Here is a 258,964-nt window from a genome sequence, read left to right as displayed (position 1 = left end):
TTTGGCAAATATACACACCCCAGTAACCATCACTCAGATCAAGGTATAGAGTCTTCTTATGGCCCCAGAAAGTTCTGCTGTGGCTCCTCTAGGTATTCCTCCATCCCTGCCCCCAGCAAACTCTTCTCTAATTTTTATCACCAGACATTAGTTTTGTTCATCCTTGAACTTCATATAAATGGGGTCATAGTTTATACACTGTGTCTGGCTGCTTTCACTCAACGTAATGTTTTTTCAGATTCATCCTAAACATCATGTCAATAGTTTTGCAAGCTTTGGAAACTACTTTGAAACTAATAAGACTTCCATGTTTTTCCATACACTGAAAGGATTTATGTTACAGGGAAATTGTTTGTTCCGTGGAAGGTTGAAGTAATGCACCCACGCAATCAGCTGAAGTTGGAAAGCATTTTTGAAGGCAATTCTTTGACAACTTTATAATTTTTCCTTTGTTATTGGTCTATTGAGGTAGTCTAATTTTCCTGATAGTCTAACATTTTGGTATAGTTTCCCAGAACATAATCCATTTCACTGAGGTTTTGAGAGTATTAGCGTATAATTATGCATAGAGTCCTCAAAGAGTTGTTTTTTTTTATTATTTTATTTTATTTTTTAACTTTACATTAGTGTATTGGTTTTGCCATATATCAACATGAATGCGCCATAGGTATACACGTGTTCCCCATCCTGAACCTTCCTCCCTCCTCCTCCCCCGTACCATTCCCTCTGGGTCGTCCCATTGCACCAGCCCCAAGCATCCAGTATCATGCATCAAACCTGGACTGGTGACTCGTTCCATATATGATATTATACATGTTTCAATGCCGTTCTCCCACATCATCCCACCCTCTCCTTCTCCCACAGAGTCCAAAAGTCTTTTGGACTCTAACAGTTTTAAATCATTAGTCTCCCTTTTTACATTTATAATATTTAGTTTTGCTGCCTCTTAATGGAAACAAAGCTATTTCATGAACCAATCCTAATATTTATCTACTAATTCTACTGCTTTTCTGACTATTAAGATTATTAATCAATGAAGCTTGCTTTAACTGTATTTTCCAGGTTACTTGTAGTTATTTTAAATTTTATAAAAAACCAAATCACTTAAATGAATGTTTATTTTATCTACTTTTATGCTTTTATGATTAACCATAAAGACATTTAAGGTTATGAATTTGCCTGTGAATCAGCTTTGTCTCATTCCATAAGATTTTCTGTGATATTCTCTTTCTTGTTTTTAAATATTCTGTTTGCAGTTTTGATTTTTCCTCTTTAACACAAACATTATCCAGGAAAACACTTAAAGATAACCTAAGTGATCGAGTTTTTTGGTTTGTATGCTAGGGAAGAAATATTTATTATTTTGAATTCCTTATTGCTATCTAGGGAGGGGATGGTTTGGCTCTTTTGGTTTGTGTGCTAGGGAAGAAATATTTATTATTATTTTGAATATTTTACTGCCTTCAAGGGAGGAGGATGGTTCCTGGCTTTTCAGGGTTCTTTGCCTAGTACAGAGATAAAGAAAAGTGATCTTATCAAAAGATAAGAAAACTAGAGAACAGACTAAGAGGGCCAGTGTCCAGATAACAGGAGTTCAAGAATGAGAAAACACAGAAAATGAAAGGGAAGGCATCATAAAAGAAATAATTCAAGAAAAACTGCTAGAATTGAAGGATGTGGAATTGTAAATTGATAGGATCCCTCTGCCGCTCAATAAAACAGACCTACATCTTTGAAAAGTTAGCTTTTTCAAGGACGGTGCAGCTGAAGTTTCTGGTTGATATGGAAGATAAGTCATTTCATGTCATTGGTTTCATGTTGAGAAATAGATATTATGGAAGAATTTTGTAGATCAGAATGAAGCCCAGAGAGGTTAAATGAACTGTCCAAGTTCATAGAGTTTGCAGGTAGCAGATTTGGGGTTTAAAGAGTTTCCCAGTTCTCTTGGTCTGTCTCTTGCAGTCACCTCGAGGTCACAAGTGATTGAAGAAGGTCACAAGATGGCTGAAGAAAGAGAAAGCGTAACAAACCAAGGACAGAAAGGTCTTGTGCTAGTCGAGCCTGCCCTGCCTTTAGTGACATTTCATTGAAGTTTAACCAGCAATGTCTTCTTACCTATCATTTGCTAGATGACATTATGTGGTCATCCCTCTTGGCAAAGGAAACTAAAAAATATAACATTTTAATTTGTTACATAGCTCCTCTGGAACCAAAGTTCTGGTAGGAAGAGAGAAGGAGATTTGAGTAGGCAACCAGGAGTCCCTGGAAGCCAGGAGCAGAAGCGGCCATGTGTCCCTTCCTTGGGGTACCTGGAAGTTACTTACATGGATGAATGAGGGTTTCTTCCTTCTTGACTTTGGATGATGTGCAATATTTTCATGGACTGGAATCAAATTTTCAATATAGTTCATGTATTTAATATTTAAATACCACAGGTTGGCTGGCCTTTTCCTGTGCTCATGACAAGATTATTATGATGGTCCTAAATCCTGTTAAGATTTAATCTCAGTTGTTCTGCTCATAACACAAAGTGATAGCATTTAATGTTCTAAATACCCTGAAAGTGGTTCCTTGTAATTTTCTAGCTTTTCTTTCTGTTCTGGACTATTTCCTCTTTCCCCTTCCCTACTTCCCATTCTCCTCCTCCACCAATTCAACTGCTATCACCTCTTCCTGAAACTTCAGCTCGTAGAATGTCAGGTTGGAATACCCAACCCCTTTTCCCTAGCACTCACAGACAAAGAATGATCTGGCCATAAAAAATGACCACAAAGCTTCGCATCTAAAGTGCTGTTGTTGCAGTGACAGGAAACTAACTTTGTAGTAAATGTTAAAGTTGGGTGTAGCATGTTCATCTGAAAAAAATGACATCTATCATTTACAGTTTGTAAAAAATTCTAAAACAGTAGTGGCCAAAAGGTGAAAGATACGTATTTTTCTGATCTGCACGGCTAATGCTCAATTCATCTTCTTCCAAAATATCTTATAACAACTACAATTTATGTAATGCAAGCATCCATGTAACATAGCATTTGGTTCCCCCAATACCTTTGTGATGTGGGGAGTAACTCACATTTATCCAGGACCTGACATTTTCTAACATACTTAGATTACCTCATTTGATGCTTATATTCCCAGGGCTCACTCCCTTGCAATTCAAACTCAAATAAAATTCAAGCTACTTTCAGTTTGAACACAATGTCCTGTTCTCCCTAAGCCTTGTAGTTCACCTTATGCATGCCTATTTCTCCTTCAAAAGCCAGTTCAGACCCAAGAAAGGTCTTGGTTCCATTGCAGGAAGAGAGAGATGAGCGTAGACACTAAGGTCTCTGAAAGGATCCCAGCTAAAGGACAAAGCACAACCTCACATATGTCACAGACACAGTATTATCTGCTGGCCTGGGCTTTTCCAAGCTCCCTTGCTTCAGGGAAGAAAAGAAAGTCTTCGCAAACTGTATTTCCTTTGCATATTTTCAGGGCATAGGTTGGGAGTGGATACACATTAAATTGCTCATTGCCCATCTTTATCAGTCAAACCTCCATTTGTGGGCAGTTGTCAAATCATTTATTTTGTGGTGCAAGAGGCTCAGGGGGGTGATGATGGTGGCTGAGGGCTGTCCCAATGGGGAATGTCCCGAGGCTCCAGGGTCTGGATAGTCTGAGGCTCTTTTGCTGGACTAGGGTTTTGGGAAAGATTCAGTGTGCTTGGCTGGACCTGAAACTTTCTGCAGTTAAGTCTGGTTGAGTGGAAAGGGAAGTTGGGTGACCTTCAAGCTTTGGAGACCCCAAACACAAGATGTATACATAGGAGCTGTTTCTGGAACCTCTTTTGCACATGCCCTGGGTTGTCCCCTCTGTCAGGCCAGGAAATTGTTGGCATATATGGGTCACGGGTACTCCCTCTCATGCCTACACAGCCTAGTCTGATGCCTGCAACACGGAGAGCCACATCAGATGTCGGTGAAATTGAAACCGCAGTCGACTCCCCCCTCTTTTCCTTGCCTCCTGCCCCAGTTACCAAGCCATTGCTCCATAGCCTGTCACGTGACTGCCTACAAAAACAGATAAAGAATCCCAGGTGACTTTGTGGGTTGAAGAGGTTTCAAAGATCCGGCTTTAGAAGCTCAAGCAAAACTTTTACCCTGTGTTGGTGGGATAAAGCATTCTGTCAGCAAGCCTGGGCTTGCTTAGGACCGGGGGCAGGCGAGGAGGGAAGGTAACGTTGTCACTTTAATTGCATTGGCATAAATATTTGATATTCAATAAATTAGATCTGGAGCAAGGAAAACATTCTTGCAAATGGATTTTTTACCTGGAGCCCAGCCCCATTAGCCGAGAAGTGGAGGGCAGCCTGCCCCAGGGTCGGTAATTAACTCAAGTGGAGCAGAACTAAGCATTTTTGACAGCCTTCCTGGTCTGGAATTAACTGTCATCTCGGAGGGAGAAAGAAACTGCACTGTCACATTAGAGTCTACAAGAGGCTCAGAGTGCTGCCAACCAGCTGAGTGTGGTGTGTCTCTCCCTCATGGCCTGAAATGCCTTTTCATCATTAAAGACAAGCTTAAAAGCAACTAATGATGTATTTTATATCCACGTACCTGAATCACAGATTTCACCGAAAGAGAAGACATTAGTATGGTAATTCAATTTTTTTTTTTTACCTTTTGTCAGTTGTAATGAAACAAGATACACCAGATGCTGTTCTAAGTCACAACACTGTGATATTTGAAGATAGTACAAACTGGATTTTTCTCTCCTCTCTGTATCAGGACTTGCCTATAATGAGCAATAGCTTAGCCACTGTCTCTCTATGCTATCTCCCCCAGCCCCCACCCAGCATGGATGAAAATAGCAATTGCTTCTTAGAAAAGGCAAAACCATTGGAGCCTGAAGCTCCTCCTAGAAGTCACTGCTTGTCTTCCTGTTCAGTGGAAACTGATATCGTGGAAATTGGTATTGTGCTGGGCCTTGACTTGCCAGTGTTGTGTGCAAGCACTTTTTTTAAGTAAGGTTGGGGAACTTTTAGCCAGACTGAGTGTGCAGGTGTGTGTAAGCAGTGCACTGTGATGGGCAGCTGGCTTCAGAGAGGAGAGGCCGAGAGAAGTGTGTGTGTGTGTGTGTGTGTGTGTACATTTGTGTATGTCAGAAGTGGTGAGTTGTGTTGAGTATGCACAGATCGTACATATTGGCTCAGGTTTTCTGCCTCCTTCAAAGCAGTGTAACTACAAGTCACCGTCCTTATCACTGAACCCAACACTGTTGCCCTTCTGTCCTACATTCAGTGGGAGCCTGGACCTCTTCATCATCCCTCTTTCTGCCATTGTATTTACTCTCTACTTCCATCTGGCCTCATTCCCTGCAGAGTTAGATTTGATGATGGGATCATGTCCCTCCCCTGCTTGAAAATCTCTCCAACTTTCTTCTTAATGCCCCAGTAGGGGTCCTCAACCTTGACTTCTCATTAAAAGCTGAGGGACCCAGATGGGCTGGACCAGAGTCCACAAAGTTGGAGAGCAGGCAATTAGGATGCTCTGTTGGGTTGGCAGCCGCTGGCTTACAGCATCAAGCCCTACAATCTTAACATAACATCTTAGCCTCCTTATTAGTTTCTAGCAGATTTTTTGGTTGTTGTTGAGTCTTCAGTGTGTTCCACATATATGATTATGCCATCTGCAAGAAGATACCATTTTACTTTTTATTTTCCAATTTGGATACCTTTCCCCTCATTTATTTACTTATGTTTTCATTTTTTAAAACTGAATTATAGTTAATTTGCAATGTGTTAATTTCTGCTGTACAGCAAAGTCACTCAATTATGCATGTATATACATTCTTTTTATATTATTTTCCATTATGGTTTATCCCAGGATATTGAATATAGTTCCCTGTGCTATACAGTAGGATATTGTTCTCTATCCATTCTCTATGTAATCGTTTGCATCTACTAACCCCAAACTCCCAGTCCATCTCTCTCCCATTGCCTTCCCTTTGGCAACCATATGTCTGTTCTCTATGCTGGTGAGTCTGCTTCATAGATAGGTTTCTTTGTGCCGTATTTTAGATTCCATATAAATGACGTCATATGGTATTTGTCTTTCTCACTTCACTTAGCATGAGAATCTCTAGTTGCATCCATGTTGCTGCAAATGGCATTCTTTCTTCCTTTTTTATGGCTTAGTAATCAGTTTGGATATCTTTTATTTCTTTTCTTTCCTAGTTGCTCTGGCTAGGACTTCTAGCACAGGCATGCCTCAGAGATGTCACAAGTTTGATTCCAGAACCACTGTAATAACGTGGATATTGCAATAAAAGTCACACAAACTTTTCGGTTCTCAGTGCACATAAAAGTTATATTTACACTATACTGTAATCTATTAAGTGTACATTATGTCTAAAAAGACACTGTATGCCTTAATTAAAAAATACTTTATTGCTAAAAAATTCTAACCATCAGATGAGCCTTCAGTGACTTGTAATCTTTCTGCAATGGTAAGAACAAAGATCACTGATCACATATCACCATAAAAAATATAATACTAATGAAAAAGTTGTGAGAATTGCCAAAATGTGACACAGAGACATGAAGTGCCAGTCCATTCTAAAGATCAGCCTTGGGTGTTCTTTGGAAGGAATGATGCTAAAGCTGAAACTCCGGTACTTTGGCCATTTCACGTGAAGAGTTGACTCACTGGAAAAGACTCTGATGCTGGGAGGGATTGGGGGCAGGAGGAGAAGGGGACGACAGAGGATGAGATGGCTGGATGGCATCACTGACTCAATGGACGTGAGTTTGAGTGAACTCTGGGAGTTGGTGACAGACAGGGAGGCCTGGTGTGCTGCGATTCATGGGGGTCACAAAGAGTCGGACATGACTGAGCGACTGAACTGAACTGAACTGAATGAAAAGGTTGTGAGAATTGCCAAAATGTGACACAGAGACATGAAGTAAGCAAATGCCATTGGAAAAATGGTGTGATACCCTTGCTTGTTGCAGGGTTGCCACAAACCTTTAATTTGTAAAAATTGTAAGATATGCAAAGCACAATAAACTGAAGCACAAAAAAACAAGTTATGCTTGTATTATGTTAAACAGAAGTGGGTATTCTTGTCTTTTTCCTGATTCTAAGAGGGAAAGTTTTCAGCTTCTCATCATTGACTGATTTTAGCTTTCTGCCCCTTTTTCCTCTGCACCTTCTGGGATTCCCATAATGCACATGTATTTTTTTCTTGATGGTGTTCTATAAGTCATGCAGGTGTTCATTCTTTCTGATTCTTTTTCCTTTTTGTTTCACTGATTAGCTAATTTCAAGTGATGTGTCTTTAAGTTCACTGATTCTTTCTTCTGCTTGGCTGAGTCTGCTGTTGAAGCTCTCTGTCAAATTCCTGGTTCAGTTATTGCATTTATCAATTCTAGAATTTGTTTGTTTTAATGGTTTGTAGTTGTCAAATGTCTCATTTTCCTGATTTTGTTTAGTTGTGTATCTGTGGTCTCTTGTATCTCACTGAACTTCTTTCAGTTCAGTTCAGTCCCTCAGTCGTGTCTGACTCTTTGCGACCGCATGAATCGCAGCACGCCAGGCCTCCCTGTCCATCACCAACTCCCGGAGTTCATTCAAACTCACGTCCATCGAGTCCATGATGTCATCCAGCCATCTCATCCTCTGTCATCCCCTTTTCCTCCTGCCCCCAATCCCTCCCAGCATCAGAGTCTTTTCCAATGAGTCAGCTCTTCACATGAAGTGGCCAAAGTACCAGAGTTTCAGCTTTAGCATCATTCCTTCCAAAGAACACCCAGGGCTGATCTCCTTGTGGACTGGTTGGATCTCCTTGCAGTCCAAGGGACTCTCAAGAGTCTTCTCCAACACCACAGTTCAAAAGCACCAATTCTTCGGCGCTCAGCTTTCTTCACAGTCCAACTCTCACATCCATACATGACCACTGGAGAAACCACAGCCTTGACTAGACGGACCTTTGTTGGCAAAGTAATGTCTCTGCTTTCCTTTAAGATCATAATTTATAAACTTCTTGTCAGGAAATTCATAGACCTCTATTTTTTAGCATCAGCCACTGGAGCTTTATGTTGTTCCTTTGGTGATGTTTTGTTTTCTTGATTCTTCCTTTATCTTAAAGTCTTGTATTGCCATCTTCACATTTGAAGAAGCAGTTCCCTCCTCCAGTCTTTACTGACTGTTTCAGGAGAGAAAGACCTTCACCAGTCAGCCCAGCTAGAGATTTTGGGGCCTCTTAAGCTTTTTCTAGGATACATCTGTCCTACTTTTTTTGTTCTCTTTTTAAGGGAGAAGTCTCAAAATATTTTTGCCTTTTCTCAATCCTGCAAAGTCAGGATGGGTGCTAAGAGCTTATTTTTCCCAGGGCAATGCCCTGAAATGTTCAAGGTTGTATTCTTCCTATCAATCCTGCAGAGTTGAGCTGCAGCCAGTATCTGTGTGCTGTCCATGGGGATGTGTGTATGCAGATGGCATGGCTTGTGTGTGCCATTTGGGGGAGTGTGTGCACACTGTCTTTGGAGACTTGCATATCTTGTTACAGGCACATATTGGAGTGCTGCAGGTATGCACTGGTCAGTTGGGGGTAGCTGGAGGTGAGGTGTCCTGTGGGGCTCATGGGTAGGCCTCGTATTAGAGTCTGCAAGCCAGGCAGTGGCATCTGTTTCTGGGTTTTGAGATCCATGCAGTAGTTGCTTGGAGCCCCTGTCCATTTGCTCTTCTTCTATTTTCTGCCAGACTATTCAGCCATGCTGATCCTGTCCGTGATATGAGTGGGGTGAAGGAGAAGTGGACAACCTCCCGCAGGCTGAGAAACCGTACACTCATTCTGCTCTTACGTTCTCCCGTGGGGGAAACTGTTGGCTGAGGGAGTCCTTCTGGGCACTAAGTTGTGCCACTTTGAGGGAAGGGTGACACAGGTAAAGTGAGACTGTACTTCTCACCCTTTTCAAGGCATCTTTTCTTGGATGTTTTTGCTTTTGTTTAACAGGCTGCTAGAATCTCTTCAGTGGACTCCCAATTTCCACAGATTACTCACATCTGTGGATGACTGTCAAAATCAATGTTTTTGTGGAGTATGAAGACTGAAATCACTTATTTCACCACCTTGCTGGCATTTCTTCAAGCTTCTCCTTTAATTCTGAAATGTGGCTTCCTTTGGATCTTTAAATATATTTAAAAGAGTTGATTTTAAGGCTTTGTCTACTAAGCCTAACATCTGTGTTTCCTCAGGGGGTACTTTCTATTGACTTTTTTTTTTTTTTGGCTTAAAAACAATGGCATTGGCTTTTGCTTACGTCATGTCTCTGTGTCACATTTTGGCTGTTACTGGTAAGGAAGCTCCTTACTAAGCTCCTCTGGGTCTTAGTTGCAGCATGCAGGAATCTAGTTCCCCGACCAGGGAGCAAACCTGAGCCCCCTGCTTTGGCAGCCCCCCTGCATTGGTTAAGATTGGTCCATGTTAACCACTGGACCACTAGGGAAGTCCCTATTGACTCTTCTTTTCCTGTGTATTGACCATACTATTTTGTTTCTCTGCACGTCTTATTTACTGTTGTAGATTGGGCGTTCTAAATAACATAATGTGACAATTCTGGACATTGGAGTCTCCTTTCTTCCTAGGGTTTGTTGTTTTTTGCTGTTGGTTATTATTGTTGTGTTTATTTGCTAGGGCCTTCCTGCACTAGTTACATAAAATCTGTACTTTTTGGTGTTTCTGGCCACTGACATCTCTTCTCAGCTTAGTAGTAAGTATTGATTGGACAGAGATTTCCTCAAATGCCTGGAACCAATGACTCCCAGGCTTTGCCAAGCGGCTCTGTATGTATGTTGGAGTACACTTTCAATACTCAGTCTGGCCAATTACAACTCTGGCTTAGTCTTCACTTCCTGCTTGCAGGGACCTTCAAGGTTAGCAGGGTGATAGCTTCAGGTCAGATCAGTCGCTCAGTCATGTCCAACTCTTTGCGACCCCATGAATCGCTGCACGCCAGGCCTCCCTGTCTATCACCAACTCCCGGAGTTCACTCAGACTCATGTCCATCGAGTCAGTGATGCCATCCAGCCATCTCATCCTCTGTCGTCCCCTTCTCCTCTTGCCCCCAATCCCTCCCAGCATCAGAGTCTTTTCCAATGAATCAACTCTTCGCATGAAGTGGCCAAAGTACTAGAGTTTCAGCTTTAGCATCATTCCTTCCAAAGAAATCCCAGGGCTGATCTCCTTCAGAATGGACTGGTTGGATCTCCTTGCAGGCCAAGGGACTCGCAAGAGTCTTCTCCAACACCACAGTTCAAAAGCATCAGTTCTTCGGCGCTCAGCCTTCTTCACAGTCCAACTCTCACATCCATACATGACCACAGGAAAAACCATAGCCTTGACTAGACGAACCTTTGTTGGCAAAGTAATGTCTCTGCTTTTCAATATGCTATCTAGGTTGGTCATAACTTTCCTTCCAAGGAATAAGCATCTTTTAATTTCATGGCTGCAGTCACCATCTGTAGTGATTTTGGAGCCCAGAAAAATAAAGTCTGACACTATTTCCACTGTTTCCCCATCTATTTCCCATGAAGTGATGGGACCGGATGCCATGATCTTCGTTTTCTGATAGCTTAGGGCTTTCTAATGTCTTTCCTGGTCATACACACAGCTCTATGCTGGTGTGTGGCTTTCTTTTCCACTCTCTAAGGAATCTTTCTCCAGCTAACCTTGTTTGTCTCAACTGTTATCTCTTCCTCAGGCAGCTACAATGTTAAATCATTGCTGCTTATTGCTTTTAACAAAAGCCACCCCCACCTCCAGGGTTGAAAAGACTTTGCATTGGGTGAGCTCTGAACCAGGTCAGATAAAGAGGAGCCTTAGAAGTAGGGTTTTCCAGAGAACGGCCCGACAGGTCAAATGATGATTTTTCTGAGAATGGAACTTTGAAAACCTCCAACCCTGTTCTGATGATACCAGTGGCTGCTGGGCTGTTAGTCTTCCCTGTGATTATGGGCTGTTACTTTTCAAGGCTATTGTGGGCTGAAGAGCCAGAAATGGGACTGGGGCAAGTTAAAATGGCACAAAGCTCACTGTTCTTATCAAGATTGTTTTTCTTGGGGGAAAAAAAAAAAAAAAAAACACCTCCCAGGGTGCAGCAAGCTTTTGGTTAATTTCTAGAGTTCTGAAGTAGTTGATTCTGACAATTTTTGCCAGTGTTCTATTGCTTTTAAAGAGGAGAGGGTTTTTGGAGATTCTTACTGTGCCACTTTTTTGATGATGTCGCACCCATGAAGATACACTTAGTATTTTCTTGTGCTATCTCTTATAAAATTCTAATGTAACTATTAATAGTCTTCTTCTCAATACCACCATGGATAGGCTGTAGTTGAATAAAGTTGAGTTTATTGACTCAGCGCAACAAGAGAGGCCATATATCCTGGGGAATGAATGGTGAGGCACCTCCTAAGAGGTGTTACAAAGCACTGATAGAATTTGGGGTCATGTCAGGTGATTTTGAGATGATTTCAAGGCAACAAAGCTTCTCTCTGAATTGCATGCTTATGGGAAGTGGAGGTAATTCTATGACTGGATATTTTAATAAATACATTTAGAAAGTGGGAGGAATGAAGGGAGATTAAAGCTGTTACTGGCAAGGAAGCTGCAGTCACTCTCATCAGCTCTGATGGGGAATGTAGCAGGCTAACTAAGGGCTGCGAAAGACAGCAGATCCTCATCCCTGGAATCTGGAATTCCTTACATGGAAAAATTCTTGATATGAAAAAACTGATTCAGTTAAGGACCTTGAGTTGGTTGCGTGTGTGTGCTTAGTCGTGTCCAACTCTTTGTGGCCTCACAAACTGTAGCCCACCAGGCTCCTCTGCCCACCAGGCTCCTCCTCTGTCCATGGAATTTTCCAGGCAAGAATACTGGAGTAGGTTGCCATTTCCTACTCCAGGGGATCTTTCCCACCTAGAGATCAAGTCCTTGTCTCTTGCATCTCCTGCATTGGCAGGCAGATTCTTTACCACTAGTGCCACCTGGAGTCTTGCTACCATGGCTCAGACTGTAAAGAATCTGCCTGCAATGTGGGAGACCCGGTTTGATCCCTGGGTCAGGAAGATTCCCTGGAGAAGGGAATGACTATCCATTCCAGTATTCTTGCCTGGAGAATCCCATGGACAGAGAAGCCTGGCAGGCTACAGTCCATGGGGTGGCAAAGACTTGGACATGACTGAGCAACTAACACCAGTGCCTCCAGGGAAGCCCGTTGAGAAGGGGCCTAAATATAATCACAAACATCTGTGTAATAGACAGGCAAAGGTTCACTCACACCCTCCATCAGTTTGTCTGTCTTTCTGTCTCTGCATCTGTTCCAGCCCCTACCCACCCCTCACCACCCCCATGAAAAGGTGATGTGGAGATAGAGCTGAGAGAGATCTGAAGATGCTGGCATTGAAGATCAAAGTGATGTGGCCACAAGCCAAGGAATGCTGGCAGCCATCAGAAGTGGGATTCTCTCCTAGCACCTCCAGAGGGAGCACAGCACTGCCTACACCTTGATGTTGGTCCAATGAGACTGATTTCCGCCTTCTGGCCTCAAGAACTTCAAAAGTATAAATTCTTGTTGTTTTAAGCCAACGTTTGTGGTGATCTATTATAGTAGCTTTAGAAAGTGAACACAGAGGATGCTTGGATGCTGTCCTTTTGCCAAAAATGCGTAAGTTGCAGGTTGAATTGTGTCCCCTACAGATTCATATGTTAAAGATCTGATTCGAGTATTTCAAAATATAACCATATTTAGAGACTGCATGATTCCAGGTGTAATTAGTTAAGATGGGGTCAGAAGAGTGGGCCTCTAATCTGACAGGTGTCCTCATAGAAAGGGAAAATTTGGACAGAGAGAGCAAATACAGGGAGAGCACCTTATAAAGACTAGAATTATACTGACACAAGTTAAGGAAGTATGCTGCCACAGGTCTCCAGGAACTAGGAGATGGGCCTGGAACGGATCCTTGGCTTGCACCTCCAGAGTCAGCACAGCCCTGCAGGTGCCGTGATCACAGTCTTCCAGCCTCCAGAGCTGTGAGACAATAACTTTCTGTTATTTAATCTGCCCAGTTTGTGGCCCTTCTTGTGGCATCCCCAGGAAATGAATATAGTTCAGATATGATTACAGAGTGGTCTTGCTTTCTCATCTTGCTCGATCATGGTCACAGTGACCTTGTCTGATATAGGTGTTTTGTGAAATTCTTTATGTTCAACAGGAAAAGACCAGAACTTGCTTCAAACAGCGGGCCACCCCTCCCAGATGCCTTCTTTTCTTTTTTTAACCATAAAGTCTAAACTTATCTGATAAGTGTTCACTTGATTTTGTCTTTAAGGGTTTTAACTAATTTTTTTTTTTAATTGGGATATGGTTGCTTTACAAAGTTTTGTTGATTTCTGCTGTACAGTGAAGTGAATCAGCCATATATGTATGCATATATCCCCACCCTCTTGCACCTCTCTCCCACTGTACCCCATTCCCACCCATCTAGGTCACCACAGAGCATCCTTTTAAAAAAAAACATATAAGAGGTGCGATGGGGTGGGAGGGGGGTTAAAGAGGGAGGGGACACGTGTACCTATAGTTGACTCATTTTGATGTATGGCAGAGGTCAATGCAATATTGTGAATCAATTTTCCTTCAATTAAAAATAAATAAGTTTGGGGAAAAATTTTACCTCTTCAATTTATTTTGGAGTAGGGGATGGGGCCAGAGGTGTGTGGTCTCAAGTAGAGGCCACGAGGGTAGAAGTGATTTGAGATGTAGTTTGAAGGCTGAACTTGCTGGGATCTGCGTAGACCTAGTCATCTACAAAGCTGGTTTCCATCGATCTCTTCAAGCTGGTCTGTATATAGAAATAACCTCAAAACAGTCCTTCAGAGCGTTTAGGGGGTCATTTGTTTCTCTTCTTCCTTGTTATTTTTGATGGAAGGAAAGGATACAACATGTCTTTTGCTCGAATATGCCATGGCTGTGAGCACCTTCTCAAGACAGTCATTAATTCAGAGGGTAAATTCATCAGCAGAAAACCCTCCCAGAGCCCCCACGTGCCCCGGGCATCTTCTCCATCTATTTGGATAAGTGCAGCTCAGGATCAATTATGGATGAGGCTCTATGGGAAATGAGTAAGTGGGCTGTTGCTGACTTTGAAAAATTAATGGGAGCTGATTAATACAAGAGTACACTCCCTCTTCCTCGACTCAGGGAGGCTCAGGTCTCTGCAGAAGCCCCAGGTTGGGGCAGCAGCCCCCGTGTCTTTGTGAGGTCAGGTTTGGGTCACAGAATTGTGCTTCAAAATTATCTACCCCCTTGACAGACGAGGACACTGAGCTCCATCAAAGATAAGCAATTTACCCAAATAGCAAAGAAGAAAAGACAATAGTCAATTATTTTAAAAATAAGATTTTTTTTTTTTTGGCTATGCTCTACAGCTTGTAGGATCTTAGTTCCTCGACCAGGGATTGAACCCGGGCCATGGCAATGAAAGCCTAGAATCCTAACCATTAGGCAACCATAGACTGTCCTTCCTTTTTAAGGCTGAATAATATTCCATTGAGTGTATTGCATATTGTTTATTCATTCATCCACTGACAGACATTCGGTCTGTTATCCCTATTTGGCGATTATGAGTAATGCTGCTGTGACCATGGACGCACAGAGGTCTCTTTGAGACCTTGCTTTCAGTTCTGTTGTGTATAGACCCGGAAGTAGAATTGCTGACCAAACAGTAATTTCATGTTTACTTAAGGAGCCACCACAGTGTTTTCCACGGCTGTACTATCGCACATTCCCACGTGCAATTGCATAAGGGTACCCATTTCTCCACATCCATGGCAACACTTGTTGTTTGTACTTGGAGGTTTTTGGTTTTTTTTTAATGATAGCTGTCCTAAGCCCTGGGATTTCTTTGGAAGGAATGATGCTAAAGCTGAAACTCCAGTACTTTGGCCACCTCATGTGAAGAGTTGACTCATTGGAAAAGACTCTGATGCTGGGAGGGATTGGGGGCAGGAGGAGAAGGGGATGACAGAGGATGAGATGGCTGGATGGCATCACTGACTCGATGGACGTGAGTCTGAGTGAACTCCAGGAGTTGGTGATGGACAGGGAGGCCTGGCGTGCTGCCATTCATGGGGTCGCAAAGAGTCAGACACGACTGAGTGACTGAACTGAACTGAACTGAATGGTGATTAATAATTTCAAAATATAAACTATATTTTCCCAACAAAAATTGGTAAGAAGAAAGTCACTGTTTTATATTTTGCAAATGTTTTCGATGTCTGACTTAATAGGCAGCTGAATTCTCAGATCTGCTTCTGTATTTCATCTGTGGCCCCATCACATGCCACTCAGCTTCTGGAAAACTCCACGGTCCACTCATGAGAGAAGAGGAAAAAGCCAAGTGACATGGTCGTGTTATTAGCAAAATAGTTTTGACTTTGCAGGCCTCAGCTTTAATTATCAACTCAAGGTCAATCTTGCTTTTATCTCTTCTTCCTCCTGTGTGCCCCCCAACATCATTTTGAAGCAAATCAATAACCATCAATTGTTACCGGTATTGTATTAGTTGCTTTCCGCATTGCCTTCTCAGTCTTCACTTCAAATCTGCTTTGTTAGCATTTGTGAGGATGGTTGTTTATTTGAGGGAACCAGGCCTCTGGGATGTTAGGAAAATTTTCCAGGTTCATGTCTCTGGAAGGTGATGACACCCAGGATGTCGTCATCCTGGACAGGCACCAGGATGGTGCCCAGGTCAGATCTCCATTACACGGTCTCCTAAATTGGACTTCAGAGCATGAGAGCTATTGGGGCTGTGGCCTGACTGCTGCTTTTTCCCACTGGGACTTTGTGGGGAGGCACTGGATTTCCTCCCTGCCTCCGTCTCTCACTGTGGACGCTCTTTCTCTAGATCTTTAAGAAGTACTCTTGTACCTTGTACCTCGTTGGACAGAGGGCTGAGTTGGCTGTTGCCGTGTGAAGCAATTCTGAATGATTTCTTCGTGAGTGAGCTGAGAAAGCACTTGCACTCCCCATTCTGAGGCCCAGCCCTGGAAGAGGAGGAAAACAGTAGAAGAACCTAGGCTGGTGGGGTTTGGCATGGTCTGCTCCCGGGGATCTTCTCTGGGTTGGGAAGACACCCCTGGGTAGGAAATGGCAACCCAACTCCAGAGTTCTTGCCAGGAAAATCCCATGGACAGAGGAGCCTGGTGCCTCCCCCCTGGTGGCTATAGTCCATAAGGTCACAAAGAATCAGACACAACTGAGCACATGCATGGCCTCACTGTGGCAGCTCCAGTTGGAGCCAGGAACACCTCCACTCACTACAGAATCCTGACATCCAGAGATGATGAGGCTCCAAGGTCATATAATCCTGACCGCCCCCCCCAGAAATCATCTCTGACATACCCTATTCAAAGGCTGCCTGGCCTCTGCTTGTACACCTGTCATGACAGGGAACTCACTACCTACCTCAGTAGACAGCCAGCCCATGGATGAAACTCTTATTGTCAGTTAGAAAGCTCTGCTCACATTGAGTGACCTGCCAGGAACAGCCCGATTTATGCTGTGATGGGAAGAAGCAGATGGGGAGTTGAGATTCCTGGGCATGAGATTAGGGTGAAAGTGAAGTCGCTCAGTCACATCCGACTCCTTGCGACCCCATGGACTGTAGCCTAACAGGCTCCTCTGTCCATGGGATTTTTCAGGCAAGAGTATTGGAGTGGGCTGCCATTTCTTTCTCCAGGAGATCTTCCCAACCCATGAATTGAACCCAGGTCTCCCGCATTGTAGGCAGACACTTTACCATTTGAACCACCAGGGAAGATTAGGGTAACTGTCTGTAAACCATCCTCTCCAGTATTTTGATTTCTTTGTTGTGAAGATTTCTGCTCTTTAGTTCCTTTCCCCACTAAATTCTTTTTTTTTAAAAGATTTATTAATTTTTTTGCCTGTGATGGGTCATTGCTGCACACAGGCTTTCTCTAGTTGTGGAGAGCAAGGGTGATTTTTCGATGTGGTTCACAGGCTTCTCACTGCAGTGACTTCTCGATGCAGAGCACAGGCTCTAGGCATGCGGGCTTCAGTAGTCGTGGCATCTGGGCTCAGTAGTTGAAGCTCACGTGCTCTAGGGCACTGGCTCAATAGCTGTGGCACATGGGCACTGTGACATGTGGGATCGTCATGGACCAGGGAACAAACCAGCATCCCCCGTATTGTAAGGTGGATTCTTAACCACTGGGCTACCAGGGAAGCCCAAACATTCTTATTTCTTATTTGGTTTCCTTTTCTCCAAGAGCCACCTTTGAGGACTTTGAGAACTGAGGTCCTCTGAGTGTGGGCATTGCCATTTGTCTTGGTGCACGATCTTGGCTGCTTATCCAACCATCACCTCTTGAGACATCCCCATCTGCCCTATCCCTCTATGAGGAAATGCACCCCAACACAGACCTCCAGGAGTTCCTGAAGCAGTCCTGAATTCCACAGATCCTGCTGCAGCCCAAACACCCATAGCTGCTTCACCCACTTCCTGTGACAATCCCCAGCCCCTACACCAACATAAGCTGTTCTTTGACTTTACAAAGGTTTTGTAATTGCACAGCCATGAGACTTTCCCTGCCTTTGCCAATATCCTATTGATTTTCAAATAGGTGGACCTTCCGGCAGGAAGAAGAGGGAAAAAATAAAGTGGAAGAAATCCCCAAACAGGTAATTGGGGCTCAAGTTGCCTCTGTGGTTTGGAAAGGGTGTGGATGTAGGTAATCCTGCCCTGGTCTGAGTGTCATTCCAGGCTGGCAGACTGGACAGCCCATCTCCATGGCAACTGTTGTTATTGGTAACTGAATGAGCATCTCCAACAACAGCCGCTGGAGCTGCTGATGGTTTTTCCCTTCTAGATGAAACTAAAAGGAGCCTGGGTCTTTGCTGATTGATCGTAAGTGCTGGCTCTTTGCCCCCATTTTGGGATCATCAATTGATATTGGGCAAGGTGAAGCCACTCTTTAATTATCGCTCTAGCCTCTGTGGCCTAAGAGGTGCGACAAGCTGACTTAACATGTATTTTCCGGCTTCTTTATGAGAAGCTTAGAAACCTGCTCAAGAGCATCTAGCTAGCAAGGTCCAGAACTTGAAACCTGACCTGTCTGATTCTGAAAGCCATGACTGTGACTGCATGGCTGTCGCACCTCTGTCCTTTAACTCTGAGGTCACGTGTCAACTTTGTCAGACTCCCCTTGTAACACCATTGGTTTAACTCTTTGTGAGAACAGGCAACATCTCATGGTGATTCATGGGCCATCATGAGGGTCCTTCTAGACGCTGTCTCACTTGGTTATCCCGCAATGGAATCAGTGGGACCTCAAGATGCTATCTTCCTAGAATTGTAGGGAAGCAGAGGGTCACTGAATTCGCAAGCCCATGTGGGGGAAGCACAGTGAGGCCCATCAATACTAAACATTAGAATTTGGAATAGAGAAAGGTTTATTACAGATTCATACAAGGAGATGGGTGACTTATGCCCTAAGAACCCCAAAGTTACTGAAAGCTTTCAGCAAGTCTCTTCAAAGGCAAAAGGTGAGGGATGGGCACGGTTGGTTGTTGCAGACTTCTTGGTGTCAGATCCTTTGTTTTTGAGGTCTGGTCACGGTCAGGTAACGATGTTCCCATAAATCTCTACCAGATGCATGTTATTCTCTGTCCTGACAAGAAAGGGCAAAATCCCAAGGCACAACTTTCACCCTCCAAAGTCCGAGTCCTGGCTAAGAGGATTGTAGATCTCAGTTGGCAGCTCCTTCAGGGCCAGGTTCCCACACCCTACCCAGCTGTCTTCCCTGAGAGAGCCAGGCATCCAACCCCACTGGCCCTCAGTCTCCTCAGGCCGCCCAAATAGAAAGACCAGGTCTCACAGATTGCAACTCATACAGATGGCCACTGCTAATAGGTTGCAGAGACAGGGATGGGGGAGAGGTTCACCGCTTCTCAAGGCCTGGGCCAAGGCTAGTAGAGGGCCTTAGTGAAGGCTCTGGAGCCCTGCAGGACGTAGTCCCCAGCCTGCTCCTTGGGCCTTCCAGCTCACCTGCTGGCTTAAGGCCGGGGGAAGCTGGAGGGCCTCTAGGAGAAGGCCTGAATCTGCCTCTTACCTCACTCTCTACCTGACGACCACCACAACACCCACCCTTGCCTCAGTCACTTCCCCAGTGGTCCCTCACCAGTGGGCAGGGCCCACTGCGGTGCTGACCAATAACTGAGCAGAACAACTAACAGTCACTCATTGATAGCCAGTTGCTTGTGGGTGGGGCCTACTGAGGCACCGAGCAATGGCTGAGCGAGACCTGTTGCCTAGTAACAGCGTTGCGCGGGGAGTACTAAGGCACAGCAATGGCTGTCTGCTAAGTGCTGTGCTCATCCTGCTCTGTTACAAGGGCACTTGCTCACCCAAGCTGCCTGCTCTCCCCATCATACTCCCTCTTCTTCCCCGAAGATGATGTACAATGAGGCAGAAGTGAGATTCGGAGCACGGTTATAGAGGACCTTTGGGCACCTCATTCAGTTTTTATCATCTTTCTCTCTCTCAGTTCTATTGTTTTACAAAACACCGCAGGCCCACTTCCATGGTTGCTCTTCCTAGATGAACTTTAAAATCACTTTTGCCAGGACTTGGAACTAATCCCATTGAGATTTTGAGTAGATGTACAATGCTCATAATTGGTGAAGGCCCTGTAATACAGAAGTGAGGAAGAACTCAGAGTTTGGCATCTGGCCATCCGTGTCCAAATTCTAGTACCCCTTCTTAAGAAGGACCCTCATCTTTCTTGATCTCTCAGGGGCCTCTGACAGAACTGACCACTCTCTTGATCTTGAAAATTGCCCTGCCGTGACTTCTCTAACCCCAACTTTCTCTGTTTCTCCTCTTGTTTCTGGCTGTTCCTTCATTGTTCCTTTTACTCTTCCTCCTATACTTGACCTCTACAAGTTGGAGGGGTTCAAGGCTTGGTCCAAGGTGACCTCATCCACTATGGCCATGGCTTCAATTCTTACCTTTCGTTCTTTATTTTATGGCTGAGTCGTATTCCATTGTGTATATGTGCACCGCATCTTTATCCGTTCATCTGTTGATGCACATTTAGGTGGTTTCCATGTCTTGGCTGTTGTAAATAGTGCTGCTGTGAAGATTGGGGTGAGTGTACCTTTTCAAATTAGTTTTCTGCAGACGTATATCCAGAAGTGGGACTGCTGGATCACATGGTGACTCTAGTTTTAGATCTTTAAAGAATCTCCATACTGTTTTCCATAGTGGCTGCACCAATTTTAAGATGATTTGATCATCATGAGGCCACCATGCTGTGCGGGAGGCCACCATGCTGTGCGGAAGCCCAAGCCATGCAGAGTCCACATATCAGGGCTTTGGTTGACAGTCACAGAAGAGCCCAGCCTTTGGTCATTCCAGCCTAGGAGCCAATGAGTGATGAAGTTTCTAGATGGTTCTAGATCCCTGCAACTTCAGCCACTGAATCACCCTTATCCATTCATGTCTTCCCAGCTGAGGTCCCAGACACTGAAGAACAGAGACAAGCCATCCTTGTTGTTCTGTATTTGAATTTCTGGTGCACAGAAAGCATAAGAATAATAAAATGGCAGTTGTCTAGGCAGGTTTATTATATAGCAGTAGAAAGCTGGACCAGCATTCAGATCTTACAGACTTCAAGGTCTGCAGGTCTTTACCTCCAACTGACACTCCATACATCTTCTCATCTCAGGGTCTGGAATGTTCTTTTAGCTTTCTCCCACATACTCAGCTGGCTACAACTGACTCATCTTTCAATCTCAGCTCCAGCATCACTTTTGCTGGACACCTTTTCCAACCACACAGAGCAGGTCAGGCCCACCATGGGCTACTATCACATGACAAATATCTTAGTGACCTTTGGATCTTTTTTATTCATTCTTTTGAACTGGACTGTGAGCTCCATAAAGGCAGGGCCCATTCCTGGATCTCCAGCTCCTGGTAGACTTCCTGGCACACAGTAGGCATGCAGTGAATAATGGATGAATGGAAGGATGGATAAAGCTAGTATTATCATTGATACTGTTTGGTGGAATTATTTGAGAAGTACAAGAGCTTCTGCTGTTAGTTCCAAATTACAAGGGCTTTCTTGATGACATTTTTTTACTGCGACCAGGGAGCAGATAGGAAGGAAAGGTCTTGGGCTGTGTGGGTTTCAGGTATGGCGGCATCAGGTAGGAGGAGAGTCTTAGGGCAGGGCAGGGTGGGGTGGTCAGGTATGGTGCACACCGCATGTATGGCCTCTGTACAGGAGCCTTTGGACCTAATTGTCTAAATTCAGCCATGCTGAGTGGAGGAAAAACCCATGCTCGATTTGATGGAGAACTTCAATAGGGTTCACTCACCCTCTCTGTGTCCCATTTGTATACAGGTGTTACACAAGAACCCAACAAAAGCCAGTTCTGGCTTCATGGATCTGTAGTAAAGACAGTCTAGAGACCAAGCAAAGTGGCTTATAAATGACTCTATGATCCAGGCAAAGTCAGTAGGGAGGGTTGCAGTTTGTAATTAAAAAAGAATTAACCAATTATATCCTCAATGCATTCAGTTCCTAATCCCCTTTGAAAAGGATCTTTAGGCATCTAATTGACATATTTTAAGAGACATATTGGCTAGTTAGACATCAATTGACATCCTTATTAAATATCAATTAACACATTCCCTGACTTGATGTTTAATTAGCTTGCTGCAGCTATTCTTTTAAAAGTCAATTAAATGCTTGGAATATTCTTACAAGTTGACTCCACTGATAGTGAGTATGTATGAATTCCTGTCATAAGTGGTTTTTAGTTAAATGCAGGGCAAGCTGATTCTGAATATAGATTATACAGGCCGTTCGATAAGAATTTTAAAATCAATCATTAGGTATCTAATGAACCCTCTTCTTATTGCTGTTTGTGAATAAAAGGCACATCTGGCTCTGGGACTGTGGGCTCTTGTGCTTTAATTTGATTGTGGAAACACTGGGTCAAACAGTCCACACCCCTGCCTCTGGGTAAAGCCATTTTTTATTTTTTTATTTTTTTTAAATTGTGATAAAATACACACAGCATGAAATTTACCACCTTAACCATTTTAAGTGTACAGTTCAAAAGTGTTAAGTACATTCACACTATTGTGCAACCAGTCTTCAGAACTCTTTCATCCTGCAAAACTGAAACTACTTATTAAACAATTCCCCACCCCACCCCCACCCCCTCTCTGTAGCAGCCACCATCCTATTCTGTCTCTGTGAATTTGACTACTTCAGGTACCTCATGCAAAGGTTTTGTCTTTACATGACAAAGACATAGAGCATTTGTCTTTTATGGTGGGTTTATTTCACTTAGCATAATGTTCTCGAAGTTTGTCCATTTGTAGCAAGAGTCAGAATTCCATTGCTTTTTAAAGGTGAGTAATATTCATATATTACTATCAAGGCTATGGTTTTTCCAGTGGTCATGTATGGTGGATGTGAGAGTTGGACTGTGAAGAAGGCTGAGCACTGAAGAACTGATGCTTTTGAACTGTGGTGTTGGAGAAGACTCTTGAGAGTCCCTTGGACTGCAAGGAGATCCAACCAGTCCATCCTAAAGGAGATCAGTCCTGAGTGTTCATTGGAAGGACTGATGCTGAGGCTGAAACGCCAATACTTTGGCCACCTCATGCGGAGAGTTGACTCATTGGAAAAGACCCTGATGCTGGGAGGGATTGGGGGCATGAGGAGAAGGGGACAACAGAGGATAAGATGGTTGGATGGCATCACCGACTCAATGGACATGAGTTTGGGTGAACTCTGGGAGTTGGTGATGGACAGGGAGGCCTGGCGTGCTGCGATTCATGGGGTCGCAAAGAGTTGGACATGACTGAGCGACTGAACTGAACTGAATATTCATATATGGGCTTCCCATGCTGGTGGCTTGGTCTGCGGAGACCAAGGTCAGAAGGTGAGAGTCAAGGACAAACCCAGGTGTATTTGGTGGAGGAAAGGGACACCTGTGAATGCCGGCTTCTGGGTCTTTGGAGACTCTCTCTAGGCTGGGGGCAAGGAGTATGGAAAAGTTTTCTCCCATGTGATAAGAACACTGGGGCCTCCAAGAGTGAAGTGATTTGCCCAAGTTCTCTTAAGTAGCACGCATGCTCAGATGTTCAGTTGTGTCTGACTCTTGTGACCTCACAGACTGTAGCCAGCCAAGCTCCCACCAGTTGGGGACAAACTCTGATGGCATTAGTGGTAAAGAACCCGCTTGCTGATTCAAGGGGTGTGAGAGACATGGATTCAGTTCCTGTGTCAGAAAGATCCCCTGCAGGAGGAAATGACAACCCACTCCATTATTCTTGCCTGGAGAATCCCACAGACAGGAACCTGGTGGGCTACAGTCCTTAGGGTTGCAGAGTCAGACATGACTGAAGTGACTAGCACACACACACGTAGTAACTGAACAGCAACGACAAAGCAGCTAGAAGATCATCTGACCACTTGAGAAGGCTGTTGGACTAAGGAATTTTTCAGGTTCCCAAGCAGTTCATGCCCACAGTCTTTGCACTGACTGTTTTTTTCTGTCTGAAAGACTTCTCATATGTGTCTCCTCATCCTTCGGGTATTAGTGTTACTGTCGCCTCTTCAGAGAAGTCTTCCTTGATTCCTCATTCGAGGTAGGCTTCTTCTTCTTCTTTTCTGCCATTCTCTGTCTCAGGGACCTATTAGATTCCTTCAGAGCATTTTTCACAATTTGTAATTATTTAGTTTGTTTACTGAATTAATGTCCATATCCCCAGGTGGATACAAAGTTGTATTGCTTACCGTCTGTATCCCCAGTGCCTGGGACATAGGAGGTCCTCAGTAAGCATTCCTTGGATGGATGGATGGGTGAATGAATAGATAGACGGGTGGGTAGGTGTGTAGATAGGTGGGTAGACAGATTACTTCCCAGGGTTTCAGAGTCAAGCTTCTCTGTGTGTTCAGGAAATCTATGTATGTGTATTCTCTTCAGAGAGCTTATCTGTGTGTTTCATCTTCAGTTTCCGTGGACAAGAATTATGGCTTCTTTTTGGGGAGTCACTGTGGTGAACTCATAAGCAGATAATTAGAAGACAAATATTTTATGTTTTACACCCCAGAATTAACCACATGAACTTTGATGAGAAGGAAAATCAAGAACTGGGTGAATCCACTTGAATATCATTCCACGCACCCTTTCAGCATATCAGTTCAGTTCAGTCACTCAGTCGTGACCGACTCTTTGTGACCCCATGAATCGCAGCACGCCAGGCCTCCCTGTCCATCATCAATTCCCGGAGTTCACTCAGACTCACGTCCATCGAATCAGTGATGTTATCCAGCCATCTCATCCTCTGTCATCCCCTTCTCCTCCTGCCCCCAATCCCTCCCAGCATCAGAGTCTTTTCCAATGAGTCAACTCTTCACATGAGGTGGCCAAAGTACTGGAGTTTCAGCTTTAGCATCATTCCCTCCAAAGAAATCCCAGGGCTGATCTCCTTCAGAATGGACTGGTTGGATCTCCTTGCAGTCCAGGGGACTCTCAAGAGTCTTCTCCAACACCACAGTTAAAAAGCATCAATTCATTGGCGCTCAGCCTTCTTCACAGTCCAACTCTCACATCCATACATGACCACAGGAAAAACCATAGCCTTGACTAGACGGACCTTTGTTGGCAAAGTAATGTCTCTGCTTTTGAATATGCTATCTAGGTTGGTCATAACTTTTCTTCCAAGGAGTAAGCATCTTTTAATTTCATGGCTGCAGTCACCATCTGCAGTGATTTTGGAGCCCCCCAAAATAAAGTCTGACACTGTTTCCACTGTTTCCCCATCTATTTCCCATGAAGTGATGGGACCAGATTCCATGATCTTCATTTTCTGAATGTTGAGCTTTAAGCCAACTTTTTCACTCTCCACTTTCACTTTCATCAAGAGGCTTTTTAGTTCCTCTTCACTTTCTGCCATAAGGGTGGTGTCATCTGCATATCTGAGGTTATTGATATTTCTCCCAGCAATCTTGATTCCAGCTTGTGCTTCTTCCAGTCCAGCGTTTCTCATGATGTACTCTGCATATAAGTTAAATAAGCAGGGTGACAATATACAGCCTTGACATACTCCTTTTCCTATTTGGAACCAGTCTGTTGTTCCATGTCCAGTTCTAACTGTTGCTTCCTGACCTGCATACAGATTTCTTAAGGAATATTAATTTTTGATAAACATTATTTGTAGAAAATTGAGACTAACAATCAAATATAAGCTTAAGGTCGGGAGCACTGTGATTATTTTGACCCTAAGTTCCATTCTCTCTCGTCTTTATCAAGAAGAGGCTATAGATCTAGCAGAAGAAAGAGCAGGTCCTAGTTCGTGCTCTATCACAGATCTGCTGTGTGACTTCAGGTGGGTCACTGTCCTTCTCTGAGCCTCAGCTTCATCATCGGTTAGTCTGCACTAGGCGGTCTCCCAGGTACCCTAGCACGGGCACTCTCTAGAACAGATGAACAATACTGGAGCCAGGATCGTCTCAGAGTATTCCAAAAGCACCCCATCCTGAAGGAGAGTCTGGGGGAGAATGAATACATGCATATGTATGACTGAATCCCTTTGCTGTCCACCTGAAACTATCCCAACATTGTTAATCAGCTCTACTCCAATATAAAATAAAAGGCTTAAAAAAGAAATACTCCATCCAGGGCCCACTGCCAAGGTTCAAAGGGTCCAGGATGGGGCCCAGAGTCTACATTCTAATAAAGCTCAGACTAAACCTCTCTCTGGGTTCTTTGGGCCATACTCTGAAAAAAGCTGGCTGTAACTCTTGGGATATCCAGGGAGGACCCTTCAGAAAGGATAGGGACTTGAATGATATACATTTTTATTACCTGCCTATGGCAGAAAATGAAGAGGAACTAAAAAGCCTCTTGATGAAAGTGAAAGTGGAGAGTGAAAAAGTTGGCTTAAAGCTCAACATTCAGAAAATGAAGATCATGGAATCTGGTCCCATCACTTCATGGGAAATAGATGGGGAAACAGTGGAAACAGTGTCAGACTTTATTTTGGGGGGCTCCAAAATCACTGCAGATGGTGACTGCAGCCATGAAATTAAAAGATGCTTACTCCTTGGAAGAAAAGTTATGACCAACCTAGATAGCATATTCAAAAGCAGAGACATTACTTTGCCAACAAAGGTCCGTCTAGTCAAGGCTATGGTTTTTCCTGTGGTCATGTATGGATGTGAGAGTTGGACTGTGAAGAAGGCTGAGTGCCGAAGAATTGATGCTTTTTAACTGTGGTGTTGGAGAAGACTCTTGAGAGTCCCCTGGACTGCAAGGAGATCCAACCAGTCCATTCTGAAGGAGATCAGCCCTGGGATTTCTTTGGAGGGAATGATGCTAAAGCTGAAACTCCAGTACTTTGGCCACCTCATACAAAGAGTTGACTCATTGGAAAAGACTCTGATTCTGGGAGGGATTGGGGGCAGGAGGAGAAGGGGACGACATAGGATGAGACGGCTGGATGGCATCACCAACTCGATGGACGTGAGTCTGAGTGAACTCCAGGAGTTTGTGATGGACAGGGAGGCCTGGCATGCTGCGATTCATGGGGTCGCAAAGAATTGGACACGACTGAGCGACTTCACTTTCACTTTTCACTTCCATGCATTGGAGAAGGAAATGGCAACCCACTCCAGTGTTCTTGCCTGGAGAATCCCAGGGATGGGGGAGCCTGGTGAGCTGCCATCTATGGGGTCGCACAGAATCGGACACAACTGAAGCGACTTAGCAGCAGCAGCAGCAACCCTCCTACACTGCTGGTGGGAGTGTAATCAGTGCAACCATTGTCGGAACAGTCTGAAGGTTTCTTCCCATATGATCCAGCATATATCCAGAAAAGATGCAAATGCTAATTGAAACAAGATCTGTGCACATCCGTGTTCACAGGAGCACTATTTACAATGGCCAAGACATGGAAACAGCCTAAATGTCCATCAACAGATGAATGGATGAAGAAGATGTGGTATGTATATATATAGTAGTAGTACTCAGCCATAAGAAGACGTACTGCCATTTGAAGCAGCATGCATGGACCCAGGGATTATCATACTGAGTGGAGTAAGTCAGGGAGAGAAAGACAAATACTATACGACATCACTTATATGTGAAATCTAAAAAAAGAATACAAATCAACTTTTTATGAAACAGACTCATAGACATAGAAAACAAACTTATGGTTATCAAAGGGGAAGGAGAGAGAAGTATGGGATTAGTTATTATATGTAAAATAGAGCACAGGACCTATATTCAGTGTCTTATAATAACCTAGAATAGCTGCTGCTGCTGCTAAGTCGCTTCAGTCATGTCCGACTCTGCGACCCCATAGATGGCAGCTCACCAGGCTCCCCCATACCTGGGATTCTCCAGGCAAGAACACTGGAGTGGGTTGCCATTTCCTTCTCCAATGCATGAAAAGTGAAAGTGAAGTCGCTCAGTCATGCCCAACTCTTAGTGACCCCATGGACTGCAGCCTACCAGGATCCTCCACCCATGAGATTTCCCAGGCAAGTGGGGTGACATTGGCTTCTCCCAACCTAGAGTAGAAAGAGTCTAAACCTGTACACCTGAAACTAACACAATATTGTAAATCAACTATAGTTAAATAAAGTAAATTTTAAAATTAAAATATTGTTAATTATTTGAAAAAAACCCAAAGCTCCCTTTACATGCATTAGGGCCTTCACGAGGTACTACACACAGTCACTCCTAGCTGTTTGTTCTTTCATTCATTCACATATTTCTTGAGCACCTGTTATGTGCTAGGCACTGTCTCAGATGCTGGGGAAACAACAGAGAACATGACAAAGCCTTGTGGGTGGCACCGACAATAAACCAGCAAGCAAATTAATGACTTACTACTGTGACCCATACAATGAAGGTGACCAGCATTGCTGTGGTTTGGGTGTCAAGGAGGCAGCCTTCTTCTGATGGGGCGGCCAGGGCAGGCCTCCCTGAGGCATGGAGGTTGCAGGCTGAGAACTGAAGGAGGGGGAGGAAAGAGCCACCTGTTTGAAGATGGAGAGGAAGAGTGGTCCAGGTGTGTGCTAAGGTTCAGGGGTGAGAAAAAGCTTGTAGTTTGTGGAGCCCAGAAGAGGCTTAGCTTCCTGCTGGGTGGGGTGGGAGAGTGAGGCTGTGGAGGGGGTGGCAACTAGATCTGGGCCAGGTCAGCAGGACCAGAACCTGAGGGCATTTCAGCCCTGGGTAAGGAAAAGGCGGGGGGGTGTTTGCTGTCGGAGGGGCCAGAGCAGAAGAGAAACACAAAGTGACTTATGCTGTACAAGAGCCCTCTGGCCCCAGTGTAGACTGGAGGGGAGGGCAGGGTGGCTGCCGGGAGCCCAGGTGAGAGATGCTGGCAACTTGGTCTGGGGAGACCAAGGTCAGAAGGTGAGAGTCAAGGACAGATCCAGGTGTATTTGGTGGAGGAAAGGGACACCTGTGAAGGCCGGCTTCTGGGTCTTTGGAAAATCTCTCTAGGCTGGGGGCGAGGAGTATGGAGAAGTTTTCTCCCATGTGATAAGAACACTGGCTTGGGGCTGGTGCACTGGGACGACCCAGAGGGATGGTACAGGGAGGGAGTAGGGAGGAGGGTTCAGGATGGGGAACACGTGTATACCTGTGGTGGATTCATGTTGATATATGGCAAAACCAACACAATATTGTAAAGTTAAAAAATAAAATATAAAAAAAAAAGAAAAAACACTGGGGCCTCCAAGAGTGAAGTGATTTGCCCAAGTTCTCTTCAGTAGCACGCATGCTCAGATGTTCAGTTGTGTCCGACTCTTGCAACCTCATAGACTGTAGCTGGCCAGGCTCCCTTCAGTTGGGGATGAATTCTGATGGCAGGCAGGTGGAGGCCTTCCTGGAGAAGGTGAGGGAACCACAGGACCAAAGACAAGCCAGTAGGGATGTAAGAGATGCAAGTGAAGGTGGAGAGTGGTTGCAGGTGGGTAGCGGGTGAAAGAGATCCTCCAGGCGAGAGGCTGGAGGGGTACTAGGATAGATTAGAATTGAGCTGGGGAGGTAGGCAGGAGACCTGGCATGCACCCCCACTTCTAGCCCAGGTGACCGTCACATCCCCTCTGTAGGGTCCTTCCCCATGATGGAGCTTTGACGGAGTAGCTATCAGCATTCCCCATTCATGGCCAAAATAATCTCTCCAACCCTCTCTTTCATTTATTTTTAAATGTTTGCTTGCTAAGTTGCTTCATTCAAGTCTGATTCTTTGCAACTCTGTGGACTGTAGCCCACCAGGGTCCTCTGTCCACAGGATTCTCCAAGCAAGAATACTGGAGTGGATAGCCACTCTCTTCTCTAGGGGATCTTCCTGACCCAGGGATTGAATTCAGGTCTCCTGCATTGCAGGCAGATTCTTTACCATCTGAGCCACCATGGAAGCCGATGTTAAAAAATAGTTAATTATTTAAATCAGCATACTATTAAGGATTGTATTACAAAGTTCACATTTAATACAGTTGTTACATAGAGAGACATTTCTTATCTTCATCCTTTAAAAAGACATACACAAAATTAATTTCTTTTGGATTAATTATGTAACAAACTACACAGTTTGCTCACAAATACATCTTTAAATGATGTACTATGTTTGATTTGGGGGAACAAATGCATATTAAAATGTAGACTGACATTTAATCATGTGTTCATCATTGACACAGAGAGAAATGGCTTCCATAGCCGGATGTTTGGGAGCTTTGCATTTTGTGGCTAAAATGAAAGCCACCAGCTTACTAGTTCATTTTGAGGTTTTTGTTTCAAATTGACTAAATAGGAGAGACGGCTTTGGGCTGGTGTTGGTGAGACCTACTGAAGGAACACATTGTGGGTTCCTTTTTTGCCTCCAATAAGTGAAAAATCAAGTCAGTTGTACTCATCCCTGAATTTTCTCTCTTTGTGGTTGATTTTTGAGGAGCCTGAAGCCTATGGATGTGCTTTGTAAGGAGTGTGATCAGATGGAACCAATGGGAGTTACCACGAGGCACATAAGTGACTTATCATCAATGCAACAATGCTCATTCACTTGTGTCTCAAATTCAGAGTCCCCAGGCTTCCTGTCCTTAACCAATATTCTGTTGTGGGTATAAATGAAACAGAGTGTGAGTAAGAATGTGAGCAACTTGAACTGTCATACAGCCAAGGTCCTACAAACAAACCTTAAATGACAACCGCGGTAATGCTCACAAGATGCCTGAGTAGTGCATGGAGTATGCTGGCGTTGGCCAAAATGTTCATTCCAATTTTTCTGTACCATCTTACAGAAAAACCCGAACGAACTTTTTGGCTAACCCAATAGTAAATACCCAATAAAGGTTAGCTCTGGGGGTGATGATTAATGCTCTGAAGGAGAGGAAAGTGGTGCTGAACGTGTATAATAGAGGATTCGGTCCAGAGAGGGAGGACCCTTGAGCTGAGCTCCTGTGTGGCCATGAGCAAACTGACGAACCTTTCTGTGCTTCAGTTTCCACCTGGAGCATGAAGGTGGTTAAGGCGCCTGCCTCATCGGTTTGTTGGGAGGTTCACATGAATAAGACTCGCAATGTCCTTAGAATGTTCTGAATACACGGTAAGAGCTAAAAGGCTACTTTAAAAAAAAAATCATCATCCTCATTTATCATCATATTGTTATATAGTCAAAGCAGGCTTCCCAGAGGAAATGACTTTGAGCTGAGCTATGAAAGATGAGTCAGTGGTAGCTAGGCAACAACGGGGACAAGCATCCCAGGCCGAAGGAACAAAAAGTCCGATGTTCCAAAAAGCCCTATGTCGGGAAGGAGCGGGGTGTGTTGGGGAGCTGAACAAAGCTGGAGCAGCTGGAGTAGAGTGATTGAGGGGGAGCGCGGTGAGAGAAAAGGCTTGAGAGACTGGCTGGGCCAGAGCAAGTAGAACCTGGGAGCCTTTCCTAGGGCTTCTGGTCTTTATCCTGAGGGGGTGCCCACAAAAGGCTTTAAACTGGGGAGTATCCAGATCTGATCTGTAGGTATGATTTGAATAGCCCCCTCTAGTGGCCTTGGGGAGAATGATGGGACCAGCTGCCCGGGCCTTTGATAGGGTGAAGCTGACAGCGATGGAGGGAGGGTATCCATTGTGTGTACACTCATCTCAGCCTTGCACGCCTTATGCTCCAGCCACCCAGTGTGGAGGGACATAACAGAAGGGGCAGACCTGATCCTGCCCTCCCACCAGTGAGCCCAGCTTCTAACCGATGCTCCCCCAGCAATGATCTTGGGCCAGTAGGTTAGGTGAGAGGCTGTGCTGGGCACTTCCAGCCTGGTCTGTGTGCCGGCATCACCTCTCCAAGGAAGCTGGGGATGGGGGTTATGCTGGGGCGGTGGTGCAGTCAGCAGGGGACCTTGACACCTTCCACGGCAGAGCAGTGTGGGGTAAAGCCAACACCCTGCCTCTCCTGGTTCTGCCTTTAGCTGCTGAGGCCAGAGTTCCCTGCCATTGGGTAGGTGATCCAGATCCCAGGCTCTCTCGTCAGTGAAGGCATTTCTGCCAGCAGACCTCTGTGTCTTCAAGGTTGAATAAGATGTAAAGAGTCAACCAGGAAAATGGGTCAGAGGCCCATTAACTTGGACTCAACTGTTGCTGAAAGCCTGTGTCACCAATGTCTGCTATAACTGTCACATGGTTCCAGGATGAGGCCTGGTTGGAGTCACCTGAACTTGCCCTTCCCTCCACCCCACAGCCAGGGAGTCACTCTCTCATTCATTCAACAAACATTTATTGAGCACCTACTATGTGCCAGGAGCTGTTCTAGGCTCAAAGGAGAAACCAGCAAACCAAATGGACAAAACTTTCTACATTCCATCTCAGGGAGACAAACTAAACCAGAAACATAAAAAAGAAGCAAAAGAAATGTGTTAGAAGATGGAAAGTACTGTGGAAAAAATAGAGGTGGATAAGAGGAAGTGGGAATCTTGGAAGATTAAGCCAGCAAGACTTCCTAATGAATTGGATGTGGAATGTGAGAGGAAAAGAGGAGTCTGGGGTGACCCCCAGGTTTTGGCATGAGCATCTGAAGTGCAGAATTGCCAACACTTGAGTAAGGGTAAGGGTGGAGCAGGGTTGAGGGGACGACCAGGAGACCAGTTTGGACATCTGAGGGTTGAAAGGTTGGACATCTGGGGGTTGAAAGGCCTCCTAGACATTCAGGTGGAGATGCTGAGAGTGAGCTGGTTTTGTGGAGCTTGAGTTGGGGAATGAGGCCGAGGCTGGAGTTGCTGGCATGAAGGGATATAAAGCCATGGCCTGGATGGTCACCAGGGGCTAAGCCTCGGGGTGTGGGGAGAAGGGAAGGATCACAGAAGAGGCAGACAGGAGTGGCCACTGAGGTAGGAGGGCAAGTAGGAGAAATATGATGCAATGGGTCTAGTAAGTCAGGCTTAGGAACTAAGGGGGTCGTCCGTGGCCTTGCGGGAGGAGCCTGGCTGCAGTAATTCTCCATGTCTGGGTGACTTATCTTTTACCTTCATGGGAGGCTGAATGATAGCCTCCAGATATGTCAGGTCCTAATCCCTGGAACCTTTTGTTACCTAACAGTGGGAAATGGTCTTTGCATGTGTGATTAAGGATTTTGAGACTGGAAGATTACACTGGATTATCTGGCTGTCTTTGTAATAGAGGCAGAGGGAGACCTGACCCAGAGATGACACTGTGACCATGGAGGGGAGCTCGGAAGGCTGCAGCACAAGTCAAAGAATGGGGGCAGCCCCCCGAAGCCGGAAGAGACAAGGATCAGATTCCGTTCTAGAACCTCCAGAAGTGTCGCCTTGCTGACATCCTGGTTTCAGATGTCTGGCCTCCAGACCTGTGAGAGAACGAACGTCTGCTTCTTTACGCCGCCGAGTTTGTGGCATTTTGTTACAGCAGCGACAGGAAGCAAATACAAGCCGCCTGGTCTCAGATAGTTCCGCCCCTAACTTAGTCGTTGTCATCATCCAACAATTGTAACAGCCCCGGCACCAGACTGCCTGCCCCAAAGCCTTGCCCTCCACACATAGACTGATGGGTAATTCCTTCCTGAATTCCCTCAGCACAGAGCCAACATTTACTAGCCTGAAGCACAGGGCTTTTCCTGACATGGTCCCTGAGTACTTCTCCTCCTTTATTTCTCACCACGTGGCCCCATCACTTTTGCTCCAGCTGTATCAACCTCCCTGCAGTTTTCAGCTGTTACATGTTCTCTCAAACTGCTGAGCCTTTGCACATGCTGCCCCCTTTGCCTGGAACACTCTTCCTCACCCCAGATATCGACACGGCTTGTTTTCTCATTGACTTCAGGTCTTTGCCCCAAAGAACTTCCTTGATGATAGATTTCAAAGCTCAACCCCCTCTTCACCTTCACGTTTCTGATTCCTTTGCCCTACCCTATCTTCCCCCCATGGTACTTATCACTGCCATGTACTTAACTTATTTGTTCATTGTCTGTTGCCCCTGATTAGAATTAAATTTCACAGGAACAGGGAATTTAAACTGGGTGGCTTAAACAATAAACATTTACTACAGTTCTGGAGGCGCCGGCACACAGAGTCAATGCCTGCAGAGAACTTTGAGCTCTTCATCCCCTTATAAGGGCACCAATCCCATCCTAGGGGCTCCACCCCATGACCTCATCCAAAGCTAATCACCTCCCAAAGGTCCCACTTCTAAACACCATCACACTGGAGATTAGGTTTCAACATATGCATCTGGGGAGATACAAGCATTCAGTCCACAGCAGGAGGATTTGGGGGTGATCTGGAAGGTCTCCTGGGATTTTCAGCCCCTTGTAATCCTTGAGATCAAAGATTCCTCTCCTTTCTGAGCCATGGATCTCTTCACTGAGCAAATCTTTTGAATGCATAAGATACGTTATATTACAAAAGATTCTAATTATTTTGAACTGCAGTTATCAAAATATTAAAAGAAGACATTTTGATATAGTAATAAGTGTGTTTCTTTATTAATGAACTGAATACCAAGAGCTAGGGACAGGTCTAATTAGTACCATAATTTTGAAGCAGTGATGAGCATAAGCGATCTTTCAAGATAGCAGCAGCAACAGAAATGTGATATGAAAATATCTGTGATTTCTCTTGGTGACAAACACTGACAGGCACTGCAAGCACTGTGGTTTGCCATTGGTCTTCACAAGGGAAGGAAACGGTGAATTTCAGTAAGAGGTGAGTAAAGAGAAAGATGATTTTTTTTTTAACGTCCAAACCAGCCCTCTCCATTAAGATCCCCTGTCATTAATGGAGTTAGAGGTGAGCTTGGACCCCATGATTTTTCAGTGTGGAGAGACGCTTCTGACAAGTGTACCCCCCTCGCTAAAATAGGGACTCCTGGGGGGCAGCCTCTTCAACAGGCAAACCTGAGCAACGTGTTGGGCCCCCTCCTCCTTTCAACCCCTGGCAGTCACAGACCGTCCGTTCTCAGGAAGACCAAATATAAACATTTCGAGATTATCTCGAGAACAAGATGTTTGTTTACTTTAGAAATTGCAGACATGGCGAAGCACTCAAGCCCACAACTGCAATTAATAATAATTTAGGTCAATCTTTCCTGGGGCGAAGCTACATCTTGATTTTAGAGACAAGACAGTGTTTTTCTTGTTTTGTGTTCAGGTAACATTATGTTGTTTATCTGTTCTTAGTCATAGATATTTGTATTGCTTTTTTCCCCTTCACTTATACGAGCATTACATGCTCACTGTAAACATTTCTGAACACTGCAGAAAGTGAAATTTCCCCCGTTGTAACCTGTTCCCCAGAGAGAACCACTGATGACGGGGCAGAATGCATCATATGCGCCTTTTGTCATCACGGGTGTGCTTCCTCACGTTACCACTCATTTAATTCTTTTTTTTTCCCAAATAGCATTCTATGGAAATTGTTCTATAACTTGTGCTTTTCACCTAAGATACCACAAGTGTTATTTGCCTATATGTCTGTCTCCTCAACTGGAATTCGGGGTTTAGAGGGGGAAGGTATCTACGTTTTAGTAAAAGTGAAAGTCATTCAGTCTTGTCTGACTCTTTGTGACCCCATGGACCATATAGTCCATGGAATTCTCCAGACCAGAATACTGGGGTGGGTAACCTTTCCCTTCTCCAGGGGATCTTCCCAACCCAGGGATCGAGCCCAGGTCTCCTGCATTGCAGGTGGATTCTTTACCAACTGAACCACAAGGGAAGCCTGAGAATACGGGAGTGGGTAGCCTTTCTATGCTTTATCAATCTTTATAAATCTAAAACCTCGCCAAATAAATTGTACATAATAGGATTCAACAAATATTTGCTGAGCTAATAACCAAATGAATGACTAAGCGAACTTTTTTCAAAACTATGTCATAAACACCTTTCGGTGTTTGTCCACTGACAGATCTTTCATTGTTACAGGGTAGCTGAAAATTACATTGTATGGATGTGATTAACTTTCAATAACCACTAGCGGGTACTTGAACTTGGGCTGCTTCCAACTTTTCAAGCTTATATTTATTCTGCACTGAAAATCCTTGTAACATATATATGTTTGCTTACTTCTTTATGCATTTTTTTAGACTCAGAGAAAGGTTTATTTTGATAGGTATTGCCAAATTTCCCTTTCTCTAGTTGTACCAGCTTATAATCCTATCACCAGAGAATCTGTGTTTCTGTTCCCTCACTGAATATTTTTAAAAATAATATACTTTGAATTTTCAAGCTAATAGGAAAGTTTCTGGAGAACTCCAAAGAACTCCCATAGAGCCCCTCACCCAGATTCTCTTTTTTTTTGGGAGGGGGGTGGCGGCAAGAATACTGGAGTGGGTTGCCATTCCCTTCTCCAGCCAGATTCTCAAACTAACATTTTTATCACATCTGTGGTCTCTTTCTCCATGATTCTTTTTCTGAATCCTTGGAGGGCAAGCAGCAGACATAACATCCCTCATCTCTAAACACTTGCAATGCATATTTCCCCAAACCAAGTTCATTCTGCTACACAACCCCCATGCAACCCTCCAAATCAACAGCATTGCTACAGGCACCACCACCCAATCGACAGAATCAATTGTGCAGACTTTGTGCCTTTTCTCTTCTTGTCCAGGATGTTCTCTAAGAATATGTATTGCATTTAGTTCTTAGGCACCTTCAGTTTCCTCCAATCTAGAGCAGTGCCTGCATTTCCCCCTGTCTTTTGAGTTCTCAACAGTGCTAAAGGGTATGAGTCTTACATTCTGTAGGATGACCCTCAATCCAAATCTGCCTCATTCCCTTCATTCCATATTCAGGTCATGCTTCCTGGGCAGAAGGACCACAGAAATTATGCTGTGCTCAATCAAGGCACCACGGGACTCCCCTGGTGGCCCAGTGGTTACAGTTCATGCTTCCAAAGCAGGGGACGTGGGTTGATCCCTAATCAGACACGACTGAGCGACTGAACTGAACTGAAGATCCCACAAGCTGAGTGGTGTGGCCAAAAAAAAAAAAAAAAATCAGTGCCCCATATCAAGAGGCATGTGGCAGTGCTTCATGCCACCCTGGAGATGTTAAACTTGGTCTCCTGGTCACATTGGCGCTTGCCAGCTTTCTCTACCTAAACTCACCGTCCCCTTTTGTAATGGACCTATATGTCGTGGGTAGGCTCTCTGAGATTATGTCAATATCCTGTTCCTTGTCAAATCTCCATGGATTACTCCTGATGAATCAACCACCTCTGTGCCTGTTGCCAAATGGAGATTTTCTATTCCCATCATTCCTTCTACATGGATTCGTTGGCTTTCTATCATAAGGAAAAACTTTTCCCTTTCTCCAGTTTATTTGTATCACCAAGAGTTCATGGATTCTTATTTTATAATCAATTTCTATCATTGTTTATTTTCATGCTCAACGTGTCCAACAGGAGCCCCTTCAAGGACAAAGTGTCTCCTGTGGCCTTTTTGACATGCCTCCATGTTTCACTGATCATTTCCTTACTTCTGGGCACAACGAGAATTTCTAGGTTCATCTTCTCCCCTTGCATTTTCCTGGCCTCAGCCTTGGAATCAGCCATTTATTTGATTAGTTTTGATTCATTTCAGTGGAGGATGGTAAAAACCAAGGTATGGGTGCTCAGTGTGCTTGTTGCTACTAGGATGTCTTGCTTCTGTCTAGACATCGCTTGGTTATCTTGGAGTTGGTGATGAACAGGGAAGCCTGGCACGCTGCACTCCATGGGGTCGCAAGGAGTCGGACAGGACTGAGCGACTGAACTGAACTGACCTAACCTATCTCTACCTATCTGTGTATGTATGTATCATCTATCTTTGTATCCATTTACCTTTGTGTAACTATATACCCATATCAGTTCAGTTCAGTTAAGTTCAGTCGCTCAGTTGTGTCCAACTCTTTGCGATCCCATGAATCGCAGCACACCAGGCCTCCCTGTCCATCACCATCTCCCGGAGTTCACTCAAACTCACATCCATTGAGTCGGTGATGCCATCCAGCCATCTCATCCTCTGTCGTCCCCTTCTCCTCCTGCCCCCAATCCCTCCCAGCATCAGAGACTTTTCCAATGGGTCAACTCTTCGCAGGAGGTGGCCAAAGTACTGGAGTTTCAGCTTTAGCATCATTCCTTCCAAAGAACACCCAGGGCTGATCTCCTTTAGAATGGACTGGTTGGATATCCTTGCAGTCCAACTTATAAATTAGTTCTAATGTACTTCTATGTATATTACAGAACCATGAGTTTATATCCATACCTCTAATTCCAATCAAACATCTCAAGGTTCTTTACAGGCTTCCCCTTTTGTGTTTGTAAATATCTTCTTAGGCAATGAAAATCTTGGCTCTTGTTATCCTCAACATTTTTCTTTATTTCTTTAATTGATTTGCTTATTTTCTTAATGTCACCAACCTCCCAATCTTGCCTTCTGTCTTCTTTGCCCACCAGCTCAGCATCCCCGTCGTCATCCTGCAGCTTTGGCTGCTGTGACTGTCAGCTCATGTCTCCAGGCTGCCCCGCAAGCTTCCCTTACCACTCAGCTTCCTCGGTCATCAGGCCCACAGGCCTCAGGACCTTAGCATGACCACCCTCCCCGCCATGCTCTTGGCCACTGCCTAGTGCCTCCGTGCTCTTACTGCACCCCCCTCAGAATTTTCAATTACTAAATTTTGCCGATTGTAGAGTTTCAAAGAGCTGTCAATGTTGTAATTTGCATTCTTTAATCATCAGTGAGGCTGAGTATCTTTTTATGTTATTTCTTACTTGAAAGGCTTACTCATTTATTTTGCTCATTTTCTACGAAGTTCAGCTATTTTCTTATTGATGTGAAAGACTTCTTTGTACAGTAGAGACCTTGGTTCTTCTGTATATATACTACAGTTTGTCTTCTGATTTTGTTTATGGTGCTCATTACCATTTTAAAATGTTATATAATAAAATTAACCTTTTTTATGGTGTCCTATTCCTCAATTTTGGTGTGTTTTCCCAGTATTTTAATTATTTAAAAATATGTAAACCATTGAACTCTGGAATTTATTTTGGTATTAAGAGGGTGGTTGGGTTTTTAACCCCCAAAGGGCCAACCAATTATCCCACCATCTGTTTATTGTATAAAACATAATCTTCTCACTCGCTTAAAATGCTGCCATTATTATAAATTAAACTTCAATATATTTTTGGCTCCAAATTGGATTCCCCATTCTGTGTCACTGATTTGTCTATCGCTTTAGGCAACCTATCTCATTACTGATCACTATAGTTTTATAGTACATTTTACTACCTGGTAAGGAAAATTCTATTCATAGAAGAGTTAATCCAAACAAGAGTGTAGACAGGAGACAAGAAGTATTTATATTTAGCACCTGTTAAAACAACTTTGGACTTCCTTGGTGGCTCAGATGGTAAAATGTCTGCCTATAATATGGGAAACCCCGGTTCGATTCCTGGGTCAGGAGGATCCCCTGGAGAAGAAAATGGCAACTCATTCCAGTACTCTTGCCTGGAAAATCCCATAGACAGAGGATCCTGGTAGGCTACAGTCCATGGGGTTGCAAAGAGTCAGACACGACTGAGCCATATAACTAAGGAAAATTCCCCTTTATTGTTTTTTTTCTTTTAAAGGATTTTCACAGCTCTGTACATTTATTTTTCTTTGCAAAATTTAGAATTATCATGTTAAGATCACAAAGAGTATTTTTGAGTTTTTAATTTGGATTGTGTTAAATTTTATATGATTTGGGGAAGAATTTATATTTTTTGATGTTAGGTTCTACTTAGAAAAAGGTATCTGTTATTATTAATGCAAATCTTTTTTTATATTTTATGTACCTATGTGTGTTTTATTTTCTTCTTCATTAAAGATTCTACCCATTTCCAGTTATGTTCATTCCTAAGTATTTTCTTGTTTTTGTTACTATTGAGAAGTGTGTCTTTTATTCCATAGTATTTTCTGACTAGTTTTTACTTGTATATGTGAGCATATTGACAGGAAATAGCAGTCCCTGATATGAATCAAGGCAAACTGGAAGTGGTCAAACAAGAGATGGCAAGAGTGAATGTCGACATTCTAGGAATCAGCGAACTGAAATGGACTGGAATGGGTGAATTTAACTCAGATGACCATTATATCTACTACTGCGGGCAGGAATCCCTCAGAAGAAATGGACTAGCCATCATGGTCAACAAAAGAGTCCGAAATGCAGTACTTGGATGCAACATCAAAAACGACAGAATGATCTCTGTTTGTTTCCAAGGCAAACGATTCAATATCAGAGTAATCCAAGTCTATGCCCCAACCAGTAATGCTGAAGAAGCTGAAGTTGAATGGTCCTATGAAGACCAACAAGACTTTTTAGAACTAACACCCAAAAAAGATGTCCTTTTCATTATAGGGGACTGAAATGCAAAAGTAGGAAGTCAAGAAACACCTGGAGTAACAGGCAAATTTGGCCTTGGAATATGGAATGAAGCAGGGCAAAGACTAATAGAGTTTTGCCAAGAAAATGCACTGGTCATAACAAACACCCTCTTCCAACAACACAAGAGAAGTCTCTACACATGGACATCACCAGATGGTCAACACCAAAATCAGATTGATTCTATTCTTTGCAGCCAAAGATGGAGAAGCTCTATACAGTCAGCAAAAACAAGACCGGGAACTGACTGTTGCTCAGACCATGAACTCCTTATTACCAAATTCAGACTTTAATTGAAGAAAGTAGGGAAAACCACTAGACCATTCAGGTATGACCTAAATCAAATCCCTTATGATTATTCAGTGGAAGTGAGAAATAGATTTAAGGGCCTAGATCTGATAGATAGAGTGCCTGATGAACTATGGACTGAGGTTCATGACATTGTACGGGAGACAGGGATCAAAACCATCCCCATGGAAAAGAAATGCAAAAAAGCAAAATGGCTGTCTGGGGAGGCCTTACAAATAGCTGTGAAAAGAAGAGAAGCAAAAAGCAAAGGAGCAAAAGAAAGATATAAGCATCTGAATGCAGAGTTCCAAAGAATAGCAAGAAGAGATAAGAAAGCCTTCCTCAGTGATCAATGCAAAGATATAGAGGAAAACAACAGAATGGGAAAGACTAGGGATCTCTTCAAGAAAATCAGGGATACCAAGGGAATATTTCATGCAAAGATGAGCTCGATAAAGGACAGAAATGGTATGGACTTAACAGAAGCAGAAGATATCAAGAAGAGGTGGCAAGAATACACAGAAAAACTGTGCAAAAAAGATCTTCATGACCAAGATAATCACGATGGTGTGATCACTGACCTAGACCCAGACATCCTGGAATGTGAAGTCAAGTGGGCGTTAGAAAGTATCACTACAAACAAAGCTAGTGGAGGTGATGGAATTCCAGTTGAGCTATTTCAAATCCTGAAAGATGATGCTGTGAAAGTGCTGCACTCAATATGCCAGCAAATTTGGGAAACTCAGCAGTGGCCACAGGACTGGAAAAGGTCAGTTTTCATTCCAATCCCAAAGAAAGGCAATGCCAAAGAATGCTCAAACTACCACACAATTGCACTCATCTCACACACTAGTAAAGTAATGCTCAAAATTCTCCAAGCCAGGCTTCAGCAGTATGTGAACCGTGAACTTCCTGATGTTCAAGCTGGTTTTAGAAAAGGCAGAAGAACCAGAAATCAAATTGCCAACATCTGCCGGATCATGGAAAAAGCAAGAGAGTTCCAGAAAAACATCTATTTCTGCTTTATTGACTATGCCAAAGCCTTTGACTGTGTGGATCACAATAAACTGCGGAAAATTCTGAAAGAGATGGGAATACCAGACTACCTGACCTGCCTCTTGAGAAATCTGTATGCAGGTCAGGAAGCAACAGTTAGAACTGGACATGGAACAACAGACTGGTTCCAAATAGGAAAAGGAGTACGTCAGGGCTGTATATTGTCACCCTGCTTATTTAACTTCTATGCAGAGCCATCATGAGAAACGCTGGACTGGAAGAAACACAAGCTGGAATCAAGATTGCTGGGAGAAATATCAGAAACCTCAGATATGCAGATGACACCACCCTTATGGCAGAAAATGAAGAGGAACTAAAAAGCCTCTTGATGAAAGTGAAAGTGGAAAGTGACAAAGTTGGCTTAAAGCTCAACATTCAGAAAACGAAGATCATGGCATCTGGTCCCATCATTTCATGGGAAATAGATGGGGAAACAGTGGAAACAGTGTCAGACTTTATTTTTCTGGGCTCCAAAATCACTGCAGATGGTGATTGCAGCCATGAAATTAAAAGACGCTTACTCCTTGGAAGGAAAGTTATGACTAACCTAGATAGTATACTGAAAAGCGGAGACATTACTTTGCCAACAAAGGTCCATCTAGTCAAGGCTATGGTTTTTCCAGTGGTCATGTATGGATGTGAGAGTTGGACTGTGAAGAACGCTGAGCACCGAAGAATTGATGCTTTTGAACTGTGGTGTTGGAGAAGACTCTTGAGAATCCCTTGGCCTGCAAAGAGATCCAACCAGTCCATTCTGAAGGAGATCAGCCCTGGGATTTCTTTGGAAGGACTGATGCTAAGGCTGAAACTCCAGTACTTTGGCCACCTCATGCAAAGAGTTGACTCATTGGAAAAGACTCTGATGCTGGGAGGGATTGGGAGCAGGAGGAGAAGGGGACGACAGAGGATGAGATGGCTGGATGGCATCACTGACTCGATGGACGTGAGTCTGAGTGAACTCCGGGAGTTGGTGATGGACAGGGAGGCCTGGCGTGCTGCGATTCATGGGGTCGCAAAGAGTCAGACTGAGCGACTGAACTGAATTGAACTGAACTGATGTGTATAAACACATGGGCTTTGGAATGTGACTACCTGCATTTCCATCCTAGCTCTGTTATTCACAAGCTGTGTGACTGTGAGCAGGTAACTTTGCCTCTCTGAGCCTCAGTTTCCTCGTTTTTAACATAAGAATAAAAATGGTACCTATTTGATGGCAATGTCCCAGTAAATCCTTGATAAATATTTGCTATTGCTATTATTATTGTTATATAGCTACTGTTATTATTTAAAGTTTTGTAATGAGTTGTTTTCCTGAGCTATTATAATGTATATTAATTTATTTTCCTAAATTAGCATATTATTATTATTCTTGTATTATATTGCATTATTGTATTATTTCTGATAGTTTACTAGGGATTTTCAAGTTTTCTAGAAATGCAATAATACAATACATGAATATTTTGCTTACTCCTTATCAAAAGCTATACCTTATTTTCTTAGTTACTTATGGATATCCTGATCTTATTTCTGATATATAATCAGAAATGCTGCTATTGCCGGACCTTTGAGTTAAATGGTTATTGTAGACATGTATTTCTTCATCCAACAGATATCTGTAGATATCTAAATATAGAGGTATATATTGGTACTGTTATGAAACTATTTTTATTAGAAATAAAGATTTCATTTCATCAAATGCCTTTATTTGGCATCTAAGGAGATGATCTTGTCATTTTTCTGTTTTGACCTATTAGTGTGGTAAATCATATTTATGAATTTCCTCATATTATACCATCCTTGTAGTCTTAGAGCAAACCACTGCTTGGGCATATTATGGCAGTTATTTAATGTATAACTGTAATTGATTTGTTAATATTTTATTTAATGTTTTGAAATCGGTTTTCTTTTTTCCTTTTGTTTTCAGCTTTCATTTGCCTTTTTTGGTTTTGTTTTCAGCTTTTAGTGTAATTTATATGCCTGCCTTCTTAAAATATTCAGAAAATTTCTTCTTTATAAATCCTAGTGGTCACTACCCTTTCTCCTTAATCATATTTTTATAATTATCCTAAATTGACTTTTTTAATTTAAAATTAATTAATTGATTTTAATTAGAAGTTAATTACTTTACAGTATTGTAGTGGGTTTTGCCATACACTGACATGAATCAGCCATGGATGTACATGTGTCCCCCATCCTGAACCCCGCCCCCACCACCCTCCCCATCCCATCCCTCAGGGTCATCCCAGTGCACCAGCTTTGAGTGCCCTGTTTCATGCATTGAACTTGGACTGGTCATCTGTTTCACATATGGTAATATACATGTTTCAATGCTATTCTCTCAAATCATCTCACCCTCGCCTTCTCCCACAGAATCCAAAAGTCTGTTCTTTACATCTGTGTCTCTTTTGCTGTCTCACATATAGGATCATCGTTACCATCTTTCTAAATTCTATATATATGCGTTAGTATACTGTATTGGTGTTTTTCTGACTTACTTCACTGTATAATAGGCTCTTTTTTGACTTTTTTGAGGGGATGTACAATTCTATAGATTTTAATACATGTATAGATATGTGCAGTCACCACTATAATGGAGGTACTGAATTATCCTATGACTACATACAACTGTCTGTGGTTGCTAACCAAAGAGGTGGGGGCAAAGAGGGAGAGAGCAGTGATGACCAAGAGGAACTCCTGGGGCACAAGTTGTGGGGTTCCCAGGAATGCTTTCATGGGGAATGTGGCAGAATGATGGACTCTAGTTAGTGGGATGGAAGGCTGAGAGTCATAATAATTGGGGTCTTAAAATTACTTTGTGGCCATTGCGTATTGAAATCTGAGGGCATATCAGTTAACATTTGTTTGAAATGTAACCGTTTAAGCCTATGAATTTTCTTCTCTTTATGGCTTGAGCTGTTTGTATTGATTTCTTCTTTGAGGCAAGAGTGGTTGAGGATAGAAAATGTCTCAATTTCTGTTTTCTTTTCCCTTTACTATTACTGTACATTTTTATTGCATCAAGGTCAGTGTTGGTGACCCATGGTATATCTACTTTTAGAATTTTTAGGTTTTTTTTGTGGCTTAGCGTATGGCAAACTTATACAAATCACATTGGCACCCAAAGAAGAGTAATATTCTCTGCACCCCATGTACAGAGTGTAAAGATACCATATATACTCATATTTGATCAATTTTTAAAGAGATTTTTAAAAGTTTTAAATTTAATCTGCTAATTTTATTTTTGGCTGCACTGGCTTTTCGTCGCTTTGTATGGGCTTTCTGCAGTTGCTGTGAGCTAGGGGCTACTCTGTTGCAGTGCACGGGCTTCTCTTGTTGTGGAGCACAGGCTATACGCACACGGGCTGCAATATTTGCGGCACGTGGGCTCGGTAGATGCGGCTGGTTGGCTTAGTTGTTTCGTGGTGTGTGGAATCTTCCCAGACCAGGGATTGAACCCGAGCATTGGCAGGTAGATTCTTAACCACTGTGCCACCAAGGAAGTCCATAATCAATTTTATTAATCATATTAATAAGATCATTTATATCCTTACTTGTTCAACTTAACTATCAAAAATCAAAAAAGGGGGAGTTCCCTACTCTTGTATTTCTATTGATTCCACATTGTATTTATATCTATAATTTTTTTTAATTTGATTTTGTTTTTAAACTTTACATAATTGTATTAGTTTTGCCAAATATCAAAATGAATCCACCACAGGTATACATGTGTTGCTTCATATATTTTGATGCTACTTTATCTGGAACAGAAAATGTCATGACGGTTATTCTAATGTTTTCTATCCTTTAGAGTTATGGGCAATGCTTTTCTTTTCATTCAATAATTTTTGTTTTCAATTCAACCTTTTCTGATATTCATAACGTAGTAAACTAACATGTAGTTTCTTTTTTTCAAGTTTAAGGTATATAATGTAATCATTTGATATATGTGCATATTGCAGTATTACTACTACAATAAGGTTAGTTGACACAGCCATCACTTCACATGGTTATAATTTTTTGTATGTGGTGAGAACTTTAAAAGTCGACTTGATTGTGGTTTCTTTTAGTCTGCGTTTGCCTGGCACATCCTGGAAAATCATTTTACTTTCAACTTCTGTTCAGTCCTTCTCCTGGCCTCCCACTTTCTCTGAAGGATTGATATTTCCTCCCCAACCCAATTTAGTTATGATCCGAGAGGGCTCAGTGGTAAAGAATCTAGCTGCCAATGCAGAAGACACAGGAGCCACGGGTTTGATCTCTGGGTTGGGAAAATCCCCCAGAGGAGGATATGGCAACCCACTCCAGTATTCTTACCTGGAAAATCCAATGGACAGAGGAGCCTGGTGGGCTTCAGTCCATAATGTCACAAAGAGTTGGACACGACTGAATATGGACGCATGGCATGGCTGTCTGGGTTTTATGACCAAAACTGTTTAAAGAGAAATGTTGATGGATCTTACGTCCTTGAGTAAGTACGGATAAAGTATTCGTCGGGTATAGCATTCTTAAGTCACACTTGTGTTCCCTCAAAACTGTGCAGATGTTACTTTGGTCTTTGGACATCAAACGTTAGTGTGGAGAAATTGAAGGGATTCTGATATTCTTCCTCTTGCTAATAATTTGGTATTCCTGGGTGGGGTGTTTATATAATTGCCTCTTCGATTCTTTAAGTTGAACATCTTGAACATCTAGATTTTCATATACACTTTGAATGTTCATATTCACTTTTCCCTTTTTATATGATGGGTTATTTTTGTGATGTATTTGTTTTGTCTTCTTTAAGGCTACTCATCTTTATGTTAACCTCCTTTGTCTGTCATCCATAACAATTATCTTCTCTAAATTGCTCCTAACTCTTTGTTTCTTTTGCATTTTGTATGGTTTTCTTTCTTTTTTTTTTCCCTGTAGACTATCTTTAACATTCCCAAGTTATTTTTCTGCTGTGTCAGTTCTGCCCTCATGGTTTCTTATCTGTTTAGTAGCAGCCTCGTGGTATTACTCTGATCCATAATTTCTTAACTTGGCCCTGCAATTCTTCTAATCTTACTTTGTTATCATCTTATTTTCAGTTTCTTTGGGATTGTGATACATTTGTGGTCTTTTTTTTTTTTTTCTGTTTCCTAGCCCATGTCTTTTTTCAAACCTGTCTTTGTTTTTAACATGATCTACCCCTTCCTTTCCTTTCCTGCTGTGTTTTGAAAATTTCTGTAGTTTTAATATTATTTTGTTGTTATTTCTGTTGTTATTTCAACTTATTTATCTTTGAACTGGAGGAGTTATTATCACGTCTCTTATTTGCCTAGATCCAGAACAGCTGGAGTCTCCCATACTTCCTTGTCTGTTTACCTGGGTCTTCTCTGTACCCATCACATCTTGAATATCAAGGCTGCTTTTCTGGTGCCTAGAAGGTAACAAAGGAGGAGCTGGGGACCTGGATGGGAGTTACAAGTGAAACTTTTGTGACTTTCTCCATATAGCACCTGGAGAGCTTAAAGCCATGCAGGAGAGTCACTCAGTGCAGTTAGGGACACATCCAGCTGGGGACAGTGGGGAGGGGGGACACTCTTAGTTTCAGATAGTGCCAGCAGTTTCGGAGACAGTCCACCTTTGGAGACCACGTCTCGGCTATCAGAACAATCAGTTTCAGACCATGGGTCCAGCCAAGCTCTTCCCTGTTCTTGTGAGATGGAATTTTAAAGATCTCAGCTCCTCCAGCTACTGACAGGGAGGGAGAGAGGCCAAGTGGGTTATTCTTTGCATTCCACATCTTTCCTGGGCTGCCTTGCCCACAGGAAGTGTTGTTTTCTCTCCCCATTCTGCAAAGCCTCTATTTGTTGTCAGACTGTTTGTCCTGATGTTCATCCCCTTGAAAGAGCTTTGCTTCCCTCTCAGCTACAGGCAGGGATCCTAGGCTTGTCTGCATTTGGCCAACTCACTCTTTTCTGGGGTAAGGAGGGTGGTCTTCCAGACCTGTGATTCTCACCTAGAAGTGATACTGGCCCCTTCCTCCCAGGAAACACTCAGCAAAGTCTAGGGATACTTTTGGTTGGCACAGTTTGGGGGGGACAGACCAAAGTGTTAGTCGCTCAGTCATGCCTGACTCTTTGTGATCCCATGGACTGCAGCCCACCAGGCTCCTCTGTCCATGGGATTTTCCAGGCAAGGGTACTGGAGTGGGTTGCCATTTCCTTTCCAGGGGATCTTCCCGACTCAGGGGTCAAACCCAGGTCTTCTGCACTGTAGGCAGATTCTTTACCAAATGAGCTACCAGGGATCAAACCTGGGACAGACCAAGGATGCTATTAAGCATTCCACACCACCCAGAAAAGCAAAGAATTCTCTTGTCCCATGTTTCCATCCTGTGAGGTTGGAAAGCCTGCTCTAGACTGACATACCCTGGCCTCTCTCTTGGACAGTGCATTCTCCTGGTTCCCACCCCACCAAACGGGGTGATGTCATGAGGTTCCTCTGAATGTCATCCATTCAACCTTTTCACCATTGCAGGGGTAATCAACATATCCGTTCTTAAGTCCTATTTTTCCTGTTTCCAAATTGGTCCTATTTTTTTCTTTTTCAGGAAGACAGTTTTCAAAATTCAACCCAGGGGGTTGCAGTCCATTCCTAGCTTCAGAATTGCTGGCTAATTCTTGGTTATTTAAAATGTCTTATTTCCTACTGTATATACAGGGGACTGTGCTCAATGTTATGTGGCAACCTGGATGGGAGGGGAGCTTGGGAGAGAATGAATACGTGTGTATGTATGGCTGAGTCCCTTTGCTGTCCACCTGAAAATATCACGACATTGTTGTTTGGCTATACTCCAATATGAAATAAAAAGGTTGAAAAATAAAATGTATTCTTGCTCATTCTATTCAGTTGGAAGCAAGGGATGTTTAGTAAGCTCATATTGACTCTTCTATCTTCCTTGAATGTTTCAGATAATTTTAAAGAAAACCTTACAAATAATTCAGTTATTTGATTTCCTATGACTATTGGGGGGTACATTTTCAAATCTCTCTTTCCTGTGCATCATCTCATTTAATCCTCCAGCAGCCTATTGAAGTAGATATGATTGTGCCCATGTTTTAGTGGGTTTTATTTGTCTGTGGCTAGAGAGCCCATGTGGCTTAGATCTGCTTGACTCGAAATTTTCTGTCCTTTCCACTACACTGCAATCTTTCTCAACAAATGAAATAATAACCTCCTTGTCTGCTGGCAAGTGTGTTGATCAAGGAAATTGGATTCTGACAAGACATTTTCCACCGTATCTGTTCTACCTACGGGTATGTTTAATTGAACTTAACTGGAACAACTACCCAGGGTTTTCGCGTTTTTGTTATTTCTTTGTCTATCTCATTGTTGGACAACTGTAAAAATTCACCATTGTTATGTTATTAGAAATGCGACGATATGTGAATGTGGTTTTCTCCCCTGCCTATTGGAAGTGGAAGAAATCTCACCAAAATATTGGCTCACCTTCGGTTGGAATTTTCCACCTGGACCCCTTATATTGAGGAGTCATCCTAGACTATGAGAAGAAAGTCTAACCACAATAAGGCTCATTTTTGGAAGGATCGCCAACTCCCTAGGGTACCCTTCTCTCCACAAGTCTATAATAAGAAGTTCAGTTGTCTCAGGACTCCTTTATTGGAGGACAGAAATATTTCAAGCTAATCCCATCCCTCCGTTTCCTGCCAGCAGCTGCTTTTCCTGTGAAGGCTCCTTACCTCTGTGCCCGACCCCAGCACGGAAACCAGTGACTTGTCCAGGATTCTTCAGTCTTCCTCAGTTTCACCATCCAATTAATTATTCTGTCCTGCCTCTGTCCCCTACACAGCTCAATCATACATCCCCCAGTCTGGCTGGACCCCTTTCCTCGTAGAGAAAGAAAGAGGAGAGAGGAAAGGTAAGAGGAAGGAAACAGTCTCTTCTCTTTGTTGCCAGCGTATTCTAAGGAATTTGATATCACGTGGATTGTGTCAAATCCAACTTGGCTTTGTGTCCTTGGCAAAGCAACACATCCCATTTCTGAGCTTGTTTTCTCAACTCGCAAATGGGGGTAACGACACAGGTTTTGAACATGAAATGGCACAGTGGATCCGGCACACAGGGGTATATTTGTGCCAGCCTGCCTGTCCTCCCTTCCTTCCTCTTTCTTTCCTTTCCTCATGGAGAGTCTGCCTACTGAGTTCTATTTATCCATCCAGGCAAATGTTTTCCCCACCCCTGCCCTCCTAGTGTGTGCACTGTTTGGGAGGGTGGGCCATGAGATGAAGCTGTGAGTTGCAAACACATCAGCTCCTCCAGTTGCCGTTGCTGGCCTACAAATGTCAGATTCATCCAAACAGCGATTTCAGGGCAGACGTCTTTTTTGATGTGTTGGTGCTTCTTAAAAATTAAATGGAGAGAACATTGAGATGTCAGAGGACATGATGAACTCATGGCAGGAGAGAGCTTCCCCGGCCCCTAAAGCTCTCGGATTAGACCCCGTGAGGAGGGCTTGGTCCACTCCTCCCCCAAAGCAAAGGGTGTTCCACTTGCCCCGAGGTCCTGAAGTTTAGGGGGCAGACCCTCAAGGCTGCCCTGAGTTTATGGCATCTCATCCCTTTGTGCACTTCCATGTCGAACTGGGTCCCACAGGAGACCCATACACCTGCCAGTCAGCATATCCCTGACTTGTCCTTCCTTTTGAAGATCGACTTACTGAGGTATAATTTACATATGGGAACATGCACCCATTGTAGGTGTCCAGCTCAAGGAGCCTTAGCTGGGGCCCACATTCATGTAACTACCATCACAATCAAGACAGAACCTCAATCAGTTTTTTTAAATTTAGAAATATTGCAACCATCAAAAAAAAAAAAAAAAAAACAAGAGTTTAGTATTTCAAAATAGCACGAATTTGCCACCAGGGTTTTTGTTTTGCTGTATTTGCTGTGGTTTGTTCTATTTCTCACTCTCTCTTCCTCTCCCTTCATCTACTCTCCGTTTTTAAAGAAATGGAATAAAATTCTTTTGAAGAAATTAAGCGTTGCAGATACGCTTGGAGACTTCCTCACTCCAGTCCCCGAAGGTAACCGCTGTCACTTCTTGTTGCTTAGTCTCTTCAGTCCTATCTTTGTGACCCCAGATAGACTGTAGCCCGCCAAGCTCCTCAGGCCACGAGATTCTCCAGGCAAGAATACTGGAGTGGGTTGCGGTTTCCTTCTCCAAGCGAGCTTCCTGATCCAGGGATCCAGTCTGCGTCTCCTGTGTCTCTGGCATTGGCAGGCAGATTCTTTACCACTGAGCCACCAGAGAAGCTCAGCCACTGTCACTACCTGTGTTTAAAGGTAACAAGCTCTCCCCAAGTTTTAAAACTCATTGCATTGTATGTGATCACAGATAATTATACTACACTGTTCTGGAGACTTCTGATATTTACATAAAATAGTGTCACAATGTATGTGCATAATGCACACAACTTATTTTTACTCAGCGTGTGCTTTTAAGATCCATTTACCTTTCTGTTAGTAGATGTAGTTCATTTGCCGTAACATAGTGTTAGAGCGTAAGAATGGTTTTAAATTTCCTTAGCCAATACCCTACTGACAGGCCATGAGTTTCTTTCCTTCTTTTCTTCCTATTTATATTCATGCTGGAGTGACTATTCTTGAGCCCATGTGTAAGAGGGACTCTCAGGTGTTTTCCTAAAAGTGGGAGGATTGGATCATAGGGTCATAGGATCACAGGACAGACACATCTCCGACTTCACTGGGTTTTGCCAAATCTCCAAGGTGAGAGTACCAACACCCTCACCCAGAATGTATGAGAGGTACTGTTTATCCCACCTCCTCCACAACATTTGGTCTTGTCAGATAACTCTCCTCAAACTGGTTTTATGAAATGGTCTATCAGTTGTTTTAATTTGTATTTCCTGGATCATCCAGCTGCCCGGCCAGCGCTGGTGGTGAACAACCCGCCTGCTAATGCAGGAGACATAAGAGACACGTGGTTCGATCCCTGGGGGAGAAGAGCCCCTGGAGAAGGAAATGGCAACCCACTCCAGTATTCTTGTCTAGGAAATCCCATGGACAGAGGAGCCTGGCGGGCTATAGTCCATGGGTTTGAAAAGAGTCCGACACAACTGAAGCGACTGAGCACACAAGCATGATCATCAGTAATGCTGAGTGTGTTTTCATATATGTATTAGTCTTTCAAGTTTTTTCTGAGAATGCCTGTTGATACCTGACTGTTTCTATTTCCTCTACAAACTAAAAGACAAGGTCCACAGTTGAGGTGGTGGGGATTGGAGATTTGAGAGGAGAGGAGCTGAAGAGTGTGAGTTATCTTCCTTTGGGCTGCTCAAAAGCAGTATCTGAGACAAGAATCCCAGAGCATGTGGTTTATTTGGAAGGTGATCCTAAGATACACAGGCAGGGGATGGAGGCAGAGAAGGAGAGGAAGCCAGTAAGAGGAGCATGGTCAAGCCCATTGCCACAATGGGCAACTGAAGGCCCATCCCAGTGGAGAATTCTGGGATCCACCCATGAGGAGAGGGAGCTGAGTTATCTATATGCCAGCTTGGGTGGTATTTGCTTGAAGGCTGCTCCTGGCTGGACATTCCTTTAGGTCCCCAGCACTTAGACGGATGCAGGGGTGGGGAGACAGCTCTGGCCACCAGGGAAAGCCCTTAGGCAATATGCAAATGATGGCAACTAGAAGTTGGGTCAGCACTGGTACGGTTAGGGTCCAGGGGTCAGAATGAATTTACCAGCAACAGACTCTGAGCAGTACCATAAAGGGTCTCTTGGGGTGAAGGGTGGTGGTTTAAAGGAAGCCCCAGAGCATGACAAGGGCTCAGAGGACCTGGGCTATCACCAGCCCTCTGGCTTACAGATGAGAAACTGAAGTACCCAGAGGAAAAGAGGAAAAGAAACTTTTCCAAAATCATAAAGTACTTTTAGCATGCCAAGGTGGCAAGTTGAATTCCCTTGGGACCTTGTACAAAAGAAAAAAGCCATTTAAAAACATTTTTATTTTATGAAAGTAAGACACAATTGTTAGAGAAAATTCAGAAAAGATAGCTGGAAGGAAAATTAAGAATCATATATATAACCCAGAGACAACTATTGTCAACAACTTGGTCTGTATCTTTCTAGTCTTTTATTCTAGACATATTCATATCATATCTGTATGCTGGTTTGTTGGTGTTTTTTTTTTTTTTTTGCCAAATTTCAAGCACATTATACATGCAGAAACTACTGTCCTGTAATATGATATTTTTCATGTTACAGTGTATCATGTATCTCTTTCATTATCATTGAACACTCTTCTACATCAGTGTTAAAGTGCTTCCCAATATTCCACTGTTTAACATTTAAGTTGTTTGCATTTTTTCATTATTATAAACACCACTGCAGTAAATTTCCCAGAAACTAACTCTGAGCATGACCATGCTTCTTTCCTAAGAATAGATTCCTAGGAATAGAAAAACAAGAGTAACATTTTTTAAGGCTGTCACTGCTGCTGCTGCTGCTAAGTCGCTTCAGTCGTGTCCGACTCTGTGCGACCCCATAGACGCAGCCCACCAGGCTCCCCCGTCCCTGGGATTCTCCAGGCAAGAACACTGGAGTGGGTTGCCATTTCCTTCTCCAATGCATGAAAGTGAAAAGTGAAAGTGAAGTCGCTGAGTCGTGTCCGTGTCTGACTCTTCTCGACCCCGTGGACTGCAGCCTACCAGGCTTCTCCATCCATTGGATTTTCCAGGCGAGAATACTGGAGTGGGGTGCCAGCTGTCACTACATATTGTCAATTTGAGAAACTTTGCTAACTTTAGAAACTGTACCCAACTGCTCAGGTCAAAATTCTTGAGTCATTCTACATATAGTAATTTTGTATTTTGAGGTAGAATTTCTGTAGAGTCCCTGGAATTGGGTTTGCTGAATAAAAGGGTATAGTTATTTTCCACTTAGATAGACACTGTCAATTACCTTTTAAAAGTGTTTACCCCAACCAATTTGTTCTTATCCCCCCAAATATTATTTTTCTTTTTCTTATTTTTTTTTAAACTATTAGATACTTTAATAAAGTTAAGTAGTAGTTTTTTTTTTCCCCATATAGATCAGGAATAGTTTTTAAAGTTAATTTTTAGGTATCTTTTACGTTTATTGTTTATATGAATGCAATTTTTAAAATCTGCCATATTTTCTAATTGATCATTGTTGGAAATCTAGAAAAACTATTGATTTTAGTGTATTTATTTTTAAACCACCTGCTTTCACTGAGATGATGATTATTTCTAACAGGTTTTTAATTGATTTTCTTGTTTTTTTCCCCCTACATAGAAAATTATATAATGTGCAAATATTGATCGTTTTGCTTTTATTCTAATATCTACACCTCTTATTTCATTCTTTTGCCGAGTGACGCTGATAGCACCTCAGAAGAGAGTGCAAAAAGGGTAGTGATAGCAGTCTCTTGTTTTTCTCATGATTTAAGGGGAATGTTCCTGAATGTCTTCCCATTGATTATAAGGCTAACAGTCATTTGTTGTCAGTGTGAAATTTCAGGGGGCAGGGAGGAGTTCATGCTATGAAAATATCCCTCTATTATTATTTTATGAAACATTACTATCAAAGGTAGATACTGTTTTTTAAAAATGATTCTTAGGCATTCATTGAGATTATTCTTTTTCTTTCTATATGGATAGTCTATCAAATTTAGAACAATCATGGCTTAATCTCACACTTTTTTTCTGTTAACGTTTTTAATCTCATCTCACATTGCCTCTTATTTGCTTTATTTTATTTAATATTTTTTCAGGTACATTTAGAATTGGGTTTATAGTGGTCCATTTCATGCTTTGTCTACTTTTTTACACTGAGTCTGCATAATTTGTAAAAATAATTGAATTTTAACTTCATTATGCATTGGAATTATTTAAATGGCAAGAGACTGCTATAGTATTTGAATGTTTAAGAGAATTCTACTTTGATGTTAGCATTGCAGCTCTGCCTTTTTCTTGTTTGTTAGCAATTCCTAGAACATCTTTGCTTTTCCTCTCACTCATAATCTTTTTGAATCATTTTGTTTTACTTGAATGTTTTGTTGACATCCTGGAACTGTATTTTATGTTTTAATTCAAGTAAGTTTTTTTTTTTTTAAATATGTGTATATCCCATTTTCATTTATTGCCATAATAATTTCTGTTGTTTAAAAGTGTTGTTAGGCTATTGTGTCTTTTGTGCTGTGATTCACAGCAGTGTTATTTGCTTTGAGTCTTTTGCTGTATTGCTTATAATTTTAAAAGTAATTAATGACCACATAGATTCCATGCTTTGGATCTATTAATAATTGAAGACAGTTAACCCTATATTCTCTAATTCATCAGTTTTAGAAGACCTGGTCTTTCATCTCTCTCTATAAGAGTAAGAAAATATACATTTTTACTTCCTTTTATTTTTTTCCTCAGTCAACCTCAACTCCAAATCTAAACTACCAGATTTACTTATCTATGTATCCTGAATTTTTGTTCCACTGTATTATGTGCATGCTAAGTTGCTTTAGTCACGTCTGACTTTTTGTGACTCTATGGACTGTAACTCACCAGGCTTCTCTGTCCATGGGATTTCCCAATCAAGAATTTGGAGTGGCTTGCCATTTCCTCCTCCAGGGGGTCTTCACAATCCAGAGATGGAATGAATGCACATCTCTTACATCACTTGCATTGGCAAGAGGGTTCTTTACCACTAGTAATTCCAGTGTATTACAATGAAATTATTATTAATTCTTGTATCATATGCCTTTCTCTGCAAGGAACTGAATATCTTCATTCTGTTTTATATTTCTCATAGTTTTTAAGTCAATTCCATATTTGGGATTTGAGGTTCACCACAACCCTTCCATGACACAACTTTCCTGTTCAAAAACATTTATTTATTCGAGTAGTTCTTGAGGAAGAGTTTTAAAGTAATCTCCTCCTCAAATTCTCCAATGTTTAATAACATCTTGTCTGTTTCTTTAACAGGTAACAGGTATCTTGTCTGGGCTTAGAATTCTGGGACCAAGTTCCTTTTATTCCTTCAAACCTTTTTTGTCTTCTGGCAGCAATCTGAATGGCAGAAAAGTCAAGATTCTATTTCTTCTCCATGGATATTTACATAAATTTCTATTTATATGTAAAATGAAAGAATTATATCAGAATTTGCCTTGCTATTGTTTTTTATTTTTCCTCTCTTTGGTGGGCTGCTTCCTGCTTCAATCTGAAGTCCTCTTTCATATTAGGAAAGATTTCTTCTTTTATGTTTCAAATGTTTTTTCAGTTTATTCAGGTCTTTCTTTAAGAATACCAATTACCATATATGGGATCTCTGTTGTTTTTCCTATTTGGGTTTTCTTATTCTCTTGTTTTTCACATCTACGTTTTGTATTATTTTCCTCACATCTTCCTGCAGTCTTGCTAATTTGGGTCCCTTCAATGATGAGTTTGCTTTTCATTGCTTCTTATGCCATTTTTAAAAATGTTACAATATCATTGTTCATTTTCTTAATATTTTTCTTAGTATTGCCCATTCTTTTGTTAACTGATCTATTGTTCTAGGACCTCATTCTTCATCCTTTTTCTTTAAGAGTGTTTAATTTTTCCCCATGCTGTTGAAAATTGATTCACCCCAAATTTTCATGCTTTATGGGTTCAGTTTTCAGAAACATATTCTTCACATCTCTATACTGCTGTGTTTGCTTCCTTCTCTTCTGTGGTGAAGTTTTTGCTTATGTCTCCTTTTTTCACCTTTGACTATGATTCTATTTAGGATTTTTATTTGTCTCAGACTAACATGGCCAACTGAGCACCCAAGAATTGATGCTTTTGAACTGTGGTGTTGGAGGAGACTCTTGAGAGTCCCTTGGACTGCAAGGAGATCCAACCAGTCCATTCTGAAGGAGATCAGTCCTGGGATTTCTTTGGAAGGACTGATGCTGAAGCTGAAACTCCAATACTTTGGCCACCGGATGCGAAGAACTGACTCATTGGAAAAGACCCTGATGCTGGGAAAGATTGAAGGCAGGAGGAGAAGGGGATGACAGAGGATGAGATGGTTGGATGTCATCACCAACTCAATGGACATGAGTTTGAGTAAGCTTCGGGAGTTGGTGATGGACAGGAAAGCCTGGCGTGCTGCAGTCCATGGGGTTGCAAAGAGTTGGACACAACCGAGTGACTGAACTGAACTGCACATGGCCAGATTTTCCTTGGTGATTCCCCATACCTCACACTCCATCCCCTATGTATTTGAGTGGCTTTGGAATCACCTTACAAGTACCATCTAAGTGTCTACATATTTGGATGCAATTAGAGAAAAATTAAGAGGGATACAAAACCAACAGAATCTATCAATTACTTCAAGGTAGGAGTAGAGGGAGAGAAAAACTCAATTTTGTTCTTTAAAAATCTCTTTTTAAAAATAGGCAAACATTATGAATGGCAAATAAAATTTGCTTGTAAAAAGATGCTTGAGTTCACTGATATCTATTGAAATGCAAATTAAAACAACACTGAAACATCATCTCTTGGAAAAAACATTAAAATTCTATAATATCTAGTACAGTAAAAATATGGGGGAAGATGCACTATTACAAGAAATTTTTTTAAAGGCAATTTTAAAACTGTGTCATGTAACTTAAAATGCTATTTCAGGCATTTAAAACCCACACTGAAATGGGGCTATGGATAGAGTGGGTGAATTTAGTCTTAGTGTATTTTGTTTTCAGTGGAGAAATAATTCATATACTCTTAAGAATACTATGAACAAATTCAAGATCAGACTTAATTTTGCATTAGGATTGCTTTCAGTTTTTCTGGACTGATATTTCACTTACAATGCTGGTATCTCTCCACTGCTTTATCATATACCAAATACATCAACATTGGGAAATAGATATATACAAAGCCTGAGGGCTACAAGATGACCTTTGAGCCCTAGTTGGTGGCTCTTGTCCTCAAACTCTACCCTGGAGAAACTGTAGAACTTAAATTTGAGGAATTAACAAAGAAATACTGGCAAATTCCCTGGCAGTCCAGTGGTTATATCTGTGCTTTTCTACTGCAGGATTTGATCCCTGACCTAACAGAAGCAGAAGATATTAAGAAGAGGTGGCAAGAATACACAGAAAAACTGTACAAAAAAGAGCTTCATGACCAAGATAATCACGATGGTGTGATCACTGACCTAGAGCCAGACATCCTGGAATGTGAAGTCAAGTGGGCCTTAGAAAGTATCACTACGAACAAAGCTAGTGGAGGTGATGGAATTCCAGTTGAGCTATTTCAAATCCTGAAAGATTATGCTGTGAAAGTGCTGCACTCAATATGCCAGCAAATTTGGGAAACTCAGCAGTGGCCACAGGACTGGAAAAGGTCAGTTTTCATTCCAATCCCAAAGAAAGGCAATGCCAAAGAATGCTCAAACTACCACACAATTGCACTCATCTCACACACTAGTAAAGTAATGCTCAAAATTCTCCAAGCCAGGCTTCAGCAGTACATGAACCATGAACTTCCTGATGTTCAAGCTGGTTTTAGAAAAGGCCGAAGAACCAGAGATCAAATTGCCAACATCCGCTGGATCATGGAAAAAGCAAGAAAGTTCCAGAAAAACATCTATTTCTGCTTTATTGACTATGCCAAAGCCTTTGACTGTGTGGATCACAATAAACTGCAGAAAATTCTTCAAGAGATGGGAATACCAGACCAACTGACCTGCCTCTTGAGAAACCTATATGGAGGTCAGGAAGCAACAGTTAGAACTGGACATAGAACAACAGACTGGTTCCAAATAGGAAAAGGAGTACGTCAAGGCTATATATTGTCACCCTGCTTATTTAACTTCTATGCAGAGTACATCATGAGAAACACTAGGCTGGAAGAAACACAAGCTGAAATCAAGATCGCCAGGAGAAATCTCAATAACCTCAGATATGCAGATGACACCACCCTTATGGCAGAAAGTGAAGAGGAGCTAAAGAGCCTCTTGATGAAAGTGAAAGAGGAGAGTGAAAAAGTTGGCTTAAAGTTCAGCATTCAGAAAATGAAGATCATGGTATCTGGTCCCATCACTTCATGGCAGATAGATGGGGAAACAGTAGAAACAGGGTCAAACTTTATTTTTTGGGGCTCCAAAATCACTGCAGATGGTGATTGCAGCCATGAAATTAAAAGATGCTTACTCCTTGGAAGGAAAGTTATGACCAACCTAGATAGCATATTCAAAAGCAGAGACATTACTTTGCCAACAAAGGTCCGTCTAGTCAAGGCTATGGTCTTTCCAGTGGTCATGTATGGATGTGAGAGTTGGACTGTGAAGAAGGCTGAACGCCGAAGAATTGATGCTTTTGAACTGTGGTGTTGAAGAAGACTCTTGAGAGTCCCCTGGACTGCAAGGAGATCCAACCAGTCCATTCTAATAGAGATCTCTAATGGAGATCTAATGGAGATCCTGGGTATTCTTTGGAAGGACTGATGCTGAGGCTGAAACTCCAGTACTTTGGCCACCTCATGGGAAGAGTTGACTCATTGGAAGAAAGCCTGATGCTGGGAGGGATTGGGGCAGGAGGAGAAGGGGACGACAGAGGATGAGATGTCTGGATGGCATCACCAACTTGATGAACATGAGTTTGAGTGAACTCCGGGAGTTGGTGATGGACAGGGAGGCCTGGTGTGCTGTGATTCATGGGGTCGCAAAGAGTCAGACACGACTGAGCGACTCAACTGAAGTGAACAGAATGGCCAAAAAAGCAAAAACAAAAAAACTGTCAAAAATTCTTGAGGACTTTGAAGGTCGCCAGGTTGCCTTGAGCTGGTGTGTGTGTGGTGTGAGTGCATGTTCATAGTGTGTATGTGTGGTGTGGCGTGTTATGTGCGTGATATGTAGTATGTGTGGTGTATATGTGTGTATTGCATTTGGGGTGTGTGTGTGTGTGTGTGTGTGTGTGTGTGTGTGCGCTCATGTGTGTTGATGGGTAGGGGATAAGGCAAGTAAAGGCAATAGTGGGAAGATGGCTTAGAGCCGTGATTCTCAATCCTGGCTGCACATTAAATATTACCCAAGGAAGCTTCTAAAAATATTCACACCCGATAACAATAGGAGAATGTTGTTGTTCTTAGGAGAGTCATGCTGAAGTCTTAGAGATGAAAAGTTATGTCTGCAAGTTACTTTCAAATGGTTCAGCAAAATAAAACAAAACACTCTGTACTCCCATGAAGCGGGGAGAGAGAGAGAGGAAGGGAGAGAAAGAGACAGAGAGGGCAAAAGCAAGCGTGGCAACGTTTGGTGAATCCAGGTGAAGATCACACTGGTGTTCATTATACTATCTTTTTCAACTGTTTTATAGGTTTGACTTTTTTTTTTCCCTAAAATACAGGGTTGAGAAAATCAAGGCACACCCCCAGACCTCTGGAGATGCATATTGTAAATTTCCAGGTGTTCTGATTTTATCAGTGTGTGAAGAGCTGGCACTTTTAAGAACGAGGATAAAAACCCGTTGTTGGGATGAAGGAAAGCTTTTTAAAAGTCCTGCCTTTGCTGCTCCTGAAACGCCGTGATACCACCTTGGACGGTCACTTCACCATAGAAACTGGAAGCAACAGCCCAGACCTCCAGTGTCAGCAGAACCAAAACAGAACAGCAAGGGGCTCTGCTGGCATCATGGAGTCACGGACTCACAGCCCCCAGAATAACTAGACAGGGAGTGCCTTTCTTAGGGAAGACGGGAAACTAAATGCATCCCACCTGACACAGAATTATTGAGACCGATGGATCCAGAATTTAAAATAAGCATTACAAAAAGACTCAAAGAAATAAAGCAAGATGGAAAGAGTGTGAAGAAAAACTAAGAAATTGTTTAAAAGAAGCGATATTAAGCATGAAAAACAGAACAGCTGGAGGAAAGAATACAAGAGATGGGATGGATCAAGCAACAATTGATAGAACCTCAAGGAGATGTTGATAATTCATTATTTGCCATTGGACATTTTATCATATTCTACTCTGAAATGGACAGATTAAGTAGGCTAAAAATAATCAGAAATATTTTTTAAAAAATCTATTTGCTCCCAGTGTTTTGAAATTTCACAATGATATCCTTTCGGTGGACCCCAACTTTTTTGGCACGTGGGACAATTTTGTGGAAGACAATTTTTCAGCAGATCAGGGTGGGGGCATGATTCAAGTGCACTGCATTTGTTGTGCACTGTATTTCTTTTTTAAATTTCTAGTCTAATGCCACTGCTGATCTGACAGGAAGTACCGGTCCATGGCCTGGAGGCTGGGGACCCCTGCTTTAGTCTTTTTTTGTGTGCGTCTTGCTAGATACTTGTGGATTTTTTCAATCTGGAAGTTGAGATCCTTCTCTTTGGGGAGAATTGCTATTATTTTGTTACTGACATACGGTAATATTGTGATTTATAATGAGAAATATATGTTTAGTCTTTGACCCCTTTCCTGGCACAGAGCTACTAACACCCTTCGAATTTCCCGTGAGAAGAGTGTCTTGTTATGTTATTGAGGTCACTTTTGGCTAGCCCTTAGGTAACCTAAGGATGGAGGCTGGTTGCCAGGGGAAACAACCATGTCATTAGAGGGTTAGAACTTTCAGTACCCCACCCTCCATCCCCCACTCCAACCTCTGAAGTTGGGGAGAGGGGCTGGAGGGTGAATCAGTCACCAATGGCAGATGATAATGAAGCCTTCAAAAAACCCCCAAAGGACCTGGTTCAGACAGCGTCCAGATTGGTGAACACATGGAGATGCGAAGACAGTGTCTGTCCTGGAGAGGGCTTACAAGCCCTGTGCCCTTCCTCCACACCTTGCCCTGCACAGCTTTTCCATCTGGCAGTTCCTGAGTTTTATCTTTTCTATAATAAACCAGCAATCTAGTAAATAAATTATTTCTCTGGGTCCTATGAGCCACTCCAGCAAGTTGCTGAAACCTGAAGAGGGGGTGATTGGAATCTGATTTCTAGCCAGTGGGGTCAGAAGCACAGGTGAAAAACTGGACCTGTGATTGGCCTGGGTGAGGGAGTCACATAGCATTGAACCATTTACCCGTGGAATCTGATGCCTCATCCAGGTAGATGGTGTCAGAATCCAGTTGAATTGTAGGACTCCCAGCTGGGGTCTGAGAATTGCTTATTGGCGTGGGGACCTTCTCCCACATTGAAATTGCTACCAGAACCCATGTATATACTCCCCTATGCTCCTCTGGAACTCCTCTTATTTGGATCATTTCTTACCTTTCTTGCCAATTTTCTGTATCTTTGTCTTTTTGGTCCATTTTCTGGGAGATTTCCTCATCTATATCTTCCAACCCTGCTGCTGATTAAAAAAAAAAATTCTCCTATCTTATTTTTAACTTTAAGAGCACCCTCTTGTTCTCAGAATGTTGCTTTTATCAAAAATAGAATCCTGTTCTTGTTTCATGCTTGCAACCCTTCATACCTTTGAGGAAATGAATACTTAGTAAAAAGAGGTCTTCTTCCTAAATCATATCTCTTTTTTGAAATCCCTTTGTATTGATTTTTATTGCTGTTGTAACAAATTAACATGACACAAATTTATTGTCTTACCATTCTGTAGGAAAAAAAAGTTCAATATGAGATGGTTAGATAGCATCACCAACTCAATGGACATGAATTTGAGCAAACTCCAGGAGATAGTGGAGGACAGAGGAGCCCGGCGTGCTACAGTCCTTGAGGTTGCAAAGAGTCAGACCTGACTGGACGACTGAACAACAGCAGATTTCACTGGGCTATAATCATAGGACTGTGTTCCTTTCTGGAGACTCCATTTTCTAGGCTTTCGCAGCTTTTAGAGGCTACCACATTCCTTCCTCACAGCCCCATTTCTCATCTGCAAAGCCAGAGACTCACAACCCTCTGACTCTTTCTCTAGTTGTCACATCTCTGTCTGACCATAGCCAGGAAATGTCCTCAGCTTTCAAGGCTGCGTGTCATTAGACGGGGTTCATCCGGATAATCCAGGATAATCTCACCTCAAAGTCAGTTGATTATCAAGCTTACTTGCCTTTGCAGCCATGTAACATATTTAGCACATTTACAGGTTCTGGGGATTCGGACATGGACGTTTTGAGGGGTCATTATCCTGCCTGCCATTTTTTTAAAAAACAAGTTTGAGTTCTGATTTTCACATTAGAGGTTTTCTCAGATATCTGGTAGTCCGATATCTGAGTTATCTGAACATATTTAATAATAGGGGACTAAGAAATGTATCAGAAGCTCTGAAAGCATGAGCCGAGCTTGTTGACTGTGAAACTCCCTGTGAGTAATTTGACTGGTCATGCATGCGTGCCCAGTCACTTCAGTCGTGTCTGACTCTCTGCGACCCTATGAACCATAGCCCACCAGGCTCCTCTGTCCATGGGATTCTCCTGGCAAGAATACTGGAATAGGTTGCCATGACCTCCTCTAGGGGATCTTCCTGACCCAGGGATCAAACCCGAGTCTCCGACCTTGCAGGTGGATTCTTTACTGCTGAGCCACTGAGGAAGCCCCTTAACTGGACATATCCATGGGCAAACTCAATGTTAGCAGCTTTGGGACTTTCCTAATGCACTGCTCTGATTCCCAGAGAAAACTTTCACAGTCGCCTGCCTGGAGGAAGAGGGCCTGCCTTCACACTCTGAAGATGAATAAGGGAGGAGTCGGGGGTTTCAAAATCCAGGGAGTGAGTGTTGGCTTTGTTCTTTGTTTCCTTCAGTGTGGCTTGGTGTCCTTTTTTCAGGGACTAGACCTTCAGTCCTCTGTCTGGGTATGATCAGTCGGGGAGGGGAAGGGGCAAGGGTATTGGACTGTCTCCCCAAGAGACTTCCAACCCCCCATCCAGCTTCTACTTGAATCTTCTCTGCCTCTAGAGATTCCTGATAACAATTGCCGATTATTTTGGCAAGGTGGAAGGGGGTTTATATAAATTGAGTTGGTTCTTGGATTTACCCCTGCTGTCTTAGAACTCAGCTTTCTTAATTCTCAGTTAAATATGTTTCACTTGTTCCATCTTTCAAAATGTTGTTGTTGCTTTTCCTCTTACTGGTCCTTTTTAATCTGTGCTTTATTTGTTGTTGCTAAATCCCCTTTTGTTGTTTTCATGGAATTTCTAAAGAGAGCAGAGTGCAATGCTTGGGTTCAATTCATCAATTCATCATCTTTAACTGGAAATTGGTACATTTTTCTATATTTGTTGTACCTATTGGGCAACATGCAGATGGGGAAGTGCCCTGGCCTACTGGGGGGCGCCTCTTCTGATTCTCATTTTTCTCCCTTTTTGGAAGTGGATCAATCAGATTGAAGAGATGTCAAGCTAAAGGAAAAGCTCATTACTATAGGCTTTCTGTGTTGAAGACTAAGGATATTCTCACCCCAACCTTATTTGTTGATGATGTTGGTCTATATTTGTGAGAATAGTCTCAAGATGACTGTCCCCATCTTCCATGATTCTGCCTTCACCTTGATAACATCTGGCATATGTGTGTGTGTGTGTGTGCATGCACGCATGCACATGTGCGTGCATACACTCCTCATTCTTTAGAATGCTGTACCCTCAGCAGTATTCAGACTCTGGCTCAGAGAAATGTGATAGGAGCATTGCTCTTGTATGGCTCCATTACCATGGTTTCAGAATGCTGTTTATGCAGGGACCTCAGTCTCAGATTTTCTCAGGACTCACCTAGGTCTTTCTCTTCATGCCTCCTATGTGGAGATAGTGCCGTAACTTTGCATTAGTTTTACAGCCATGTGTGCTAAGTCTCTAAGTCCGACTCCTTGCTATTCTATGGACCAGAGCCCACCAGGCTCCTCTGTCCATGGGATTCTCCAGGCAAGATTTCTGGAGTGGATTGCCATGCCCTCCTCCAGGGGATCTTCCTGACCTAGGGATCCAACCCAAATCTCTTACATCTCCTGCACTGGTGGGTTCTTTACCACTAGCACCACTTCGGAAGCCCCTCAACAGCTGGGTTGCCATTTCCTCTTCCAGGGGATCTTCCCAACCCAGGAAATGAACCCAGGTCTCTTGCATTGCAGGTGGATTCTTTACCATCGGAGCCATCAGGGAAGCACTTTACAGCCATAGGAACATCCAATACCATACATGTTTAATTAACTACAGGGCAAACCAGAATATAACATATATCTCCATCCATTTTCCAATTTAGAATAGCCTCTGGAGAATCCCAGGAACGGGGGAACCTAGTGGGCTGCTGTCTATGGGGTCACACAGAGTCAGACACAACTGCAGCAACTTAGCAGCAGCAGCAGCACCAGATTCTTCAGTTCAATTCGGTTCAGTCGCTCAGTCGTGTCTGACTCTTTGCAACCCCATGAATCGCAGCACGCCAGGCCTCCCTGTCCATCACCATCTCCCGGAGTTCATTCAAACTCACGTCCATTGAGTCAGTGATGCCATCCAGCCATCTCATCCTCTGTCATCCCCTTCTCCTCCTGCCCCCAATCCCTCCCAGCATCAGACTCTTTTCCAATGAGTCAACTCTTCGCATGAGGTGGCCAAAGTACTGGAGTTTCAGCTTTAGCATCATTCCTTCCAAAGAAATCCCAGGGCTGATCTCCTTCAGAATGGACTGGTTGGATCTCCTTGCAGTCCAAGGGACTCTCAAGAGTCTTCTCCAACACCACAGTTCAAAAGCATCAATTCTTCACAGTCCAACTCTCACATCCATGCATGACCACTGGAAAAACCATAGCCTTGACTAGATGGACCTTTGTTGGCAAAGTAATGTCTCTGCTTTTGAATATGCTATCTAGGTTGGTCATAACTTTCCTTCCAAGGAGTAAGCGTCTTTTAATTTCATGGCCGCAGTCACCTTCTGCAGTGATTTTGGAGCCCCAAAAAATAAAGTCTGACACTGTTTCCACTGTTTCCCCATCTATTTCCCATGAAGTGATGGGACCAGATGCCATGATCTTCGTTTTCTGAATGTTGAGCTTTAAGCCAACTTTTTCACTCCCCACTTTCATCAAGAGGCTTTTCAGTTCCTCTTCACTTTCTGCCATAAGGGTGCTGTCATCTGCATATCTGAGGTTATTGATATTTCTCCTGGCAATCTTGATTCCAGCTTGTGTTTCTTCCAGTCCAGCGTTTCTCATGATGTAATTTGCATATAAGTTAAATATGAACAGATTCTTAGTCATCTTAAATATTAAAAAAAAAAAAAAACTTTAGGGCATAGTGGAAACAGGTGTTTACTTACAAAATTTTTTGGAATAATTACACACATTTAGAATTATATATTACAAAAATAATTTTATTTATTGCTTTATTGCTTTTTTCCATTTATTTTTAACAAAATTTATTTATTATTTATTTTCGGCTGCCCTGTCTCCACTGCTCCTGTTCTCTAGTTGTGACGAGCAGGGGCTACTCACTGTGGTGGTTTCTCTGGTTGCAGAGCATGGGGTCTGGAGCACATGGGCTTCAGTAGATTAAGCTTACAGGCTTAGTTGCCCTGAGGCATGTGAGATCTCCCCTGTGGGGAACAAACCCATATCCCCTGCATTGGTAGGCCGATTCTTAACCACTGGACCACCAGGGAAGTCCTGCCACTCATGTTTTAAGGAGCAGTTTTGTTCAAAGTCTTCACCAGTATCTCGGACATCAGTGTTCTTGTCATCTGTAGGGCCATTTTGGGGGGAATCATCTTAAGTTTTCCACACCACATTATCTTTATTTCCGTTTAAGGCATTTGAGATACATTAACGTTTGAATCTATATTTTTGCTTTCACAGAAACCTGTATCCCAAGCCACAGTAATGCATTGTGTCAGGACAGGTTTGGGTTGTTTAATTTGTCCTGGTGGTGTTTGTGCATGACTTCCACAGACAACCATTTCCTGTATTGATTTTAAAGCAAGCTTTAAGAGGCTTGTTTACAAAGACATCGGACGCCTGCAATTGTGAGGTGATACCTCCAGCAATAATTACTAAATCTGTGTCAAATTTCTTTGCCTTCCTTATTGACTGACTCTGTCAGGTGCCATCTCTAATCATCCCAAACCAGCATTGATTGAGGTCATTTCAGGTCGTTGTTTCCTCCCCAGCCAGGATTTTTGTTCGAAACAAAGAAATTGAGAGTGACTTCCCATAATATGAGAGATTTTGTAAGGACTAAAATTTAGGGCAATTCTTTTCTGAGAGTTAATTTTTAGAAATATATAATACTTTAAATTCGTACTGAATTGGTCTTATTACTAATTACCAGTCCTCTTTCATCATGATCTCCTTGTTTCTGGTTCTACACTTTGATCCAACAATCAGCAGGCTTTGAGTACAGTTGTTTTTAAATATCATTTACACACTGATGACTTTCAGTTTTATACTTCTGACATCTCCCTTGATCTCAGCTTATATATTCACCTGGCAACCTAACACTTCCAATTGATGTCTAGTAAGCATCTCCAATGTAAACCATCCAAAGCAGAATACCAAAGTACTGATTGATCCCCTCACTCCCTACTTTAGAATCTGTTTCTCCTTCGTGCGTGCATGCTCAGTCACTCACTTGTGTCCGACTCTTTGCAACTCCATGGACTGTAGCCCGCCAGGGTCCTCTGTCCGTGAAATTTTCCAGGCAACAATACTGGAGTAGATTGCCATTTCCTCCTCATTTCCAGGGGTTCTTCCTAACCCAGGGATCTAAACCCACATCTCTTGCAGTTCCTGCATTGGCAAGGCAGATTCTTTAGTGCTAAGCCACCTCACTCCTCCTTATTTCAGTTAATGACTTCACGCATTTTTCTGCTCAGGTTCAAACACTAAAAAGTTATTCTTTATTCTGTTCTTTCCCTCATCAACCCCCAGTACCGAATTCATCCCAAATTCTATTAACACTTCCTTCACAATCCACTCATTCTCATCTTCAAACCTTTTATGTGCTACTTCCTCTTTCTGTAACATGTCCCTTTGGACATGCATAGGACTCATTTCATTCAGGTCTCTGATGAAAGAGATGTTTAGATGTCCTCTTCCCAAAAGCAACCCACTGACATCTTACTTTCAGCTTTTCTGTATCCTTCTATTTCAGATTTATCTCTTGTTAAAGAACATATGAGTTTTATACTTTTTAATATGGTTTATCTTTGTATTAATTTTGACCCTTTTGACTATTTATATTTAGTGTAATTAAGAATGTATTTAAGTTTAAATCTACCATTTTACTGTGTAATTTCTATTTTCCTCTATCCTTTATTTTTTTCTGTTGAAGTTTGTGTTTTTGTGGCCTCTTTTGTCACCTCAGTAATTATACATACTTTTACTATTCCTTTAAAGGCTACCATAGAGACTACAACAAGTGTCCTTGACTTATCAAAGTCCAACATTAATGTGTATTTTTATCTTCTTCCCAATCAATGCAAGGGTCTTAGAACACTTTAGCAGTGTTTACCTCTTCCCAACCTGGTTGCGAGATTTAAATGGAGTAGGGTATGTAACGATAGGGACCAAATTTTGCTCAATCTTTCTCTTCTCTCATTGAGGGAGAAGCTTCCTATCCTGTCTTCACCCTTTGGTTCTATGAGCTGTCAATCATTGCAGCTTTTTTCCCCTGGACCAGAGCTGGAGAATGGAGCCCATTGGGCCAAGCAGAAATCTTCCTAGGAATTTTCAAATTGGAGTTAAAGGAAGAGGTGTAGCATCTTTCAGATGGGAGAGTGAGGGAGGTGTGAGGCAGGGAGTTGGTGGCGTCCAGGTGGCCCAGGAAGTCAGTGTGGAAGAATGAAGCCTAGAGAACGCTCTGGAGGCATTTCTCCTTGGTTTCTGGTTATTTCTGCAGCAGCTGTAGCTCGTGCTGTATTAAACAAACATACACATCACTTATTCTATCTTAACCAAGCTAGATTACCATAGATTTCTGACTCACGTCTAAAGTCACCTAATTCAGTGATCAGACACCCAAGGACCCTCAGATGAGGTCATTTTGCTCCTTCATCCTTTCTCTTTTCAGAGCCTTTATCACTCCAGTTTTATATCATTGTCTTCTCTGTGATTCTTACTTTCCCATCAGATCTGAGGTTGTGTGCAGAGAAATTTAGTCATTCGACTTGGTCTTCCTGGTGAGCTATCTTGGGGTTCAATTGGTGTTTGAGGATGTGTTGATTAACTCACAAGGCTCAGGCAACAACAGTTGAGCATCAGAGTCCTTGCTAAGGGAGTGAAGGTACTTAGAAAACTCCAGTATGGTTGCCAGGACTTCTGCCAACTCCCAAGGATGGCTAAATTTGGACTTCTGTGAATTTCAATGGCTAATTTCATTTCCACTCAGTTCCACCAAACCCAAGTTTCTGGAAGTGCGTCCTGAGACTCCACATATGTATCAAGCAACTGGGAGATTTTAGCATGACCAAAACCCGAGACTCTCTGGACTGAGTCTTTTATGCAACTCTGAGTTAACAGTCTTACTTCTTCAGATTTCTGAGCAGAGCATTTTGGGAAAAGTTATGACCAAAACGAGCCAGTGAGCTTAGTTTCTTATGCTAATGGTTCCAGAGGCCTCATAATTACATGACAACACGAGTGTCCCATAATTAGCGTCTGCTGTTCTGTTCCTGGGGGTCAATTGTTCTGCAACAATGGCCATGCTCAGCCCTGGACAGCCCGCATCCCGCTCAGCTGCTCCCCTCCACATTCCATTCTCATGAGAGAAGAGCCCCGAGTTCTCAGGGCTTTAACCCTCTCCTGCCAGGACCCAGGGACCAGAGCCAAGCTGGGAGGGGTTCACGATCTGCTGCTGAGCACCTGAGGGAAGTGGAAGAAAGATTCCAAGAAATGACTGAGTGTTTGGAGCAGCCAGCACTTTGCATCTAAGACTGTGTTTCTCACTCTGATCTAACGAAGCATTAACTTTGGGGATGGAGGCATAGGAATCCTCCCGGTGACTCTGATTATATTAGGATTGGGGACATATCGGCTCAATCCTTACCTCTTTCAGGCTGAAGAGTTGGCTAAGAGGGCAGGAAAACTTACCCCTGACACGTTTCGGTCATTCAGACTCCCAAAACAGGCTTTCTCCTTCTCGGTGGAATGACGAGTGACCAAGCAGCAGAGTAGTGTGGTGACAAGAACACCACTGAATCCGACCTGGAAACCTGTGTCAAATCCTGGCTATCAGCCACCAGCTATGTGACTCTAGGAAGCTTGTTTCATCTCTGAGCTGCTAATTCCTTACCTATAAAATGAGGATAAGCATGCTTGTGTGCATGCTAAGTCACTTCTGTCATGTCTGACTCTTTGGGACCCTGTGGATTGTAGCCCACCAGGCTCCTCTGTCCACGGGATTCTCCAGGCAAGACTACTAGAGTGGGTTGCCATGCCCTCCTCCAGAGGATCTTCCTGACCCAGGGATAGAACCTGCATCTCTTATGTTTCCTTGCACTGGCAGACAGGTTCTTTACCACACGTGCCACCTGGGAAGCAAGGATAAGCATACCCACCTTTATTACTTGGATATTTCTTTCCCCCTCTTCTCTCTCTCTCTCTTTTTTTTTTAAGGAAAGATCCTTTTATTGGGGTGGACATGGAGCACGCACTAGTCTATGATAAAATGACTTAAGAGAAAGATCCTGAAGGGCTGACTTCTCCCCCTTACTCAGTCTTAGAGCAAGGTCTCGGCACAGAATAGGTCCCAGTGGAACTTGAGACAGGGCCAAGTCTTTAAGGCCTGGACTGGTAGGAGGGGGCTGGGAGAAGGGCCCCCCACCTTTGCCGGCCAGCCGCAGCAGTGTTCCGGCTCTAGACACTCACAGACACGCTCCAGTTTTCCAGAGGAGAACTGGGGGGCAAGAGGAGGAAGGAGAACTGGACGGGGGTGGGGGTGGGGAGGTGAGTAACAATATATATATATTTTTTTAAGCATCTACCAACATCACACTACTGGATCTGACGTCCCCTGTAACCATCACTTGGTACATTTTACCAGCGTAAATAAAAACTCAAGGAAAATAAGTACATTGGCTTCTATGAAGTTGGAGGCGGTGTGGAAGGGGCACGGTGGGCCGCTGGAGGGGGTGGGGGTGGGGGTGAGGGTGGGGGTGGAGGTGGGGGTCGGATGGGGGTGGGGGTGGGGGTGGGGGTGGGGGTGGGAGGGCGCTACCACAAGGCAGGTGAGCGAGGAGCAGACAAGACAGGAGGCGCCTGTCGGGGAGCGTGAGCCTTAAGTGTCCTCGTACACGTCGGGCTGTCCTCCGTGCGACCTTGAGGGGGCGCGGGGTGCCGAGCTCTCGCCCCCCAGGGCCACTAGCTCCAGGTCTCTCTTCCTGGCGGCATTCTTTCTGTCCCATTGCTGATGTAGGAAGCGCAAAAGAATGTTTTTTCTGTCACGATGATCTGTTCAGACGGGTACTCCCGAGTGGGCAGGGAGACCGAGGGACGTCTGTTCGAGGCTTTGCACCCAGAGTCGGCATGAAATCTACTAAAATTGCTTTTGTTGTAGACAGGCAGTGCTTTCAGAAAATCTACCATCTTGTTTCCTCAGCTGCGGCCACCACAGCTGCCTTCTTGCCCCCAGTAACTCACCCCCTACTTTTACAATATTCTTGGCATTATGAGTTTAGCACCCAAGGTTCTGACCAATGGATGGTACTTGGGTGTCCACAAAAACCACGTGGGGAGCTTTTATAGAATGAAGACCTGACCAGTTGAGCTAGAATCCTGGCAAGGGCATGATTAACTTGGGAATAAGTGTTTGGGGAGAGCTCTGAAGGTCCTCCTGATGACACTGCTCACACCCATTCATGAGAGACTCGAAAGGACTGTGATGTGTAAAAAGTGCGTGATTTTACAGAGGTATCAGCTTAAATTGTGCACGTTGATACGTTCAAGTTAGCAGGGAGTCAGCCTGGCATGGACCTGTCTGTCTTCTTTCTAAGATTCACAGGGGTCCAAACACTTTATCTGATTCTCTTATTTAAGCTTGGATTTGTACTGCTAGCCTGGGCTACTGCCGTGAGCTCCAGACTCATGCATCCACCTACCTGCCTGCTCTCTGCACCTAGAAGTGAACAGACTTCTCCAGTGAATTTGTTCCAACAGCTCCTGATCTCCCCATGCCTGTTCCACTCTCAGTCTCAACAGTGACTCAATTCTTATACTGTCACAGGCTGAACCTTCTAGCCCTTACTACATCTTCTTCTCCTTCTACTCCACCTCCCCAAGGCTCAGCGGTATAGAATCCACCTGCAATGCAGGAGACACAGGAGATGCAGGTTTGATCCCTGGGTCAGGAAGATCCCCTGGAGGAGGAAATGGTAACCCACTCCTATATTCTTGCCTGAAAAATGTCATGGACAGAGGAGCCTGGCAGGCTACAGTCCACGGGATTGCAAGGAGTCGGACATGACTGAATGACTGAATACATGCGCGCGCACACACACACACACACACACACACTCAGGGTACGGTATCTTTACCATCTTCATGGCTGCCCATCCTAAGCCACCATTACCTCTCTCCTCAATAATCACTCTAGCACCTAAACGATCTTGCTTCTTTCACCCTTGACTTGCTCCAGTCAAATGTCACCTTAACAAGAGTCCTTTCTGCCTCAAACGCAAGCCCCTCACTCCATCCCATTTCCTATTTTTTTGCTTTTCTTTTTAGCATTTATACTAGCTCTGATAATTTTGTTTATTTTCTTATTGTCTGTTCTTTCCTAGAATGTAAGTCCCAAGAAGGTATGAGTGTTTGTCTGTTTTATCAAACATGCTGGGTTCCCAGTGTTAAAAACAACACCAAGTGCGTGACAGGCACTCTGTACATGTTTGTTGAATGAATGAATGAATTGCCCACAACAACTACATATTACTGCCTTCATTTTACTATCCAGGAAACAGAGGTTCAGAAGGTGTTACTTTCCCCAAGGCCACACTATAAACAGAGTATGAATAGATTTTTGAACCCAGGACTGATGAGTTTAGAAATCATTCTTCTGCATGTAGAGGAGGGGCCACTTTTGCAATCTACCATAATTTCCTTCTAAATGTAGCTCCTGCAATGGCATTTCAAATCGAGATTACTATTCTCATAGATGAACGTGGAAGCTTAACTCAAAGACAAAGCTCTCTGCTCTGAGCCAAGATAACCCTGTAAGGCAACCATGGTCAGTACTGACATGATAAGGAAATCTACCCTACGTGGCTCTTTTGCTCAGTGTTTCCCACTGGAGAGGAATCATAAAGAGAAAAATACTCAAACCATGGGAAGCCCGTTTGTAAAAAGATTTTATTTTATTTTTTTAAGACATGTAATGTCAGTAGTTGCAGTGCCCAGGCTTCACTGCCTCGCGGCAAGTGGGATCTTAGTTCCCTGACCAGGGATCAAACCCTGTGTTCCTGAATTGGAAGACAGATTCTTAACCACTGGATCCCAGGGAAATCCCAGCACAAAGATATCTATCACTTAAGTACTCATTTATTTAGGAGAATCCTTGAGAATTCTAAGTCTGAGCTGCAGGGCCCATTTGAGAAGTCTGGGAGCCGAGAAGGAGTGAGCAAAAGATTCTATGAAGGAGCCATTTGGGAGGTAGGAGGAAAAGAAGGGGCATGTGATGTTCTGGGAGTCAAAGCAGAACAGTGCATCAAGGTGGGTTCCTGGAAACAAGATCAGAAAATGGTTTAATATGGAGAGAATAACGAAAGAACGAGAAAGAGAAAATAATGAATCTCCACTCAAGGATATAAAATAGAACTTTAATCAATAAAATAATAAGTACATGATAGGGCTTCCTATCCTGAATAGGAAGTGTTGGTATAGAAAGGATTTACATTCTTCTTAGATTAGTCTTTATTTTAAAAAATTAAAAAAAAAAAATTTGGCCACATCACATGGCATGCAGGATCTTAGTCCGCCGTCAGGGGTTAGATCGTACCCCCTGCAGCGGAAGCTCAGAGGCTTAACCACAGGACCACCAGGGAAATCCTCTTAGATTAGTCTTTAATTCAAGGTAATCCCGATAAAAACATCTCCCTCAAATTGATGGGACTTTAACAGTTATTATGAATCTTGACCATTAGGTTTGAAAGAATAGAATAGCCTTTCCTGAAAAGGAAGCAAGAGTGGGACTCGCCCATTCATAAAACATGTTGCCAGTTAAAGAGATGGGGTGATGAACTGAAGAGGGCCCAGAATGAAAATATAGACTCAAAGGTCCATGGCTATTGTCAAATAATGAAGTGAGTATTTCACATTTGGGGAAGAAATGATGAATTATTTATTAAATTCTATCTAAAATGGCTCACCCTTGGGATACAAATTTAAGTTAAAAACTATCGTCAGGTCTTACTCCAAAATAAACTTCAGAGATAAATCAAGGATGAAAAGAGGGGGGAAAAAGCAATCCTTAAATCCATACAGCATAAAAAAATTCAAGAGAACATTTTCATGATCTTTTAGAAAAACTAAAGGAAAAGATTGACAGATTTAATTGCAAGAAAACAGATTTCTCTTTTAGTTTGCTATTGTTTTTTAGAGGACATTTCTATAGAGCAAAAGAAGGCTTGAAGCTAAAAGACAAACACTAATGTGGAAGAAAAACTTTAAAACATCTATGAGAGAAGGGGTTAATAGCATTAAGATTAATCTTGAGGTTAAAGTTGAGGGTTAAATAAATGCTTAGGTTGACTGCCTTAGACTGCATTGGCCCTTCCTCCAGTAGGTTTCCACCTCATCTTCCAGGTGGGTAGGCTGGGCCATGGGGAGGTTGCTAAGTACCAGGAGCTGAAAGAACCCCACTCTTCCACCCAGAGGCCCCCCTGGATCCTCCTGTTCCCTCCCCACAAAAGGGGTGGCCATGGGGACCAGGAGGAGTCATCCAAGTCCTCTTTCCCTGAGGCTGATCCCAGGGAAATTGAGGCCATCCTGGGCATCCACCCTGGAGGGTGAGCGGCTAGAACTGGTGGGTAGGGGGTAAGGGGTGTGCAGCCTGAGGGTAGATGGGGGGAGATGTGGAGGTTGTGAGCAACATCAGGAAGGGGATTGGAAGAGAAGAAGATCTGGGGATGAGAGCCATAGGTGGGTAGGATTTGAGGTCAGAGGGGAGTGTCATAGGCCCCAGAAATGTCATTTTTGCACACCCCAATCCTCCAGTTTGCAGTGAGTTCCCTTTGCTAAAGGGGAGGTACACTCACGTCCTTGTTTTCAGGAAATGATGTGATGTATGAAAGCCCGTCTTGGGACATTAATTACCTAATTGCTTTATTCATTCAAAGATGAGTTGTTGATCATTTGCTCTGATCCACACGGTGCTGGGTGCTGGTAATACTCCCCATGCCTTTGTTGACACATTTTAAGGCAATGTGAGAACACAGGTTTAAAATGAAAAACCACGAATAACAGATTTCTCAGCAACTATAAGTCGCTGCCTTCTAGGGGAGTGAGAGGGGGTCAGAGAAAAAACAGGGTTTGGGTTTCCATCCTGTTTCCTAAACCTGCTGTGTGCCAGGACTGGGGGAGACACTGAGATAAAGGGCTCATGAATCTCCATTGCTTATTAATTTCATGGAGGCGCAAACACAGGGTCACACAGTGTCCACAGTGAAACAATCTTTGAACTGACACAGCCAGTTTCAAAGCAGCTGAGATGGGTTGCCTTTTTGGCATTTGATTTTTGGTGCTAGGCCAAAAAAAAAAAAAAAAAAAAGAGGGTGGGGGATCTTATCATAAATACTGCTATCTAATCCTCTGTCACTTTGTAAGGGTCCCTTTGAATTTTTGATGGAAAAGATGTTTGTGTCCGGGTCCAGTTTCAGGACAAAGGGATATTAACGAACACAGAGCTCAGTTGATAGTGTTTAAAAACAAGTTCAAAGATCCTATATTTTGTAACCGAGTTGCTGAGCAATAATGGAAGAATTCCTGACCCAGCAGGGAGAGCCTGGCCAAGCCCTGCCCACAGAGGCTGACAATAAAGGCTCCTCCTCCCAGCTGTCAGTAAAAGCAAATACTCAGTCTTGATGGCCACAGGCTGCTCTCTCCAAGCTCAGGCAGAAGAGAGTGATGCACTGGGCTGTTTTTCTGAAATGACACAAAAATCTCAGTCGTGCTCTGGGGGATTGATTTAGAGGTCGGGGACTAGGTGGGTCAGCACAAGACTGGGAAACAGATGCCCCGGGTTCTAGTTCTGGCTTCTGACTTTGGCCAAGGTCTTCTCTGAGGCCCTGTTTCCTCATCTGTCTAAAAGGGGTCATGAGCTGGTGAGTTCTATTTCCCAAGACTCCATGAGGATCCAGCGTGAGTCCATCCCCACCCCCACAAAACTCACCTGCATGGTCCAGTTAGAATCTCAAGCAAGGCTGAGAGCTCAATCTAAGGCTCACTTGGTGGCTGCTCTTGTCCTTGGCCATGACCGCACCTCTGTACCCACCTTCTTCACATCCCTGTCACCTCCTGTGTCCATGAACCAAACATCAGGGGCACCCCTTCCATTGTTCTGAAAAGGCGTCTTTCCAGGTGTCGACTACATTTCCCAGCCTGCCTTGCATCCAGGGTGAGCTGTGGACCAGTTCTCATCCAGAGAACGGGAGCGGAAGTGATGGGTCACTTCCTGATTGGGGTTTGTATGAAGTAGCTGGAACTTCTCCCTTCTCCTGGCCTTTATCTGCCTGCTCAATGCAAAGGGCTCCAAGGCCCTTGGGGTATGATAGAGCCTGAGAGAGAGGAAGCATGGATCCCTGAATCACCACATGGAGGAAAGCTGTCAATCAAAGAGTAACAGTGAGGTTAAACCACTGATATTGGGGTGTTTTTTGTTACAGCAGCTAACATCACCCTAAAAGAGACACTGTCTCTGTGTACTTGTTTCCTCTGGCACACCTTCCCTTCCAAACCTCTCAGGCATTCACAGGTAACATTCAGAATATTGGGGTCATTGATTTTATCAATTCAGCCATTAATTGAACAAATATTTATAGCTCATTTTCCATGTATGAGAAACGGGGCTGGGCGCCTGGAACACAAAGCAGATTCCACCCCATCCTTCCTGGAGGAGCTCATGGTCTAGTTACTGGCCTGAGGCTTCACCCTCCCATCTCAGGAGCCAGTTCACAGCCTAATCTTCTGGTCCTGGACTTCACCTTCTCTCTGAAGGCCAGCCTACCCTCACTGCTGAGGACACACCCTAGAGACAGTCTCTCCCACTCCCCCGTATTAAATTAAAACCTGGCGGGCCTCACTATACCATCCTCAGCCTTCTCATAGTTCCTCTAGCCCAATCCCATGGAGACCTCAAAAACCAGAACCTCCACCCCTTTGCATACTCCGTCCCCTCCTGCCTTCTCTTCTCTTAACGAGGATTGACTTGGAGATTGAGAGTTTTCACTGTTCCTTTGCAAATACCTTCACCCTGTGTGTGGAAGGCTAGAAAATTTGGGTGGACTGGAGTGTGCATGTTCCTGGCAACCCAAGCAGGCCCTAATGATCCTGGGGAAACTGCTAATTTATCCTGATTCTTGCCTGGCCTTCCTTTGGACTTTTCACCACCTCCCCTCAACAAACGCTGCCTGGAGCTTGGACTGAGGAAACTGTTGCCCACCCCTGGGAATGGGCATCTGAGTAATTTATGTTTTTTCAAACTTACTTTACTGCCTTTTTAAGTAGAGGGATTTGGACGTGGCCACCGGGCTTAGCCAACAGAATGCAGGCTGGATTTCAACTCTACTTGCCTCCTTTACCCAGTACACAACATGTACAACTGTTCATGGTTGCCCTGGCTTTGAGTTCCTAAGCCTGGCTCATAGGGTCCTCCCTCTGGCTTTGTCTCTCCAGCATTATCCAGGCCTCCCTGCCACGCTCTGTACTCTCTACCTATTGCCAGCTTCACAGGGCTATTACATATCATGAACTACTAATACTTCACCACTCTGCCTTTTTGCTTTTGCTGTTTTATCTGAACAAAGCATTGTTCTTTGCTCAGCCAGCTCTGGTCATTCCTTTGTTTGGGAGTGTCCTCGGCCTGGAAGTCTTTCTGTACTCCTTGCATCCTCCCTTCTTGCTTCCTGCAGCCAGGGTCACTCCCGCATTGGGCTCTCGCTGTCCTCCACTGCAGTGTCTGCACACACAACTGTCTGAACGCAGCCCTTGTTGGGCAGGGACCACGTCTGTCACCCGGATAGCCTGCTCCAGCCCTGGACCTGCCAACAGAGGACAGCAGGAACGGAACTAAATGAGGAAGATGACTTTGACCTCAAGGAGGGTTTGGTACACTGAAATGAATCCGTACTGAGAGATTCGCTCATTCTTGATCCACTGGTTCAACAAATACTTTCAGAGTACACCTTGCATGCCAGGCACTGTGCTGGTACACGGTGAATAAGACAGTTCTGGCTCTGTTGGAGACTGAAGTCCTAGCTTCTATTAATACATACATCGCTGGATCAGAAAGAGGAATGTGAAAGGTGATGCTGATGGGAGCAGTGATAGAGAGCATGAAAAATGCTGTAAGAGCCTCAACTGAGCCTAACCTGCAGGCAGAAGGCTCTGGCAGCAGACGGAGGGCCATGGGTGTAGCCTGGGTCTGGGGCTGTTCTCTACCCACCAGTGACCTTGAAGAGCCTAGGCCTGGAAGTCAGGATGCTGGGTTCCTAGCCTTGCTCTCACACGACCATTTCAGTCATCTCCCTAGGTACTGCCCAGCCCTACTTCCTCCCCGGGGTTTCAGCTTTCCAAGGCTGAGTGGCACACTTGAGCCCCAGATCTGGTCAGAATATGTGAGGGGTGGTCCCCTGTCCTTAGCACAAGCCCCTTGCTCTTGGGAACAGAGATCATTGCAGATCCAAGGGTGGCCAACACTCTTTTCTGGGCCAGAGCCAGGCCGCTTGCTAAAATTTGAAGAACCCATTTGCTCACCCACTGCTGCTGGAGTTGCCATTTAATAACCAAGTTTAGGAGATTCAATTAAGATTGGGAACCACATCCCTCTTCCAGGGAGGCCTCACAATTGGTATTTTTTCTTTGCAAGAGCATGAGTGGGGCCCTTTGCAGGGGTTTTTATACAGCGAGCAGCACAGAGAGAAAAAGGGGGAAAAAAACAACTTTGGCTCAAAGATGCCAATAAAAGGGGATTTCTTTTCCCGGTCTCCCCATGGAAGGTTGTCAACAGTGCAGGCATAATCGGGCCGGCGGCTGCCCTGCTCAGAGAGGGGGACGTGCGCTCCTTTGTTACGATGGGCTGAATAGGATGTCCCTGCACCCAGACCTGGCCTCCCGGCTAACAAAGGGCCCCTTTGTCACCCCGGGCAAAGAGTGCTGCTGAGGTTGCCACAGCAACTCAGGGACAGAGACTTAACGTGCAAGTGACATTTCAGATGGGAAGCGGGCATTCAAAAATTCAAATTTCTTTATGTATAGTGGCTTCCTTCTCTGGATATTTTAAAGGAACCATATGGCAAACAAAAGAAAAATAAATAAGCCAATGATAAACAAATAGCCAAGGAAACGAACATCACTGCAAGTCGCAAAGCAAGCGGGTTCGTCCTCCCTTGATGGGTAAAAAGGCTTGTCGACAGCATCACTGGGGCCCCTGAGCGAGCTGTGTGTTCTCCTTATCCAAAAGGCAATCGGACACCAGTAAAGAAAGTTTGAAAGCAAAATCATCTAGAATTCTACCTGCTGGATTCAGGACACTTTTTCTCTCTCTCTCTGCATTCCTTAGACAGTCCTGTATGATCCCCTGCATGCCAGATGAAGACCTGGGGTGGGGGATGCAAAGATAAGACAGATTCTTTCACTCCAAGGTGGATGGTATGGCAGGGTTCCCAAGTACCATGCTCTCCTTGTAACTCCAAATGGACTTTAGTTGGAACCGAAGACAGTTGCTCATCAGAGGGAGTAGCCAGTGCTGCTTGGGGAAGGGGAGCAGCAGCATAGAGGAGGGGAACCTGAGAAGGGATTTGCTGCCAACCCAGCATTGGCACTTAGTCGCTATTTCCTGGATGAAATGAGGGAGGAAGGGAGGGAAGGAAGGAAGAGTGGGAGGCAGGGCTCTCTCTCCATTCTTTTAAAGGGGAAAGCATCGTAAATACCAGGATGCAGGCAAAGCGGCAGGCAAACAAAAAAGCTCTTTAAACAATTGCCACCACAATATACCAAGATCTTTTCCTTCACCGCTTTTTCATAACAGTTTAGTAAACAATACTGGAGGAATATTACAGCCAACACCCGTATGCCCACCACCTGAATTTGGCTATTGACATTTTACATTTTCTGGCTTTATTACATATTTATCCATCTAGCCATTTCTCCACTCATCCATCAATCTTTATTTTTTGGACACATTTCAAATGCTGGCATGGTTTAACTCCCCTAGAATATATCAGTATGTGTGTAATTAATAAAAGTCTGATATTTGTTTACCTTTTTTTCTCTTGATTTGAAATTTACGTGCAATGAAACATGCAAATCTTTTTTTTTTTTTTTAACAAACTTCTATTGAGAGTCTGTTACATTTTTTTTGCTTTGTTTAGTTAGCATCTAATCCAATAACTGGTGCATGCTAAGTCACTTCAGTCGTTTCCGACTCTGTGCGACCCCATAGACGGCAGCCCACCAGGCTCCCCCGTCCCTGGGATTCTCCAGGCAAGAACACTGGAGTGGGTTGCCATTTCCTTCTCCAACGCATGAAAGTGAAAAGTGAAAGTGAAGTTGCTCAGTGGTATCCGACTCTTAGCGACCCCATGGACTGCAGCCTAACAGGCTCCTCCATCCATGGGGTTTTCCAGGCAAGAGTACTGGAATGGGGTGCCATTGCCTTCTCCAACTGGTGCATACTGGTTGTTTAACAAAGGTAGTTTTTTTTTATTTTATTCATTTTTATTTTTGGCTCTGCTGGGTCTTCGTTGCTGCATGGGCTTTTCGTTAGTTGCAAAGAGCGGGGCTACTCTCTAGTTGCAGTGCGAGGGATTCTCGTTGCAGTGGCTTCTCTTGCTGCCGAGCATAGGCTCTACGGCACTCAGGCGTCAGCAGTTGCAGCTCCTAGGCTCTAGACTGCAGGCTCAATAGGCGTAGCACACGGGCTTGGTCGCTCTGCAGCAGGTGGGATCTTCCCGGATCAGGGATCAAGCCAGTGGCTCCTGCATTGGCAGACGGTTTCTTTACCACTGAGCCATCAGGGAAGCTCTGTACAAATCTTAAATGTACATTCTCTGAGTTTTGACAACTGCATATGCCTGTGTAACCCGAGATACAGAACATCAGGATCACTCCAGAAAGTTCCCTCATGCTCTTTCCTAGTCTATCGTTAACACACACGTGTGTGCATGCACGCACACACAGACACACACACCACCACCACCACCATTTTGTTATTTGTTTTTCACTTACCACTGTAGGAAAATAATTTTTCACATTGCTTACTAGCCTTCATGGTAATTTGTGCTTTTCACTGATTCCATTCTTTAGTCTCCTAAGGTCTGCTCTGTCCCAGGCATTGGAGACACGACCCCATATGAGATGGTGCATGAGGGTTCTGGAACTAAGTTGCTTGGATGTGAATCTCAGGTCCAGAGTTCTTTAGGGCAAGTCACCTAACCTTTCTGAGCTTCACTTTCTTGACCTGTAAGCTGGGAAGGCTGACAATGACAACTTCACAGGTGGTTGAGAGAATTAGGTGAATAATACACGTCAGACACTTAGTACATAGTAAGTGCTCAGTGGAGTTCTTCAGAGTCCATAGCTGAGTGGTTGCTGTCAGTATTCCAGGACCGAGAAACTCTTCTTATTTCTCACTGCCATAGCCAGATTTCTCTCTGTCCAATTTCAGCGACTCTAAGCCCTACTTTTCTGAACATCTTTGGACCAGGAAATTTAGGCTTCTCCCAAGTAGTTTCTTGAGACCCCCAAGGAAAAGAACTGGAAGAGAGTGATCAGAGAGTTGTACATCTTTTATTTTAATGTACTTGTTCTGATATTTCTTCTAAGGCTGGGCCTATTTACAAACCATCAGCAATTGGGGAGTGGCTGTCACTCTAAGGGGCTTTGTCAAATATCTTCTTCAACATGAGAAGTACCAATAAACTCTATATTTATTCTCGTTTGCCCAAGCCTGTATATCACTAAGGCTACTACAGGTGATGGAGAATATAGACCAGAGGGGTGTCTGGGCCCAAAGTGGAGTCTTATCCTTAGAAGAGGGAAATATTAGCAGATATTCTTAAGCTGAGTCAACTGAAGATGGGCCCACGGGTAGAACCAAGAGATACCCAATTTCTGTACTTGCCTAACTCCTAAATATCCTCCTGTGCCCAGTTCATCATCACCTCCTTCAGGAAGCCCTTTTTTGTGTTCCCATTCCCACTCTTTTTCTCACCTCTATTGTGTTTCCTACACTATTTAATTGACCATTTGTTTGTCTGCCTTCTCAGTTCAGCTGTGAGCTCCTTGAGAGCACAAATTAAGTCCTTATCATAGTTCAATCTCTAGTCTCTGATATGTGATCAAAAACATTTTTCACATATTAGCTTTACTAATATTTGCCAAATACTTTATAATTGCCAGATAATTTATAATTGCCTTTCTTTAAAATTATTAATTTTTAATCCAGTTGCTATAGAAAATTTGTGGATTAGAGGAGAATATAGAAAATAGAACATATATAATACAGAAAAAAATATAGTCTAATGACAAAGACAAACCTTGATAAAGAAAAGGAGAGAGAAAGAATGGATAATAGATACAGAAGAGTTCTTAAAACCATAAGACTAAAACACCTTTATACTAATACATTTGAAAAGTTAGAGAAAATGAGCAACTTTCTAGAAATATAATTTACCAACATTTACTGGAGAAAAATATGACATAATGATACAATTATAATTTAAGCAGTTGAATCAGTTACCAAAAGTCTCCCTCAACTCATTAGGCAAAATGAATATAGCCTTGACATGCAAAGCTTGGCAATAACAGAAAAAAATTTTAAGAACAGTTTCAACTACTAACATAGATGCAAAAATTCTAAATGAAATGATGCAAATGGCTTTAGCAGTGAGCTGAAAAATGAATTATGACTTAATAGAATTTCCAACAGTTATCCCAGGAATTCAAGGATGGTTCACCATGAAAATACATATTAACATAATATAATTTACAATGTTAGTAAGTTAGAAGATAAAATCCAGATGATTATTTTAATAAATGCTTAAAAAGTGTTATAAATTAGAATTAATCCATGATCACCAGAAAAATCTCTTAGCGGAAGAGGAACTAAAAAGAAACTTTTTAATTGATAAAGAGTATTAACAAAAGTTTTCGGAGAAGGAAATGGCACCCCACTCCAGTACTCTTGCCTGGAAAATCCCATGGATGGAAGAGCTTGTTAGGCTGCAGTCCATGGGGTCGCTAAGAGTCAGACATGACTGAGGGACTTCACCTTCATTTTTCACTTTCATGCACTGGAGAAGGAAATGGCAACCCACTCCAGTGTTCTTGCCTGGAGAATCCCAGGGATGGGGGAGCCTGGTGGGCTGCCGTCTATGGGGTCTCACAGAGTCGGACATAACTGAAGCAACTTAGCAGCAGCAGCAGCATTAACAAAAGTTTACAGTATCTTACTTAATAGCTTAATGGTGAAATGTGAACTGTGTACCTATTAAAGTAAGGAAAAAGACAAGCATTCCTGATATCAACATTTCTATATAGCATTGATTCTAGAGGACGTGGACAATGCAATAAGAAAAAACAAACAAGTAATAAGGTGATTGGAACAGAAAAGCAGATTCAGTTTCCCTCCCATCCTCTTTGTACAGATAATGGGACCATTCATGCAGAAAATTCAAGAGAATCTACAGAAAAACTGTTAGAATAAGAGAGTTTAGTTAGTTTTGTTGACACAAGATATTCATCCACAACTTTAATAGTATTCCTTTATATTTATATGTCATTGTTGTTTAGTCACTAAGTAGAATCTGACTCTTTGACACCCCATGGACTGTAGCCCACCAGGATCCTCTGTCCATGGGATTTCCCAGGCAAGGATACTGGAGTGGGTTGCCATTTCCTTCTCCAGGGGATCTTCCTGATCCAGGGATCAAGCCTGTGCCTCCTGCATTGGTAAGTGAGTTCTTTATCACTGAGGCGCCAGGGAAGACTTTATATATATATATATATATATATATAATTTCTAAATATTGAAAGACTTTTTATCAAGAAACTCTCAATTCTATCCAAGTTAATTTAGTAACTAAATACAGTTCCAATAAAACACTAACAGAGCTTTCTTTTTTGTATAAGGTGAAATTTACATGTAATATTAGAGAGATACAGTGAGGTCTAGTGGGCTTCCCTGGTGGCTCACACAGTAAAGGATTTGCCTGCAATGCGGGAGACCTGGGTTTGATCCTTGGGTTGGGAAGATCCCCTGGAGGAGAGCATGGCAACCCACTGCAGTACTCTTGCCTGGAGAATCCCCATGGACAGAGGAGCCTAGCAGGCTGTAGTCCATGGGGTCACAAAGAGCTGGACATGACTGAGCCACAAAGCACAGCCACAGTGAGGTCTGGTGGTTATGAGTGTAGGCTTTGGAGTCAAATCAACTAGTTGAAAATCCTGCTTACACCATGTGCTAACTACAGATAAGTTACTTGGTCTCTTTGTGCCTCAGTTTCTTCATTTGTAAAATAGCAATAAGACTAGAACCTACCTCATGGGGTTGGTCAGGATTAACAGAGGTAATATATGTACAACATTTAACACAGTCAGGCACACATCTGGTACTAGGTACTTTTTAGCTGTTATTAGAATATCTTTTAATTTCTTCTTAGAGAACTGCACATGGTGGTTTATTTAGATTTCTTGTTTCTTTTTTGAGTGGGGTTCATTCACACTTAATTTTTCTGTGTTCTGTCCTTCTGTAACCAGTGCACAGTAATATACAGGTGTGCACACGGCACAGACAGGTAAGGAATCCTTGAGAGTTCTCAGGGAATGTGGCCCAGATAGCGCACTCATTACAAGCTCTTTGTGTTGTAAGACAATCTGCACGATGTAATTTAAACTCAAGTGTAGTGTGCTGTTGCAGAAGGAGCATGAATTCCAAGTACTCATGAGGAATCCCAGCTCTGCAAAGTTCTGGCTGTGTGTCTGAGGTTCAGGGAATTTTCTCTAAGCCTCAGTTTCCTCATTTGTAAAAAGTGCCTTGATAATAATGCCCACCATGAAGGCTGGTGGAGGGAGCTGATAATGGGCTGGTTCCCACAGCAGGGCTCCATGATCTCTAGTTCCCTCCCAAGGGTTCTCCAACCTTTCTCCTTCCTCCCAGCACCATCCCCTCTCCCCATGAAAGTCCAAAGAGTGTAAAGTCTCACAGATGGGTTCTGGCACTGCCCTTCTGGAAAACTGGAGAGGGATTCATGGGTGGGACATCCATGAATAGGACATCAGGGTGGGTGGGACATCAGGGCGAAGTTCCCTCCTTTTCTGAGGCAACTTTAGAGTTGTTGACTAGGAAAATGTGCCTTAATAACAGTGACTCACAACTAACTGGTGCTTCAGAGTTTTAGAAATGTTTTACTATTGATGTCCTCATTGCTTCTCACAACAAACCGGTGGAATGGCACCCCACTCCAGTACTCTTGCCTGGAAAATCCCATGGACGGAGGGGCCTGGTAGGCTGAAGTCCATGGGGTTGCTAGGAGTTGGACACGACTGAGCGACTTCACTTTCACTTTTCACTTTCATGCATTGGAGAAGGAAATGGCAACCTACTCCATTGTTCTTGCCTGGAGAATCCCAGGGATGGGGAAGCCTGGTGGGCTGCCATCTATGGGGTCGCACAGAGTCGGATACGACTGAGGCGACTTGGCAGCAGGCAGCAGCAGGCACTACTTTCCCATTTTTCAGAAGAGGAAACTGAGCCTCAAAGAGGTACATTGACTTGGATAGGGCAAAACAGGGAGTTGAGCAGAGCCGGGGATTTAAACTCAGAGCCCTTGGTGTCTCAGTGCTGTTACATGAAGGGCCTGAATGAATTATCCTGTGCTAAAGTCTCTGCCACACATGCATTTGGTTCATTTGATCTTTCCCAGCAGACCTTTTGAGTGGAAGTTGTGGGCTGACTTGGCCAGTGGTCAGAAATCATAGGTTGGAGTGCTGTTGAGGGGGCACAGTGGTTGGGGCCCCAAGAATGCCCAACGGATGCACCAGACAATAGTCACCCACTTCAACCAAGTTCCTGAAGCAGATGCATGCATGCACACGCACACACATGACATGAGAGTGCCTAAAGATAGCAGAGTTCTGCTCTGCTATTAGATGGACTTGAACCCTGCGGCAGACACTACAGGGGCTCTGCCCACATCCCCACAGACTCACCGTTCCAGTGCATGAAGCCCGAACTGCCAGCTCTTGGAACCTGCATCTCCTTGCCTGTTGACTCTCTGGTTGCCAGAGCCCCATTCTACCTTTCAGGCTGAACTGCCTTCTGAGCACAATCTTCAACCAAGACTATGAGGAGCTGGTGGGTAAAGACTCCAGCTCTCTGCCCCTCAAGTGGAATGACTCTGTGGCAGTGTTCCACATTGTTTTCCAGAATTCCCCAGTGGAGTGAGGCTTCATTTGCCTGCAGTGGTAATTTGCTTGATAACATGCCTTTTACTGACTGTCTTTCTTTCCTGGGATCACTTTTCCACCCCTTTCCCATGTGTCCTGGAATCCCTCTCCAGTACATTACTTGCACTAGGATTCTTGCTTCAGAATCAGCTTTTGGAAAATTCCAACTAAGTGAGCCTTTCCCCAACCCAGCTTAACATATCCATGACATCAAAGCCCGGGTCAGATCTTATGCACAGTGGCCACTGGAGGGGAAGAGACACTGCTGGAAGCCACCCACATGTGCTATACTGTGACTCCCCTGACTGGCAAATGTAGCCCATCTGTTCCCTGGAATCCGAACAATTCAGAGGTGACTTCTTCCTGAGTGTATGTGTGTGTCTCTGTGTATGTGTGTGTGTGTGTGTGTGTGTGTGTGTGTAGATAGGAAATCCCTTGAGAGCTCTAGCTCTCCTGGAAGTGGGCATGAAACATCCATCCTGTGTTAGTCACTGGAGGCACCAAGATGAATGAGGCACCATCATCCCTCCTTAAGATACTGTCAGGGCAGTTGTGTTATTACGGTTGGGTGAAATCTAACTCTAACAGTCCCGTGTGCAGACAGTTATTGGAGCAGCAAATTGCAGCAATGAGTTGGATTCTTGGAGAAGTCTTCACTGAAGAGGTGTTACTTTCATTGAGTCTTAGTGAATGAGCTAGAACTTGTTAGGGTTTTCGTGGTGGAAGGAAAAGAGAAGGGGGTTAAGAATGCCCAGACACTTAAATCTCCCACCTGGAAGTGACACACACCACTGTGCTCATGTTTCCTTGGCTAAAGCAAGTCACAAGGTCATATACCTAAGTACCAGTGGATGGGGAAGTACAAGTCTACTACATGTCCACATGGAAATGATTCAAACTAGCCAATCCTAAATTTGTTTATGCTGCTCTGGTTGTTCCTTCACTTGCGTGTATGTGTGTGCTCAGTCATGTCCAACTCTTTGCCACCCTATGGACTGTAGCCCTCTAGGCTCCTCTGTCCATGCAATTTTCCAGCCAGAATGCTGGAGTGGGTTATTTCCTCCCCCAGGAGATCTTCCTGACCCAGGGACCGAACTGGCATCTCCTGCATTGGCAGTGGGATTCTTTATCACTGAGACACCGGGGAAGCCTGTTCCTTCACATGGTAACCACAATAAACATTCTTGCCTACAATTATTCCCTGTCCCTTGCCTCCTACCTGAAGCTGGTATTTCCCTATGTGGCCCCTACGGTATGGCCTGCCTCTTCTCTTGGAAACTGTGAGCAACAAATTATCTTTTCAATGTCAATTGTTTCCTGATCTATCTTCCTTACCATAGCTAAATAATAATAAAACATATTAAGACACATCCATATTCTGAGATATCAGCTATTGATGATATCAGAAACTGAGAACTGGGAAATGCAAAAGCAGACACTCTGGGTCCTCACACTGGATTGTGGCAGGCAGGGCAAGACCAACCCAGCCTCAACCAGCTGAGAGACTCCCATCTCTCAGAGGAAGAGAAGCCCCACTCCCATTCTGAGAACAACAAATGAGGCTGAGGCATTTCTTTGGGGGAAATGAGTCATTGACTTCCTATCTGATCAACTCCCAACAAAAAACGGGCAAACCCAAGCTCTGGGGTCTGCATGGCTTCCTTGCTGGGCTCCACTGCCAAAATGCCCAGAGATCTCTTTGGTGCTGACCTTGCTCAGGGAAGGGAATGGACATAGGTGACTGACAGGGTGGCTGAATTGCTTCCCGAAGCTGACCCACTGCACTTGGGCCTCCATACTCTGGTGGTAATTGTTCTACAGCCTCAACCAGAGTCAGCGAGACCAAGACTGTGGAAATATGGGCAATGGAAAGTGGGATTCCAGGCTTAGGTACCACTGATTGATTAGTCCAGCTATTAACACTGTGATGCTGAGGATTCCTCACTAGGCCTCACACTTCTTATCTGTAAAATCACGACAGCAGTCTTATTCCTGACCCAGAAGATTTACTGTGAGGACTGACCTCCTCAACCTGCAAAAACAAAATGAAATTAAACAAAAGAGCAAGTAAAAAAAAAAAAAAAAAACTACAGCAGGCAACATAATAAATGGTGAAATATTGATAGTGTTCCTTTGAGATCAGGAATGAGATAAGGATGCCTGTTACTATTACTTCTTTCCAAAATGTACTGGCAATACTAGCCAGTGCACCAAAGCAAGAAAAAGAAATAAATGTTTAAAGATTGAAAAGGAAAAATGAAAACTCTCATTTTTATAGATGAAGTAGAATGTTCGCCTGAGTGCATTTGTGCGTGCTCAGACACTCAGTTGTGTCCAACTGTTTGCAACCCCATGGACTGTAACGTCACAGGCTCCTCTATCCGTGAGATTTTTTAAGCAAGAATACTGGAGTGAGTTGCCATTTCCTCCTCCAGGGGATCTTCCTGACCCAGGGATCAAACCTGCGTCTCCTGGGCCTCCTGCATTGGCAGGTGGATTCTTACCACTGTGCCACCTAACAATCTACAGAAAAATTGTTAGAATAAGCGAGTTTGGCAGGGTTGCTAGATATAGAGGCATTGCACAAAAATCTATTTCTATGTATGTTCCAGATCTCTATTCCCAAGTTACAAATCGTTCCAAAACTTTATGATTTAAAATTATAATTGTTATTAACTCTCATGATTTCTGTGCATTTTGGATTGAGGAAGAACTCAGCTGGATGTTTCAGGGTTTTTCATTGTTTCAGGATTTCGGTCAGTCCGTATATGGAGCTAGAAAGGCAGGGGACTGGTGGCATTTTCTTCTCCTTTTTCAGTCTTAAGGTCACTGCATATGGATTCTCTGTGTGGGCTACTTTAGACTTCTTCAAAGCATAGCAGCCTAGGGCTTCTTACATACTGCTTAGTGTTCCAAAGACAAATGTCCCAAGACAAAGAGCCAGGCAAAAGATATATCAACTTGCATAACCTAGACTCAATTCTGTATCACTTCTGTGACATTCAACTTATTAAAAACCATTAAAACCAACACTTTTAAAGAGGAAGGTTTTTAGGCTCCACTATTTAGGAGGATATCAAATAATTTGCAACCCACTCCAGTACTCTTGCCTGGAAAATCCCATGGACGAAGGAGCCTGGTAGGCTGCAGTCCATGGAGTCGCTGAGAGTCGGACACGACTGAGCATCTTCACTTCCACTTTTCACTTTCCTGCATTGAACAAGGAAATGGCAACCCACTCCAGTGTTCTTGCCTGGAGAATCCCAGGGATGGGGGAGCCTGGTGGGCTGCCGTCTATAGGGTCACACAGAGTCAGATACGACTGAAGTGACTTAGCAGCAGCAGCAAATAATTTGCTGACGTATTTTAAAACCACCACACTATACTGGCAGCAAACAGAAAATTAAAAAAAAATCCTCACATATAAAAAAACCATTGATAATAGCATCAAAACCATAAAATATCCAGGACTAAATCTATTAAAATGTGTGCAAGTTCTGTATATAAGAAACTACAAAACACTGCTGAGATGACTTTTTTTAAAAACCTAAATAAATGAAGGGACATACCATGTTTATGGATAGGAAGACTTAATATTTACTAATGTCAGTTTTACTCAAATTGATCTAAAGATTCTATGCGATAGCAATCAAATCTCAGCAGGATTGTGTGTGTGCCAGTGTGTGTGTAAACAGACAACCTTTATTTTAAAATTTTTATGAAAGTGCAAATGTCAAGAATAGGCAAGGCGCTCTGGAGGAAAGGTGGGTAGATTTAGTCTATGGGACATTAAAGACTTATTGAAAATTACAGAAGTTCAGTCAATGCGACAATGGCTCAAGGAGAGACAAACAGGCTAATGGAACAGACTAGAAAATTCAGAAACTGTCTGATGAACATATGGATTACCTGGTTTATGACAAAGTTAACACTGTAGAGAAGTGGGAGGAAAGGTGATCTTTTCAATAAATGCTGCTGGGTCAGTTGGATTCAGATTGGGGAAAAAAAAGGAGAGGGACCAGTGGGAAATTCATTCTAATGAGATATGACAATGAATTTTAGAAACAATTATTGATGAAATGTATTTAGAAGTTCTTTCCTTTCTGAGCTGTAATTTCCTTCTGTTGTTCCCAAACCTTTAGTGAAAGCCTCTTTCCCTCACCTATCTTGTATCAGGGCATCCTTATGGTCATAAATAAGTGGAGAAAGCAATGGCACCCCACTCCAGTACTCTTGCCTGGAAAATCCCATGGACCGGGGAGCCTGGTAGGCTGCAGTCCATGAGGTCGCTAAGAGTCGAACACGACTGAGCGACTTCACTTTGACTTTTCACTTTCATGCATTGGAGAAGGAAATGGCAACCCACTCCAGTATTTTTGCCTGGAGAATCCCAGGGAGGGGGGAGCCTGGTGGGCTGCCGTCTATGGGGTCGCACAGAGTCGGACACGACTAAAGCGACTTAGCAGTAGCAGCAGCAGCTTGAAGCCAGGACCAGCAAAGCCCAGATCACAGTTGGGAGCTAAGTTCCAAGCTGGTTCCTGTGAGGGCAAGGGGCTCACTCCCTTTTCTCCAGATGCCATCTCATGTTCTGCTGCCACTCAAGACTCCCATTCTGACCTGCTTCCTTCCACCTCCTGGCCTCAGACCCTTCCCAGCTAGGCATCCTGAGTGTGCCAGAGTCGGGAACCAGAGGGCAGGGCTGGTGGCCCAGTCCGTGGAAAGTGAGGGCATAGAGGCCCTCCGAGTAGACAATTCTTAGATGGGAAGGGGAGGAGCAACAGAGGCTAGCTATCCGCTGGTGATGGGAGGAGTGAGGGGCTTTTTTTTTGGGGGGGGGGGGGCCGTTTCAGTCACCTCTCTGCCCCACTGTGGGAGCCATCTCACTTCCAGTCTCTCGCTCCAGGAGACCGTGGTGGTTAGTGGTGGTGTTTGTTGGTCGTGGTGATGGGGGTGGCCGATTCTGGCCGCTCCCCCAGAACTCCACGTCCTAGTCTATTCTTTCTATGACCCTTCCCTCTCTCTGTCATTAAAGGATGCTTTAGACTCCTCCAGGTGGCTTCAGTCCTGGATCCTCTGGGTACCGCGGAGCCCACTCCATCACCGATCCCACAAGTCCTTGCCTCAGTTTCCTCATCTGTAAAGTGAGAATTTAAGCAGCAGCCCCCCACCCCGCTCAGGGCCACTCTCTCAATGATTCAGATCAGTGGGACCGGGAGCGGGGACATCCTACGATCGGCCGGCCTCGGGCTCTGGGCAACGCCGGGTAACGCAGCATCCATCTCCGAAAGTGTTCCTTCTCTTCTGCCACCTTCAGGGCTCAGCAACGCCCTGATATCTAGGGCGGGGAGAGTCCCACTACTGGGGAAGGGTGTAGTACGGCTTTCTCCCTCCCCTCACCCTTGGTGGCGGAGGGCGGGACGGGAAAGGGCCGTCTGGACGGGCGCGCAACCCTCCGGGACCCGCGGGGGCGGCGAGCCGGGCCGGGGACCCGGCGTCTGCCCGGACCGCGGGAGCGATCTTCCCCCGGGGCCCAGGCCCCCGGCCCTCCGCTGCGCCCGCGGCCGGAACAATAGCGCGCGCTGGCGGGCGGGCGGGCGGGCGGGGGCGGGGCGCTCCGCCGGGCGCCGCCCCCGGCCCGCCCCCCGCGCTCACACACCCGCTCGCACACTGGCTCCCACCCGCCGCCCGCCCAGGCACTGCCCGCGGGAGCCGCCGCCGCCGCCGCCGCGCCCGCCATGGACGTCCGCCTGTACCCCTCGGCGCCCGCGGTGGGCGCGCGGCCTGGGGCCGAGCCGACCGGCCTGGCGCCCCTGGACTATTACCACTGCGGCAAGGTAGGCGGGGGCGGGGTGGGGGCCCGGCGGGCGGGGCCTGCCCGCGCCTTCGGACCCCGCGCCGCGCCGGAGCGTCCCGGGCTGGAGCGCGCGGGCAGCGGTCACCCGGCGGCTCGGGACACGGGCGCTCTCGGGGACACGCGCGGGGAGATGCCGGCGGTGCGGACGCGCGGGCACACGCACCCCCCCCCCCCCCCAGCCCTGCCGACGGGCACACACGCCGCTCACGCCGATCCCCTTGGTGGTGACACTCAACGCCCGGAGTTGTTGGGATCACAGGCAGAAGTCACCCGACAGTTGCTCACACGAAGTCACAGTGACACACTCACCACGTCCCCCCTGACGGCCTCGCCTGCATTCACGAGCCGACGCGCAGTGACCCACTCTCGCCCAGCCATGCACCTGCTCACACTACCGTCCTGCACAGGTCACCCTCATCCGTACACAATCACACGCAGTCACGCGCCCACCTGCACTGTCACCCCGCCACGCACAAGTCACCGTTCTCACGCGACGCCGCCGCACACCGCGTCCCGTGCCCCCACGCCGCCACACGCAGCCACAACTCGGGACAAGCACACAAAGAAGTCGCTCCGACAGTCACTCGCCCGCGCTCCCAGTGACTTCCACAGTCGCACGCTGTCACCCACAGCCACCCACCCCGTGGACGGTGAACCTCAGGCACACGAATCGCCCTGACAGTCACCCAGTCACGCGCGGTCACACCCAGGGGCAGCAGCATCCCGCCCCCTCTACCCCGCGCCCGGCCATCCACACCCGCGCGTCGGGGTTTTTTAACTTCTTGCCGCCGAAGCGCACGAATTGGGCCGTTTACGAATCGGTAAATCCGGCGGAGCCTCGGATTCCGAGCTGGCAATGGCCCATCGAGGCCTTTCCCCTCCCCGGAATGGCGAGCGGGCGCTCTCCCGACTGGAGTTGTGGTGAGGGGAGCCCCTTCTTTCCCGAGATCGCCACCCCTTCCCGCGACCAGGTCCTACCTGGAGCCAAGTCCCCGCCGCGCTGCCCGGCACGGGCGAGATGAGAGCTCGCGCTTCTGAAAGCCGGGACGGGCGGCGTCCGACCCTGCTCCGCGCTGCCAGCCCAGCCCCGGACCCTGCGCGGCAGCGCCGCAGTCCGAGACTCTTCTTTCGCCCGGGAGGGAACTTTCAAACTTAAGTTAGGAAGCTGGACAGTCAGTGCGTCCGCTAGTCGGTTCGTCGGTCCCGGGCCGGCCGGAGCCGAGCGCGGCTTTTCGTCACTCGGAGCCCGGATTGAACGGCGCGCGTGGGTTTCCCCGGGGCCAAGGCGCAGACGCGCGGGCTCCGTGGCGCTGCGTGGTGAGTGCCAGTCCGGTGGCTGGGTCGGCGCCCCTCCGGGGTCTTAACCGCACCCCGCAGGCTCTTCATCAAGCTTCTTGCTATGGGGATGCTGCGGGGAGGGGGCGTCCCCGCGCGGAACCTGGGGGCCGCCCCGGCTGAGCCTCTCTGGCTGCGTCCTCAGGCCTTGGGGAGCGGCTTCTGGAGTCTAGGGGCAGAGAGCCCTGCGCAGTTCCCCTGGAGCATGGGGTGGGGTCCGGGGCCCCCAGACCTGGGGCGGGGACGGGCGGTAAGTGAGATCGCGCGGAGGATGGGGCGATTTATCTTTGGTCCAGTGACTGGCAAAGTTAGAAGCAAAAGAGGAGGATGGTGTCTTCAAGAGAAGGCCAGTTCTCTGGCCGCTTCCATCTGATGGAGGGAAAATTGATGAGAAGTAGTAAGTGGAATCTTTAGGAAGCAGAAGACAGTTGGATGTGTGTGTGGGGGGTGGGGGGCAATTGTCTATCTGCTGCCCTTGGCTTTGTTATTTTTTAAAATATGAAGTTGGCAAGGTTCCAGCCTCTGGTCTTGGGGCATGGGTGAGTCTGGGGATGTGTGCCTCAAAGTCTGGTTAGATGGGTGCCCCTCGCCTGCAGTGCTCCTTTGCAGGGTGATGTTTCTGTAAACCCCTTTAGAGTGGGGTGGTCTCCTGAGGGGGCCTTTGGGAGGTGGCATTCAGCCGAGGCCCCTGCTTTATTCTGATGTTCTGTAAAGCTCTGACTCAGCACCAAGATCCAGTGTGAAACCCTGGTGGGAGGAAACCAGTCAGGGAAGGAGAAGCTGGTGATACTGGTTTCTGTCTGCGATCTCCCGACCCCTAGCCCAGAGCTCAGGGTGTGTCCAGGTAGGAGATGGGTGGCGGTTGGATCACTAGGGTAGGTGAAAACCAGATCTGACTTTCTACTTGGACGTGGGAAATGCTTCTCAATCCTGCAGCCTGGGGGCAGGGGGAGACAGAGGATGTCACTTGGCTCAGGGAGGGACGAGTCAGAAGCCTGTTGGTAGCAGATCACCAATGGGCACTCGCCTTCAGTGCTAGTGGTTGGGGGTGGTGGTGCAAGTTGTACCAAGGAACTGATGCCCCTTGTTCTACCAGGCTTCTTGGTACAGCAAGGAGGGATTGGGGAGATCCTGGTCACTCTCCAGACTGGAGGGGAGACACACCCAAGATGCAACCATGACCACAATTGGGATCTATAGACTGGGGTGCACAGCCAGGACGTGACCCACACGTTGGGGGCTTGGTCACTGGAGTCTAGATAAGAGCCAGGTTCCAACAAGGACCCAAACCTGAGAAACACAAGGACAAGCCTTTGCCAAGTGATGCTGGACAACCATGGGGCAGTTGACCTGGAAGGGCCCTTGGTGACTGTCCCCTTAGTAACCCTCTAACATAGAGATTCCAGCCTCTTTAAACCAAAGTCATGAGCAGTGGCTGTTCTTTTGGTTATCTTTTGTTTGAGAAAATGCACAGTGACAAAGCTGCTATGGTTTCATTTTTGCTTTGAAATAGATGTTTATTTTATTAATCACAATAATATTAGCATACATTTGAAAAATAGCTTATAAGATATGAAACAGGCACATTACTTATTTCATGTAGTGATGCTGCCTGGTTGAGCATAGGGATTTGTGGCCTTGTAGCTCTATATGTGTCTCCCTACGGGGAACAGCTGATCCCCTCCTTCTTCCTTCACACAAGGGGAAACTGAGTCATGGAGTAGTACACTCACAGGTTACACAGCAAATGAAGAACACAGCGGAGGCCTGAACCCAAGTTCCTGGACTCCCAGTTTGATGCTTGACTGGCATTCCCCACAGGTCTCTGTCATGGTTTGGGAGTTAGAAGTTATGATATCCTTCTAGGGTAACTATGAAGTCCCTTTATTTGGGTTTTGGCAAGGTGGTTTAGCAGGATGAGCGCATTGTCTGGGGCTCCCCGCTCAACTACGGCAGACTAGTGGAAACTGGCCAGTGGCATTGAACAAATCTGGATTCAAATCGCGACTTGTGTCTTTGTGACCTAGGGCAAATGATTTTAGCTCATTGAGGTATGATTTACACGCAATAAAATGGAAATTTGAAGTGTACTGTTCCATGAGTTTTGACAAATATAACCACCCTTGTGACCCCTATCCCAATCCAGATATAGAACATTCTGTCACCCCAGAAAGTTCCCTCATGCTTCTTTCCAGTCAATACCACTACGTCTGGAGGAAATTACTTACCTGATTTCTATTATCAGTGGTTTTTTAAATTCAGTGTATGTGTACTAAGTCAGTTTAAGTCCTAGAACTTCATATGAAGCATATACATTTTGGCATCTGGGTTCATTTTGCTCAATGAAGTGTCCTTAAGATTCGTTCATGTATTTATCCCTAATTTGTTCTATTTTATTCCTTAGTAATATGACATTGTGTTGGTTTATTTGTTCACCTGCCGATGGACATTTGTGTTTGTTTCCATGTTGGGGCTGTTATAAATAAAGCTGCTGTGAACATCCTTATACAAGTTTTCTGTGAGTGGGGCAAATTATTTAATATCTTTGAGCCTCAGTGTCCTCTTAAGGACATCACTGTCTACTTCTGAGGTTCGGGAGAGTTAATTGAGTTAATATAGGGTATAAAAGTTCTTGGCACATACTGGCTAGTAGTTAGATAGTAATGGTATCAACCACTTGGGACCTATTCCAGTGAGAGGCTTAGCATCTCTGTGTTCCACATATCCTTCATCCCTGTTTCAAACATCCTTCAGGGCCAACTTGGGTACCACTTTCTCTATGCAGTGCTCCATGGTCAGTAACCTTCTGTCTTTTTCCAGGCATCCCCCCAAGAACTGGTTACTGCATGGGTTTTGGCAGGTTCCGCCATCCATCATTCAGTCAACAGTTACCGAGCACATGTTTGTGCTAGGCACTGTACTTGGCAATAGAAGTGAAACAAAGTGACTCAAATTGCTTCCCTCTGGAGCTTATGTATCAGCATGGGAAGTCATAAATATATGGATGAGATCGTTATGGTATTGTGACCGATGCCATCAGTACAACTATGGAGAAAAAGGAAGCAGGGAAGAGAGTTAGGGGTGTCAGGTCCAGGGACTGGTTTGCCGTTTTAAGTAGTGAGGTTGGGGAAGACCTTGTGGTCTAGACCAGGAGTTCTCAAATTCATGTACACAATAGCAATCATCTGGAAAGATTTGAAACACAGGTTCCGGGGCACCCCTTCCTGCCCTGAGATTCTGATTCAGCTAATTTGTGCTGGGGTCCTGAGGGTCTGTGTGTCTGACGAGCTCCCAGTCCTGCCGCTGCCACTCCGGAGACCACATGTTATGCAGCAGTGGTTCGGTTGTTTGTATACAGGGCTTTGTGGGCTCCCACCAGGCAGGAACCATGCCCAGCACCTGGCACAGTGCCTGACCGATAATTACTCAGGAAATTGTGCTGGTGGGTGAATGATTCAACTCTCCACCCCCACAGTTCTGGGCACGGCATCTTGTCCCTGGATGCGATCTAGACAAGCTTGGGTAGTGCATGATTGGTGGCTCCTTGTGACGAAAATCCACTAAGTGGGAGGGGCTGGTCCCACCTTCACCCAGACTTGAGATTGGAGAGGCCTGCTCAGCATCCCTGGTAGGTGAGGTCCCCACGGCATCTTTCTCCTGGGACACTGGTGGCTGTGGGCAGGTCCCTGGGGGAGGAGCCCTGGGCTGGCTGGTCCTGGGGGAACTCTGGAAGGGCACCTGTGTTTCTGTTAGGAGGCTTTTTCACTTTCTGTCCAAGGATGTTCTCTATAGGATGTCCTCTATAAGATGTTCTGTATAGGATGTCCTCCCCCAGCCTGTCCCAAAGATTCCACAGCACCACACTTCTATACCTTACCTATGTCAGGAGCAGCAGCCCAGGTCTGGCACAGCTGTCCCCAGTCTACTGGATGACCTTGAGCATGAAAATGCCATACCCTGGGCCTGTGTTCCCCTCTGTGCAAAAAGGAGAGCAAATTAGTGACCCTTAGCCTTGTGAGATAGGGGGCTGTGGTGTGGAAATATAATGAAATAAAGTCTGGGCATGTCTTTATAACTGAAGAGTGTGGTAACTGTAAACTATAAACTGTAAACTATAAACATGTCCTTTATAACTGTAGAGGATTATGCTTTTGGAAGAGATGGGCTCTCATATACTTCAGTAGGTAGGTACCACCGTCTCTGTCTCCCTTTACTTTTGTGTTTCCTGGCTCATAGGTGCTAGGTAAATATTTGCTGAATGAATGAATTCAGAGCTGGCCTGTTGTTCCCTGTGGCTTGAAGAACTTAGCATCTGTTTGGCTCTTATAATCTGAAGACTTTTGTAGTGAGCGCCTGGTGTTCAGGGCAGGGTAGAGGCCAAGAGTCTTTTGGCTGACCTGACATTCCTAGAAGAGCTTCCCTGCGTAGGCCCGGGGGACTGAGCCCAGCATGGAGAGCAGCCAATAAGCTGGGAAGAGCCTTACCCTTATCCCAAGGATCCCCGTGTGGCATAGCTGCCAGCCCCATGTGGTTCTGTAGGGCATTTATTTTGCTCCTCTAATTTCCCAGTGCTGGTCTCAGGTTAGAAAGGCAGTGTAAATTCTGTAACCCAGCAGACTTGGCTTTGATCCTCAATGCAGGCAAGTTATTTCACCTCCCTGTGCCTCAGTCTCCTTATCTGGAAAATGGGCACATCAATACTTACCCCCCACCACCCCCCGCCCCAACCCCCATAAGGTTGCCTTGAGGACTAGAAATCCTGCTTGTAAGGCACTCAGCACCAGCAGGAAATGCTTTCATTTCTATTCACAAAGAGCAGCACAATTGAAAGTTAAAATGCAAGAGGAATCTAGTTTCAGCGCAGGCTGCTGGGGGAAGGGTCTTCCTAACGTGAGATCTTTTCGTGCCATAGTCTCTAGATCTGATTTTCCCGGGCCTCTGGTTTGAAACGATCTCTGCACAGCATTATGGAGGGACAAGGGCTGTGCACTTCCTTTGCGTCTTTTTTTTTTTTCTTCCTTCTTGAATCTGTGTGGGAGGGAAGGTGGGTTTTGGACGCAGAGAAGACCAGTACAAATTGCAGCTGCGTGGTTCACTGGCGAGGGCTGGTGACCTGTGCACATCATTTAACCTCTCCAAGTCTCAGTTTTTTCCATCTGTACAATGGCGGCATAATGCCTTCCTCATATTGTTGCTATGAGGCTCAGATTAAAGTAACAGATATGGAAGTTCCCTGTAATCTAGAACAGTGTTTCCCAACCTCAGCAATATTGACATTTTGGACCTGACAATTCCTTGTTGTGGGGGTTGTTCCATGCGTAATAGAATGTGGAGCAGCATTCTTGGCCACTCCCAATTGATGCCAGTAGCACCTCCCCTCGAGTCATGACAATCAAAAATATTTCCAGACTTTGCTAAGTGTTCCCTGGGGTGTGGGGAGCAAAATCACCCCTGTTTGAGAACCACTGATCTGGAAAGTGGTGCAGGTAAACTAGGAGATGATGGTGATGAGAGTGGCAGAGATTGAGGTTCACGCTTTCTGTCTGGTGTTTTAGTCCTGTGTCTCCCTGTCAGCAAATCCTTTATCCACATGGTTGGCCATTATCTTTTTTTATTTGTTTACATGGACCAAAAACCTACGGTAGTGATGTTTCAGCATGGTTTGGGAGCAGCAGGAAAAACATATGGTAAGTCATTATTAACTTAATGAGTCGTGGTAAATTGTAATTTTATAACTTAGTGAAAACATGTTGTATAACACAAGATAATAAATTTTGATCAATTATCCTGAGGCTTAAATTTCCTCCTGTACAGTTGCTGTTTCTGGTGTCTGCAAGAAGGAGCAACAGGGCTGTGGTTTTACAAGGCTGGATTTTCTGCTGGGTTTTGCTGATGCTCAACAAGTTTTCTTGAGTGCCTACTGTGTGCTAGGGGATTCAGTCCTGTCCTGAAGGCTCAGTGACTCAACAGGAAACTTGGCTTTCCTAGATGAAAGACCATGTGGATCTGTAATATTTTGGCTCAAAATGCAGAGTCACAACTATATAACTGTCTGGGGAAATGATAGTGTCAGAGGTATGAGTAGGCTTCAAACAGCAGAGTCTTACAAGAAACACCAAGCAGGCTATGTGGGGTGCATGCAGAGTGGTGGGAAGACCTTCTAGGCAGAGGGGCAGCTCTTGCAAGGCAGTTTGGGGATACTGTCAGCCTAAGTTGGGGTTACCGGCCTGCAGGAGAGAGGAATACCAGTAGGGGTCATTATACAGAGGGTTGAATTCGAGCTGCTTAGGTTTTAGGTGGAAAGATGCGGGGCCGCCACAGTTATTGTTCAGAGTATGAAATATTCGTTGTTGCTGGATCCAGACCATTGTTGGTGACCATCTCTAGGTCTTCTGCCGTAGGAAAATTTTTGTTTGTTTTTGGTAGAGGGTTTAATATTATTATCAGAGATCAGATCAGTCGCTCAGTCGTGTCCGACTCTTTGCGACCCCATGAATCGCAGCACGCCAGGCCTCCCTGTCTGTCACCAACTCCTGGAGTTCACTCAGACTCACGTCCATCGAGTCAGTGATGCCATCCAGCCATCTCATCCTCTGTCGTCCCCTTCTTCTCCTGCCCCCAATCCCTCCCAGCATCAGGGTCTTTTCCAATGAGTCAACTCTTCGCATGAGGTGGCCAAAGTACTGGAGTTTCAGCCTTAGCATCATTCCTTCCAAAGAACACCCAGGGCTGATCTTCAGAATGGACTGGTTGGATCTCCTTGCAGGCCAAGGGACTCTCAAGAGTCTTCTCCAACACCACAGTTCAAAAGCATCAGTTCTTCGGCGCTCAGCCTTCTTCACAGTCCAACTCTCACATCCATACATGACCACAGGAAAAACCATAGCCTTGACTAGAAGAACCTTTGTTGGCAAAGTAATGTCTCTGCTTTTGAATATGCTATCTAGGTTGGTCATAACTTTTCTTCCAAGGAGTAAGTGTCTTTTAATTTCATGGCTGCAGTCACCATCTGCAGTGATTTTGGAGCCCCCAAAAATAAAGTCTGACACTGTTTCCACTGTTTCCCCATCTATTTCCCATGAAGTGATGGGACCAGATGCCATGATCTTCATTTTCTGAATGTTGAGCTTTAAGCCAACTTTGTCACTTTCCACTTTCACTTTCATCAAGAGGCTTTTAAGGGTGGTGTCATCTGCACGTCTGAGGTTATTGATATTTCTCCCGGCAATCTTGATTCCAGTTTGTGTTTCTTCCAGTCCAGCGTTTCTCATGATGTACTCTGCATATAAGTTAAATGAACAGGGTGACAATATACAGCCTTGACGTACTCTTTTTCTGACTTGGAACCAGTCTGTTGTTCCATGTCCAGTTCTAACTGTTGCTTCCTGACCTGCATACAAATTTCTCAAGAGGCAGATCAGGTGGTCTGGTATTCCCATCTCTTTCAGAATTTTCCGCAGTTTATTGTGATCCACACAGTCAAAGGCTTTGGCATAGTCAATAAAGCAGAAATAGATGTTTTTCTGGAACTCTCTTGCTTTTTCCATGATCCAGCGGATGTTGGCAATTTGATCTCTGGTTCCTCTGCCTTTTCTAAAACCAGCTTGAACATCAGGAAGTCCACGGTTCACATATTGCTGAAGCCTGGCTTGGAGAATTTTGAGCATTACTTTACTAGCGTGTGAGATGAGTGCAATTGTGTGGTAGTTTGAGCATTCTTTGGCATTGCCTTTCTTTGGGATTGGAATGAAAACTGACCTTTTCCAGTCCTGTGGCCACTGCTGAGTTTCCAAATTTGCTGGCATATTGAGTGCAGCACTTTCACAGCATTCACTTATATGGATCTGGCATCCTCTTTCCCTTTTTATTGCAGTGTAGTTGGTTTACAATATTGTGTTAGTTTCAGGTGTGCAACAAAGTGATTTAGTCGTCATATATGTATTTTTTTTTCAGGTTCTTTCCCATTATAGGTTACAAGACACTGAATACAGTCCCCTGTGCTATACAGTAAATCCTTGTGGTTTATTTTATGTGTGGTAGTGTGCATCTCTTGGGCTTCCCAGGTGGCGCTAGTGGTAAAGAACTCACCTGCCAATTCAGGAGATGTAATAGTTGCAGGTTCGATCCCTGGGTCAGGAAGATCCACTGGAGGAGGGCATGGCAACCCACTTCAGTATTCTTGCCTGGAGAATCCCATACATGGACAGAGGAACCTGGTGGGCTATGAGTCCATAGGGTCACAAAGAGTCAGACACGACGGAGGTGACTTAGCGTGCATGCAGCGTCTATCTGTTAATTGCATACTCCTAGTTTATCCCTCCTCTCCTTTCCCCTTTGTTAATCATAAGTTTATTTTCTATGTCTGTGAGTCTGTTTTTGTTTTGTAAATAAGTTGATTTGTATTATTTTTTAGATTCCACATGTAAGTGATGTCATATATAATTTTTCTCTGTCTGACTTACTTCACTTAGTATACTATTCTTTAAGTCTGTCCATGTTGCTACAAATGGCAATATTTCATTTTTTATGGCTGAGTAATATTATATATATGTATGTATGTATATAAACACACACACACACATCACATTTTCTTTATCCATTCGTCTTTTGTTGGACACTTAGGTTGCCTCCATGTCTTAGCAATTGTAAATTATGCTTCTGTGAACATTGGAGTGCATGTATATTTTTGAATTAGAGTTTTCATTCTCAAAATGAAATTAGAGTTTTCATTACTCAAAAAACTATAAATAGAGGCTCATCTGAGGCACATTCTTCAAGACCTCTTTGCCCTGCCCCAGTGTAAGTCAGCAGCCATGGTGGTCTCTTTACCAATCTTTCATCTTCTCTGAGTAACCAAGAAGCTCAGAGGCAAATGCCTGGGTCACTTGTAGGCATGATCTAGGATATCATGGGACATCTTTTGCTCATTAATTCACTCTCAATTTCATTTCATTCTTCTGTCATTTCCCTCTTTGTCTTAAAAGTGAAAGTGAAGTTGCTCAGTCATGTCCAGCTCTTTGTGACCCTGATGGACTATAGCCTGCCAGGCTTCTCCATCCATGGGATTTTCCAGGCAAGAGTACCAGAGTGGGTTGCCATTTTCCTTCTCCAGCAGATCTTCCCAACCCAGGCATCGAACCTGGGTCTCCTACATTGCAGGCAGACGCTTCACCTTCTGAGCCACCAGGGAAGCCAATATTATTTTTTATTTTATTTTTTAAAAATTTTAGCTGCACTGGGTCTTCATTCAGGTGCATGGGCTCTTAATTGCAGTGTGTGGGCCCAGTAGTCACAGCACGGGCTTAGTTGTCTCGAGACTTGTAAGGTCTTAATTCCAGGGATCGAACTTGCATCCCCTGCATTAGAAGGCAGATTCCTAACCACTAGACCACCAGGAAAGTTCCCCGCCTTTCTCTCTTTTTTAAAATTGTTTTTATTCTCTATAAAATACCCTGAAATATGTTAAGAGTTAAAAAAAGTAGAGCCTCTCATTCTCTTTCATTTTCTCCCTGCCCTCTCAGCCCTGCTCCCTAGGGTTAATCATAGAGTGAAGTGTAGTGGGTATACTTCCAGGCATAACCATTCTTTAGTTCAATGCTTCTAATAAGTATCATTTCTATTTCTGTAATCACTTTTTCATTTCCCAGAATACTGTATTGTTTCTTGATTGATCTTATGTTATAGTAGCCCATCCTTTTCTAAATGGATATATGAACATCTTGAATCTTTTTGAAGACGATAATTCAGTTGTTTAAAAAAGTCATTTTCTGTTTGCTGCATTAACTCTGTTTTCTTGTTGACTAGCTCTTCGGTTCACTTCCTGGTCCCTCTTTTATGCTGATATTTTCTACAAATGCCTGGTGAGTCTTGGTTGACATTTATTTGTAAACAAGGTTCTAGATTGATCTATCCTGTGGTTGAAAGTTTCCTCAACATCTGTGAAAGCCACGAGCATGTAGGTAGGCAATGCAAATGTTGGTTTTAGGTGCCCTGAGTATGGTCTGTGTGTAGACATTTGAAGCTGGGGACTTCTGCTGGAGCATGGGGCAAGCTCACTTGCAGCTGGGTGGGGACCTCTATTTCTCTTATCAGCAGTCACCCGTGGGCACTAGTGCACTTTGTTCTTCCTGCATCATGCCCATCCATGGCAAGGGGGAATCCTTGAGACAGATTTCTTGCTTAATTCTAGAGTTCTTCTCCCTGGCTTGGTCCTAGATGAAAGCCAACAGTCAGCTTCTCTGAGGACTGTTGTTGTTCAGTCACTAAGTGTGTCCGACTGTTTGCGACCCTGTGGACTGTGGCACGCCAGGCTTCCCTGTCCATCGCCAACTTCCAGAGCTTGCTCAAACTCATGTCCATTGAGTTGGTGATACCATACAACCATCTCATCCTCTCGCCCCCTTCTCCTGCCCTCAATCTTTCCCAGCATCAGGGTCTTTTCCAGTGAGTCAGCTCTTTGCATCAGGTGGCCAGAGTATTGGAGTTTCAGCTTCAGCATCAGTCCTTCTAATGAATATTCAGAGTTGATTTCCTTTAGGGTTGACTGGTTTGATCTCCTTGCAGAGGACTATAGGTTAACACAAAGGTCAAGTCTCTTAGGGCTTTCAGCCCTTGCTGCCTGTTCTTTGGGATTTTCTGGGTTTCAGTTAAGAAAATAGCTTTTCCTCTTCTAAACCCCACTAGAATGACAAAAAAGGGGAGACAGATATAACACAGATTTTCATAATTCATATACACACATATATATTCATAATTCAGATAGATGAAAGCTGAATAACTCCAAAAGGGTCGGTAAGAAAACAAGAAAGGAGTGGGCATCAGAAACATAGAGAGGGTGCTGGAAAGTAAGAAGTTGAAGAGAAAGAGGGTTGAACTGAAACCCAAAAAACCCCAGTCTAGTGGGTTTAGAAGAGGGGAGAGGTAAAATTATGTGTTCTATGCACCATCTTGAAAAGAAAAAGCACAGTCTCACTGACTTTTATTTCTAAGGTTTGTGCTGTTTTATGGAGAAAAGCAGGCTCAAAATAAGCACAAATTATTCTCTGAGCATTTACTGCAGGCTCAGCCAGGCTCTCTTACTTATATCATCTCACTAAATCTTTGTAAGAACTGTGCTAGACACACACATCCCCACTGTGGAGGTGAGAAGACTGAGGTCCTAGGAAGTCACGTTACAGAAGGCAGCAGAGGAGCTGGCTGGCGGAGCTGGGGTTCAGACTGCCCTCCCCGCCTCTATCTCCTGCAGCCTCCGTGGTGCCAGCTAGAGCTTCCTCCCTCTGCAGGGGTGCAAGAGTGGACCAGCTCACCCCTTGTTTCAACTGTTTCGGCATTGTCTATTCTAGGGATCAGGGGATTCCCAGCTGGGCCTCCTGCCTTGGTTTTCAGCTTCAAACAGCATTTGGTAGTAGAATGCCTTCACATTAGAGCTAATTAAAACGTGCTTATGTTGAAGTTGGGCCTAATTGGTAGGAATGATTTAGAAACTTGTTGGAAAGGAGTCTACCTCAGTAGTCTAACCCAGGGTCATGCATAAATTTTGTTGTCGCACTGTGCTGTGTTTTGACTTGAACTATACTTGATAATTGGTGCTAGTGGTAAAGCAATGCCTGCCAATGCAGGAGACACGAGAGACCCGGGTTCCATCTCTTGGCCGAGAGGATCCCCTGGGGGAGGGCATGGCAGCCCCCTCCAGTATTCTTGCCTGGAGAATCCCATGGACAGAGGAGCCTGGCAGCCCACAGTCCATAGCAGAGCAAAGACTCAGACACAACTGAAGTGACTTAGCCTGCACACGCATACTTGATGATGTGGAAGATGGACACTGGGCCTTTCATTGCTCATTTGTTCTGCAAAGATTCACTAAGTGCCTATTGGGTGTTACCTACATTATTTAAGGAGATCCCTTTACTACCCCCACCAACCCCCGCAAAAAAAAATCTGGGATGGTTCCTTGCTGTCCTTCAAGGGGCCAAACGACCTGAGCAGCAACCCCCGCCTCTGCCCTGTGTGTTCTTTGCCTCATACGTCCACCTGAGCTGTAAGTGAGCTTTTATGCAAAACCAGGTAGTGGATTCAAATATGGCTTTTGACTTCTGTGGAGGTACTTGGGTTCATATCCTGACACTTACAAGCTGGGTGACTCTGGACCGCTCACTTAACCTCTCTGCTGCTGCTGCTGCTGCTAAGTCACTTCTGTCGTGTTCGACTCTGTGCGACCCCATAGACGGCAGCCCACCAGGCTCCCCCGTCCCTGGGATTCTCCAGGCAAGAACACTAGAGTGGGTTGCCATTTCCTTCTCCAATGCATAGAAGTGAAAAGTGAAAGTGAAGTCGCTCAGTCGTGTCTGACCCTCAGTGACCCCATGGACTGCAGCCTACCAGGCTCCTCCATCCATGGGATTTTCCAGGCAAGAGTACTGGAGTGGGGTGCTCTTGCCTTCTGAGCCTCAATTATCCTACATAACTGTATTTGCATCTCAGGTTTGTGGTGAGGCCTCTGGGAGGTCAAGTAAGTTGTATCCTCCCTTGTTCTAGTCCTGGGTGTTGTTCAGGTCATCTGGGCCCTTGAAGGACAGTGAGCATAGGTGTCATCCCAAGTTTTTTTTTTTTTTTTGGCTGCATCTCGCAGCATATAGGATCTCAGTTCCCTGAGCAAGGGTTGAATCCACACCCTCTCTTAACCCCTGGATTGCCAAGGCAGTCCGCATCCCAGGTTTTCATGTCTTTTGTAAAGGAGAGGTCTAAAGAGCTTTCAAGTTCAGAATAAGTGTAGTGGTGTTTCTGATTGGAATAGTCTCTTTCTTCCTCTACATCAGTTCTCTTCTTTCTCATGGACGCTCTCACAAAGACTGTAAGGTTCAATGAAACATGCAGCTTCGTAAGACTCACTCAGGAGACCCTTGGTACCTGTCTTCTCGAAGGACTTGGAACAAGAACCACTGCTTGGCCAGCAGGACACACGATCTGTGCCCAACCAAAATCAGACCTCTGCTTAAAACCTTCCAGTGCTTCCCCTGGGTGTGTAGGTAACGATAAATGCCTTGTTTGGTCCAGACATCCTGGTGTGATCTAGCCTGCTTTTCCAGCCTCACTCCCAGCTGCTCTGTCCGAGGCCCTGGGCTTTGAGTTGGGGATACGATGGGGAGCAAAACCAGCCTCCATTGACTCCATTCTGGCCACCCCGGCCTTCTTGCTTTTTCCCCAGATGCCCCCACCCGCATGCTTATTTTTGCTTGAAGGTCTTTGCATATGCCATTGCCTTTGTGTGAAATGTCCTTGTCTTCATTCTGCACAGGGCTGTTTCCTGCTCATCCTTCAGGTCTCAGCTTTATCCTCACCTTCTCCAAGACTCTGACCCCCTCATCTTTGCAGTTACCCTGTTATTTTCTATCTCAGCCCCCACTGTGTTTTTCCCCCTTGTATGCTAGATCCGTAGGATGACTTGAGGGCCTGCTCCACCTTGAGGACGGTAAGCTTTCCAACCACTGGAGTCTCGCTTGTTTCTTTCAGCACTGAGTCTCCAGCACTTAAACGTAGTGTCTGCTGGGTAGTAGGTGCTCGGTGATAAGTTGTTGAAAGAATGAATGAATAAGTGTGGTGGTTATGTTTGCCAGAGATAGCCATCATAACATATCCCAGGCTGTGTTTCCAAGAATAATTCGGTGTCACCCTCTCTGGGCCTCCATTGGGTATTTGTGCATTGTTGCCAAGAGGATTAAATGCATAAATATGAGAGACACAGTGTCTGGGGCTTTGTAAATGTTAATAAATGTGAGTTCACATTGTAAAGACCGTGCTGAGCCCAAGGAAGACGGTTGAAATGGGAGTCAAGAGGGTTGGTGGTAGAAACCCTTAGGATTTTTCATCAATGCTTGACTTGTTGGGGGAAGGGCTGGTGGATCTCAGCCCCATTTTGTCCACTTCCAGTCTCCCTCTGGGTGATGACCTTGCCATTTTTAGGAGGGAGGCATCACTCCCAGTTGCTTGGGTTGGGGGAGCTGGAGTGCAGTCAGCCTGACCTTCAGAGATAAGGAAATCTCTCTCTAGCCCATGGGAATGCTTCTGTTGGGCAGGCAGGACTTTTTTTTTAAACGTTATAAGGAAAGGTTTTTAATTACTTGTGAAAAACTAAATTCACCTTGTAAAATAAACCATGTAGAGCAAAATCACAGTTAACTGAAGTGTTAACATCCATAGTGAATGATAAATATCGTAGAGAAAGGTTCCACTGTTAATGTACTACCCCTCATCAAGGTTGCTAAAGGTCTTCCTTAAGTGGTGGCATCAGGCTATAATCAAGATCTCTGTGTGGTTGGGGATTTCCCTGGTGGTCCAGTGATTAATCCACGGTATAATGCAGGGGACACGGGTTCAATCCCCGGTTGGAGAACTAAGATCCCACGTGCCATGGAGCAACTAGGCAGTATGTTGCAGCTAGAAAATCTGTGCACCACAATGAAAGAGCCTACGTGAGTTCACATCGTAAAGACATGCCAAGTCCAGGGAAGAAGGTTGAAATGGGAGTCAAGAGGGTTGGTGGTTGAAACTCTTAGGATTTTTCATCATTGCTTGTCTAGATGGGGGACAGGCTGGTGGATCTTAGCCCCCAGTTTTGTCACAACTAAGACCTGAGGCAGCCAAATAAATAGAAATAAATAGATAAAAAATAAACTTCTATAAAAAAATCAGTGTGGTCACGCAAGATCACCTGCTTCTTCTTACTAAACTATAAATCGTGAAGACTGTGTTCCCTGCCAAGATGTTTAAGGAATGGGGGAGAAACCACCCGCTACTGTCCAATCACACAGACTCGAGAGCATGTTTATTTGGGCACTTTCCTTCCTTACAATTTAATGCTGCTGATTTCTCCCTTCCACCCAGTCCATCAGAAACCCCTTACCTGTCTTTTTCTTTTCTCTTCTCATGTGTCATTTGCCTATTCATTCTGTGTATTGTTTTTGTCCCACTAGATTATCAGCTTCACAAGGGCTGGCTCTCTGCCGGTGGCTCGTGGATGTAGCTACGAGAGCTGTTCTCACTGTGGTGCCTCTGGTTTTGGCATCTTCCTCCCGCCTGGCAGACTCCTATGGACATGTCTTTTAAGTTTCTGCTCAAGTGACACCTCCTCCAGGAGGCCTTCGCTGCTTGCCCCGCCTCCAGCACCTGGCCTACCATAGCCTCCCAGAGAATTGGAGTAGTTTCTGCTCCAGGAGATGGGCCCTTGAAGGCCATGTCCAGGAGTTTGGACTTTGTCTCAATGGTAGTGAGAGTTGAGGTGTGCTGCTCTTATCTTTGTGGCTGTCCTATGGGGAAAGCAGTGGATGGGACAAAGAATGTCCAAGGGGACAGTGGGGAGGTGGTCACTGTGGTTTAGAAGAGGATTGATGATCGCTGCACACTCCAAAATGGTAGCCACTGGCTACATGTGACTATTGAGATTTAAAGTAAAATCAAATAAAATGTAGCTCCTTCATCATGCAAGCCATATTTCAAGTCCTCTGTATCCCCCATGGACAGTGCAGATATAGAATATTCTTGTCATTGCATAAAGTTCTGTGGACCGCACTGGCTTGGACTATACTGCTGGGATGAGAGTGGAGAGAAGTAGAAGGATATGGGAGATGTTAGGAGGTAGACTATATGTGATTTGGGGATGGATTGGCTCTGGGGTATGCTCGAGATGGGGTGTCAAGGTTCAGACCTAGGCTGCTGGCCACAGCCAAAGTTGAACTCCTGGCTCAAAGGAGTGAATGTTTTTATGTCTCTGGATTCAGGACGTGGTGCCAAAGTGTCAGCCATGTCCACCAACAGCCCAAGAAAGCACCCATCTTAAGGCAGCCTCCTGGCACGGCTAATTGTCTTTTGAAAAACCTTCAGTTGTGTATGTCTCTTGTCAAATCCGCCTTCACTTGGGGTCTAAAATGTGGATCATGAGATCTTTGTGATCAGGGAATTATATGTATATTAATTCAGATTTCAATCAGAAGAGTTATGTTTGCCATTGTGGTACGGTCTGATGCTGTTTAAATGCCTTCGGTAATACCTTCAATCAGACGGCAAATAGAAAACAGGAAAGTTAGTAATAAAAAATGAATTAGAGCGATTAGCAAAAGGTGAACCACTTCCCTCCTCAGGCAACAGGCAGAGATGACAAGCTTTGCACGGTTGCTCCTGTCCAAACACCCGGCAGGATTATTGCAGCCTCCGGGAATGGCCCTGGGGTCTGCTAGGCATGTAGGACTTGGTTATTGCCTTTCCTTTTGCAAAGGTCATAGGCATCCCCTTGGAGGGGCTCTGTGGGGCTCATTCCCTGGGGTGGGCTGGAATGGGGCCTCTGAAGAGGGGTTTCTGACTCATGGCTGGTCAGGAATGTTCTTCTTCCAAGGCAGTGACATCAGTGGCCTTGCTCCCCCTCCCTCCACCCTCCAGGGCCCTGGGGAATCTGGACCTCTTTGCACCATCTTCCCCTAAAAGTGCCCTTGAGGAAAATTTCCTAGCTGTCTGGTGTGGGGTTGGGTCCCTTCAAGAAGGCAGTAGAGGACTTCCCTGGTGATCCAGTGGTTAAGAATCCACCTGCCAATGCAGGGAACATGAGTTCGATCATGGTCCAGGAAGATGCTACATGCCGCGGGACAGTTAAGCCAGTGTGGCACAATTACTGAGTCTGTGCACCTAGAGCCCGTGCTCTGCAAAAAGAGAGGTGACCGCAATGAGAAGTACGAGAGCAACTAGAGAGAAAACTCATTGCAATGAGCTCGCCCCACTCATTGCAACTAGAGAAAAAGTCACACAGCAATGAAGACCCCCTACAGCCAAAAATAAATAAATAGTTTTTTTAAAAAAGAAGGTAGTAGAGGCAGACACTCTAATTGACTAATGCAAGCACTGGGACTGGTTTCTGGGGGCATGAAAGAAAAGCAGAAGAAAGAAAAACAGAATTCTGGTGACCGTGTAAAGTGTGTGAGACTGGAACTCAAATCAGAAGAACATAGTACTTCTACCTCGGTTATGCTGGAGCCCACATCCAGCCAGAGCATGGAGCACGGAGATGACATAGCTGCTTAGCCATACAATTGCCACAACAGATGGGCAGGTTTGGGCAATACCATGGTTAGATGATCCCCACGATGGGATAACTATCTCTGTTAAGCCAGAGCGTCTCAAATCATAACTTGCATGGAAATCACATGTAAGTTGGTTTCTATAAAAAGGCAGTTTCTGATTTAGCAGATCTGGGTGGGGTCGGAGAGCGTGTGTTTCTCATGAGGTCCAGATGATGCTGTGCTGCTGCTGGTGAGTGGACCACAATTTGAGGACTGAGGACTTTGTGTCAGGCTGAGCTCCCTAGCGGCAGAGCTGCTTCTTATAAAAGAGAATCGGTGGGAACTGCTTTTATGAGAAGGGGAGTGGGGGCAGCAGGGCAGGGAGAAGATAAGCAAGGAGGTGGTCTGCCTGGAGACCTGCTTCATCCTACAGGGATCCCTGAAGCACGAATGATGCTATAGAACTGGTCCCATCTTGAGATGGAGGGTGGCCTTTTGTACCTCCATCTCAGGTGGTCATGGCCATGGGCTTCTTCAGGAAGGGTGGGGAAGCTGGGTCATGCCCCCTAGGCTTGTCTATTAGCCAAGAGCAGTTCTACGGAGAAGAACAGCTTGTATTGTCACTGAGGGGCGGTTGCACAGCCTGAAAAGGAAGATCGGGGTATAGGAGTGGAGACCCCATCAACACCCACACTGTATCCTTGCCTGACAGTGACCTTCAGGCGTGTGGATGGGGGACAGGGTTCTTGGCTTTTGTTTGAACTCACTGTGTGACCTTGGGTAAGCCACTGTGCTCTCTTGTGCTGTAGCCTCACAAGATTTTGGTTGTGATTGGTCCTTGGTCCCTATACTCAGGTTGTAATGGGGCCTGGGGTAGGGTTGGGTGGATTGGTTTCAGTTCAGTCGCTCAGTCGTGTCCAACTCTTTGCGACCCCATGGACTACAGCACTCCAGGCTTTCCTGTCCATCACCAACTCCAGGAGCTTGCTCAAACTCATGTCTGTCGAGTCGGTGATGCCATCCAACCATCTCATCCTCTGTTGTCCCCTTCTCCCGCCTTCAATCTTTCCCAGCATCAGGGTCTTTTCCAGTGAGTCAGTTCTTCACATCAGGGGCCAAAGTACATGGGTTTGGGGCTTGGGAAGGGCCTGGAGTGTCAGCCCTCAGGGTTTGGATCCTGTAGCGGGGGCCATGGAAGGCCATGGGGTAGGTGTGACGCTTGCAGGGGGAATCATCCAGTGTTGTTCCCCTCTGCTCTGGGAACCTTCTGTCCCCATGCGGGGCCAGCTCCCCGACGTGTCAGCCCTCCCTGGATTCAGCCTCATCAGTGTGTGTTGGGGCGGGGGGCGGGCAGTTGCTGATTCCATCCTGGAGCCTTCCTGACCACCTGTTGACATTAGGGGTCCTTGGGGCAGAGAGACCTCTGCATTTGCGGTAGGTGCTTTGTTGGACAGAGGCCAGGCTAAGATGCCGACGTGCTCATGCTCATCTGTGCCCCCATGGACTGCAGCCCACCAGGCTCCTCTGCCCGTGGGATTCTCCAGGCAAGAGCACTGGAGTGGGTTACCATGCTCTCCTCCAGGGGAGCTTCCCGACGCAGGGATCAAACCCACATCTCCTGCATCTGCTTTATTGGCACGGGGTTATTTTTTTTTACCACCAAGACACTTGGGAAGCCCAAGATGCTGACTGCGGCCCAGGAATCATTCAGGGGTCTCAGAGCTGGTTGCCTTGCCCCGTGATGTGCCCACCTGCATCCTTCCTGAGTGGCCAGTGCCAGGCTGCCTGCTGGTGCCTTGGCAGTGAATGGAGGAAAGACCACAGATAATCATCCTAGATGAAGACAGATGTGGGCTTGGGGTGTGTCTGCCTTCAGGGCAGGGGCTCAGTTCTGAATCATCTCCATTTTTCTTCATGCTCTTCACTACAGCCTGAGTTTTCTCCCCTTGTCAGAGCTGCCAACATGGAGCTCTTTTCCTCTCATCCTTCAAGCAAGCCTTTCTCTTTTTCTCTCTCGATGTTATGTAAGCTACAGTCACAACTTGTCACCAGGCACAAGATATTGATCTGAAACATGGGAACTCTTACTCCACATGGTATGTTGGGGCAAGGTGGCAGAAAGAGGTGCCGGTGGAGTAGAGGTGGGGACAGAGGAGGAACTACTATTTATAGAATTTCTATGTGCCAGGCACAGTGTTCCATGACTTATGTATACTGTCTTATTTAACCCTCACCATAGCCCTGCATATTATGTATTGTCACCAGGTCAGGGGACATGTATCAGGTGACACCTGAAGCTCAGAGAGGTTGAGAAACTTGCCCAAGGTCACTCACCCTGACAGCAGCAGAGGGAATCAGGAACCAGAATCCGTCTGCTCTGAAGTTGTGATCCTTCTTCTGCAGCACGTGTCTACCAAAGAGTCTTTAGCTTCCTCTGGGCAGCTCTTTCACATCCACTCCCTGTTTAGACTCAGTCTACCCCTCCTAGGGAAACTTGGTTTGGGATGTGTCATTCTCACTGCAGAGATGGGCAAACTTAGGCACAGAGGCAGTGGCCACCTTGTCTAGGCTCAAGACAAAGTCACAGACCAGCAGGGCTCAAACCCGGAGACGTGACCTTCACCTCCCAGCTGCTTTCCACTTCCCAAGAAGCTTTTGTTGTTTTCAGCTTGATGTTGTATTGGTCAGACCTGAGCTCTTTGGTTGTGAGCATATCTTAGCTCCTGTATCAGCTACCTTTTGCTGCATAACAAGTCACCCCAAATTAGTGCTTTAAAACAACCACCATTTTATTTGGTCACAATCTGTGGGTTGGCTGGAGGGCTTTCTGAGCCAGTCTGGCCTCTTCAAGGCTCTGTCCTGCATCTGTGGTCAGTTGGCCGGTCAGTTGGCCACTAGCTGATTGAAGATCGCCTCACTGATGTATGTGTCTGGCAGTTGACAGGTGGGAGGCTGATTGTTGGGTCAGCTCTTCCCAGTCTCTCATCCTCCAGCAAGCTCCCTCTGGCGTCCTCATCTGCTGCTCCCGGGTTGTGAGTGCAGCGAGTGAGACTGTCCTGGGGCAGAAGTGCTTTTCAGGCCTTTGCTTGCGGCACATTTGCTGCCATCTCATTGGCCAAATGGAGTCACATGGTTAAGCCTGCCTTCAAGGCATGCACAGACAGACTCCGGTGCTTGATGGGAGGAGGTGTAACATTACAGTGCAGAGGTTGCATGTGAAACCTGAGACCCTGTGGCATCATTTTAATCCACCACAGCTGCCCACACTCTTTCAGAACAGCAAACACTTATCAAGTCCCTGCAGTGTGCCAGGCACTGTGCCAGGGACCCCAGCACAGACCTAGTGCTGCACTTACGTGGCTTTCAGTCTAGTTAATAAATAATCCCATAACGAAACCCAATGTGACCATGACAAGTATGATTAGCAGGGCTGCACGAGTGCTGTCTGACTGGGTAACAGGGAGGGTCAGGAGGACTTCTGTGACCCTTAAACTGAGACTTGAAGGAGAGCTAGGAATTGCTAGATGGTAGGGACTAAGGGGAAGCATTCCAGGTAGGATGGCATGTGCAAAGGCCCTGTGGAGGGAGGAACCTGGCACATTTGAGCTCCCGGTGAAGTGCCAGTTCCCTGGCAGTGTCAGCAGGCTTGGCTGAGAAAGGAACTGTTGCTTCATAGCTGTCCCACGTAACACAGGAGTGAGGAGAGACCCTTCCATGGGTGGCCCTCTCACAGGGGCAGCTGGGCTCCGTGGCCTTCGGGAGGAGTGGGGATTGATGCTCCCATGGGCACCCAGGAAATTCCGATGGAAGAGGAGGGATCTGAGTATTGGAAAGGGCAAAGAGACAGCGAGGGAAGGGACATAGGCATAAAACTGAGGATGTGTGGGGTGCTGGTTAAGTGCGAGGCTTAGATTTAGTTCTGTTGGCCAGCGGTCTTTGAACTGAGAATGGTGTGGTCAGATCTGGGGTGGGGACCTGAGTGTCAGGTCCCCCTGGGGAACTCCCTGCTCACTCCTGTGAGCTGCCGTTGATGTCTCTGAGCATTGGATAGGGTCCTCTCAAGGCATATCAGGAGGTGCAGTTTTGGGAAAAGGCCTGAGTTTCCTGGGAGTCAGAGTAATGATCATAAATGAACCAGCACACAGCTGGAAAAAATGGGACAGGTTAGACAGATCCAAGTTTGAATCCCTGCCTCTCGCTGACCCTGGGCAAGTCACGGCCCAAGCCCAAGCCTTGGTTTTCTCATCTGAAAGTGGGGTTTGGTTCCATCCACACTGGATTGGGTAGAGGGGGGACCTGGGGGTGCTGAGTTACCACCAGTGCCTTTGCTTCTGTGCTTGCAGGCTCTAGCCTGTGTGCAGCTAAGGACAGGGCAAGGGACCTCAGTGATTACACGGTCAGAGTGTAGCAAACACTCGTCTTTACCAGGCCTGGATGTCAGGGAAGCTGTCTTTCCCAGAATAAACAGAAACCATGGCAACCGTGATGTGTCACGTGGGCCAGCAGCCCATCCTGCTGCGGATGGCCAGGGGGAAGGCCTGTCATTGAGGCCGACTAGAGGTGGGGTGACCCCCAGAGACTTCCTTGATCCCCTTCCCTTCTTGAGGTAGGATGGAGAAGTTCTGGAAAGATCAGTCCTGATTCGGGCTTTCTATTCAAACTCAAATTTTATTACTTAATTTTTTTTGTCTTGTTCCAGAAGGCATGTCTTGAATGAGGTAAGTTGGAGCAAACCTCCCTGGCCTCCCCAGCCCTCTGGCATCTGCTGATGGAGGCCTTGGAAGGGTTTGCCAGGACGATGCTGGAGGTGAGGCAGGCACCACTTGGTTGGCAAATCTACTCGGAGAGAGAGGCTACGGGTGCAGTGGGCTCTCCCCTCTCCCCAGATATGCAGTGAGGCGGTGGTTTTAACACTCAGTATATGGAGAGGCTCACCCTCATCCAGGGTTCACAGCTAGTAAGTGGCAGAGCTGGGATTTGAACCTGGCTCTTCATGCTTCAAAACTCATTTCCAGGGACTTCTGTGGCGATCCAGTGGATAAGACTTCGTTACTTTCCAATGCAGGGGGTGCAGGTTCCATCCCTGGTCAGGAAGCTAAGATCCCACATGGCTCACAGCCAAAAAAAAAAAAATCCAAAACATAAAACAGAAGCAACACTGTAACAAATTCAATAAAGACTTTAAAAGTGGTCCACATTAAAAAAAAAATTCTAAAAAAATTAAGTTAAAAATACCAACAAAACAAAAAACCCTCACACTGCCTTTGACTGAATTGGGCACTCAGCCACCAGTGTGGCAGGGAAGAGGCCTGAGTCGGGGTGGGTGGCCTGGGATGCCTGGCCCCAGCACCAAAGGGTCCAGGGCAGTGGTGGAGAGACAGCTGAGGTGGCCTTCATGCGTGTGCGTGTGTGTGTGTGTGTGTGTGTGTGTGTGTGCACTCAGTCGTATCTGACTCTTTGCGACCCCATGCACTGGGATCCTCTGTCCATGGAATTATCCCACCAGGCCATTCTATCCATGGGATTATCCCAGCAAGAATGCTGCAGTGGGTTGCCATTCCCTTCTCCAGGGGATCTTCCCAACCCAGGGATCCGACACGAGTCTCCTGCATTGCAGATTCTTTAAAACTAAGTCACCTGGGAAGCCCTGAGGTGGCCTTGGAAGACTCGGAATGCCTTCAGTCCTCGTGTTTCTCCCTGGCAGTTTCCCTTTGCATCTCTGGCAGGAGTGAACTTGTGCCCTGACTTCTAGAAGTGCAGCCTTGGCTTGGCCGGGAGTTGGGAGAGGGGCTTCCTGGAGTCCCTGGCTTCTCCCTTTGTGCCTGCAGCCATCCGGACTGGACAGTCAGAGCCCAAGCGCGGCGAACCCCTGGTCTCTCGAAACCTCACGTCCTTATCTATAAGATGAGGGACTCAGTCTACAGCATCCTGCTGGGAGCATGCACAGTAGAGCCCAGAACCTTAGTTCCAGTCCTCTCTGTGACACCTAACTAGCTGTGCACATCCAGTAAGTTACCCAACCTGTACCTCAGTTCACGCCCCTGTAAGATGGGAATACCCTACCTAAGAGGGTTTTCGTGGGGAACACTATTCTTAAATGTGCGGAAACAGTACCTGGGACAGAGGATGTGCTTTTACTAGTGTTACCTCTTGGGGTTGCTGGGAAGTTGGTGTGGACATAGCAGGACCTGTCGTGCTTGGCAGAAAACAGACGCTCGGATGCTGTTAGCCTTTTGGTTGAGGAAAGGAGGAAGTGGATGGGATCAGTATGGAGGGGACCTGGGTAGACAGACTCCTGGACCACCTGTGGGACCCTGGGTGTCTACCTCTCCATGTTTGGCTTTTGGTGCTTGCTTAACTTTGGTCATTCTTTCACAGGAACACATAGGAAGATATAAAAGTATATATAATACATTTAGAAAACTGCTACAGATGAACCCATGTGCAAAACAGGAATAGAGATGCAGATGTAGAAAATGGACATGTGAACACAGGAGGAGGAAAGGAGGGTGGGGCAAATTGGGAGACTGAGGCTGACATATGTGCACTGCATGTCTAGCATAGAGAGCTAGTGGGAAGCTGCTATATTGCACAGGGAGCTCAGCTCGGTGATGACCTAGAGGGCTGGAATGGTGGCGGTGGTGGAGCGGGAGGTCCATGAGGAAGGGGATATATGTATCCATGTAGCTGATTCACTTCCTTGAACAGCAGAAACCAACACAACATTGTAAGGCACTTACACTCCAATAAAAAGAAAATTAGAGCCAAGGAAAATATAGAATAGAACAAATTCTAAGTGAAAAATGAAAACAGATATGTTGGCTTTGGGTCCTATAGTTAGTGAAATTGGCGTACACACATCTGGCTCTCCAGGCTTCCTGGTGGACAAGTAAAAAGGGAAATAGATTTATTCCAGGATTTCTTTATCAGGGGAAGAGGCTTGGCAGCTCCTCAGGTTTAACTGGCATTTGGAATGAAGAGAAACCCCTTACCTGCTTTATTGACGTTCTCAGGGCTCAGTTTCCCCAGGGAGGGAATGAGCCCCTGCTCTCTCGCCTGTCTGGCTGCTTGTGGGCGAGGGTACGCGTGCACGCCTGGCATGCAGTGGGCACCTAGAGGGAGTGGTTCTCAGCCCTCTGTCCCATCATAGCAGCACCTCTCAGTGTCTGGGAATAAGTTTGAAGTCAGTACAACGTCAGCGCACACATCCCTGCTCGTGTTCTAGAGCACAGTTCTACCATCAGAACGCAGTCAGGGGGAGGGTTTTGTGTGTGGGGCATGGAAACTGTTTAATTACAGGACAGTCCTGGTGGTCCAGTGGCTGACTCCGCGCTCCCAAGGCAGGAGGTTCTGGTCAGGGAGCTAGATCCCATGTGCTGCAGGGAAGACCCGCAAGACCAAATAAATAAGTACATAATAAAAAATAGGTCAGCGGCCAAGGCCAATGGAAGCGTTTATAAAATGAGACTGGCACGTGGCGTGGTGCAGAACTCCCACAGGCGAGTCCATGCAGTGGTTGGAGGACCGGCAAGGGCCCAATGGGTGAAACTGTGCGATCAGACGTGAGTTCAAATGCGGGGAGGGCCGTCGGGATGGAGAGGGGAAGTGGGAGGCAGTTGCAGGGGATGTCGGGAGGCAGGGAAGGGAGCACCCCCACGTGTGCAAGGTGGCCCCACGGTGATCAGCGTTTCCAGCGAGGCAGCACGTGGGGTTAAGCAACCACGAACCCTGGTGGTTGTGAGGATCCAGGCAGGACCCCCTAGAGACTCAGAGTGGCTCCAGTTACTTCCCCGGGGCGAGATTTGTTCTACCTCGAAGCAGCTCCATGGCTTCTCAGCACTTGTAGGTGCTGACGGCGGCATCACAATATTGTGAAATTCAGCCGCAAAGCCGACTTCATTACCGGCTTACCTGGCAAGGGAGCGGCCGCCTTAGTTAGCGCCGATGACTGCGTATGACAGAGCTAAAACTGAACTTGGCAATTACCGCTCATGAGTGCGTCTCGGTGCTGTGAAAGGAAGGTTCCATGGAAATCAACCCTGGTAATCACAGGGTTTAAAATTAGTCAGTTACTATTAAGGTTGTTCTGTCAGTGTATGCTTTGGGGTGATGCAGGGGAAAGGGCCATGGAAAGTGGGGTTCTTGCTGTCTTGAGTTACCTTGTGTTCACCTGCGCCAGATCTGTTTTTTTCCATTAGTTCCAGGACAAAGGTTTGAGAGACCCCACCCTGTTGTGCTGCCAGGTGCCTGTTTGAAATCCGGGTCCTTTTTAGAGTCCTTTCCTCTTTATTTGCATGAGCTCACACCTCATTCTCAGCTTTTCGGTTTTATCTGCACTCTGAAGGGGTTTTCCTAACAGCTTCTTGCATCTCCTTGGGATGCTACACAGGCAGCTTTTGTGGATTCCTAGTCCGAGGGGGAAGAAATGGTGTACTATTATTGAAGGTTTCTTTCTGAGCCCTTCATGGAATTATTTTTATGAAGCCTTGGCTTGAAATTTTCCATCATCTGAGAACAATGATTCCGTGTTGCCAGTCAAGAGCAAGGCAGTGAGGGGCTGGTGTGCTTGGCTGGGAGAGTCAGATGGAAAGCACAAGATCGTACAGGTTCAGTTCTCAGTTGGCTTGGGATGTGGGCCCTGATTCTCGGGAATGGGGAGATGGGATCTCGAGGCAGCTTATTGCTTTCAGCCTCAGTTTCCTCATCTGTAAAATAGGAACCTGGGCTGGGCAGGGGTGAGGCTTCAGTAAGATAATGTAGGGACAGTAGGACCTCAGCACAGGTGCCTGCTGGTATTAACAGTGATGTTTACGGTCCACCCTTTCCATAGGAGACCGCTGCTTCGTACAGAGATCCTGCGAGAGATTCTTAATGCAGGCTCAGATAGGCTTTAACTTTGTCCAGGTCTTCTCAGCGAGTGGCTCAGCTGGTTAAGAATCTGCCTGCAATACAGGAGACCTGGGTTCAGTCCCTGGGCTGGGAAGATCCCCTGGAGAAGGGAAAGACTACCCACTCCAGTATTCTGGCCTGGAGAATTCCATGGACTGTATAGTCCATGGGGTCACAAAGAGTCGGACACGACTGAGTGACTTTCACTTCACTTCTCAGCGAGCAAGGACCTGGGTCAGCACTCAGACTCAGACCATCTGACACCCCCCCCCCATCCCCCTAGAGCCTAGCTTTTGTCCCTGTCCCCACTCTGGGAATAGCTGATCATCAAGGAAAACAAGGCAGCCGGGATGAGCTGCCTGGAGGACGGGGAAGAGAGAAGCATTAGAACAGAACCACCTTTTCCAAAAGGGCTGCAGCCCTTTCACAGGAAGCTGAGTCATCTCTCTTTGTTTTGAACCAGAACCATCAAAAATCTGAAAAATAAAAATAAAACTAAGAAAATGCTGAGTTTCATCATGGTGCAGGGGCCCCTCCCTGGCTCTGCAACATGGGCAGCTGAGCAGAGGATCTTTAGAGCTGGGACCCCCATCACCCTGCACTGCTGGGCCAAGTACTCAGCGCCGAGCAAAGAGCCCTCCTTCCGAAATCTAGGTGCTGGCGTTCACCTAGCTGAGCTGCCGGTACCCAACCTGCCAAAGGGGCGCTTCTGCCTCACTCAGCACCGTCTGCCCCATGGGGCTGGGACTCTCAGGGTGAGCGAGTCAGGTTGGGACGCTGCTCTGTCACTGCACACTGAGGACAGCATGGTCACAACCCCAGCGTTCCTCCTTCCAAGACATCCAGAATCTTCTGTCCTCAGACTCAGCCTCCCTTCCCCCCAACACGTGGTGGAGTTGTGTTTGATGGAGAATGTCAGGACCTCCTGCCTTTATCCCATATCAGCCCCCCTCTTAACATGCTTCCTCCGTTCTCCGTGCACCCAAACTTGGCCCCTCCTGCAAATATCAACCCGAATGACACCTGTTCTGTGAAGCCTCACTCAGCCCATGACCCTGGGCCCTTAGTTGTGAACACTGTCTTCCTTCCACCATAACCTTTCACTACTTGTGTGAGCTAGGGGGTCTTTTTTTTTTTAATTTTAAAAACATTTATTGGTATTTATTTTGGCTGCACTGGGTTTTAGTTGTGGTACACAGGATCTCTTTTTAGTTGCGTGTGGGATCTAGTTTCTTTGACCAGGGATTGAACTGGGGCCCCTGCATTGGAAGTGCAGAGTCTCAGCCACTGGGCCACCAGGGAAGCCCCTGGGATGTCTTTTTGATGATACCAACAGTGCCCTGCTCACACATTGCCCTGGCGTCTGGAAGCCCGCCCTTCTTGATGTGGGACCTAGGCAGAGGGAGCAGAACACGCTCAATGAGTGAATGGATGAAAACATGATAACTGAGGGGCTTTTACCTTCACTCTCTCTGTGTCCCAGTCAGCTACACCTTTTACTTATCAGCATCTCTGGTTTCCAGTGATCGAGATTAACATTCAACAAATGTGAGCTTCTTTCCGTAGCAGTGAATGCTGACCATTTCATAGGTGCCTAGTATTCCACTGTCCAGAGAGTTGTGATTTAACCAGAGTTGTGATTTAACCCCTCTCAGTGGATTTTATTTTTGTTACCATATTCTCAAAAATAATGTTGCAATGAAGAATTGCCTGACAGAGGCAGAAGCAGGACTTCTTTCTCTTTGAAGCCTTTTCTTTCTTTTTTGAAATTATTTTAATTTACTTATTTATTTCGGCCATGCGGTACGGCATGTGGGATCTTAGTTCCCCAACCAGGCATTGAACCCGTGCCCCCTGCAGTGGAAGGATGGAGTCCTAACCTCTGGACTGCTCTCTCTGAAGCCTTTTCTAATCTCCTCAATCCATCCTACTGCTGACGTGCTGGGCAGTGACCCCCATTATCATGTGGCAGTTGCTGTTGCCCAGGCCCTTCTCTCTGTCTCATAGTTTATTGTGATAAGTGGGGTGACCCCCCCAGGACCCCTCTCACTTAGTCCTGGATGCCCTCAGCTCTGTGGTGCTTTCTCAGCAGCCTCTGATGGTTCTGTAATGTCCAAAAGATTAAAATTAGCTTCATACCACCCCCTACACTACATGGTATTTAGTAGGCACTGTCATCCCCATTTAACAGATGAAGAAACTGAGGCTCAGGGAAGTTAACTGTTCCAGCAGGCAGCGCAGCAATTCAAACCCAATTCTGTTTTATTCCAAAGTCCACCTTCTTCACCAAGCCCTGATTTAACCGTGCTTGTATGAATGTCAGTGAGGCTGCTGGGGGATCCATAGTGCTTCGGGCCAGCACTGTCCTGGGCTTAATTCCGCTTTATGGTGGGTGACCTTGGGCCTTGCTTGGCCTGCTGGTTTCAGAGGAGTGGGAAAGGAACCAGGGAGGCTCTTATGTTTTTGTTTTAAACTACAAATGTAGTACATGCTTGTGGAAAAGAAAAAAAAAATGAAATAGAAAAAAAGCAGCAGCTGAAAATACCTCCTTCTCCTACTCCCCAGGTTAAGCACTATTAACAGTTTGGCATTTTTTACAGTGCGTATCCAAATACATATGCAATTATGGTTTTTATAAAAAGGGGATCATGTCCTTGACTTTCTCCCAACCGGTTCTAAGTCAGTACCTACACATCTTCCTCATTCCATCATATTCCATAGAATGGATGCACTTCAGTCGATTCAGCCTGACCCCGTTTTAGACGTTTAGCCTGCCTCTAATTCTGCTCTGTAATGAGCAACATCAGTGGGCTTGCATGGTGCACGCAGGTACAGGTATTTCTGCAGAATGGATACTTGGAAGTCTAATTGCCAAATGAAACGGCATGCAAGTTTCACACGTTGACAGATGCTGCCAAATTGCCTTCTGAAAGCCCTTGCAGTCCAGCACCCGCTCCCAGGGCAGTGGACATAAGTGGGGAAGGCTCTTAAGCCACAAATAATACGGAGCCAGGCTGCCTCCCCTTCCGCTCCATGAGACCTGGAGCCACCAGGAGCTCTGAACGCACAGGCCCAAATTGGGATAGAAGATGGATTTTGATAAAAGAGGTTAAATAACAGGTTTTTCCATTTCACCTTATAGGAATGGGATGGGGGGCGGGGGTGCCGGGCCTCCAGCCAATAGAGGACCAAGAGTTGTCAGGAGGGCTTATAAAGCTTGCTATTTCTGGCATTTTTCTCTTTCTCTGCTGATTATGCAGCAGAATTGCACAGAGGCTGTCGCGGGCGCGTTCTCTCGCTGCCTGGGCTTCTGTGGAATGAGACTCGGGCTCCTTCTACTAACAAGACGCTGGTGCATTGCAGGTGTGTTTCAGCAGAAGGTAAGCAGCAGGCGCCCACCACCTCCTGTGTTAGAGGTGGTCAGGCTGGCACTGCCAGGGTGAAGACAGATGATGTCTGGGTGGGGGCCGGCAGGGATGGACAGGTGTCTGTCACGTTGTAGAATGAAGATGCTTTGGAAGGTCCAGGAGGCCTGCAGTTGGCAACTCCTTCCTAAAAAGGAATTCTGGCAGTGGCTGGTGCCAGCCCCTGGAGAGCAGGTGTCGGTGCCTAAATGCTCAGAGAGCATTTGTTCTTTCACTTATCCGTCCATTTAGCATGCCCTGCAGTAGGCCTGGCCAGGTATGGTGGGGCGATATGGCTAACTCAGATTGAAACAAGGGTACATCTGGCCCATGGCATGGTAGGAGCCCAGCAGGTACCTGGGATGAGGGGTGGGAAGAGCCTTTCAAGGCAGCGGGGGTGAGGGGTAGCCGGGGATGTCACCAGGAGCAAAGTTTGAGCTGCCTCTTCCATTGGATTTAGGAGTTTGTGGAGTCAGGAAAAAGCCCTCACCCGTTGTGGTGAGTGCCACCTTTTCCTCTACTCCATTAACGATTTTGAAAAGATAACCAGTTGAAAGGACAGCAAAAAATGAGAAAAGACATGGTAACAGATTTCAGGGGGAACACATACACATGTAACAGGTGACCGGGAATGTGAGTGCAGAAACCCAACATCCGTGGCATTTTCCCCGCTGTCCCTGGGGAGATCGTCTTTGAGATAGGAGTTGGCCGAGTTGGAGGTGGGGCTTGTCACACTTGGCAGGGCTGCACCCCGCTGAGCAGAGCGAGCAGGAGGCCTGACCTCTTCTGGCGCTCTGATTCATCACAGTCACTGTCAGTGTTGCAAATCCAGCAGTGAGCATGTGCGTCCCAGAAATGGAAGCCCTGTAACACTCTCAGGCCTTCTTTCCTGGGTTCGGAAAATCCCAGGTCAACTGAGACCAAGAAGTGTGTGCTCTCTACTTTCTGCACACTGGGTGTCAAAGCAGGCAGTCACAGGCTTTGCTCAGCAGGCTTTGGAGCCAGCCATCCATGGAGGAAGTAGCTGTTGAGTGCCCACTGTGTGTCAGGGGCCGATCAGGTACCGGTTGCAAATGTCAGCTCTGTCTCAAATACGGTCTGTGACACTGGGCAAGCTTCTTGAGCCTTGCAAGTCTGTCTCCTCATCCACAAAATGGGAACAATGATACCTACTTTTCTGTGTGGTGCTGACTGTGTGTGTGTGCGTGCATAGGTGTGTACGACCCGGGGAACTCTCCCCTTGTGCTTGTAGCCTGAGGCTCTGTGTTCTGGTTCTCTTCTTAGGAAGCTTGAATACAGGGCCACAGTCGTTTTTTGCAGCCCTGGCTGATACAAATTTCTCTATGTCTCTGATCACACCCATGAGCTCTTGACAGGGAGAGGAGTAAATTACAGGGGTTTACTGGCTGTCTTGACACAGAACTGACTCTTATTTTTAACACTTCGTGAAGGCTTATCGAATACCAGTCACCGGCATTGTAGAATACAATTGGGATCTCAAGACAGTAGTCCCTTTAGTAAACCAGTGTTAGCTGAGAACCCTGGGTCAGGGAGGAAGACCTGGGGAGGGAGGGAGGAGAGGTCTTGGAGGAGACGGCGTGGCTGGAGTATCACCCACACCCCCCCTGAACTGGGAGAACAGAAGCTGAACCCAGTTAAGACTTGGCCATGAGCTCCCTGCTCGCTGTGTGATCTTCAGCACCTTACCTCTCTGAACCAGAGTTTCCTCTCCTACAAAGTGATGGATTGTTAGGAGGATTAAACAAACACTTTGTTGGTGCTCAGTAAATAAAAACACTCATGTCTCTCTCGAGGAAGGCGCCCTGCAGGGTGTGGCACACAACAGGCACCCCTGAAAATTACGGAAAGAACAAAGGTTCCCGGGGAGTGGGAAACCGGAGTCGCGTGTACGTAGCCTGCTAAGTAATTGCTTCATGATCTGGGGCAAGTTCTCTACCTTTTTTGGCCCCTGATTCCTTCAGAGAAATAATTTAGGCTGGTCCCAGAAACTCCAGATGCTTTATTCCGTGTTGGAAGTCAAGGCTGTATGGGGACCCTCCAGAAGAGGATGAACTGTGTGTTTGAAGTTAATTTCCTTCTCATGATTAGTGGCACCCACAAGGCCTCCTCATGCAGCCACAAACCAGTAATTAATGAAATTAGGGGCAGAGGCAGGGGTGCAGAGTTTCCTGAGCGGGCGCCCCTGTGGCACCCCCTGTGATGGTCTTGGGGGCCCGAGGGCTATCCAGGAGTCATGGTCTCTGTCTAGTCAGGGGGCCTGGCAGGTGTTCACACGTGTGGAACAATGACAAGCAAAGTCCTGAACTATCAGAGATGGGATTGAATTCCCTAGCTTCTCCCAGACCCTGCGGTGCCGTTTTCCAGGGAGGGTGTGAGGGTCCCCCGCTATGGAGTGTCTGTCGAGTTGGACATGAGAATGGGCATAGGAGAGCCTGGATGGGCAGGCTTTGCTCTCGTGATTTCTGACTCTGAGACTTCAGGCAACATTCTCACCTTCTGCAGGTCTTACAGCTGAGGCGTGGGAACCGCCAGCCACTAAGGACGGGGAAATAGTGTAGAGAGGCAGCCTTGGTTTGCACATCCTCAGAGCCGCCAGAAAGTTCATTTGAAGGAGACAGTGGCTCTGAATGGTCCTGATCTTGATGCACGTGCGCCCATCCCCAGACATGCCCGCTCCCGTCACCCCATCCTGGTAAACCTCATGGCCTTCCAGTGCTTGGCTTAAGTCATCCCTGACCCCTCTCTCTGCCCTACTCCCTGATGACTGCACCCCTAGGCCACAGCCACGTCTCCCTGCTTCTCTATCACCTGTGCCTGGGCGACACAGGAGCCTCTATCCAGGACTCCCTAGCTGCACCTTCCCTCTTAGAGTCTGCTCTGTTCACAGACCCTCCCCCAGTGCAGTCTCCACGAGCAGCTCCTCTGCTTGAATCCTTGGTCACTTGGAGCCACTGGATCTGTTCTGAAATCTTTCATATGCCTGCTAGTGGGGCTAGGGCCCCTGTTGGATCTCAGGCTTTGCAGTCAGAGCTGGCTTCTGCCTCCTCCCTCCCAGGCAGAATCACTGCCCTCCTGCTTCCTAAAGCTCCTCCCCGCTAGCCGAGAGAACATGCTTCTTGGTTTTGTGCACCCAGACTCTTTTATCCAGAATATGCTTCCTTTACTCCTCGAACTCCCGCCTTTCTTTTTGTGTTAATAAATTGGCTCAGATGATTAAAAAAAAAAAAAAAAAAAGCCACTTTCATTGCAGAAGACCTGGGTTTGATCCCTAGGTTGGGAAGATCCCCTGGAGAAGTGAATGGCTACCCACTCCTGTATTCTTGCCTGGAGAACTGGACAGAGGAGCCTGAAGGGGTCCTGATAGCTTCTGATAGGGTCGCAAAAATTCAGACATGACTGAGCGACTAACTCACCTTAAAATTAAGTCATTATTTTTGGCTGTGCTGGATCTTCGTTGCTGTGCGCTTGCTTTCTCTGTTGTGGGGAGTGAGGGCTGCTCTTCACTGCAGCGTGTGGGCTTCTCCTTGCGGTGGCTTCTGTTGCTGCAGAGCAGGGGCTCTAGGTGTGCAGGCTTCAGTAGTTGTGGTGCACGGGCCTCAGTGCTTCTTGGCATGTCGGATCTTCCTGGACCAGGGATCAAACCCGTGTCCCCTGCATTGGCAGGTGGATTCTTAACCACTGGGCCACCAGGCACGTCCCTCTTTGCCTTTTCCTGCAGACCATGTTGTGGCATAACTGCTCCCTAGAAATCCTCTCTGATCGCCACCTCATCCCAGCCCCAACAGTTTGAGCCAGAGGCCCCTCTCTTGTGCCCACTGTATCACAGTCCTTCCCATCAGTGCTATGATGCTCGGAGGGGATTGAAGGCATGTATGATGTACCTAGACAGCATATTAAAAAGCAGAGGCATTTCTTTGCCAACAAAGGTCCATCTAGTCAAAGCTATGGTTTTTCCAGTGGTCATGTATGGATGTGAGAGTTGGACTATAAAGAAAGCTGAGCGCCGAAGAATGGATGCTTTTGAACTGTGGTGTTGGAGAAGACTCCTGAGAGTCCCTAGGACTGCAAGGAGATCCAACCAGTCCATCCTAAAGGAGATCAGTCCTGAATATTCATTGGAAGGACTGAAATTGAAGCTGAAACTCCAATACTTTGGCCACCTCATGCAAAGAGCTGACTCATTTGAGAAGACCTTGATGCTGGGAAAGATTGAGGGCAGGAGGAGAAGGGGACAACAGAGGATGAGATGGTTGGATGGCATCACCGACTTGATGGACATGAGTTTGAGCAAGCCTCGGGAGTTGGTGATGGGCAGGGAAGCCTGGTGTGCTGCAGTCCATGGGGTCACAAAGAGTCGGACATGACTGAGCAACTGAACTGAACTGATGATGTACCTTTATTCTCATACCTTCTATAAGTCTGGATAACACAGACTGTCTGCTTGGTAAACATTACTTTAGATAGTAAATGCAGAGAGCCCCTTGCTAATTTACAGCCTTCAGACCTAGACTGACTGGATCAGAATCCTCAGCCTGTGGTTTGACTTGGCTGTGTGACCTCAGACTAGCCACCTAACCTCTCTGAGCTTAGAGGGTCAAGAGGTTGACAGGATGATACCTATAACAAATTCCTACTTCTTTCCCACTTACTGAACAGGAAGTGTCCCCAAAGATACTTGGAACATTTAAACAGCTCCTCCCTGTTGCTCTGAGCAGAGGAAACCCGAAGAGGGGCTGGGCCCAGCAGCCCCTGGCCCCATGCACAGAGGAGCCCTGCCTTGAACCCCAAACAGGAGCAAAAATAGCAGCCATGGGGGCAGCCTGAGATGCAGAAGCCACAGGAAGAAGCCGCAGGCCGAGCGGATGTCAGCTGCTTGGGGCCCCTCTGAGGTTCCTCGGATGTGCCGGGCTACGTGTGCTGCCCTCACGCCTGCCCTCGCCCGCTCCTCCAACCACAGCATCAGATAAGGCAGGCGGAAAAAGTGCTGCCTTCCTCTCTCCGGGGAGGGGTAATCTCAGTGCCATCTGGGGGTACACTCTCTCCCCTGTTAACCTCTCTGGCCTCCCCTCCTGCCCCCCTCACTAGCTCTGCCCACCTTAGTGGTCTCCACCAGCACACTCCTACCTTTGGGTCTTTGCCCGGCCTCTCCCCAACATACCTGCCTGGCTGGCTCACTCACCTCTTTGCAGTCTTTGCTCGACTGTCACTTTCTCAAGGAGGCCCACCTTGACTACCCTGTTCAAACTCTCACCACTGCCGACTCATCTCACCTGCCCCACCGTTTTTTCTCATATAGGTCTCAGAACCGTCCAACATACTAAATAAATGACTTACTACATTTACCATTTTTCTTTTAAAAAATATCCCCCAGTGGACTCTGAGGCCTTTGGGGACCATATCTACAGTGGATGCAGGGAGCTCTGGGCTTGTGAGGAGGGTCGATGCTCCTGGGCCTGCCTGAGGGGATGCGCATCTTGCAGGCACCCAATTCCTGTTGCACCTGGTCTTTTAAAATATATTTATTTATGTTATTTATTTTTGGCTGTGTGAGTTGCCCTGAGGCATGTGGGATCTCAGCTCCCTGACCAGGGATCGAACCTGTGACCCCTGCATTGGAAGGTGGGTTCTTAACCACTGGACTTCTAGGGAAGTCTGCACCTGGTTTTGGCCAGATCCCAATGCTGCCCACATTTCCTGTAATGCTAAGCACTGCCTGGAATTTCAGCAGCCTGGCAGATCCATGTGTGCCCATAGAAGGATGTAAGATCTGGGGTCTAATCCCAGCTCAGTCGCCTAATAGCTGTGAGACCTTGGGCAGTTTCCTTTACCTTCCTGAGCCTCAGTTTCCTCATCTATAAGATGGGCATACAGTGGGATGGTGTCCCAAGGGCCCAGCACATGTGCGCCCAGTGCTCGAGTCAACTCTAAACTGCCTTATTTGAGATCCAAAAGGCTCTGAAACCAGCAGTTATTTTGCAAATATGCTGCAAACTCATTCAGCTCCCAAGTCTGATCTAAACTGACAGACATAATCTCTACCTAGCCCTCTAGGGATTCACTGTAGAAATCTGAAAGTGTCTTAACTCGGACCCCACAGAGGCTACTACCTAATTTGTGGAATTATCACTTCCTCACTTTTCTGAAATCCAAACAAATTCTGAATTCTGAAACTCTGTGGGTCCTGGCTAAGGGCTGTGGACCTGGGCCTGTGAGTTGCTGCTTGAAGACCCTCCTAGGGTCTCAGAGGCCCCATGGGGCCTTTGACAGCCACAATAAAGCTAGAAACCTCTAGTTTCCTCTTGGTTTCTTGGCAGCCAGTGTCTTTTTAGTTACCTGGGTTTAAATTGAGTTCTGTTGGCTGAGGGGCAGAGGTTAAGGCTTGGGTAGGGTAAGCTCCGGAGTTCAAGCATTTTGGGTTTGAATTTAAACGGAGAAATTTTTTTTTCTTATGAATCATCAGAAAAAGAAATCAGAAGGAAGTGTGTGACCAAGGAGAGGAAATTAGGGTTTGCAAAACTGTGTGAGTCACCCCTTTTCTGACTCCTGGGTGATCCCTTGCTCTTGGCAGGTTTCATTCATCTCTGAGACTCTTAGTTCTGAATTTTGGAAAATACACTGGAGATTGTCGTGGTTTTATTCTGACTTCAACCCTGCTTCCCTTTCTAACCATCAATATAAATTTCTATTTTTGAATCACTGCCATGCTCTTTTACTTATTATTTCTTTAGCAAGTGTTTCTACCCTGCTCAGAGTCCTGCTTCCAGGCGCTGGCCCTGGATCATCACAGAAGCTTCTGCCTGGCTCCCTAGACAGGCTGCAATCCTATCTCCCCCAATCCATTTTCCACCCAAGGCCAGAGGCCAGTTTCTAAAATGCAGCTCATTCTATGAAAAATGCCGTTGGTAATTTGATAGGGATTGCACTGAATCTGTAGATTGCTTTGGGTAGTGTAGTCATTTTCACAATATTGACACTTCCAGTCCTAGAACATGGTGTATCTCTCCATCTGTTTGTGTTGTCTTTGATTTCTTTCATCAGTATCTTACAGTTTTCTGTGTACAGGTTTTTTGCCTCCTTCAGTTCAGTTCAGTTCAGTCACTCAGTCGTGTCCGACTCTTTGCGACCCCATGAATCGCAGCATACCAGGCCTCCCTGTCCATCACCAACTCCCGGAGTCGACCCAAACCCATGTCCATTGAGTCGGTGATGCCATCCAGCCATCTCATCCTCTGTCATCCCCTTCTCCTGCCCTCAATCTTTCCCAGCATCAGGGTCTTTTCAAATGAGTCAGCTCTTCTCAGCAGATGTCCAAAGTACTGGAGTTTCAGCTTTAGCAACAGTCCTTCCAGTGAACACCCAGGCCTGATCTCCTTTAGGATGAACTGGTTGGATCTCCTTGCAGTCCAAGGGACTCTCAAGAGTCTTCTCCAACACCACAGGTCAAAAGCATCCATTCTTCGGTGCTCAGTTTTCTTTATAGTCCAACTCTCACATCCATACATGACCACTGGAAAAATTCTTTTTGTTGCGATGGTAAATGGGATTGTTTCCTTAACTTCTCTTTTTGATCTTTTGTTGTCAGTGTATAGGAATGTAAGTGATTTCTATGTATTAATGTTGTATCCTGCAACTTTATTGAATTCATTGATTAGCTGTAGTAGTTTACTGGTGGCATCTTTAGGATTTTCTATGTATGGTACCATGTCATCTGCAAGCAATGACAGTCTTACTTCTTTTCCAATTTGCATTCCTTTTATTTCTTTGTCTTCTCTGATTGCTGTGGCTTGGACTTCTAAAACTACAGGGAACTCTACTTACTGCACCATGGTGTCCTAAATGGGAGGGAAATCCAAAACAGTGGGAGTATATGTATATGTAGAGCTGATTCATTTTGCTCTGCAGTAGAAGCTGACACGGCTACCCTGGTGGTTTAGTGGTGAAGAACCGCCTGCAATGCAGGAGAAAGAAAGAAAGTGAAGTCGTTCATTTGTGTCCAACTCTTTGGATCCCATGGACTGTAGTCTACCAGGCTTCTCTGTCCATGGGATTTTCCAGGCAAGAGTACTGGAGTGGGTTGCCATTTCCTTCTCCAGGGGATCTTCCTGACCCAGGGATCAAACCCAGGTCTCCTGCATTGCAGGCAGACGCTTTACCCTCTGAGCCACCAGGGAAGCCGAGAGTCAGATTCAATCCCTGGGTGGGGAAGATCCCCTGGAGAAGGAAATGGCAACCCAGTCCAGTATTCTCGCCTGGGAAATCCTGTGGACAGAAGGAGCCTGGTGGGCTACAGTCCATGGGGTCACAGAGAGACATAACTTAGCAGTGAAACAACAACAAGCTAACACAATATTGTAAAGCAACTCTACTGCAATAAAAATTAGTAAAAAAATAAAATGTAGCTTACAATCTGGACTTAGGTCTCCACCCCCCCACCCCCACCCCATGTAGCCCTGAAAAGCCTCATCAGGTCCTGTTTGCCTGAGCAGCTCAGCTCTCACTGCCTCCCTTAAGTGGGTCCTCCTCTCCTGCCCTCTGGCCTTGGCAAATGCTGTTTCCACCACCCTCTCCCACCTGGTGGTTTCTCCCTCACCTGATTAATTCTGCTCAGCCTGCAGGTAGGTGGGCTTAGAAACCTCCTCTGAGAAGTCTCCATGCTCCCGTGAACTCTGGCTCCCAGTGCACTTATCACCCGTTTATAATGGCTGGTCCTTCCTCTTCAGTACACCAGATACTCAGAAGGACAGAGACTGTGGCCTGTCCATCACTGGTACCATCCCCGGCATGAGAACAGAAGCTGCTTCCAGGAAGACTCGGTGGACTTGAGACAAATGAGCAGCGTGGTGAGGGGTGACTCTTGGGCAGCCGGCATTGGTCTCAGGCACTCATCTACCCTGCTTCCCGCTGGCTGTCTGCCTGGGGGCGGCTGCCGTGTTCCTTTCCAGTAGGCTGGAAGCTGCTTTCCACGGCAGGAACGTGGAAAGTATCCCCGTTTCATTACAGTAGGTGTGTTTCATGTACATTTCTCCCGTGTTCACAGAATCAAGCGCTCCGTTTTTCCCTATGTACTTGTCTCTTGCTAGATTGCCTCCTGTGTGACGTTCCTGTTCGTTCTTGCGTCTTCTTGTCTGTCGGCACCTTGCTGTCTCTTTAATTTGACTACGCCGTTTCTGCACCGTATATATTAACTGTCTCATAGTTGGTGCTGCTATTTTCTTAGTCTGATGTCCTTTTCATTTTGGTTTTATTATGCTTCCCTCTACAGAAGATATGAATGCGTATATATTTGAATCTGTCAATCTCCCTCCCTCCGTGATTGCTTTGAGGACTGAGGAAGTTATCCTGCTGCCAGAGATCTGATAAGCATTCTGTCTGTTTTCTGATATTTCCCTGTAACGTGACTTTTTATACTTAACTCTAGAATCTGTTCTCAGGACATGTTGGTGGATGGCTGGCCTGGGTATCTAGTCCAGTGTTCCTAAGTGGGAACAGGATAACCCCTCATCCTTTTCATGAAATAATTGGTCTTTGTCTCTTTGTTTCCAAAAGGAGAGGCAAAATAGAGTGGCTGTTATGGGCAGGAGCTAGCAGAGTTAAGATTCTGATTTTGTCACTTTGTAGCCGTGTAACCTTGAGCACTCTGCTTGCATGGAGCTTTTGTCCTCTGTAAAAAAGGAGTCATAGCATCTCAGTTACAGGCTCAGGCTCCTTGCAAAGGCTGTCTGAAATATCCTAGGTGAAGCACTCCATGCTGTGCCTGGCGTAGAGTAAGTGCCCTCTGTAACCGGAATGTAATGTGTTTCCGTACAGAGTTGGGTCTGATTCTGCACTTTCTTTCTGTTTCATTGATGTGAAGTTCTCCGTTGACATCCCTGCCCCGCTGCTTTAATTATTTAACTGTTTATTTAACTGTTGCTTCGCAGAATGTTTTATCTCAGGCCAAACTAGATGGCACTCCCACGCCCCTATTACTCTTCTCTTAGGAATATTGTTTCAGACTCTCACCGTTGTTTTTCAGTGAATGTTGACTCTTCCCGTGCACTCTATATAGCTGACCTCACAGCCACACACACACACACACACACACACGCACGCACACGCGGTGTTCTCACCCTCCCTGCGGCCTCACGCCCCAGCTCTCTGATCCTGTGGCTCCTCTACCTGGCAGGTGTGCATCTGCTGACCCACCTGGCCTGTCTCTACCTGTGTCTCCCTCATCACCCCAGCTGTCACCAGTGCTGGTGTCTGTACTGCCCCTGGAACCCAACCTTCCCTGGGGATGGTTTCTGTGTCCCTGGTCCCCTCAGAGCCTGGCAATGGCCAGTACATCATAGATTCTCAGGTTGGGGGCTGGGGAATTCAGATATGCTGATACCACCTTGGATTTTGAGGGTAACCAGGATGAGTTTGTCATTTTGGGGGAACACAGGGTCAGAGACCCTAGGAATGTGGTGATTGCAACTCTTGGCATGCTGTTGCCAGTCACTGGGGGCCATCTACCAGGCTCAATTTTCCCCAGAGGGATAATGAGAAGGTCTGAGAGCCCGTCAGCCCTGAGGTTCTGTAATGTATCTCTGATTGGGTGGCCTGATAGTGGAGATGAATCTGAAGAACTCGTTGGCATGTGCTCCGCCTTGGAATGGGGTTTGCTCTCCCTTCCTGAGTCTGGGAAGAAAAGCCCTGTTAAGACAGAGATTCTAACTGCTTCTAACTGCCTTCCTGGCTTCTGTGTTGCAAGGTCCCCAGGGAGAGTCCAGACCTGGGGCATAGGAGTTCCATAGTCAAGAACAGAGGGTGGCCCTCAGCCTAGGCAAGTGGCAGGAGCGACAGAAAGATCTAGCCTCTCTCGGGCACCTCAGGGTGCCCACACACTGCCAGGCAGCACACGCAGTCCTGCCAGTCCCATTTCCACTTTACAGGGGAGACATATGAGAATCAGAGAACTGAGGTCCTTGTCCTAGCCACGCAGCGACCAAGTGCAGAGCCTGGGCTTCCAAAACCGCCCTGCTCCACTGTCCTCCCAGCTCCCAAGTCCGAGGGCTGATTTTCATACACTAAAAAATACAGCAGCAGTGTTTATACAAATCGTTTCCTGGGTTATCTGGCACTGACAAAAGGAAGTGAACTTGGTACTTTGTCTGTGTTAGGTTTTGGGGTTAGAGGCATCAGTGCCAAGTTCAGGTGACCTAAAAAACCTTTCTAGGTCAAATCACAATTTCAAAAGATTTTTTTTTCCTTTCTTTTTTTTTTTTAACCGCCCCACAATTGAACGCTGTCGTTGACATATTTCCCTTCCAACAATACCAGCCCTTTGTGGCATGATTGAGGGCTTGTTTTGTAGCGCTGGGGAGAAAATATCTTCCAAATCATCTGCTTCTCATTGTCTCAGTCACACTCACTCCCCCCATCTCCACGCCACAGTCCCCCTCCTCCCCCAACGTATGCTCATGTGGCTTTTAGTTAATTGTCTTTGGCAAGGATCAGTTTTGGGACTTGTTCCCAACCACTCAGATGATGGATAATTGTCAGGCACAAATACTGGCCGCTCTGGGCAGCCTGAGGCTCTAGACTGCTGACCGCAGCCCAGCCTCTGGGCAGCAGGCTGGAGGCAGGTAGCTCTGTGCCTTTGTGAGTAGCAGCCAAGGCCATGGAAGTAGCCCAGCCCAGTCATGAGAGAATGGGCTCTGGAAGTGGACATCCTGACTTTTGAGTCCTGACTCCCACCACTTACTAACTATGTGGCCTTGGGCAAGCAGCTTAACCTCACTTGACCTCAGTTTCCTCATCTGTAAAATGGGAGCCTTAGAAGTGGTAACTCAGTGGGAGGGGGTGGGAGGGAGGTGCAAGAGGGAGGGGATGTATGTACACATGCAGCTCATTCACTTTGTTGTGCAGCAGAAGCTAACACAAGGTTGTAAGGCAATTTTACTCCAATTAAAAAAGTAGCAGCTCACCTTGCAGGGTTGTTGTAAGGATTATATGAGTTAAAAACTCCCAAAGAGAATGGCTAACCACTCCAGTATTCTTGCCTGGAGAATTCCATGGACAGAGGAGCCTGGTGGGCTACAGTCCACGGTGTCGCAAAGAGTTGGACACAACTGAGCAACTAACACGTTCTCTTTCACTGACATATTAAGCAGGCTGTAAATGTTGCACAGTTTAGTTACAATGAACGGATGATCATAGCTGTAAAGGAAGCTGTTGTAAATCACCCAGATCCCTCCCTGACTAAGATGCTTATCCTGCCAGCTATGAGGAGTGGCGGCTACTGCTACTCACAGTCGAGTCTCTCTCTTGGTATTAACTGCCTTTGGTGGAAGGAGGAGCCTTGTCCAAGTTTATCAAACACCCTTCTCTGCCTCAGCCTGGACCCAATGGCTAGCCTACTTGGGAATGCCATGGCTCCTGACTCATCTTTGCAGAGCCGTCCCAGCTCCAGAGTCTCCTTGGGACAGACTGAAGCCTCTGTTTTTGACTGCATCACAGTTCAACTTGCCCTCTGCCCACCAACTTCCCTTGCTCTTCTTTAGTGCTCCCCAATAAACATCCAGCTGGCAGATTTCACTCTGAGTCTGTTTCCACGGAACTTGCCCTAGAACATCAGTTCATCATCAGATGTGAATGGGGCTTGATATGCATTTTAAAGCAAGCATTTATTTCCCTTGTTTTTCCAGAAGCTCTTTGAGGCGTGGCCTCAGAGCTCTCCACCACCCCTGGTCCGCATCTCTGGGTGGGTGCCTTTTCCCCACTCCATACTTGGTTTGGTAGGCTCCCTCTGCTCCCAGGGTCCTGGCTGAACCTTTGAATGGGGGTTGGTGGCTTCAGGACCACTCTTCAGGTGGGAAAGAGAAAGCTCTTAGCTCCTGCACAAACCGCAAAACTTAAAACTTACTGCACTGCAAGGGGCCCAGAGAGCCTCACCCATTCAAACCCTCCATGTCCCAGTGGGGAAACTGAGGCCCAGAGAGAAGAAGGCCTTGTTCAAGGCCACACAACGAGTAGGTGCCTCTCCTCCCAGCCCTTGGAGCAGAGGGTGCTATGGAGAAATAGTGGGGCAGGCTGGTCTTACGAGCCAGACATGTGGCAGTGGTTACAGCATTGTTGTTTAATTGCTCAGTGGTGTCCAACCTTTTGTGACCCCATGGACTGTATCCGGCCAGGCTCCTCTGTCCATGGGATTTCCCAGGCAAGAGTACTAGAGTGGGTTGCCATTTCCTTCTCCAGAGGATCTTCCCAATGCAGGGATCAAACCTGGGTCTCCCACATTGCAGGCAGATTCTTTACCATCTGAGACACCAGGGAAACCCAGTTACAGCATCAGGGTCCAATAAATGCTTCCATAGCTTCCCCCCAGCAGAGGGGCAGCCAGCCTGATCCGAGAATGGGTGTCAGCAATGGCTTCCTGGAAGGGACAGTGTGGGAGTGAAAGGGAGCTGACAACAAGGAAGAGATTGAAAAGGGAGATTCAGGTGGAGAGTTCAGAGCCACAGAGGCCAAGAGGGAGGGAAAGCATGGTCCATGCCGGGAGGTCCACACATCTCCAAAAGAGCAAGGGAGGAATGTGAGAGAGGGATGAGAGGCCAGCCTCGATGGTCAGGCTGGCAGGACTCAGGTCCTTAAGTGCTTTGAATGCTATGGTAAAGCGTTCTGATTTTCCCCCCACCATGGGGAAGATGGACCTTGGAGGAGAGTCACCTGGACAGAACCAGACAGGGTCCTTATCTGTCATGATCTTCACTGGCCCCTCACTGCCCAATCGAGTCTGTGCATAGTCTGTCACTGTGGAATAGATGAGTGGACACAGGAGGGCATGGAAGGTTCTGGAGAAAGATGGTGCCAGGTGCAATGCAAGGGATGGGTGAGAGCAGGGACAGCTCCTGAGGAGGGAGAGCTTATCGTTCAAGGCTGGGAGTGTGGGTTCCCCTTCCACACCCTAGAGCTGCCCACTGGCTTCAGCTTAGATGAGACTCGGGCTCATTGGGGCTGAGAACATACCTGTGGCATCTTCTGCAGTGGACGCCTGATGGGAAACCATCAAGATCATGAGCCAGGTCTGATGGGGTCCTGGCCCTGCTCTTGGACGTTCCCCTTGGACCCCGCCCTGACCCACTTCTCGGGCCCCAGCTCCCTCTAGCCACAGGCAGCACTGACAGCCCCCTGGGAACCATTCCCCCTCACAGCGGCCAAATGAAAATGTTTGTTGAAAACAACATGTGCATAATTAAAGCTTAATGAGTGCTTGTCTGTTTGGAATGTGCAATTAGATTTATAATCGAGGATGGAAGCGAGCTCCAAATGGCTTTAAATGGAGCTGAGAGAGAGGATAATTTTTGCCATAAATCTGCAGTAACGCAGATGGTATGTAAGTTACCACCAGGGGTAGAATCACAGGCCTGCCAGGCGGCCAGGCTGTGCCCACTGAACCACTCTGTCCATCAGGTTGTCCTGGCAGCTGCTGGGGGTGCTCAGTAGGGGTCTTTGAGGTGGATCTGCTCTGGGTTGGAGCTGGAGTTTTCTTGTGTCTTTCCATCGCTGAGCTCTGTGGTCTGAGCTGACAATGGGGAACTGAGGGGTTGATGCAAGTCCGGCTGCCCCGGCTACCCTAGGGGTCTTGGGCCAGGCAAGGAAACCTGCATCATCACCTTGTCACCTCTGGTCTGGAGTGTGGGTCCACATTTTGTTCTCTGCTGTATCCCAGAACTTAGAACTCACTGTGGACGGTGACTGCAGCCACGAAATTAAAAGGCAGTTGCTCCTTGGAAGGAAAGCTACGACAAACCTAGAGAGCATGTTAGAAGAAAAGACATTTTACCGACAAAGGTCCATATAGTCAAAGCTAAGATTTTTCTAGTAGTCATGTACAGATGTGAGAGTTGGACCAGAAAGAAGGCTGAGCACCAAAGAATTGATGCTTTCAAACTATCGTGCTAGAGAAGACTCTTGAGAGTTCCTTGGACAACAAAGAGATCAAACCAGTCAATTCTAAAGGAAATCAACCCTGAATATTCATTGCAGGGACTGAAGCTGAAGCTCCAATACTTTGGCCATCTGATGCAAAGAGCCAACTCATTGGAAAAGACCCTGATGCTGGGAAAGATTGAAGGCAGGAGGAGAAGGGGATGACAGAGGATGAGATGGTTGGATCACCAAGTCAATGGACATGAATTTGAACAAACTCTAGGAGATAGTGGAGGACAGGGGAGCCTGGCATGCTGCAGTCCATGGGGTCAAAAAGAGTTGGACGTGACTTAGCAAGTGAACAACAGCATTTGTTGAGTGAATGAATGCCTCTGTGCCAGCCTCTTGCCTTAAACATCACTCTCCCTCTATGAGTCTCAGTTTCCCCATTTCTGAGTGGAAAATTGGATTCAGCTTTTGCTATCTCTAAGGTTCTGAGTCTGAAACTGTAGTGGCTGGGACAGCATCTTGACCAGCACTGTCCAATAGAAATATTATGCATACTGTCTATATCACTTCAATTTTTTAGTAGTCATATTTAAAAAAGGAAAAAGAAACAGCTGAAATTAATAAAATATTTTAGTTAGCCCCATATACCCAAAATGTTATCACTTCAACATGTAATCAATATAAATATATTGATGAGGCATCTTTATAGTCTTTTTTGCTACTGTTGTTCCAAGTCTTTGAGACCTGATGTGTATTTTACACATAAACACCTCTCAGTTTGGACCAGCCACATTCCAAGCGCTCATGGACTACTGCACTGTTATAGCCCAGGTCTAGAAGAAGCGAGGTTAGAGCCAGCTAGGAAGGCCCTACTTCCCTGTCTGTAAAATGGGGCAACAACTCTCATCTCCCAGAGGAGCCAAGTGCCTGGTAGCACACTCTGCCACCAAAGTTGTGTTGATCACTGTCTTTTCTCACTACCTCCTAGATAGTTTTTATTGATATAACAGATGGCACCATCTTATGTGACTCTTTTTAGTGGTGAGGAGGCGGTTCCTGCAGTGACCACAGCACCAAACTTGCTCCAGAGACTCCCAGCCCCCCAGCAGGCCACATCCAAGGCATAGTCTCTCCTTCCTGGCAGACAAAGTCCCTGGCCCAGGGTCATGAGGTCACCTGCTCTGGTTCACTCAGCTTAGAAACAGTGGGGGTAGGAAGCCAGTGTGGGCTTTGGGGGTTCAGCAGCATGGAATACAGAAATCAGATTGGGCCCTTGTTGGCTGTGTGGCTTTGGGTAGATCCCCTAACCTCTCTGGGCCTCAATCGGAGCCCTGGATTTCTTGATGGGCAGAATAAGAACGTGCAAAGGACTGATAAGGAGAAAAGCTTTTTTCTTTGGAGAGAAATTGATGTTTGATATTCAGGAGCAAAGCACGAAAGTCATCATCATGGGAAAAACAAACCCAATTAGACTCTCTGACAAAGAGTTTAGTTTGAAAATTTTATTTCAAATTATATGTGGCAGGCGGGCACCAAATTACATATGGCAGGCAGGAAAGAATCCCACTTAAGACCTCACAGGTTTGCATGAAACCCCATTCATTTTCTTCATCTACAAAAGAGAAGCAATTATATCAACCTCCTAGGGTTGTTGTTCCCATCACTTCATGGGAAATAGATGGGGAAACAGTGGAAACAGTGTCAGACTTTATTTTTTGGGGGCTCCAAAATCACTGAAGATGGTGATTGCAGCCATGAAACTAAGAGACGCTTACTCCTTGGAAGGAAAGTTATGACTAACCTGCTGCTTCTGCTACTGCTAAGTCGCTTCAGTCATGTCCGACTCTGTGCGATCCCATAGATGGCAGCCCACCAGGCTCCCCCATCCCTGGGATTCTCCAGGCAAGAACACTGGAGTGGGTTGCCATTTCCTTCTCCAATGCATGAAAGTGAAAAGTGAAAGTGAACATATTAAAAAGCAAAGACATTACTTTGCCAACAAAGGTCTGTCTAGTCAAGGCTATGGTTTTTCCAGTGGTCATATATGGATGTGAGAGTTGGACTGTGAAGAAAGCTGAGAGCCAAAGAATTGATGCTTTTGAACGGTGGTATTGGAGAAGACTCTTGAGAGTCCCTTGGACTGCAAGGAGAGGTCAGGCCTGGGTGTTCACTGGAAGGACTGATGCTAAAGCTGAAACTCCAATCCTTTGGCCACCTCATGCAAAGGGATAACTCATTGGAAAAGACCCTGATGCTGGGAGGGATTGGGGGCAGGAGGAGAAGGGGATGACAGAGGATGAGATGGCTCGATGGGCATGAGTTTGGGTAAACTCCAGGAGTTGGTGATGGACAGGGAGGCCTGGTATGCTGTGGTTCATGGGGTCACAAAGAATTGGACACGACTGAGCAACTAAACTGAACTGAAGGGTTGTTGTAAGAATTAAACAGTGTAAGTAATATATTACCTTATAAGTTATATATATGTGTGTGTGTGTGTGTGTGTGTGTGTAATAGCTAACAATTTTGAGTGCTTTCTCTGCACTAGGCAATGTTCTAAGCACAGAAATTTGTTTAATCCAAATGATAGTCATACACGTTTTCTAGATGAGGAAGCAGAGACATAATAACTTAGTTTACAAGTTGCACAGCTTGAAAAGCCAGCAGATTTGGACCCAGGCAGCTTGGCACCCGAGCCCGTGTTTGTACCCATGGTGCCATCATCCTTCATTAAGAGACAGTGGGCCTGGACTCGAGCGTATGGGATCTGGTCGGAGTTGAGCCCAAGGCCCTCTCCCTGTCCAGTTGCATCTCTACAGGGCCTCTCTGCCCCTCCTCCACCACCTCCCCGCTCCGAGGTGTATCTCTCTGTGAGACTTCCACATAAAACCGCACTCTCGGCAGGACCCAGGGCGCAGCTGCCACGTTTGCTGCCTCGTTGCTTTTGAACTGTGTTTTATCTGCGCAGAACAAGTGTTCTCACGGCCCGGTGTCGGGGCAGGCGGGAGCCGTGTAGGCTGCTTTGATTGTTTCCTCTTTAGATCTCCACGAGGCACATCTCTTGGTGTCTGCAACTGGCCGGGTTGAGGGCTGTGCATCTTTGGTCTTTGATGTGTGTCTCCATGCAGAGGGGAGGGTCAGCAACTTGTACACAACAACTGTTGCTTTGGTACCTAGAATCGAGGGTAGATTCGGAACTGATTGGAGAGCTATACACAAGCTACCAACCACTTTGAGCCTTGCCTTGCTCACCTCTACAATGGGGCTGGTCATGCAATTCCTTGGGAATTCTGGGGCTTTCCAATGAGATGACCAGGCATGGCTCTGGGAGGAGGTCTGAAATAGAGTAGGTGCCCACTGGCCTGTGCTCCCAGCAGCCTCAGATGTCACGTTCCCTGCTCTTTGCCTGGCCAACTCCTGTGTGTTCTCCATCATGGGGCTTCCAGGCTACCCTTTTCAGAAGATTTCTCTTGAAAGACCCATCTCTCTTCTTCCATTCTTCTATGATAACTTTATCCTACCATGATCACATTTGTCAAAGATGAGGCTGCCATTCAATATGATGCTGAATTCATTGTCGTACTTTGCAAAGTTAGTCTGTCCAAATCAAGCAAGAGCTAAGTTTTGTAGGGTTTGAGGAAGCATGGAGTCCTGGCATAGGGGACTTTCAGAAGCAGGAGGTTCTTGGGACAGGCTGACCGCCACCTGTGGACGTGTAGCTACGGTAGTGAGACTGTTAATTGATCTCTTGACTTTCAGAGGATGGGTGGGTGCAAAACTGTCACTGACCAATTAAGACAAGCTTTCAGACAAGGTTTTTATTTGCTCCTGTCGTGAGACAGTGGCCAAAGAATGGCCTGTGTTCATTTCTCAGGTTTGGAGAATAGGAACGTGTTATTTGCCCAAGCTTCTCCAAAGGACTGGGGACTCCTTAGGGGCTGTGTCATTACCATTACAGGATGCCTGGTATCTGTACAATGCCAGGCACATAATCACTAGATACTAGCCAATGAACAATGACTGTTGCCCCTTCTGTGACCTCAGAATTCCTTTGCTGTTACCTCTTTTCAGGGCCCCGTGACAAGCTTTGTTTATCATAAACCCTCGATGTTGGGAGATGTGTTACTCAGTACATTGTAGGTGCTTGGTACCTGATATAAGGGCATTGACTGATTTCATTTTGCCTCAGCACATGTAAATTTGGTCTTAGACCTAAGACCACGAGTGGGAGTGAATACGAGGAAGACACGAGGGGCATGAGGTCAAAGTGGAGGGGCTCACCTTGAACAGAAGGGAGACACTTCACCTATTTAGACTAAAGGAAAGGATGTCAGGAGGGATGTGATGTTAATAAAGTGGGGGAGGGGAGAGAGTTGAGGGGATATCTGATGGCCTCCATGACACAGGAGACATGGTTCTCTGCAAGACTGAGGGCTACTGGGGCTGATGAAGGGATAATAATCTAGCATATTATAATAAAAGATAATATCTATTAAACACTTGTCAAAAGTTATCACCATTATGAAGTATTATGTTATAGAGTATTTAGTTCAGTTCAGTTCAATTCAGTTGCTCAATCATGTCTGACTCTTTGCGACCCCATGAACTGCAGCACGCCAGGCCTCCCTGTCCATCACTAACTCCCAGAGTTTACACAAACTCATGTCCATCGAGTCAGTGATGCCATCCAGCCATCTCATCCCTCTGTCGTCCCCTTCTCCTCCTGCCCCCAATCCCTCCCAGCATCAGGGTCTTTTCCAATGAGTCATCTCTTTGCATGAGGTGGCCAAAGGATTGGAGTTTCAGCTTTAGCATCAGTCCTTCCAATGAACACCCAGGCCTGATCTCCTTTAGGATGGACTGGTTGGATCTCCTTGCAGTCCAAGGGACTCTCAAGGGTCTTCTCCAACACCACAGTTCAAAGCATCAATTCTTCAGCTCTCAGCTTTCTTCACAGTCCAACTCTCACATCCATACATGACCATAGCTCGTATCTAATATATGATAACAGATATAAAAAACTTTTTAAGGCAGTAATAATTAACTGCCATCATTACCATTTTACAGGTGACGAAACTGAGGTAAGGAGAAGTTAAACCCAAGGTTACACACAGCTAGAAAGTGTTGAAACCAATACTTCTATTCAAGAATCAATGCTGTTGACTGGGATGTCACACCATACAGGGAAGATGAATTAAGTCCAAAGCTAACTTGAGATGGGGACTTTAAAATTGGGCCCAAGAATATGGGTTGATAGAAGCAAGCTGCACTGGTTACGGTTGGAGTGTGTAGCCAGAAAAGAAAAAAACACCTAGAAAGAGTTGGCTTTCAGTGGGTAGAGAAAGGGAGGAGGGTGCTCCAGGCTGACGATGGGGAAATATGTGCAAGCTTCAAGATTCTGGAGGTTTCTGCAGCCTTAATGGGAGCTGAGGCTTAGGGCTGGTTGTTATGGAGGGTCCCGTATGCCAGAGCTAGTGATGTGGGGTCACTTCAGGGTTTTGATCTGAGCAGTGAAATGATTACCAAAAGATCGCTAGTGATAGCCAGGGTGGAAGGAAGATGGATTGGGTGGGAGGAAGCTGAGCAGAGGACTTCTGCTGGTGATTGATCAGGAGGATGTAGGATGGAAGGGGTCCAGAGTCACCCCAGGGGAACTCTGTAGAATGTGACATCTCTCATGATGGCCAACCGCCAGAGAAAGAGCAGGCTCATCCATGTGTCATGTGTTCAGTGTTGGGTGGGTTGAATTTGAGGTGCGCATGAGCCAAATGGGGCAATGTTCAGGGGTAAACTGTGCATTGGAATCTGGAGGCAGCTTGGCTGAAGATGAATGTTTGAGAGTGACACGTGGCAACCCTAAGAAGCCATCAGCTCAGTTCAGTTCAGTTACTCAATTGGGTCTGAGTCTTTGCCACCCCATGGACTGCAGCATGTCAGACTTCCCTGTCCATCACCAACTCCTGGAGCTTGCTCAAGCTCATTGTCCAAAGCAAGTGTGGATAGAGGAGGAAATACCAGACTTATCTATCCCACCCACCTGTTCAACCCATTCCATCAACCCAGGCATCTCACTCGCCCATGCCAATCATCTACTTGTTTATCTCACCCACCATCCCAAGCATCTTCCCGTTACCTGTCTCTTCATACTCACTCACCCATCCCAGTTCATTCATCTATCTCTCATCCCTCTCATCTCAGCCACTCATCTGCCCATCCATCCATTCATCCCACCTTCTAATTCCATCTATCTGACCCTTGAGTCATCTCTTTGTCCACCTACTGGCCCATCTGTCCCATTCCTTCCCTAAACCACTCAACTCACCTGACCATCCACCCATCCATTCATCCCACCCATATACCTCCCCACCATCCATCCACTCATCTTACCCATCCCAACTATTTACGTCTCTATTTACCACCAGCCACTGGTGACTTTTGAGCACCCAGAATGTGGCTAAGTCTAAACTGAGCCATAGTGGAAGGTTAAATACACACTGGATTTCAAAGACAGTACCAAAAAAAAAAGACTATAAACCATCTCATTTACAATTGTTTTGTATTGATCATGCATTGAGATCATAATGTGAATATATTGGGTTAAATAAAATGTCTTTAAAATTAATTTCACCTGTTTATGCTTTTTAAACTGTGGCTACTAGAAAATTTTATATTACACTTGTGGCTTGCTTTACATTGCTGTGGAACTCTGCTGACTTGTACCATCCATCATCCACTTATCCATCCATTTATCCATCCATCCTTCCCATCCTTCATTCCCTCCCTCCCTTTCATCCATCCATCTACACAGTTATCACATTTGTCCATTCCACAGATATTTAATTCACACCTACTATGAATCAGTGGCTCTGTGGGTCTTAAGAATAAGGAAACTGAGGCTTCAAGCAGTTACAGAGCTTGCCCGAGGTTTCACAGATGGAGCTGGCATCATCTGACTTGCAAAAATCAGGGCGCCTTGCCTTTCACCTTGCCTACCTATTTGCTAAGTTTGCTTAAAGATAGAAAGGGGATCTATCCTTTTCTTGGGGTATGTGTGGGGTGGCTGTTGGACTAGAGGACTAGCTACCCCTCTCACCAAAGGGACCACACATTTTGAGGAGAGACAGACTCTTCAGAAGCCTCTCCTTGGTGGCCGTCATGAAAGGGTTATCCTGACACATTCGCTGTTTGCAAAAATGTGGATTCTTTCAGATTCCCAAACTCATTTCCATGACAAAACTCTTGGGAAGAGAAGATGAAGGGCTGGCTTTTGCAGAACAATCTTCCAGCTGTAATGACGACTGAAGATGGCGCTGGGAAAAGGAATTATAATTAGAATATGAAATGGGGAAAATTAGTCTATTCCAGTCAGTGGTAAGAGATGTTCTCCTGGCGTTTCATGGAAATTCTTAGGCCCTTGTCCCCCACCCTCCCATACACACACATATTTTTTTTTCATGTTTTAAAGTGTGCAGAAGGTTGTGTGATGTGAAAAAAGATTTTTGACTGAGGGATTGAGAAGCTGAAATATGCACAGAATTTAAGTTCCTGGGTGTCTGTGTGTGTCTCTACACGCTCATGTCATCTTTTGTGTGCACGCTTCTGTGAGTTATGCACGGATTCAGTCGCAGATGGAGGGTGTATTTATTCGCGTCGGGCATCCCCTCCCTCCCCTGTGTGCAGACTCTAGGTGTTGTGTATGTTGTGTACCGGTCACGTAAAGGGTCTGTGCTGTGTGCACTCATGCTTATGTTCCGGACACCTTTGTCTGGGACGGTTGGTGCTACCCATGCTGGGGTACGTGTGTAACTGAGTGGGGTCTTGAACACTCTGTGGTGTGAGCTGGGCCCCCTGCCAGTTTGTGTTGCATACGTTGTCGCCGTGCTTGGGCACACTCGTGCATCACGTACCTGTGTGTCCATGAACTCACAGCGTCACCGCTGTACGCTGGGTGTCCATGCGGGCGCTTTGGAGCTTTTCTGCGCACGTGGAGGAGGTGGCTCTGCTGTGTCCAGGCTTTGCGACATCTCCCCTTCACCCTGGGGGCCAAGCCAGGGGAGCCCGGGGGGTCTCAGGGGCCCCTCCCCTCCTTCCTTTCCCCTACAAGGGCTCAGAGGTGGTGGAACACTGGACAGAGGCTGGCAGAGAACAGAGCCCCCAAACCACCCACTTGGGGCCTTCTTTTCACAGCTGCTCAGTAGCCAGTCCCAATCCTGTGTTCTAGGGCACCATGCAAAGCAACCAGTGGGAAACCCAGCAGAGGCTGACCCAGCCCTGCCTTGGGAACTTCTGCCAAATTCTCAGATTTTCCTTGAAGCAGGAAACAAGCTTTACTCTGCCACATGGCTGCTCTTTCTTGTTTGAATAAAGGGCAAGTGAATAAGCCCACTTGAGGGGACTCTGATGACCTCATGGGAATCCCCTGCCCAACCCCTGGCACGCACACCTCAAAATCTAGGATCCCTGCTGCTCTTCCCAGCGTCGTTCCCCACTGCTCACTGTGGGTAGGTCCTCCCTGCATGAACCACAAACACATACTCATCAGATCCCTATTATCTGCCAGGCCCTGAAGAATGACTGGTTATGTCTGGGGAGGGGGGGCTGCAGCCAGGCCGTGATTCCTGCTGCCAAGGAGCGTACACGCTCATGGGAGAGACCAAGCCCAAGAAGCAAACAGACCACTGCTGTGCAGTGTCTCCCTGACTGTGTGATCTTGGACAACTGTTTATCTTCTCAGCTTATTTCCATGGTTTGAAACGTTGGTAGCTGTTGTTGTTGTTTTAGTCACTCAATTGTGTCCAACTCTTTGCAGCTCCATGGACTGTAGCCTACCAGGCTCCTCTGTCCATGGGATTCTCCAGGCAAGAATGCTGGAGTGAGTTGCCATTTCCTTCTTCAGGGGATCTTCCCCACCCAGAGATCGAACCCGAGTCTCCTGCATTGGCAGGTGGATTCTTTACCACTGAGCCACCAGGGAAGCCCAAAATGTTGGTTGTTGAAAAAGCTAAATGAGTTATTTTATGAAAAGCATTTTGCTTGGTGCCAAGTATATTCATTCATTCACCCAATGAACAGACACTCATCAAGTATTTGTTCATCGCCTGCTGTACATGTTGGGGAGCAGGGCTGGGGTGGGGAGAGAGAGCAGACCAGCGTGGCTCTGTTCTAGCCAGGAGTTAATAAATGGGATATTACGCAGAGTTTGGGGGCATATCTTTTAACCTACATTAAAAGATATGCCCTGTATCTTTAACATACACCATACTGTTTGATGACTATTGCTTTATAGAATGTTTCAAATACCTTGTTAAATTTAGTCCCCTCAGACTTCCCTGTGGCTTAGTTTACACTTGCCAATACAGGGAACAAGGGTTTAGTCCCTGGTCTGGGAAGACTCCACAGGCCATGGGTTGACTAAGCCCATGCACCGCACCTACGGAGCCTGCATTCTGGGGCCTCTGTGCCTCAACTACTGAAACCCGCATGCCTGAGGCCATGCTCTGCGACAAGAGAAACCACTGCAAGGAGAAACCCGTGCACTGCCACTAGAGAAAGCCCAGCAACAAAGACCCACCTAACCCAAACTATCCCAAAGAAAGGCAATGCCAAAGAACGCTCAAACTACGGCACAATTGCACTCATCTCACACGCTAGTAAATTCTCCAAGCCAGGCTTCAACAATACGTGAACTGTGAACTTCCAGATGTTCAAGCTGGTTTTGGAAAAGGCAGAGGAACCAGAGATCAAATTGCCAACATCCGCTGGATCATTGAAAAAGCAAGAGAGTTCCAGAAAAAACATCTATTTCTGCTTTATTGACTATGCTAAAGCCTTTAACTGTGTGGATCTCCACAAACTGTGGAAAATTCTGAAAGAGCTGGGAATACCAGACCACCTGACCTGCTTCTTTAGAAATCTGTATACAGATCAGGAAATAACAGTTAGAACTGGACATGGAACAACAGGCTGGTTCCAAATAGGAAAAGGAGTATGTCAAGGCTGTATATTGTCACCCTGCTTATTTAACTTATATATAGAATACATCATGAGAAACACTGGGCTGGATGAAGCACAAGCTGGAATCAAGATTGCCAGGAGAAATATCAATAACCTCAGATATGCAGATGACACCACCCTTATGGCAAAAAGCGAAGAGGAACTAAAGAGCCTCTTGATGAAAGTCAAAGAGGAGAGTAAAAAAGTTGGCTTAAAGCTCAACATTCAGAAAACTAAGATCATGGCATCCAGTCCCATCACTTCATGCCAAATAGATGGGAAAACGGTGGAAACAGTGACAGACTTTATTTTGGGGGGCTCCAAAATCACTGCAGATGATGACTGCAGCCATGAAATTAAAAGACACTTACTCCTTGGAAGGAAAGTTATGAGCAACCTAGATAGCATATTCAAAAGCAGAGACATTACTTTGCCAACAAAGGTCCATCTAGCCAAGGCTGTGGTTTTTCCAGTAGTCATGTATGGATGTGAGAGTTGGACTGTGAAGAAAGCTGAGTGCAGAAGAACTGATGCTTTTGAACTGTGGTGTTGGAGAAAACTCTTGAGGGTCCCTTGGACTGCAAGGAGATCCAACCAGTCCATCCTAAAGGAAAGCAGTCCTGAATATTCATTGGAAGGACTGATGTTGAAGCTGAAACTCCAGTACTTTGGCCACCTGATGCAAAGAACTAACTCATTTGAAAAGACCCTGATGCTGGGAAAGATTGAGGGCGGGAGGAGAAGGGGACGACAGAGGATGAAGTGGTTGGATGGCATCACTGACTCAGTGGACATGGGTTTGCGTAAACTTTGGGAGTTGGTGATAGACAGGGAGGCCTGGCGTGCTGCAGTCCATGGGGTCGCAAAGAGTCAGACACACCTGAGCAACTGAACTGAACTGAACTGAACAAAAAATAAATAAAATTTTTAAAAGATATTTCATTATTATTTAATTATTTAAAAATTTTAGTCCCCTTCCACTTCCCTGACCCCATGGACTCGCCAGAATACTGGAGTGTGTAGCCTTTCCCTTCTCCAGGGGATTTTCCCAACCCAGGAATTGAATCCAGGTCTCCAGCATTGCAAGAGATTCTTTACCAGCTGAGTCACAAAGGAAGCCCTCTTTCTTTTAGAACATACTTATCAAATATGTGTGATTTTTAGAATGGTCTAATTTTTATCAAAGAGTAAATATCGGACCACGGTGACCTATCAGATAGAACTTAGGAGCTTTCGTTGAGAACTCTCTATGCTGCCCAAGTCATAGTCCTATCCTTGATACCAGTCTTATCGGGCATTGGGGGCTTGGGAAACCATCAGGACACGGTTCCAGCCTTCACGCTGCTCCATTCTGGGCAGAGGACAGATGGAGAGACAATCTAGGTTGTTAGAGGGACAGCCAAAGGAAATGAAAGCAGTGATGTCCAGCCTCTTGCAGAAGGTGGTTTCTGAGCAGAGACTTGAAGCCTGAACTCCGTATGATGGATGAAGCCCTGCATTTGGGGTCATGCTCAGACTCTAGACACGGCACAGCCTTTTCTTTTGTGAATCCAGCAGTCACTGAAGGACTGTCCATCCCTGTGTTGGGAAGGCACTTGGGTATAAGTCCTAATGCCACTGCCCTGATGAAAAGATTGGCCTGGTAAAAGACAATGCAAGCGGTTGCTTCATTCATTCATTCAAGAAGCATTTATTGAGTGTCTGTTCCGTGTCGGGTGCTAGTCTAGATATTTGGGAGGCATCATCAGTGTACAGAAAGACTAAGACCCCTTGGCCTCGAGGGCCCTTCGTTTTCATAGGGGAAATCCAACTGTGAGCAATGAATGTGGTAAATAAGTAAATTACATAGAAAGCTAGAAGGTGACGGGGCGATGGAACAATGAACAAGGGTGAGCAGGACAGGGGGAGTCGGGCGTGCTGGGCTTTGGAGCCCACCGAGATCGGAGGCTGGTGTCTGAGCCAGTTTGTTATGAAAACCTCTCTGAGCAAAGAGGGTCTGGATGAACTGATGATTGCAGGAATGTGGGCTTTTCCAACCTCCGTATGGACCGCTTGGTGATGTCCATCCAAATTACAGATGCACCCACAGTTGGATGCAGCAATTATTCAGACTAATCCTACAGATAGACTCACACCCCTGCAAAATGACGGATATACAAAAATATTCACCAGAGCAATGTGGAATAGCACAAACCTGGAAACAACTCAATTGCCCATTTGCTCAAGTAGTTCAATATATATGTTATAGCCATGCTAGGGCATACCAGAAGACAAAATTATGATCTGAGAGAAAACACTTTCCAGGATGTGTTGCTAGGAGAAATATAAGGTGTGAAATGGTGTGTATAGAACATTGTCATTTATAGAAAAGAAGTGACTCTAATGTATTTCAGGGACTCTCTCTGAAAGGATATGGAAAGCTGGTAGATGCAGTGATTATCTCTGGAGAGGGGCAGTGGATGCCTGGGAGGTGGGGGCAGGCGACTTTTCATTCTGTTGCTCTTTGTGTACTTTGGGAATTTTAAATCATGTGAATATAACCTAATAAAAAATTCTTTTCAATTACAATAAAATGGACAGCTGGTGTTGGTACTCCACCCAGATCTCTTTATTGTCCAGCACAGCTGGACAATATTGTCCCCCATCTGCTGTGAAAGTATTAGTTGCTCAGTTGTGTCCGACTCTTTGTGACCCCATGGACTGTAGCCCACCAGGCTCCTCTGCCCATGGAATTCTCCAGACAGGAATACTGGAGTGGGTTGCCTTTCCCTTCTCCAAGGGATCTTCCCGACCCAGGGTTTGAACCTCGCTCTCCTGCATTGCAGACAGATTCTTTACCGTCTGAGCCACCAGGGATGAGTACAGGCTGAAAATGGCTCACAGCTGGCACAGTTCCCTGGAAAAATGTCCTTGGCCAAATGGGGGCCACCCTTCTCAGGTGATGACTCCCTTCTGCCCCTTAAGCCGCCACCAATGACTGACATATATGGGTTACAGAAGCCCCCCCTGGTTTCATGCAGGAACAACTCTGCGGTACCAGCCATGCCCTGGAGCAAGCTTGTGGTGGGATAAGCCTACAGCAAGCCTCCCACTGGGGCTCCCTCCTTGCTTAGCTCCTTCCCGTACCCTATCCTGATCCCTCCCTCCCTTACAGGTTATTGCTAAAGCACACTTCTCAAAGATCACATGCCTTTGAATCCTTGTCTCAAGCTCTGTAGAGAACCCGATCCCAGAGGCTTGTCTCAAGTGAAGGGAGCTGGAATGGAGCCAAGCGCTTTGCACTTTCCGGGGCAGCGTCCCCTGGAGAGAGGTTTACTGTTGTCAGCCCCTTTTGACAGACGAGGCACCTCTGGAGTGCAGTCTCCAGCGAAAGATCACACACCTTGAGAAAGGGGAGCCAGCTACTCCAGAGCCCCTGCTTCTCCAGCTACACCTGCTCCCTCTTGCAGACGAATTTTCCCAAATCCAGCCTTGGCAGCGTCTCAAAACACAGGGTTGTAGTTCCTGTACCTGGTTTCTACTACAGTCCTCAGTGCCCGTGGTCAGGGACGGCATGGGAGGCCAGGGTAAGGGGACAGAGCCCTTTGGGATGGTCATTCCTGGAGGATGGGACGGGGGCAGGCTGTCCTGATCCCAGGGCTCTGGAGATCTTGGCCTCCCTCCAGCATGTGGAATTCCAGCTCTAGCTGAAAGCCTGATGTCATTTTGGCCAGGAGAAATATTTGCATACTTCTAGAGATGGGGAGCTCAGTACCTGACAAAGCCATCTGTCACATCTATGGACAAGGTGTAAAGGGCAGAAAGGTATTCCTCTCTGTATCCTGAGTGTGATGAACCCAAGCTATGGAGGTCATGAAATAAGGACACTTCCTTCTACCCTAGAGGTAGCTCTGCTGAAATGGAGACTGGGCATCTTGGGTTCAATCTTTGCTTCTCTGGGCTCCAGCCTTTTCCCCTCAGCACTATAGTCCCCTGACCTCCTCGGGCTTCTCCTGGGCCCTTCTGGAGAACATTTTCATCAGAGCTGCCTCTCTGTTTCTCTGTTCCAGTTTGATGGTGAGAGTGCCTACGTGGGGATGAGTGACGGAAACCCAGAGCTCCTATCAACCAGCCAGGTGGGTGCCCAGCCTCCCTTGGGCCGCTGGAGCTGAGCTGCTCCCAGGGCGGGGTGGCAGGGGTGCAGAGCTGGAGGCATAGCCCACTACTGTCCTCTCTCAGAATGATCAAGAATATCAATTGATTGTTAACATCCAATTGTTGTAGATGTTATATAACATCTAATTGTTAGGGACTTCCCTGGTGGTCCAGCGGTTAAGACTCTGTACTTCCAATGCAGGGGGCATGGGTTCAGTCCCCAGTTGAAGAGCTAAGATCCCAGATGCCTTGCATGCAGCAAAAAATTTAAAAAACAAAAAACATGTAATTGTTAAGAGGCCTGTCTAAATCATAGATGTCATTGTTCTTGTACTGGTGACTTTCCAAATTAGACTATAATTATTTAACAGGAAAAAAAAAAAGCCTTTATAAGCTTTTTTGAACCAAGTCTATAAACTTCTGATTTTTTTTAGAAAGTAATGTCGATTGAGTTTTCCTTCAAATGGACAAACTGGGACTATAGTGTTTCCTGTAAATCAACTACCTGGCTACTCTTGGCATCATTGAAAACTTGATAAAACTCGAAACATATTGTCTACACTCTCCACGCACAGAGGGGAGATTTTCAGCACCAACGAATACACATGTCACATGCCCCTGGTGGCCCTGCCTCTTACTGCCACACAGCAGCCATGGGGACAGGTGCTGGTGTGGAGGCACTCATACCCATGCATCAGCTTTCAGGGTTCTTCTGTCTACCTGGCGTCGTCTCATGCTCTGGGGAGGGTTGTGGACATGGAGGAAAGGGAAGAGAGTGGAGGCTTCCTGGGCAGCTTTTCTTGGTGGGGATGGGAGCTGAGTCATCCCAGGGAAGACCAGCCCTAGGCCCAGTCCAGCCCGCTGTGAGTCCCAGACACCAGTTGGACAGATTGTCCACTGTCAGCCTGGTCTCTCTCAGCCAGGAGCATCCTCAGTCTAGACTCAGATGCCACAGAGGGTCCTCACTGCAGTCTGGGACCCCAAGGAGGGTCCTGCAAAGATCCTGGAAGATGCTTCCCAGTGGTGCCTCCAGGGTGGCAGCAGCTCGGGCTGCTGGATGGAGGATGAAGGGGTTTCGTAGCCGTTGACAAATGTGAGGGATCTGGGAGACAAGCCTGCCCCTAGAGCTGCTGTGCCCTCTCTGGCTGTGTAATCATGGCAGTCATGGCAGTTGGGTGGCTGGGGTCACATTTTCCAGCCGGAGAAACAGAGGCCTATTAATTCACAAATATTTATGTGCTATGCTACGTGAGAGGTCCTAGTGGGGACACAGATGAGAAAGACATGGGCTTGTGGCTCTTGGGGAACACTACTGACAAGGAAAGAGACTATGTCTCAGTGTGGCGTGGAAACTCTGTTACAGGGCGCTGGAGCCCACACCCACCCTGACCCCCACCCCACCCCACCCCCGCCATTGCAGCAGGGCGCTGGTGGGCCCACATGCCATCCCCTTCTCTGGTCTGTGACCATGTGAGCACCAGAGGGGCTGCTGAAAAGCTGCCTTTATATTGCACTGACAAGCTGCAAGAACTGGTGGGTAAGACTCCAGTCCTGGAAATGCCCATTTTGGAAGAAATCACAGAAGTCATTTAATTGTCCATAATTGGAAATGTGGTTAGTTCAAAAGCCAGAGCTTACTCCTGAACCTCTTATCTGAGTCCTTTCACAGTGTTTTGATTTGTCGTTGCTCAGTCGTGTCGGACTCTTTGCGACCCCATGGACTGCAGCACACCAGGCTTTCCTGTCCTTCACCATTTCTTGGAGCTTACTCAAACTCCTGTCCGTTGAGTTGGTGATGCCATCCAACCATCTCATCCTCTGTGGTCCCCTTCTCCTCCTGCCTTCAATCTTTCCTGGCATCAGGGTCTTTTGCAGTGAGTCAGTTCTTCACATCAGGTGGCCAAAGTACTGGAGCTTCAGCTTTGGATTGCGTTTTGTTAACATCCTGACTCAGAACTGTGCTATGCTGGAGTCTGCTCTGGCTCCGTCCCTAATGGAGAGGGTTGGTACTGCACTTTGACCGAGAAGGGCAAGTGAGACTCAGGAGCTCTGTGTCTGCTCTAGGCTTGGGCAGAGGGGCACAGTCCCTCAAACGGGAACTGCAGGACAAATAAACGTGGTTATTTCAACTGGCTTTCACGACAGCTTTGAGAAGTGTCATGAAAAAGTAAGATGTTACCATTAACCCCATTTCATAGATCAGGCAACTGAGGCTCTAGGATGTTGACTGACTCAGCCAGGGAGCGGTAGAGATGGAATTTGAATCTGCACGGCTAGAACTCAAAGCTCCGAGTCCCTTACTGTGTTTATGGAGAGCTCCGTTCCCACCTCAAGGCTATTTTCAACTTGCTTCAGCCTAAATGTCACTTACTTACAGAGCTCTTTGTGAGCCCCAAATCCAAGTAGGTCCCTTCTCCATTATTCTTTCTCATGGTACCTCATCCTTTTAGTTCACAGCGTTTGTCACTGTGGTTTTTGCTTATTTGCATAATGACTTGGTTAACATCTGATTTCCACCCTAGACTGTGACCTCCCTGAGGGAAGGATCTGGTCTCTCTTATTCTTTGTTGTGCCTTCCTACTGGGCCATACTGCCTGGCACAAAGGAGGCATTCAGGAAACACTTATGTAATGAATGCATTCCTTAACAGTGGAACAATGTGGCTGGATTCCCTAAGGGTCCTTCTTGGTCTCATGCACTGTTGCTCAGAGAGTCTCCCTAACTTAGAACTTTATAAAGGAGATAACAGGATTCCCAGAGTCCATATGGTGGTGTGAGCCAACCTTGAGACGAGCAGACTTAGCAATTACAGTCTAGACTTCTTAAAGTGTACCAGTTGGCTTAACTTGCACACCCCACCCCCCAAATTTAGTGGCTTAAAACAACAAATATTCATCTAACTCATGATTCCATGGCTTGGAAGTTTGGTTGAGTTCAGCTGGGTGGCTCTTCTGGTCATGGCTAGGATCATTTAAGTGCAACAGTCAGCAGCCAGGTAGGCTCTTAGCTAATTGTTATGAGGGACTCCCTTCTACTTCAGATGGTCTCTCCTGCTGCAGCAGGCTAGACCAAATTTGTTTACATGGTGGGAGAAGGGTTCCCCGAGCAGCAAGAGCCATAGCTGCGTGACCTCTTGAAGTCTGGCATGTGACTACTTCTAGCACATGCCATTGATCAAAGCAAGCCACAGGGTCAGTCTAGAGTCAAGGAATGAGGAAATAGACTCTGTTGATGGGAACCACTGCAAAGTAATATGGTCTTTTAACAAACTATCACATGTGGGAAACATGTCAGATGTAGTACATGCTAATTTTACTTAAAAATAAAAATAAGACCTGCAGCTCCAGTGGTTTGGTAGGGTTCCACTGACCTCTAGTTCTTTTTGTTTTATGAAGTATAGTTTATTTACATTGCTGTGTTAGTTTCAGGTGTATAGAAAAGTGATTTGGTTATTTTGTGCATACATATACACATATATATGTACATATATTCTTTTTCAGATTCTTTTCCATGGTAAGTTATTACTAGCTATTGAATATAGTTCCCTGTATTATCCAGTAGGTCCTGTTGTTTATCTGTTTTATATATAGCAGTGTGTATCTGCTAATCCCAACCTCCTAGTTTATCCCTCATTCCTTTTCCCCTTTGGTAACCTTAAATGTGTTTTCTGTGTCTGTGAGTCTGTTTCTGTTTTATGAATAAGTTCACTTGTGTCATTTTTTTTAGATTCCACGTGTAAGTGATGTCATAAGTTATTTGTCTTTGTCTGGCTTACTTCACTGCAGAGTGTTATTCTCTAGGTCCATCCATGACTCTGCAAGTGGCAATATTTCATTCTTTTTATCACTGCATAATATTCATTATATATATATATGTATATATATAGACACATATATATACATACCATATCTTTATCTATTCATCTGTTGAATAGATGAAGGACATCTATTGAATAGGACAAGGCCTCTAGCTCTTAATGGCAAAAGTTCTGTGTCTTTCCTTCCAGTCTTTTCCTTGGAATGCTTGCTTGAACCCACACATGCACATTTGTACCTGAGAACCAGTCGTGGTGCATGGTCTTATCAACTGTAGGAATTGTATTGTCCCAGTTATCAAGGCATGGACATAAACATGTGGGCAAACAAAGGCCTCATAGCTAATAGAGGATTCAGAGGATAAACACTTGAAATGGCATGAAATGCATTTATAAATATGTTATAATAATTGTATTTATATGTATAAAATAAATTTCATTTACATTGTATTATTATAAATACAACTGTATTTTATAAATACAGTTAAATACAAGTGTCATCTATTTACCAAGTGTTTATTGGGCACTTATTATGTGCAAAAGCTCTAGGTGTAAGCAGGAAGCTATTTCTAGATGTTTCCTTTCAGAAAGTCCAATCTCATCATGTTAAAAACCTTGCTCTTTAAGGTAACCTTCTGCTGAAACATGGTATTCCTTATCTCTGTACCTGAGACAGAGGTTCCTACAGGATGTATATTAGCCAACTGTGTCCCCTCGTAAAACCTTTCAAACTGGTTCTCATAGGCTTGAAGTTTCTTTTGTAAATCTATGCTTCATTGTTTGCTTTTTTGCAAGTCTACAAAATTCCTGCATAGCAGCTTTAGTTTCCATATATTATCCCTTTTCCTCCCTCCCTTGAGGACCTTGAGTTTCTTTGCTACCAGACTTTCCTGGGTGGTCTGAGCCTGAGATACAGTAGTCAGACATAATTTCTGGCCCATCAGTAGCTTCTGGGGGTGGTGGGCCTGGTAGAGATCAGCTCTTCCCCATCCTGAGAGGATACCCCATTGAAGAGTTACAGGGATTGATTGTTCCTGATCAAGTGACCCGGAAAGAGTTTCCCTCTTCCTGGGATGAGAGTGAGGAGGAAAAGAACTGGGCTTGGATCTTAGCAGACCTGGATTCAGATTTCCATATACCAGATTTCCTGATTACCAAAAATTCCAAATTTCCCATATACCAGCCAAATGCCCTTATTAATTTATGTCAGCTTTCTGTCCAGTGGGAGAAATAATGCCTGCCTCCTAAGGCAGCAATTCCCATCAGTTTGGGCACCAGTTTCCCAAAAGACAATTTTTTCACAGATAGTGTGGTGGTGGTGGTGTTGGGGGCAATGGGTTTGAGATGATTCATGAACATTACATTTGTTGTGCACTTTATTCTTATTATGATTACATCAACTCCACCTCAGATCATCAGGTTGGGGACCTCTGTCCTCAGATGTTTTGAGAACTAAATGAGGTGTGTGATGTGGATTCTATTGGTACCTCCCCCGCGGATTCCCTTCGCCGCTCAAAACATCCATTGCCTAGGTGTTGTGAGTGTTGGCTTTTACCTGTTCACAGCTGCCTCTTCCCTAGACAATTCTCTGCTAAACATGAATCAGGAAGGGGAGTGGGAGATGTTCTAGAAGGCCATGCCCCTTGTCCCTAGAGGGAATCAACAGGGCCACTCCCCATGGAGTTCTAGCCAGCTCAGCTCCATCATCTCTGCCCTGTCCTGCTTCCCTCCCTCCCCTTCGCTAGAGTCACTTCTCAGTAAGTCGCTCTCATGGGAATCCCCATCTCAGTTCCACTTCAAGAGAACCTAACCAAGAGAGTATGTAAAGTACCAGTGTTCAAAAAAAAACTAGCTGTGTCTTCTTTTTATTGTTTTTATTACCGTAAATAATGCTTTGGTCACAGGGGGTGAACCTCTGGTCACTTCTTGTGCTCATTTACGGCTCTGTGCCTCTGTGTGCAGCGTTTCCTCCGATGGGAATCCCCTGGCCACTCTTACCCAGCAAATACCTGTTTGTTCTCTCAGGGCCATTGCAAATGTCACCTCCTCATTACAGCCTCCCTGGCTGTAGGTCGAGTTTTCCAGTCTTGTGCCTGTAAAGACCACTTTTTAATTGAAGTATAGTCGATTTATAATGTTGTGTTACTTTTCAGTGTACAGCAAAGTGGTTCAGCTATATATGTACCTGTATGTTTTTTCATATTCTTTTCCATTATGGTTTATTATTGCCTATTGAATATAGTTCCCCGTGCTGTACAGTATGTCCTGGTTGTTTATTTTATATATACTAGTTTGTATCTGCTAATCCCAGACTCCCAATTTATCCCTCCATCACGCCCATTCCACTTTGGTAACCGTGTCTGTGAGTCTGTTTCTGTTTTGTAAGAAAGTTCATTTTTATCATATTTTAGATTCCACATTTGTGAAGATAGCATATGGTATTTGTCTTTAATCTCTAGGTCCATCCGTGTTAGTGCAAATGGCATTATTTCATTCTTTTTTATGGCTGAGTGCATATACGCCACATCTTCTTTATCCGTTCATCTGTCGATGGACATATAGGTTGCTTCTTGGCTATTGTGAATAGTGCTGCTGTGAACATTGGGGTGCATGTATCTTTTCAAATTAGAGTTTTCTCCGAATATATACCCAGGAGTGGGATTGCTGGACCATATGGCAATTCTATTTTAGTTTTTTTTAAGGAAACTCCATACTGTTTTCTGTAGCAGCTGTGCCAATTTACATTCCTACCAACAGTATAAGAGCGTTCCTTTTTTCTCCACACCCTCCCCAGCACTTATTATTTGTAGATGTTTTGATGATAGCCATTCTGACCAGTGTGAGGTGATACCTCACTGTGGTTTCGACTTGTATTTCCCTAATAGAGATACTGAGCATCTTTTTTCATGTGCATATTGGCTATCTATAAACAGCAGTTCTGCTAAATATTTCAGACTTTGTTTTAAGAATGATTGAAAGAGCTTGTGTATATGTTTGTATGTATGTGTTAGAGAGAGAGAAAACTGGCACATGACTACTTCCAGATGTTTTAATAGTCAAAGCAAGTTACTAGACTTTGTTAGTGAGAGATGGAGAGAGACTGAGATTGAGTGATGTGATCAGATTTGCAGAGGGCTTAAAAATTCTCGATGGCAAGATTGGATACAGGAATACCAAATGGGAGGGTGTGATAATAGTCGAAGTGAAGGATGATGTATTGTCCTAAACTGTGTAGAGGCAGAGGCGATGGGAAGAAGTAGATGGATCTGAAATGTGTTTTGGAAATAAAGTCGGTGGGTCTTGATGATGATGAATGCAGAGGGAGAGAGAGATAGAGGAGTAAAGGATGACTCTTAGGCATCTGTGATGAGTCTGTTTTCCGGCACAATGGCACAGTTTTCTAAGTTGGAAATTGTCTGGGGAAATGCAGGTTTGATAAGGCCAGAATTGGATGTGTTACATTGGAGATGTCTATCCAAGTAAAGATGCCCAAGTAGGTAGATGATTATACAAGTCTGAAGCTCATGGTGGAAATGATTTTGAAAGTCCTTAGCCCATGGTATTAAAACCTTGAGAGGATGAAATTTACAGAGGCAGAAGGGAGTGAGAAGACCAGAGGGCAAATGATTCTTGAAGTGTTGAAGTCTAACATTTGAAAGCAAAATAGAGGAGAAGACAACCATGAGATAGGTTGAAAATCAGTGGCTGGAGAAGTAGGGACCGTGGAGTCTTAGAAGCCAAGGGCAGGGTTCCAGGAAGGAAGGAGGAGATCTGGGGAAAGATGCTGTTGGGCCCAGCCACTTCCCTATCAAAGGATAAACTTTAAATAAATTAAAATTGTAAATGTATTCAAGAAAACCATAATGGCACTAGAAAAAAAGTCTTTACAGTACACATTACAACTTTGGAGTAGGAAAGGTGTTTCCATGACTCAGCCTTAAAAGAAAAGGCATAAAAGGTTGACCATAAATTAAAATGAAGCACAACTTTGGCATGGCCAAAACACCATGAGTCAAGTCAAAGACAAACAAAAAACTGGGCCAGAATGTTTTCAACTTATGATATACTGAAAGGACTGATTTCCCTTCATATATAAAGAGTTCCTAGAAATCAATTCAAAACCCAATGAGCAATAGGTTACAGACAAATAAATATAAATGGATATTAAATATATGGAAAATGCTAAAAATAGTTCATGAGAGAAACAAAACTAACATTTTCATCTATTAGACTGGCAAAAATCCAGAGACTTGATAACAAACTCTGCTGGAGTCAATGGAGGGAAAGAGGCACTTTATACATCACTGAAAGGAGAGTAAATTGGTATAATCCTTAAGGAAGACAAATTGGCAGCATCTATCAAAATTAAGAGTGCATCAACCTTTAGCCTAGTAATTCACTTTTTGGAAATATATCCTACAGATGTATCTGCATACATGAGAAATGATGTATTCAAACTTATTCATTTTTGTACTCTTTATAATGGCAAAACATTGGGAAAAAAATCAAAAGTGCAATAATATGGGACTAGTTGCAGAAATTATGTACATCTAGCAAATGGAATGCTGTGTGGTTATAGAGACAGAATGAGGAAACAGAAGTGACAGAATTCTTTAGACACATTACTTACTGAAAAAAAGCAATGAACAGTAAGTATATTACCATTTATGCCAAAAGTATAGTAAGAATGTAAGTTTCTGTGTGTCTGTATAACTCTGGAAAGATATATAAAAGTGAAAGTGTTAATCACTCAGTCATGTTTGACTCTTTGCAACCCCATGGACTGTAGCTCAGCAGGCTCCTCTGTCCATAGAATTCTCCAGGCAAGAGTGGGTAGTCATTCTCTTCTCCAGGGGATCTTCCCAACACAGGAATTGAACCTGAGTTGCCTGCATTGCACGTGATTCTTTACAGTCTGAACCACCAGGGAAGGATTTATGGAAACTAGTAAAACTGACTTTGTACCTTGTGTGTGTGTGTGTGTGTGTTATGGTTATTGAGGAGGTAGACAAGGATAACAAAGAGACTTTTCACTGTACCTTTGTACATTTTGGGGGTTTCCAACCATGATGACTTATTATCACTTCAAAAAGTTAAATAAAATTTAAACAAGAAGCAGCAGAAGGTCCATGCTTCTGAGGGGTTGGTTGGGGAAGGAGTTGAGATTCATTTGATGGTTTTAGCAAAGAGAAAGTCACCCTGGACCTCAGAAGGAGCAGCTCTGATGTGTAGGGGATGTCCTACCCATCCCAGGGTGGATGGAGGAGGGAGTATGAGGTGAGGACATAAATGGTAAGTCTAGACAATGTTGAGAAGTCTAGTGGGGAAGACGAGCAAGGGCCATAGCTGAAATGAGATGAAGGCTCCTTAGAAGGGGTTGTTTTTTAAGACAAGAGAGTCTTTAGAATTAATCTCAATAGAAGGCATCTAGGAGAAAGGGTAATGCTGAGAGCTCAGGACAGGGAGGAGTTAATTGATGGCTTAAGTTTTGGGAGAGGGTGGGAAGCATGGGTACTGTTGCATCACTGCCCAGAGGTGGAAGCTCTGGCCTTTTAGCCAGAAGGAGGACTGAGGACCAAAGGAGTGCTGCTTTATAGATAGGATGGCTGGGAGCAGAGGGCGTCTGTACCAGTAAGCACCTGTTCTCAGAGAGATTGTGGGTGGGTCACCTGCTGAGAGGGCACTGGAGGTTGGAGAGGGTGGGGAAGGTCTGCGATATTTGTTGTGGGTATGACACCACCCTTATGGCAGAAAGTGAAGAGGAACTAAAGAGCCTCTTGATGAAAGTGAAAGAGGAGAGTGAAAAAGTTGGCCTAAAGCTCAACATTCAGAAAACTAAGATCATGGCATCTGGTCCCATCACTTCATGGCAAATAGATGGGGAAACAGTGGAAACAGTTTCAGACTTTATTTTGGGGGGCTCCAAAATCACTGCAGATGGTGACTGCAGCCATGAAATAAAAAGATGCTTACTCCTTGAAAGGAAAGTTATAACCAACTTAGACAGCATATTCAAAAGCAGAGACATTACTTTGCCAACAAAGGTCCATGTAGTCAAAGCTATGGTTTTTCCAGTAGTCATGTATGGATGTGAGAGTTGGACTGTGAAGAACGCTGAGCACCAACGAATTGATGCTTTTGAACTGTGGTGTTGGGGAAGACTCTTGAGAGTCCCTTGGCCTGCAAGGAGATCCAACCAGTCCATTCTAAAGGAGATTGGTCCTGGGTGTTCATTGGAAGGACTGATGCTAAAGCTGAAACTCCAATAGTTTGGCCCCCTGATGTGAAGAGTTGACTCATTGGAAAAGATCCTGATGCTGGGAGGGATTGGGGGCAGGAGGAAAAGGGGACGACAGAGGATGAGATGGCTGGATGGCATCACCCACTCAATGGACATGAGTTTGAGTAAACTCTGGGAGTTGGTGATGGATAGGGAGGCCTGGCGTGCTGCAATTCATGGAGTCGCAAAGAGTTGGACACGACTGAGCAACTGAACTGAACTGAACTGATGGAAGACTGAGTTCTTGGTTCAGGTGCTGTCGGGGTGGATATTAATAGAGTGAAGCCAGGGCAAGGATTTTCCAAGCAGGTGTACCAGAAGGACATCCAAGCTTCGTTGCCCAAAAGAGGGACTGAAGCGAAGGACTTGGAAGTCCAAGTTTGGAAAGCAGAGAAGAGAGGGCACCCTGGGCTCTGAGAGCCCCTGGGGGAGGAGCTGGACAGTAAGATATCTAAATCACAGAGTGGGACTTGAGTGGTGATTCGAAGTTGAGCAGCCATGGGCGTTGACGGAGGCTCTCCTCTCTGGGGGGAGGGCATTGACAGAGTGAAGCAGGCATTCCTGGGGGTGAGGAGCTGAGGGTCCAGCATCATCAGCATGATGACTGAGCTGGAGGGACTCAAGGTGATGCTGGGGTGTGATGGATAGGAAGCCAGGGCTGAAAGCTGGGAGCATGCTGGGGAAAGGGGACACGCTGGGGAGGCATGAGGCACTGGATGCTGATGGAGCTGAATAGGGTGGGGTGGATTTGTAGGGGAGGTAGACAGAGGTCTGCCTGGGACACTGGGCAAAGAGAAGGATGTCAACCCCATCCTCAGGGATGCCTGGTCTGTTTCTTACCACCTGGATCAAGCATCAACCTCCACTAGGTCGATGGTCTAACCTGGAGGCCAGAAGACAGGTTGCTGGTTAGGGTCAGATCTGCAGTCCCCAGGCACTGCCCCTGTCTTGAAGGTTCAGCCTCCTTCCAGCAGGGGACAGTGTAGGATGCCCAGAAGGGGGAAAGAGCCAGGAGACTCTGAGTTTCAGGTTCAGCTCTGCCCTGTTCCCCTCACCTTGCACTGGTATCTCTCTGAGCCTCAGCTGGCTCATGTGAGTAATGAAGGAAGATGGTCTGTTGGCTTTTTCCAGCCCTAAATAATGCTGGTGATAGTAATGAACATTTACCAGGCACTTCCTTGGGCTCAGGCTCGGGGGCTCCGTGTTCTCCACGGCTGGTGTTCTTTCGTCTCTCAGATAGGTAAGGTTGCTCTCCCATTTTACAGAGGAAGACACTGCAGCCATAGAGAGTCTTTTTGAAGCAAACAAAAATACTTCCAGAAAATGTACCAGGAGACAGAAGACCTCTTGCCACTATTGAAATCTAAGAGTCTAGGCTTTGTAACTCAGGCCCCTGAGTCTGTCTACAATATAAAGGGCAAAGATGACATGACTTTTATTGCTTTAATTAAAACCTGGGTGAAGAGCTCCCGATTCATATGAAAATGAAATTGTGTTCTGCCTGCTGTGGTGCAGAGAAGGGAACGGCAGCGATTACTGCTAAGATTACAAACAATCAAAGAGAAAAGGCCTTTTGCAAGCATTTCCTATTAAAGCCACAAACATCACACTTTAAAAATAATTATGGTTGTGTTATCGGAACATGATTCATGAATTCTGAATAAATATGAGGGGCCTTAAAGGAAACTGTTTCAAGACTGTAGATTGTGTTCAAATCTGATGAAATTTAATATCACTTCGCAGCTGGAGAAGAAAATGCATGAAAGGGGGAAAAAAAACCACGCAAGCTATGTATACGGAGAGAATTGAGTATATGTCAGGCTGAACTAATGAACAGTCCCTCATGTGTCCTACACATGTGCTCGGAAAAATGGACCAACCTCTCTTGTTTTCTTTGAGAGAAAACTGCTGAGAAAGTTGGTGCTTACACCTCACCAGTCTTAATTATGTACTGCAATAGCTAATCTATCTATCTATCTATCTATATATATTTGTTTTCAAGTTCTAGCCTCCTGGCTGTTAAAAGTTTAAATAGTTGAGGGCACAGGCGTGGGAGGCATTAGGGCATGGATTCGTGGGCAGAATTTGGGGCTTCCCTGGTGGCTCAGACAGTAAAGAATCTGCCTGCAATGCAGGAGACCCGGATTTTATCCCTGGGTTGGGAAGATCCCCTGGAGAAGGGAATGGCTACCCACACCAATATTTCTTGCCTGGAGAATTCCATGGACAGAGGAGCCTGGTAGGCTACAGTCTATGGAGTCTCGGAGTCAAACACAACCGAGAAATGAACACTTGGTGGGGCAGGGGTTGGGGAGGACCTTGGTCTGCGCTTACTATGCCTCCCCCATAATGCTGATATTTTTTGTACAATGCAGTGAATGTTTACGGCATGTAGTTTTGTTTCCTTCCAACTATTATGAGAGAAATTGAATCCCAGGAAACGTTCACTCTCTCTAAAAGGGATGGAAACAATGAAGATGGTGCAGGAAGTTTATGGGTTGGGGGGAGGGAACAGCATTGCATTGGAAATGTAATTTCAAGGGTTTTATTGAAAACAACACCCCTTGCCCACTCCCAGCCACCTGGAACTCAGCATCTTCTATAGGGCCTGAGTCTTTCCTGGGGAGGATGGGAGAGTCCCTGGTTTCACACACTTGTCTGTTACAGTGGAAGCTCACCCAGGGATTAGCAAGTTGGAGCGGGCCAGAGGTGGGACCTTTCCAGAGTGGTCCTGGGTCCTTGGACCCTGGAGGGGCCGGAGCCTGACTGCGGCCTCTTCAGCCTCTTTCCCTGGGCGCCCTTGGGTGGTTTATGTGCCCTCTCTGAGCCCTGCTTTTTGCATCCGTGAATGGGGGCTGATTGGGTGTCTCAGGGTTATGTCTTTAGATGGGTTGGCCTCTTCCACCCCCTGCCTGAACCCCAGAAGGGACAGTGGTCTTTTCAACTGACCAGAGACTGGCCTCCCCCAGCTGGCTAAAGTCGCCCCCAGGCTGGAGCAGCCCCCGAGATGGAGTCTGGTGACTCTGAATGAGGTTTTAGCCCACCATGGGCAACCATAAAGAGATGCTGTTGGTCAGAGAGTTATAGAAGTAATGACAGGGGAAGACAGACTGAGCTGGGCTCAAGTTCTAGTCTTGACATTTCATGGCTGGGCGACCATAGTAAGTCAACCAGCTATTCTGAGCCTCAATGTTGTCTTTAGAAGTTCTTCAAAGTGATTTGGGGGGAAGTAAATAAGGTGCATTTATACCCAAAGTTCTTATTACAGTCCTCGGTGTGTGGCAGGGGTATAAGAGCATGAGGTGCTATGTCTCACAGATGAAGAAACTGATTTTCAGCAAGGTGAAACAACTTGCCAAAGTCATCCACCCAGGATGTGGTGGGCGCAGGAGATAAAAACAGCGTCAGAAGTATCAGCAAAGAGGAGGCCGGTCAGTGATTTTATCTAATGACAGTCAAATTATATGAAGGGTTGAAATTGCAAAGATGATGTTGGAACTACCTTGCTTTTAAAATGTACCAATAAATGCCCCCCGATCACAAAAATAGAAGATGCCTCCTGATAATTGCCAGTCGGCTAAAGTGTGACCCCTCCCCACCCCCACTCCATTTGACCACACTCCAGTCTGGTGCCCCAGGCTGGGTTTGCCCAGCCTCCTCTCATTATTATTAAAAATCTGGTCCAGACAGCCAGTGTCTCTGTCTCTGATATAGTCAAAACCTGAGACTCTGATGGGAAACAAAGGCCTGGGTGTGACATGGTTGCCCTGCCAGACCTGGCATCCCGCATCCTGCAGCCCCTGGGAAAGTGTGGAGTGCCAGGGACTCAGGGAGTCAGGTGAGAGTAAGAGGCAGGTCTGGGACTCCTACCTCTGTTTCGTTCTCCCTGTGTGACCTTGACCAAATTACCTAACCTCTCTTGTCTTAACTTTCTGTTTCTGTAAAGTGGGGGTATTATTACCGGCCTTACTTCCCTGATGACTCAGCAGGTAAAGAATCTGCCTGCAGTACAGGAAACACAGGAGACAAGGTTTCAGTCCCTGGGACAGGAAGATCCTCTGGAGGAGGAAAAGCAACCCACTTGAGTATTCTTGCCTAGAGAATCCCACGGACAGAGAAGCCTGGTGGGCTACAGCCTAAAGAGTTGCAAAGAGTTGGACACGACTGAGTGACTTAGTAGCAGCAAGCAGCCTTACCTATCCTGCAGGATAAAAAAACTAGCAGGTATAGCTTAGTTAAGTGGTTCAGTTGAGTTAGACTGGTTAAGTGGGTGTACGTAGTTAAGAAAACCGATTAAATGGGTCTCGAATAACCTGCTTGGCCAGTGATGAATATGATAGGAACTTGATAAAGCTTTTGTTTTTGTTGTTGTTAGAATGTGCCATGCTGAGAAGTGAAATAGTGAAGGAGCTAGGTAAATATTTGGAGGTAGGCTCCAGTTTTTGGTGAAAAAAAATTTTTTTTTTTTTTTTTTTACATAGGGCCAGGGTGGCATGAATTATATGAGGCTTATATTTCAGGTAAACAGAAATCCAGCCCAGATACCCTCAAGCCAGGCCAGCACCACGGCCTTGTAGATGCACTGTTTGCTTGGTGTCAGTCTGATCAACAGCCCAGGGACGTGGAGCAAGGCGGTGGCTCTCAGGAGCCTGGGGGGCTGGGGTGCACAGCCCGGAGGGGAGGTTGTGCCTGGCCGGTGAAGGATGGGGAGATAGGCCGTAGGAATGAGTGTTTTCTTTGGAGAGGGAGATGGAGAAGGAGCGCCTGTGAAAGCCTTGTTAGCATTGTGAGGTGGCCTGACCTGATCAAAGTCCCCTCAAGAAAACCTTTAAGTTTCCTGTAGCAGCTCAAGGCCTTTCAAGTCACTCTGTGCTCCTTTGGGCTATTTCCTGTGCTGGGATGACCCTCCACGAGTGGTGGGTTGTGGCTGGAGATTGTGTCTGTGTGATATGTGAATGTGGAGCATTGATAGTTTTACACTCGCTGTCAGCCTTAGCAAACAATCCAGACAGCAATAGGAGAAGAAGGTATTTTATTAAGTGTTCCCCCCAGAATGTAGAAAGTGGAAAAAATAGAACAGCAATAGGAGAAGAAGGCATTTTATTAAGTGTTACCCCCAGAATGTAGAAAGTGGAAAAAATAGAAGAAACCAAGTTGGGCAAGGCTGTGGAGGCACTGGTGCCCTCGTGTGTGTGTTAGTCGCTCAGTTGTGTCTGACTCTGCGACCCCATGGATAGCCCACCAGGCTCGCCTGTCCACAGGCTTCTCCAGGCAAGAATACCAGAAGTGGGTTGCCATGCCCTTCTCCAAGGGATTTTCCCAACCCAGGGATCGAACCCAGGACTCCTGCATTGCAGGCAGCTTCTTTACCATCTGAGCCACCAGGGAAGCCCATGAATACTGGAGTGGGTAGCCTATCCCTTCTCCAGGGGATCTCCACACCCCTGGAATCAACCCAGGGTCTCCTGCATTGCAGGCAGATTCTTTACCAGCTAAACTACCAGGGGGGAAAAAAAAAATAATAAACTACCAGGGAAGCCCTGGTGTCCTCATACATTGCTGCATAAATTGGTACAACCACTTTGGAAAACCATTTCTCAGTATAGAGCTCAGTGACCTAGTAATTCAACTCCTGAGTGTTCACTCAACAGAAATGCATTCATCTGATCACCCAAAGACATGTATAAGAATGTTCATAGCAGCACTTTTCATAAAAGCACAAAACTAGAAACAGTCCAAATGCCTATGAACAGCAGACTGGATAGATTATTGCAAAATATTCTTACACAGTGAAATACTACACAGCATCGAGAAGGAGCAATTTATAACCAAGTGCATAAATCTCAAACAACAGGGTGAATGGAAGGAGCCAAACACCCAAACACAGCGTTCCGTATGATTCCATTTACATAAAGCACAGAAACAGGCAGAGTTAATCTATGGTGATAGAGATCTGAATTGTGGTTACCCTGGTGGTGGGGGCCAGGGCGGGTAGTGAGGGGCCTTGAGGAGCTTTGGAGGTGCTGGTAAGTCTTCTGTCCTTTTTTGGGTGCTAGTTACACAAGTATTTTTATTTTGTGATGATTTGTCATTGAGTTGTCCACATAGGACTTCTGCACTTCCTATTTATACCCTATGTTTCAACAAAAAGGAAAAAGAATTATCAGGGTATTTGTATAGATGTCTCTATTTTTAGAGATGTGGTATGATGGAGAAGGGAACCTAGCCAGATTCGGTCATTCATATCTTGTGTCAATTGTCTCACCAAGGTAGTGCCTTTTCCCACTGGGAGTGTGGAGGGACTGGCCCATTACAGCCTGAACAATTTATTTAACTTTCTGGGAGGGGCAGAATTCTTTTAGCCTCATAATGGATGATGAGCTGTGAAATTGCTCCAGGGCTACCCCAGGGGAAAAAGGGGTCTGGGCTTCCCTGGATCTGCCGTGCTCTGCTGGCCCCGACTTTCACTCCCATTTCTCCATGGGCAGAATTTTAGGAACTCTGAAAACACGAACATCGAAAAAAATGTTTGTGTGCTCGTGTGTCCTTGTGATGCTATGTTGTGGTGTCAGAAAATCTTGTTTATGGAATATTTAGAGATATCTGTGGAAAAGTGCCTCTGGGCACATGCACATAGCAGCCACACACCCCACGTACACACCAACCCACCAACAGACACACCCACACCAACACACACACACACACACACACACACACGTCTGAAGGCATTCGTGCACAAGTACAAGCATATATGCACTCCACACCCACCCTGTCCTGCTTGCTGATACACAGCCTTGCAAGCACTAAGCATCATTCTGTGACCTGGGGCGAGTTACTCAACCTCTCAGTGCCTCAGTGTCCTCATTGAGATGGAGACAATAAGGGCACCCAGCTGGTGGCACTGTTGTGTGCAGTACACACACATATAGACACACACAAATGATACGTTTATTTGTAGATGGTTGCCTCCCCCCTAGACTGTTGGTTTCATGGGCGTGGGGACCTAGCACTTAGTAGGAGCTCAGTTAATATCTGGTGACATAGTGAGTGAATGAACAACTCTCACTAATGCCCTGGCACACATGCTAACTTTTGGCACATACACATACACATTTTTTAAATATGTATACATGTCTGCCTATACACCCATCCTCATGTGTTGACATATATAGGACATATACATGCACACACCCAAATAGCCATGTCCGGGCCCAGGAATCAGGAGAGTGGGTGTTTAGCTGCAGTTTTGAGACTCTGGACTGGAAGTCAGAGCAAAGGTTCTGTTCGTGGCTCCATGTTTATTACGTGGTCTTGGGTAAGTCTTCCCACCTCTCAGAGGTTAAGGATTCCAAGCTGGGATGTGACAGAACTGGCATTTGAACCATGGTCTATCTGGGTCAGAGTCTATGCTTTTAATACTAAGGCCTTGCTATCCACAGTGTGACCCATGGGCCAGGAGCATCCCCTGGAGCTTGTTAGAAATGTGGCATCCCAGGTCCCACCCTAACCTCCTACGTCAAAACCTGCATTTTATCAAGGTCCCCAGGTGGTTTCTGTGCTCAGTACAGATTGAGAGGCATAGCCTGGGGTACACTGTCTGCCTCAAACATTAAGGAGGGTCCACATTCAAGGGGCTTACCAGCTGGGTGGAGCACAGCCGTACGCCCACCTGAGGACTGCTGGAGAGGAGAGATCAGAGAATAAGGGAGGAGGCAGCCGGGAGCCGCCCATGGAGACAGAATCAACACAGGCCTTCAGCATCATTCCTGAGGGAGCCTGTCCCTCCTATTTATAAAGAGGCAGAATCCCACAGAGATTAAGAGCTAGAATTTTAAATATAAAGACAACATGTATTCATTATCTTACAGTTCTCGTGGGTCAGAAATCCAGGTGTGGCTTAGCTGAATGCCTCTGGCTCAAGATCTCTCATGAGACTTCAGCTGATGTGTTGATCAGGGCTGTGGTCTTATCTGAAGGCTCAACTGAAGGGAGATTTGCTCCCAAGCTCATCAGTGGTTGTTGGAAGGATTCAGACCCCCCTGAGCCAGACTTTCGAGTTGGAATCCTGGTCCTAACCCTTCGCAGCTTTGTGACTTTCAGCCAGTTTCAAATCTCAATGCCTCCCTTTCTTCCTCTGTGAAATGGATTATAATTGTAGGCCCTACCTCCTAGAGTTGTTGTGAAGATAAATAAATTCATGTATGAAAAGTCATAGGGCAGGGATGTGCTGAGTAAATGGTAAGTACTATATAGATGTTTTGCTGTTATTATTATTTGAACAAAGCTTCAGAGAAATGGAACAGCATAAGCTGGCTCACAGTAAACCTTAGGGGTCTGGATAAGCTCTGGGTTGCAGTCTCCTGATGGGACTTTTGGGGCACATTAGAGGGAGTATGGGGTCCAGGCTGTAGAAGGAGTCCTTGCTCCATTCTGTACAGAGCAGGCTTAGGGTGCTGGGCTCTGTCCTTGGTCCCACCACCTGGGAAGGCAAAAGGGTATTGTGGTTGTTCTGAGAATGAGCAGGTGTCACCTGGCAGGACAATGACCTGAGCAGAGGGTCCAGCACACCCAGGGGCCTGGTGGTACCACAGCTTGCAGTGTCTGGGACAGGAGTCCTTGGATGCCAGACAGGTACTGTATCCCTGCTCTGAAGGCAGGTAAGCCTCGAAAGGGTCTGAGCAGGGCAGTGTTCCTGGAGCAATGCAAACTGGGGGTCTTCCCTGCTTATCCTAATATCACAGGCCCTCAGAGCACTCATGGAGACCAGTCTCTGAGGACTTCAGCACCTTCAGCCCCAAATAGCTGGTGTGGCACATTTTTAGGTGATGCTACTTAGGTAGTTTTCAAAAGGTAGAAATGGAAAGGAAAAAAAGCTGCAAATAGACATAATTTTTTCCCAGAAGCTCTTTTAACACAGAAACGACAGGAGAGCCTGCTCATCATTTTAAAATGCTTTTAAAATCAGCACCACTTCGTGTCTGCCTGTGTACCTGCGAATCAGTGACACATACATGGATTGAATTTGGGTTTGAAAATCCATTGGTCCAACTCCCTCTTTTCACAGTTGGTATAACTGAGACCCAGAAGCAGCAGTGCCGGTGAGTTTCCTAAAGTTACACAGACTATGAAGGACAGAGCTGGAATTCAGACACTTTCACAGGAAGATGATTTCTAAGATGGGGACAGGGAACCAAGAGATGTCCATGGGTCAAGTTAGAATTACTTTGTGCTAAGCAGCGTCTCTAAGGAGAAGGCCACCTCAGATCTTTGCTCTAACTTCTTAGAACAGGGAAGATGGTGCTGAGCCAGCCCTCTGTACCATCAGTGGGCTGTTAGTAAATTCATTTATGTATTCATGCATTAAAAAATGTTTACTGAGTACCTACTGTGTGCCACACAGTGTCCTAGGAGCTGGAGACACAGCTGCAAACACAACAGTCCAAAACCCCTATTCTCATTCATTCGTTATTTCATTCAACAATATTTATTGAGGCCCTACTATATGCAAGGCACTGTTCTTGGCCCTTGGGATAATCAGTGACCAAACAGTGGAATTTATATGCTAGAGAAGGGAACAGGCAATTATTGTTGTTCAATTGCTAAGTCATGTCCAACTCTTTGCAACCTCTTGGACTGCAGCACACCAGGCCACACTGTTCCTCACTGTTTCCCGGAATTTGCTCAAATTCATGTCCATTGAGTTGGTAATGCTATCTAATCATTTCATCCTCTGCCACCCGCTTCTCTTTCTTGCCTTCAGTCTTTCCCAGCATCAGGGTCTTTTTCAATGAGTTGACTCTTTGCATCACGTAGCCAAAGTATTAGAACTTCAGCTTTAGCAACAGTCCTTTCAATAAATGTTCAGGGTCAGTTTTCTTTAGGATTGATCTCCTTGCAGTCCAAGGGACTCTCAACAGTCTTCTCCAGCACCACAATTCAAAAGTGTCAATTATTCGGCACTCAGCGTTTTTTATGGTCCCACTCTTACATCTGTACATGACTTTGGAAAAACTATGGCTTTGACTGAATGGACCTTTGTCAGCAAAGTGATGTCTCTGCTTTTTAATACACTGTCTAGGTTTGTCATAGCTTTCCTTCCAAGGAGCAAGAGGCTTTTAATTACATGGCTTTAGTCACCATCCACAGTGATTTTGGAGCCCAAGAAAATAAAATCTGTCACTGCTTCCACTTATTCCCCTTCTATTTGCCATGAAGTCATGGGACCAGATACCATGATCTTCGTTTTATGAATGTTGAGTTTCAAGCTAGCTTTTTCACTCTTCTCTTTCACCTGCATCAAGAGACTCTTGAGTTCCTCTTCACTTTCTGCCATTAGAGTGGTATCATCTGCATGTCTGAGGTTGTTGATATTTCTCCTGGCAATCTTGATACCAGCTTGTAATTCATCCAGCCTGGCATTTCACGATACACTCTGCATATAAGTTGAATAAGCAGCCTTTTATGTAGCCTTGTCATATTCCTTTCCCATTTCCATTTCCCAGTCCATTGTTCTATGTCCAGTTCTAACTATTGCTTCTTGACCCACCTACAGGTTTCTGGAACAGGCAATAAGTATCTTTAAAAAGTCAAGAATTTTGTGTGTTAGATGGTAAAAGTTCTAAGGAGAAGAAAAACCACCTCTAGGACAGGGGTCAGCAAACCATGGCCCATGAGCCAAATCTGGCCAACCACTTGTTGTTTGTGAATAAAGCTTTATTGGAACACAGCTATGTTCATTAGTTTCAATGCTGTCTTGACTACTTTCATGCTCCAGAAGCAGAGGTAAAATAGTTGTGACAGAGGCTATATGACCCACAAAGCCAAAAAGGTTTATTATTTCCACCTTCATAGAAAAAATTTTGCAGACCTTGCCTTTACAACATCCAAGGGAAAGTGTCAAAGAGGCAGTTGGGTATGTGATTGTAAAAAAAAAGTATGTTATTAAAATAAACCTCTACCAGTTATTAGAAAAGGGAGCCTGCTTATCTGTAAAATGGGATAATGATGGTGCCCAGGCCACACCCTGTCACTCAAAAGCTGTGACCCCCAAGTTACTCCCAGCCTTCCTAGTTCAGTTCTCCTGGAATTGCTTTCTCCTAAAGAAGAAGGAAACCCTTCCACTAATTGCTCATTTTTCCAGAAGCATCCCCCACAAGTGGATCAGTCTGGAAAGCTGCCTGAACCTTAAAGTGACTCAGATAATTTCCTGAGCAAAAAACCTGCAGGGATTATCATGTTTGTTCCCAGATACAGTCTTAATAAACAAAACTCATGTCAAGTGGGACTGGTTGTCATTGTCTCATTATGACACCTCTGTCTGCTCCAACCTAAGCATTTCAGGGTCAGGACCACCAGAGGGAGAGTTTTCTGTGGTCTCCTCCATCCCCGTTGCCATGGCTCAGAGGTTCTGCCTGTAAATAAAGGCTTAAAAAGCTATTATATCCTCCTCCCCTCCCCGCTGCCACCAGAATCCACATTTAATTTTAACAATATGGCTTTTTCACTCCTGTTTCGCTTATATATGGCATTGGCTTTTATTTATTTATTTTTGAGAAGCATTTTTAGCCCTGGAAAATGATAGCCCAACAAGAAGGCATTATTGTACTGATTTTCAGAAGGGTGGCAATACTCCAGATCTGATGGACTGTAAGACATGAATCAGAAAAATTCTATTAAACATCTCTGGGACGGAAGACACAGGGGTATTATCCAAGATGATTAATTTGACTCAGTCATTATGGACACAGACAAGCCTGACAAAATTGCATTTCATTCCCCACTGAATTCATAAAAGCACTGTACACATAGTAAGTTATGGCGCTGGGTGCCCTGATCCAGTTGACGGGGCGTTAGGTTGGGGAAAGATGCTGTTTTCCTTATTTTGAATACAGAGTCAGGAAACACTGAATTGAATGACAGTCCTCTATCTGAGATGTTCTTACAGGGTGTGGGTTTGATTTGTTAAGATGGTAGATGGCCATATAATTTACTGTGCAAACCAGGACGATTTTAAGGTGAAAGAGGGCACTATTAAAAATTACCCCAGGACAAGAGGCATAAAGCAGGACAGTTCTGGGCTAATCAGGACTGATATATGTGTTGGGACAGGCGTGAATAATGGTAGAGCATGTGTTGGCCCCAGTCAGTCTGGGCTTCTTGTCTTTATTACCATAAATACTGCCTGTGTGACTTTGGAGAAGTCATTTTTCCATGTTGAACCTCAATTTCCAAAACAGAAAAGATATTAACCCTTGTATTGCTTACACCCTGAGTTTTCTGTTTGTTTGTTTGTTTGGCTTCCTTGCGCATGGGGGAGGGGACTGTGTTGACCTCTGGCCCTATGTTTTCATCTTGTTTCCTTGTATAATTCTCTCTGCGGTGAGGTGGGGTTTGTTCATAGAGAAAGACACCCAGGAGTAGGTAGTTGCGATGAATTGCCAAAGGTCCTTCAGCAAGTAAGTGGCAGGACTGGAATTCCCCCAGCTCAGTGTAAGTCCGAAGCCAGCACTGTTTCTGTAAATTAAAAAAAAAAAAAAATAGTACCCACTGATTGTACATTTCAAGAATCTTCAAGCTTTTGTGGAAAAAGTATTTCAAATACATGAAAGCATTTGGAGCTCCAAAGTCCGGTCTCAGCATAAGGTGTTGCTGTCAGTCTGGGTTTTTCAGCAGACTGGACTCCACAGGGTACAAGAAAGCAGAGGTCCACGCTTGTCCTTTCCTTCCCGGCTCATGGTCTTGGAAATTGCAGTGGGCAGGGGGTGGTCTGTTGCCTCTCCACCCACTCCCGTTTCCTGTGATGCTGCTGGAGGCTCCAGAGTTAGGACAGGGGAAGGCAGGATTAAGGAATAGGATCAGAACATCACGCTCACTAGTCTTGTTGATATCCTCGCCTTTGTGCCTGCTGCTGTAGCAGACCCTCACACATGGCCTTTTTCCCTTGGGGCGCACTGAGCTGGGGATCCACTCTGCAGGTGGCATACCTGTTGACATACCTCCTGCTGCTAAGACACTCCCCCTGCCCTATCAGGCTGCTGTTCTGGGTGAACCTCTTTGGATATCTACAGCCAACCACGGTCCTTAGCTTTCATCTGCCCCCAGCAACTCATCCATCCCGAACTTGCCACACCATGGACGTGCAGATCGCTCTCTGACTCTCCTTGCAGTCTCTTCTGGCGGCTCCAGCTCTCCTCTCATCTTCTAGAACCTCCTAGTCACAGAGCCTCTCGACTCTGGAGACACAATTTGAGTCCTCCTGAAAGCTCTTTCTCACCAGACTTCACCAGGGAATGAGGTGCCACCACCCCTTTTGTGTTGCACTCCAAGTCCTGACAGGTGACAGAGGTCTTTCTCACTTGGCTTGAAAGCGGGGGTTCAGGATGAGAGAAAAGCCAAATCACCCTCAACTCCTATAGATTCCTCTTCAGTGAATCTTCTGCCTTCCACAGCCCTGGGGTGGGCGATGGAAACTGGTAATCCAAATGTCAGCCAGACAATCTTCTGCTGCTGCTAAGTCGCTTCAGTAGTGTCCGACTGTGCGACCCCATAGACAGCAGCCCACCAGGCTCCTCTGTCCATGGGATTCTCCAGGCAAGAACACTGGAGTGGGTTGCCATTTCCTCCTCCAATGCATGAAAGTGAAAAGTCAAAGTGAAGTCGCTCAGTCGTGTCCGACTCTTATCGACCCCATGGACTGCAGCCTACCAGGCTCCACCGTCCATGGGATTTTCCAGGCAAGAGTACTGGAGTGGGGTGCCATTGCCTTCTCCAAGACAACCTCCTAGTAAGCATTAATTGGATAAACCAATTAAATAATGAAAGGTATACTTCTCCAAGATACAATTGTTAATTTGCAAATACATAACAATGCTCTGCAATATATGAAGCCAAAAATGGACATACAGCAAGAAATTGATAAAATCACAATCATGGTGGAAATTTTTTGACCTACCTGTCTTAGAAACCAATAGATCAAAGAGAAAAAAAGAAAGCTAATAGTTATTTAGAAGATTTACACAACAGAATTAAGCTGAAAATAATAAACATTTATGAAAATTAGCCTTATACTCTGTTACAAAGGAATTCTCAACAATAACTTTCAAAGATTCTATGTATTTTTCATTTCTTTTGGGGCATCCTTTTTTTTTCTTGTCAATTTATTATTTTGTTAACCTCTTCAAAAAAAATTTCCTCCTCATATTTATATAAAATTTGTCTTCTGTAGTACTTTTTTAAGTCTTTCTTCTAATGACTTTTGGTTTATTTGTTTTTGTTTCTAGCTTCTTGAGTGCTGAATTCATCTATTTTGTCTTTCTTGTCTTCTAATAAATTCATTGAGGTAGGAAGTTATACATTTTTCATTGTCCACCTCTCACAGATTTGGTCAGGTGGTATTTTCATTGTCTGTAATTTCAGTTGTGATTTCCTATTTGACCCCAAATTTACTAGATTTGTGCTTAAAATGTCCAAGTATTTAAGAAGGTCTGTCTCCCTCCATGTTCTTCTGCTCCCTCTTTCTCTCTCTTCTTTCTTTGTTGTTAAAAACTAGATTAGTGCAAAAAAAAAAAATCATAGAATGTGGCCCATGTCATCTCTACCTTTTGATAAGTTTGTAATTATCTGAGTAGTTAGTACATGGTCATGTTTTTTAAGTGTTCCATGCACATTTGAAAAGAATGTGTATTCTTTAAATTGAGACAAATCAAGAGAGGAAATTGTGTTATTCAAATCTTCTGTCCTTACTCATTTCTATCTGATCGATTTGTCAGTTTTTGAAGAAATGTGCTAGTGTCTCTTTATGTTTTGGGTTTGGTTAAATCCTCTTTGTACTTCTAACAGTTTGTCAACGTTGTATATCCCTGTGGTTTATCCGTCTACATAAAAGACTTTGTCTGTCATTTCTTCTTAGTGGATGTGTCATTTATCAACTTCAGTATTGCTCTTGGTCTCTTTAATGCTTTTTGCCCCCAAATTGTGCTTAACTTGTTATTAATTTTGCCACTTCTGCTTTTTATTTGCCTGATGTATCTGCTTAGTTTTAACCTTCTATGTAATTTTATCTTAGGCATGCCTGTTATAAATGTCATGTGCTGGATTCATTTATTTTAATCAAAATTTTAATTTTTTATATTTTAATAAAGGACTTAAAGTCATTTGTATTTATTGTGATTACTAGTAGTCTTAATACTCTCATTTTATGAAGGTTATAATATTTCATAATTCATTTCTATTTTCTTTTTCTTTTCACATTTTTGTTAGATTGATCAGGCTCTGCTTTCTTTTCCATTTGTTTTTATTTTTGTTCTTGTTCCTCTAATGGTGTGAAATTTCTGCTTTTATTTAAAATTATAATAAATCAATAATAAATGAATTCAGCAAAGTTTCAGGGTGTAAGATCAATATTCAAAGATCAGCTGTGTTTCCATATACCAGCAAAGAACAATTAAAAAAAAAAAAAACTAAGAAAACAGTTTCATATGTCACAGCATCCAAAATAATAAAATACTTAGAAATAAATTTAACCAAGGTGGTGAAAGACTTGAATGCTGAAAACTACAGAACACTGCTGAAAGAAATTAAAGAAGAGCTTAATAAATGGGGAAGACATCTTGTGTCTGTGAATCGGAAGTCTTAATTTTGGTAAGATTGCAGTACTATCCAGGCAACCTACATGTGCAATGCAATCCCTGTCAAGTTTTTTAGAAGAAATAGAAGAACTGATCCTCAAATACATAAGGAATTGAATCCTGAATTGCCATAGCAGTTTTACAAGAGAAGAGCAAAGTTGGATAACACTTCCCGGTTCCTACAAGAGCACCACAGTCAGAACAGCGTGCTCATAGTATTCAGTTCAGTTCAGTTCAGTGCAGTCACTCAGTTGTGTCCGACTCTTTGTGACCCCATGGACTTCAGCACACCAAGCTCCCTGTCGACACCAACTCCCAGAGCTTGCTCAAACCCATGTCCATCGAGTCGGTGATGCCATCGAACCATCTCATCCTCTTTCATCCCCTTCTCCTCCTGCTTTCAATCTTTCCCAGCATCAGAGTCTTTTCCAGTGAGTCAGTTCTTCACATCAGGGGGCCAAAGTATTGGAGCCTCAGCTTCAGCATCAATCCTTCCAATGAATATTCAGGACTGCTTTCCTTTAGGATGGACTGGTTGAATCTCCTTGCTTTCCAAGGGACTCTCAAGAGTCTTCTCCAACACCACAGTTCGAAAGCATCAATTCTTCAGCGCTCAGCTTCCTTTATGGTCCAAGTCTCACATCCATACATGACCACTGGAAAAACCACAGCTTTGCCTAGATGGACCTTTGTTGGCAAAGTGATGTCTCTGCTTTTTAATATGCTGTCTGGGTTTGTCGTAGCTTTTCTTCCAAGGAAAAAGCATCTTTTCATTTCATGGCTGAAGTCATCATCTGCAGTGGTTGTAGTATAAGGTTGGACATATAGACCAATGGAATAGAAATAAGAGTCCAGAAATAAACCTCTACGGCTGTGGTCAGTTACAATTATTTTCATCAAGGATGCCAAGGCCAGTCAACAGAGAAAGAACAGTCTTGTCATCAAATAGTTTGGAACAACTGGATAACCGTGGGCAAAATAATGAAACTGGACTGTACTTCATGCTGTATACAGAAGTTATTTCAAAAGGGATCCATGACCCAAGTCTCAGGACTAAAGCCACAAAATTTTAAGGAAGTTTAAAGCCACAAAATCTTCTAAGGAAGAAAACATAGGGTAACTCTTCGTGACCTTGGATTTGGCTATGAATTCTTAGATAGGACATCAAAAGCATGAGCAACAAAAGAAAAACAATGAATTGGACTCCATGAAAACGAAAAAAATGCCTTTGTATCAAAGGGCATTATCAAATGAAAAAAAGGCCTACAGAATGGGAGAAAAATATTTTGCAAATCATATATCTGTTTTTAAGCTCTGTGCTTAGCTTTTAAGAATATTTCTTTATTTTTAAATGGAGGATAATTGCCTTTACAATTTTGTGGTAGTTTCTGCCATACATCAGCATGAATCAGCCATACTTAAAGGTATGTCCCCTCCCTCTTGAACCTTCCTCCAACTTTCCACCCCATGCAAATCGTATATCTTATAAGGGTCTGGTATGTAGGATATGTAAAGAACTCTTACAACACTACAATGAAAAGACAACCTAATTTAAAAATGAACAAAAAGTTCTAGACGTTTCCCCAAAGAAGATACGCAAATGGCCAAAAAACACATGGACAGATACTCAACATCACTAGTCATCAGGCAAGTACAAATCAAAACTACTCTAAGATACCACTTCATACTCACTAGGATGGCTCTAATAAAAACGGACTTTAAGTGTTGGTGGCAAGGATGTGGTGTAATTGGAACACTCATACATTGCTGGTAGAAATGTAAAATGTGCAGCCACAGTGGAAAAGTTTGAGTTCCTCAATAAGTTAAACATAGAATTATCACATGACTCAGCAATTCCACCCCTAGCTGTATACCCCAAAGAATTAAAAATAAGGACTCCGACAAATATATGTACACACTTGTTCATAGCAGCAGTTTTCCCAATAGCCAAAGGGTGGAAATAGCCCAGATCAGTGGACGAATGGATAAACAAAACTGAGTATATACATATAACGGAGTACTGTTCAGCCACACAAAATAACGAACTACTGATATATGTTACATTGTGGATAATGTAAATTATGCTCAAAAACATTATGCTAAATGAAAGAAGAACGTAAAATTGCATATTGTATGGTTCCACTTATATTAAACTATTCAGAATAGGTGAATCCACAGAGACAATACAGATCGGTGGTTTCCAGGGGTTGAGGCCAGGGGAGAAACTACTCAATAAGTATGGGGTTTTCTTTTGAGGATGATGAAAATATTTTGGAACCTGATAGAGGCAGTGATTGCAAAACGTTGTGAGTGAATATACTAAATGCCACACAAGTGTTAATTTTAAAAGAATTATCTTTTTGTTGTGTGAATTTCACCTCAATAAAATTTTTTAAATTCTAACAGAAGTATTTAAACTTATATTTTCCTTGCAATATAAATTACTAATCAATAGTTGTAATCTTAAGGGAAGGCATAGGTTCTAATGAAATCCTCTAGATTTTTAGTTTGTGATCATTATTAATTTTATAATTCTATCCTGTACCTTTTCTATTTTAGGAACCAATATAGTCACATTACATATTGAATACTATAGTCACCTTATGAACAGATATTTTGAATTAATATACATTGTAATTTTTCAGCTCACTACTCTTTCTAGAATCCTTTTCTTGATTTTTTTTTTATCGTTCTCTGGGTTTGAACTTTGAATATTTGTTTCAGAAAGGGTTATTTAAAAGAATATATATATATATAGGCTTCCCAGGTGGCTCGGTGGTAAAGAATCTGCCTGCCAAAGCAGGAGAAAGAGGAAACTCAGGTTTGATCCCTGAGCCAGGCAGATCCCCTAGAGTAAGAAATGGCAACTCACTCCAGTATTCTCGCCTGGAAAATTCCATGGACAGAGGAGCCTGGCAGGCTACAGTCCATGGGGCTGCAAAGAGTTGGACACAACTGAAGCGACTTAGAATGTACACACACACATATTTATTTTTTTACTTCCTATATTACAGCCATGTTAGTTCCTATGGCTAATTGATTCACTTGTCATTTTATTTTATTGTGGTAAGCAAATGAGTCTATTCTGATAGTTTCATGGAACATAAGCTTATCAGTGGAACAGGCTGTGGTCCATTGGATGTTGTTAGACTCCTTCCTCTCCATCACTTTCTCAAGGCCTAGGGCCCATCCCCCACCCTTGCTTGTTTGTCCCCCTACCTCAAGAAGTCATCAGCTTCCATGTTTAATTAAGCCTCTACCTCCTAGGAATTCCCTGAGAATGCTTAGCCTTCTGACCCAAGGGCAAGCCACAAAGGTTGTTTGGATCATTGCAGTAGTCTTCCTTTCCTGGAATTGGTGCGTGAAAAACCGGACAGTTTCCCGGATGCCCCTTCTACCTCATCTCTATTGCTTTGCTCTGAGTATGGTTGATTCAACTAACTCATTCTTTAGTTGATTTGGAAAGAAAAGCACAAAGGGAGGAACTGAGAAACAAGCTGATTCTGGCAGCTTCCTAACACGCCTCTGCATGGTAGACGTCATGTGTTGATAAACCCCTACTTCCTAGCCCTGCTGTTGGCTGCAGTGCCTCTTTCTCCCCACTCCCACCCACTCCCATAAAGGACACTTACAGATTCTCATCCGCCAGCTCTGAGAAGGGGGGAATGTTGGACTGATTCAAACAACTTGTGTCAGCCTTGGATCAGAGCCTAGAGTAAGCCTTCTCCTTAGAAGGGGAGACTCTTCATGGTCTGCCAGTCCGTTCATTTTCTTACCACTCTTTCTTCAGGCATTTGCTGAGCAGCTCATTTGTTCATTTATTCATTCATTTATCAAAGACTTTTTGAGCACTCATTACATGCCAGGCACTGTTGAAGAAACTGGGGATATAGCAGTGGACAAGACAGGTGAAAATCTCCTCCTCCATGAAGATATTCTAGTGGAGTAAGGTAATACATAATAAACATAATAAATCAATAAAATGTGTAGGATGTTAGAAAGCATTAAGTGATGTGTGCATGCTCAGTCATTCAGTCTGTCCAACTCTTTGTGACCCCAGGGATTGCAGCCCGCCAGGCTCCTCTGTCCATCAGATTTCCCAGGCAAGAATACTGGAGTGAGTTGCCATTTAGTAAGTGATAGAAACAAAGAAATTGTAGAACATGGCTGATGATTTGTGACTTTAAATTGAACAGTGAGGGTAGACCTCATTGAGAAGTGGATGTTTGAGTAGAGACCTTAGGGATGAAGGAATGAGTTGTGTGAATATTTAACAGGAGAATCTGCTAGAGAGAGGAAACAGTCAGTGCAAAGGTGCTGAGGCATAGCCATACCTAGTGTGGCCAGACTGGCGCAAAGAAGGAACACTTTGCGCCGGTGTTCCTGAGGTGACGTCAGGAAGGTGAAAGGGATGTAGGTGGGAGTGGGGGAGCTGGGCCATGTAGCCATTATAAGATCCTTGTTCTTTTTTATTGAATGAACAATTCTTTAAATTCTGCAGTGCTGGACTTTCCTGGTGGCCTCGTGGTTAAGAATCCACCTTCCAGTATGGGGAACATAGGTTCAATCGAGGATTGGGAAACTGAGATCTCACGTGCTACAAGAAAGCTTGTGCCTCAACTAAGACCCAATGCAGCCATAAATAAATATAAAAAGACTTCTACAGTGCTTTACAGTTTTCAAAAGTTTCATATGAAACACACATGGTTTCATATCATCCCATAATAACCCTTTTCCCCTCCTACTCTGTACTCCCCCTTCCCACTTCCCTCTCCCACTGGTAACCGCTACTTTCTTACCTGTATTTTTGTGTCTGCTCCTTTTTTTTTTCTATTTTCACTTTTGTTTTGCTATAATTTGTTGTATTTTTTAGATTCCACGTGTCAGTGATATCATACGGTCTATGTCTTTTTATGTCTGGCTTATTTCACTTAATATAATGCCCTCCAGCTCCATTCATGTTGCTGCAGATGGTAAAATTTCATTCTTTTTATGGCTGAGTAGCCTTCCAGTGTGTGTGTGTGTGTGTGTCTGTATGCTACGTCTTCTTTATCCATTCATCTGTTGATGGACCCTTAAGTTGCTTCCATACCTTGGCAATTGTAAAATGCCACTGTTAGCACTGGGGTGCATGTATCTTTTTGAATTAGTAATTTTGGTTTTTTCTAGATTATAACCAGGAATGGAATTGCTGAGGACTCTGTTATTGAGTAAGAAGGGCACTCCTGGAGGGTGGTGAGCAGAGGAATTATATGAACTTACATTTTGACATGTAATTCTGGCCTCTGAGTGAGAACAGACCATAGCAAGAGCAGAGGCAGGCAAGCCAGGTAGGAAGCTACTGCAGTCCTCCAGGATAAAGAGGATGGTGGCTGGGACAGTAGTGGTTCCATATGTCTCTGTTCTGAAGGTGGGGCCGTTAGCATTTCCTGACAGATTTGGTGTTGGATATGAGAGAAAGAAAGTAGTCAAAGGACAGCTCCAAGGCATTTGGCCTGAGCAACTGCAAGGTTGGACTTGCCATTAGCTAAGGAAGAGAAAACCATGAATTGACAGGTTCTCTTCTAGATGCGTTAAATTTGAGATGTCCATTAAAAGGCAAACAAAGGTGTCAAATAACAGTGGGGTCCATGAATCTGGTTCAGGAGAGAGTTCTGAGCTGGACACATAAGCTGGGGAGTCAGCAGAACATAGATGGTATTTAAATCCAGGAGACTGGATGAAATGCTCAAAGACTGAGTGTGTTTAGAGGAGAGGTCTGGGATCTGAGCTCTGTGACATCATTAATAGGTTGAGGGAAAGAATGGGAACCAGCAAAGGGCATGGAGAAGAAATGGCTTGTGATTTAGGAAGATCAACATCTGTGATGTCCTAGAAATATTTGAAGAAATTTATTCCCAGGTATGTCAAATGCTGCTGAGAAGGTCAAGGGGGACGAGAGGGCAGTGAGATCTGACCATTGGACTTAGTAACATGGAGGTTACTGGAGACCTTGACAAACAGTTTTGGTGGATGGTGGGATGAAAATGTGATTGGAGTGGGTTTGAGAGAGGATGGGTGGATAGGAAAAGATAGCTCTTCCCAGAAGTTTCCTTGTAAGGTTTTGCTAATATTTTTAGCTTCTATAGCTTTTACAACTTGGCATCTCTTTCTGTATTCTCATGAAGACACTGGTGCTAAAGAGCAACTTAGGCATCACTGAGGCCCATCTCTTACTTAGAGGAAGTGAGGAACTTGAGTCTTGAAGAGGTCTCTGACCCAGTGTGGGAAAATGATGGATTCAGAGTCACAAGACCTGGGCTTCAATCCCAACCCAGAATTACTTGTGACACCTTCATTCGCTGAACTTCATCATCTTCATCCACAGAATGGAGAGAACAGTCACTTCTTTGCAGAACTCATGAGTTAAATGGAGAGTGAGTGTGGAAATGCCGGGTCCAGCGACTGACAGACAGTATGAATCCATAGGAGGCTGGGCTGGTATTCAGGTGTCATACATTTAGGATTTAATTGCATTCAGAGGAGGCATGTACATGTTTGCGTGTGTAGTTATTTTTAAGTGTGCTAATTGCCTCTTTAAATGAATTGTCATAATTGTGTGATTCCAATATTTTGATACAACATATGCTTAGTTTTGCAAAAGGCTTCTGGTCCTTTGGGCTGGTTCCAGTGTGTTAAGGTTTTGGTTTTTAAACGAAAGGTGTGGACTCCAGCAGTCATTTGGCTTTCACTGTCGTGTGCCTTGTGACAGCACCTGTTGTGTGTGCAGGGAGTAGAGAGGAAGTCAGCCGTCCACAGACGTGAATAGAGGCTGACTGAGGGACTTCCGGTCTGTTGGGAGGGACAGATGTGGAAATACCCAGATGAAGTCTAAACCCAAAGCCTGGTGCATCACCCTCTTACATGTGCTCACTCATCACATTCTAATTGAGCACCTACTGTGTGCCAGGCACTGGTGACACAACAGCCTTAACCCCTGGCCTGGGGTCTGGAGGAGGGGACACAAACTGAAAGTGAGGAATGAGTCACAAATCGTTGCAGGTGTTAAGAAGGCACGGAGAGTGCATGTGAGGCTGCGGAAGGGAATCTTGACCCAGTGTGGGAAAGGATGGTTGGATGGCATCACCAACTCAATGGACATGAGTTTGAGCTACTCTGGGAGATTGTGAAGGAAAGGGAAGCCTGCCGAGCTGCAGTCCACGGGGTGCCAAAGAGTTTGGACATGACTGAGTGAACAATAACAACAATAGCTGTGGTTATCATGGCTGGACCAAAATTTGTTTTTTAGTGCTTACACTCTCAGTTTGGCCATGAAATGGCACAGCCTCTAATGATTATTAGGACCCAGAGTCCCAGGATCCATGCCACAGACTAGAAAACATTGCCTTCCTTTGCAGACAGTGGAGGGAGTGAGACCTTTTTCTAACTGTGTGACTTTGGCAAGTAAATTCCCTTCTCTGTACCTTAGTTTCTGTATCTGTAAAATGGGCATATAATAACAGAACCTCCTTCATAAAGAGGTTGTAAGAATTCAGTACATTAATCATCTGTAAAATGTTTATAACTAGCATATTTAATGTACAGTAAATGTTATTTATTTATATTTCCTAATTGAAAAAATGCTCAAGGAAGTTGTTTTCAGAAGAACTGATGCCTACCAGGACATGGTTTCCACTTATATGTCAAGCTTGATCAGGAGAAACTGGATCTTCCCTGGGTCCCCTCCCCTGTCCTTCTGTTACTACTGGGTACCAGCTGTGGGACTCCCATCGAGTTGAATTGAAATCTCATCGATTTGATTGAATAGCCAATGTATATCATTAGCCATGGAACTTAAGAGGTGGATGAGCCCATCCCCTGTCCCTCTTAGTGCAAGAGTGAGGACTGAGCCCAGAGAGAGGCGATGACAACCTCAGATCGTGCAGGAAGAGAGATGTAACTTTAGGTGTATGCATATAGAGCAGCTAGGCGGAGGTTGGTCCCCAAACATGTGAGCTTGGCCCAGCACTTGGAAGCAACTTCAGATGGTAGGGAAGAGCCAGATCTTGGTGTGGGAAGACTGAGTCCTATTCTGTAGGGCTGCCAGTGCCCTTTCCCCCAACAGGGTCACTGCTTCCTGGACTGCTATTTGCCTAAAATATGAAATAATCTCACAACATCCATGCAGAGGGAGCCAATGAGCAAGAGCTGGCTTGGGGTCTGGGTCTAAGGGCTGGGCATGAATGTGGCAAGGCACTATCTTCTCAGAGCATGTTTCTGTGAATATCAAGGACAGTCTGGCTTCTCAGGTGGCTCAGTGGTAAAGAATCTGCCTGCCAATGCAGGAGGCACAGGAGAGACAGATTCAATCCCTGGGTTGGGAAGATCCCCTTGAGAGGGAAATGGCAACCCACTGTAGTACTCTGGCCTGAAAAATTCTATGGACAAAGGAGCCTGGCAGGCTACAATCCATGGGGTTGCAAAGAATCAGACATGACTGAGCATGCATGCACGCTCCTCAAAGACCAGTCTAGGGCTCTTCCCCACAAGTTGTGGTGAGGTTCAAACCACAGGCACCCAAGGAGAAAGGTGTTGACACCAAGCAGGGGTTTTAGAGACCGTGTGGTCCCCACTCCAACCATTGCTGTTGTTGTTCAGTTGCCCAGTCGTGTCTGACTCTTTGTGATCCCATGGACTGCAGCAGGCCATGCCTCCCTGTCCCTCACCATGTCCTGGAGTTTGCCTAACTTCATGTCCATTGCATCAGTGATGCCATGCAGCCATCTCATCCTCAGATGCCCTCTTCTCCTTCGGCCCTCAATCTTTCCCAGCATCAGAGAGTTTTCCAATGAGTTGTCTGTTCGCATCAGATGGCCAGAATACTGGCGCTTCAGCTTCAGTATCAGTCCTTCTAGTGAATATTCAGGGTTGATCTCCCTTAAGGTTGACTGGTTTGATCTTCTTGCTATCCAAGGGATTTTCAGGAGTCTTCTGCAGCACAACGGTTCAAAGGCATCAATTCTTTGGCATTCTGCTTTCTTTATGGTCCAGCTCTCATAACCATATGTGACCAGAGGGAAGACCATAGCCTTGACTATATGGATCTTTGTCGGCAGAGTAATATCTCTGCTTTTCAACACACTGTCTAGATTTGTCATCACTTTCCTGCCAAGAAGTAATCGTCTTCTGATCTCATGGCTGCAGTCACCATCCACAGTGATTTTGGAGCCCAAGTAGAGGAAATCTGTCATTATTTCCACCTTTTCCCTTCTATTTGCCATGGTGGCTCAGACAGTAAAGCGTCTGCCTGCAATGCAGGAGACCTGGGTTCGATTCCTAGGTTGGGAAGGTCCCCTGGAGAAGGAAATGGCAATCCACTCCAGCACTCTTGCCTGGAAAATCCCATGGACGGAGGACCCTGATAGGCTACACCTCATGGGGTCGCAAAGAGTCGGACACGACTGAGCGACTTCACTTCACTTCAACAGGGGCGGATGCCATGATCTTAGTTTTTTTAATATTTAGTCTTAAGCCAGCTCTTTCACTCTCCTCCTTCTCCCTCATCAAGAGGCTCTTTAGTTTCTCTTTGCTTTCTGCCATAAGAATAGTATTATCTGCGTATCTGATGTTGTTGATGTTTCTCCTGCCTATCTTGATTCCAGCTTGTAACTCATCCAGCCCGGCATTTCTCATGATGTTCTCAGCATATAGGTTAAACAAACAGGGTGACAGCAGACAGCTCTGTCGTACCCTTTCTCGATCTTAAACCAATCAATTGTTCCATACAGGGTTCTAACTATTGCTTCTTTACCTGCATACAGGTTTCTTGGGAGACAGGTAAGATGATCTGGTATTCCCATCTCTCTAAGAGCTTTCCACAGTTTGTCATGATCCACACAATCAAAGGCTTTAGTGTCGTTGATGAAACAGAGATAGATATTTTTCTGAAATTCCCTTGCTTTCTTTATAATCCAGCAAATGTTAGCAATTTGATCTCTAGTTCCTCTTCCTTTTCTAAACCCAGCTTGGACATCCAGAAGTTCTTGGTTTGCATAATGGTATAGCCCAGCATGCAAGATTTTAAGCATGACCTTACTAGCGTGGGAGATGAGTGCGATTGTCCAATGCACTCAGTACCAATTTGGTACTGCCTTTCTTGGGAATTGGGGTGAGGGCTGACCTTTTCTAGTCCTGTGGCCACTGCTGAGTCTTCCAGATTTGCTGACATAATTAATGCAAAACCTTGATGGCATCATCCTTTAGGGATCTGAATAGTTCTACTGGAATTCCATTGCATCCACTAGCTTTATTAACAGCAGTGCTTCTTAAGGCCCATTTGACTTTGCACTCCAGAGTGTCTGGCTCTGGGTGACTACCCACACCATTGTAGTAATCCGGTTCATTAAGATCTTTTTTATACAGTTCTTCCGTGTATTCTTTCCATCTCATCTTGATCTCTTCAGTGTCCACTAGGTCTCTACCATTTTTATCCTTTATTGTGCCTGTCTTTTGGCAGAATCCTCCCTTGATGTTTCCAATTTTCCTGGAGAAATCTCGAGTCTTTGCCCTTTTGTTGTTTTCTTCTATTATTAAGCACTGTTCATTGAAGAAGCCCTTTTTGTCTCTTCTAGATTTTCTTTGAAATTCTGCATTTAATTGGATTTATCTTTCCCTCTCTCCCTTGCTTTTCACTTCTCTTCATTCTTCCACTATTTGTAATACTTCCTCAGATAACCCCTTTGTCTTCCTGCTTTTCTTTTTCTTTGGGATGGTTTTGTTTACCGTCTCCTGTACAATATTATGGACCTCTGTCCACAGTTCTTCAGGCACACTGTCAACTAGATCTAGTCCCTTGAATCTATTTGTTACCTCTACTGCGAATTCATCTGGGATTTGATTTAAGTCATACCTGGCTGGCCTAGTATTTTTCCCTGATTTTCTTTAGTTTAAGCCTGAATTTTGCTATGAGAAGCTGATGATCTAATCCACAGTCAGCTCCAGGTCTTGTTTTTGCTGACTATACAGCTTCTCCATCTTCGACTAAAAAGAATGGCACTGAAACATGTATAATATCATATATGAAACGAATCACCAGTCCAGGTTCAATGCAGGATACCGGATACTTGGGGCTGGTACACTGGGATGACCCAGAGGGATGCTACGGGGAGGGAGGTGGAAAGGGGGTTCAGGATGGGGAACACGTGTACACCCGTGGCGGATTTATGTTGATGTATGGCAAAACCAATACAATATTGTAAAGTAATTAGCCTCCAATTAAAATAAATAAATTTATATAAAAAAGAATGTAATAAATTTGATTTTGATACTGACCATTTGGTGATGAACATGTATATCATCTCTTGTGCTGTTGAAAAAGGGTATTTGCTATGACTAGTGCATTTTCTTGGCAGAATTCCAAAAATTTGGAATTCTAATTCCAAGAAGATGACTAATTCCAAGTTAGTCTCCTGCCATAACTCCACTCAAATCCTACCCATCCCATCCTTCAATGACCTCATCCAACAAATATTTATTATTGTTAATAATAATAACAAATATTATTTTACCATGAACCAGATATTGTAATGGGCTTGAACTGCCCTAGCTATTTTTTTATACTTTGTTGGTGTATAGTTGATTTACAAAGTTGTCTTAGTTTCATATATACGGCAAAGTGTATCAGTTATACATACACATGTACATGTGTATGTATATCTTTCTTTAGATTCTTTTCCCATACAAACCATTGCAGAGTATTAAGTAGAATTCCCTGTGCTATTCAGTAGGTTCTTGTTAGTTATCTATTCTATATATAGTAATGTGCATATGTCAGTTCCAATCTCCCAATTTATCCCTCCCCACTCCATCTCCTGATAACCATAAATTTGTTTTCTACATCTGTGACTCTACTTTTGTTTTGCAAATAAATTCATTTGTATCCTTTAAAAAATAATATTCCACATATAAGTGATATCATGATATTTGTCTTTCTGTGTCTGACTTACTTCACTCAATATGACAATCTCTCCATCTATCCATGTTGCTGCAAATGCACTATTTTGTTCTTTTTTATGGCTAAGTAATATTCCATTGTATATATGTACCACATCTTCTTTATCCATTCATCTGGTGATGAACATTTCATTTGCTTATATCCTGGCTATTGTAAATAGTGCAGCTATGAACACAGGGTTCAGTTCAGTTGCTCAGTCATGTCCGACTCTTTGTGACCCCATGGACTGCAGCACGCTAGGCTTCCCTGTCCATCACCAACTCCCAGAGCCTACTCAAACTCATGTCTATTGAGTCAGTGATGCCATCCACCCATCTCATCCTCTGTTGTCCCCTTCTCCTCTTGCCTTCTATCTTTCCCAGCACCAGGGTCTTTTCCAATGAGTCAGTTCTTCGCATCAGGCAGCCAAAGTATTGGAGTTTCAGCTTCAACATAGGGTTGCATTTATCTTTTTTAATTATGGTTTTCTTTGGGTATATGGCCAGGAGTGGGATTCCTGGGTCATATGGTAGTTTTATTTTTACATTTTTAAGGACCCTCCATACTGTTCTCCATAGTAGCTGTATCAATTTATATTCCCACCAACAGTGTAAGAGGGTTGCCTTTCTCTATAACCTCTCTAGCATTTATTGTTTATAGGTTTTTTAATGATGGCCATTCTGACCAATGTGAGGTGAAATCTCAGTGTCGTTTTGATTTGCGTTTCACTAATGTTAATAATTAGTGATATTGAGCATCTTTTCATGTGCTTTCTGGCCATCTGCATGTCTTCTTTGCAGAAATGTCTGTTTCAATCTCTGCCCATTTTCTGACTGGATTATTTCTTTTTTTGACATTGAGCTGCATGAGCTGTTTGTATATTTTGGAGATTAATTCCTTGTCGGTTGCTTCATTTGCAAATATTTTCTCCCATTCTGAGGGTTGCCTTTTTGCTTTCTTTCTGTTTTCCTTTGCTGTGCAAAAGCTTTTAAGTTTAATTAGATCCCATTTGTTTATTTTTGTTTTATTTTTATTACTGTAGGAGGTGGATCAAAAAAGATCTTGCCGCAATTTACATCAAATAGTGTTCTGCCTATGTTTTTCCCCCAAGAGTGTTAGAGTTTCCTGTCTTACATTTTGATCTTTAGTCCATTTTGAGTTTATTCTATGTATTGTGTTAGTGTTCTAATTTCATCTTTTTATGTGGAGCTATGCATTTATTGAAGAGCCTGTTTTCCCTCCATTACATATTCTTGCCTCTTTTGTCATAGACAGGTGACCACAGGTCACCATCATATTCACCAGTACCTTAAGTGTCCTTCATCGGTTCTGGAATATTCCCAGTCATTATCTCTTCAGTTATTCCTCTGCTTCATTCTCACTCTTCACCCTCCAGTCTGTTGATTAAAGAGATGTCCATTTTTTCCTCACTTTTTCCTCTATGTCTTGAAACTTCTCTTTCATGTTTTCTCAGATCCATCTTGCATTTCACATATAACTCTTCTCCTAGGTCTAATCACTCTCAGAGCATAGGAAAGGAAGAATGATTTTCCAGGCTAACATAACCTTGGTGCTGAAACCCAATAAGAGCAGTGTGAAAAGGAAAATCATAGGCCCATCCCACTCATGAACTAGATGCAAAAATCCTAAACAAAATATCAGCGATCAAAACTTAATAATGGATAAAATAGTACATTACAGCCAAGTAGGGTCCAATGCAGAAATACAAGGTTGCTTTCGCATTAGGAAAACCAAGTGTAGCAATTTACCATATTTAACTGAATTAAAGGAGAAAAGGCTCATTTGAGCCTTTCAGTAGATGCAAGAGAAAAGAATTCAATAAAATTAAAAATTGATGCCTAATTGAAAGAAGAAGGAATACAATTAACCTGTTATAGAATACCTATAAGAATCTATGGCAAACATTTTGCATGCTGGGTCACTTCAGTCATGTCCAATTCTTTGCAACCCCAGGGACTGTAGCCTGCCAGGCTCCTTTGTCCATGGGATTCTCCAGGCAAGAATACTGGAGTGGGTTGCCATGCCCTCTTCCTCCTCCTTGCCATGCCTTCCCTACTCAGGGATCATGCCGCCTGAATTGGCAGGCAGGTTCTTTACCACTAGCACCACCTGGGTGCTTAGTGATAAAATATTGAGCTACTTAAGGAAAGAAAGCAAGTGTGTCCACTCTTACCATTTCTATTTAGCATTGTACTGGAGCTTCCTGGTCAGTGCAATGAGGTGGGGAAGATGAACAAATAATGTTTGGAGAGAAAAGTGTCCAGTGTGGCTCCTGGGGGAATAGCTTGTGCTCCTGGGGGAATGTTTGTACCATTTACCGAGATGAGAAGACCAAGAGAGGACGCAGATGGGGACACCCAAGAGAAAGTCATCCAGCTGCCCTGGAAGACCACCAGGTATGGAGCCAGGATACTTCAGCTCCACTCCTGGCTCGTCTACTAACCCTGCACAAGCCATTTTCCTCCAGGACCTGAGTTCTTCCATCTGTAAAATGGGTGGATGTAGACAGATGGATTCATGGTGGGCTACAGTGGCCAGATCTGGTGGGAAAACAGAAAAACAGGTGAACAGGTGGTGGCCCCACTCTCCAGGAGGGCAGGTTTCTGTATACAGACTGTCCAGTAGGAGGAAGCACCCACTGCAGATGGGTCAGGAGTCTGACTGCATCATCTTGACTGTGTGCCTTGCAGAGGGACCATCCCCTGTCTGCTTTGCTAAGGGGTGTTCATTGTGGCTATCACTGGTGCTGTCAAGCCTGTTCTGCAGTTGTACAACATTGACCCGCAACAACCTGCCCTTTTGATATTTTAGACCTTCAACAGCCAGAACGAGAGCAACGAAGACTATGAGATCCCCCAATAACACCTCCCAACCTCCCCGAGCCATCCCTCCTGCACCTGGGGGACCACGAAGCCGGCTACCACTCGCTGTGCCACGGCCTCACGCCCAACGGACTGCTCCCTGCTTACTCCTACCAGGCCATGGACCTCCCAGCCATCATGGTGTCCAACATGCTGGCCCAGGACAGCCACCTGCTATCAGGCCAGCTGCCCACGGTGAGTCCCTGTTACCAGCCATGGTTCCTGCCGGGTTACGGCAAGGAAGGGAGGACCCTCTGCTCAGGTGCAGGGTCTGGGCTGTGTCGGTTACTTGCATGGGGGTCAGCAGAATATGGGGGGTGGGCATGGAGGGAAGTTTGTGTTCTCATGCTACTTGTTTCTGAAGCTCTGTTTATAATATATTGATATTATTTGTTTTATTTTTATTTTTAATAATATAGTCTCACCTTGTAAAGGCTTTATTGAAGGAGAATTCCCTGGTTTCCCAGTGGTTAGAGCTCCATGCTTCCACTGCCGGGGGTCTGGGTCCAGTTCCTGGTTGGGGGACCAAGATCCTACAAGCTACCTGGCACGGTCAAAAAAAAGGCTTTATTGAAATTTAAATATTGTTCACCTACTATGAAATTCACCTATTTAAAGTATACGGTTCAGTAGCTTTTAGAATATTCACAGAGCTGTGTGACCATCAACACAAGCTATTTTAGAACCTTTTCATCACCCCACGAAGAAACCTTATACCCTTTAGTCATCACTCCCAACCCCACCCCCATCTCTAGCCCTAGGCAACCACTAATCTACTTTCTGTCTCTGTATAGTTGCCTCTTCTGCACATTTCATATAAGTGGAATCATATTATTTAAAAAATACTGTGTCTTGCTTAAGCTGGGAGGGAAGAGGGTGGTGACTGACTTAGAGTTTTGAGGATAGGAGGGACTTTGGCAGGCAGACCAGCACAGGAACAGGACCTTGCAGGCTGAGGGAACAGCATGTACAAAAGCAAGAAGCAGGAGGCTCATGTTGTGCCCAGGTGTGGCATGTGGGTCGCTCTTACTGGGCTGGAGAGGAAGAACATGGAGTCACGTAGGAAGAGAAGACATGAAAGAATTAGTAGGGCCTGGATCATAAGGATCCTGAGTCCCATGCTGAGCAAGGTTTGAGTTTTCAGCATGAATGAATGACTGGTTTGAACAATCAAGACCTATAGACAGTAGAGAATTCTTTTGTATAATGAGGAAAATCTCCTTAATTCTAGTACTTCTAGAATTCTAGTACTTCTTTTGAATGACTGGGGTATATGTTTCTTTTTGCTTTTTCCTTTACAATTAATATTATATTGATAGTCACACCTCTTAACTTCATTCTTAAGTGACAAGAATAAAATTCAAAGAAGCTGATGCAGAAAAAAAAAAAGACTGAAATATCTAGGTATTGAGGGCTGGACAGAGGGTTTCAGGCATGGCTGGATCCAGGAACTCCAGCAATATCATTAGTATCATCCACACAGCAGGCATGACGGCTACCGGCAGCCAGCATCTTCTCTGATGTCTCTGGTAGGTGGTAGTTTGAGTCTTCCAAGGAGGACCGTGACACCATGGGTGGACCAACCACTGTATCTAGGAGGAAAACAGTCCTTGATTTGGTCAGAAACACACCTGTGGGAGGGCAGGAGGGATTGCTAAATTGATTTCTATAAGAATCACATGATGTTGGATGGATCCTGTTTATCCCTACCAAGGCTGTTCAGAGGTCACAGCCAAATTTGTGGCCCAGTTCTATCTGATGTCTGAGACCTTCATTTACATTGTTTATCATCCACCAATCTTGACTATATTCTATTTATTTATTGTTTACTCTTATTACCACCAAATCTCCTTGCTTAAAAAGAAAAAGAAGAACAACCTGGCATACTCTGTGTATTTTCAAGAGCCACGTCACTTTTATTTTTGTGAAGCTAGGTGAGACGTAGATGAGAGACAGGGAGAGCAGAAGGAAGCCAATTCAAGGCCCACATTTTCTACTGTTCACTAAAGTGCTCAGTGGAAATTGCTGCTCCATTTCTTGAAAAAGGAGCCCATCAATAATGCAGACCCTCAGCTTCCTCTTCTCTCTCGGAGACCTGCAGATTCCACAGTGTATGGTTTTAATTCCATTTTGTTACAATGCTTTTGCCTTAGCTGCTTGCCCAACTAATTTCCTAGCAAAAACTTCACAACTCCAGACGGTCCCGGTTCGGGATTTGTGGTAACCCAGGCGAGGGCACGGCCTGGCTGACATCTCTGTCGTGTACCCTGGGGAGGCCCGTGGATGCAGGCGTGCGTCTGCCTGGGGTTCTCGGTCACAGTGTCACTGGCCTGGGATGCTAGTCTTCAGCAGACACAGTGTCGGGTAGTGGTTAGTGCATAGGCTCTGGCATCCCACAGACCAGTGCTAACCCCGGCCCCACATCCGGAGCTTCAATCCTCTTTTCTTACAGTGATGGGTATCTGAGATAATGTATGTAAAGTCTCAGCAAATGTCTGGCAGAGAGTAAACAATCAGGGAATATTTGCTATTGTTATTATTAGTCATAAAAATGAATTCCCACTGTAACGAGTGGCAGTGTTTTCCGCAAGTCTCACTTACCTAAAGGAACAGTCTCCAGATACTCGCAGGTACCTTGGTAGGGTCACCTGGTTATAAGAGCTCTGATCATTGCAAAGGAGATTATCTGTTTATCAGGATGACCCCCTGATCCCTTTGCCTAGGCTTTGTTGGCCTTAGTCCAGATAGGCACTTTGGAGCCATTTTCCAGATTCCTTTAAAACTAGTGCATGTTTAAGATGCTTCACAAATTCAGATCGCTTTAATTCTTCCATTAGTGAGAGTTATCAACGGTTCACTGGGTTTTCTATTCCCTCGTTATGAAATGAAAGGTAAGCCAAACTATTTTACCCAGAGGAAGGCTGCCAAACCAAGTGGGAAACCAATTAAGAACACGTCCATCCATTGGGACCATATGCTAAAAAGACAGTTGTTTTTAAAAGATGTTTAAAAAATATTTTTATTTATTTATTTTCGGTTGTGCTGGGTCTTCCTTGCTGTGCAGGCTTTTCGCTAGTTGCAGCAAGCGGGGTCTGCTGTCTAGCTGAGGTGCACGGGTTTCTCATCGCAGTGGCTTCTCTTGTTGTAGAGCACAGGCTCTAGAGTGTGGGCTCAGTAGCTGCAGTGCTCGGGTTTAGTTGCACCATAGCATGTGAGATCTTCCCAGACTAGGGATTGAATCCACGTGTCCTGCATTGGCATCAGAGGTAAAGAATCCGCCTGCCAATGTAGGAGATGCTAGAGACACAGTTTGGATCCCTGGGTCAGGAAGATCCCCTGGAGTAGGAAATGGCAACCCACTCCAGTATTCTTGCCTGAAAAATCCCATAGACAGAGGAGCCTGGTGGGCTACAGACCATGGGATCGCAAAGAGTTGGACCCAAGTGAGCGCTCACACATTTGCATGCACACTCCTCCATTGGCAGTCAGATTCATTACCACTGAGCCACCAGGGAAGCTCAACAATTGTTTTAAATTTGTCTGAGCTGAAGCTTGAAGGTGTGTGTGTGTGTGAGTGTGTGTGGACATGCATGCTATGTGGGTGATGCTGGAGTTTGTGTCAGACCCCCGAGATGTGAAGCACCACGCAGGGAGCTTTACAAACATTGTCTCACATAACACTCCCAAGTTCCAAGTGAGGCAGGAACGACTGCGGTAAGGAAACGGAGACTCAGAGCAGGTAGGTGATTGTTAGTTTCCTGCGGCTGCTGTAACAATTGTCACAAACTGTGGCTTAAAAACAACAGAAATTTATACTCTCACAGCTCTAGAAGATGGAGGTCCAAAATCTGTATCATTGGACTGAGAAACGTGTCGGGAGGGGTGACCTTCCTCCGGGGTCTCTGGGAAAGAATCCATCTTGTGCTTCTCCAGCTTTCTGTGGTCGCCGGCTGTCCTTGGCTTGTGGCTACATCACTCCAGTTTCTGTCTGTCATCACATCACCTTCTCTTCTGTCAGTGAAATCTCCCTCTGCCTTTCTTACAAGGATGCTTAGGGACTTACAACATATAGGGTTAATCCAGGATCATCTCCCCATCCCAAGAGCCTTAACTTTTAATTACATCTGCAAAGACTCTTTTTTTTTCCCCCCAAGTACAGAACCATTTACAGGTTCCAGGGATTAGAATCTGATATCTTAAAGGGGCCACTTTTGGGCTTAACCACAGTAATCAGTCTTGATTAAGAGCCAGCTAAGTACCAGACATTGTTCTGAGCTCTGGACCTACGAGATGCCCTTGAGGAACAACCAGTGCAGGTAGAAAGACAGGTGAGGAGCCCACTTCTGAACATGTAATAAATCCTCTGATAGAATCAGAGCATGTTGCTCTGTGCACCTAGAAGAGGCACCTGGCCAACTAAAAGTTTACATGCTGCAACAAAGATCCCACGTGCTGCAATTAAGACCTGATGCAGCCTAATTAATTAATTAAAATCACAAAGAGGAGGCACCTGGCTCAGATGTGAGGTTACTGCTTCCTAGGGGAAGTGATAACCTGACCCTAGTATTAATAGTTTATGTACTTTATGAATGAATGAGTATAACATAGTTATTAAGTCCCCAAACCAGAATTCACTCCCAGCTCTGTCCCCTACCATGTACCTCACAGTTTTTAGCAGCTGCCCAAGGGGTGGAGCAGCTTGGCCACAGGGCCACCGGGGGCACAGAAGATGGCCCAATGACGAGGTGCCCTCTGCATAGGCTGCAATGTGTCAAGGAAGTGGTCCCTGGAGCAGTGGCATTTGACACTAAGGCATTTGACAGCCCTCTCATTAATGCCAGGCCCTCTTGGCTCTGATGCCAGAGGTCACCAGTTCCTTTTGGTCCCCTGCCCAGCCCGCATGGTCTCCCAGCTTGTGTGGGAGTTGGTTCTTCAGTTTTAAAGGTATGGCTGTCGGCAGGAGGCCTGTACAATATTGGCTTCAGGCTTCTTTTACAAAATTAAATATGCTCAAGGCTTCTCCCTCAACTTCAGCATCTTAACTGATTAAACATTCATTTCCAAGACAAAAAGAGTCAATTTAGTATGAAAGATATATTTTGCCAGTTTAATTTAAAGTGCTGCACCTCCATCTGACCCCTATTTTCATAACTCAATAATTTTATCCTGTGTTGATTGTCTCATTTTGAGAGAGATATTGTGTGTATAAATCAGTTTCTAAAATACCCAAAGAAACTAGAAGAGTGGAATTTATTAAACAGCCTCTGTTAAGTCTGAAATAATTTATTTTGGAGTCGTCCTTGGGAAATGTTTGAGCTCACCGTCCTGGCTTACGCAGGAGAGAGGAATTATCCTGGGAAGGGACAAAGCCTGATGCTCCTAGATAAGTTCTCAGGGAACCTGCTCCTTTTGCAAGACCAGAGGAACTCCTTGGAGAGCCTTGAACAGGTGGAGATGGGCCACGATGGGAAATGAGTTCTGGCAAAAGCAGCCACAGGTCCTGGTGATTTGGGTAATCTGGGGTCTCCCTAAGATGAGCGCTGGTCATTGGCCATCCGCTAGGTCACTGGAACTTTGTGGTCCAGTCGTGGGCTTCAGTGAGCACAAGAGTGGCACACAGGCATCATTCAAACATTCTCCTCCAGCACTGACTCTTCTCTACTGCTTTCTCCGGGGATTTGAGTAAGTAACTTCTCTCCCAGCCTCAGTTTTCTTTCCCATCGACAGAATGGAGACTGGAATTCTAGATCTGGTGAACTCGCAGATAGGAAAATGGGAGTGACTGCTTTGTCAGCTGTGACACACTGAATAAGCATATGGGTTTGGGGTTGGATAGACCCCCCTACAGTGACCACCACACATGCCACTGGCCGGGGGGCTCGAGCCTCATCAACTTGGACTCACATCCTGAGTGCTGGACTGGTAGTTTTATACTGTCCATGTTCTAGGTCCTTGTCCCAAAGCATCGTGCCAAGACTGGACTTTCTCCCTGCACAGAGAGGGCTGGGGGCATACCGAGTGAAGGATCTTTCCTGGCTGGAATCCTAGGATAGGCCGAGGGAGAGGGCTGAGCAGTTTCGCAGTTGCACTTCACCCCCTCGCCTTAGAGGTGGTTCCCATGAGACAGCTTGCAGCCCTGGCTGAGGTTCCAGAGCCTGAAGGCAGGGCTCAGAGCTTGGGGGCAGGCTCTGTGTGTTGACCCAGGGAGGGGAGGTCCTTCATATTCATCTCCCCATCACCTTCCCCCTTCTCTTCCTATTCTCACTCTTCCCCTCCAATCTCCTGTTCCTCCCCTCCTCCCATCCCTGACTCACTCCTCTTCCACCCAGAAGACCTGATCTCCCTCTAGATGATTCTCACAAATTGACATGCAAGAGGTCCTGTCTGGAGTCTGAGATAAAGGGACCAAAGGCCCCAAACCTTTGATCCTCTGGATTTCTGAGCCGCAGGGCCAGTGGAAACCCATCACCCTGTCCAACCTATTAATTTGATTGCTCTTAGTGCATAAATTGGTTTTTGTTTTGTTTTACAATTGTTATCAGTTGGTTTTTGCTGTGTAACAAAACTACCCCAACACTTAATGGCTTAAACCCCAACACTTAGTAGCTTAAAGCAAACAATGAACTTTTTCTATTTCCTGTTCTTTTGTGGAACAGCAAGGTAGTTCTTTTGACCTGGACTGGCTTGGCTGGTTTCTGGGGTCAGCTTGCAGCTTGGCTGGAGCTGCATGGCCTTGGATGGTCTTGTTCACAACTTGGCAGTTGGCTGGGTCTGTGCAGGTTATGTGGCCACAGGTGACCTGGGCTTGTTCACATGGCGATGGTGATAGGGCTCCTGAGAGCATCAAGAAAAAGAGGCTCTGACATGCAACCACTTTTCAAACCTCTGCTTGCATCACATGTTTTAATGTTCCTTTGGCCAAAGCAAGTCGTATGGCCAAGCCCAGAAGTAGACCCCAAAGAGAGAAATGGCTGAGTGACGTTGCAGAAAGGTATAGATGCAGCAAGGGCAGGAATTTGTGGCCATTTGTGTGTGTGTGTTTCTTGATGTTTAGTATTATCCAGCAGTTGTAAGACCTTGTAGCTAGATGGTAAAGAATCTGCCTGTATTGCAGGATACCTGGGTTCGATCCCTGGGCCGGGAAGATCCCCTGGAGAAGGGAATGGCAGCCCAACCCCCTCCAGTATTCTTACCTGGAGAATTCCATGGACAGAGGACCCTTGCGGGTTATAGTCCTTGGGGTTGTAAAGAGTCAGACATGACTGAGCGACTAACACACACACAAGTTCCCGTAAGATAAGTAACATTACCTAAATTTTACAGATGAAAAAAAAAACTGAGGCACCGGGGGATTAACTCCTTGCTCTGAGTCACAGGGTGGAGAATAACAAATGGTAGAACTGGGTTTTGAACTTAGGTTGGCCTAACCCCAGAGCCCATGCTCCTAACTGCTGGGTAATGTGTGTGTGTGTGTGTGTGTGTGTGTGTGTGTGTGTGTGTTTGTCATTCAGTTGTCTGACCCTTTGCAACCCCGTGGACTATAACCCTCAAGGCTCCCCTGTCCATGGAATTCTCCAGGCAAGAATATTGGAGTGGGTTGCCATTCCCTTCTCCAAGGGATCTTCCTGACCCAGGGATCGAACCACGGTCTCCTGCATTGCAGGCAGATTCTTTACCATCTGAGCTACGTCTTATGGGAACTTAAGAGAATTCAGTGATCAGATGTAGGCATGTCCCCAGTGCCTGGCACACAGTGGACATTCAGTAAATGTAAGCCACTCTACTTGTTCATTTTACTGATACAGTTTGGGTATCTCTATTGGTCCAGCCTGACCTGCCTGGGGTTGGCTTTGCTGGAGGTGTCATCAGACTCGCCAATGCTCGCCAATCCAAGAAGTGGGTGTTGGGGAAGGCAGATCAGAGGGTGGGGTGGCTGTGGGTGGGGAGTGGGCCCCAGCTGGGGGTGGACAGGGGATGGGCATGGTCATTAAACCAGGACCTCAGTCAAGGCTCAGAGCTTGACAGCAACAGAAAAGTGTCAGTTCTCCTGCTTGCCAATAAAGAGAAAGACCTGAACTCAACTCTTCTTGGCTATGTGACCTGGAGAAGGATCCATCTTCTGGTAAAAGCAGGGCATCCATCACCGATTCGATGGACCTGAGTTTGAGCAAACTCTAGGAGTTGGTGATGGACAGGGAAGCCTGGCATGCTGCAGCCCATGAGGTTGCAAAGAGTCAGATATGACTTGGTGACTGAACAACAACAAGGGCATCCATAGGGCTTCTGTAGCTGAGCTTCTCCTGGCTGCCATGTTTTTGGCTAATTTCCTTCTGGGGAGTGGGAGTCGGGATATTTATCTCCCAAATGGACCTCTGAGAATCCTACGCAGGGTGGCAGTAGACCAGAGGTTCAGAGGTTCCTTTTTATTCTACAGAGTCTGGATGAAACTCACTCCCCCTGTTTTTTAGAGGCAGTAAGCGAAAGAAATATGTCTTTTTACATTTTATAAAACTCAGAAAAATGGCTTTAAACAGCTTTTGCTCTCCTGCTATAATTATTTATTTTCAAACACTCCTGCAGGGGACTGCTCCGTTTTCTTATCCTGCACTCCTTTTTCTCATAAATGAACCATCACTCCAATAAATCATTATGAAAACAGAGACTAACACCGGCTCTGAAAGGTTGAAAGATTTATGTAACACATTTATGTTTCCCATTTTCTCATTCTGGTACTCGGCTGCAAAAGCTAAGCTAATAAAAGCTGCTATTAATATTTCTTGTTGCCTAGCAACCCCAGAGCGGGAGTAATAGCTTCAGCTAGAAAAATAGATGACCGATAAGGAAAAATTCAATTCTTTTATTATCTCAGGGGGAAATGGCCTTTTACTGGAACATTATGATGTACGAGTGTGAAGTTGAACACAAAAGATTTTTGTGTGTGTTTGTTTTTCTATTTTTAATGAACATTATTTTACCTCCACTGACTCTTTCAGGGCACTTTTGTTTTCTTTTGCACTCTGCACCTCCCTCCATCCCTCATGCTTAATTTAGTAGCTATAGTAGTTAAGAACCTGTCGGCGTATTTTAGTTTAAAAGTGGGTTTTGCAAAGGTTTATAACGCAGTCATAAAAATGCAGTCCCTGTTAAAACTCAGGCCAGTGATAAGCCAACACACAGGCTGGTTCTCTGCAAACAGGCTCACGTTCTATTGAGAGATAAGACTCGTGGTTTTCTCTAAGAGAAAGGTCAGAAAAGAACAAAATGTGTTCTTTTCTGTGTCCTAGTTTTCTTTGGAACCCGGGGAAGCTGTTTCTTTTGAGAAGGGTTTGCTCTGAAGTTTGAGGTATGTTCAAAGTTGGAAAAGATAGGGCTATTTATTGAGCACCTGCTGTGTACAGATGTAGTACCACTGCCTTTTCCCAAAAACCCTCTAAAGCAGGTACCACTATTATCCCCATTTTTCAGATCCAGAGACTGAGGCTTAGAGAAGTCAAGGAGTCAGCCCAAGGTAGCATGATGCCATGATGTTCCGCTCCTTGATGTTTAGTATGGCATTTCTCAACTTAGCCCGACCAGCATTGGTGGAGGGATTGTTTTCTGTTGTGGAGGGCTGTTCTGTGCACTGTAGGATGTCTAGCATCCCTGGCTTCCTTTCACTATTCCTGGCCTCTAGGAACAATCGCCAGTCAAAAATTTTAAAATAGCTCCTCTCATGGCCAGATATTCCCTGCGAACAAAATCACCCCTGATTGAGCACCACTGCATGCCATCCCCTCTACTTGGACTCCTCTTCCCCCTTGTCAACCTGGTGGTCTCCTATTCCTGCCTTAGGACCCGATTCAGAAGTCATTTTCTCTCAGAGGCTCTCTGGATCCTTTGAGCTGGATGTAGGGAGAGGCAGGTGAGGCATTTGCTTCCATCACAAGATTTAAGGGCATGTGCCAAAACTCAGGAATCAAGACAAGTCCTTTTTTTATACAGCATTTTTAAAAGGCAGAATTGCCACCAAAAATATGATGAATCGTGTATCAAAAATTTAAATAAAGGTAGTATCTGACTAAATTCCTGGAAATATGTGGTTGTCCATTCAGATGCCTTCCGCACCACCAGCCCGGCACAGCCTGAAGGCTGGGTCTGTGCTTTATGCTTTGCTCTGCACTAGCATCTAACAAAGGGCCTGGCTTGCAGATAATATTCAGTCTCTGTTTATTGATGGAATAAACAGGAGGAGAGATTACTTGTCCAAGGTCCCACAGTGAAAATAAGGGTAGAGATGGAATTCGGACCCAAGTCTCTGCCTCGAAGCCCAGTGCCTTCTGCACCCTTCAGGCTGTGTATGGAGTGAATCAAGTTTGCCTACAGGGTGGCATCTAAGTCACAGGGGACTAAAAGATGCAATGGGATGCTCCCAGCCTGGGGGAGGGGGAAAGGGAACAGCAGCTGTGATTTCAGCTTGGTGTCCACTTGGCTCTCCGGGTGGCTGACTTAAGCAGCCACCAGCCCTGTGCCAGGCAAGAGGCAGCAGCTCACTGATGTAGAGCTTCTCCTAGAACAGAACCGTGACGATGAGCCTCCGGGAGCACCACTAATGCTCCCCACAGTCATGGATTCTGTATCTTGGCCTTTGGAGGGCAAGGAATACTCCTCATTTGACCCCCATTTACTCTAGCTGGGGCTTCCTTGGTGACTCAGATGGTAAAGAAATTGCCTGCAATGTGAGAGACCCAGGTTCAATCCCTGGGTCAGGAAGATCCCCTGGAAGAAGGCATGGCAACCCACTCCAGTATTCTTGCCTGGAGAACTCCTTAGACAGAGGAGCCTGGTGGGCTACAGTCCATGGGGTCGCAAAGAGTCGGACATGACTTAGCAGCTAACACGTTCACTTTCCTCTAGGTGAGCTTTTCTAAATGTGTGGATCCTGTGCTTAGTTGCTCAGTCGTGTCCGACTCTTCATGACCCCGTGGACTGTAGCCCACCAGGCTCATCTGTAATCTGCTAACATTTATTAAAACATTTACTATGTGCTCAACATCCACTTAAAGCCCTTTATATTTATCTCATTCAGTCCTTCGTCCTGAGAAGGAGGTACTATTATTATTGCCATTTTGCAGATGAGAAAACAGAGGCACAGAGAGAAAAACCACCTGGCTACACAACCACCAAATGGTGGTGCTCAGATTTGAAACCCAGGTGCTGGCTCCCCTGCCTGTGAACTCAGTATCCAACCTGTACAGCCTTCACGTGAGTTAATGAATGAGCAAGGGGGTGAGCGAGCCAGGCCTGAGACCCACTTTAACTGACTCTGAGTCAAGCCATTCACGTTCACAGGTAACCACAGCATGAAGCGTGAGGTGCTAGTTCGGAATGAGGAGCAGATGAGTACTAACAAGCTCGGAGGAGAGAGGTAGCAGAGAGCACTTCCTGGAGGTGGCATCCTAGGGGCTGGGCCTTTGGAACCAGACAACAGCAGCAGATGCCTAGGAGAAGGAAATTTCACACCTGCCTGGACTTCCGTGTTCAGACCCAATTGCCACCTGTTCCACTGGGATTCACAAAACGATCGTGAGGTTTTATTAATAGATCACTTGAGCGCCCTCTAGTGTCCACCCTCTGCCAGGCTCCCAGTCGGAGCTGTGATCCTCCGGCCCAGAAGGGTGCAAGGGCCACCAGGCATTTACTTCCAGTCTGGGCCAGATGCCCAGCGTGGCAGAGTACCTCTCCCTCTGAGACCGGCTCCCGAGTCACGAGGGAAAACTCACAGAAAATCTCAGCAACATTCGTCAGCTGCAGCTTCGATATTACCCAATATAATGGCTCTTTCCTCCTAGTGCATATTCAGTACCACGTTTGGGAAAATGAGCTTTTAATGTACCATCAGCATTGCTGAGAAACCATCTCTGGCTCCGCAGAATGTCTGGAGCACATAAAACTTGAGATCTATTGGAGTCATTTTCCCCCGGCTCTGCTGGATAATGAAAAGTCAGTCAGTCCCCTGCCCTCTTTCTCTCGTCTTGCGGCTTTGTCCATTTAGTACTCGGAGTCTTTATAAAACGTGACAAGACAAATAAAACTCATCAAAATATTAAGGCTCCAGAGGAGAGCATCGCTGTATTACTATTGAGGCCAAGGTGTCCTGGGGGAGGTTTCGGCACACTGGCTGGTCTGGGCTGTGGCCCCAGCTGTGGTAGTGGCAGCCTGGGGTCCAACCAGTAGCACTTAACAGGGAGCCTGGAGTCCTGGGGTTCCTCCTCTGCCCTGGTGTGTGACCTTGGGCATTACTCCTCCTCTCCAAGCCTCAAGTAAGATGGAGCTGATGCTGTTTACCCTGCCCCTCGCCCCCCGCCCACCCAGAGTGGCTGTGAGAACCAACTGTACTGTTGGATAATCCTGATGCTTAGCTTTGTGTGGGATGTAACAGGTGTCTGATACAGGTTTGTTGAATGACTGAGTGAGTGAGTGGGTGAGTGAATGAATGAAAAATAAACGGTGCTGAGGCAAACCCTTCACAAACTGTAGAGCGCTGCCTACGCTATTGCTGGTAAGTAAGCCAGATGGGGACTCTATTTCTATTTTCTATTCTATTGAAAATAGTCTATTTCATCTTATGGCCCACCTTACCTAACCCTACCATCAACTTTGGAGGGAGACAGAGTTAATCTCACTTACAGGTATATCCCTGTTGACAAGGGGCTTGTCCAGAGACACACAGCCAGGAAGTGGTGGAGGCAGGATAGGAACCTTCTTCCCTTGACCCCAAGTTTTGTGCCCTCAACACTGCACAGAAGCATCCTTTGCCCAGCCTGTGGTCGGAGTTCTCACCGGACACAGAGATAGGGTCGGGGGGGCGGGCAAAAACATTGGCTATTTCTCGAGACTCTTGGTAGCAAGAAAAAAGTATTTAGACCTTGTCATTGGGTTGTGTTGGTTGGATGAAATTTTGGGCCCCAAGATACTGGAGCCCTGAGGAATCCCTTCCGAATAAGCCATTGCTAGTTATTAGAAGAAGGCGATGGCACCCCACTCCAGTACTCTTGCCTGGAAAATCCCATGGATGGAGGAGCCTGGTAGGCTGCAGTCCATGGTGTCGCTAAGAGTCGGATACGACTGAGCGACTTCACTTACACTTTTCACTTTCCTGCACTGGAGAAGGAATGGCAACCCACTCCAGTGTTCTTGCCTGGAGAATCCCAGGGGCGGGGGAGCCTGGTGGGCTGACGTCTATGGGGTCACACAGAGTCGGACACGACTGAAGTGACTTAGCAGCAGCAGCAGTTCTTAGTATCACCCCGGCACTGGTAGAAAGACCTGGAAGCAGGAAACCTGGGTTCATGGCCCATCTCTCCACCGCTGATGGATGATAGAACACAATCCCTTTCCTCCCAGCCATACTTTCTTCATGTGTTGAATGGACCAACCCCAACGAGAGCTGTGGAGAGGATCAAGAGAGACAACATCTCCAAAGTGTGTCATGAATGGGCCCCGCAGGGGGCTGTTGTCAATGGTTGGGGGGTGGGGGTCTAGAGGAACTCCGAGGTCAGATGTATGATTGGCTGTGTGACCTCAGCCATCCACTCACCCTCTCTGTGCTGCAGTTTCCTCACAGGATTGTTGTGAAGAGTAAATGAGATATTCCAGATGGTGTCCAGATCTGTGCTAGAGGGAGGTCTGCTTGGTTCCGTAGGGAGCTCTCAAGCATGAAGCAGACCACTGGGTGCGGTGTGATCAGGCATTGGTCACAGGCCAGGCTGGGTGGAGCTTGTGCATAACTTCCTAGGCAAGATGGTTCCCACTGGCCAAGGGCAGTTCTTAGAGAAGGAGGCAGCCGGGAACCTTTGGCAGCCAACACTCCCAAGAATCGATCTCTATGGGCCTCCGGCAGTATTGCCATCAAAAATGAGATCATGGCTCAGTGGGTAAAGAATCCACCTGCAATGCAGGAGAATACAGGAGATGTGGGTTCAATCCTGATTCCCTGGAGGAGGAAATGGCAACCCACTCCAGTATTCTTGCCTGAGAAATCCCATGGACAGAGGAGCTTAATGGGCTATAGCTCATGGGGTCGCAAAGAGTCGGACCCGACTTAGCAATTAAACAACAACAAGGCCTGGGACGTTAAGGGATGTAGATTCTCAGGCCCCACCCAAACCTCTCAACCTTTGTTAACCAGTCCCCCAGGAGATAGTGATCCAGCCCAGAGCCGCTGGATGGCCGTCAGCCTCAGCTGAGTCCTGGTTTCCGTTGTTTTAGGACCCTCGGAACTGTCCCTTGTGTTTCTGTCTGCCTTGAGAATTTCATCACACCTGTGACAGTTGCAAACCCTTTATCCCAGAGAATGCAGAGGATCCACACGTGTAACTCCTGACTCCTCCCAGCCCCTCCTGCCTCCTTTTGGCTAGGCCTCGAAGCAGACACCCTGGCCTGGGAACCATCCGCCCCCTGGGATCAGAAGGACTCCAGGCCACGTCTCCTTAGATTGTGAGGCTTCACGGGAAATTGTGTACCAAGGGCCTATGCAGAATTAGAAGCAAAATGTCGTAGGCGGGTAAAGAAAGGGAACCCCGGGCAGGGGATGTCACTGGGACTTCTGTATGACCAAGAGGCAGGGTCTGGGGGACAGTGCAGGTGCTTGAGGAAGGGTGATCAGGGCAGCCTGTTCTTGGAAATCACGAGAGGACTGAGTATGAGGAGTTGGACACTCAAGCAGACACTGCAGTGCTGGCCGCAGCTGGACCCGATGAACTGGGCTTTGGTTAAGGGCGCAAGGTGACAGCAAAGCATGGGCCTCCTGCCCGAGATCCTGGGCCCAAAGGGTCAAGCCGAGATGGTCACTCCCCCACCCCACAAAACTCCTTGCTTGGGAAACCCGGACCTCCGGCCCCTCTGCCTTAGCACGTGAGAGTCCTCCTCTCCACCCCTTTCACCTGCCTCTGTATTTGACATGTTCTTACTTGCTGTGCCCTGCTAGGAGAAGCAGACTAACTCCAGCCAGCAGATTGGCTGAGCCCTTCTCTGCATGTCCCCCCACCCCCACCGTTGCAACCTTGGTCACAGTGATGTATCTTCTCCTAACTCTATGCCCCAGCACATGGCTGAAGCCTGCCACCCCCGCAGGTGTCCACAGCACAAGTGACCAATGGCCGGCCAATGACACTAAAAACAAAGCTGTCCTCTGGGATAGAGGCTTAGCCTCTACTGCCACCCCTCACCCTGGACACTTGCATTGTGTCTTTCTGCCTCTGACCACTGCCCTGCTGAAAGCGGGGGGTACTTTGCAAAAATTAATATCTCTGACTTTGGACTTCCAGAGACCTGGATTTAAATCTGAGTTCCTGGGACTTCTCCAACAGTCCAGTGGTTAAGACTCCACTGCAGGGGAAGTTTAATACCTGATTCAGGAACTAAGATCCCAAGTGCCCACCGCCCTGGCAAAAAATCTGAGTTCCTTCAGTTGCTTGCCGTGTTGAACAAGTTATTCACATACTCTGATCATTAGTTTTCTTATGCATAAAATGGATATATTAATAACCCTTACCTTATGGGCTTGTTTTGAAAATTAAATGTTATAATGCTTATAAAATGCTCAGCATGGTAGCCATAAATATGCTATTATTTGTCTCTAAGCACTTCGTGTATGAGCTGCCTGTTTTTTTTTTTTCCTCTCTGCCAACCCACATGGAGCACTCTGTATCCTTCCTAGTTTTCCCCCAAACATCTACCTACCAAAGTATGGGTGGACAAAGTTACTTCCCTGGGGACCTTCTCGGCGGGGGGGTCTCCATCACAGACAGTTGACACAGGCCTGTGCTCCCAAGTCCCCTCTTTCCCGCACTGACACTGTGATGACTTGTCTGTCTCATCTCTGCCCTCATGGCATGCGTGTCCTGTGTCACAATCCTCTTGATTCTCTCAGACCATAATCCCCCCCAGTTTCAGCATATGCCCCTAGACCCACGGATCCAGACATACCTCTGAGCTCAACTTCAAGAAGATTCCTCCGTTAATAGGACCTGCCTTCCTTGGGGGTTAGTTCAGGGCCCCTTTGGTTTGAACTGAGCATCCTTGGGTCCACCCTCCACCCTGAGCAAGGTGCATTTTATACACCTTGCTCAGTGTATATAAATATATAAATATACTGGTATATTTCTCAGTGCAGTACAGTCAAACAGGGACAGTTTGCTCCCAGAGAGGGATTCTGGTTGGCAGTAGTTCAAGTGCCCCAAGCAGCAGCCCTGGATGGGATGGGACATGGAAGAGGTTTGTTGAGGAGGGAGAAAAAGAAGGCAGGAAGTGGGGGGTGGGGAGGTGGAATTCCAGACCGTGATACCAGAATTCTACATCCATAGAAGGAAGACAAGAAAGAAGGAGGGAAGGAAAGTGGGGTGGCCTGTGGAAAGCGTGGCCGTGGCAAGGGCACATTCATGGAGACAGAAGAGCACAGCTGGGCCCTCAGAGCATTTCCGTGGCCAGCAGAGTCCACACAGACCTACTTTTCCACGCAGGCGAGGGAACGGCATCTCCATGGTTGCGTGGACCTCTGTTCCTGTAGGAAATGTAGTGGAACTCATGACAGCCTGCCTTGCTGGGAACTGTGATCAGTCCTTATCCTCCCGGGCCGGCCTCGGCTAAGTTCCCGTCCCCTTCAGCTATCACCCCCGCTGATCTGGTGCCTTAATACGTGTTACCTGCTCCCAGGAGCTCTGTGTCCCTGGCACTCATACACTTCTCAGGTTCAGGTCACCACACCTGTCCACGTGCAGTCACAGTGGGGAAGGAGATGGCAGGAGGGGGTCACCTCCTTGCCCCCACGGGGCAGCCCTCCGGCCTCCTGCCAGTCAGGGCCAGTTCCTCCTGCCCTGATGGCAGAGTTCTCCTCTCTCATCCACAACCCCAGACATAAGAAGCCCAAAGGGTCCTGAGAGCAGCCAGGACCTCCTGTGTCCTCTGGCAGGAACACACCCTCCGTGGGTACCAGCTTCTCCAGCTCGGCAGAGCCCAGCATTGCTGGGTCAGGGTAATCCCCTCGTGGGTCATGGGGAGTGATGAGGAGGAGGGGCGCTCCTGCTTCCACGCCTGGGTTCCTCAGCCCACGTGTACTGCAGTCAACCATGTGGAGGCCTCCAGTTGAATGCAAATACCACGACTTCAGGGTTAGCGCCCCATCTTCCCAGAGCGTTATCTGCAAGCTCGTGCTTCCTCTGCCTCTGGAGAAGGCCATCCCTGCGTTCTAGAGGCCAGATGCTGGCCTGATAAGTGAGGTGAGCCATAATCCTGTGGTGACAGTTCCATCCCGTGCCTGTGTCTTTGTGAAGTGGGCCCCCTGGTGGGATGCTACGCCAGGTGTGAGTCCATGCCTGGGGACCAGGCTTTCCGTCCATCCCCAGAGTGGTGCCGGCTGAGGCGGGCTTTTCCTCCTCGTCGCAGCCAGGCGTGTGAATTGAGGCAGGGGCACTGGTGCACCCATGTTTTGTGCATGATTTGTGGTCTGCTAGCTCCCTTTTGACCGACTCATGCCCTCTGGTTCCTGCTTGGGTTTGATCCTGGATATACTTCTTTATTTTGGAATTTCATTATATCTACAGGTTAAAGTGGGGAGATTTTATATCAATATACTCGTGAGTTGTCCCCTTCAGAAACAATGTGTATCTCCATTTATTTAAATAATTTTTGCTCTATAGCTGTATATATATAAATCCATACATACAGATCTAACATATTCCATATATACTTGTTTTTTTAGAATTGTATATTTTTGCATTGCTATTGTGGTTAGGACTTCTTGATTATGTTTTCTGTTTTTGTGTGTGTGAGAGTAAATAAGAAATCAGTGTGTCTTTTATGTTTAGTTTTATGTGGCTGTCTCAAATTCTAATTTTTTAAAAATTTGAGGTTTTCTAGAAATGCTATCACATCTACAAAGAAGAAGCTTTTCCATCTCCTTTGTTGTTGTAACTCATCTCTCATCTCTTTTTGTTGCATTGCACTGGGTCAAACTTTCACTTAATAGGGACGATATCAGTGACCAGTGATCTTTACTTTCTCCCTCAATTTAATGCGAATTAGATTCCCCCTTGGCAGGACTTCCCTGGTGGTCCAGTGGCTAAGACTCCTCTCTAAGCTCTCCCAGTGCGGGCGGTCCAGGTTCAGTCTCTGGTCAGGGACCCAGATCCAACATGCTGCAACTAGGACCAGTGCAGCCAAATACATTCTAAAATATGAAAGAAATTCACCTTGGCGTAAAGTCAGTTTTCTTTAGCATACTTTAAAAGACATTTCTAATCTTTGAGTTCACTCATGATTTTTGTTGAGTTTTATCACATGCCTCGAAGGTGTGCATTGTCCTTTAGCATACTTTAAAAGACATTTCTAATCTTTGAACTTACTCATAATTTTGGTTGAGTTTTATCACATGCCTCGAAGGTGTGCATTGAGATAATCATATGCATTTTTCTTTCTTAGTATATTGAGTTAATAAATTTTATTAATAGGTTCCCAGTACCTGTTAATATATTCTGATTGGGTATGGTGTGTATGTATACATACATATTTAAATATATGTACATACACACATATATTTTTAATATGAGGCTGAATTTAATGTTGTACTATTCTACTTAAGATGTTTCTTTTGCATTTTTTATAGTGAAATGGGTCTGTAGTTTTCTTTTTATAAGATAGCTTTCTCATATTTCTGTACTGAAATACAAACTATACCATATATAATTACTATACAGGTTATACCATCTTTGTAAAATGAATAGTTATCTCACTGAGATCTATACAGTCATTACCATTAAATTGTAGTGTAATGTTATATTTTTTATAGCATTGTACCTCTAATTGTACCCCATTCATATTCCAAAAGCTGTGTTTTATAGTTTCTCTTTTTTTTATGCTCATCTTTAATCACATTATTAGTTTATCAATTTTGTTTTATTCATTTTATTCAAAGAACCAACCATCAGAGTTCTGTTTCAATTCTCTTACTTTTCTTTTTTTGTATTCATTTCCCCTTGTATGTTTATTAATCCCTTCCCTCGTTTCCTGTGTATGTTTAGAGTTTCCATTTTAAATTCTTTAATTCATTTACTTTTATTTTTATTGTTTCATAATAAAAAATTTTGTGGTTGTACCTTTTTCCTGAGTATGGCTTTGGCTGTACCCTATAAATTTGAAATGAAGTGTTCTTACATCCTTTACTTCTTTCTGTCAAAAACATAGCTTTATCCATTTTTCTATAAATGGGAGATGGTTGTAGTAAAAATATTAAGCACAAGCAAATACAATGAAGAAATAAGACTGTTAAAACAGCACCATTGGGAATTCCCTGGTTGTCCAGTGGTTAGAACTCTGCACTTTCACAGCTGAGGGCCCAGGTTTGATCCCTGGTCAAGGAACTAGGATCCCACATGCTGTGTGTGGGCTAAATAGCTTCAGTCGTGTCCAACTCTGTGTGACCCTATGGATCGTAGCCCTCCAGGCTCCTCTGTCCATGAGATTTTCCAAGCAAGAATACCGGAGTGGGTTGCCATTTCCTTCTCCAGGGAATCTTCCCAACCCAGAGATCGAACCTGCATCTCTTAAGTCTCCTGCATTGATATGAGGATTCTTTACCACTGGCACCACCTGTGTGGTGCAGCCAAAAAAAACCAATGAAAACCTGCACCATCCGCAGATAACCATGATTAGACTAATGGTTCGCTAAGTATCCTTTAGTCATAGCTTTGTGAAAACTAAGATCATGGCATCTGATCCCATCACTTCATGGCAAATAGATGGGGAAACAGTGGAAACAGTGTCAGACTTTATTTTTGGGGGCTCCAAAATCACTGCAAATGGTGACTGCAGCCATGAAATTAAAAGACGCTTACTCCTTGGAAGAAAAGTTATGACCAACCTAGACCGCATATTCAAAAGCAGAGACATTACTTTGCCAACAAAGGTCCGTCTAGTCAAGGCTATGGTTTTTCCAGTGGTCATGTATGGATGTGCGAGTTGGACTGTTTAAAAAAAAAAAGGCTGAGCACTGAAGACTTGATGCTTTTGAACAGTGGTGTTGGAGAAGACTCTTGAGAGTCCCTTGGACTGCAAGGAGATCCAACCAGTCCATCCTAAAGGAGATCAGTCCTGAATATTCATTGGAAGGACTGATGCTGAAGCTGAAACTCCAATACTTTGGCCACCTGATGCAAAGAACCAACTCATTGGAAAAGACCCTGATGCTGGGAAAGATTGAAGGTGAAAAGAGAAGGGGATGACAGAGGATGAGATGGTTGGATGGCATCACCGACACGTTGGACGTGAGTTTGAGCAAGTTCCGGTAGTTGGTAATGGACACGGAAGCCTGGTGTGCTGCAGTCCACAGAGTCACAAAGAGTTGGACACAACTGAGTGACTGAACTGAACTGAACTTGTGACTTACACACGTGATTTACATAAAAAGGACCATAATATGGTACCATTTCCTGTAGTTTCTGGTCTCTTCTGTTGGAGCCGTTCTGTGACCTGCTGATTTTCTACAACAGTAGGGAGTGTGTGTATTTCCATGCCCATAATTATAGTATGTGCCCTTATTTTTCCTGGTGGCCTAACATTTGATTTATGGATATCTCATTGTGAGTGTAACCAGTATTCTATTGATAGATGTTTAGGCTATTTCTGACTTTTCTCTATTATAAAACCCTCTTGGGATGGGTTCCTTAGGAGTTGTGAAGATGACTTTTGGAGGGTGTGGTGTCAGGAGAGGGAGGAGAGGAGAACTCTGCCCTGGGCAAGCCCTCTTGAGTCTCAATCTTCTCATAAAATGGGAATCACCGTAGTTCCTGCCTCATGGGAGGATGCGAGGATGAAGGAGGAGCCATTTGTGAAAGCTGCAAAACTATTTGCAGGTGGCAGGGGGTCACAGCGGGGAGAGGAGACACATATTCCTCTGACCTGGCCATGGAGAGGGGTGGGAGCTCTGATTTTCAGCCTGGATTCTAATCCAGCCTGCTAACCCTGAATGGTTGTACCTGCTTTGGCAGCATTTGGCCATGGCCCTTAGGAAGCTGGGGAGCAGGAAAGGCCTGGCCTCCTCCTATGTCCCTTGTATTGACTCAAAGCCAGATGTCCTTAGACCCACTTTGTCAGTTAATTTGTGTGGGATTAGGCAGTGGGAACCACCGTGGACTTCTGTGCCTTGGATCTGCTGTGCAACCTCAGGCCCAGTCCTTGCCCTCTCTGGGCACCCCGTCTCTGGACCCTTCCAGCCTGATCACCCACAACTCTTCTGAGAAAGTTTGTCAGAAATAATGTCTGCTGCCTCCCGCCCCCTCCCCAGCATTTCAATCTCCCCTTAACCAGGGACTTCAACAGGCAGCGCTGTTCTCGAGAGTTCATAAAAACATGTAAACACGGGCGAGGATACAAAATATTGAGCGGCAAGGCAGTAAAACATGCCAGTGTTTGTTGTGTTAATTGAATATTCATGAGCTGACTGTTTAAATTACAGTTCACAACTGTTGCAGGGCCTGATGAATAATTTAAACGAGGGTGGCCAAAGAGATTTCAACACCACATTAGCACACCGCTCAGGATCTGCTACAGAGAATTCATAATTAGCTTGCAATATCCTATCATAAATTCTCTGGAAAGATGGTTTTAATTAGCACATGTGTTAATTCAGAATGTAGAATGTTCCCCATTCAGGGGGAGGGGAGTGAGTAACCCTTCCCTTTCCTTGTCTTTCCCTCTCACCTGGGGTCCCGCCACCTGCCAGCAGTCTCTGAGCCGCGCTGGGCCTATCTCCTGAGTCCCTCTTACTTCCACTGATCTCGGCTTCAGGCCCACCGCCGGACCCCAGCTCAGCATCCCCTAGTCAGGGCCGAGTCTGGTACAGAAGCCTGTGAACTTGTCTCTTGCCTCCGTCTGTCCCCTTCTGGTTCATTCAAGAGCTGGTTCCTCCCCACCAGGACCGCTAGTGCAGCTTTCTGAAATGCAAATCTGGTTTCATTCAGAGCCCCTCAATTGAGGAAGCCCAGAGAGAGGAAATAGGTTAAGCAAAGTCACGCGGGTATTCAGGGGTACACCGGGACCAGCCGACCTCAGCCAATCTCTACACCTGTGCGGATGGCCGAGGTCACCACTAGCAGAAGGAACAGCATAAGCAAAAGCAAAGAAGAGGAAGCTGCCATGTGGGGACAGCCAGCGGGGAGCCAGGCGGGGAGAGGCTTGAAGGAAGCGGGGACCTAGCTGTGCCTCGATGCTTGGAGAGGAGGACTGGGAGGCGCGTCTCACGGGGGGCTCAGCCTCCATGGGCCTGGCTTCCGGAGGTTGCCACTGTGGAGCCCAGAGCTCCCAGGCCTCCTTGTTCACTCCTACATCTACCCAATGCCTGCTGGGTGCCAGGCCTGGGGCTGGGCACCGGAGAAACAATTCCAAGGAGAGTAGCCACGGTCCCTGCCTTCACGGATGGAGCACATGACTGGGACCATGTCCACATGCTGGTGAATGTATGATTCTGGACATGACAAGGGAAAAAAAAAAATGCAAGATGCATGAGAGGCCGTCACCTGGGGACTCTGGTTTATGGGGCGAGCCCAAGAGGCCTCCCTGGAGGTGCTGACATTTGAGCAGAGCCCTGTAAAGCGACTCAGGGTTTTGGAGGCAAACTGGGTTCCCAGCAGAGGGAGCTGGGCCCATAGATCAGAGCTGCCCCACCCCCAGAGGGCAGTGCTTGAGGACGGGGGTCTGGCAGAGTCCCCACCAAGTGGTCTGGTGTTGGGATGGGGCTGAGCTGGTAATAGGCATGGGGTCTGGACTAGGAATGAAAAAGGGGTGTCTGTCCACAGGGAACTCATTGCTGGGAGGAAATAACCCCCTTTTCTGGTCCCAAATCTTGACTCCAGTGCTTAAAGCTGCAAGACTTTGAAGAGGACATAGGAAATTTCTCAGCTTCATTTCATCAGGATTCCTTCCTGTGTTTTTTCATTCATTCTGTATGCTTTTATTGAGCATTTACTATGTACCAGGCATGCTCCCAAGCCTTGGGCAGATGAGTCCCTGATTCAAGGAGCTTATATCCAGTGGGGTACACAGAGAGACAGACAAGGAGATAAGGGAGTAAAAGACACCCTTCGTGCCCCCAGATGGGGAAGCCAAGGCTGGCTAACAGCTCAGCAGAGGCATCTTCCCGGAACGAGGCTCAACCCCACAGCTGTGGGCAGGGGCACCAGGCCTCCTTCCAGTAGGAATCGAAGACCAAGTTCAGGAAGATGGAGGATTCACAGTTGGACAGGTCATTTTGCTTATCGGCCTCCCGTGACCGAGGGTGCTGGCTCCCTCCTCAGCTCTCCCTTGTCCATCGCATCTGCCCCGCCTACCTCCCGACCCCACCTCTGGCCTCTTATCCTGAGCACAGGGAATCTGCCAGACTGTCTACTGCTCACAGCTACTTAGGCTCCCACCACCTGCAGGACCAAACCCTCACCACCTCTCATGTGCCCCTGGGGGCTCCCCGAGCTGCATCCCTGCCTTGACCCCAGTACATCCCCAGTCCTAGGAGTGCCTTGGAGCTCAGGGATGACCATCGTGCTGACTCCGGACCCCAGGCTTTGCCTCCAGTCTTGCTTTAATCATAGCAGTTTCCTGGTGGATATTCACCCCCTCCCAGTCCTTCACAGAGACACAGAGGAGTCCAGCAGTAGTCAAAACAAGGCAGGTAACAGAACCATTCCCTCGGGCACTCTAACCCCGGGCCCACCCAGCCCACGCTGCATCCTCCACCCTCAGTACTGAGAAGAGCTCAGATGTGGGGTCAGGCAGACCTGGGGTGGGACCCGGCCCTGCTCCATCTGAGCTGTGGACATGGAGCAGTTAATTCACCTCTGAGACTCCATGGGCTCCTCTGTAAAGTGGAGGCTGCAGCATGTGCCTCACGGGCTGTTAAAAGGATCGCTGGAGACGGGATATCCCGTGAGTGGCAGAGCCAGGATGCCCCCCATCAGTTCTGCAGCGAAGGTCCCCGCGAGGGCGTTCCTGTGACAGGAACACCTGCCCTCCCGGATTGAGCTGCAGCATCTAAATAGAAAGTCATCCTTTGACGCTGTCCTGCTATCCCATCTCACCCAGCAGAACTTCCAGAAGGAGTCACTGGCCCAGGTTGTCTGTATTCCTTCCCCTTGCATTCACTCTGGCCTCCGCCCACCCCACCCCGAATATGAAACCTGGTAGTAGTTTAGGGCCCCGGTGGCCTCCACATTGCCAAAGTGTTGCCAAGTGTTGCCAAAGTGTTGCCAAGTGTTGCCAAAGCCAACACTTGACATTTAGCTCAGTTAGATCAACTCGCCACCCCTTCTTCCTGGAACAGCCCGCTCCTCTGCTTCCTCAGTGTGACAGTGAGGCTCCTGAGGTCCTTCACTGCTCAGAGCACCCACTCCCGGCCTCCTTTTCAGGCCTCTTCTTGGCCCCCTATGCCCTGCCTGATCCTCCGTTGTGGATGGGTACCTCCAGGACCCCAGGCCAGTTTCCACTGCTTAGTCCCCTTCTTATCAGACCACGTAATCGACCATCCCCACATGGAGACCCCACTTCGATGCTGTGCCCGAGCTCGGCCTGTTCACAGCTGTCTGCTCTTCCCCACGTGGCTGGACCTGCCTTTTCTCCCTTGTGACCAGCCCAGGAACATCATTGGCTGTCCAGTGTCATCCTTGACCCTTTGCCATGACCTGTCCCGAATCCTGCCTCTCTCCCTCTGTGTCTCTGATAGCCATCTCTTACTTTCCATCTTCCTGAATCTGTGATGGTGATTGTGTCACTTTTTACCTGGGAGCTGCCACCTGCCACATGGCAGCCAAGCTCGCCTTTGTAAAATTCAAGTCGCTGATCTGCTTTTCTGGACTCCCAGTGATGGAATGAAATCTGAAGGCCTTCACTTGGCATTCCAGTCCTGCTCCAGCCTGGCCCCTTCTTGCATCTCAGTCTCATCCTTCCCTGCCCTTCTTACCCCTCCCCACTCTCCTTCATCCCAGCCAGGCTTTCTGGATTCCTTTCTGGATTTCCAGTCTGCCTCAAACTAGATCCCTGTGGCCTTGGCTTTCCTTTCAGCCCCATCACTGTTGTGACTGCACCTTGATTTAGGGGCGGAATTGATCAATGTGTCTCCTCCATAAGACTGTCAGCTCCGTGGGGCAGAAACCACACCTGTATTAATCACTGTGAATCCCCAGTACAGAGCTGAGCACATACCAGATACCTAGTCCATACACACGGGCTTCCTGCATGTCTCAGAATCTGTACAGAATCCACCTGAATGCAGGAGATGCTGGTTCGATCCCTGGTCTGGGAAGATTCCCTGGAGTAGGAAATGGCAACCCACTCCAGTATTCTTACCTGGGAAATCCCATGGACTGAGGAGCCTGGCGGGCTACAGTCCATGGGGTCGCAAGAGTTGGACATGACTGAGCATGCATGCACACACACAATCAATATAGATGGTTCTTCTGTGATGAGAGATGCTGCAAAATCCTAAAAACAGAGCTTATGGGGAAAACAGGGCTCTCAAGACCTCTGAAGCTTTGTAGTTAGAGAATCGTAATGATCCCTCGGAGAAGGCAATGGCACCCTACTCCAGTACTCTTGCCTGGAAAATCCCATGGACGGAGGAGCCTGGTAGGCTGCAGTCCATGGGGTCGCTAAGTGTCGGACACGACTGAGTGACTTCACTTTCACTTTTCACTTTCATTGGAGAAGGAAATGGCAACCCACTCCAGTGTTCTTGCCTGGAGAATCCCAGAGACGGGGGAGCCTGGTGGGCTGCCGTCTATGGGGTCACACAGAGTCAGACATGACTGAAGCGACTTGCAGCAGCAGCAGCAGCAATGATCCCTAATGCAGATTCTTGCACAGTGGATAGATCCATGTTAAATCCTTACCACATAAACTCTCAGTGAGAACTGGGAGGGTGGCTTGATGGAAGGGTGTGTAAAGATACCTCTTCACCACTGGGTTACAGCAAAATGCACAAAGACTGGGAGACACTTTCATGCCAGGATGTGTGGCCAGATGGGATGAGGGTTAGATGGTGGGGTCCGTGGGCCAGGGGAGCACAGCTGACTCCTCCACTGCTCTCTGAGTTCGGCTGGATTAGCATCGTCTGCAGTCTGAGGCTGTTCCATGGTGGCACAAAATGTTCACGCTCTAGAAGAATCACCTGTGCGTGAGCAGGGCTTCCACGTGGTGCCCCCTCCGCCCGTTCGCAGGGATGGGGTAGTTTGTGTCCCGGGAGCACAGGTTGTAGGGGACACACTGCACTTGTTGAATGGGCGAGTGCATTAATGGTAAATCACGGATTCACATGGTTCGCTCAGCTGTCCCTCTGCTGGATTTGGTGGCCTTTCCTGAATGACAGGGCCTGTACCTGCCTTCCCTGTGTCCCAGGGTCTGTGGCTCAGAGGCAGTGCCCTCTGGACCCTGGGACTTTGACAGATCACAGGCCTCAGTTTCTTCCCTCAAGGAACCAAGAACATCGCTTGTGGTACATGGGAGTAACCCCCAAAATGCTTGCTGGAGACACCCCTGGGCAGCCCAGCAAGAGATGTTTCATTGTCCAGGAAAAAGAAATGAGCTATGTGCCAGTCAGGGTTCTCCAAGGAGACGTAACCAACAGGACGTAGATAGATACATGGAAGAGGAAACTTATTATAAGAATTGGCTTTTGTGGTTTTAGAGGCCGAGAAGTCCCATAATCGGCCGTCTGCTGGCTAAAGAACCAGGAAAGCTGATGATATAATTCAGTCTAAGTCCAAAGACCTGAAATCATGAGCCCCAGTGACTGAGGGCAGGAGAAGATGGATGTCCCCACTCAAGAAGAGAGAGTTCGCCCTTCCTCTGTCTTTTTGTCCTATTCAGGTCCTCAGTGGACTGTCTGATGCCCACTTATGTTGAGGAGGGCCTTCTTTTTCACTCAGCAGACAGATTTCAAATGCTAATCACTTCTGGAAACACCCTCACAGACACCCAGAAATAACATTTTACCAGCACCTGGGCATCTGTTAGCCCAGTCAAGTTGACACATAAAATTAATTATCCCAGGGACTTCCCTGGTGGTCCAGTTGTTAAGAATCTGCCTGTCAATGCAGGGGATATGGGTCTGATCCCTGGTCCAGGAAGATCCCACATGCCTCGGGGCAACTAATCCCATGCACTGCAACTAGAGAGTAGCCCTCGCTCGCCACGACTTGAGAAAGCCTTTGAGCAGCAACAGAGACGAGTGCAGCCCCCCAAATAAGTAAATAAATAAAATTAATTATCCCAGGCTCTGAAGCTGAGCAAGAGGGGTGGATGTGGGAGATGAGGAGGAGATGGCCTTGCCTGACCTGGAGGCGGAGTAGATGTAGGAGGTAAAGGAAGAAGGAGACTGAGCAGACAATTCACTCAACCAACAGCCTGCTCTGTGGCAAGTGCTCTTCCAGTACAAACACCTGTGAACAAAACACAGCTGTCTGCTCATGTGGAAAGTACATCCTGGCAGGGGGAGCACGATGAGAAAGACAATTAATGAAGAAGTCGGATGGTGTGTTCACCGGTGGTCAGTGCTTTGGAAGGAAGACAAAGAAGAGTGGTCCAAAGGGACTTGGGAAGGCAGGAGGGGTGGGGTGGGGACAGGTTGCAGTGTGAGGTGGGATGGTCAGGGAAGGCCTCAGGTAAGGGGAGGTTTGAACGAAGACTGGAAAGAGATGAGGGAGTAAGGCAGGTAGGTGTTCCTGCAGGTGGGGAGGAACATCCGAACAAAGGCGATGGCTAACTTCCAAGCGGCCCGCCCTTGGCACTCTTGGCATATGGGGCTGGGTAGTTGTCCATGGCAGGGGGCTGTTCTATGCCTAGTAGGATGTTTAGCAGCATCCCTGACCTATTCAATGGACATCTGACTCAATGAACGTGAGTCTGAGCAAACTCCAGGAGATGGTGAAAGAGAGGGAAGCCTGGCATGCTGCAGTCCGTTGGGTCACAAAGTGCTGGACACGAGTTAGCTCCCGAACAACAACCAGCCTACTAGATGCCAGTAGCATCTCCTAGTCGTTAACTGAAAAAAAAGTGAAACTGAAAGTGACTCAGTCATGTCTGACTCTTTGTGATCCTGGAATTCTCTAGGCTAGAAACTGGAGTGGGTAGCCTTTCCCTTCTACAGGCGATCTTCCCAACCCCAGGGATGGAACCCAGGTCTCCTATCGTAACTGAAAGTATCTCCATATATTGGCAGATGTCCACGAGGGGGTATCACACTGAGCTAGAGGAGGGCCCTGAGCTTCGATGTGCAAGGGATGGTAGGAGGTACGGGTGCGGAGTGGAATGAATGAGGAAAAAGCAATAGGGAGAGACCAGAGTGGTATGCGTGGAAGTGATGGTGGTGGGTTGTTTCAGAAGCGTGAAATGTAAGTGAAAGTGTTAATCACTCAGTCGTGTCCAACTCTCTGCAACCCCATGGACTGTAGCCCACCAGGCTCCTCTGTCCGTGGAATTTTCCAGGCAAGAATACCTGAATGGGTAGCCATTCCCTTCTCTAGGGGATCTTCCCAACCCAGGGTCTCCCACTTTGCAGGCAGACTCTTTACCCTCTGAACCAGGAAGCCCCAGGAATACTGAAGTGGGTTGTCATTCTCTTCTCCGGGTCCAGAAGCATATAACTTGGTTAAGACTCAGGCCTTAACTCAGAGTGAAGCTGGGGGCTAGTGCAGGCTCCATCCAGAGGAGTAAGAGCCTACATCCTAGATAGGGGAAGCCTGAGGACCACACCCCCTAGGAGAAATCCCAACCCAGCAGAAATCTCACACCCCCAGCAGGACAATCCCAGTGTCTCAGCATCCTGTGTTTGCAAACCTTTCTTCAAAGACAAAACCAGCCCCTAAGAGGACAAATGGCTTTCCATTTAGATCCTTCCCTGCTGGTGCCTACATATTCATAACGGGATGATCACTGTAACCAGGAATGGGGCTGTTGCTTTCAAGAATAAATTAGTCTGACGCTTAACTCAATAATTAAAACTGTGATGGTGCTCGGCCTGCAGGGATAATGTACTATTATTATAGTCGTTTGTTTCAATTAAATGCTTACTGATTTTACAATAGCAGCTGGGCACCTGGGCACTGTAGCTATTACTCTGAACAAGACATCTCAGATTTCTGGAGAAATTTGTCAGTGTGCGACGGATCTCCCGCCAAGCATGAAAGTTTATTAGAAATACTTGCTGATGAGGCTTCAGGGCAAGAGGCAGGCGCTGAGGAATGCTTCCTATTGGCTCCCTATCTCTTCTGTGCTGGAGTTTTATACTTTATTTATTTTTGGCTGCACTGGGTCTTCATTCCAACTCACGGGTTTTCTCTAGTTGCAGCGAGCGGGGGCTCTCTAGTTGCAGGGCGCAGGCTTCTCATTGCAGTGACTTCTCTTGTTGCGGCTTGCAGGCGCTAAAGCATGGGCGCAATAGTTTGTGGTGCACAGGCTTCATTGCCCTGAAGCATGTGGGATCTTAGTTCTACCACCAGGGATTGAACTTGTATCTCCTGCACTGGCAGACAGATTCTTAACCACTGGACCACCAGGGAAGTCCTCGTGCTGGAGTTTTTTTCTTAAAAAAAAAAAAAGCTTTCTGTGACCTCCTAGCTGTCCAGTGGTTAGGACTCTGTGCTTCCACTTCAGGGAACACAGGTTCGATCCCTGGTTGGGGAACAAAGATCCCGAATGCTGCCTGGCATGGCCAAGAAAAGAGTTTTCTGATATTTGACTCTTAAAGCCTGAGGATGCTTCAGAGAGTGCTGTATCTCTGGAAATGTCGATCTTGGGGAGCTTTGGTTGTGACTTTCCACATCACTGATTCTGGGGTGCGGTAACTAAAGAACACCCTCTCCGAGATGGCCATGTCCAAATCTTGGAAGCCTTTAAATATATTACCTTATACAGCAAAAGGGATTTTGCAGATGTGATTAAGTTTAAACCTTGAGATGGGGAGATTATTCTGGATTATTTGGATGGACCCAGATGGGGAAACAGTGGAAACAGTATCAGACTTTATTTGGGGGGGGCTCCAAAATCACTGCAGAAGGTGATTGCAGCCATTAAATTAAAAGACGCTTACTCCTTGGAAGAAAAGTTATGACCAACCTAGATAGCATATTGAAAAGCAGAGACATTACTTTGCCAACAAAGGTCTGTCTAGTCAAGGCTATGGTTTTTCCAGTGCTCATGTATGGATGCAAGAGTTGGACTGTGAAGAAAGCTGAATGCCGAAGAATTGATGCTTTTGAACTGTGGTGTTGGAGAAGACTCTTGCGAGTCCCTTGGCCTGCAAGGAGATCCAACCAGTCCATCCTAAAGGAGAACAGCCCTGGGTGTTCTTTGGAAGGAATGATGCTAAAGCTGAAACTCCAGTACTTTGGCCACCTCATGCGAAGAGTTGACTCATTGGAAAAGACTCTGATGCTGGGAGGGATTGGGGGCAGGAGGAGAAGGGGACAACAGAGGATGAGATGGTTGGATGGCATCACCGACTCGATGGACATAAGTTTGAGTGAACTCCGCAATATGGTAATGGACAGGGAGGCCTGGCGTGCTGCGATTCATGGGGTCACAAAGAGTCTGACATGACTGAGCGACTGAACTGAACTGAACTGAATGTGGCTCAGAGATTAAAAGCATCTGCCTGCAATGCAGGAGACCTGGGTTCGATCCCTGGTTTGGGAAGATCCCCTGGAGAAGGAAACGACAACCCACTCCAGTATTCTTGCCTGGAGAATCCCATGGACAGAGGAACCTGGTGGGCTACAGTCCACGGGGTCTCAAAGAGTCGGACACTACTGAGCAACTTCACTTCACTTCACTTCAATGATGTAAGCAAGAGTCCTTATAAGAGGCAGGCAGGGGGGTCCAACATTGGGAATAGCTGATGTGACAATGGAAGCAGAGAGAGAAAAGGCCATGTGATGCAAAGCCATGAGCCTAAGAATAAGGACCACATCCATCCTAAAGAAAAACAATCACGGAGACATACCAGCCCTACCCACACCTTGAGCTTCGCCCAGTGAGATGGATCCTGGCCTCCAGAACTGTACAGTAATGAGTTCGTGTTCGTTTGTGGTAATCTGTTACAACAGCGATGGGAAACTGCCTTACAGGGTCTCTGCTGCTTCTCAGAGCCCTGGGACAGCTTTCCTCCAGGAAGGCGGTTCTGCTGTAAATCACAGGACACCCTGGTGGCTGTCAGTACACAGACCTGGCTTCTGACCCACCTCTGCCTGAAGCTCTCATCTGGCAGGCACCATCCCCGCAACTCAGCTCTGCACATCCTAGCCTCTGCTACCCCTTTATCCTCATCTCCTGCTCTTCCCGGGATCTGTGGTCAGCAGGCTGGAGGCCCAGGAGAGTTGGCGGTTTGGCTCTGATGTCCCAGCACTCAGGAGGCAGGCTCCCTCTTCAGTTCAGTTCAGTTCAGTCGTTCAGTTGTGTCCAACTCTTTGTGACTCCGTGGACTGCAGCACGCCAGGCTTCCCTGTCCATCACCAAATACCGGAACTTGCTCAAACTCATGTCCATCGCATTGGTGCCATCCAACCATCTCATCCTCTGTCGTCCCCTTCTCCTCCCACCTTCAATCTTTCCCAGCATCAGGGTCTTTTCCAATGAGTCAGTTCTTTGCATCAGGTGGCCAAAATATTGGAGTTTCAGCTTCAGCATCAGTCCTTCCAATGAATATTCAGGACTAATTTCCTTTAGGATTGTCTGGCTGGATCTCCTTACAGTCCAAGGGACTCTCAGGAGTCTTCTACACCACAGTTCAAAAGCATCAATTCTTCAGCGCTCAGCTTTCTTTATAGTCCAATTCTCACATCCATACATGACTCCTGGAAAAACCATAGCTTTGACTAGATGGACTTTTGTTGGTAAAATAATGTCTCTGCTTTTTAATATGCTGTCTAGGTTGGTCATAGCCTTTCTTCTAAGGAATAAACATCTTTTAATTTCATGGCTGCAGTCACCATCTGCAGTGATTTTGGAGCCCAAGAAAATAAAATCTCTCACTGTTTTCTTTGTTTTCCCATCTCTTTGCCATGAAATGATGGGACCAGATGCCATGATCTTCATTTTCTGAATGTTGAGTTTTAAGCCAGCTTTTTCACTCTCCTCTTTCACTTTCATCAAGAGGCTGTTTAGTTCTTCTCTTTCTGTGATAAGGGTGATATCATCTGCGTATCTGACATTATTGATATTTCTCCTGGTAATCTTGATTCCAGCTTGTGCTTCATCCATCCCAGCATTTTGCATGATGTACTCTGCATATAAGTTAAATAATCAGGGTGACAATATATAGCCTTGATGTACTCCTTTCCCAATTTGGAACCAGTCTGTTGTTCCATGTCCAGTTCTACCTGTTGCTTCTTGACCTGCATACAGATTTCTTAGGAGGTAGATCGGGTGGTCTGGCATTCCCCTGTCTTGAAGAATTTTCCGCAGTTTGTTGTGATTCACACAGTCAAAGGCTTCGGCGTAGACAATAAAGCAGAAATAGATGTTTTTCTGGAACTCTCTTGCTTTTTCGATGATCCAGCAGATGTTGCGATTTGATCTCTGGTTCCTCTGCCTTTTCTAAATCCAGCTTGCTCAGCCTTTTTGTTCTGTTTGAGTCTTCAGTTAATTAGATGATACCCACCCACGTTGTGTGCTGTAGTCCATGGAGTTGCAAAGAGTAGGACACGACTGAGCAACTGAACTGAACTGAATTGAACCCATGTTGGGGAAGGCAGGCTGCTTACTCAATCTGCTGGTTCAGATGTTAATCTCATCCAGAAACACCCTCACAGACACATCCAGGATAATGTTTGGTCAGATGTCTGGGTACGCGGTGAGCCATCACACTGCTCCATGCCTCTGTGCCTTTGCGCATGTGGCAACACCATCCCCCCGCTCTTGTCTTCTGCAGACCTCCTCTCCAGGAGCAGCTCAGAGTCTTTCTTGTGGGAAGGTTTGCTGGCTCTCCAGCCATTGGAGGGGCTCCTCTCTGTCCCCCTCCCTGATCCTCCTACACAACCATGCTATTGCCCCGGTTGAAACTGTGTGGCTACATCTTTGCCTTCCCCATCAGACTGTGCATTCCAGGTAGGGTGTTTTTAGTCCCCTGGTTCTATCCCAGGATCTCAGACATAGCAGCCCTCAGGGCAGGTTTGTTGAATGAATGAGTAACAGGAGGAGGACTAGACAAGTAAAAGGACCACAGAGGCAGTTCTGATGAGGGCAGCTGAAGGCAGAGGCTCAGTCGAGGACATGAAAAAGAGGCTCAAGACAGCCACGGAAGCTCAGAGTCAGAGGACAATGGCCAAAGGTCTCTGCCACTCTTCCAGACCTTTCTGATTTGAAACAGAGGCTGTGATATGAGTCAGACAGAGCAAAAGCCCAGCTGGTGGCCAGGGCAGGGTTAGGCCCGGGGCAGCACACTGAGCAGCTGTGTTCTAGGACACGGCTGAGCAGGAGGGTGAGGTAGTACCTGAAGACACAGGGAACTAGTCAACCCTTAATTCAAATCCCAGCTCTGCCACTTACCACTGTTGACCTCAGGCACTTTACTGAGCCTCAGCTTCCTCCTCTGTAAAATGCTCCTGATAAACACACCTTCCTCCCATGACTGGGTGAGAATGAAATGTAGTCAGGTCAGTGCCTGGCAGATGTTAACTGCCAAATACAGAGTAGTGCTTCTATCACCATTTCTATTTACTTAACAGCATTCAAGGGGTTGGCAATCCATGTCTATAAGTCAAACCTGGCCCTCCACTTGTTTTTATAAATAAAGTTTTATTGAAACGTGGCCGTGCCCATTCGTTGACTTATTGTCTGTGACTGCCTTTTGTGCTATAATGGCAAAATTGAGTACTTGCATCTGGTCCATAGAGCCTAAAATATTTGGTATCTGGCCTTTTACAAAAGAAGTTTCCCAACTCCTTATCTAACAACTATGACAAATATCTTTGAAGCACCAGCCCTGTGCCAGGCCTTGTGCTGTTATTTTTATTGTCATCAGTGCCTCCTCTTGGATTCTTGCATATTTCTCTCATATTCCAGAAACTGCCGTTGCTTCTGCCCTCTTAGCCCAGTTGAGATCCAATTCAAGCTTACACCCTGAGCAAGTCCATGAGGGCATGAAGGAAAGGAAACCTCTCAGGTTGAAGACCTACTATGTGCCAGGTTCTCTACAGTGCTCTCTTTTCATTGGCTCCTTACAGCTGCCCTGTGAGAGCGGGTTCATTACCCTCCACCCGTATTAGAGGTGTTGAGATCTGTGGGTACACTGCAGGGAAGCTAAGCCTGTGTGTCACAACTACTGAGCCCATGCTCTAGGGCCCTCCAGCTGCAACTACTGAAGCCCGAGTGCCCTTGAGCCTGTGCTCTGCAACAAGAGAAGCCACCTCAGTAAGAAACCTGCACACCACAGCTAGAGTAGCCCTGCTCCCCACAACTAGAGAAAACCCTGCGTGCAGCAATGATAACCCAGTGGGGCCAAAAATAAGTAAATAAAATTTAAAAACATAAAAAAAAAAAACATCAGCAAATGCAGTAAAATGATCTCAGTCTTTGAAGACAGCAAGAATTCTGACTTTCCCACTACCTAGCTCTGTGACCTTGGGAAAGTTTCTTACCCTCTCTGGGTTTCAGCATCTTTATTATAAAAGGGAGACAATAGGAGGCTTTATGTCAAAGTTTGTTCATGAAGCTCCTACCACAGTGCCTGGGACATAACACTCACTAACTATGATAGTAAGTATTGGTATTATTATGACTATTCTTACCATCCTCTATGAAGCAGAGATATTAGTATATGTTGGAAAGAGCTCCTCTGAGACTATGAAAGGGATTGTAAAATGATGGTCAGTGGCTTGTTCATTTTCCTTTGGGGTTTGATTGTGCTCAGAAATAAGAAGTTTCCAGACCCTTTGGAGCTGAGGTAGAGGTTTCAATAAGAGAATTAAGCAGAGCCACTGTTGCCTCCAGGAAAAAAAAGAAACTCCCAAGTCCCTGGGCAGAGCGTGAGGTCATATTGAATGACACCTTGTCCCTGCCTTAGAGGAAGCAGGGCGGATGTGCGGTCGTGAATCAGCAGAAAGCGGGAAGGAGACGGGTGTGATTGCTTCTCCCCCTGCTATGTGGGGGTGCCTTCGGCATCGGGGATGCTCTCCGTAGAGACTGCAAATGAAGCTTTGCGGAAAAACACCTTTGTGTCCTGCAGCCCTGAGAATCTATTAAGCCAGGCGAACCTAATTATGTTCACAGCGCCGCCACCTTACCATTTCCTCTGTTTCATCCTTCCGGGAGAGGCTCAGATGTGGCTCCTGGACGTGACCATATGTTTCCATGAGACGAGCAGGAGGCTTGGTTCATTTAGTTACCAGCCATCTCATAAGCGCCAGCTGTGGCCTGGGCCACCTGCTTGGTGCTGGGGAAGCACGTTATATCACTACACATAAGCAGATGCACCCTCCCCACCAGGATGAGCCTTGGGGAAGGCCCAGGTAAAAGTCGTGGCCAAAGGAGGGAGGAGCGGAAAGGTCAGGGAAGGCTTCTCTGAGGAGGTGATGTTTCAGATTAGCCTCGAAGATGATGATACAGAGGAAAGGACCAGTGAGCCATGGGGGAAGCAGTCTCCATTCTAGGAAGAAGACCACATGTCCCAAGAAGCTTTGGGAAGAACCTGGAGAGGTTGGGAGGAAAGAGATGGTGCAGAGGGTGGGGGCATCCTACAAGGGTGGGACCATGCCAGCAGGTCGTGAGGGAGCTACTGGAAGCTTCTGAGAAGGGAAGAGACAATTATACTCCTGAAGGGTCACTCTGGTGGCCAACAGAGCACCTGGGCTTGAGGAAGCCATGCTGGGAGCCAAGAGGAGGGCTGGTGTCTTAATTTGTGACCCCCATTTGGGATCCCCCATAAAGCAGACTCCAACACAAATGTTTGGGTGCACATAGTTTGCTTGGGGGTAATCCCAGGATGCTCTGGGAAGGAAGAAGGGAAGAGGGACAGGAAGGGAAGAAAGCCAAGAAAGGGCAGGGTGGTGAGCTGTGACCACTTGGAATCTTGTTTCGGACCCTCCAGGAAGTGTATGGGATGGAACTTAGAATTGTCCTCTTGAGTGGGGAATGCCGAGATTTTATCCACAAACTGCTGTCCCTCAGGGGTTGAGGGTTACTTCTGGGTTCAGCACTTCCAGTGGACAGAAAACACTCTCAGGAAGGGAGACACAGGAAACCATCAGCAGGTACAATAACCCTTGGACTTGGGCGGGGGGACCTCCAAAGTAGGCCAGGGGCAAATGGGCAGGCCCCTCACAGCATCTGCTGTAGTTGATTAGGACAAAAGGCAATGGTTTTCCAACCTGTTGGGCAGACCAGGGTGAATTCTGGTTGGGGAAAGTGTCCTGGGAGCTGATGGAGAATTCTAGAATGTGTGGAGGTATTGACATTGTCTGACCATTTCTGTGTACTGTTCCTCGGAGCTCACCTTTTTTCCTTCCAAATTCTAAAATTGGCTTTAACCAAAACACTTTCTTAGGCAGGATATGGGAATTTGGAATCATCTCTGGGAAATGCCCCCTATTTGTAGGCATCCATGCAGAAGCCACGACTCACCCAGGGGGCCTGGAAGAAAGGAGGGAAAGTCAGATAAAGCTAAAGGAATGCCAGTGTTGAAGGAGTGGGCTGGAAAAGACCAGAAAGGAGCAACTGGTTAGGTAGTTGGGCAACCAGGAGCCAGGCCCTGGACAGAGGGAAGAGGGCTGCCTGGAGAGGCAGCAGTTCTTGGAGTCAGGGACTGAGGGGTGTCTTTGGGGAAGGTGTCATAGCTTAGAGAGAAAGTACAATGGTCTGAGGAAACCCAGCTCCACCTGCAGTAACTGTGTGATCATGGGCAAGTCTCTGAACCTGTCTGAGTCTTGACTTTAGTGGGGATAATGATATTATCCACCTTATTTGATGATTAAATGGGCCATAGATGGAAAAGCTTAGCACTGCTTCTGGCACATATTAAATGCTTAACAGAAGTTTCTCCTCTTCTTCCTCTGATGAGGCCAGTAGTGAGGAAGATGAAGATGATTAAGTGGTATTGGTAGTAATGAGGGTACCAAATGACCAGCTGCTGGTGGGAGGGGAGGGCCTAGTGACAGTGAGGAAGCTGACTGTTCTGGGGAAAGTTGGGGCAGAAGTCCTTAGGAGCCTTGGAAATAAGGGAGATTTTCAGTTAAAGATGGGAAAGAAGTGAGCGTGATTCAATGCCAGTGAGATGCTGCCGCAGAAAGGGTAGACCAGTTGACCAGATGGAGGATGCCTTAGGCCTGAGACAAGGATTCTTGTGTGTGTTGTTTACTGAAGGAGAGGAATCAGGATCCACAGAGTAAAAACTTCAGCACACTTGCACCACAGAAGGTGTTTTTAGGCCTTTATTATATTTTTATAAGTCTCATGCATTTTGGGATTCCCTAGTGGCTCAGGTGGTAAAGAATCTGTCTGCAATGCAGGAGACCCAAATTCCATCCCTGGGTCGGGAAGATCCCCTGGAGAAGGGAATGGCTACCCACTCCAGTATTCTGGCCTGGAAAATTCTATGGATTGATGAGCCTGGTGGGCTATAGTCCATGGGATCATGAAGAATTGGATACAATTAAAAGTCTCTATTCAGATCCTATATAAACACTTTTTAGTGATGTTTTACGTCTTGAATGCCTACGTAAAGCTATTCTTCTGTGTGCGTCCTTCTGAAACTCTTCACTCAGTATTGGTTTGAGTTCATTGTCATTGGTAGGTGTGCCTCCACGCCATTTGCTTGAACTCTGTACAGAATTACATTGTGTGAATACATCACAAATTTCCACCATTTCCCAACTAGCAAACATTCAAATTATTTCCAATTTTTCTGAAGTTAAAAGATGCCATAACAAACTTTGTTGTAGTGTGTAATTTTTGAAAGTTAATATCATAACTCTCATATAAATATAAAATGAAACATCAGATTATTTAATTTATTCATTAATGAAGAAGCCAGTAAAATATTATAATCAGCTCAAAGGAGAATCTGATGAATAAGTACATATATAGGCAATCAAGAGTGTTGAAATAAGATTTCTAATAATTGCAAAACTGATTGATATCTATAGAGCAAGAATATAATGTTCAGGTTCTTCTTTTCTACATGGTAAGATCAATTAGTACCTCTATGAGACAACATTTTTTGCCTTTTTATACACAAGAGTCAGTTGCATTTCACCTCATACCCATTAGGATGGTTACTATCAAAAAAATAAATAAGGGAGAGAGAGAGAAAACAAGTGTTGGCAAGGACGTGGAAAAACTAGAACACTTGTTCACTATTTGTAGGAATATAAAATTGTGCAAGCCCTTAGGATAACAATATGGCAGTTCCTCAAAAATTAAAAATAGAATCACTATATGAGCCAACAATTCTGTTTCTGGGTATATATCCAAAAGAATTGATAACAGGGTCTTGAAGAGGTATTTGGACATCCACGTTCATAGCAGCATTATTCACAATGGCCAAAATGCAGAAGCACCCGAGTGTCCATCAATAGATGAATGGATAAACAAAATGCAGTATATGCATACAATGGAATTTTATTTAGCCTTTAAAAGGAAGGAAAGTCTGATGTATACTACAACATGGATGACCATTAGCATATTATGCTAAGTGAAATAAGCCAGTCACAAAAGAAAATGAACTGTATGATTCCACTTCAGGAGGTACCTAGTGTAATCAAATTCATAGAATAGTAGTCAAATTTCATAGAAGTAAAATAATGGCTGCCACGGACTTCAGGGAGGAAGGAATCAGGAAGTTATGGCTTAACAGATACAGAGTCTCAGATTTGCAAGATGAAAAGAGCTCTGGAGATGGATTGTAGTGACAGTAATACAGCAATGTGACTATACTGAATGCCACTGAACTCTGTACTTCAAAGTCGTTAAGATGATAAATCTTATCCTACATGTGGGTTTCTGTGCTCAGTCATGTCCGACTCCTCTGTCCATGGGATTTTCCAGGTGAGAATACTGGAGTGGGTTGCCACTTCCTTCTCCAAGGGATCTTTCCCAACCCAGGGATCAAACTCAGGTCTCTTGCAAATGGTTTCTTTACTGCTGAGCCACTGGGGAATCCTATGTGTATTTTACCACAATTTCTTTAAAAAATCAATGATAAAAAATAAGCACTAATTTCATTTTTGTACAGCTTACAAAGTTGTAAAATAGGGACTTCCCTGGTGGTCCAGTAGTTAAGACTTCACACTTCCAACACAGGGGGTTGTGTGCAAGTGGGGTTGCGGGTTTGACTCCTGGTCGGTGAGCTAAGATCCCACATGCATTGTAGACAGAAAACAAATAAAATAAAATAAAAACACCTTTTAAAAAAAAAGGCAAGGGGGATTTTCCTGGTGGTCCAGTGGCTTAGACTCCACACTCCCAGTGCAGGGGGCCTGGGTTCAATCCCTGTCAGGGAACTAGATCCCACATGCCACAATGAAGAGTTTAGATGAACTAAAGATCCCACGTGTCACAACTAAATTTGTGAAACAGCAAATAGCCTGTGTGCATGCTCAGTCACTCAGCCGTGTCTGACTCTGCGACCCTATGGACTGTGGCCTGCCAGGCTCCTTGTCTGTGGCATTCTCCAGGCAAGAATACTGGAATGGGTTGCTGTGCCCTCCTCCAGGGGATCTTCCCCACCCAGGGACTGAACCCATGTCTCTTATGTCTCCTGCATTGGCAGGCAGGTTCTTTACCACTAGCTCAACCTGGGAAGCCCATAGCCTAGTCAAAGACAAAAGTATACATTCCTGTAGAAACAGATGACCCTGAGCCAACACCTAGGATGCCATTGAAAGGGCATTCATTTGCCCATTTCAAAGTCTTTCAAATTTTCTGCAGTATATATGTGTTCTTGTGTATGTGGGAAAGCTCTTTATATCTTAATGTAGATTTGCTAGATTATAGGATATGTATCATCCGATTGCTTCCTAAAGTGTGTGTCTTACCAGTTTACACCCCCACCAGTAGTACAAACAGAAACCCAGATGTCCAGGAAACAAATGAAAAGATGTCTGACTTCTCTAGTAAAGAGGGCAGTGCAAATTAGAACAACTTTGGGAGCATTTCAGACTTAGAAAATTTGCAAAAATTCAAAGTCTGCCATTACCAAGTGTTGGTCATATATTAAATTCCTGAGTCAGGAATATCTGGTTGAAGAATTCTAAAGCAGGCACCAGGAAGAAAAAAAGAAAGAAAGAAACAGACGACAAGCCCTAAACACAGAGCCCCAAGGCTAATTTGCCCTTGAAGAAATAATGTCAGGCCCTTGTTTAAAATTCATGGAAAGAAAGGTGTGTACATGTTGGGATGGAAAAGGGGTGCTTAGAGAATAGATATTAAAGGCTACTCTTTTTTAAAAGTGTTTAAAATTTTTCCCAGCTTTATTGAGATATTATTGAGATTTAGCATATTTAAGTTTAAGGGATACAGCTTGATGATTTGATGCATGTATATGAAGTGAAGTGAAGTGAAAATCACTCAATTGTGTCCAACTCTTTGCAACCCCATGGACTATACAGCCCATGGAATTCTCGCCTTTCCCTTCTGCCCGGGGATCTTCCCAACCCATGGATCAAATCCAGGTCTTCCACATTGCAGGCGGATTCTTTACCAACCGAGCCACCAGGGAATGTGAAATAATTACCACAATAAATGTGTGTGTGTGTGTGTGTGTGTGTGGTGATAACTTTTAGGATCTAGTATTTTAACAGCTTTTAACTATATAATTGGAGAAGGCAATGGCACCCCACTCCAGTACTCTTGCCTGGAAAGTCCCATGGATGGAGGAGCCTGGAAGGCTGCAGTCCATGGGGTCGCTGAGGGTCGGACATGACTGAGCGACTTCACTTTCACTTTTCACTTTCATGCATTGGAGAAGGAAATGGCAACCCACTCCAGTGTTCTTGCCTGGAGAATCCCAGGGATGGGGGAGCCTGGTGGGCTGGCGTCTATGGGGTCACACAGAGTCGGACACGAGTATTGTTAATTATAATCACCATACTGTACATGTGGTCCGCAGAATTTATTCATTATATAGCTAGAAATTTTAACTTTTGAAAACCTTCACCCATTTCCCCCAACCCTCTGGCAACCACGTTCTACTGTGTGTGTGTGTGTGTGTGTGTGTGTGTGTGTGTGTGCGCGCGCGCGCGCGCGCGCACGCTTAATCTCTCAGTGGTGTTCGACTCTTTGTGACCCCATGGATTGTAACCCGCCAGGCTCCTCTGTCCATGGAATTTTCCAACAAGAATACTGGAGTGGGTTGCCATTTTCTACTCCAGGGGATCTTCCCAACCCAGGGCTTGAACCCATATCTCTTATGTGTACCTGCACTGGCAGGCAGGTTCTTACCAACTGAGCCAGCCACGTGGGAGTAAGAACACAAAGGATTTGTCTTTCTCTGTCTCGCTCATCTCCCTCAGCATAATGCCCTCAAGGCCTGTCCACATTGCCACAGAAGGCAGGGTTTCCTTCTTTTCTGTGGCTGAACAACATTGTAAGATGTAAAAACCAATATCAGATTCCCAAAACAAAAGCTTCAAAGAAAGATTTTGATGGAAGCAGAAAAGTTATTGGCAACTTAGACAAACGAAGGGGCTTCCCTGATAGCTCAGTTGGTAAAGAATCCGCCTGCAACACTGGAGACCCCAGTTCGATTCCTGGGTCAGGAAGATCCACTGGAGAATGGATAGGCTACCCACTCTAGTATTCTTGGGCTTCCCTTGTGGCTCAACTGGTAAAGAATCCGCCTGCACTGCGGGAGACCTGGGTTCAATCCCTGGGTTGGGAAGATACCCTGGAGAAGGGAAAGGCTACCCACTCCAGTATTCTGGCCTGGAGAATTCCATGGACTGCATAACCCATGGGGTCACAAATAGTCAGACACAACTGAGCGACTTCTATTTTCACTTTAGACAAACCAAAGGAATCGAAATAATCATCACTGACAGGACAGAGAAATGTTACACTATTAATCTGCAAACACAGCTCCAAATACTGTGAAAATACACAAAATTTAAACATCTTTGGGGGGTGGGAAGAATTTGGAGATTGAGATTGACATATATCACTACTATGTATGAAATAGATGGTTCATGAGAACTTGCTGTGTAACCCAGGGAACTCTACTCAGTGCTCTGTGGTGACCTAAATGGGAAGGGAATCTTGAAAACAGTGGATATATTATACATGTATACGTATAACTGATCTCAGTTTGCTCCACAACAGAAACTAACACAGCAATGTAAAGCAACTATACTCCAATAGAAAGCAGGGACTCAAACAGATATGTGTACCACAGTGTTCAAAGCAGCATCATTTACAATAAGTAGAAACAACCCAAATGGATGATAAATGAGTGGATAAAGAAAATAGTATATTCATGCTTATGTGTGTGCTCAGTCACTTCAGTCATGTCCAGCTCTTTGCCACCCTATGGACTGTAGCCCCCAAGGCTCCTCTGTCCATGGGATTCTCCAGGCAGCAGTACTGGAGTGGGTTGCCATGCCCCTCGAGGGGCTCTTCCCAACCCAGGGATTGAACCTGTGTCTCCTGTGCCTCCTGCCTTGCAGGTGGGTTTTTTACCCACTGAGCCACCTGAGAAGTCCAGTATATTCATGCAAGGGAATTAGTATTCAGTCTTTAAAAGGGAGGAAATTTTGACTCATGGGAGAACATGAGTCAGCCTTGAAAACATTATGCCAACTGGAATACTGTTGTGGTTTAGTTGCTAAGTCGTGTCCAACTCTTTGCGACCCCATAGACTGTAGCTCCCTAGGCTCCTCTATGGGATTTCCCAGGCAAGAGTACTGAGGTGGATTGCTATTTCCTTCTCCAGGAAATCTTCCCGACCCAGGGGCTGAACCCATGTCTCCTGCTTGACAGGCAGATTCTTTACCACTGAGCCACCTGGGAAGCCTCTGAGTGGAATAAACCAGACACAAAAGGACAAATACTGTATGATTCTACTTAAGTGAAGTACCTGGACTAGTCAAGCTCATAGAGACAGAGAGTAGAAGGGTGGTTGCCAGGGGCAGAATGAGCAGGAATGGGGGGAGGGGTATTGAAGGGGTACCGAGCTTTAGTTTTGCCAGATGAAAAAAGTTCTGTGGTTGGATGGTGGTGATGGTTGTATGAATGGACTTGATGCCACTGAACTGTAGACTTAAAAATAGTTAAAATGTAAGTTTCACATTATGCATGTTTTACTACAATAAAAAAAGAATGTTAAAAAATAAGCATGTTTGGGTCCCCAAGGAAACCAGAATAAATTCTCTAAAGTACAAATGGTACAGATTATATTCTTTGATCACTTTTGTTATAAGAAATGAATAGCAGAAAGGAAAGAAACAACAAAAAATTTTAACCTCAGAAGTTCCAAAAGTCTTCTTAAACATCGGTTCCATGAGAGAGGAAATTAAAAATAAAATTTAGGAATAAGTATATCAAAAAGGATAATAATGAAAATCTCATGAGATGAAGTCTGGGAAAAGCTAAGGTCATGTTCAGAGGGAAATTCATAGCATGAAACATATTTCTAAACATTGAGGATGAAAATAATGAATTGAAAATGTGACTCAGAATTGAGGGGGAAGCAACACCAACCAAACTGCAAAAGCAGAAGAGATTAATAAATATAAAAGAATTAGATAAAGATACTATAAAGAGATGAATAAAGATAAAGAATTAGAAAGCAGAGAAAGAGTAGACCTGATGAACAGATTTGAGATTTGATTATTTTAAGGAGGAAAAAAAACAATCCCACAAAATAAAATAGAAAACTGAAGAACTTCTCCAATAAAAAGGAAAAGGAAAACACAGATACTAGATATTAGAAATTAGAATTTGACCACAAATTTAAAGGAAATAAAAATAACTATAAGAATATGTAAATTGGTATGCTTCACTGAACAGTGTGTGTGTACCTATATACATGTATAATTTTTAGGTGAAAAATACACACTGTTCTAAATATGATTAGTACGAGAAGTGCCTGTATGTAAAACTCAGTAGTTTTCTTTATATTCCAAAAATAACCAGTTAGAAAATATCCTGGGGAATAGATAGTAAGAACACTACTGACCTATGGTGGCGGGGGGAAAGTGCAAATGTTCTTAAGGGATTTATTTATTTTTTGTATTTAACAAACCCTTATACAGTATAGGGCTTACCGTGTGCCAGGCATATTTAATCCTTAACACCCCTAGAAGGTAGGTTTAATCATTATCCACATTTTTCAGATGTAGAGACTGAGGCACAGAGAGGCTAAGTAACTTTGCCAAAGTCACCCAGTGTACAAGTGGAACCAGATTTCAAAGTGCAGGCGGCTTCCAGCATCTCTGCTCTTTGCTGTTATGCTGTACAGGGAATAAATGCAAAGATATACCGTGTTTCAGGAGAGAAGATGCAATATCATCAAATAACTTATTCACAACTGAAGTGGGCTTTCTCACGAGGGCTGAGATGCTGACCGGCCAGCCGTCCAGCGTGACTGTCAGCAGAATGGCGCCCCCCAGGGGTGCACCGAATCACGCAGGGGTCCCTGAGGAAGCCACAGGTCAGAGCAGACAGCCTCCTCTGAGTCTGACAATGCTGATGTGCTGGCCCTTTCTAACTCAGCAAGCAATCTCCTCCTCTCTTAGATCCAGGAGATGGTCCACTCGGAGGTTGCTGCTTATGACTCGGGCCGACCAGGGCCCCTGCTGGGCCGCCCAGCGATGCTGGCCAGCCACATGAGCGCCCTCAGCCAGTCCCAGCTCATTTCTCAGATGGGCATCCGGAGCGGCATCGCCCACAGCTCCCCGTCACCCCCAGGGAGCAAGTCAGCGACCCCCTCTCCCTCCAGTTCAACTCAGGAGGAGGAGTCGGAGGCACATTTCAAGGTACGTGGGGATGGAGATGCAAAGGCTTCAGATGCCTTAGAACGCCTTCCCGTCAGCAAGGGACAGGCCCTGTGGGAAAATGGGCATCACCTACCTCTAGAAAAGACTACAAGAGTATAACTATCCCCTTTGTCGGAAAACAAGGAAAATTCTGGAAAAACGTGATGACGTCTTATTCCTCAATGGCCAGAGGATCATTTTGGTGGCATTGATGGCAATGGCAAGATCCTCAGGGCCACATCTTGTGGCCACTCTGACCTTTCAGGAGGACCACAGAGATGTGTGGTCCAGCACGGGGCACCTCTGGGCATCACTGTGAGAGGGAGCATTAAAAACAACCCCCCCACTGCGGACATGACCCCTGCAGATCCCTGGAACCAGGGGTTGTCCTGCTTCTTCAAGAACATTCCAGGGAATGAGAACTCACCACCTGTCCAGCTCCTGAGCTTTCTTTGCACTGACCCCAAGCCTCCCTCCCTGTCAAAGAGCATCTTGTTTTACTGGAGCAGGAAACAGAGACCCATCAAAGCCAAGGATGCCTGTGCTTGCCCGGAATCTCCCACAATGCCTCTCCCACAGTCTCTCCTTGAGCCACTGGTAAAATCAAGACTTGCTCCCTCCCACAATGTCTGCCTCCCTTTCTTCTTCATAAGGGCCTCTCACTTCTTTCCACGTGGTGTCCCTGAAGAGGCCTGGGGCAGTAATTGTGGCATCCATCAGAGACCCTGACCTCCTAGCTGGGGTGGGCACATCTGGATCCTGGTCCAGCTTCATCCTCAGGGTAACTTGATCACTACTGTAGTCCAGGCAGGAGGTACTTTTAATTTAATTTGTATTTAACAAATCCTTCTAAAACACTTGCATGGGGCAGATACTATTCTAAGGACATGACAGGTATTAATCCATATAATCTTTATCACAACCCCATGTAGTAGGTGGCTTTATTATCTCTGATTGCCACGTGGGGAAACTGAGGCACAGAGAGGTCAAGTGACTTATCAGGTGTCACTGAACCAGGATTTAAACGAAGGTGGTTGTAGTCTGGCTCTAGCACACGTACTCTAAACCACCCGCAACGCCCCATCTGCTCGGCAGACAGAACTGAGGCTTGGAGAGGTGGGTGACCGCAGAGAAACACTCAAGAATAGGACTGATGTGGCCACAGACTGCCCCTCACTGTCCCTCAGACCCACAGACCTGAGTCTGGCCCGTGGTTTCCTTATCAGTTTACGATATTACCCTCATTTTCTTGGAGCATTAGAGCCACAGTCTTCATAGGCAGGATCCATGGCCTTTGGCCAAAATCCCTGGTCCTTGGGTGGCCTGGGAGTCCTAGTCGGTGGGGGACGTGCCCACCCCCTCCATCCTGGAAGCCAGGTGCCCACAGTACTGAGATCCTGGAGTCTGACTGCATCAGAGGCCAGGTATCCAGGGTGAGGTCACCCTGCTGACAGTTACATTAACCTCTCTCCCATCCAGCAACTTCAAAGAGGGTCAGAGGGACTAAGCCACCTGCCCCAAGTCGCAGAGCTGAAATGTGGTGGAAGAGACCGGTCTCATTCATTCAAGAATAATCTTTGGGGATTATTTGTGATCACAAGAAGGGAGAGGTGTTAAGAAAAGATATATATATATCCAAAACTTGGAAATAGTCCAAAAACAGATAACTGCACAGTCTTTCAATGTATATCACTGCCTTATCGAACAGGCTCAAGAATTATCTGATGATTCTCTGGGAGATTATACTTTCCTTTTGATTCCTCCCTCATTATTGATGGGGGCTTTTACATTCTGTAAAGGAAGATGTTAACTTGGGGTGAGGGCAAAGTGATGAAGAGGTAAGCAATTTTTGTTCGATTGCAAGGCAAATTAATTTTTCCCTGTAGAGACACAAATGACTTCTGTGCAGCAGAAAAGACTAAAGGCTCAGAGGTGATGGTTTTATTGCTCTATAGGGCAGTAACTTGTTTCTTTCTCTTGTGTTTTTTTGAATGAACTTTACCATCATTCTGAATGAAAAACCCAGGGCTCGTACCCAGGGCATGTGTGCTCATTCGCTTGTGTGTGATTTATGTGTGTGTGTATATTCAAACCCAGCGGGTGGCCAGGGCATTGCCAATGTGTGAGGAGGGCTGGGCAAGCTGGGAAAAGCTAAGGAAGATCCAGCTCGGCCTAGGCTGGGTCGGTTAGCTGGAGGTCCTGGGCTTCTCTGGTTTTCTAACTCCCCTCACCCGGGCAGATGTCGGGAGAAAAGAGACCTTCAGCCGATCCTGGCAAAAAGGCCAAGAACCCAAAGAAGAAGAAGAAGAAGGATCCCAATGAGCCACAGAAACCTGTGTCAGCCTACGCACTCTTCTTCAGAGACACTCAGGCTGCCATCAAGGGACAGAACCCCAGCGCGACCTTCGGGGATGTGTCCAAAATCGTGGCCTCCATGTGGGACAGCTTGGGAGAGGAGCAGAAGCAGGTGAGCCCCCATCCCTTTCTGGGCCGTCCCTCAAGGCTCTGTAGTCAGACTTGGAAGGTCTGGAACCAGGTCCAGCCTCTGGAACTAGGGGAACTAGCCTCTGCCCAGCCTCTGCTGAGGACTCTACTGGGCTCACTTCGCCCATCTGTAAACTGGGGAGGTAGGCCCGGTCCCATTTGGCTGTTCTGTAGCTGTGTTCACTAGCGACTTGGTTAAGTGGGGGAGGAAACTGGACCTCTGCTGCCTCGTCTGTTAAATGGGAACAAGCATCTCCAGCCATCGTGTGCCTCCAACTCTGAAAGTCTGGGGTCCAGGTCACAGCTTTCCTACCCACTGGCTGTAAGCCTGTGGCTTCACCTCAAGGGCCTGCGGGGGGGATAGAAGCAGACCTAGCTCAGAGGTTAACGCCAGTTACCAGCCCTATGAGCTCAGGCTGACCACCTGACCTCTCCCCGATATCACCCACATCTTGGATCTTTCAGGCCTACAAGAGGAAGACCGAAGCAGCGAAGAAGGAGTATCTGAAGGCTCTGGCAGCCTACAGGGCCAGCCTCGTTTCCAAGGTAACATCTGGGATCCCTAAGCCCAGCCCTTGAGGAATAGAGCAAGAACCAAAGTCCATGGGAATGGTCAACACCACAGGTCTTGAAAGGGATGGATAAGACCAATGTGGTCCCTTCTCTGGGCTTCCCAGGTGGCACTAGTGGTAAAGAATCTACCTGCCAATGCAGGAGACATAAGAGACCTGGGTTCAGTCCCTGGGTGGGGAAGATCCCCTGGAGGAGGGCATGGCAACCCACTCCAGTATTCTTGTCTGGAGAATCCCCATGGACAGAGGAGCCTGGAGAGCTATAGTCCATAGAGTCGCACAGAGTCGGACTCAACTGAACCGCTTAGCACACACGCATGCGGTCCCTTCTCCAGGGTACCTCCTGTGTGCCAGCTCATGCTGCGTACTTTACACACATCTCATTTCACATGATTCTTCCAACAAGAACCCAGTACACAGGAGTTAAGCAACTTGCCTGGAAGTATCCAGTCTGTTAAATGGCTGTACTAGGATTCAAACCCAGTTTGCCTGTCTTCAAAACTGGCCTTTACTCCTGTCCTACGCTCAGCCTTCTCTGTTGACACCAGTATCACAGGAGGCTCAGCATGGTGGCGGTTGCGTGGTCCAAGCCCGGGAGGGAGGTGGTCTGGCACCTGCTACAGAGGACATGGTTTCTGAATTGGGCCAGAAAGGGCCAAGCAAAGAGGGTGTCCCAAATCAAGGGAACAGCCAATGCAAAGGCACAGAGGCTGGGAGAAGCCCACAGAGAGGATAATCCAGCTGGGCGATGCTCATGCCTCGGGCCAGGCTGAGGAGCATGGGTTCGCCCGTGGACAGGGGAACCCCCAGGGATTAAAATATGGGGTGGTCGGATGGTCAGAGCCAAGGGTGGTGGGTCCTGAGTGATCTCTCGTGAGTCCCCTGCTCTCCCCTGAGGGACGTGAGAGCCAGCCAGTGGGTTACAAAACCATGTGGGTCTCGTGGCCCAAGTTCCAGCTTATCCACGTTGGTTCCGGCTTATCCAGATTGGTGTCTGTTTCCCTTCCAGAGCTCCCCTGACCAGGGTGAGACCAAGAGTGCTCAGGCGAACCCGCCGGCCAAGATGCTACCCCCCAAGCAGCCCATGTACGCCATGCCGGGCCTGGCCTCCTTTCTGACCCCGTCTGACCTGCAGGCCTTCCGCAGCGGGGCCTCCCCCGCCAGCCTCGCCCGGACGCTGGGCTCCAAGTCGCTGCTGCCCAGCCTCAGTGCCTCCCCACCGCCACCGCCCTCCTTCCCTCTCAGCACACCCCTACACCAGCAGCTGCCGCTGCCACCCCACGCCCAGGGCACCCTCCTCAGCCCACCTGTCAGCATGTCCCCAGCCCCCCAGCCTCCGGTCCTGCCCGCTCCCATGGCACTCCAGGTGCAGCTGGCCGTGAGCCCCTCACCTCCAGGGCCACAGGTAAGCAGGACCCAGCGAGAATGCGCTCCTGAGGAACCCCCTTGTGGAAAGGGAAGGCAGCTTGGGATTCCAAATACTGGCCCTGCCACTCACGGCCTGTGAAACCTCAGCCTTGGCACTTTATCCCTCTGAGCCTCAGTGACCACATCTGTGAAATGGGATGAGTACACCTGGCCTGAGATGCACTGGCTGCAGAGAACAGCTGGCAGGTTCCCAGGCAGATTCTTCAGATTCCTAGGGTATCCCAGGCCCTCCTCTCTCAGCTTCTGTCCATTCCTGCTCTCTGGCCAGAGAGGCTAAGGCCACTGAGCCTTAGCTCCTGGCTCTCCCCAAAGCCTCTGAAGCCTGATCCCTGCTAATTGCTCCATGGACACTGGGAATTACAAAGCCTGCTTGACCCTGGGAGGTCACACAGCCCAGTAAGTCCATTTTACAGAGTGGGAAACTGAGGTCCAGGGAAGGAAAGTCCTTCACCACCAGCACCCCACCCTTGCAGCTAAGACTAGGACTGGATTTTCCAGAAGGTGCTCTACCAGGGAAAAGAAAGAAGTAGTCCAGGCAGACGGGCGGAGCAGAAATTTCATATAAGCCGGGGCGGTGTCTCTGCGAACAGCCCCATCCCCTCCTTGCTGCCTGAGAGGCACCCCTTTGGCTCGCCTTTGCTCACCGCCTCCTCCTCCCCTCTCCGCAGGACTTCCCTCACATCTCTGAGTTCCCCAGCAGTTCCGGACCCCGCTCCCCTGGCCCGTCCAACCCCACGAGCAGCGGAGACTGGGACAGCAGTTACCCCAGCACCGAGTGTGGCGTCAGCACCTGCAGGTGGGCCTCACCCCCACCCCTGCCCACGGTGGGAGCTGCTGAGGGCAGTGTGAGGGTAGTATGAGGATGGGGTGATGGGAGGAAAGGGCAAGGAGGACACTGCAGATCACTGTCACCTGCAGGAGGGCCTCGTGGGCACCAGGTGCCCAGCGTCGTCAGGAGAGGAAGTAGAACAAAGCAAGGACCCGTAGGGACTCAGCTGTCTGGGGCCAGGCCTGGGGGATACTGAGGCCCGTCTTCGCTCTTGCTGTTTTTCCTTCCATCCTGTTATTTTTCTTTTCCTTCTTTTTTTTTTTTTTTTTAAGATTTACTTATTTATTTAGTCTTCCCTGGTGGCTCAGATGGTAAAGAATCTGCCTGCAGTGCAGGAGACCCAGATTCGACCCTGGGTCAGGGAAATCCCCTGAAGAAGGGCATGGCCACGTGCTCCAGTCATTCTTGCCTGGAGGATTCCACGGGCAGATTTATTTAGTTTTGGCTGCACTGGGTCTTTGTTGTGGCTCACCAGGCTCTAGAGCTCGGGCTCAGCAGTTGTGGCGCAGGAGCCTAGTTGCCCCGTGCCTCGTGGAGTCTTCCTGGAGCAGGGGTGGCCCCTGCCAGCGGATTCTTCGCCACTGGACCACCAGAGATCTCCACCCTGTTTTCTTTTCTCACAAGTGCTTCCGCGTGGCATTCATAGCTAGAGCAACTGTCTTTGGTCAGCTTCCCGAGGAGCAGAGCCTGAAGCAGGAATTTGGTGCCCTTGATGATGTATATTTGTTCAGGGAGAACCCCGTACCAGTAGTGGGGCTAGGGCAGCGGCTGGGGCAGGGAGGAGCCTAGCGAGGGTATGGCCTCAGCCAGAGACTGGCTTTTATTTTTTAATTTATTTATTTTAATTGGAGAATAATTATTTCACAATATTGTGATGGTTTTTGCCATACATCAAGATCAATCGGCCACAGATACACGGGTCCCCCCAATCCTGAACCCCCATCTCCCTCCCCCCCATCCCTCTGGGTTGTCCCAGAGCACCGGATTTGGGTGTCCTGCTTCATGCATGCAACTTGCACTGGTCATCTGTTTTCCATATGGTAATATACATGTTTCAGTGCTGTTCTCTCTGGCTTTGGCCTGATCTCATGGGAGCTCTGGGTTCCAATCACAGCACAGATTTGGTCCCATTATTTGGTCCCATTTTTTAAAATAAAATAATTTTTTATTATTTTTTGGCCGCACCGGGTGGCATGGAGAATTCTGTGTTCCCCAACCAGGGATTGAACCAGAGCTCCTGTAGTGGAAGAACGGAGATTTGGTCCCAACTTTTAAAAGTTCTAGCTTTTTGTATCCTCAGCGCTGAGGACCGGGTGGTCTCCCACCAGGATTCCAGGAAGGGTGTTTGGTTCCGCGCGCACACACACACCCCCCTCCGACACAAACACACACCCCTCCGACACAAACACACACCCCTCCGCAGCCACACACACCCCTCCGCCGCCACACACACACACACACATCCCTCCGCCGCCACACACACACACACACCCCTCCGACACCCCGCAGGTGGATAGTAAAGACGGGACCGGCCCAGACCTTCACGCATCTTCCGAGGGGCCGCTGAATCCGGGGAGGGGATGAATGGCCAGTGAGCAGCTGTCCCCATGCACTCGGGCCCTGTGTCCTGCCCCGTGAGGACCAGGGGACTCCTGGGTGGGGGGCGGTCACATCAGCTCTGACAGCCCCTCCTTTCTCCCCAGCCTGCTCCCCAGGGATAAATCGCTCTACCTCACCTAAGCCCGTCTCCCTGTCCTCCCTGAGGCTTGCTGGAAGGGCGCTGCTCAGAGCCTGAAGGGCTGACAGCAGAAAAGAGGCCTCGGCAGGAAGCAGGGCGCCGGCGCGGAGCGCAGTGAGATGCCCGGGCCCAGGGCTGAGGCTCTTCCTCACCTCCCGGCAGACTCTGCAGAGGCCGCCCGCCGCCCGCCGCCAGCCCAAAGAACCTGCTGGAACCTCCCGCCCCCTGACCGCTTGCTCCAGGGTTCCGTGGACCCCGCGCCTCGCCTGCCGCCGTCCCCTCCGTCTGGTCGTCTGCGCCGGAGCTGTCCCTGGACCGGTGGCCCCGCCGCAGGAAACCACCCCAGATGCGCCGGGCGGGGGTCGGCTCGGCGCCAGACGTGCAAATCCGGTTTTACAGTGTGAACAAGACATTATGACACTTACAAACTGTTGGCTCCATGTAAGTATTAGTTGACTATGTGTTTTAGAAGCTGTGCTGAAGACACCTGTAAGATTATTTTGTTGGGATGGGGTGGGGCGGAAAGTAGATTCCTTAAAGGTAAAAAAAAAAAAAAAGGCATTTTATATGACCGTTAGCACATTTTTTTTTAAGTTTTATCTCAAGGGAGACGTGCACAAAAGAGGCTGCCAAACCATTTCACCCTCTGTACAGCAGGAACTGGACAATTTATAGCCACACTCAGAGACATTGCGCTTTCTTTTTTTTTAATCATACATTCATCTATTTAAAACAGCCAGCAATGACTTCTGTCTGTTTACGAGGAACAATCGAGAACAAAATTGCAGTTTTTATCATAAAGTGTGTGTGCTTTGGGGTTTGGTTTGGGTTTGGGTTCTTAATGTTTGCAGCTGTTTTCTGACCCTGCAAATGTCTGTCCTGGTGCCCAGTGCTTCTCTCGAATTTCTTTATAATAAAACTGATAAAAAGTTGGAAACAGCCTGTCTCTCTTTACACTTGGTAAGCCAGGGGCAGGCCCTCTGCAGTGATCCTTGGTGGTGGGATTCGCCAGGACAGAGCCCCTAGTGTCAGCCAGGTTGAGGGCAAAGTCCCCCCTGCCCTTTCTCCATCCCTGAGGGTCTCTGTGGGCGACAGAGCCTGGATGGCCTCAGTCTTGCCATCTGTAGAAGTGGGGCGATGATGGTGCCAGCAAGTAGGTTCCCATGATGATTCAAGGTGCCTTGCGTGCTGGCCACACAGGGAGCTCCCATCAGCAGGTGACCACAGTGAGTCCCTCCCGACCACTCCCTTGCCCCCAATGGAGTTTCTGTCCTCTGGAAGTTTCCAGGCTGGTGGAGGTGAGAGGTGCATTTAGGGCAGCAGGAGCCCAGGGTGGGAAGAGGGACTCCTCCAAACCCAAGTATAGCAAGCATCTCAGACAGGGAACTCTTAACTGGTTTTCCTGAAAGATGTTAGGGGTGATAACCTCAAAATAAAGTAATAATTATGTGACTATTTTAGCCATTTCTGGAAAAATCACAATTGCCTGGTGTGGAGGAGCTAGGGGGAGACTGCAGCTCTTGGGCCTCATGACACAGCTATTTTGAGATGAAGAGCAGGTTTAGGCACCCCAAACCAGGCCCATGACCCAGACAGAGGAGGCTGCATGGGTCTGGCCCCTCGTTCTCCAATCACATAACCCTGCTTCACCCAGATAACAACTCCTGGGATAGGCACAATTTCTCTGAGCCATTTCCTCACTGGAGGACTTGTAGTCCACTTTGGAAAAAGAAAAAAAAACCCAGCCCAACAAACAAAAACAACATGCTGTCATGTCAGTAGCGTCGTTGCAGTGTGAGGCATAAATATTTCATGTGGTTACAATTTCCTGTGTGGAGCTTGTCAGTAACACACAGATGACTTAGAGAGTTTAATATTCGACTCTTGCTTCTCTCCATACATTGGAGAAAGCAACATTGCTGGATCACTGGGATCCACGCACACAGTCCCAAATAAGAGTGCTAGGCTATTGGGTTCTTGCTGCTGAGGTGGATGCTCCCACCTGCTCTCCCACCACTACCCCACATCGCTACATCAGGATCTCAGGGTTCCTTTGGCCACATCCATGTGCTGATGCTGGCCTCTCTGTCAGCTCCAGGGATGCTCGGAGGCACCCAGACGGAGTCTGAATACCCTGCCCACACGTATCAGGGGGTGGCCAAGTGGGTGTGTCCCGGGGGGTTCAGAGAGTGGAAGCAGAGTGCATGGATAGTGGAAGGTACAAGGTTGATTTCAGGGTGAGGAAGTCCATGGTGCCTACTATAGGGGAAGATGTTGGTGCCCCTCCCAGACCCCTTTATGGGCTGGCTCCTGAGTATTGGCTGTTCACTGGTCACAGCTGCCCCCTTTGTCCTAGTCGTCGCCCTGGACCAGGAGGGGATGCCCCACGCCCCAGAGCTGCCCTCCTAACCAAATAAGGGAGCAGCCACTCCGTGGTACCTCTCATGCTCCAAAGCTCCTTGGGATCACAATGCAGCGGCTCCCCATCTTTGCTTAGCTCCTTCTCCACCCTACCCTGCTTCCCTCACTCCCCTACTCAGAGTACCCGCCTGGTAAATTTCTTAACCCAGAAACCCCATCTCAGGCTCTTATTTCTCAGACAATGGATCCACAATCCTAGCTGAGCAGAGTGGGGCCACACCAGTAACGTTCCATATTCTTTCCCTGGCTCTGGCCCTGCCTTCAAATGTAAGACTTTGAGCCCTTGAAACCAACCCAAGCCTTACGCAGGGGAGATCTAGGTTCTCACATGTTCGCAAAGAAATCCTCTCAGAACTTCCCTGGTGGTGCAGTGGCTAAAACTCCACACTCTCAATGCGGGGGGCCCAGGTTTGATCCCTGGTTGGGGAACTAGATCCCATGTGCCGCAACGAAAGCTCCCATATGCTGCAATGAAGATTAAAGGTCCTTCGTGCTGCAACTAAGACCCGGAGCAGTCAAATAAATATTTTTAAAAAAGAAATTGTCTCCCCAAGGAAGTCCTCTCTCCAGGAAGCAGTGTCTGCTACCTCTTCCTATTCTGTCCAGAGATGATGCTGGTTCAGCCCATGGAGCCCCTGGAGCCTGATGCCACACCCACTGTAAAAGCACTGAGGCTTCTTCACAGATGCCCCCACCCTGTCCCTGTGCCCCTAAAGCTGCCACCCTGGGCTCAGAATAGACCAGCTACCGTTGCAGCCATGGCGCCCCAATCTGCCAAGGCCAGTCTGTGTGGCCTGGACCCAGTCCTCGAGGTCACATGTTATTGTTGCTTGGTCCCTACTGCAGGGCTCCTGACCTGGTGAGGACCCTCAGCCCCTGCCTGCGGCCCGCCCTCCCCAACCCGTCTCCCCTCTCTGTGGAGCTGATCCAGGAACCAAAACTGCTTGCCCTTCCAGATGCCAAATGCTTGATTCAGCTGCCTGCATCTTCCAGCTCCCCCACAAAACCCTGGAATCCTAGCAGGGGCCACAGCAGGGGCAAAGGCCAGGCTTCTCATCCCGAAAGGAAGGTGTGGCTGGTCCTGAGATTGCCCAGAGCTAATCCCTCCCTCTAGGGCTACGTCTGAATTTCCATATTAGACAGAATGTGGGCAACATGGCCCGCATGGGCTTTCCAATGAATTTTCAGAGTCCAGGATGTTAAAATTCAATTTATTCATTCAGCAGGAATACAAACAAGTGGGCAGTTTACTCTCTGCCAGGCCCTCAGCTGAGCACCCAGGACCAAGTGGAATCGGACACAGAGTCTGCGCGTCTAGGAGCTTACAGCAAGTTGGGGAGGCAGAGAATGAAACCAGTAATATTAAATTAATCCTCAATTTATAATTTCATATCATAAATCATTAAAAAAAACATACATTTAAAACTACTATGTGGCCAGTGCAAAAAGAGGGAGCCGGGAGAAGGCAGAAGAGGGGCCCCCAGTCCAGCTCGGAGTCTGCCAAGGCTTCCTGGGTAGCTGATATCTGGACTGTGCCCTGCCTGGTGACCAGGACTGAGCTGGAGGACTGGCCCGTGCCTGAAGAATGCCATATTTTCCTGATCCTGACCTCAGAGGCTGACTCTGTGGTTGTGATTCTGCAAAGGTGAAGAGGGGCGGGGAGGGATGAATTCAGAGTATGGGATTAACTGATACACACTCTGTGTATGAAATAGATACGCAGCAAGGATTTGTGCTATACAGGGAACTATATTCAATATCTTGTTATAACCTGTAATGGAAAAGAATAGAAAGAAAAGAATATAGATGTGTACCCACGCATGGCACATGGGCACAATGCCATACACATTACATACCACGTGCCTGCCAGGCCCATGCATACACCCCAGTATGTCCTGGCTAGTACATAATACGAGAAACTTTACCTCTGTGTAGAGCTTAAATAACAACAATAATAATAACTTCAAAGAACTTTCCATGTATTAGCTCATTATTATTCACAGCAGCTCTTTGAAGAGGAGACTATTACTCCAAGTTTCATATGAGAAAATGGGGAAGGAGCTTTGCTCAAGGTCATGGGACTCGTAGGATGCAGAGCCAATATTCTCCCAGGCAAGCTGTGCCTGGATCTGTCCCTCATCACCACACACAGCAGCCCTTCGTCTCTCTGGCCTGAGTTTCACCCCGCATTCAGAGCTTACCTGGGCCTCCAGCCTCCCTTCTCTCCAAAGGAAGGGTGTTCCTGCTGCCAGAAGGCACCGCCACCCCCACCCACCCATCTCTGTCCATCTGACCTTGTCAGCCCTTGACCTTCGGCAGGAGAGCTAGACCCTGCAGTGGAGGAAGAGTGCCCTCCAGATGTTCCTATGAAACACAAAGCGGGTTAATTAGCACTCTGTCTGGAAGATCCCCTGGAGGAAGAAATGGCAACTCACTCCAGTATCCTTGCCTGGGAAATCCCATGGACAGAGGAGCCTGGCAGCCTCCTCTGAACAACTTCACTTTCCCTTCTTTCCTTTCACCAGTACTTATAAGATATCAATTGGTAAGGCCCCTTAGAAAGTAAAACTGAAAGTAGCTCTGACGTGTCTGACTCTTTGTGACCCCATGGACTATTCAGTCCATGGAATTCTCTAGGCCAGAATACTGGAGTGGGTAGTCTTTCTCCAGGGGATCTTCCCAACCCAGGGATAGAACCCAGGTCTCGCACATTGCAGGCAGATTGTTCACCAGCTGAGCCACAAAGGAAGCCCAAGAATAAGTCCTCTTAGAAGGGCCCCAAAATAGTTGTTCCGATCAAGAATAGCAGATGGTGGTGTGTTAGGTTGGGAGAAAGCAGTGGAGAAAGGGCTCTTGAGGAAGTGATCCTGGCGGCCCTCACGGCTCCAGCCATCCCCTCCCACGGGATGCACGTGTGGATGGTGTCAGGATGCTGGCTCCAGGAGATGTCCGTTCACCCATTTCTTCTGGAGCTCCACGTATGAGTGTGCTGGGTATGGTGATGTTTGGCCCTGAATCAACTTCTCTAACACATACGCCTCAGAGGTAGCCCTGGTCACCCACTCTGGGCTATTGGAGCTGTTCCCTCCCGCCAACATATTTTATACAAATGAGTAATGACTAAGAGGGATTCCCTTGTAGCTCAGTCGGTAAAGAATCTGCCTGCAGTGCAGGAGACCCAGGCTTGATCCTGGGTTGGGAAGATCCCCTAGAGAAGGAAATGGTAACCTACTCCAGTATCCTTGCCTGGAAAATCCTACGGACAGAGGAGCCTGGTGGGCTACAGTCCATGGAGTCGCCTGAGCGACTAATACATCTTAATGAATAAGATGGCTAGTCGGAGACGGGGACAAATGCTCCAAAGACAACATAGTAGGGTGACACGAGAGGAATGGGTGGAGGGAGTTGTGGCCACTTCAGACAGGGGATGGAGGTGGCCAAGCAGAGCCCTGAGAAGGTAGAGGAAGCAGCAGTGACCATATCTTAGAGGACAGATTGCCTGAGAGAAGAAAAGTCTCGTGGAGGGGACCTGGGGCAGGAAGAAGCCTTCTTGCTCTGGAGTAGCAAGGAAACCAGTGTGGCTGAGGGATGATCAAATGCAAGTGTGGACCAAGATGGGTTTGAGGATGCAGCTAATGGCCTGATGAGGACTCCTAGGCCACAATAAGGAAGTTGGACTTTGTGGTCAAGGCAGTAGGAAGTCACTCGAGTGGAGGAGGGACACGATCCAAACTGCCTTTTCACAAGGTCTCTCTGGCTGCTGGGGGTGGGGAGTGGAAGTGGGGAGATTCGTCAGGGGGGCTGTGCAGTCATCCAGGGGAAGGACAGTGGTGACACCAGACAGGCTAGTGACAGTGGACGAGAGGGATTGAGATGGCTCAGATGCACTGTGTCACTGGAAGTGATGGGGGCTTGAGGTGTAGTTGGCTCAAGGACAGTTGTTGGCCGAGAGAAGCAGCACTTGGGGCAAGGAGTTCATAGTCCGATTAGTAGGAAGCTCATCCCATCTCTGCCCTGCCATACGTTCACCAGTTCCCACCATGTACTGTGGGATTATTATTGACTTTGAGGGCTGGGAAGGAATCAGAACCAGAGTACTGGGCAGGAAAGGGCTTCCTTAACTGCAGCCTCAAAGCAGTTAAAGAAACTAATATGAAGACCTTCTAGTCAAGGGAGATTAGACATGGAGGCCAGCCGTGATTTGGCTGTCGCCCTTGTAGGTATGGACTTAATTCAGTTCAGTTCAGTCACTCAGTCGTGTCTGACTCTTTGCGATCCCATGAATCGCAGAATACCAGGCCTCCCTGTCCAACACCAACTCCCAGAGCTCACTCAAACTCATGTCCATTGAGTCGGTGATTCCATCCAGCCATCTCATCCTCTGTCGTCCCCTTCTCCTCCTGCCCCCAATCCCTCCCAGCATCAGAGTCTTTTCCAATGAGTCAACTCTGCATGAGGTGGCCAAAGTATTGGAGTTTCAGCTTTAACATCAGTCCTTCCAATGAGCACCCAGGACTGATCTCCTTTAGAATGGACTGGTTGGATCTCCTTGCAGGCCAAGGGACTCGCAAGAGTCTTCTCCAACACCACAATTCAAAAGCATCAATTCTGCGTCGCTCAGCTTTCTTCACAGTCCAACTCTCACATCCATACATGACCACTGGAAAGACCATAGCCTTGACTAGACAGACCTTTGTTGGCAAAGTAATGTCTCTGCTTTTGAATATGCTATCTAAGTTGCTCATAACTTCCCTTCCAAGGAGTAAGCGTCTTTTAATTTCATGGCTGCAATCACCATCTGCAGTGATTTTGGAGCCCCAAAAATAAAGTCTGACAGTTTCTACTGTTTCCCCATCTATTTCCCATGAAGTGATGGGACCAGATGCCATGATCTTCGTTTTCTGAATGTTGAGCCAGCTTTTCCACTCTCCTCTTTCACTTTCATCAAGAGGCTTTTGAGTTCCTCTTCACTTTCTGCCATAAGGGTGGTGTCATCTGCATATCTGAGGTTATTGATATTTCTGCCGGCAATCTTGATTCCAGCTTGTGCTTCATCCAGCCCCACGTTTCTCATGATCTATTATGCATATAAGTTAAATAAGCAGGGTGACAATATACAGCCTTGACGTACTCCTTTTCCTATTTGGAACCAGTCTGTTGTTCCATGTCCAGTTCTAACTGTTGCTTCCTGACCTCCATATAGGTTTCTCAAGAGGCAGGTCAGGTGGTCTGGTATTTCCATCTCTTGAAGAATTTTCCACAGTTTATTGTGATCCACACAATCAAAGGCTTTGGCATAGTCAATAAAGCAGAAATAGATGTTTTTCTGGCACTCTCTTGGTTTTTCCATGATCCAGCGGATGTTGGCACTTTGATCTCTGGTTCCTCTGCCTTTTCTAAAACCAGCTTGAACATCTGGAAATTCACAGTTCACATATTGCTGAAGCCTGGCTTGCAGAACTTTGAGCATTACTTTACTAGTCTGTTAGATGAGTGCAATTGTGCAGTAGTTTGAGCATTCTTTGGCATTGGCTTTCTTTGGGATTGGAATGAAAACTGACCTTTTCGAGTCCTGTGGCCACTGCTGAGTTTTCCAAATTTGCTGGCATATTGAGTGCAGCACTTTCACAGCATCATCTTTCAGGATTTGGAATAGCTCAACTGGAATTCCATCACCTCCACTAGCTTTGTTCGTAGTGGTGCTTTGAAGGCCCACTTGACTTGACATTCCAGGATGTCTGGCTCTAGGTGAGTGATCACACCATTGTGAGCTGACTATGGCTCAGATCATGAACTCCTTATTGCCAAATTCAGACTTAAATTGAAGAAAGTAAGGAAAACCTCTAGACCATTCAGGTATGACCTAAATCAAATCCCTTATAATTATACAGTGGAAGTAAGAAATAGATTTAAGGGACTAGATCTGATAGATAGAGTGCCTGATGAACTATGGACAGAGGTTCGTGACATTGTACAGGAGACAGGGATCAAGACCATCCCCATGGAAAAGAAATGAAAAAAAAGCAAAATGGCTGGTGGGGAGGCCTTACAAATAGCTGTGAAAAGAAGAGAAGTGAAAAGCAAAGGAGAAAAAGAAAGATATAAGCATCTGAATGCAGAATTCCAAAGAATAGCAAGGAGAGATAAGAAAGCCTTCCTCAGCGATCAGTGTAAAGAAATAGAGGAAAACAACAGAATGGGAAAGACTAGAGATCTCTTCAAGAAAATTAGAGATACCAAGGGAACATTTCATGCAAAGATGGGCTCGATAGAGGACAGAAATGGTATGGACTTAATTACGTCTCCTCAAAATTGTATGTTGAGGACTTCCTTGGTGGTCCAATGGTTAAGAATCTGGTGGCCCAGATGGTAAAGAATCTGCCTGCAATGTAGGTGTCCCGAGTTTGATCCCTGGGTTGGGCAGATCCCCTGGAGAAGGGAATGGTTACCCACTCCAGTATTCTTGAGAATTCCATGGATGGAGGAGCTTGGTGGGCTACAGTCCATGGGGTTGCAAAGAGCTGTACATGACTGAGTGACTAATGCTTTCACTTTCATTTGCCAACACAGAGGACAGGAGTTCCATCCCTGGTCCAGGAAGATGCCACATGCCTCAGGGCAATTAAGCCCCTGCACCCGAGTGTGTGTACTTTAGAGCCCACGTACCCCAACTAGAGGGTAATCCCCCTTGCCACAACTAGAGAAATGAAGACCCAGTGTAACCAAAAGTAAAAGATAAAAATTAAAAAATCATGTTGAAATCTAAACCTCTGTGTGATAGCACTTAGAGGTGACTGGGTTTAGATGAGGTTATGTGGCAGGGGTGGGGGTGCCCATGCTGGGATGAGTGCTCTCATAGGAAGAGGTACTGTGGATAGTGACTGCGGGCATGAAATTAGAAGATGCTTACTTCTTGGAAGGAAAGCAATGACAAACCTAGACAGCATATTAAAAAGCAAAGACATCCCTTTGCCGACAAAAGTCCATATAGTCAAACTGTGGTTTCTCCAGTAGTCATGAATGGATGTGAGAGTTGGACCATAAAAAAGGCTGAGCACCAAAGAGGTGATGCTTTCAAAGTATGGTGCTGGAGAAGACTCTTGAGAGTCCCTTGAACTGCAAGGAGATCCAACCAGTCTGTCCTAAAGAAAATCAGTCCTGGATATTCATTGGAAGGACTGACGCTGAAGTTGAAGCTCCAATACTTTGGCCACCTGATGCGAAGAGACGACTCATTAGAAAAGACCCTGAGGCTGGGAAAGATTGAGGGCAGGGGGAGAAGGGGGCAACAGAGAATGAGATGGTTGGATGGCATCACAGACTCAATGGACACGAACTTGAGCAAACTCCGGGAGGTGGTGGAGGACAGGGAAGCCTGGTGTGCTGCAGTCCATGGCGTCGCAGAGTCAGACTCAACTTATCAGCCGAACAACAACAAAGAAGGGACACGGAAGAGGTGTAATTAATTCCTCTCGCTCTCTCCTCCCTCTCCTTCCCTCCTCCCCTCTCCCCTTCTCCGTCTTTCTCTGCCAGCAGAGATCACAGGGAGCAGACAGCCTTACATCCTCACCCCAAGACACAGGTCTCATCAGACCCTGGTGGCACCTTGATCTTGGACATCTAGCCTCTAGAACTGTGAGAAAATTGATTTCTGTGGCTGAAGCCCCTCAGTCTGCGGTGCTTGTCATGGCAGCCCAAACTGACTGCTATGCCCCGAGAATTATTAAGGGCTCTGGAGGGGCAGGAAAACAGGGGCAAGACCCCCTGGCGCTTGGGGCGTGCAGAACCGGGCAGGGCTCGGTGGCATGAAATCCTGCCAGTGGGACATCCACAGTAATTTCATGCTGTCTCCTAACAGCAATTATCAGGGACACGGGAGGAAGGATGTTAATATTCAAGGTCCTCGACTTCAACATTTAAACCAATCATACATGTATAGAGCTTAACAGGTCAAACTACCACGCAGCTTGTAACAACACGGCTCTCCACATCTTCCAGCCCCGACTCCTACCACCTGCCCTCATACCCTCAAGGCTTTTAGTATTTCCTCTGCGGCTTCACACAGAAATATGGCTGTACTGCTATTTTGTGATTTATCCACTTAAAAATATTATTCATTCACTTCTTTCCCTCCATCTAAGGGACACTTACAATGAGACAAGCTGGGATCTGGCATCCTTTGCTGCAGTGCTTGCACCTGGATACATAGCTCCTCCTTGAGCACCGAAATACAAAGAAACTATATGGGACTAAAAATAACTGCATACATGTAGAGTTGGGGCAAACGCTGGATGAAAGATATAAAGAGACCAAAAAAATCCCAACTGCCGCTTTTGAAGAGCCTGGAGCAAAAGCAGGGTACTGTGTATATCCCCTGCACACAACACCACCTAAGGGAGGGGGGTGCAAAGCACCCAAACACACCCTTACCCACACCCCACATAAGGAACCAGCTTGCCCCCCTTCGGGGAGCAAGCGAGGGAAACCCTGATGCTTTAGAAGCCCCAGTAAAGCCTTGCCTGAATTTGGCCTCTGATTAATTTCTATCAGTCAACAAGGTCAAGAACCCCGTCGGTAACAATAATACTTTTTGAGGACCTACTCTATATATTCTATATAAAGTCCGTTTTATTTCTCACACAACCCTGTAAAATAGTTGCAATTAACCCCATTTCCCAAATGAAAAAAGCAGATGCAGAGAGAGATGAAAAAAATAATTGATCCCAGAGCAAGTCAGTGGCAGAGTCAGGGTCTGAACCCCAAGCCTGTAGCCTTCATACTTACTCACGTGTCATAGGGTTGCTCCACAGTGTCACATGGACATTTGGGGCTGGATAATTCTTTGTTGGATGGGAGTCGGGGGAGGAGGTGGAGTACTATTTTGAGCATCACAGGATGTTAGGTAGCATCGCTGGCCGGTACCCACTGGATGCCAGTAACATCCCTCTTTCTGACTTGTGACAACCCAAAATACCTCCCGACACTGCCAATGACCCCTGGGAGGCCACACCACCCCCAGCTGAGAACCACCGATGTATCAGAAGCTTGGGCTGGACTTCCTGTTGCTGTGGGCTAGTGCTGCCTTAGGTGGGGAGCCAGGCTTGGCCTCTGGAGGGCCTCCCCCCTCTCTAGCCACTGCTCTCCCTATGGTGTGAGAAGTCCATGGAGCCAAAGAGACATGCCTACCTAGCGCTTCCGCCTTTCTGAACAACATTCTGTTTCCCACGGCCTGCCTGGGCTTGTGGCCAGTTCTCCTGGCTACTGGAGAGTGTCCTTCTACCCCTGAGAGGTGGCCCAGGGTGTTGCTGAGGCTGGAGGGAGGTGCGCAGAGCTGGACATCTGAACTAGGTGGTCTGGACACAAATTCCAGGCCCTCCACTGCAGGCTGCTTGTCCGAGCTGGGAAGGACAAACTGGTGGGTATGGGGGGGGGGCCTCCATTTGTATCTTGTCTTAACCTGCAAACCTCAGAGCTGGCCCCTGGCTGCCAGTGTAGCTGGTGGGGATGTGGTCACACATTTTGGGCACCTCACTTTGAAGAATTTAGTCACCTCTGTTTGTAGAAAAAGAGAGGATTTAGGCTCATCCGTCTCCACCTTTGCTTCCCCCAACTCTGTCCAGATTTCCTCTTCTTATAAGGACACCAGTCAAACTGGCTGAGGGTCCACCCTGATGGCCTAACGTTTGAACTTAATCGCCTCTCCAAAGGCCCTATCTCTAAATACAATTACATTCTTATGTATGGAGGGTAGGGCTTCAACACACAAATTTTAGGGGAGACACAATTCACTCCTTAACAGATGGAGTGATTGATATTAATTAGAAACTCCACAATGCTGATGAAGTCCAACCACTGGGTCAGGGGCCAAGCAAATGGAAATCTAAAAAGACACACAAATTGGACAAGATGCTGCATGGGTCCATGCAGTAGCCAGTCACCCTGATCACCCTGCTTGGGAGGATGCTGTGACGTCAAAACATGTCACATCCACCTCCAGCTCACTGTCACCTGTCCCAGGAAACCCACACATCTGTGTGCCATGCACACTGCAGTTAACTCATTTACTGACACATTCGGGACAGCACTGACGGACAGTGCTGCCTCCCACATCTCTGGAATGACACTGGGCCAGGACCATTTGTCACCTTTCCTGGCTGTCTTCCTAAAACTCCAAGATTCCACCCAGTTTTTTTTTCCAGTCCACCAAATATTATTAGTATAAATGGAGTCAGCACCGTCATTGGCATAAATGGGGTTGCAAATTCAAATGATGTCAGAGTTGGGCAGATAAGATAAACAAAAGAGACAACAGGGCATGGTGAGGACTGTGGCTAAGCGGAGACCGACGTGTGTGTGCTCAGTCGCTCAGTGGTGTCTGACTCTTTGCCACCCCATAGACTGTAGCCTCCCAGGCTTCTCTGTCCATGGGATTTCCCAAGCAAGAATACTAAGAGTGGGTTGCCACTTCCTCCTCCAGGGGAATTTCCTGGCCCAGGGATCGAACCTGGGTCTCCTACATCTTCTACATTGCAGGTGGATTCTTTACCGTGGAGCCACTGGGGAAGCCGACAAGTGTAGACTGATGCCCTGCCCCAAAGCATTTAAATTTAATGTGTTTTAAGGTACCAGCCTGGTCCAAACAAAAGTCTGCCAGCCAAATGCACCCTCCAAGCATTTAGTTTGTGCCTTCCATTGAGGGTATGGTTAAGCGTATGGGCTTTGAAGATGGACAGACAGACCTGGGTTTAAATCTTAGTTTCTAACCTGTGGAACACAGTGGCATTTGAAATCACAGAGCAGTTGTGAGGAATATATGAAATAATGCATGTAAAGTGCTTGGGCAAAGCCTGGCACATAGTAAGTGTTTAATTTATAGTAGCTTTTATGGTTATAGTGAATCACAGAATGGCAATGGTGATGGTTTGTTGTTTTTTTTTTTTAAATAAAAGCAGCGTTCTCTTGAGCACATTTATGAAAGCATTCATGTGTGGAGCAGTGGCGCCCCTGGTGGTCATGATCAAGAACTGCAAAGCAATGTAGCCAGCCTAACTCTGGTCTTTAGGGTCAAATAGACAAGGAGTTTGAATCCAGTTCTGCCACATACAAGTACGTAACACAGGTCATTTACCTTCACCCTTATCCTCCATTCCCTGCTCCCAAACGTTAATATTCCATGGAGTGGCTCTATTTTTTTTTTAATATTTATTTGACTGCACTGAGTCTTAGTTGTGGCATGTGAACTCAGTTGCAGCAGGAGGGATCTAGTTCCCTGACGAGGGATCAAACCCAGTCCCCCTGTATTGGGAGTGTGGAGTCTTAGCCACAAGACCACTAAGCAAGCCCATGGCTCTGACAATTTAATGAGACAATATAATATCACTTGGCATACAAGCGATATTACTAGCTCTTAATAAGTGCTGGCTAGGATCCTAGCACCCAGAACACCACTGGCCACAGACTGCTAATATCCCTCCCTCATGTGAGAAGGGAAATGGGTGGGTGATTATTTATTTTTTCTTCTTTTGGGTACGAGTGAGGAGCTGTTTCTTTGGCTCGGAGCACTTGGCCAGAAAAGATACCCTGTGGATACCTGAAATTTTTCTAGAGTAAAATATTCCTTTGGATAATGCATTGCTCCCTCCAGACTTCTCTTTTCAGGTGAAAACTCCCCTGGAAGGATAACTAATATCCTGTGTCAAATGCCCAGGTGAGGATGAATGAACCAGCTTCTTGCCTCCCAGACCAGAGGGGCCTGGGAGACACTTTGTGTGTCATTACCCCCTCCCGCTCGCTCCACACACACCCTCCACCCCACTTGCTCTTCTGCCTGGAGGGGGGACTTTCTTCCTTTTCAGAGTCCAGAGGCAAGGAGTGAAGCAGGAGGTAGATGCCCCTGCACACAGGGGAAGCAATTGGAGATTCATACCATGTGGACCGATACTTCAAGATGAGAATGGCAGGACAATTGAGCGAGGAGGCTGGGCCCTGCCCAGACAGAAGATAACAGATCACATATTTCTCATTCTCAATGTCAAGAGACCTCCCTGACTACACATGCACAGAAAGGGTTCTTAGAGGTCAAAAGGGGAGTAATGCTGATGCCAAGCTACCCACAGGGGCTTCTTCAGCAGAATCCATCTTGGCTAAGAGATGCATGTGCGCACATGAGAGGACCCTGAGATATACCAAATAGGAACCAGGCAAATCAAAATGATTAGCCAAAGGAAAACTGGAAGAAATGCTCCACGTAAGTGATTTAAACTGCCATGAGGGTGCAACTCTGCAACCGAGTCTGCCTGTGTGTCTATCCACACATACAGTGCTCTTTTTTTCCTTCTAATAAATACTTCACTTGTTTCACTATCTACCCCCCTCCACTCTCCACACCGCGCCCCCCGCCCTGCAGAGCCCGAGGCAAGGCCGGGGCTCAGACCACAGGGTCTCCCTG

At 46.1% G+C, this 258,964-nt stretch overlaps 1 protein-coding gene and 1 pseudogene across 1 annotated transcript; one reads left to right on the top strand and one right to left on the bottom strand.

Annotated features, from left to right (window-relative positions):
- Positions 1 to 70,515: 70,515 nt before the first annotated feature.
- Positions 70,516 to 71,600, bottom strand: LOC113902772 (annotated as a pseudogene).
- A 20,058-nt stretch (positions 71,601 to 91,658) lies between these two features.
- TOX2 (TOX high mobility group box family member 2) lies at positions 91,659 to 245,032 on the top strand. The gene is given in 10 exon segments (XM_027558495.1): positions 91,659 to 91,757; positions 151,412 to 151,477; positions 192,020 to 192,056; positions 192,059 to 192,264; positions 236,805 to 237,044; positions 239,284 to 239,511; positions 239,994 to 240,074; positions 241,110 to 241,505; positions 242,197 to 242,324; positions 244,061 to 245,032. Coding segments are annotated over 10 exon segments (1,518 nt in total). The 3' UTR covers positions 244,098 to 245,032.
- The last annotated feature ends 13,932 nt before the right edge of the window (positions 245,033 to 258,964 follow it).

The sequence above is a fragment of the Bos indicus x Bos taurus genome, chromosome 13, assembly GCF_003369695.1.
Source record: "Bos indicus x Bos taurus breed Angus x Brahman F1 hybrid chromosome 13, Bos_hybrid_MaternalHap_v2.0, whole genome shotgun sequence".
Lineage (NCBI taxonomy): Eukaryota > Metazoa > Chordata > Mammalia > Artiodactyla > Bovidae > Bos > Bos indicus x Bos taurus.
This window is presented reverse-complemented; position numbering and strand designations above follow the sequence as displayed.